Genomic DNA, 285,155 nt, shown 5'->3' on the forward strand with positions numbered 1-285,155 from the left:
GAGTTGAAGGTAAAGGTAGACACAAAAAGCTGGAGTAACTCAGCGGGACAGGCAGCATCTCTGGAGAGAAGGAGTGGGTGACGTTTCGGGTCGAGACCTGTCTTCAGATAGTGATCTTGCTTTGATGAAGCCTCTGTTGAGCAGCCTGGTCACTGGCCTTCGGATGCTGACGTTACTGTATAAATAAGAGTTGCTTTTGTTGTTATTGGGTAAGACAGCGGAGAATAAATCAATTGGAGTTCTCTTGCAGATCATCAGCCGGAGAGCCAAGCAGGAAAATGCATGTGTAGCTGGGATCAGAGGTCAGTTCTCTGCATAGACTGCAGAATCCATAGGCCTTAGTTTGTGTTCCTTCACCGTTTATAACATCACCCTAATATGAAGGAGATGGAGGATTAAATCAGGGGGAATGTACAAATGATATCGCTGCATGGAAGGGGATAATAGTCCAGAGGAAATGACTGAGGCATTGTTACATCAGAGGAGGCAGCACCTCACGTGTGGAAGACCGATAGAGTTGATGCCTCACAGCGCCAGAGACCCGAGTTCGATCCTGACTACGGGTGCCGCCTGTACGGGGATTGTACATTCTCCCCGTGACTGCGTGGGTTTTCTCTGGGAGCTCCAGTTTCCTCCCACATCCAACGATGTACAGATTTGTAGGATAATTGGCGTGGTATAAATGTAAATTGTCCCTAATGCCCCTGTCCCACTTAGGAAACCAGAATGGAAACCTCTAGAGGCTTTGCGCCCCACCCAAGGTTTCCGTGCGGTTGCCAGAGGTTTTTGTCAGTCTCCCTACCTGCTCCACTACCTGCAACCTGCGGCAACCACCTGCAACCTCCGGCAACCACACGGAAACCTTGGGTGGGGCGCAAAGTCTCCACAGGTTTCCGTTCAGGTTTCCTAAGTGGGACAGGGGCATTAGTGTGTTTAGGATAGTGTTTGTGTGCGGGGATCGCTGGTCGGCGTACACTCGGTGGGCCGAAGGGACTGTTTGCATGCTGACTCGGTATCAAAATGAGACTGTTTGGAACAACTGCACAAACTGAGAAACAGCTGTTTTGCCAACGTGCCAATACTTTTCCCCAGCACGACAGGACAAGGTGTAATTTTCGATGGCCCAGGACTCGCGGCTAATCCAGGGGTTATTGGGAACTCTAACTGGGGTGGAGGTGGATAGAGCAACCCTCTGACTAACCTCACTGGGCGACCCCCTGCTCTCTCCCGGAAATATAACGAGAGGCCCTGATACAGCGGAGAAATGCCACGTCTCTGCCGTGCAGTGGGCAACCAGTGCTGGAATGCAGAGTCACTTCCCCTCAACCCAGTTCCCAACCACTCGTGTTTCTCTCACCCCAATATATCGCAAGTTATTATTATAGTACTCTGCTTTAAGTCTTCCGTGGCGACAAGTGACACCCAGGTCACTGGGTTTACCGGAGTTCCCAGGGTGTTCCATCAATGGACGGATTGCCACCTTACCCCAGCACCCGAGGGTGCCTGCTCACATAAGTGATAGAACCAGAATTAGGCCATTCAGCCCATCAAGTCTACTCCGCCATTCAATCATGGCCGATCTCTTTCCCTCTCATAGAAAAAATAGGTGCATTCGGCCCTTCGAGCCAGCACCGCCATTCAATATGATCATGTCCGATCATCTAAAATCAGTACCCAGTTCCTGCCTTTTCCCAAATATCCCTTGATTCCTTTAGCCCGAAGAGCTAAATCTAAATCTCTCTCTCTCTCAACCCCAATCTTATGCTTTCTCCTCATGACCCATCACCACTAACTCTCTTATACCTCAGATACTTTCACAAATTCCCCCATCCCGTCCCTGGGGGCCAAACATTTAACTTCCAAGGTCACTAAATCTTTTCCTAGGCCTCTTGGCCAATCTCGCATCCTCAGAACTCACTAAAAACCTTCCTTGATGAAGCTGTTCCCACCCTGACTTTGGGATGCTCACTGTGTGGTATTAATTTAGTTTAGTTTCAAGAGATACAGCGTGGAAATAGGCCCTTCGGCCCACCAAGTCCGTGCCAACCAGTACACTAGTTCTATTCTACACACTAGGGGCAATTTACAGAAGCCAATTAACCTACAAACGTATGTCTTTGAGATGTGGGAAGAAACCGGAGCACCCAGATAAAACCCACAGGGTGAACGTGCAAACTCCGTACAGACAGCACCCATAGTTAGGATTGAACCCGGGCCTCTGGCGCTAAAAGGCAGCAACTCTACCGCAGCGCCACCAGCGCCCCCAAGTGTTCTTGATGTTATTGAGGGGCAAAGGGGAGAAGAATCAGTCAGTTTAACAAAACACAAAGCGCTGGAGTAACTCAGTGGGTCGGGCAGCATCCCTGGAGGACAAGGATTGGTGACGTTTCGGATCAGAAGAAGGTTCCTCCACAGATGTTGCCCAACCCGCTGAGTTACTCCAGCACTTTGTGTTTGTTTTGCAAACCAGCTTCTGCATTTCATTGTGTCTACTAGAATCAATCGAAACCTCCCTTCTAAATCTCCAGCCCGAGGGCAGAGCAGGAAAACGAGTGAGTGGAAAAAAAAACAAGCTCAGTTCTTGTTCCCATTTAAATCAAAGAATGATTAGCGCTGATAAGATCCTGATAAATAGTCCCGCAGATGTGAGTAGAACAACACCACTGCATTTGGAGAACCTGGGCTCCACTCAACAAATAATATGGAAGTAAAAATCTTGGATCAGTAGATCATAAGATCATAAGTGATAGGAGCAGAATTAGGCCATTCGGCCCATCGTCAACTCCGCCATTCAATCATGGCTTGGCTCTTCTTCTTGGTTTCTTGGTCCTCCAAAATATTCCAAATGGAATTTAAACTGGAGGTGGTGGAGTGATCTCTCTCCTTCCTAACCCCATTCTCCTGCCTTCTCCCCATAACCCTTGACATCCGAACTAGTCTGGACATTCAGTGAGTGTGTGGGACCTGTACCCCAGTGAGGGTCAGTGTGTGTGTGGGACTTACCCCAGTACCCCAGTGAGTCCAGTTAGGGTCAGTGTGTGTGTGGGACCTGTACTCCAGTTAGGGTCAGTGTGTGTGTGAGACTTGTACCCCAGTTAGGGTGTGTGTGGAGAGGAGAGAAAGCAGAGACTCAGCCTGAGAAATGGTGCAGCAGACTGCCCAGAACATGATGGCTGGGACAGGTGGAATGCGTAGGAAGGAACTGCAGATGCTGGTTTACAGCAAAGATAGACACAAAATGCTGGAGTAACTCAGCGGGACGGGCAGCATCTGTGGAGAGAAGGAGTGGGTGACGTTTCTGGTCGGTGCGATCCAACAGGATTCTACGCGGTGGAGGTACATTGGCTGGAGTTTGCTCAATTGACATTTTGTTTATTTCCAGTCAATTCTCTGCGATATCTGCATCTGTGCCCTCAAGACCCTCGAAGGATCAAGGACGGCAGCAGAGGGGTTTAGAAACATAGAACATAGAAAATAGGTGCAGGAGTAGACCATTCGAGCCAACACCGCCATTCAATATGATCATGGCTGATCATCCTAAATCAGTACTCTAAAGTTTCTTATAGAAACTTACAAAATTCTTAAGGGGTTGGACAGGCTAGATGCAGGAAGATTGTTCCCGATGTTAGGGAAGTCCAGGACAAGGGGTCACAGCTTAAGGATAAAGGGGAAATCCTTTAAAACCGAGATGAGAAGAACTTTTTTCACGCAGAGAGTGGTGAATCTCTGGAACTCTCTGCCACAGAGGGTAGTTGAGGCCAGTTCATTGGCTATATTTAAGAGGGAGTTAGATGTGGCGCTTGTGGCTAAGGGGATCAGGGGGTATGGAGAGAAGGCAGGTACGGGATACTGAGTTGGATGATCAGCCATGATCATATTGAATGGCGGTGCAGGCTCGAAGGGCCGAATGGCCTACTCCTGCACCTAATTTCTATGTTTCTATGTTTCTAAGTACCCTGTTCCTGCTTTCTCCCCCTATCCCTCGATTCCATTAGCCCTGAAAGCTATATCTAACTCTCTCTTGAAAACATCCAGTGAATTGGCCTCCACTGCCTTCTGTGGCAGAGAATTCCACAGATTCACAACTCACTGGGTGAAAAGGTTTGTCCTCAGGTTTGTGAGCAACAAGTGGAGGGAGAGAGAGAGAGAGAGACTGTGGGCTGGAGTGGAACACTGTTGGAGCGTTTGGGCGGCGAGCTTCACAGTTACGTGCAGGGGGATCCGCTCTGAATCCCGTCCCAGCTGCCAGCCACAGGCAGCGGAGGTGACAGGGATGTCTGGGCCCTGGCAAGGCCAGTGTGGAACATTTAAGCCCCTCCATTCTCTTGTCATCGAACAAAACAAATCAAAATATTAAATGATTAAAAGCACAAGCCGTCGCCATGGGAACCGGGGGGGGGGGTCACTGACTCCCTTTGATTCAACGCCTGACATTGGCACAAACCTAGAAACAGGTGTCCCTGGTCCAAACAAAACCATTTGCCAGTCAATCTATCACCTCTTTAATTGTGCACACTGCTCTGTAAGCTGGTGCACTGGGGTAAGGGTCCCCCACACACACACACTGACCCCTCACTGGGGTACAGGTCCCACACACACACTGACCCTCACTGGGGTACAGGTCCCACACACACACTGACCCTCACACACATACTGGAGTATAGAATGTATTAAACTGACATGGTCCCACAATGCTAAACAGGAATTTTTTACACAATTGGTTATTTAATTTATGATGCTTTTATAAGTGATATACTAAGATTTTATATGTACTTCATGATATTTTTTAATATGCAAATGCATTTTTATGTAATGCTGCCTCTTGTCTGGACCTTGAGTCCGACATAAAGTTTATTATAATTTGTTTGTTCACATGGCAGCATTGTCTGGAGTCTGAAGAAGGGTCTCGACCCAGAATGTCGGCTGTCCACGTCCTTTCGAGATGCTGCGAGACCATCTGAGTTTCTCTAGCACTGGGTTTTTTTTTTGCAAACCAGCATTTTCAGTTCCTTGTGTCTGCATCGTCTTAATCTTGTTGTGATGAATGGCCATAAAACTGCAGCAGTGATAAAGTCCGGTCCATTTATGGCTTGCGTCTGGGTTCTTACACACTGGGTCAAGAGCGTTTAATTGTCATATGCGCCGTCAACAGAAGAATGAAAATCTTACTTTTTCCTGGGATGTCAGGACTGTCTTATGAAGAAAGACTGGATAGACTTGGTTTATACTCTCTAGAATTTAGGAGATTGAGGGGATCTTATAGAAACTTACAAAATTCTTAAGGGGTTGGACAGGCTAGATGCAGGAAGATTGTTCCCGATGTTGGGGAAGTCCAGGACAAGGGGTCGCAGCTTAAGGATAAGGGGGAAATCCTTTAAAATCGAGATGAGAAGAACTTTTTTCACACAGAGAGTGGTGAATCTCTGGAACTCTCTGCCACAGAGGGTAGTTGAGGCCAGTCCATTGGCTATATTTAAGAGGGAGTTAGATGTGGCCCTTGTGGCTGAGGGGATCAGAGGGTATGGAGAGAAGGCAGGTATGGGATACGGAGTTGGATGATCAGCCAGGCTCGAAGGGCCGAATGGCCTACTCCTGCACCTGATTTCTATGTTTCTATGTTTACTTGCAGCAGTTTAACAAGAAATGACACACGGGTAAATATATAATAATCATCAATGCAATAAATCCATACCCTTGTTACTAGGTAACCACAATAGTGCAATCATTATAGTCGGTAGTGCAACTAAAGATACAGTCCAAGCAGATCCTCGTTGGTGTACAGTTCCAGACACAACACACCACAATGAGCAACTACAGCTGGTAAACAGCAACCTTGCTAACTCCAATCTCTCAGTTCCTTTTATTCTACTAGTTCCTTCTTCCAAGCACTAACTGACTTTTGTACCACATCAAATGTCAATACGTGGAGTGAAACATAGAAACATAGAAAATAGGTGCAGGAGGAGGCCATTCGGCCCTTCGAGCCAGCACCGCCATTCATTGTGATCATGGCTGATCGTCCCCTATCAATAACCCGTGTCTGCCTTCTCCCCATATCCCTTGACTCCACTAGCCCCTAGAGCTCTATCTAACTCTCTCTTAAATCCATCCAGTGACTTGGCCTCCACTGCCCTCTGTGGCAGGGAATTCCATAAATTGACAACTCTCTGGGTGAAAAAGTTTTTGGGGCAAACCAATTTAGCCCAATATACGGGGTGTCCCAGCTAATACAGGGCAACCCTACTCACAGATGTTACTTGCTGGCTTGCCATTGGGGGGGGGGGGGGGGGGGGGGGTGTGTGTGTGTGTGTGTGTGTGTGTGTGTGTAGGTGTGTGTGTGTGTGTGTGTAGGTGTGTGTGTGTGTGTGTGTGTGTGTGTGTGTGTGTGGGTGTGTGTGTGTGTATGTGTGTGTGGGTGTGTGTGTGTGTGTGTATGTGTGTGTGTGTGGGTGTGCGTGTGCATGTGTGTGTAAGTCAAGTCTACAAGGTGCCGGTGGAAGATAAAGGGAAAAGTCATAGTCATACAGTGTGGAAACAGGCCCTTCGGCCCAACTTACCCAGGCCCAACATGTCCCATCTATACTATCCCCCCCACCTGCATTTCGCCCCCATCTCCCTAAACCTGTCCTATCCATGCACCTGACTAATTGTTTCTTAAACATTGCGATAGTCCCTGCCTCTGGCAGCTATGAACTTACATCACCCTCATGGCTGATCATGCCTGGCATTCCTGGGGGCAAAGGGCGACAGGTGAGTTGGCTCAGGTGTTGGTAGCAGGTGTCACCTCCTCCCAGTCCCTCCCACCGCACGCCCAGGTAATCACAGAAGCATCACCCTCTGCACACTCACACGCTTGCTGTATGACCCTTGGCTCCAGGTGGCTCTTATCAGGTCACAGTTGAATATTAACCGCTGAACGCCCAGACGCTAAAGATTAAAGGCGGCACGGCACGGCACGGCGGGGCAGCCGGGAGAGTTGCTGCTGCCTTACAGAGGCAGCGATAGAGAAACATAGAAAATAGGTGCAGGAGGAGGCCATTCGGCCCTTCGTGCCAGCACCGCCATTCATTGTGATCATGGCCGATTAATGGCCAATCATGGCCGGACAATTCTCCGCCACAGAAGGTAGTTGTGGCACAGTTCATTTGCTATATTTAAGAGGGAGTTAGATGTGGCCCTTGGGGCTAAAGGGATCAGGGGGTATGGAGAGAAGGCAGGTACGGGATACTGAGTTGGATGATCAGCCATGATCATATTGAATGGCGGTGCAGGCTCGAAGTGCCGAATGGCCTACTCCTGCACCTATTTTCTATGTTTGTATGGCTGATTGTCCCCTATCAGTAACCCGTACCTGCCTTCTCCCCATATCCCTTGACTCCGCTAGCCCCTAGAGCTCTATCTAACTCTCTCTTAAATCCACCCAGTGATTTGGCCTCCACTGCCCTCTGTGGCAGGGAATTCCACAAGTTCACCACTCCTCTGGGTGAAAACGTTTTTTCTCACCTCAGCCTTAAATGGCCTCCCCTTTAATCTAAGAAGAGTCAGGTTCGATCCTGACTACAGGTGCTGTCTGTGTGGAGTTAGCAGGATAGTGCTCGTGTACAGGGGTCGCTGGGCGGTGCGGATTCTGACTGTGTGCTGCATTTATCTATAAACTAAACTAAACCAAATTAGATCTTTAAACTCAATTAAAGATCTTCCAGGTCTTCCAGCATTCACTGAAAACATCTCCATTCTTTAGTTCATCCGAATGGGAGGTGGACATTCCCTCCCTCCAGTCAGTGCAACCTGTTCTCCTGTGAAGTGTATAAGCCACTATCGCCTGAACTCTTCCCAAGGCTGGGCTGCTTGGAAGTGTCGGATTCAGGCCCCGGCCTTAAAGGGCTTGAGGCAGCCTGGGCACCTTGTGGCAAACGGCCAGGCATCAGAAAGCCACTGCCTGCAGGTCAGGCCATGTCCGTGGCTGCTCTCCTGCTCCCCCTCCATCAGCTGGAGGCTGGAACATCCCAGAGCAGATGCTGCCGACCCGTCACCTAAAGACACTTCCACCTGCAGCTCTCTGAGATTGGACGCGAGTTGTGACCCCGTGCTTCATATACACGTGTACACACAATCGCACACATGTATCTGCATTTAAACACTGGTCTCCAAACACACACAAGCACAAAGTCTGAAGAAGGGTCTCGACACGAAACGTCGCCAATTCCTTCTCTCCATAGATGCTGCCTCCCCCGCTGAGTTTCTCCAGCATTTTGTGTCAACCTGCACAAATATACACATGTATCCGCATTTAAATATATATATGTCTCCAAATATGCACATGCACACATATACACATGTATCTACATTTAAACATGCATGTCTGCAAATATACATGTACACAAATACACACATATACCGGTATGTGCATTTAAACACATGTCCGTTCACAAACACACATGGATATATATATATATATGCATTTAAACATGCCTGCACACAGATAAACATACACTTGCAAGGCCCACATGCAAATGCATATCTTTGTACTTGTTTACATACTCCCATATGCACAGACATCCATGTGTAATATACATACTAACACACACATTAACATGCATGCACACAAAATGGTTCACTCATATACTCATATGTGCATGCCTCACATATATGTCTATATACTTTGGGTTTCTTTGCACTAGTATTTGCTAATTTATTGAATCATTGTTTATTATGTATTATTGGCGTGTGCTGCATTGTTCCGTTGTTGGTATATCTGGCCGTTAAACACACTTGACTCGATATACTATTAAACACATATGTACACATGTGCACACATACCAACCTACAGATATGGACACATACACATGTGTAAATATAAATGCAACACGGACACTGAATGTGAACCAGAACTCGGGCCGAATTCCTGACGTCCAGCACTAACAGAGCGATTAGTTCAAAGGTTACAGGAGCAGATTTAGGCCATTCGGCCCATCAGGTCTACTCCACCATTCAATCATGGCTGACCTATCTCTCCCTCTCAACCCTATGCTCTTGACTTCTCCCCATAACCCCCCCCGACACCCGTACTGATCAAGTATCTGTCCATCTCCGCCTGAAAAATATCCATTGACTTGGCCTCCACAGACACCTGTGGCAATGAATGGTGTGAGGTGCTAACATGTTCATCCTTTGTATCCTTTGCCATAGAGGGAGTGCAGAGAAGGTTCACCAGACTGATTCCTGGGATGTCAGGACTGTCTTATGAAGAAAGACTGGATAGACTTGGTTTATACTCTCTTGAATTTAGGAGATTGAGAGGGGATCTTATAGAAACTTACAAAATTCTTAAGGGGTTGGACAGGCTAGATGCAGGAAGATTGTTCCCGATGTTGGGGAAGTCCAGGACAAGGGGTCACAGCTTAAGGATAAGGGGGAAATCCTTTAAAACCGAGATGAGGAGAACTTTTTTCACACAGAGAGTGGTGAATCTCTGGAACTCTCTGCCACAGAGGGTAGTTGAGGCCAGTTCATTGGCTGTATTTAAGAGGGAGTTGGATGTGGCCCTTGTGGCTAAGGGGATTAGGGGGTATGGAGAGAAGGCAGGTACGGGATACTGAGTTGGATGATCAGCCATGATCATATTAAATGGCGGTGCAGGCTCGAAGGGCCGAATGGCCTACTCCTGCACCTAATTTCTATGTTTCTATGTTTCTATGTATATGGAAACCCCTGACACCCATACTGATCAACCCGTCTATATTCATTAGTGCCCGTCCTGCCCCAACCCTGGCTCAGCTTAGTTGGCTCGATGTCAGCTTGAGACGGGGAGAGTTGGGCGAGGGACAGTTTAGCTTGTGGCCTGCAATGGAATGGAGCGACTGGGCCCAGGGCTGTGAGTGGGGCCTAAAACATTACGCGGCTACTTCTGCCGACAGTCGTTGTAATTGAATGGAAGTGTGATGACCTGCTCACGACCTCAGCTTCACATCGCCAAATTCCTCGAGCGCCTCTCACTGGGACCATTGGTTGCTCCTTCCGTCCACACAGCACGGGAGAGGAATTAAATCTCCACGACAAAGGTCATGGAGGGGCCATTGGCCACTGACTGCTCCATCAATCTGTGGCCCGGGGTGGCTATCAACAAACGGCCAACAAAAGGAGGCCATAATTTAGGCTTGCCAACCTGCCTGGATTGTCCCAGTGTTGCCCGAAGCAAGGATTAATATTCAAGGATCAAATTCTTCAGGGTGGCACAGCGGTAGAGTTGCTGCCTTATGCCCCTGTCCCACTTGGGAAACCTGAACGGAAAGCTCTGGAGACTTTGCGCCCCACCCAAGGTTTCCGTGCGGTTCCCGGAGGTTGCAGGTGGTTGCCGGAGGTTGCAGGTAGTGGAAGCAGGTAGGGAGACTGACAAGAACCTCCGGGAACCGCACGGAAACCTTGGATGGGGCGCAGTCGCCAGAGGTTTCCGTTCAGGTTTCCTAAGTGGGACAGGGGCATTACAGCACCAGAGACCCAGGTTCAATCCTGACTACCGGTGCTGTCTGCACGGAGTTTGCACCTTCTCCCTGTGACTGCGTGAGTTTTCTCCGGATGTTCCGGTTTCCCCCAACATGTGAAGCTTTTTCAACATGTTGAAAAATGTCCACGAGAGCCCTGAGTACCTACGAGCGGATATTACTGTAATTCCCCCAGTTCGAATCAGGGGAAACAGGGGAAACTCTTGAATTACCTCGTACGGTGGGAAAGGCCCTTAATTCTTGGGGTTTGAGAAAGGAACTAGACTTCACACTCTCTCCAGGAGAGGGTGCTGCTCTATGGGGTCAAGCAGATAGGAACATTTGGTTAAGAATTTTGTTTAAGAAGGAACTGCAGATGCTGGAAAATCGAAGGTACACAAAAATGCTGGAGAAACTCAGCGGGTGCAGCAGCATCTATGGAGCGAAGGAAATAGGCGACGTTTCGGGCCAAAACTCTTCTTCAGACTGACAGACACAAAATGCTGGAGTAACTCAGCGGGACAGGCAGCATCTCTGGAGAGAAAGGATGGGTGATGTTTTGGGTCGAGACCCTTCTCCTAAATTAGCGATTCAATTGTACCTAATATGTAGGATAGTGTTAATGTGTGGGGATCGCTGGTTGGCACAGTGGGCCAAAGGGCCTATTTCCGCGCTGTATCTCTAAACTAAACTTCATCACGCACTTCTGAACTCTGGTATTCCTTCCATAAATCTCCTCATCCTTCTCTCTGACTTTTGAGTCCACATATTTGCTGCGTTTTATGTCACCTAACATCATGCCCACGGGACCCATTGTCAAATGTAGGCTTATTTACACTTGAAAGACTTTGGGTCATTTTCTTGCCCCTGAAAGGAGCATTCCAAGCACAAAGTTGCACTCAAATCACGGAGAATTGATAGTGGGGAGAGACTGCCGTTGAACAGTTTATTGTTTCTTATATTCCACACAAAATGGCAACTTCAATCTAATCCAAATCATGTCGAGCACATAGAGGTTCAATGGCAACTTTATATCTGTCATATGTACTGAGGTGGTGAAATTAATTGTTGTACACAGTTCAGTACATGTATCACTTTGATACATCTTATTGCCATAGAGGGAGTGCAGAGACGGTTCACCAGACTGATTCCTGGGATGTCAGGACTGTCTTATGAAGAAAGACTGGATAGACTTGGTTTATACTCTCTAGAATTTAGGAGATTGAGAGGGGATCTTATAGAAACTTACAAAATTCTTAAGGGGTTGGACAGGCTAGATGCAGGAAGATTGTTCCCGATGTTAGGGAAGTCCAGGACAAGGGGTCACAGCTTAAGGATCTGCAGGAAATCCGCGTTTTAAAACCGAGATGAGAAGAGTTTTTTGTTATTTTTTTTCACACAGAGAGTGGTGAGTCTCTGGAACTCTCTGCCGCAGAGGGCAGTCGAGGCCAGTTCATTGGCTATATTTAAGAGGGAGTTAGATGTGGCCCTTGTGGCTAAGGGGATTAGGGGGTATGGAGAGAAGGCAGGTATGGGATACTGAGTTGGATAGTCACCCATGATCATATTGAATGGCGGTGCAGGCTCGAAGGGCCTCTACTCCTGCACCTAATTTCTATGTTTCTATCTTATACAAGTATCTCAGGTGCCGTGCTGGTGTATAGCAGATGTACACTAAGGCAGTGTAAAGGGTCTGTGTGGGTAGTTCAGGAGGGCGGCACTGTGGTAGAGTTGCTGCCTTACAGCGCCAGGGACTCGGGTTCAACGGGTGCTGTCTGTATGGAGTTTGTACGTTCTTCACGTGACCGCGTAGACTTACTCCGACATCTTCGGTTTCCTCCCGCACTCCAAAGACGTACAGGGTTGTAGGTACATTTGGCTTGGTATAAATGTAAAGGCTGTCCATAGTGTGTGTAGGCTAGTGTTAGTGTGCGGATATCGCTGGTCGGTGCAGACTCCGTGGGCAGAAGGGCCTGTTTACGGGCTGGTATCTCCAAACCAAACTAAACTGCAGATGCTGGTTTACACTGAAGACAGACACAAAAAGCTGGAATAACTCAAGGGGACATGCCAGCATCTCTGGAGAGAAGGAATACGTGACGTTTTGGGTCGAGACCCTTCTTCAGACTCTGAAATGTCACCCATTCCTTCTCTCCACTAGACAGAGTCGCAGGTTTTGGCGCCATTTTCAAGTCCTGGTTTTGCCCAGTGAGCGAGCTTCCTGCTGGCAGAGTGAACGACACACTAGAGTCTGCTGCCTGGCAGTGGAACAATAACATTCTGTGTGTCCCCAGCCTGTGATACAATCCCAATCCCCTTCCCCTCCCTCCTCCATCACATGACGGAAAACTGTACACACACACACACCATGGCATGATACCAGAGGGTCTGGGACCCCGGTAATCTCTCCCATTGTTCAGCCCACCCTTGTTCTCCATTCAATCCAGTCTGATCTGTGTTCCGCAGCACACACACACACCCTCACTGGGGTATGGGTCACACACACACTGACCCACACTGGGGTATGGGGACACACACACACGTATGGGTCCCACACACACACCCTCACTGGGGTATGGGTCCCACACACACACACACTGACCCATACTGGGGTATGGCGCGCGCACACACACACACACAGACAGTGAGTTTCATTATCTAAGCTTTCACTGCATCTGCCTCTCTCATCTTTGTTTGTGTTTGTCTCACTCTCTCCCTGAATCTACGCCTCCAGCTTTCTCTCCACCTCTACATAATCTTTATATATCCCCCCCGAGTGCATTTCTTGATTAACGATTGCTTGAAGGAATCTATACTGTTTGTGCACAAATTGTCTGGCTCTCTCTCGCCTGAAGTGGAATATTAAACTTCCGACTAACTCCACATTCATTAGCACTCTCTCGCTCTCCCTGCTCTCTCTCTCTCTGAGGATCACAAGTAAAAGTCTGTCAACTGGCCTGCGGTATCAGTGCACACAGCAGAGATTGTCCTCAGGCAACACTGATCTCAGCTCGATAACCCCGCTACACTTTATCAGTGTGTTGTCTTGACACAAATCAGTGAGGGTCAGTGTGTGTGTGTGTGTGTGTGTGTGTGTGTGTGTGTGTGTCTGTGTGTGAGGGTGTGTGTGTGTGGGGTGTGTACTCCAGTGAGGGTCAGTGTGTGTGTGTACCCCAGTGAGGGTGTGTGTGTGTGTGTGTGGGTGTGTGTGTGTGTGTGTGTGTGTGTGTGTGTGTGTGAGGGTGTGTGTGTGTGTGTGTGTGTGTGTGTGTGTGGGTGTACCCCAGTGAGGGTCAGTGTGTGTGTGTGTGTGTGACCCCAGTGTGTGTCAGTGTGTGTGTGTGTGTGTGTGACCCCTACCCCAGTGAGGGTCAGTGTGTGTGTGTGTGTGTGTGTGTGTGTGTGTGTGTGTGTGTGTGTGTGTGTGTGACCCCCCAGTGAGGGTCAGTGTGTGTGTGTGTGTGTGTGTGTGTGGGACCCCTACCCCAGTGAGGGTCAGTGTGTGTACCCCTCAGTGTAACACAGATATACATGCCCAACCCCTGTGTAACACTGACTTCCCCCTCAGCCTGCTGCATCTTTCAATTGCTGATGGTCCACACACGGCCGACAGCCTGTCTTGCTGTTATCAGGCAACAGAATCACCCTGCCACATCCGGAGAGCAGTGCTGAAATACTATCTACCTCATTGGTTACCCTCGGACTCCCCACGATCGGACTTTGCTGGCTTTACCTTGCACTAAACGTTATTCCCCGATCATGTAAATGGCTGTAAATGTGAATACATCGATACACTATAAATGGCTCGATTGTAATCAAGTATTATCTTTCTGCTGACTGGATAGCAACAAAAGCTTTTCCCTGTACCTCGGTACATGTGGCAATTAACGGAACGGCTCGGCCAGTCCCCGTTTCCTGGATCCTGCTGCCACCTACTGGACCCACTGTGCAACATACATGCTGTTCCCTGAACCCGACATTATAATAATAATACATTTATTTATGGGCGCCTTACAGAAACACTCAAGGACACCTTACAGTTAAAATAAGCAAATTACAAATGTATAAATAAAATGAAACAAAAGCAAAATATCCATGAATTTGATAAGTAGTAGGGACAGCAATGATACATCATTCGGAGAGGGAGCAGCGGGCAGCTAATCGTGCCAGCGTTCACTCTCACTTACTGCAGCCATCTTTTAGACACAACATTAAAAAAGAATTTAACATAAAACATAAAAGCATCCCCCCCACAATGGTTCCCACTGTGAGGGAAGGCAACAAAGTCCAGTCCTCTTCCTTTTGTTCACCCCGTGGTCGGGGCCTATTTGAGACCTCCGCAGTCGCCACAACGGCGGCCGATGTTACAGGCCCTCTTGCCGGGTGATGAAGCTCCAGCGTTGGGAGAACACACTTCAGCGGCTTGGAGTGTCCGGATGGGCCGCTTCCTCCCCGGAGACCACGGCTCCCAGAGTCCACAGGCCACGCTGGTTGGAGCTCCAACACTGGCGATCTCGGCGAAAGATCCCAGGCTTCGCGGTGTTTGAAAGTCAGCGCCGCCCGCGGCTGGACGCTCCGCGACCACAGCTCCGCGATGTTGGAGTCGGCGGTCTCAGCACTCCGGAGCTTACCGCACGGCGACCCGGGTAAGGCATCGCCCACTCCGTGATGGTGCTTCAGCACTGTGCCGCCGCCAAAGCTGTGGAACCGGCAGGTCCCGGCAGAAAAGGCCGCTCCAGTCCCGTAGGTAATTGAAAGAACCAGCTGTACTGTACTTACCACAGGTCACAAGAAGCTTCAGATGCTGGGATCTGGAGCGCGGAAAATACCCAAAATAACATCGCACAACACCAACCTCACCTCAACTCACATGTTGCCGAAACCCACAATCTCGTTTTTATTATCCCTACAATCAACCAATGCATCGGGTCCCAACCCCGAAACGTCTCCTAACCAGGTCTCGTTGCACATCCCCTTCTCCACATCTAACACCACTCAGATAATAATCTGCCTTCCTGTTCTTGCCACCAAAGTGGATAACCTCACATTTATCCACTTTATACTGCATCTGCCATGCATCTGCCCACTCACCCAATCTGCCCAAGTCACCCTGCAGCATCATAGCATCCTCCTCGCAACTCACACTGCCACCCAGCTTTGTGTCATCTGCAAACTTGGAGATGTTACATTTAATTCCCTCGTCTAAATCGTTAATATATATTGTAAATAACTGGGGTCCCAGCACCGAGCCTTGCGGCACCCCACTAGTCACTGCCTGCCGTTCTGAAAAGGACCCGTTAATTCCTACTCTTTGCTTCCTGTCTGCCAACCAGTTCTCAATCCATGTCAATACCCTACCCCCAATACCGTGTGCTCTAATTTTGCCCACTAATCTCTTGTGTGGAACCTTGTCAACCTTCAGGGTGCATCACAGCTTGGTTTAGGAACAGCTCCATCCAAGACCGCAAAAAATTGCTGTGAATTGTGGACGCAGCCCAGACCATCACACAAACCAACCTCCCTACTAATGACTCAATTTATGCATCACGCTGCCTCAGCCAGGTCAGCAGCATTATCAAAGATGAGTTGTACCCTGGCCACACCCTCTTCTCCCCTCTCCCATCGGGCAAAAAGTATAGAAGTGTAAAGATGCACACCTGCAGATTCAAGGACAGTTTTCCCCTGTTGTTAGCAGGCAACTCCTACCGCAACTAGTGAGCAGTGCTGTACTACCATCTACCTCATTGGTGACCCACTGACTATCCTTGATCAGACTTTGCTGGTTTTACCTTGCACTAAATGTTATGCCCTTATCATATATCAATAAACAGTAAATGGCTGTATTGCAATCATATATTGTCTTCTGTTGACTGGATAGCACGCAACAAAAGCTTTTCACTGTACCTCAGTACACGTGACAATAAACTAAACTAAAGTGAATCAGGTTCCTATTAAATCTTTCCCCTCTCACCTCAAACCCATGTCCCCAGGAATCAATTCTGACTTACTTTCCGGTGTATCTTCTTCGTCTTTGGTCATAGCTGACCACGGGTATCTCCAGGGTTGGAGGAAGCCAGTGCATGACTTTGTTTAACGTGGGGAGACTGGTGCACAGACACCCCACGGTCCTTGACAGATCTGGGTCAGGGTCCAGTGGCCTTGAGTCCAAAACGACAGGGGACCCTTTTCTGCTGCTGCCTTCATCCCCCTTCCCATCCGTTGTGACTAAGGTCAGTTACCATCCTCCGCCTGTTCCACCGTTGAGGTGTATCACTGATAGAGTTATATGCTAAGCATATTTTTTCATGACGGTGAAATTTTGGCCCATGAAGAATCTCTGTCCCACACCCCCAGTTATTTCCCTGTAACATTTTCTCTCTCACTCTGAATCCCCTGCCAATCAAATATACTAGATACAACGCCGTGGCCAATTAACAAAGATACAATGCTGAGTGGCCAATTAACTTAACAACGTGCCTTTGCAAAACCCCAGCATCAAGAGAAAACCAGAAACCGAGAGAAAACGATCCAGTCAGCGTCTGTGTAGCAAAGGGAGTCTTTATCACCAGCGATACCTCCGCCCATTCCATTAGAAATTAGACACAAGCAACTGGAGATAGCTGGGGTAACTCGGCGGGTCAGGCAGCATCTCTGGAGAGAAGGAACAGGTAAAGTTTCGGGTCGAGACGGGGCGCTCTAGTACTTGCACTTCCAGCATTTGGACCTGACTTTTGGAGATTTTCTTTGTAAACGGCGCCAGAATAGGGCGACTGTGCATTTGTGGGTTGTGCAAAAATAATTTCACCGTGACAATAAAGAACCATTGAAGTCTAAGGGGATCACATTGTGTGAATGAACTCGTATTGGGGCACTTTCCCACTCGCCATCTGACCTGAAGTGTTACTTCCCTTCATTCCCCCACCACGCACATTCATTCTTGGGACCAAAGATACCTATAGGATCTTTGCTTGGGACCAGTTTATTGCTCTGAAATACACCATGGAAATGCATGTTTTGATTTATTTTTATAAAAAGGTACTTGTGAAATGAATTGCATTTAAATAGAGTGGTTTAGAGATTAGAGCATTTTGAGTAGAGATATTATATTAGAGATTGTTTAGTATAGCGTGGGCTAAGAGGTTTTAAGATTTGCAATAACATTCACACGTTCATTGCCGTTTGTTTTCCAAGACTGGCGTAGATTTTCCCAAAGATCTTTGGATTTTCCTATTGCAACCCGGAGGCATTGTGAATCATATTTCCGGCAACTCTGGTGCTCCACGTGTTTGACCCGGAAACCCAGTGACTTGTTTTGGATACTAATCGCATCGGCCTCGCAACTATGGAGCCGCTGCCGGGTCCGAGCGCTGCTTCTCTGCCCCAGGACCTCGCCTCCTTCCTGCAGCAACATCCAGCCCTGCAGCCGAGCGCCGACAACCGGGTGAGTGCCAGCTATCCCACACAGACACAGACACAGACACACACACACACATACCTGTGTGCACACAGCACACAGACACACACACACACACCACACACACACACACACAGACAGACACACACACACACACACACACACACACAGACACACACACAGACAGACACACACACACACACACATACCTGTGTGCACACAGACACAGACACACACACACACACACACACACACACACAGACAGACACACACACACACACACACACACACACATACCTGTGTGCACACACACACACACACACACCCGCTCTCTGCAGGCGAACCTGGAGATACAGGCGCTGCCTGGAAAACATTGGAGCAAGCACAGAGTGCTGGAACAACTCGACAGGGCAGGCAGCCTCTGTGGAGGGAGGTCAGTCTCTTGTGCCTCCTGTACAGAAGATAGTTGAACGTTCCATCGAACGTGTCCAAAGACAGGCAGCTCGGTTTGTTACTAACACCTATGTGTGAGAGAGAAGCGAGTGTCACCAAACCTCTGAATTCTCTGGGGTGGAACCCTCTCCAAGACGGACGTGAAGCTCACCGTTTGACCTGTTTTTACAAAATGTTAAATGGTCAGCTCGACATAGACTACAAGACCTACACCAAACCCAAACCAATTAGGAGCAGACGAGGGCATTCGATCCAATTTGTGATCCCAGCTACAAAGACAGATGTGTACAGCAATTCGTTCTTCCCCCACACAATGGCCTACTCCTGCACCTATTTTCTATGTAAACATTGTAGGTGGACTTTCACGAAAAGCACCCGGTCGCTGGAGATTGATATTTAGGAATGTTCTGCTTAAGTAAAGGCAGATGGGTAGTCTAGCAAGATGGAGAAGGTGAGGGGACACAGTGATGAGGGGAAGGGGGGAGTTGGGGATGGGGGGTTGGAAGAGATCAGCATTCGTGCTAAAAAACAGATGCAGTGCATCTCGTTTAATGAAGTTTCCAAAGGGCCACTTCCACGGCATAACAAAGGAACAAGGGAGAAGTAATGTCAGGTGATTCTCTGGCCCAGACTGGGTGTTTGGGCATGAGACCGGGGTTGAAGGTGCCAGCCTGCTGAATGAGGGCACAGAAATGTCTGGGGAACGATGGTCTGGTCTGGTCAACCGTGGCAAAGGTGGGTCAAGGAGGAGTGGAGAAACTTCCTCACGATCACGTGGACACTCTGGTGAACTGATTGTATCTATGTTTGGCATATCTGATTGGTGCGGGTAGCATGCAAAACAAAGCTTGTCACTCTACCCCAGTGTACGTGACAAAATAAAGCTAAACCAGCTTGGAGGGATAAGCTGCTATCAGTAGTTGAAGAATGGGCCAGCACCGTGGTGCAGCAGGTAGAGCTGCTGCCTCACAGCGCCAGAGACCCAGTTTCAATCCTGACTCCTGGAGCTGTCGGTGCAGAGTTTTCACGTTCTCCTTGTGACCGGGTGGGTTTTCTCCGGGCGCTCCGGTTTCCTCCCACACTACAAAGACATGCAGGTTTGTAGGTTAATTGGTCTCTGCAACTTGCCCCTCATGCGGGTACAAAAGTGAGATAACATAGAACTAGTGTTGTCGGCATGGACTTGGTGGGCTGAAGGGCCTGTTCCCATCACGTATCTTCCAATCAGTGTGGCCCAGCACCAGTTCCTGATGGCGAAGAGGACTGGAATTTGCTGTAAGTTGTCCTGCACATCATGAGGAATGAGCCGGATTATTGCTTCACAGACCTCGCTGCTTCTCAGGATATTGTAATTGTAATTAATTTATTAGCCAAGTACGTAAATACATAGAGAATTTGATTTTCCATAGTCATACCAATAATGCAACAAGACACATAACTACATAAAAAATTAACATAAAGAACCACTACAGCACACTGTGATGGAATGCAATACCGTATTATTTTCTTCCCTCCTCTCCTTTTCTCCCGTGGTCGGGGCAGTTGAACCATCACAGTCGGGGCGATCGATATTTAAGTCCTCTCACTGAGATCTTCAGGAGAAGTGTCATTTAGGGGGTAGAGTCATACGTACAAACTGCATAGAGACAGATCACAACCCTCTTGTGCTTCTTGATCAGAGAGTGCTGTTGGTTCAGCTCACCAGAGAGGTTCCGCTTAGCTCTGCTGTCAATAGCGGACAGGTGTATCCCTCTGGTAGACAAAAATGCTGGAGAAACTCAGCGGGTGCAGCAGCATCTACGGAGCGAAGGAGATAGGCAACGTTTCGGGCCGAAACCCTTCTTCTGACTGTATCCCTCTGAACAGCCCATGGTCCCTCTGGTAACATTGCCCCTGCAGGAATGGTGACCTTCAACCCTATGACCTCCAGAGCTAGGGGGTCATGATATGAACAGCTGAGCCAAGCCTGGCTTATTAATGTTTTTTTTTTAAAAATGGAAGTCAAAAAAATAGTTGGTATGTTTTGTGTTGGGTTGTAAATTTGTTTGTTTATGGTGTGCTCAAGGTGAAATGTTCCCTGACTGGGCATGAGTTGCCGTGCCGACTGGCTGATTTACAGGCCTACACACAGGGCAAGAAGTACCAACGCCTGATGATGAAGGAGCCATTTAACTACAGTCAGTTCGAGCCTCACGTTGTGCCCAGCACAAAAAACCCGTAAGTTCAAGACTCTTGAGTTGCATCCGATTGCAAGTTCCGGGCAATTAAACATCTAAATGTTCCCAAAACAGACACAGTGTGGGTGAGATATAAAACACATCTCCCGCTGCATTGACTCTGTGAACCAACAAACACTCAATATTTAAGTCCCACTAATCCAGACTTTCAATGCTAGTGCATTGCTGTGTCAGAGATGATATATTTCCAATGCTGAGTGTTTGGCATCCAAAATCTATGAATCAATTTAAATTTGGTGGTGGTGGAGGACTGAGAGAATAGTGGCATTTAAGAGAGTTATTGAAAGGCACATGGATACGGAGGGATATGGAACATGTGCAGGCAGATGAGAGTTAAGGGCCTGTCCCACTTGGCTGTCATTTGCGTGTAATTTACACTACATCATTTATGCGTCACAACGCGCGCATCGTGACACGCAGTGATGTGCGCATGGTGCGTGATGACATGGCGCAGTGACGCGCGGCGTTGCAGGATTTTGTGATGTACAAAATCCCTGCGCTCCATCTGCGTGATGCCAAGTGGGACAGGCCCTTTAGTCTTGGCATCATGTTTGGCACAGACATTGTGGGCCGAAGTGCTGTACTGTTCGAGGTACTAATTGATCTTTATCCTTTTATCCTATACACTGTGGATGGCTTAATTGTAATTATGTAAAGTATTTTCTTTGACGATAGCATGCACCAATAAAGCTTTTCATGACACCTCGGTAGAAGAGACAACTGAACGAAACTAAAACTGAATTGCTACTGTGAAATCTTGTTGGCTAAAATTCCCGGCCACTTTAATGGTGTCTAGACTTAAAAATATTTAATTAGCTGTTAAACGTTTGGGGCGTATGGATTTGAGTGAAACGGCACAAATGTCCTTTAACTCTTCCTGTGTTTTTTTTATATAGACATCAGCTGTTCTGTAAGCTAACAATCCGTCACATTAACAAGGTTCCACAACACGTACTCCGGCATGTGAACGGGAAACGGTATCAGCGGGCGCTGAACAAATGTGAGTCTGCCACACAATACTCAGATCGGGGGTCACTGATCCTCTCTGTCCGCCTCAACCTACCTGATCTCTCGGTTGCTCAACACTTTGACTCCCCCCTTCCATTCCCACACTGACCTTTCTGTCCTGGGCCTCCTCCATCAGAGTGAGGTCCAGCACAAATTGGAGGAACAGCATCTCATGTTTCGCTTGTGCAGTTTACACCCGTGATATTAACATTGCTTTCTCTAACTTCAAGTAACCCTTGCCTTACCTCCCTCTCCACCCTTCCCAGTTCTCCGACTAGTCTGACTGTCCTTGTTTACATTTTATCTGTTTGCTTTCTTGTTACCTTCTCCTACTTATCGATTATCCATTCTACTTTCTCTTTGATCTTCATCCCCTTTGTCCCATTTTCACACCTTACATTTCCTTATCTCTGTATCTTCCTCTCCGCTGATCCATTGCAGACTGCGTCCTGTTTGTACGTTCTCCCTGTGACCACGTGGGTTTTCTCCGGGTGCCCTGGTTTCCTCCCCCCCTCAAAGACTTGCGAGTTTGGAGGTTAGCAGGCCATCTAAACTGCCGCCAATGTGTGAACGGTGGCATTGAACTAATGTGAATGAGTCAGTGTGAACTTGATGGGCCGAAGGGCCTGTTTCCATGCTGTATCTCTAACACTAAAGTTAAAAACACTTCCCTTCAATAACTTGAATCCCTGAATGCAGACGCAAGGAATTGCAGATGTTGAAATCTTCAACAAAACACAAAGTGCTGGAGGAACTCTGAAGAAGGGTCACGGCCCAGTCTGTCCATTTCCTCCACAGAAGCTGCCCGAGTTCGTCCAGCACTTTGTGTTTTGTACTTTAATACCTTGACTGGATCCCAGCCAGTAACTTGTTGCTGGTGGGGCACCTTCTGTGGAGGTCCCTTTGCCTTTGGGGCCTGTCTTCATCTGGTGCTGTGTTTCCTTTACCTCTATCTAGATCAGGAGTGCGTGGCTCTTGGGATCCCCTTCGTCCCAGCGTGCCTGTCCCAAAAGCAAAAACGGAATCGCGACTCTGATCGGAAACCTCGTCACAAATCCAAGTTCTGGGAGCCGGATGAGAGTGGGAGCGAGAGTGCCGGCTCGGAGGATAGTTTGAGCGACCTGTACCCAGGTGAGCATGTGCCCAGCCCCTGACTGCTTGGAGACTGCAACCTGTATCCCAAACCCACTGGTGATCAAGTCTTCAGCCACTGTTATAGTGAAGGAGGCTGTTTGCTCCATTATAACATTGCTGGCTTTTCCTAATTTGCCCCGTACCCTGAGTGTTCTCCCATTGACTTGTAAATTTTTCTTTTCAATTAGTGAGCAGTCCTGACCTATCATCTATTTCATTAGCGAGCCTCGGGCAATCTGTCATCAGACTTTATCTTGCACTGAAAGATATTCCCTTAATCCTGTCTCTACACTGGACAGCTTGATTGTAATCGTGTATAGTTTTTCTCCGCACGCAACTAAAACGTTTTTAACTGTGCCTAGGCACATGTGACACTAAACTAAACCCATCTAATTAATACTACGGTCTCTTCCCACTCACCTTTCAGGCAGTCAATTCCAGGTCATATTAGTTCAATTTCAGACTGTAATAAAAAATTCTCACCGTAAAGACAACACTTGTTTCCGTAATCTCTTTATAAAACGTAACTTTTGGTTCAATTGGTAAAGTTATGCAGTCAATGATAATTTAACAGGTAGGGTGATAGAGTCAAACAGCACAGAAACAGGCCCTTTGGCCCGACTTGCCCATGCTGACCAAGATGCCCATCTACACTAGTCCCACCTGCCTGTGTTTGACCCATATTTCTCTGGCCCTTTCCTCTCCACATGTATGTTCCAGCATTGTACTGTTATTGCCTGATAATCGCTAGCCTCACACTGTTCGTCCTTAATCACTGCCCCAGCTTTCTGTCTCGGTCAAAGTAACCCCTCAAAGTTGCCCCATTGCCTTAATTCCAATTCCTTCATCAGCACCCTGAGTTTTTAAGTGTCTCTCCACTAGTATTAGTCCAGCTCCTGTTCGAGACGGGAGGAAATGCAAATGCTGGTTTACAAGAAAAATGCAATGTGCTGGAGTAACTCAGCGGGTCAGGCAGTATCTCTGGAGAACATGGACAGGCAACGTTGCCGACCCTTCTTCAGATCGATGAAGGGTCCCGACCAGAAACATCATCTGTCCATTCCCTCCACAGATGTCTCACTGGCTGAGTTACTTCAGTGCTATTATTTTCCTTTCTTGGCGAACTCTTTTTGCTGTAACGGTTGACGGTTTGCCTTTCAGAGAAGGTGTTCAGCAGACAAGAAGCACCTGGGGAAGAGGCTGAAATGAATGAACTCCCAAACGAGCAAAATGACGATGATAAGATGGACGTTGTGACACAGGCGCCAAGGAAACGGAAACACGTAAGCATTGCTTCTCTGCTGGCCAGGAGTAAGATAGTAGCAGAACTGTTTAATTTCTTGAGTCCGTGATACAGTTAGAGACTACTCAGCCCCTTTAGCCCATTGTAGACCCCTTAGTATGTTGTTCAATCGTGGTTAGAGCCCATTAGTTATAGGATCAGATTTAGGCCATTCGGCCCATCAAGTCCACTCCCACTCAATCATGGCTGAACTACCTATCCCTCGCAATCCCATAACCCCGGACACCCGTACTAATGAAGAACCTACATCGATCTCTGCCTTAAGTCGCGGAGTCAGCAACAGGCCCTATGGCTCAACTTCTCTATGTAAACCAAGATGCCCCATCTAAGCTAGCCCCATGTGCCTGCATTTGGCCCATATCCCTCTATGCCTTTCCTATCCTTGTACCCAGTTCAAGTGTTTTTTAAATATTGTTATACCCGGACACTAGTCCTACGTACACTTGGGAAAATTTCCAGCAACCAATTAACGTACCAAGCTGCACATCTTTGGAGTGTAGGAGTAAACTGATGCACCCGGAAAAAAACCCACAGGAAGCGCGTACTAACTCTGCACAGCACTGTGGTCGGGATCGAACCTGGGTCACTGGCGCTGTGAGGCAGCAGCTCTACCACTGTGCCGCCCACTCTGATCAGTCTAATTAGGATTTTGCTTTTCCTGTTTCGTATTCCTCCATTCACATCTTTTATTCTTAAACCAACTAGAACAGTACAGGACAAGAACAGGTGTTGGAGCTTAGAAGTACAGAAGAGCATTTATTGCAACTTGGTTGTGAGAAGGGTGTATCCCCAATGTTGTTCTTGCTTTCTATTCAATGTGCTGGTGAGAAACGGTGCTTTCAGGGTGCAGGTGAGAAGTGTAATTCATTCTAACGTGTGTGTGAAGGAAGCCTTCTAGCCATGAGCCAAACTAAGTGAAGCAGGTGGGATGAGTGTAGATGGGGCATCTTAGACAAGGGCCCAATTCCGTGCTGTATGATTCTATTGAACTAAAGAGTACAAAGACCTAGTTTCATCTGAGAAAATCCAGCAGATCATCCAAAACGAACACTTTGGGGGGGAAAAAAAAGAAGGAAACTTGTTGGCATGCAAAATTGCAGTGACATTTTGAACAGCTATCAACAATAATGGCATTTGAACAATTTGTAACTTTCGAGAGTAAGTTGACTTTTTAATGGGAGCTGGATGGTGATAAATCATGATCTGCTTGGCAAAAGCTGGCTGAGGAGCTGGTTAGCCCCGTGACTTTTTGTCTTGCAGTGAAGAATCGAAGTAACAATTTTCATTTAGTTATTGGGTGGCATAGTTGTCAGAGACCCAAGTTCAACCCTGACCTCAAGTGTGGAGTTTGCACGTTTTCACTGACTGCATGGGTTTCCTCCAGGTGCTCTGATTTCTTACCACATCCCAAAAGGTGGCCAGAGTGGGATAAAATATAACTAGTGTGACTGGGTGTGTTATGGTCAGCATGGGCTTAATGTGGATTATGGGCAGGTAGATCAGTTATGGTCTTGGCATCATGTTTGAAATACAGACATTGTGGGCTGAAGGACATGTTCCTGTGCTGTGTAGTCAGGCAATCTTATGATAGCCATTCTCTCACCTACCCTCTCCCTTTTTTTTTGTAGCCACAACAAAATCCTTATATTAAAAAGAAATTGAAGAAACAACATCCTGGAAAATCTAACAATGGCATTAAGTTTTAGAACAAATCTGGATAATGGAACTCTACATTGTCGACACGTCAGCTGCCTGCCACGGAGAATGCATGCTGATAACTGTACAATTTTTGTATAGAAAGTAAAATTGATCTGGTAAATGCAATAAGCAGAGTGTTTTATTAAAATATGGTCTTTTGAGAAGCTGTGAAAAAATGTTTATAGGTCCTGACCAGAAACATCACCCATCCATGCCCTCCAGAGATGCTGCATGTCCAAATGAGTCACTCCAGCGCTTTTTTTTGTAAGCCAGCATAAGCAGTTTCTTGTCTTCACATAATCCCATCTGTTTTAAAAGTGTCCAGACTCACTGAGACAGGTTGCTATGTTATTGGGCTAGTCATCTAGAAATCTGAACACCAAGCCAGAGCTTTGGTTCAAATTAAACTAGAGCAGTTGAGGAATCTAAGTCTAGCCAATAAATGAAAGAATTTGGTATAAATAACAATGAAAGATGCAGGTTCACATAATTAAACTTAAATATTCTGAAAGAAGTGAATCTGTTGACTTTGTCTCCTTGTAAAGGCAGTGAGCTGCAACTTAGAGGCATAAAATAAGGATGGACAACGGTAATAATGCCATTCGGTGTACGAGTACAGTAACAAATGCAGTTTGGGAAAATGAGAGGAAAACTCATCTGATTACTGCTCTTGTTCTGCTGGTTGGGAACGGGAAGTGCTATTGAATAATGTTTATGAATAACATTTAGTGACTGCTGGTTTACCAAGGAAAGACACAAAATGCTGGAGTAACTCAATGAATCCCTAGAGAACATGAATAGGTGACTTTTCAGGCCACTATCCATGTTCTCCAGGGATGCTGCCCGACCTGCTGAGTTACTCCAGCATTTTGTGTCTTTCCTTGGTAAACCAGCAGTCACTAAATGTTTACGAATGATAGAATTCCCCTATTAATTCCACACATTCAGTTCTGTAGAACCTGCTAAATTGAAATAAAGAATTGCACACGGCAACAATGTGGAAGGGTGGGGAAGGGAATCAAAGCTTTTATTTCAACAACTAAAACTCATCAACACAATTTCTGAAGGTAACAAACTCGCGTTGCCCTTGGGTTAAGGCAGGAGAGCTCAGTTAGCTCTTCCAGGAACTCATACTTGATGCGTGTCAAAAAAAAAAACAACAAAAAATACAGACCTGCTTGAACAGTTTTCCAGCTGAATGCAGTTTCTCCTCTTCCCCCACCCAGTCAGGCACATTGACTAATACTGACAGGTTACTCCACAGTGGTTTCAGAGCATGAGTCCATCTTTATTGCTGCATTATATAAATAACCTCTCTCCCAGCGCCTTGAAATTTGTCAAGGATTTCCAATCCCAAAGCTGCTGGCTAACAACTTGTCATGTGCGAGTGTGAACAATGTGTGCCAGGTGGCTAGTTGAATGCAGAAAGCATTGTACCCAAGCCTATCCCTGATCCCACTCCCAGACTATGTTCCATAAACACCTTCCTGCAGGAGTTACAGTGACCAGGGCAACTGCACAAGAATATTTTGTTGTACTTTACCAACTTTTTTTTACTGGCACTACTTGGCAATTGGACTCTCTAACTGGTTTTCTGTGGACCACAAATAACAGAACTCAGGACAGCTGTGGGAGATGGCAACATTAGTTAAACAGTAGCATCTTGGAGAGCAAGACCAAGATTTACACTTTGGAATTCAGTGTGTGCGCCCACATGTTCATCTGAGACACACACACAGCTGATTGACACTGGGGGCAGTGAAGGTAAAATATCATTAACATGATCAGTCTTCATTTAGAAATTCAGGATCCCAGTCACTGTCATGTTTCCTCACGCAAATCCAAACACTTAGATATGATGGCGGCCATTGTAATTTGGCTTCATCCTTTGGAAGGGAGTACTCTATTGTTAGAACATAGGTTTGTGGGCACAGGGCTTCAAACAAGGGAGCAGTTTTCCATGGAGAGTGACAGCAGGATTTCCAGCAACGGAAGATGGATTGAAATATCACAATCGAATCCAATCCAGTGCATGTGTAGACACAAGTGCGACAGAACTGAGCTACACTCGCACGTAAGCTTTTCCCCCAGATGGCGGCATGAATCCTGCTTTATATTTCTCCTTCGCAGCCCCCCTGGCTCTGGGGCCCTCGAACTCTCCTCAGCTCCAATTATTTCTCTTGACCCAAGCCAGATAACTGTTAAGCTTCACAAAATGCCTGGCCTCCTCTACATGCTAATCATCGGGCAGCCGAGCATTGCTCACTTTCAATCCTTTTGCAAGATGTCGGGTTGGATTAGGTAACCCACATTTTGTAAAAAAAAAAAAGCTCGACTCGTAAACCACCTACCTCTGCTCTGGGGAATGAGAGGACGGGGAGGGGAACTGAAAAGCATTGGTTGGCATTATCAGTGTAAAAGGTAGGTAAAAGGGTAGGATGCATCAACTTCCAACCAGATCTCCCCGTCCTAAACTATTACCGTGTATACAAAAGTTGCTGGGGAGGGAGGCGAGAGTTGATGCAACCTATAGTGTTCTTTTAGATTCAGAGCTGTTGTTGCCACCGTTTTTTGAGAATTTGACCTTTATACTGAAACGTAATGTGCAGCAATTAAATGACTTGTCAGCCCGACAGCCACAGATTGCAACCTAAGAGGAAACAATTCCAATGCCTTATCTTAGTTCTTCTCAAGACATGAATATATAAAGGGAGCTCAACCTCCTGGCAAAATTGTAGCTTTACTTGAATTATTTTTAATTATAAAAAGGGCCTCACACGTTTTTACAGTCACACAATGTGTGAACTCTAAATATTTTTTGTGAGATTTCAATTTATATTTGACTGGTGAAATTAAAAATTAAGGCCCAATTTCTGTGAGGTTACCAAAACAAGAAGGTGGAGCATATTATATATATAACTATATAGATATATATATATATAGATATATATAAATGTAAATACCCCCAAATATGCAAATGCACTGAAATCTGGGCAAAAATCACACAAACGGTACAAAATGGCATTCACCGAGGAAATTGGGGGAGAGGAGAGAAGGATGAAAAGGATGGGTGAGGGAGGTGAGAGCAGGGGGAAGAAGAGGGGAAAGGACTGCGGCTTTGGAGACCTGACACCGATCACCACTCTTTCTTCTTCTCATCCATAGAGACACCACCGGGGCCCAAGGCCACCACGAGGAGCAGCCCCCCGATCACAGACATGCTCTGGAAGAAGTCATACTTGAGGAAGTCGTGCATGGGCTTGTAAGTGGGGACAGTCCAGAACGCATTGAAGTAGAGGTTGAGGCTAAAGAGCCAGATGACCAGGGTCAGAGCCGCCAGCTTGGTCTTGAAGCCAATCGCTACCAGGACAATCAATCCTGTTCCCACCACATTCTGGATAATCTGTGTGGAAACAATCAAAGTCAAACATATTGCAAGAATGAATGGAATAATCATTTTTAATGTGGATTATAACTATTTTTGAGCCCTGTTATGCAGATTCTGACTACAATTGTTCAGTAAGTACCACTATTTTAGTCTTTCAAGCTAGTAGCATGGGTCAGCAGGCTATTCAGCCACAAGGAGATGATATCATAGAACTGTGGCTCTATTAGTCACTCCACAGTGGCGCCGCTCATAGAACTAGGTGTTGTTTGTGTGGAGTTCGCACGTTCACCCTGCTTCCTCCAACTATTCCAATTTTCTCCAACATCCTAAAGACATGCAAGTCGGTTGGTTAAATGGCCACTGTAAATTGCATGCAGTTCGTAGATAGAAGTGGGGACAATAACGAGAATAGGATCTATGCACGATTAGTGCAAATGGATGTTTGATGGTCTGGGAAACTTAGAAGCTGTAGGGTCTTTTAGCAGGCATGGCTGTGGCATCTCTCTACAATTCTAGTTGCAGAATTGTATGTATAAATACAGGACAAGTATATTTAAGGTAATTGGCAAAATAACCAGAAGTTACAGGAGGGAATTTACAGATCTTAATAAAAGCATAAGGATGTTGTGTTGCTTGCAAGGATGGCAAGCCAGATTCAAGAACTTCAAAGGGTATTAAGTCATTAAAAAATTGCAGAACCACAGAACTGATGGGAAGTGCAGTTGATTGAATGGGCACCATGGGCCAAATGCTGCACAATTCCCTGACATCAAGGCTTGGCCTTGTCCATTTCCCCTTTTTTACAATGAAGGCCTTTATTCTTAGTCTCAGCCACATAATCATTTATTTGCAAGGGTTACGGGGCAAAGGCAGAAGAATGGGGTTGAGAGGGAACGACGGATCAGCCGTGATTGAATTGTGGAGTAGACTTGATAGGCAGTCTATTGAATTGTGGAGTAGACTTATTCTGCTCCTAAAACTTATAAACATAAAACCTTTTATGTATCGAGCTCAACGAAGAAATCCGCCAACTGTTGCCAGCCCTATCTGTGCGTTATCACATAGGGGAAGGACGCTGGAAGAGGTATACGGTCCTTCAGGTCTGTGTTGAGAAAATAACTATTTAGATTAAGTCCAATTCCTGGCTCTCCACCTGTAGCTCTGTAGTTATAGCACTAGGTGTTCACATGGGCTTAATTTGGGCGAGTTAATCTATGAAGGTTTCTGTCACCACCATCCTTTCAGACAGGTTCTAGACTCCCACCACTTGGGGGTTCTCCCTCCCAAATCTTCCCCAATCATTCTACCAATTACCTTACTTCTACCCAAATCATTCATGATTCCAACCCCTTGTTCTCTCCCTTTGATGGATGCAAGCTAACTCTGATCTACCAGGATCTTAACATCCTCGCAAAATGGTTCAACTCATGGATTGGCTTCCGAATACACGATCTCTCGATTTTGGATTTTTTTTCCCCCCCCAAAGGAAATCAGGGACATAAACAACCGTTCAAAATAAATACCTCATCACAGATCCAACAATTAAACTAAGGAGGTTCAATGCCCCCAGGAATGAACGGACATTGCTCATTGAATCAGAACAACACAAGCAGACAAGTGAAGAATCTCAAATATAAACAGAAAATGCTGGAAAACACAGCATATCAGGTAGCATCTGTGGAGAGAGAAACAGAGTTACAGAGATTCTTCACTTGAGAGAAACAGAGGTAACCTTCCAGGTCAAAGACTCCTTGTCAGAATTGAGAGAGAATGCATCAGTTGGAAGTGGGAGGGGAATGGATTCTCCGATCGATGAAGCCAGCGTTGCCATGGGGGTAAGCCGTAGAGGTCACCTGGTCATGGAGTAGAGGGAATTAGAAAGAAAACAAAAAAGCTATAAAATTAAAGTTAGAAGTCAAACAGAGGAATGTAAATGGGTCTGAAGAAGGGTTTCGGCCCGAAACGTTGCCTATTTCCTTCGCTCCATAGATGCTGCTGCACCCGCTGAGTTTCTCCAGCTTTTTTGTGTACCTTCGATTTTCCAGCATCTGCAGTTCCTTCTTAAACAGAGGAATGTAAATGTTCACCAGGCTGTACGACTTGAAGAACCTTCACTGAGTACTGGGCAAAGTTCACCGCTTCACACCCAAATGCCCAGAATACTATTTTAAAGCAACAAATCGAACTATATTAAATCACTGAAAGAGCCATTTGCACACATGATGTAAGACTTACACGCAATACACTATAAATCTTTTGTCAAAGACTAATTGAACTCTCTGCTAAAGAAAACAAGGAAATAAGTCCTTCTTTGTTCCCCTTGTCTAGTTTTCTCATGATTGTGTGATCTGGTGCCAAATGTTGTCATTATAACCCCGGGATATTTGACTACTTTAAAAGCATTATATAAATTCAAGATGTTGATGAGATAGATGCCAGATCTTATAATCTTCTACAAGAATCATTTTGAAATTAATAAAATATCAAAGTATGACAGCTTGGACAGTGCAAGTTCCAAATGTGGAAAGAAAATGGAGAGAATCCCAGAAGGAAAATTGTTTTTGATGTACAGATCACTTTATTATTCTGGTGTTGCTGGTAGGGCTGCTGCCTCAATGCCAAAGACCCAGGTTTCATCCTAGCCTCGGGTGCTTTGTGGAGTTTGCACGATCTCCGTGTCTGCATGGATTTCCTCCCAGTTTCCTCCCACATCTCAAAGACATATGGGTTTGTCGGTTAATCAGCCTCCGTAAAATTGTCCCTAGTGTGTGGAAAGCTGATGTGCAAGTGGAATAACACAGAACTAGTGTGAATGGCTGATCGATGGTCGGAGTGGACTCGCCTGTTTCTTATACTGTATCTCTAAACTAAACTGCTCTGGAACTCCAAGACTTTGCTTTATTTCCAAATTGATTTTAAGTTATGAGTTTTTGTTATTAATATATTCGCTACACACGGTGTCCTAGTCTCCAGACTTACCGAGAAGAAGCTCGAGTTGAAGTGCAGCAAGGTCATGAACATCAGGATGAGCAACACCCGGCCCCCGAGCTGCATGTACTGCTTGGGGGAGCTCTCCTTGATTGTTGGAACACCAGCGAACATGCTTTTACCTTCTGACCGGGACTCAGCAAGCAAGAGGAGCAAGCCACCCCCCAGTGCAAGGTTCCTGGACAGAGTAGAGAGGATTAGGTAATTAATACGTATTCGGACACTGGCATATGAGTATTAACATTTCAAAGGTATGAACGTGCATGTACATCACTGATAGCAACAAGATGCTTATTCCAGGGGTTTATACTCTCAGGATGTCAGCGTTTACTGTCCACCCTTAGATTTAGGCTCATTATTGTCATGTGTATGGAGTGAGGTACAGTGAAAAGCTTTGTTTCGCATGCTATCCCTTCAAAACAGTTAATACTGTACATTAGTACAATTAAGCAAATAGGTAGAGTGGAGGGGAAAGATACAGAGCACAGAATATAGCTCTCAGCAATGTAGCACAATAATTCCTGAGGCAAAGTCCAATATTGCCCTGAGCAGGTTGCAGTATTACAGGAATACAGACAGACCAGATGGTACAGGGTATGGGATGAGTACACTAGCGTTAGCAAGAGACTTACCTCATCAGGAACTTCAGATCCCATAAAATGCTGTAGGCGATTGTCTGGAATCAAAGAAACAGAACAGTTAGTGCCCATCAACCTGAGCTCACATCTTGTTCCCACAAAGGACAGCCAGTGAAAGGAGCTTTGCCTCACTGGGTGACAGGGGATTGGAATGGTCACAAGCATTGTGACGTTTCTAAAGACTTTCCTCCCAATAAAGAAAACTGCAAATTAATTTGTTTCTTGGTGTTGTAGCGGAGACTCTCCTGAAGCAAGAATGGGTAAACACTGTAGAAACAAGGAACTACAGATGCTGGTTTACAAAAAGGGACAAAGTGCTGGAGTAACCCAGCGAGTTAAATGGCATCTCTGGAGAACATGGACGAATGAGTCCAAAGTAAGGTCCCAACCTGAAACGTCACCCGTCTATGTTCTCCAGAGTTGCTGAGATATTACAGTAGCGTGTCCTGTTGTAAACCAGGTCTACAGTTCTCAGTTTCCTTTATGGGTAAATACTGGGCAGGGCAATGAGCCACAACATAAAACAGCTGCCTCACATCTCCAGCAACCCAACTTTAAATATCACCTCCAACTGCCCTTGTATGCTCCAATCTGCTCCCGCATCCTAAAGCCAGGTAGTTCGGCAGGTTAACGGACTACTGTAAATTACTTTGTGCAGAGGTGGCTGGTTGTAGAAACAGCAGGCAGTTCATGGGGACCTGAGATAGAATATGTTATAGGATAGCAAGTGGTGAAAAGTGATTGTTCCAGAAGTTGGCATACATATTGGGCCAAATGACCACTTATTTTTTATTGGGGAGGGGGAGATAGGCAAAGCAGTTGAGTTTGTGTAGCCACAAACAAATTGAATGGAAGATCTGGCTTAAGAGACTCAAGTCCTCCTCCGAAGTGTATCCAATCTATATGCCTTAGAGTTGAGCAGGACAGAAACAAGTCCTTCAGCCCTGCCAACTGTTGCACCCACCTATACGGATGTGATTTACCTGCATCGGGTCTATAGCCTTCGGTGCCATGCCTATCAAAGTAGTCTGGATGCTGAGATGTTGTGAAATGTCCTTCCCATCACCTTCCTCATGCAGCAGGATTCAGATTCCAACCGAGGGGAAAAAAAAAAATCCTCTCCCACCCCGGATCCTTCCACGTTGCACCTCGAATGTCACCTTGAGATACCCCACCTGGGAAAAATGTTTTTTTTTTAAACGATTTACCTTATATAATCTCCACGTGGGCAGGAGGGGGTAGGGAGGGTTGCGGGTCGGAGAGTGCTGGTGACATTTAGCACAAATTGTGGCTCCATTGAATAGAAAGATTCTTCCCTATCCCATTCCTTGCTCCCGTCCGCTACAACAAACACACATACATCACTCCCTCACAACATGGTTCACAGTGGTTTTAACAACAATTATTCAAACGTGGCATTGCAATGCAAAAGCCAAATTGTGCCTTTTAGTTGAGAGAAGGGTCTTGTAAATATAAATAAAACACGAGGAATGAAGTCGAAATACATAGTATGGAGCAAACGTCAAAATACGAGATCTATTTCCAGTAAGAAAAATTCTATTATTTAGGACACATCAGTCTATTGTGAGGATAGCAGGACAAAGTCCGATCCTGCCTCACAAGCACGGTCCAGCACCAAGGTGAAATAGAGGAAGATGCCAAAGCTGATATTTCCACAGCTCTCCGAGGTCAGTCCCAGTAATACAGAGTAACAGGGATTTACTGTTCCTCATCGCACCATCATTGATTGATTGACTGATACAGCATGGAACAGGCCCTTAAGCCACCGAGACCACGTTGACCATTCACATTAGTCGTGTGTTATCCCACTTTCCCATCCATGAGGGCCAGTTTACAGCGGTCGCTTGTGTTTGCGATGTGAGAGGAAACAAAAACACCCGGAGGAAACCCACGTGGTCACAGGGAGAACGTATTAAATCCACTCAGTCAGCATCCAACATCTCTGTACAACGAGGCAGCAGCTCCACCATCTGCGTCACTGCTGTATTATGATAGCCGCGTGGTGGTGGAGAATACCAAAACATCAAAATACACTTTATTCCTGGAAAACTGGAGAGTATAATAATAATGTGATCTCGGAATCACACGCTCGCTACAAGTCTCTGATGCAAACCTGCTATATACAGCATTCACTACTTCAATTGCTTACCTGTAATGCGATAATTCCAAACAGTCCAAAGCAGGCGTATTGTACAAAATTTCTACTTAATATCAGGATGCATCCTCCTGGGGAATGGAAAACAAAGAAATAAATAGATCAACATTTAAATCAGTGCATTAATGATCTCTAGGGAAGTTGGTTACCACTCACCTAATTGCCCGAATAGATTAATCAGCACAAAACAAGTTGCCAGGAGGTAGCCACAACCCCAGGTCACCTCGATGTAATCGCGCTGGTCGTTCCACTGAAACCACATGCGAATGCCATCCTCCAGAAAAGTACTTATTAGACACAATCGGGCAAGATGCGGCAGATACTGTTTGGTCACCCGCAAGAACTGGAACAAACAGGAATTTGATCAAGTTTAATTAAACTTACAATTTTAATGCATCAGCATAAGTGCTCAGCAAGATAATACCCCAGTGCTATAATCTGACAGACTTGTGAACATTCATACAAAGCTCAATGTTATCGAACCTCAAGTGCTATACAGGACAGACCTATGTGTCGTCTTTCTCAACATCAAACTGTGACGCCCTGTTGATTCCCATCAGTGATTTCAATTCAAACTAACTTCAGGAACGTACTCCCCAAACACCATCAACGCTATGGGGGTATTATTATTTTTGACTACTGCTCCACCAGTAAGTATGCCCATCGCTCCAGCCCTCACCTTCTATTGTGGCCACTTTGACCATCTGTCAGAGTCGGAGACAAACTCAAAGTGCCACCAAAGAGAAAAATACCACTGTGGTATGTGGAGGGGAATTGCCTCGAGTCAGTGGACTAAAAACACGTTTAAGATCACTTCATCCACCTGAATGAGTACACCTCAGTCATCACTGGTTTCATCAAGAAACTCATTCGCAAAGACAATTAGGGTCTATCCTAACCAGAATGGACAGGGAGATTCAGTTTCTGCCAAAATCCAGATCCTAGGCTTACAAGATGGATGATCCCACACGCTCCAAGATAAGTAGGGTCTCTGCAAGATCATTGGGATGGCAAGAGAGTTCAAAAACAAGCCGGATGCCAGGTAACTGTGGCAGGGCTGGAATATCATTACACACTAAACCATTCAGGGGCGATCTTTGGCATTGACGCATCTCTACAAGATGAGCGTTATACCTTTTACAACTTATTTGAACCAATAAACAAAGATCGACTGAGGTGCATTCCCCACTGGCTCTGTCCCATTCGCCTTGGTGTTAGAGGGTAAACTTTGAAAGCAACCGGCCCGGATGGAGTCCTTGGATGGGGTCAGAAATCTGAGCCAATATCCCTGCTACAGTATTTAACATCTTCAACCTATCACTTCAAACAGTCTACTGTCCCCATCTGCTTCACGGAAATCTCTATCATTCCAGCCCCCGGGAAAATGAAGACTGGATGACTACTGCCTAGCCCAGTCACTTGTACAGGGACCAGAATGAAGTGCTCTGAAAATAAAGAGGGGTGATAGCCCTCATTAACAAAATTCTTCTGAACTATCTGGAACCTCTGACATTTGCAGACGAAAAATAGTGCTAGCGGACACCATCTCTCAGCTCTGAAGCACCTTGACAATAATGACACGATTGTCAGGATGCTATTCATCGACTACAGCAGCCTTCAACACCATGATCAGGAATGAGTTTATCCCCAAACCTCTGGACCTTGGCCTTGGGACCTCCAACTATCAGACTTCTGGACTGACAAAGTTGTTTAGAATTGGTCATAAACATTGGTACTCATCATCAGGAGTGTTTCTTTGATCATGGTTACTTTTTTGCATATATTTAATTTCTTTGTTCCAAATCTCTCTTTATATTGCCATCTATATCTCGTTTCCCTTTCCCCATATAGTCAGTATGAAGAAAGGTCTCAACCCGAAACGTCATCCATTCCCCTTTTCCAGAGATGCTGCCTGTTCCGCTGAGTTACTCAAGCATTTTGCGCCTATCCTGATTGGAAACGTTATCTGTACATTTCCCTCCACAGATGCTGCCTGGCCTGCCCGAATTTTTCCAGCAGGTTGTTTTTTTGCTCAAGTTTCCAGCAACTGCAGTGTTTTGTGCCTTCACATACATATGAAGCCATTTATAGTGGTCAACACGCCGTCTTTGGGGTTAAATGGCATGTTAATTGTACTTATGCTTGTTGTATTCCAATGCTGCAATCTGTGTTGGGAACCCAGCACTCAGCCTGCCATGGAGGTGAATTCATCTCTTCTACCCCCTTAAACCCAGCTATCTATATAACGGGAAGGGGACAGCAGTCTGGGAACTAAAACAGGACCAAGATATTGGCAAACACTGGGAACTAAAACAGGACCAACATATTGGCAAATATTTAAAGCTAAGTGGAGACACAAGTGGGTCAGGCAGCATCTGTGGAAGGAAATGGAAAGGCAATGCTCTGGGTTATGGTGCTTCTGCAGCTCGTCACTTGATTTAATTCAACACGAGCTGTAGCGCGAGCAACAATTTGCAACTTTATCATCTTCCACAATCTTTTTATCACAAAGTGCATCATGCCACAAAGAACTGTAGATGCTGGTTTACAAAAGATACAAAATGTTGAAGCAATTCAGCGGGTCCAGCATCTCTGGAGAACAATCCTTTGTGTGAAAAAGCTCCCCAGGTTCCTATTAAATCTCTCCCCCCCACCTTAACCCAGATCTTCTGGATCTTGATCGACCTACCATGGGTCAAAGACTGTACATTCAGCTTCTACTTCTTTCATTATGTCTGATGGCAGCAAAGGTATCATGAAAGAAAACACTAACCCAAATTCTAAGATGCCATTTTGCTGAGACAGAAAAACAAAGCAGAATTTGTTTACATTTGTTTTTTCTGGATAGTACTAGCATGCCGGAGCAGAAGTTAGTACAAACCCACTGCAAAATATTTTAATCTTAACTTTGTCTTTAACCAAAGCTTTTTGCCCTCCAAGTGAAAGCAGTTGGACACCCTGTGTGCAACTTTGATGAAATTGACTTACAAAAGATGTTCTCTTTCCTTCAAAATTCCACTTGCCCACTAAGAAAATGCAAACAATTCTAAAGCTCAAACTTTCTCACAGCAACAGGAACGTTTTTCTTTCATGCAGTGAGCTACTATTTATCCGTCAACCAATCTTAATGAACCTAGATTACCTGATCATTACATATGCCTTCTGAGACCTTGCCATCTACAAGCTAATCATTCCCTTTCTTATACTTTAGATGAATGTCACTGGGTGAAAAATACTTTGTGGTATGGGAGTTTTGTGGATGCTTTGTAGTTGTTCAAAGGACGGAGTTGTATAAAAGTAATTTGTGGTCAGTCTGAGTTCACAAATAACATTTATGGGCAGAAAGCCTCTATCACATTTCAATAATATGATTGACCTGAAACTTTAACTTTCTTTCTCTCGTCGTACATGTTGACTGTTTTTATTTCAGATTTCCAGCAACTTTCTCCTGATATTTGTGACTCCTATGACCTAACATGTTGGATTAACAACTCACCATAATTTGAACCAGTCCGAGTTATTACTGTTACAAAACAAAACAACATTTGGTACAAATATATAAACCAGAGCTACAGCACCACTAAGGCAGGAACAACAACCTCTTGGTCAACTTCAATAAAACCATGGATAAACTAATCACTGACTTCAGGATGGGGTAGATGGGAGTCCACGTGCCAATATGCATGGTGGGTTGGCAATGGAGAGAGTTAGTAGCTCAAATCCCTGGCTGCTTACATTTATGCGCCCTGGCCAGGCACATAAATGTAATCACAAAAGAGGCGCTTCACATTGTCATTTTCGAAGTAGTTAAAAGAGATTTATGTTACCCAACGTCTGCAGAAGAAATTATCATGACAGAATGCAGCATACGTGGTACTGCAATTCCACAGCATGGGAATACATGGTCCATAACAGGCATAGCCCTACCCACCACTGATAGCATCTATGAGGTGCTGCTTCAAAAAGGCACCATATTTCATTCTCACCAATACCGTCTTCTCACTGCTACCCATCGGCAGGTGCTACAGAACCTGAAGAAATCTCACACCACCAAGTTCAGGAACTTATTTTCCAACAACTTTAAGATTTTTTTTTAACTGGCTTGCATGACCCTAATCCTACATCAGCAACGGAACAAATAAGAAGCACCTTTCTTCAGACTTAAGGGTCTCGACCCAAAACGTCACCTATTCCATTTCTCCAGAGATGCTGCCCAACCCGCTGGGTAACTCCAGCTTTTTGTGTCATTCTTTGGTTTAACCCAGTATCTGCAGTTCCTTCCTACACACATTAGGAGCACCTCTTGCATTCCTGCGGGCTTGTTTTCTAATTATGTTTACACTAATGTTTTGTTTTTGTAGTCTATTTCATTCAGCCTTGTATAGTTTATGTTTTGTGTATTGTCTGAGTCTATGTGCCGGTAATGTTGCTCCAAGCAAGATTATCGTTTTTCCCGTCTCTCACTTTACTTGTGCGACAATAAACTGATTTGACGATGCGTTCACAAGGATACGTTTACATTGGGATTTTAATTGTACAACAGGAATGTAGATAAATACAAATTAACATTAGAATTTACACTCCTAATGTAAAAGGTTTAACAAATTCGTGCCTTCGCTGTTATCGCGGAATATTGAACAATATTACTATAATTAAGCTTTTATTTTGCAGTTATAGCCGACATCAATGGAATTAATTTTAACGGGCTCTCGGACAAGGTGCGGTTGAGATTCCTGCGCTAGTGGTGGACAGTCTGGCCAACAGGGAGGGAGGGAAGAGTTGGGATCGCTCGGCGGGGCAAGAGGGGGCCTGGGCAGGAGAGAGGGGAGATACGGGCTGAGCCTTGGGATCGGCACTGCGGGGTTTGTGGGCAATGTTGACGGGGGATTGAGGTGCCAAGGCCGGGGAGAGCCTGGGGATCTGGTGCTGGCTGACGACTGGAGCCCATTGACGGGGAGCCATGGGACTGGGCCGGGAACAGTTGTGTTTAAGAAGGAACTGCAGATGCTGGAAAATCGAAGGTAGACAAAAAAGCTGGAGAAACTCAGCGGGCGCAGCAGCATCTATGGAGCGAAGGAAATAGGCAACGTTTCGGGCCGAAACCCTTCTTCAGACTGACAGAGACAGACAAACGGGTCGAGGCCCGAACCGTAAAGGCTGAGGGTCCGGGAGGGCTGAGGCCTGGAGCCGGGACTGAGGGAGGAGCGGGTGGGTGGTCAGGGAGTGAGGCCTGGAGCTCGGCCCTCGGCCCTCGGCCCGCCGCGGTGTAGGAGCTCGGCTCCCCGGACGGGTGGGGTGCGGTCCCAGGGCCGGTACCTGGTCGGCGACGTCCTCGGCCGTGCCCATGATGTCGGTCTGCCCCATGTTGGTGCCGCTGCCGCCGCTCGGCCTCGCCGCCGGAAATGCTACTCGCTGCCCCGCCGCTAGGGGGGCGGAGCCAACCCGGCTCCCACAACACACCGCGGCGCCACGCAGTGCCACGTCGGGGCTATGCAAATCAGTGGGCGGGGCGAATGCGCACGTCACACGGGACGATTACGTCACACAGGGCAGCGACGTCACACTGGACAGTGACGTCACAGCGACTGATCTACGTCACACAGGGCAGCGACGTCACACGGGACGATTACATCACATAGGGCAGCGACGTCACACAGGACGATTACGTCACATAGGGCAGCGACGTCACACGGTGCAGTGACGTCACAGGGACTGATCGAATTGGGCGTCAAGTTGGGAAAAGGGGAATAGAATAGAATAGAATAGAATAACCTTTAATAATCCTTTACAGGAAATTACAGTGCCACAACAGCTTCAAGACAGACATAACACCACACATTTGATCTTCGATAAGTTAAAATTTTGTGGCGTCAAAAACCTTTGGGAAACAAGGGGCAAGTACAAACAGGGACTGAAGATGCTGGGACCTTGTGGACATGGTCATTATTTAGTTCAAGGAAGTACAAGTCTGGGGGACCTGCATCAGGTACAGCACAGGTACATACAGCAGCAGTGAAGAAAGCGAATGGCATGTTGGCCTTTATTACAAGAGGAATTGAATACAGGAGCAAAGAGGTCCTTCTGCAGTTGTACAGAGCCCTAGTGAGACCACACCTGGAGTATTGTGTGCAGTTTTGGTCTCCTAATTTGAGGAAGGAGATTCTTGCTATTGAGGGAGTGCAGCGTGGGTTTACAAGGTTAATTCCCGGGACGGTGGGACTGTCATATGCTGAGAGAATGGAGCAGAATGGGCTTGTACACTCTAGAGTTTAGAAGGATGAGAGGGCATCTCATTGAAACATATAAGATTGTTAAGGGCTTGGACACGCTAGAGGCAGGAAACATGTTCCCGATGTTGGGGGAGTCTAGAACCAGGGGGGGGGGGGGGGGGGGGGGGGGGGTACAAATAAATTGCACACTGGGCAGAAGCACTGCTCTGAACATAGATAAAATGCAAGAACCCGTGCAGAACCAAGTTAAACACTTTTAGGCCATAATTTTAATTAACGAAGAATGCACCATTCCTATAATTAAAAGAATCAGGAACAAAATTCCAGCATCTAGTTCCGTTGTCTTTTAATGCACAAAATTCCAGCATCTGCAGCTCCATGGATCTATTAAAATAATCACGTCTGAATGTGTTCTTGTGCTTGTAAACACGGTGATATACCAATATTCTCAAATGCAAGCATATCCACCATGGTTAGCAATCTCATATAAGCAACAGCACCTGCATATTTAAGGCATTCAAGTGGATGCAATCTATAGAACTAAAGCTAACCTATTCAACCGAGGTTGTCTCTATTTCAAAACCAAGGTAATTCTTAACCGCAGTAGTGGTGCTGCAATTCACTGAAGGATATAAGAAGGTGAACATTACATTCAATTCTCTAAACAGTGTCCAGCAAGACCCTGTACAATGTGAGCCTCTACCGTCGTTTAGGGACCTGCCTCTCAGCAAATGCAGACATTGATGATGAAATTCACCATCAATACACTGGTTGCCCAAGTAAAGGAATAAAATCAAGATTTCAAGTCTATTTATGGTCTTGATTATAAATACAATCAAGTCAAACTGAAGTACAATATATAGAGCAAAGAGGAAGATACAGAGCGCAGAATATAGTTCTCAGCATTGAGGTGCATCAATGCCTTAAACAAATTGTATCTGCAATGGGGATAGAGATGAATTAGACAGTGCTCTAGGATTCGGAAGGACCACCCAGAAGCCCGATGACAGAGGGGAAGAAGCTGACCAAGTTTTTAGATAACTACCTTAACATTGCTTTGTGTGGCATGGATGGTACAGTGCAGTTCAATGGGGTACTGTTCTTAAATTATCAGATGAGTATTCAAAGGTCTGGATTGTTGATTATAAGACACAATTTAAATCCCATTTGGGCAGCTGGCGTTATTTAAATTAATCTGGCATAAAAAAACATTTTGAGTAAAGTGAAGCTGAAAGTTGAGATTAATGTAAAACGCACCTTAACGTGGTAACGGACCTAGAGTCTGAAGAAATGGTCTCGACCCGAAACGTCGTCACCCATTCCTTCTCTCCAGAGATGCTGCCTGCCCCGCTGAGTTCCTCCAGCATTTTGTGACTGTCTTCGATTTAAACCAGCACCTGCAGTTGTTTCCTGCACCTTGTTCACTCATGTCTTCAGGAAGGAGATTTGCCATCCGTACGCTGATCTATATCTGGTCCAGATGTGAATCCGATTTCATAGTCACACGGTTAAGTTTTTTACTGCCCTCTCCTTAGATGGTCTGTCTCATTGCCTTTGGTCAAAGATTGAGAAACTCTGCAGGAGAACCGCCTCCTCCCCCTGTCCCTCCCTCCCTCCCACACGACGCCAGCGCCTCTCACACACTGACCTTCGGAAACCCCTGTATTTTACAACAGCCGGCCGCGTGTTTGGCAGAACATGGTTTGGGGATGGGAACAGAGAGCGTGGTTGTGAAGTGGCCGTACCTGCTGCCGGTGCTCAGGGGGCGACGGGTGTTGCCGCGGCGACGGGTAAACAAGGCTGGGCGTCGGGTGGGCGCCGCTGGCCATTGGGTTGGTCTTGGTGGCATTGGGTGCTACAGGGCATTGGGTGCTACAGGGCATTGGGTGCTACTGGGCTACTGGGCATTGGGTGCTACAGGGCATTGGGTGCTACTGGGCATTGGGTGCTACTGGGCCTTGAGTTTGGTTGGGTTAGGTGCTATTGAACATTGGGTAGGCACTACTGGGCATTGGTTTGGTGTTGCTGGTATTGGCTGTTGCTCGTAGTGGGTGGTGGTGGTGGTTGGATGTTATTGGACATTGGGTGCAACTGGGCGTTGGGTGGGTGGTGCTGGGTCTTGAGTGCGTGTTGCTGGGTTGGTACCACTGGGCATTGAGTGGTACTGGGTGCTACGGTGGTGGGTGCACTGGGTTGGGTGTAGCTGGGTGGTGCTGGACTGTGTTGGTTACTGAGTGGTTGGTGCTGGATAATATTGGGTGCTGGTTGGGTGGTACTGGTTGCTAGGTGCACTGACTGGGCAGTTGGGGCATCAGGGGTGGGTGGTGCTAGTCTGTGTTGGGTATAGGGTGGGTGGTGGTGGGTGTGTAGTTGTGCCGGGTGGTTGAAACTTGCCTTCGACCCGATGGACAACTATGAGGTAAATTAGCCTGCCCCTCATGTTTATTACTGAACCAATAACTAAAAGATTGTGTGTTTAAATCTCACTGTAACTCCTCCAGAAATTGAATTCAGCTTTAAAAAAAAATCTGGAAGTAGAGGCTGGTTTTAATAAATCCATAAAGTATGTCTTACATTTTTTACAATACAACGTGAGGTTCTAATTATTAAGTATGAACTCCCAACATTTTGTCTTTTGGAAATGAATTTAAATGTTTAAAACTGGCGGGAGTTCATTATTTATAGAAAATTCTCGACTTCTACAAATTTTTGGCGTCAAATATTGTAATTTAAAAAAAATCAACTTCCATTATTAACACCTCCCATCATTGACTAATGATACAATATTTTACCCCGCCTCTACCCGCATCTAATTCTAGTTTCTGAGACTAGTTTCAAAAGGCACCTATGGAATTCTACAAACGATGAGAAATGTGAATGAAGGCAAGACAGTTGCTGTAAAGATGGTAAGCTTAAATTTCCATTGCAAGGTCATTCTGTAGTAACAGTAGGATTGATCTTTCTTGGAAAAGTAGAGTCCAAGGGCCTCTTGTTCCATGATTCAGTTAGACTGTGTTACAAGGGAACAAGTTCAAGGATCTGACCAGTAGAACAGAAAAAGGCTCACTCATCTGTTTAGTTACAAATCAGATTTATTGGCAAGAGAGAGAATACTGGTCCTGGTATGCGCGGGGTCTGTTTTACAGCAGCACACCTCTCCCTCTTCTCTCTGACTCGGCCCATCGGTGAATGCCTCTCGTACATGAACTAACTTCTGGCTTACTGGCGCCTGCCATTTTACAGGCAGAAATCAGCCGTTGAAATAACCACCGCTAAGTCCTGGCCAGTTGTGCTGCTCCCAAATTCCAACTATAACCACTGGCAGGGGACTGCACCCGAGCGAATCCCCCCCCCACCCCTCCCTCCCCCGTTGGGAACATAGCGCTGACCACAATCACCGATCACCTGGTTCGAGTCCTACACACGGGAGACAATTAACAATTAACCTACATACCTGCACATCTTTGGAGTGTGTGTGGAAACCAGAGCAATAGACAATAGACAATAGGTGCAGGAGTAGGCCATTTGGCCTTTCGAGCCAGCACCGCCATTCAATGTGATCATGGCTGATCATCCTCAATCAGTACCCCGTTCCTGCCTTCTCCCCATACCCCCTGACTCCGCTATTTTTAAGAGCCCTATCTAGCTCTCTCTTGAAAGCATCCAGAGAACCTGCCTCCACCGCCCTCTGATGCAGAGAATTCCACAGACTCACCACTCTCTGTGAGAAAAAGTGTTTCCTCGTCTCCGTTCTAAATGGCTTACTCCTTATTCTTAAACTGTGTGGCCCCTGGTTCTGGACTTCCCCAACATCGGGAACATGTTTCCTGCCTCTAGTGTGTCCAAGCCCTTAGCAATCTTATATGTACAGTTCAACCTATGCGGTCAAAGGGAGAACGTACAGACACCATCCCGTGGCCTGGGTGGAATCCGAGCCTCTGCCGCTGTCAGGCCCTTAATCCTCCTCATCCCGATATTCTGCTTTGGAATTGTGCCTTTCTCCTGATGGTGTTACCTGTGGGAATGAACTTTTCCCCATATCCTGCACTGTGGGATTGGGCTCAGTTTTCCTTGTTGTTTTGTGGCCTGGGTGCTTAACCAAGATCTTTCAACACTATTTCTACTATTTACAGATGTGGGAGCTGGACATTCCAGCAGATAATGGGAACAGCAGGAACAGGAAGTTATATGCTTCATTAAGGGAGGATTCTTGTTCACCTTTAGTGATTTCATTACTTAATACTGATTTTCAGCTTTGACCATCTATCTTTTTTACCCACCTTGTGAAAACAGATTGAATGCATGGACGAGGGAATGGCCAACAGAGCTCTGAGGGAAGTAAGTACACAACATTCGTTGCACAGCAGGGCACAGCAGTCAGTGTTTGGTCTGTGCGGTGGGCAGTGCTGGGCGTGTACATTAGGTAGTTGACATAATATTCAGCCTGGAGCAGGCAGGAGCAGTCAGTGAACAGAAGCCAGGACTCTGTGTGATACATGTTTCAGGAGTTATCGTTCTTCATAGGCAGATCCTCAGGATCAAAGATGATTTGCTTCCACTGCAGTTCTGCAGGCTGTGGTGATTACAGAAATGGGAATTACAGACGCCTCCATAGATGGCGTGGTGGGAAAGTGGGGGAATCGGGGTGGGGACAGTATGGTTCTTTATTTCTCACCTCCTACCACAATACAGTGAAATTCATTCTTGTACACAGTTCAGTACAAGTATCACTATAGATAGGCACTTAGATAAGCATTTCAGATACAGTACAAGTGTATAGTAGCAGTACACTGACACAATATACAGTCACCAGTTTGGCGCCATTTACAAGTCCCAGTTGATGTAAGTGCAGGGATCATGATCTTTCTTTCTTTCTTTTAAAATCTTTTTATTAGCTTTTTTTCCAAAAACAAAAACAAAACAAAAAGAATAATGATAAACATACAATGGTATTGATACATAGGGATCAGGATTACATTAATAAACAGGTATAACCTAAATATGAGTCCACTATCAAAATACACATTGAATATAGACACTCCTGATCTCTATGTAAATATAGTTAAATGTTTAAAAGAAAACTTATATATGTAGAAAAAAAACAAAAAGATAAAAAGAAAAAAAAAGAAAAAAAAGAGAAAAATGGGAAGAAACAAATTCCCCCTAAACTAGAAAAAAAAAGCAAAACAGAATCTGAGCTGAGAATTTCAACAATTGAAGTCCCTGTTTGTTGTCAAGTCCGTTCCACCATATAAAGGTAAAATGATTTGTATAACGGTTGGAGAGGGAGCAATTTATGTTGTGTGAAAATGTTGAGTAAATCTTCCCCAAGTCTTGTCAAATTTAACCAAGGGTTCAACAATGTCACTCCTGATTTTTTCCAAATTTGATTTTGATCTGACCATGAAGGTCTGTTGCCCTTGCGGCGTTGCAGGGTTGGCCTGGCTAAACATAGCCATTGGTGTCCTCCGCCTCTGCTCCACCTCTGTAGGCCGCGTCCGGTCCACGTACGTGACCTGGGGGTTTCAGCGGTGACAACAGTGTGTGTCAATAGGAAGTCTTGATGTGATCCAGTTCACAAGCATAAGTTCAATGTATTTGACACCTGTTTTGACTGATTTGTAATGTTGTCTCTTTTCAGGCCATGCTCCTGTTGGATTTGCACCATCCAAGTATTTGTAAATACAGGGAGATGTTTGTTGCCTGGAATAAAGAGGTTTGGTGTAGAATTACTTGAGAATTCCTCGTTCATAATGGTGAAAATCAAACTAAATTGTAAATACTGTACATATGAAACAAAAACAAAAATTGAAAACCTGCTTTTTTTTGCTTCAGGGAAAGACTTTCTCTGTTGTAATACAGACAAGGTTTGATCTCAACCAAGCAAGCAGCAGTGACAGAATTATTTTAATTCTATGACAGTGCCCTTGGCACCTCTGGCCTTGACTGCGTTAATGTTGCCATCCAACCTTCCATCTTCCTTGCACTTCAGCTTATCTAAAGGTTTTCTGCCCACATATCTTTACTCAAACCAATGCCCGTCTACCCCTCACCTAAGTCTGACTGACATTGAGGGTGGTTCTGAAATCCAGTCTGATACTCCAAAGTTATGTCGGAGTGCAGGGAGGTCTGATCAAATGTTAACCTAGCTTCTCAAGTGAATCTTAGGCATCCCCATGACACAAATCCGAAAAGGAACAGGCCGCATTTGTTGATACCATGTGACAACATTTATCATTGAAGCAGCACCAGTAGAACATATGATGAATATGAATGAATACGTTTATTGGCCAAATATTCCCATACAAGGAATTTGCCTTGGTGCTCCGCCCGCAAGTGACAACATCACACACAGTGACACATAAAACATTAAGCATTAATAATAAATAATTCAATAAACATTAATGATCTATCATCACTGTGAAGAAACTTCTCATCTCAGTCCTAAATGACTTGCCCCTTATCCTGAGAGTAGGACCTCTGGTTATAGATTCCATCCAGGGCAACTGTAGCGCCTGCTAAACAGTGTTAGACTTTTGAATATTTCAATGAGATCGACTCTTATTCTTAAAATGTCCAACGTACCATTTACCACCTGGACAGCTTGTCCCATCACTTGTGTGATCTCACTGACTGGTCTACAAGTGTTACGGGCTGTATTTATTTGGTGAAATGTTTCAGTCTTTCGCCTTTTAAATAATTATGATTGCAAATAGATTAGTAGATTGTGATGCATGATACTGGATGGTGGATGCTGGACTGGATCACTGGATGGATTTAAGAGAGAGTTAGATAGAGCTCTAGGGGCTAGTGGAGTCAAGGGATATGGGGAGATGGCAGGCACGAGTTATTGATAGGGGACAATCAGCCATGATCACAATGAGTGGCGGTGCTGGCTCGAAGGGCCGAATGGCCTCCTCCTGCACCTATTTTCTATGTCTCTATGATACAACCCACAGCATTATGTTCGAAATAGCTGAGAAGACTGCGTCTAAAACCACAGTTAAAAAGTAGAATTGCACAAATAGAATTGGACCGATCATCTGGCATTGGAACTCAATACAGTAAATCTGTCCCCAGGCAAGGTGACCCTGCAAAATCCCACAGATTGGTCGAGAAACTGCTTGACACGGTTGATCAGCAATGTATGAATGGATGGAGTAGACTTTTTTTTTCCCCCATTTTTCTTTCTTTTTTTCTTTTTTTCCCGAGAAAATGAGAAAAAAGGAAAAGAATGAGGATGAAAAAAAGAAGAAAGATGCAAACAGAGAGAAGAAAAGACCCCTGAACTACCCCCCCCCCATGCCCCCCCCCCCCCCCCCCCCCCCCACCCTGCGCTCACCCATCTCAAGCATCGGTTATACATTTATGTTCAACCATTCTGTTGTTGAAGAAATTCAGTGAAAGGAGACCATGTTTTGGAGAATTGGTCCACTTCAGCCAAAACAAGCCTGATTTTTTCTAAATGTAGTGTCTCGGACATTTCAGTAATCCACTGAAGAAGGGTTTCAGCCCGAAACGTTGCCTATTTCCTTCGCTCCATAGATCCTGCTGCACCCGCTGAGTTTCTCCAGCATTTTTGTGTACCTTCAGTAATCCACATCTTCACTGTGGGTAGATTTAACTTGATGGACAGAATGGCCTGATTCTGTTCTTAGAACCTATGAGCTGCAGATGCTGGTTTACAAAAAAAGAAACAAAGTGCTGGAGTAACTCAGCGGGCCAGGCAGCATCTCTGGAGAACAAGGGTAGGTAATGTTTTGGGTCGTGAACTTACAGAAGGATCCTGACTCGAAAGGTTACCCATCGCCTGTTCTCCAGAGATGCTGCTCAACCTGCTGAGTTACTCCAGCACTTTGTATCTTTTTTAGATAAAGATGGCAATTCCCCCCCCCCCCCCCCCCCCCCCCCCTCCGGGAGGCATCGGTGAACCAGCATTAATCTGACACTTTTGTGGTCACCATTTATTGAAACTTGATTTTTAAAAAAAAAAATGCAAATGATTGAATTAACTAAATTTAAGCTTCCCAAGTGCTGTAGTAAGCTATTGATTTAATCTTTCTAAATTGAGAGACGCGGGCTTTCATTACTAGTTCAGTAACAGATTACTTCCTGTGGAGCTTTCATGGAGGATGTTAATTTGTGTTTATTGTATGTTTATGTTAGTTATTACTATATGTATGACTGCAGGAACGAAATTCCGTTCAGATCAAAAAGGTCTGAATGACAATAAAGGAATTCAGATTCAGATTCAGTTTCATAGGGATATTTATTCTTTAATGTAATGTAGATGGGATGAATCCCAATTCTTTGCCTTAAACGTTGTCCTTTATGGTTAACATTGCAGGAGGCAGCAGTGTCAGTTTGCATGGTGATGGATTATGCTCCGGTAGGAGACCTGGCTTTAGTCATTCGGGAAAAGAGGTTGAAAAGTCAAAAAATCAGGGAGATGGTAAGGACAGAATAATCACAAATTTTTTTAGTTTCGAGGTACAGCGCGGAAACAGGCCCTTTTGGCCCACCGTGTCTGCACCGGCCAGCGATCCCCGCACACTTACACTGTCCTACACGTACAATTTACATTTATACCAGAACCAATTAACCTCCAAACCTGTGTTCAAGAAGGAACTGCAGATGCTGGAAGATCGAAGGTACACAAAATTGCTGGAGAAACTAAGCGGGTGCAGCAGCATCTATGGAGTGAAGGAAATAGGCGACGTTTCGGGCCGGGTCTGAAGAAGGGTTTCGGCCCGAAACGTCGCCTATTTTCTTCGCTCCATAGATGCTGCTGCACCCGCTGAGTTTCTCCAGCAATTTTGTGAACCTACAAACCTGTATGCCTTTGGAGTGTGGGAGGAAACTGAAGATCTCGGAGAAAACCTACGCAGGTCACGGGGAGAAGGTACAAACTCTGTACAGACAGCTACCTGTAGTCAGGATCGAACCTGGGTCTCTGGCGCTGTAAGACAATAGCTCCACCGCTGCACCACCGTGCCACACACAAGATTCTTAGTTGCAGCTCATGCCTTCAAGCGGAGGGAAGTAGAAATATTACCTAGCTGTTGATCTTTGTGTGAGACAATGAACTCAGAACTTCCTACGGTGAAATTCACTTTGTGCAGAGGGATTAAAATGTGAAGGATTCTTTGGGATTACTGCACATTTTCTGTTCATGGTCAATCCCAGGCCTCAAAATACCTATCATTTATTTACTTATTTAGATTTTTACAAAGAATTAGAAAGCATCTTACAGTAGTTTTATGAGACCATGTGAACTGCTCCCATTCTAATTAATTTTACAATATCAACGTATCCCATTCCTGTATCCATCGGGCATCTTCTCATTTAAACATGTTATATCACTCAAACACAACATGATCTTGTGACTTCTACACTTTAAGAGTTTCTCTGACTTTCCTTTTAACTATGATCAGGATGATCTCCTAATCTGAGGAAAGACATTCTTGCCATAGAGTAGGTACAGAGAAGCTTCACCAGACTGATTCCTGGGATGTCAGGACTTTCATATGAAGAAAGACTGGATAGACTCGGTTTATACACGTTAGAATTTAGAAGATTGAGGGGGGATCTTATAGAAACTTACAAAATTCTTAAGGGGTTGGACAGGCTAGATGCAGGAAGATTGTTCCCGATGTTGGGGAAGTCCAGAACAAGGCGTCACAGTTTAAGGATAAGGGGGAAATCTTTTAGGACTGAGATGAGAAAAACATTTTTTACACAGAGAGTGGTGAATCTGTGGAATTCTCTGCCAAAGAAGGTAGTTGAGGCCCGTTCATTGGCTATATTTAAGAGGGAGTTAGATGTGGCCCTTGTGGCTAAAGGGATCAGGGGGTATGGAGAGAAGGCAGGTACAGGATACTGAGTTGGATGATCAACCATGATCATATTGAATGGCGGTGAAGGCTCAAAGGGCCGAATGGCCAACTCCTGCTCCTATTTTCTATGTTTCTATGTTTCTAAGATACTTGAAGTCCCTGCAAGTGGAAATATCTTCTAAACACCCAGATTAATCTTCAACAATTTCTTTCACGTCATTCCCATAGCTCCATCTGTACTTTTTCCAGAGATTAGAATTTCAAACTGTCCATTTTCGCTGATAGGTATAAATGTCTTTGTTCTAACATTAGCCTTTTTGTTTTGCACCTTTTCTATCTTTGTTTTACAGAGATTAGAACTATGCCAGTCTTCCAAATGTGATCAAATCAAGACAACATCACTTATTTGCGTTTCCGTGTTATTCTTTTAGATGCCAACTACCTGTTTTGTTAAAAAATGTATCAATTCAATCTGTTTGGTGCTTTAAGTGAAGTGCATATGTGTCCACAAGAGTTGATTCTTATTTTCAAAGGAACAATTGATCATCTTATTCTTCCCATCAATTGCACCACCTAAATGAGCTTCAACACCAACTTTGAACCTCCAGATTCAGATTCAGATTCAGATTCAATTTTAATTGTCATTGTCAGTGTACAGTACGGAGACAACGAAATGCATTTAGCATCTCCCTTGAAGAGCGACATAGCAAACGATTTGAATAAAAAAATAAATAATAAGTGTCCGGGGGGGGGGGGGGGGGGGGGGGGGGTGATTGGCAGTCACCGAGGTACGTTGTTTAGTAGAGTGACAGCCGCCGGAAAGAAGCTGTTCCTCGACCTGCTGGTTCGGCAACGGAGAGATCTGTAGCACCTCCCGGATGGTAGGAGGGTAAACAGTCCATGGTTGGGGTGAGAGCAGTCCTTGGCGATGCTGAGCGCCCTCCGCAGACAGCGCTTCCTTTGGACAGACTCAATGGAGGGGAGCGTGGAACCGGTGATGCGTTGGGCAATTTTCACCACCCTCTGCAGTGCCTTCCGGTCGGAGACAGAGCAGTTGCCATACCATACTGTGATGCAGTTGGTAAGGATGCTCTCGATGGTGCAGCGGTAGAAGTTCACCAGGATCTGAGGAGACAGATGGACCTTCTTCAGTCTCCTCAGGAAGAAGAGACGTTGATGAGCCTTCTTGATCAGAGTAGAGGTATTGTGGGTCCAAGAGAGGTCATCGGAGATGTTGACTCCCAGGAACCTGAAGCTAGAAACACGTTCCACCTCCGTCCCGTTAATGTGGATGGGGGTGTGCGTGCCACCTCTGGACTTCCTGAAGTCTACAATGAGCTCCTTGGTCTTCTTGGAGTTAAGGGCCAGGTTGTTGTCAGCGCACCATGCTGCTAAGTGCTGGACCTCCTCCCTGTAGGCCAGCTCATCGTTGTTGCTTATGAGGCCCAACCACCGTTGTATCATCTGCATACTTGATGATGGTGTTAGTACCATGTACAGGTGTGCAGTCATAGGTGAAGAGGGAGTAGAGGAGGGGGCTCAGCACACAGCCCTGAGGAACGCCGGTGTTCAGGGTGAGGGTTGAAGAGGTGTGCTTGTCTAAACTCACAGACTGGGGTCTGTTGGTTAGAAAGTCCAGTATCCAGTTGCAGAGGGAGGGGTCGATGCCCAGGTTACCGAGTTTGGTGATCAGTTTTGATGGAATAATGGTGTTGAATGCTGAGCTGTAATCGATGAACAGCATTCTTACATAAGTGTCTCTGTTGTCAAGGTGGGAGAGGGCGGAGTGAAGTGCCGTTGAGATGGCATCCTCCGTACTCCTGTTCTTGCGGTAGGCAAACTGATAGGGATCCAGTGTGGGGGGTAGGCAGCTTTTGAGGTGTGCCAGGACCAGCCTCTCGAAGCACTTGGTGATGATGGGGGTAAGTGCAACTGGGTAAGTCCACTCCAGTTCATATGCCAACTATATCGTCCTTTAGAAAGTTTATTCATATCTGTATTGATTATTGGTTCATTGTCAAAATTGTCTTGTAGTTGCATCTCATTCAGTCATTTAACAGCAACACTACTTAATCCAGTCTCTTGGCATTTGTTTGGAAGAGTTAGCACCCCTCTGGTTCTTTGTCATTTCTGTGAGTGTGTGACCTTTGGCTAGCTATGCAATGCCTTACCTTCATCATTTCATCTACCACCAAGTTGAATGTTCAATTTTACCTCAACCCGACCCGACCTTAACCAAAGCAAATTCTGTTTCTTCGCTCTCCGCACGTCACTGAAGTCTTTCATCCGGGTAAATTCCAGCAAATTTACTCTACTCAATTGCCAAGGCCTTGTTCCTCAAGTGTGGGATCCAGGTTCCAACTGGTACCTAACCAGTGATTTTATTCAAAAACGTTTTAATGTCAAACACAGTTGGTTTGGGTGGAATAAGATTTGCATACTGACCCATGACGTGAGGGTCAGCAGAGGTGAGCTCAATGGAAACATGTGTTTTGAAATCATATGGACGGATGGTTATAAAGATCCAGAAAATGAAATTGAGGAATCTCGGAAACTCTAGTGGAATGTAGAGGAGTAAAGAAACATATCTTCTCTTGGTGACAGATACTGGTGGCTCCTAAAAAGTGAACAGCACAGAATGGCTCCCAGATCAGTTCAGTTTGTTCAGCACAGGGCATATTTGAAGCCTTATCCAGCACAGGACATATCTAAAGTTTGTCCTTGCTGGCTGATGCATTTACTCTGTGGGTTATGGGGAAAATCTTGGGACTTCTGTTTACAAATTGTTTTGTTCTGTACCATTTATACCGTATGCATTTGTTTCTTAAGATCATCAAGAATTTCTTGGGACAAATGGTGGATGTGCTCGTCTACATACACTCCAAAAACATGATTCACGGGTTAGTGTTTGACTTGATATTTTGTGTTCCTTAAGTTGGGGGAAGTTGATGCTGGAAAATTAAGTCTTCTTTCACTTTAGTGCCACGGGAACAGAAGTAAATGCTGTCAAGGAAGCTTTAGCATGGTCTGGATTCAAGTGCAAGCTCTCTCCTCTCTGCCCTATCAAACATTTGAATATAAAGTAGAATAGTATTTACCCATAGTATTAAAAACAATGGTCAAGAACCTTAATTAACCTATGAATTATCCAATTAGACTGAAGACTTGTAAAAGAGCAGTGAAAATTATGAGATGTAAGTTATTTTAATGTTAAATGATATACAGGAAACAAAGGAGAGAAAGAGAGATAGAAAGAGAAACCAAAAGCCAAAGCAGATTAGAATGTTACCATGCCCTAAAAAGAGATTATAAATTGGCAGACTATCTCACAACTGTTAGAGACATAAAGCAGAGACAGACCCTCACCAAATACAGGTTAAGTGACCACTATTTGGCAGTTGAAAAAGGAAGACAGAAGAGATTCTGGCAGCCAAGAGAAAACAGAATATACGGCCACTGTTTGACAGATGAGGTTTAAACAGAGGTGCACTTCCTCCTAAAATGCAAAAAAAAAGACAAAACAAGGAAAACATACTTTGACAAACACAGTCTGGCAACCCCTGATTTTAAAGAACTAAATGATACATCAAAACTAAGAATAACCCTTGGAGAAGGAAATACGTCACATCTTGGTGCACAATACAAAACAGCATGCCATAACCTGAGAGACGGTGAATGGCCAATATGCACATATGTACGCACACACTAATTGACATTAACTAAGAAATTAATATGGAATTGCTAAACTTGCTATTCTGTTGTACTGCTTACAGGTGCAAGAACATTTAGCAACCAATAAAGGGCTATAGGCCTATTGCGAGTTTATGTACAGGGACATATCTATCCATGCACTCTATACTTGTATTTATACTTATGCATTTTAAATATGTATTCAATTCAATTCAAAGCACTTTATTCGTCCCCAAGGGGCAATTTAAAAAGGCGCATTACAGTAGCTTTTTATGTCATGTTTTATACTGTGGCAATATAACAACGTATTTTTTATCATGCCAATAAAGTTTTTAAATTGAAATTGAAATTGAGATAACTTTCTGACACTGAGAAGAGAAATGGGTGTTGGGACAATTCATTAAGTATATTTCCTTCCTAGAAACCTGAAACCGACGAACATCTTGCTGATGGATGATCTCTCCTTTGCAATTTCTGATTTCACCATTCCAACGTTTGTCAAAGATGAGGTTAAATTTAAAATAAGGATGAAAGACCGTAAGAACCAAAGTTTAATTTGTCTATGTTCATTAGGAAACCATTTGTGTGTTGTTTGGGAAACACACGGCTACCCTCTCTGTTGGGGAAACGTCGAAGTGGAGAGTTCAACCAGAAGATCCTAGAGTAACAACGGGTCGGGTAGAATCGTTGGAGAGAAAGGGATGGGTGACGTTTTGGGTCGGGACCATTCTTGGTTGGAGCTAATGATATTGGTTGCAGTCAATGATATTTACCCGTGGTTAGGCAGATTGGGTAGGAATTGGTTCAACTGCATACTCCTGCTGTTCAGTACCCCACCATGTATCCAGTCTCCTCCTATCTCAGCTGGAAACAGCTGCTGATATTAGGTGACATGAGGAGAGGAACTGAATTCTAGAAAGGGTCAGGATTGCCGTGACATAAAAACATGGCCCTTTTGCGCCAATGTGTGATGGAAGGTGTAGGGGGAGGTACGCTACCTGGCTCCTCCTTAACCTATACTATAGCTTCTTGCAGGTTCTTGGCTCTTGGTTTCTTGTTCCTCCAAAATATTCCCAATGGAATTCAAACTGGAGGTGGTAAAGGGAGGGCTTAAGCCAGAAAGGGTTATTGGGAAGAAAGAGCTACTTTAAATTTAGTTGCATCTGGTTGGGTAACTATAGTAGGGTGGAGATTATTCCATGCTTTAATTGTGCGGGGGAAGAACGAATTGCTGTACACATCTGTCTTTGTAGCTGGGATCACAAATTGGATCGAATGCCCTCGTCTGCTCCTAATTGGTTTGGGTTTGGTGTAGGTCTTGTAGTCTGTCGAGCTGACCATTTAACATTTTGTAAAAACAGGTCCAATGGCGAGCTTCACGTGTGTCTGTCTTAGAGTGGGTTCCACCCCAGAGAATTCAGAAATTTGGTGACACTCGCTTCTCTCTCATAGGTGTTAGTAACAAATCGAGCTGCCTGTCTTTGGACACGTTCGATGGAAGAAATGTTTTTATTTGTGCATGGGTCCCATGCTGCAACTGCGTAGTCCAAATGAGGTCTAACGAGGTCGCTAGGCTGTATATAAAAATATGGGACATTACCCACCTGAAAATGTTAAATATTCTCCTGAAGCAGAAATAATGGTTTGGTGTCTGATATTGATCCATTTGTTCCATTTAAGAATAAGGGGAAGCCATTTAGAATGGAGATGAGGAAACATTTTTTCACAGAGTTGTGAGTGTGGAATTCTCTGCCTCAGACGGCGGTGTAGGCTGGTTCTCTGGATACTTTCAAGAGAGAGTTAGATAGGGCTCTTAAGATAGCGGAGTCAGGGGATACAGGGAGAAGGCAGGAATGAGGGTACTGATTGGGGATGATCAGCCATGATCACATTGAATGGCGGTGCTAGCTCGAAGGGCCGAATGCCCTACTTCTGCATCTTTTGTCTATTGTCTATTGTCTATTATCTATTTTAAAAATATATTTTCTCTCCTCTCTCTTACTTAGGTGAAAAGACTTGGATGGCACCAGAGGTGCTGATTAGCAACGTCAACACAAAAAGTGACATTTGGTCCGTAGGGTGCATTTTGCTTGAGATGCTGGTGTGCAGCAAAATGTCTGTATGAAGCCCTTTTCTATTCTTTAGCTAATTTCTGTTGGATGAGCGCAATAAATACAAACTTCCTGCCCCTTTGCTGCAGGAGCTAGTTCTCCAAGGGGCAGAGAAACTGTGGAGTTCATTTGGCCACTTGTGCTCAATGGTTTAGTCTTTTAGTCTTTTAGTTTAGTTCAGAGATACAGTGTGGAAACAGGCCCTTCAGCCCACCGAGCCCGCACCGAGCTGTGATCCCCGCACACTAACACTATCATACACACACACACACACACACTTGGGACAATTTTACATTTATACGTAGCCAGTTAACCTACTAAACTGTACGTCTTTGGAGTGTGGGAGGAAACTGACAATCTCGGAGAAAACCCACGCGGGTCACGGGGAGAACATACAAGCTCCGTACAGACAAGCACCTGTAGTCAGGATCGAACCCGGGTCTCTGACGCTGTAAGGCAGTAGCTCTACCGCTAGGCCACCATGCCACCCACTCCAAAGATATTCCAGAATGCTGTTTACAAAAGGAGGGAGAGGGAAAATGGAAATGGCAACATGTTAGCCTCTCATCAGTCGCTGAATATATGCTGGAATTCCCACATTAGAGAATGCATTATCAAGGCACTTAGTAAATAACTGTGATTGAAAAGAGTCGGCATGGATTTATGAAAGGGAAATCATATTTGAGTGGATGTGGGAGTGAATGGATGTGGCATGTTTTAGCTTTCAGAAAGCTTTCAATAAGGTCTCTCAGAGGAGCTTCAAGAGATTCTCTGCCTTAGAGGGCAGTGGAGGCAGGTTCTCTGGATGCTTTCAAGAGAGAGCTAGATATGGCTCTTAAAATTAGCTGAGTCAGGGGATACCTGCACCTATTGTCTATTGCCTATTGTCTATTCAAGATTCAAGAGAGTTTATTGTCATGTGTCCCAGATAGGACAATGAAATTCTTGCTTTGCTTCAGCACAACAGAATATAGTAGGCATTGACTACAGAACAGATCAGTGTGTCCATATACCATTATATAAATATATACACACATAATGCTTGGTGATGCATTAGGGTACATGGAATTAGGGGCAATATACTAGCATGGACTGAGAATTGGTTAACAGGTAGAAAATGAAGTGTGCATATAAACAAGTCTTTCTCAGGTTGTTAGGCTGTGACAAATATGGATCAGCCTCAGCTGTTCACAATCTTCTTAGGACCAAATGGAACATTTTTTAATTTGCTAATGTCTGGAAAGTTAATCCAGTGAGGAGAATACAAAGGGGCTTCAACGGGAGTGGGCGGTGGGCAACGACGTGAAGGATAGAGTTCGATGTGTGCAAATTATGGGGTTGATATTCTGGTAGAAAAAAAAAAGAAATCCTGAGGTTTTTTTTAAATGATGAGATATTGCAAAATATTGATATTTTGAAAAATAGGATTGGCCTTGTACAGACAGTAAATCACTGAAGGTTAATGTCCAGGTAAAGCAGGCAGTTAGGAAAGCAAATAATAACTTACCCTACATTGCAAGGGGACTTGAGTAAAGGATTTCTTACAATGATATCGGACCTCGTTGAGTCTGCATCTGGAAGAGTTTGTGTAGTTTTGGTTCTCCTTACCAAATGTATAATCACTTTGCCATAGAAGGGACTACAGTGAAAGTTCACCAGTCTAGGTGGTAGGTCTGTCATATGTGAGCAGTTGAGTCAGCTGGGCCTCTATTCCAGCTGACTCAAGTCGAGTTTAGAGGACAGGCTTGCAAAATGGTTAGGTGTGAGGAGTATTTTTGCCGATTGAAGACTAGAACCTAATGCCCCTGTCCCACTTAGGAAACCTGAACGGAAACCTCTGGAGACTTTGCGCCTCACCCAAAGTTTCCGTTCGGTTCCCGGAGGTTTTTGTCAGTCTCCCTAATCGTCGAAAGTGGTTTCCGCTTCTTCTATGTTCCTGCAATTTTTTTAAAAAATTCAAAACTGGCCGCGACTAAAAATAGGTTGCCGTTTTAAAAATTGGTCTTACCTTCCACTACCTGCAACCTCCGGCAACCACCTGCAACCTCCGGCAACCACCTCGCAACCGGCATCGACTAAAAAATTACCGATTTTTAAAACGGCAACCTATTTTTAGTGGGCATCAGTCTGAACAAGGGTTTCGGCCCGAAACGTTACCTATCTCCTTCGCTCCATAGATGCTGCTGCACCCGCTGAGTTTCTCCAGCATTTTTGTGTGCCTTTGATTTTCCAGCATCTGCAGTTCCTTCTTGAACAACCTATTTTTAGTCGCGGCCGGTTTTGAATTTTTTGAAATAATCGCCGGAACATAGAAGATGCGGAAACCACTTTCGACCATTAGGGAGACTGACAAAAAACCTCCGGGAATCGCACGGAAACCTTGGGTGGGGCACAAAGTCTCCAGAGGTTTCCGTTCAGGTATCCTAAGTGGGACAGGGGCATGAGGTTACAGTTCCAAAGCAAGGGGTACCTGTCTAAATCTTTCTCCAACATTTCCTGCCTCAACTACCTCCTCCTCAACTCATTCAAGTCAAGTCAAGTTTATTTGTCACATACACATTCAGATTCAGATTCAATTTTAATTGTCATTGTCAGTGTACAGTACAGAGACAACGAAATGCATTTAGCATCTCCCTTGAAGAGCGACATAGCAAACGACTTGAATAAAAAAAATAATAAGTGTCCGGAGGGGGGGGGGTGGTGATTGGCAGTCACCGAGGTACGAGATGTGCAGTGAAATGAAAAGTGGCAATGCTCGCGGACTTTGTGCAAAAAAACAAACAAACAAACAACCAAACAAACTACAAACAGAATGGAACAGTCACATATTCTTTTACATATTAAATATTGTGGGCGGAAGGAAAAAGGGAAATAAATCAGCAGCCAAAAAAGCAGGGAACAAAAAAAAACAACAGCAATCCATACACCCACCAGCCTTTGCATTGACACTGTTCACCTCTAATGATAGATTTCTGGGATTTGGTGGAATCAAAGAGATATGGGGATGAAAAATGGAATGAAGATTTTATTGTGTGGTGCAGCAGTTTGATGGGCTAAATGGTCTTTTGCTCCTAATATCCTTGTGCCGTTTGATTGCATTTGTATTTTTTTCTCCTCAAATTGCCAATTGTCTGGTTCAAATGTATGTTACACCGTCTCTCTCAAAAGGAAAGCGAGTTCCAGCAGTTGGTTGGGATCGCCAGAATCAACTCCAACAACCTAACCCCGTTCCTGGAGGAATTCGAAACCAAGCTGAAGTACACCAAGAATCTGTGCAGCTTGGTGCAAATAATGATGGAACACAATTACATGAAAAGAGTGTCAGCACTGTAAGTGAACAAACAGGGCAGGAAGTCTTGGTGCCCTGTAACAATAATAGTAGATGTCAGAATATTCATTTTTAAGTGGCCTCCAATTTTGGGGCTAGATTGATTTTTTTTAATAGATTAACAGATGATTGGAAGTGAATTAGATGGAATTCAATTAAGGACCTCGTGGATATTGAATTCCACATACCTTTCACTATTATTCTTGTATATGCTGCACGTGTGTGTTTACACCTAATCTGGTTAGAGACAGTAAGCTCTACTCTGTATTCATTGAGGTGACAACTATTCTGTGGAATACTGAAACTTTTTTAGTGTAATTTGTAGTGTTTATCAGGGACAGCGTATTCCTCTGTCATACATTTGGACTTGGCACGGCTCAAGTTGGATTTAAGACACATTCCCTCTGCACTATTCCATCAAATACTCCCAGGACAGACCTAGGATGAGTTCGAAATAAAACACTTAAGGGCCTGTCCCACGAGCATGCGACTGCATGCGGCAAGCGCGACCAAACCGGAAGCGGGGGCCGCGCGGAGGTCGAGTGAGTGACGTGAAGTTCGAGCGAAGTCCGCGGGAAGTTTGCGCGTGACGTACGGCGTCAAGACGCTGCTTATGTCGTCGAGACGCTGCACACGCCCGTCGAGGCGGTGCGTACGGCGTCGAGGCGGCTGAGGGCCGGCAGGCCATTGCCACGCGGAATTTTTGAACAGTGTCAGTTTTTCTGAGCCCCGCCCGATGTCGGGACCAGCTCCGCACAACTCCATACGGCTCTGGAGATCGAAGTGGGACCGGCCCCGCGAGGCCGTACGGCTCAAGCGACCACGTTAGGTCGCGCTTGTCGCATGCTCGTGGGACAGGCCCTTTATCCCTTTGGATCGTTCCAGGGCAGCTGCACCCTGGCCTGGCCTGGATACAAAGTGTGGTTGTGTCAGAGGTAAAATTGTGTCAGAGGCCGAGGAGAGACCTGATGGAAGGATATAAAATTAAAATAGACGGAGATCGGGTAGACGGTCAGAACCGTTTCCCCAGAGTGGAAATGTCAAAGATTAGAGGGTACAGCTTTAAGGACAGAGAGTCAAAGTGTAAAGGAGATCTGCGGGGCAATGTTTCTGTGACACAGATGGTGGTGGGTGCCTGCCTGGAATATCCAGCCAGGGTTGGTGGTGAAGGCAGATACGATAGTGGCATTTAAGACGCTTTAAGATAGGCGCATGGATGTGCGGCGAATGGAAGGATATGGATCCCGTGCGTGCAGAGTCAGGCAAGAGATACCGTAGTATCAAAGCCCGGACAACCAGACTGCTAAACAGCTTCCTTCCACGGGCTGTGAGGCTGCTAAACAGTCACTCCACCTGATTCTGCTGCTTTTTGCACTGACAATTTAATAACTCTGGCACTGATCAGCTGCCCTGGACATTTTATGACTGTTTTTACTTGTATTTTAATGTTGCTGTTTTTACCTGCACTTTTTAACTATTCGTTCTCTATTAACTATTCAATTCGACTGGATTGTTTTTATTGTTTTTATTTTATGTGTGAAATGTTTAAGTTTTATGTGCGATGCTCCGGTATTCCCTGGGAAAAGTCTTCTCATTTTGCCCTGTACAACTGTTGCTTTGCAAGATGATAATAAAGGTTGATTGATTGATTGATTGATAATTTGACCTCGGCATCATGTTCGGTGTGGACATTGTGCACCAAAAGCCATGTTCCTGTGATGTACTATTCTATGTACAGTTTGGATTCTATACAGAATATTTCATGCATCTTAGAATGGTGTCCTCCTAGATAGTTCTTTGACATTGAAGTCAACTTTTGTGCTGAAATGGTTTGATAGTGTAGCCCAAGGGGAAAGTTCAGTGAGGCATTCAAAAAATACATTGAGGTGGGTCCCTTGCGATCTGCACAAATGTCAAACTGAAAGCACATCAGCGCCTCTACTTCCTGAGACGATTACGGAGAGTCGGTTTGTCAAGGAGGACTCTCTCTAACTTCTACAGGTGCACAGTAGAGAGCATGCTGACCGGTTGCATCGTGGCTTGGTTCGGCAACTTGAGCGCCCTGGAGAGGAAGAGACTACAAAAAGTAGTAAACACTGCCCAGTCCATCATCGGCTCTGACCTTCCTTCCATCAAGGGGATTTATCGAAGTTGCTGCCTCAAAAAGGCTGGCAGTATCATCAAAGACCCATACCATCCTGGCCACACACTCATCTCCCTGCTACCTTCAGGTAGAAGGTACAGGAGCCTGAAGACTGCAACGACCAGGTTCAGGAATAGTTACTTCCCCACAGCCATCAGGCTATTAAACCTGGCTCGGCCAAAACTCTGAACATTAATAACCCATTATTAGTTATTTGCACTTTATCAGTTTATTTATTCATGTGTTTTGTAGACAATGCCTACTATGTTATGTGTGCTGAAGCAAAGCAAGAATGTCATTGTTTTATCAGGGACACATGACAATAAACAAACTTGAACTTGAACTTGAACCTGGTCTACGGATCTTCAGACTCAGGAGTGTTAAGGGTCAGTTGAGAGTCTGAGAATTAGAAATGGATAATGTGTGTCCCATCAATTGAGCCAGTGAGAATTGCATGGATCTGGTTGTACAACGTTTGAGACACACGGAATGTTAATATTTGATCTGTCTTTCCCTGAAGGGAAATGGTGGAGATGCAGTATGTGAGGGAATCACTGGTAATCTGCAATTCCCCTCTGTCTGGAAGGAAGAAGTCACCAACAGGTGTGATGAAAATACCATATGGTGAAGACATCGATGTACTACTAGGTATGAAACACACTCATCTTTATTACGGGAAGAAATGAATGAAGCCCTTGTAGAATAGAACAGTATAGTACAATATTTGAGCCCAACATGTTGTTAATATAAACTCTTACCTGCCTGCAAATAACCCATATCCCTCCATTCCGGCTATATCCATGAGCCTATCCAAGAGTCTCTTAAATGCCACTATCATTTCTACACGGCAGGGAATGCAAGCTAGGTCTTTATCAATCTGTATAATCCAACACTGTTATTCCCAATATCATTCTGATCATCTTGTCCTGTAATTCCTCAAAGGCAAATATATCTTTCCTGAAACACAAGAGGCTGTGGATGCTGGAATCTGAAGCAAAGAAAAGAGAGACCTAGAGGAACCTGGTTGGTCATGCAGAATCTGTGGAACGTTTCAGGTCAATACCTTCCTAGACTGGAATCCAGTCCAGGTGAAGGATCTCGACCTGTAATGTTCCCCCCGGGTCCCTCGTGGGGAACATTACAGAAGCTCCATCGGCCGGCCCGCGGCCTACTTCTACCGCGGGCGTGGCGTGAACTTCCTATCACCGCTGGAGGGGAGCTTCGACTGCCGGCCCTGCGGTCTGCGATGCTTCTGGCAGCGGCGCGCGGGGACTTTAAATCTTCGACCGCCGGCCTGCGGCCTACACCATCTTGAAGCCGCAGTCTCCGGTGGGGAGGCACCGATTCAGGACTTATCTGGACTTTTACCGTATCTGCACATCTGGACGCCCGCAGAGACGGCTGCGGAGGGTTGAGGTCCCGACCACGGGGGAAAATGGAGGACGACTGGCCAAATTTCTGTGCCTTCCACCACAGTGATGAATGCTGTGGTGGATGTTTGTGTTAACATTTCTATTGTGGTTGTGTGTTCTTTATCACTGTACCGCTGCTGGTAAATTCATTTCACTTGCACTTTATGTGCAAAGTGACGAATAAAACCGTATTGTATTGTAATGGTTCATTTCCCTCCACAGATGTTGCCGAGCCCACTGAGTTCCTCTAGCAGTTCTCCTATATCTCCCTCTGGTATCGTGTCCACCATTGTCCTCTAGATGGGCACGCAGAAAGGCCGGGCGAGCTCTGAGTATTTACAACGGTGGAGATGGCCGTTGCTGTATTTTGAAATTCCATCTGCACGTATGAGGCCAAAATGTTCTTGTGTTTTGTCGTTGCAGCGTATATGGAAAGTGAAATTAATGCGGAGGAAGTCCAGAAAGCTGCGCTGAAATACATAGTGTATTTACTATATGATCCTGAGGGTAGGTGAATGTTATATAATAAGCATTGCTCTTATACTAAAAGGCCAGCTCGGTTTATCTCTCAGCATGTGAGTTGTACCCTTCATGACTGACTGATATTATAAACACTCACTATTTGGGCATTCGCCCATGAAGATTGACCATTCAACTGACACTTAAACCCTTGATGTAAATGAACACTGATCCTCTTCTTCTTGCGTATGGCATGCACAGCCTAGAGTTGTAGGTCCAGGGTAGACATCCAGGCCAGGACAGCATCAGTTACTGGGTGGATGGGCTTTGATGCCACCGGGGAAAAGCCTCAGTGGGCAGTCATTCACGATGTGTGGGAGGGTGTGGTCTGGGTGTCCACAGTCACAAGCAGGGCTGTCTGTCACCCCCCCACTTGTGCAGGTGATGGGCTGTTCGTGCATTGGGGGGGTGTGGGGTCCGTTCAGGGTTAACCATTGCTTGCGATGGAGGTCAAATCCAGGTGGTTTCACTGTGACGATCTCTCCGTTGTTGATATTGGCATCTTTCCAGGCTCTGCCCCACTCAGTCTTGGGGTCAAAGTCTTCAGGGATTTGACTGAAGACCAGAAGGGTTTGCGGGACTTCAGGCCCATGTTGGGCAGATTGTTCAAGCCAGCATGGATGGGAAGGTCAGGGTTAGCCTCGATGGTGCACCAATCTTTCAACATCCTCTCACTTCTGCGTATGCTGGGAGGGGCGATATGAGAGAGGACAGGGAGCCGCTGCAAAGGTGTTGACTTAGGCATGCCTGTGGTGACCCACATCGCAGAGTTAAGGGCAGTGTCAACTCGTTTGATGTGGCAGCTATTAGCCCAAGTAGTTCAGCAAAACTTGGCTGTTGAGTAGACTAGGGCCAAGCTTGTGGTACGGAGGGTGTGTGCATTGGACCCCCAGCTGTTGCCTGCAAGTTTCCTGATGATGTTGACCCCCTGCTTTCAGTTTATCAGCCACCCTCTTCAGCTGTTCACGATAGGTGAGGGTGCGATCCAGGGCGACTCCGAGCTACTTGGGGAATTCTTCATTCACCGGCTTACCACAAAACGACACTCAGAGCTTTGCGTTGGCGAGCCGATTGCTGAGGTGAAAGGCAGAGACAGTTGTCTTAGATGGGTTAGGGCGAAGTCCCCAGAGGGTGAAGTACTCCTCCATCTCCCTTCAAGTCTTGGGTTAGCACTCTGCTGGTATCCTCAAGGGCAACTCCCTGGTTGGCAAGGGCAAGGTCATCTGCATATGCAAACTTCCTGAACCAGGTAGTTGCCATGTCATTCACATCAATGTTGAAGAGTAGGGGAGTTAGGACAGAGCCCTGGGAGAGACCATCATGCAGGGTCCTGACAGAGCTTGTCTGGTTCCCAAGCGAGACCTTAAATCTACAGTGGCTGAGGGTGGATGAGAGGGCAGGCATGCTGGTTTGCCACTTCAAGATTCTGGAAGCTTTCAGCAACAGATCATGTCTCCACAGGTGACAGATCGATGAGAGCAACACCAGTTTTCAGGGCATGTTGAAAAAGCCAGCCTCTATATTGGTAGTGAGGGCAAAGAAATGAGAAATGCAATTTCACGCATGGATATCCCTTAAAGGTGGACTGAGGAATCTCTGGAATTGGAGGCAACGATACCAATTAATGTATAAGTATCATTGGATGGATAACCACAATGTTGTGAGTTCTGAGCTATGAATTTCTGGCTGCTGTTCCAAGTCGGAACTGCCCTGAACTGAAATGTTAACTTTTATTCATTTGCACTGTTCAGTCCACATGGCCAGTGCCCGGATCATCCCAGTCCTCATCACTTTGCTGAACGTCCATCCGAAATGCTTGGAAATACAGGCTCAGGTGTGCCAGATTTTCCTTAAATTTGCAATTAAAGGTAAGAAAATCTCGCCACTAAAGCCCAACCTTGTAGTGTTTCTCTAGTGTTGTATCTGTGCCGAAGGTTAGATGGCAATTTTGTATTGTATTCAATGTATTGTCATTATCTCATATTAGAGACAACAAAATGAATTTTCCTTACAGTCACGTATCATTAAAAAAAAATTAATAATAATAATAAATAAATAAAACATATTAAAATAAAAAAAAAGCACAAACACAGAAGTCCACGACACAACATAACCACAACACAACACAGTGGCACCAAAGTTGAGGAAGGTACCATAGTCCAGCCAGCCTCCACTCCGATCTTCCCAGATGTTCACCCGTGGTCAGGTGTATTTGAGTGTATGCTCCAAGCTGACTCTCCCATGTAGCACTGACGGAGAGCTGGATTGTTGTGTAATGAAGTCTGAGGGAAGTCTGCACTGATGGCACTACTTAAACTTTTTTTTAACAAAAATAAATGTAATCAATTATTACATAATATATAGAATACAAAACAACACCAAATAACCCACCACCATCGCTCAATTATCTAAACACATATTTTTAGTTTTAGTTTTTAGTTTTAATTAAGAGATACAGCACGGAAACAGGCCCTTCGGCCCACCGGGTCCGCGCCGACCAGCGATCCCCGCACAGTAACACTGTCTTGCACCCACTAGGGCCAATTTGTACATTTATACCAAGCCAATTAACCTACAAACCTGTACATGTTTGGAGTGTGGGTGGGAAAACCGAAGATCTCGGAGAAAACCCACGCGGGTCACGGGGTGAACGTGCAAACTCCTTACAGACAGCGCCCGTAGTCGGGATCGAACCCGGGTCTCCAGCGCTGCATTCGCTGTAAGGCGGCAGCTCTACCGCTCCGCCACCGTGACTGCCCGGTTCTTATCTACTTATAACTACTATTATACAACTATATTACAATCCTTGTCAAGGATATATTCCACCCCCCCGCGGTGACCAGCGGTCCTGGAAACCCCCCAGGGTGCCTGTGGACAGCGCCTAGTCCCTTTATAATACCACCGGGTGCAGACATAACCCCGGAAAAGTGGCTTGGGCAACTTTGGCACTGTTGGAGAAGCAGTATTGAGGGAGTTGTGCATGTTCATTGACAATACTGAGAGAGTACTGAGTTCTCAGTGCAATGTTGCACTGTGGTCGGCACTAAAGGAGCTCCATAATATCAAAAGGACATGACTGAGAGGATGCTGCACTATCATTAGCTCAGTACTGCTGTGTCAAGTTAGGCAGTACTGGCAAAGTGATGCTGTACTTCAGCGAGAGGCGCCAAAACAATTGCAGCCTGCAATTTAAAGGAGAGGTAATTTCTCCAGTTTCCTGATCAGTATATCTTGAACAACGTTGTCTTTCTAACAGAAAATCTGCAACAACTTCACAGAAACTTTGCTCCGATTTGTCTTTGATTTTTTTCCCCCTGCAGCCACGGAGCTCAGTGTGGAGGACAGCATTCTGTATAGTGAGCCTGTGGTCAACGTCGTTCTGTCACTGATGGAGTCACAACGCAAGTCCCTGGAGCTCCAGATGCTCATTTGCAAACTTCTCATGGTGCTGTCAGGAAGCGGTAAGTCTGGATGCTGACACGTTTCCAGCAGTGTTGCATTAATTCACGTGCCGATTTGATATCTGCATCATTCACACTTTCTAAATCCACAGCATGTACTCATCATCTGGAGAACAAATGTGTCTTATTTTGCCCACTCATTATTAACAAGCATAAAGTATCCTTTATTGTCATTCAGACATTTCAGTCTGAGCGAAATTGCATACCTTGCAGTCATGACATAGAATAAAATAACAGAACACACACTTAACACAGTTCAACATCCACCACAGTGAGTCTACCAGGCACCTCCTCACTGTGATGGAAGGCAGTCCTTGTCTCTTCCCCCATGTTCTCCCTCTGCGTTGAGGCGATCCAGGCTTCCGATGTTGGCCCCCCCCCCGCGGCCGAATTCAAACTCCGCGGCCCGGTGCGGTCAAAGCTGCCCACCCTCCAGTCCAGCGGACGAAGCTGTTGTTGCGGGAGCTCCGGAGAATCGGTCACCAACCTGGGACCTGCGAGCTCCCGACGTTGTCGTCCACTGGGCCCGCGGCCGAAGCCTCCGAGGCTCCGAAGTCGGGTCGCCGCCGCCGCGGCAGCGCCACCACAGCCCCGAAGTCGGCCAGGCCAGTTGGTAAGTCCTGGCTCTGCCTCCGGAGCCTCGGGGTCGGTCCCAGTTGGAGGCCGCCAGCTCCGCGATTAGGGCTCAGTGCAGACGGAGACGGGGGGATACGACTAAAAACAGTTTCTCCCCCACCCCACACATACACAACTAAAGTAAACTAAATAAACTAAAACAACAGGAAAAAAAACGAAGGGACTCAAGGGAGCTTTCCCCCTTATCTGCACCAGGCTGGAGAGCGTTTTGATGGAACATTTCAGGGGAAAGCTTATTTTGCCTCTTTTCTGTGTGAATTTATCCGAGCAATGCATCCTATTATTATCCTAATAAGACAGCTCTTTGTTACGCTGCACTGACCTGGGAGATGTTTACTGGGTGAAATAGTGTGAACTTAAATCTCTCTCCTGTGCTGTGTCCTTGTGTAGAGAGAGCTTTGCCCACTGAGAGAGTGATGGGGCCATGTAGAAGTCGCAATGCTCTATATCTAACCCATGTTGTGGATGTAATTGGAACTGCAGATGCTGGAAAATCGAAGGTAGACAAAATAGCTGGAGAAACTCAGCGGGTGCAGCAGCATCTATGGAGCGAAGGAAATAGAAGGGTTTCAGAAGTGTTTCGGCCCGAAACGTTGCCTATTTCCTTCGCTACATAGATGCTGCTGCACCCGCTGAGTTTCTCCAGCTTTTTTGTGTACCTTGTGGATGTAATTGATGGGGAAGAGTAATGGGAGCTTTACCCTTATCTAATTCATGCTCATTGTCCCTGGAAGATTTTAACATGACTGTGTGGAGGAAGCCTGCTCAGTTGGACAAAAATGCTGGAGCAACTCAGCGGGTGAGGCAGCATCTATGGAGCGAAGGAATAGGTGACGTTTCGTCCCGAAACGTCACCTATTCCTTCGCTCCATAGATGCTGCCTCACCCGCTGAGTTTCCCCAGCATTTTTGTCTACCTTCGATTTTTCCAGCATCTGCAGTTCTTTCTTAAACAAGCCAGTGCAGTTGTGCTTGTGTGACCTGGATCTGTACCCAACTGTGATTAGATTGTTACGAGGTCAAAATCGGAACATGATGTCCGATCTGGAGCACAGATCGTGTGTTATTATCCGGACCCAATGAAAACCGTGGCATTTCCTTACAGAATCGACTGGAAAGCTAATCGGACGAGCTAAAGGGGTCCAGTCGATCTTGATAACATTGAGAATGTACATAGATTCCAGCCACATCTGCATCCCCTGCTGTGGAGCCATCTGGAGTCTCGTCACCAACAGTGAGTTCTCGCTCATTCTCCTCCTTCCGGTTGTGACTTGAGATAGGAAAGGGAAGATAAGTAAATACAAATTAGGTTACAATGATAAAGGAGATGATATGCTTCACTTTAGAGAAACAGGCCCTTCGGCCCACCGAGTCCGCGCCAACCAGCGATCACCCCGTACACTTATGCCCCTGTCCCACTTGGGAAACCTGAACGGAAACCTCTGGGGACTTTGCCCCCCACCCAAGGTTTCCGTGCGGTTCCCGGAGGTTTTTGTCAGTCTCCCTACCTGCTTCCACTACCTGCAACCTCCGGCAACCGCCTGCAACCTCCGGGAACCGCACGGAAACCTTGGGTGGGGGGGCAAAGTCGCCAGAGGTTTCCGTTCAGGTTTCCTAAGTGGGACACAGGGGCATTAACACTCGTCCTACACACACTAGGGACAATTTACTATTTTACCGAAGCCAATTAACCTACAAACCTGAACGTCTTTGGAGTGTGGGAGGAAACCGGAGCACCTGGGGAAAACCCACGCAGGTCACAGGGAGAACGTACAAACTCCTTAAAGACTGCACCCTTAGTCGGGATCGAACCAGGGTCTCTGGCGCTGTAAGACAGCAGCTCTACCTCTGCTCCACTGTGCCGCCCCCATGCTGGTGGGAGAATAAACCTCGACTTGGACCTGACGTGTAAATCACATCAATTTGGTACATTCTACGTGCTATATGCTCAATATGGAATAGGAATAAGAAATAGATCTAAGCTTTTCCCCTAAGCTTTTCGTAGGGTAGGGAGTAAGACAATCAAAGGCCCAAACTGCTGGAGGAACTCATCTGGCCAGGCAGTATCTCTGAAGATCATGGATAGGTGACATTTTGGGTCGGGACTACTTCTTCAGAGTTGGGCATTCAGTTCCTTTAAGTCTTTTCTGCTTTTTAATCAGTGGACATTTTGTAACTTAGTTCCCACCTATTTGCTTGGTTGCTTGCTCTTATTTCCCCTACCCAACAAAAATCATCGACCCCAGACCATAAGCCCACTTTGCCGGGGATGGTCTAACATTTTAATTATTCTTGTGTGGAGAAGTGCTCCAAGTGACCAAGCTCTGATATTAGAGCATTAGATCATGCCCTTTGCCTTAAGCCCCCGTGTCCCACTTAGGAAACCTGAAAGGAAACCTCTGGAGACTTTGCGCCCCACCCAAGGTTTCTGTGCGGTTCCTGGAGGTTTTTGTCGGTCTCCCTGCCTGCTTTCACTACCTGCAACCTCCGGCAACCACCTGCAACCTCCGGGAACCGCACGGAAACCTTGGGTGGGGCGCAAAGTCTCCAGAGGTTTCCGTTCAGTTTTCCTAAGTGGGACAGGGGCATTAGCCTCATGCACCTGGGGTAATAATTTCTGCCCATTTACATCAAGTCCCTTAACTATCTGCAGCTCTTTCATTAATCCGTCTTAACTCAGGAGAATACAAACCTGGTCTACACAATCCATCTTTAAAACGTAACCGTTAGTCCTAATGACATTTGGTAAATCCCCATTCCTGCTACTCCAGATCCAAACTGCATAATTCTGACATGAGGACTTTGGGTTGTTAGGTTGCAGTAAAGTTCAACATTCCTGTAGTCTTTTCTACCTATGCACTAACTTTTAAAGATTTTTGGACTCGTAAATCCCTCTATTCATCACAGTTAGAAACGTAGAAAATAGGTGCAGGAAGGAGGCCTTCCAGTCCTTCGAGCCAGCACCGCCATTCATTGTGATAATGGCTGTTCGTCCCCAATCAATAACCCGTGCCTGCCTTCTCCCCATATCCCTTGACTCCACTAGCCCCCTAGAGCTCTATCTAACTCTCTCTTAAATCCGTAGCCAAGTTCCCAGCTCTTGGCCACTTGGAAAACATTCTGGTCTTTCATCCTTTGATTTACATTCATCAAACACAATTCAATCCGCCAGAATATTGCCCCTTCATTTAATCTATCAACATGTATAGTGGAGTGTAGGTGATGATCGAGCAAGGACAATACTGGGCCCCACTGCAGTGGCATAGTGAATGAAAGGCCATCTAGCGTGCACTGAATGAAAGGCCATCTACTCAGCAGCCTGGAGTATCAGGAAAGGAGGTTGTTTGTGGATCCAACACTGTACAAGAGTCCGAGGCTTTATATATTTATTCACTCCTTTCAGGACAACCTAGAACACTTTACTAGCTGATAGCGATCATATTACTTGCTTTCCTGTGCTCCCCAATTGACGGGAATTGTGCAGGTCCAGGCGAAAATACCAAACTCTTCTTCAAAATCCGACACTTCCTACAACACAGGGAGACTGTTTGATGCATCAGATTAATGCCGGGTCGATTATGCACCATTGCAAATGAAGGCAGACTTTGGCTTCAAAAATAGTATCTATAATAATAGCCTGTTCCAACGTTAGCCTTGGTTACACAAAACACATCTCAACTGAAGCAAAGCACATCGTGCTGTGGAATCTCAGTGGGTCAGGCACCTTTAATGGAGGGGAATGGACTGACGATGTTTAGGGTCTGGACCTTTCTTCAGATCCTTGTGTCTCCAAATCTCAAGAGAGGTAGGAGGTCAAACCCATGACCTCTGATGCAAGAGCTCACTGGACAATGGCCAGCACTATCTCAGGAAAGAAGCGGGTCTCGCCTGCTGTCCGCTCTCACCTGAATTACTTGGAGAGATCGTGGGATAGAATGACCGTGTTGACTGTGTCCTTGTCTCCCCGTTTCCCCGGTAGAAATGAATGCGCGGACGGCACAGATGGAAGGAGCCCTGGAGACCGTATGGCAGGTTCTGGTGAATCATCTTCAGAATGGTGATGTGGTGGAGACGGCCTGCTTAGCTCTGTGGACTCTATCCTTGGAGGGTTAGTCCCGAATCCTCGTCACCACAAAGCATACACACTTGATCAAAAATGCTAAAAAAAAACCACGTGATATAGAGATCCAAAGAAAGGCACACCATGTCAAACAGTGTCTGCACACATCACGTACTAAACATGTGGGAAATCTCAGCATGGATGCACACCAAATGATTTGTGCTATCACTCCTCTTGCATGCCATGTACTGTTATCTGGGTGCATGTAGGCCATAGACACTTTGTGTTGTACTCAATAACTCAGTCCATTGAGCTTTTCTCAATCTGCATCTCAATACCTTCCAGTCCCTGTGTGCAGTCATGGGTGAGGGTCACATTGTATAGGCAATGTCCACCCAGGCCCATGTCCATCTCCCCCTCGGGCTTCATGCAGCTACATCCACGCGTTCACCCGATCCCCACTCACCCCCACAAGAATGCATGACCTCCTCAGCTTTACAAGTGCTGTCATACTTTCTCTTCAGAGACGCTGTCTGATGCACAGTTTGAAGATATCACTCTACTCCTGATTGCGGCATTTGAGCTCCATAAACGAAAAGAAAATAGTGTCAGAAACATCTGCCTTTGCCTATCCAGCCTGATTCGATTATCAGGTAAGATTTAGAGATGAGTTCTTCATGCAGTGCTATTTAATACTCGGCCCACCTGTGCTTTCCCTTTGATGTTCCGTATGCTATCCTGTCCAAGAGAACTACAGGCCTATTTCATTGAATTAGCAAGCTACCCAGCTTCTCTTCCTGGATATCTTCAGGTCCTTCAGGTTGCTGCGAATGTTTCTGTGGCTTCAGGTGGTATCACCTTCCACTGTATCTACATTGTCAGACTCTTAGCCAGTCAGGCAAGTTGATGTACAGAAATTTCCCCCCCCAGCTAAATATCGAGAAGACTGAAGCCATCGTGTTTGGTCACAGTTACAGATTGTGTTCACCAGTCACTGACTCTGTCCTACACCCTGGCAATTATAGAAACGTAGAAAATAGGTGCAGGAGTAGGCCATTCGGCCCTTCAGGCCAGCACCGCCATTCAACATGATCACGGCTGATCACCCAAAATCAGTACCCTGTTCCTGCTTTTTCCCCCATATCCCTCGATTCCATTAGCCCAGAGAGCTCTATCTAACTCCCTCTTGAAAACATCCGGTGAATTAGCCTCCACTGCCTTCTGTGGCAGAGAATTCCACAGATTCACAAATCTCTGGGTGAAAAAGTTTTTCCTCATCTCAGTTCTAAATGGCCTACCCCTTATTCCTAAACTGTGACCCCTGGTTCTGGACTCCCCCAATATCGGGAACATTTTTCCTGCATCTAGTCTGTAGAATTTTATATATTTCTATAAGATCCCCTCTAAATTCCAGTATCAGCCCAGTCGATCCATTCTTTTATCATATGTCAGTCCCGTCATCCCGGAAATAAACCTGGCGAACCTACACTGCACTCCCTCAATAGCAAGAATGTCCTTCCTCAAATTTGGAGATCAAAACTGCACACAATACTCCAGGTGTGGTCACACCAGGGGCCCTGTACAACTGCAGAAGGACCTCTTTGCTCCTATACTCAACTCCTCTTGTTATGAAGGCCAACATGCCATTTGCTTTCTTCACTGCCAGCTGTGCCTGCATGCTTACTTATTCATGGACTTGGTGTATTTAAGCTCAAGTTGAACCTCTCGTCACCTATCCGTGCCATCACCAAGACTGCCAGTTTCCACCACACTGGAACAACCTGCCATCCATAAACTGCTGTTCATCCTCAGCTCCAACCCTCTTACATGCCTTTAAACGAACCGCCAGTTATTTGTCTCCTTTTTTTGAGCCTATGTCAGCGGGATGATCCAGCACTGCTTGAGCCTTTTCATAAACTTGGCCAAATTCCACTCGCCCATGAGCTTGCTTGCCTACTGTGATTAGTACCCCCCCCCCCCCCTCAGTCATGACTGACCATGGGTGATGCACCCTAGTTTGCAGGTGATGTGTGGTCGGATGCAAGCCTGAGCAATCGATGTCATATGGTGGACAGGCTGTTGCCCATGCAGCACGTTCCCCCTCTCCACGTCGTTGATCGATCAGGGACGTTAAAGTTTGGCACCAGGAGCTGCCAGAGCGCGGTTGTAGACAACGACAAACTGCCTTAGGGGCCCCGACTCTGGATTTTCTTGAGGTTTACTCCAGGAGCCTTTTCCATGACTGGATATGGCCGCAAGGCAGTGGAGGCTTTAAATCAGTGTTTTCCCTCTCCTAGATGGACTGCCTTCCCAGGCTGACGAGCCCCATCTGCCCGAGATTCGTGGGGGCGGGAGCATCTACCTTCCCACACAGGTCTATAGTACATGCCCACTGCCCACTGTGACTGTAGGTTAAGCAAAACTGCCTATTCTGGGTGTTCATCCTCATTTTCAAATTATTGCATAAATTCTTCCCTTCCTTTATAATCCCCTCAGGGATGCTTTATAATTCACTCAGCTCTCTGCTTTCCTCCAATTTCACCTTCGTAAATGTCCCTGACTTTGATCATCACTTTGTGAGCATCCATATCTTCAGATGTCAATGTCCTAATCTCCTTCATTTCTAATTCTCTTTGCTCTTAAGATGGCCTTTCACAAATTACATCTCAGATGCTCGATGTCAGATATGTTTGAAACATATCAAAGCACCGTGGGATATTTCACTCTGCACGTGTACAAGTTGTTGCTGCGTGTTATCTTGGCCGGGAAACAGAGGTGCAGGTTGCAGACAAAAAGCTGGAATAACTCAGCGGGTCGGGCAGCATCTCTGGGGAAAGGGAACAGGTGACGTTTTGGGTCAAAACCCTTCTTCAGACTGAGATCCAGGGGGGGAGGGAAGCTAGAGCTGTGGAAAGGATCAGAACAAGTCAGAGCCGGCACCAAAGACCAAGGCAAGGTAGAGCCCACAATGGTCCATTGTTGGCTGTGCAAGAGGTGACAACGTAGGTATATATGGATGCGAACAATAGAACTGGCAGGACAACCAGGGTGGGGGAGGGGCTAGAGAGGGAAGGCAGTGGTTATTTGAAATGGGAAAAATCAACATTCATACAGCTGGGTTGTAAGGGATGCTGCCCGACACAGAGTTACTCCAGCATTTTGTGTCTCTTCTTAGGAACCCTTTGGTCATGGCTGACCATGGGTGTCTCCAGGGTGCTGTTCCCAATATGGGGGATGCCTGTGCGTGACTTTGTTTAACATGGGGAGACTGGTGCACAGACAGCCACCACACACACGGTCCTTGACAGATCTGGGTCAGGATCCAGTGGCATGGAGTCCAAGACGATCGGAGACCCATTCCTTCACCCCCCCTTCCCAGCCGTTGTGACGCTCCACTAAGGTCAGCCATCATTCTCCGCCTGTTCCAGCGTTGAGGTCTTGGTTGGATTGCTCTTTGTCAGAGACCTCCCCTTGACCTTGCTGCCATGGGTGGCCCTACCAGGAGCATAGCTCCAGACGGCATCGCTCTCAGGATCCTAGGCCAACACAACAAGTATTTTATGTCTATCTTTGGTGTAAACAGGCATCTGCAGTTCCTTCTTACACAACTAATACCAAGACTGACTTTTGAAATCTTTAAGTTTACCAGGAAGACCACAGGAACAAAGGGTTGGTTAATGCACTGAGTCTAGATGTAAAGGCCAGGAAGGGAGGTGATGTGGGTTTGTGTCTAAGGCACCCATTCTGGATCCTTTACTCTCTTCCTTTCAGAGCTGGTGGCCTTCCGAATCCTGGTGCCGGACATGCAGTATGATGGGCTGAAAGTGCTGGTGCAGAGTTACTACTTCCACCAGAATGACTCTGAAGTGGTGCAGACTATTTGCATGGTGTTTCAGGACATGGCGCAGTATGGTGGGTTCAAATATATGGCTAGTTGCAAGGGAGGAGAGAGTAAAAGATAGAAACATAGACAATAGGTGCAGGAGTAGGCCATTCGGCCCTTCGAGCCTGCACCGTCATTCAATATGATCACGGCTGATCATCCAACTCAGTATCCCATCCCTGCCTTCTCTCCATACCCCCTGATCCCTTTAGCTACAAGGGCCACATCTAACTCCCTCTTAAATATAGCCAACGAACTGGCCTCAACTACCTTCTGTGGCAGAGAATTCCACAGATTCACCACTCTCCGTGTGAAAAATGTTTTTCTCATCTCGGTCCTAAAAGACTTCCCCCTTATCCTTAAACTGTGTGACCCCTTGTTCTGGACTTCCCCTAACATCGGGAACAATCTTCCTGCATCTAGCCTGTCCAACCCCTTAAGAATTTTGTAAGTTTCTATAAGATCCCCCTTCAATCTTCTAAATTCTAGCGAGTAGCAAGATGAAGTTGGGAACAGGACAGTACAGAGGGAGTGGGTGGAGGGATGGAGCGGAGTGTGGGAGCAATGGGCTGAGATCAGTTTTTGGAGGGAGGGAGAGGGGGGGGGGGAATGGAGAGGAGAATATGCTTCCCAAATAGTAGCGGTATAATTCCCAGGCTAATAATTGACTGGGATGATTTTGACTGCAAGTCCCGTTGCAGGTGCAGAACCCACCTCCCTGCTGCAGGCCCCTGAGGCTTGAAACAAGGTGAAGACCACACTGGGGGCAAGGTTTAGTTTCTCCTCGTCCCTGATCCCAGAGTAAATCTTCACAAAGTACGGTGCTGAATTACTAGAACTGTTTGAGCATTTATCCTCCTATTAGCTGTCATTGGGAGCAGTGATTCAAAGCACTGGTAAATTTGTTGGATACCTTGTTCAGACAAATACTACAACGGTAACAACTGAGGGAAAGTTGCACGGTCAGAGATTCCAATTCTTTGAAAGCACTGTTACTGAAAGCCCTGTCCCACTGTACGAGGTAATTCAAGAATTTTCCGCAACCTAGCTGAGGCTGCGAGTATTCGGGAACTTCCCTCGAGCATAAAGGAGAGTTCCAGTGACCTCAAAGGACCTCCTGGGACCTTGTGTCGCCCATGCTGCAAGTTTGAGTCGAGGGCAAACTCGTCTAAACTCGCAGATTAGGTCCCCGCAGTGAGACAGCCCCTTAACAGCGAGCGTTTCTTCGGAGTTTCTTTCAGCATCCTAAAGATGTGACGCTTGGTAGGTTAATTGGAGACTAAATTCCCACAAGTGTGGAGGGGAGATAGAATGGGTGGTTTGTGGCCAGCATGAGTTCAGTGGGCCAAAGGGCCTGTTTCTGTGCTCCATGATTGCAATCAACCGGATGTTTTTGGAATGTCCTGAAGTTGGGAGATTTAAAAAAAAAAATTGTTATTTTATTAATGAATAAACCTGTCATTTCCTTTAATAAATAAACCTGAATACTGATGATGCTGCTCCAGAGGATGTGTTGCCTTGTCTACTATCTGAAAATATAGACAAGCTACTGAATGAAATCAAAATCAAGTTTGCATCAAATGAGGTGAGTGGAATTCACTGAATATTGGCCTTCTGCACCATAAAGCAGCCATATGGATGGGCAAACGTAACACCTATTAAATCTCAGATATAGGGTAGATTTAACCATGTTTATTGTGGCTGTTCACCTTTGTGCAGAGAATATCAATAAGATTTCAAAATAATAAATAAAATAAATAAATAAATGAAAATAAGTTGAAAAATGAGTGTTCAAAATCGCAAGGAGTTTCTGATGAAGGAAATTGTTATTTATTTGCACCATCAACAGACAGTAACTAGGGAACACAAGGTAATCAGCAAAAGATTTTGAGAAGTTAACTTTTTTTTGTAAACAGTAAATTTTGATCTATAATCATATGTCAGACATGATAGGTAATAGCAGATTAAAAACTAGTGTTCCAGGGGCTGTGGCAATATATACTCAAATTGTGCAATATATACACTCAGAGTTGAAGCAGATGATCCCATGAAGTGCTATTTGATTTTTCCACATTATTAGCCATGACTGTCTAACATCATTATGGATCAAAATTCGTGGTTTACAAAACAAAGTGGGGGGGGGGGGGGGGCTTTAAACAAGGCTTTACTGGGTTATTATCTTTGCGAAAAAGTTAGGAGAGAAGATTAAGAGCATATAGGGTGATTTCACCAAATGTCAAATGAGCGTAGATCCCCCCGTAAGTCGCGTTTGCTCGCTGCATTTTATCAAAAGTAAGGCATTATTAACTTACTTTTGATGAAATTCAGCGAGCAAACGCGATAATTCCCGATATTTTGGACCTTTAAATCTCCACGGCAAATGTCGGCTGTTCACTTCCGCTGTTTTTCCACCTTCAGTTCCCTCTTGTAATTACCTTACTTTCTATCTTTTTGTTTGCCTGAAAATTTAGGTCGCTGTGCTTCACGGTCACCCCGACTGGCACAGAAAATTTCAGCTCAAATATCGGCCGTTTTCCATGTTTTTAACGGGTGGGAAAGTGCGTGTTTCCCCATTCACTAACATGTACCGATGTGACATATGTCCTCCAGTTAAAATTTTCGGTCACGTGAGGGGGGATCTACGCTCATTTGACCTTTGGTGAAATCACCCTATTAGATTCTTTCACAACAGTGGCTCTTGCCATTCACAACACCATATGTGGCCGCTCAGGGAATTTCAACTGAACTCTCGGAATTTTGTCCGGATTGTAGAGGCAGGCGGACCATCAGTTGCTGGGAAAATTGGTGTTCAACCTATAATTAAAGCTGCAGTTACATCCCATCTGGATTATTTATTACAATCAATGTGGGCTCATCAAAGAACAGTTATTATTGATGCTGGACCGATTCACAAGAGAGATCATATTGAAGCTAAAACAGTAACATTGTTTTAAGTGTTTTAAGGCTTCATTGCCTTAAATATTTAACATTAATTAGGATCTAATTAACAATACTGAAGATGACTGAAGGATTTAGAAAAACTAATACCGGCACTCCCTGACTTACGTAATAGGCGATTTATGTAAACTCACACTTACGTAAACAATTCTTTAAGGCCACTGATTTTATTTCTGATCAGCATGTCATGTCTCAGTAGACTCATTAGCAGAGTGCTGTTGCCATCGCATGCAGCCGTTTCTGCAAACCAGTCTCGCAGATGCTCCAAAGTGGTCTTCTGCCTTCCACAAGTGTCTGCTGGACATAACCCTTCCGCAGGTCAGGGAACGTCTGTAATGCTCTCTTCAGGGATGGTGCAAGAAAGGACCTCTTCCACCAGGGATGAAGGGAAATCCTCGACCCAAAGAAACATAAACATAGCAGCCCAACTGAAATACTGGAGGAATTGATCTATTTCCAGTGGGTAGAGATATCAACAGAATACATAAAAATAGGTCACTGGAACTGACGATTAGCCACGATCTTTACCATGGGTTGAATAATTACGCATTCTTTTTTATTGTCCAATTGGTGCTGAAGTTAGGAGAGGGAGACATTTGGTTACATCTGCCTCGGCATTTACAGCAAAGGGAGAAAGTTTGTGCAAGGAATAGATAACGCAGGAGAGAAACACATGAAATGTTAATTTACTTCCTTTCATTCTTCCCTTCAGGATATCATCACCATAGTCAATCCAACAATTCTAAAATTTCAGGAAATGGATAGAAAGTCTGAGAATGAAGACAGCAATTCATCTGCACAAGATGTCCACAATTAAACGGACAAATTGACCCATGTCTCTTGTTTGTGTTGATTAATTTCCTCCACCCCACAGTGCCTGACTTAGCAGTAACACCAGCAGCTTCTCCCACGGGCGCTCTCAGTCGATGATGCAGCATTCTACAAACCATCTCCTGCCTCTACCCTTCCAAACTGTGCTCTGTATCAATTGCACTCTCCTGAAATCTGTAGGTTTGACTTCCTCCCCCTGACCTCACAAACCACATCCAACTCAAGGTAATGCAACCCAAGAAAGATGATTAATTCAAATGCTGCATCAGAGATTTGGGGAGTTGCCCCTGTCCCACTTAGGAAACCTGAACGGAAACCTCTGGAGACTTTGCGCCCCACCCAAGGTTTCCGTGCGGTTCCTGGAGGTTGCAGGTGGTTGCCGGAGGTTGCAGGTAGTGGAAGCAGGTAGGGAGACTGACAAAAACCTCCGGGAACCACACGGGAACCTTGGGTGGGGCGCAAAGTCTCCAGAGGTTTCCGTTCAGGTTTCCTAAGTGGGACAGGGGCATAAGCTCCCTCCACCTGCTAAATTCCAGGGAGAAGTGGCACAACCCTGCGGTTGAAGACAACGGGCAAGTTAATTTGTTTAAAGACATGAGGAGGAATAACAGGGAGAGAAGATGTGGAGAAACACTCCTTTTGCTAAAAACAAACTGCTGGAGGAACTCAGTGAGTCAGGCAGCATCTGTGGAAAGAACTGAACAGACATGTTTTTGGGTTGATGCCTTCCTTAAGATGCGCTCTGACCTGAAATGCCATGTGTCCATATCCTTCCACACATACCTCCTGACCCGCTGAGTTCCCCCAGCAGTTTTTTTTTTTTTTGCTGAAGATTCCAGCATCTGCATTCTTTTATCTCCTTTTAAGAACAAAATTGGAAAGGTGCCAGAAATCTTGAACTCTTCCGAAATGTTGTAAATTGATGGACTTAAGTTAACAAGATACTCGTGTGTCTGTGAGAAATACCAGACAGATAATTCACTGATCACTGATCTAATCTTATTGGAAGCCAGAACAGGATAGAGGATCTAATTAGATAATCCTTCCTCACATGTTCTTTTGATAGATATTCTAGAGCAAAGGTTCCCAACCTGGGGGTACATTTTCCCTACCCAGGGGGTACATTTGTTGATTGTGGATTTGTACATATTTGTTCTCATTGACTGACTGTGTTTGGTTCTGGTATACCGGTATCTGTTCATCATTAGTTGTTCATAAATACGTGAAATAACATTGCTATTGTGCTATTAAAGTTGCCAGTAGTAAAAGGGACAAAATAGATGGGGGATCCCTGTTCTAGAGGGGAGCTCTGCTCTGAGAATGTATGAAACTAAACCAGGGTGCACAGATTTTCTAGGCACAAGGAACTGAAGATGCTGGTTTACAAAGAAAAGGTACAAAGTACTGGAGTAACTCAGCAGGTCAGGCAGCATCTCTCGGCAATATGGATGGGCATTGTTTTGGTTTGTGATCCCCTCTTCAGTCTGAAGGGTCCCGACCTGAAACGTTACCTATCATGTTCTCGAGAGATGCTGCCTGACCAGCTGTTACCCTACCCAGCACCCTGGGCCTTATTTCATGCAGCTTCTGTGTTCTCCCAGTCACCAACTTGCGCCACTCGATGTAAAAGCTTGACACATTTAAATTTCTTAAAAATTCCTAGGATTAGATGCAGAATATCTGCAAAATGTACAGATTTCAGTATCGGTCCAAACCATCGAGTTGCCACATGAACAACTTTGGGGAGATTGCAGCAGCTGCTTACTCTTTCTGTTTGCATCCACTTAGTGTATCGTGCTCTTTACTGCAATATCCATTGATCTCACAAATACCGCTGTTGCCACACAAGGACCTTCCCCACACAACCACATGTGTTCCTCTGTCAAATTTAAATTGCAGTGCAAGGGTGGCATGGATTGACCTCTGAGAAGCATTAGGGGGACACTGGTCCCTCCCTCACTGTCACTTTCTTGTGCTCCCCTCCTCTTTCACATGAGCTTCAGTTTTCTCTTTAATGGCTTCTTTCTTCTCTTTGTGCTTTGCCTTTAACTCGGCTTCCCACTCTTTTCGTGCCAACGTGTACAGTCTCATTGTTGCCTGCGCGTCCTGCACCTATAGGTAAGAGACATCGAGAGCAGGTTATGCACAGTTCACATCAGTCAGTGCTGAAACACAGGGCTTCTGCCAGTCCAAGTGCCCTGTCACACTCTCAGCTGAATACACTTTACACTGGTGAGGACCCCAGAATAGAGAGTGCTTGGATTAGTCATTTTAATTGTTCTTATCGGGGAATGACATCAAGGCCAGGGAAGACTTCTGCCTAACGACAACTGATACAATCAGTATTTAAAGGTGAAATAAGCTGCATCTGTGAGCGTTTCCAGGCTTGGACACCAAGGTGTGATCAGTTAACATAGAAACATAGAAATTAGGTGCAGGAGTAGGCCATTCGGCCCTTCGAGCCTGCACCGCCATTCAATATGATCATGGCTGATCATCCAACTCAGTATCCCGTACCTGCCTTCTCTCCATACCCCCTGATCCCCTTAGCCACAAGGGCCACATCTAACTCCCTCTTAAATATAGCCAATGAACTGGCCTCAACTACCTCTGTGGCAGAGTTCCAGAGATTCACCACTCTCTGTGTGAAAAAAGTTCTTCTCATCTCGGTTTTAAAAGATTTCCCCCTTATCCTTAAGCTGTGACCCCTTGTCCTGGACTTCCCTAACATCGGGAACAATCTTCCTGCATCTAGCCTGTCCAACCCCTTAAGAATTTTGTAAGTTTCTATAAGATCCCCTCTCAATCTCCTAAATTCTAGAGAGTATAAACCAAGTCTATCCAGTCTTTCTTCATCAGACAGTCCTGACATCACAGGAATCAGTCTGGTGAACCGTCTCTGCACTCCCTCTAGGCAATAATGTCCTTCCTCAGATTTGGGTTAGTTCACTTGGCTAGATGTTCCCCACACCAGGCCATTCTCACACAGGGTGTTCATGCAGCCCATGCCCTGGTATCCACACTCCAGTGGATGGAGAGAGATTAACTGAAAAACTGGAGTGTTCCAGCACATCACTGATATTAATTTGCACAGGCTATCGCATGTGGCTTCAGTGAATATACTCACCGAAGAATGTTCAGACTCTTGCACTTTAATCTTTAGGATCTCTCGACATAGATGTTTGAGAGAAGGTCGACCACACTGCAAAGAAGAAAATAAATCCAGGGATGAAAAAGTTCCTGCGAATCTTAAAATAGTGCCATGCGCATCATTCCAAACGCCTCGTTCAGCTGTGCCCTGCACTGAATCTCCCTGCTTCAGTCTAGCTCACTGCAATAAACAGTGATTTCAGTGATGCAAGCGTGGACAAGGAGTTCCTGTATCTGACAGGATCAAAGGGAGACACAAAATGCTGGAGTAACTCTGCGGGACAAGCAGCATCTCTGGAGAGAAGGAATGGGTGACGTTTCGGGTCGGGACCCTTCTTCAGGCTCGACCCAAAACGTCACCCACTCCAGAGATGCTGCTTGTCCCGCTGAGTTACTCCAGCATTTTGTGTCTACCTTCGATTTAAACCAGCATCTGCAGTTCGTTGCTACACATTCTGACAGGATCAATCCTGGCACAGTGCTCTCAGAAACATCACCAGAGGCTACAAATTCTCAGAGCAGCTTTTAGTAACACAAACAGACGCAATGCATAATACTGCCCATTTCAGAAATGCACACCACTCACCCATTCCACAATGATTAAAAACGACATTATTCACAACCATCTTAGTACAAGACCTTAGATTAAGAATGTATTTGTCCCATACTCATTAGCTGGAAATGACCCTTTACTGCTTGGCAATGGCACGCTGTATTTAAATTTACTTACCTTGGTAACTGCCTTGAATGGTTTGTATTTCTGCGTGTCACGAATTCTCTTTTTCGGATGATCCAAAAGCAGGATCTGTAGGAAATGATATCGTGGATACCAGAGAATTAAATACTTTTATTAAAACATGTTTACTTATGTCAAGTAGTAAATTCCGTGCCCAAGAAAACAAAGAGTCTTGACGTTCTAGCCCTGACTCGTGTCATTTGTTCAATCCTCTAGTTTGGATCTGGAGTCGTGGGTAGTTTGTATGGGTGGGTGCTGATTCAGCAAAATGAACCCTGAACTTGTGGAAATCAGGAATGCAAGTGATTCCAGGTGGACGTTTAAACGTCCCCAATCATTTACAATGGCTCAAATCGCCTGAAAACTCAACCCAATTATGCCAAAACCTTTGTAAATGCTAAATATCGTTATGTCTTTAGTAAGCTGGATTTAAGTTTGAGAATTTGATCTACGCCTTCTCCTACTCTACTTCCTTTCCCCCATTTATTTCCAGCCCTCATCTATTCTGATTTTCTGAGACGTCTTCCTTTTAGTTTGACCATGGTTATCATTGCACAGGGCTTTCAACTGTGCCTGCTCCATTTCCCCCACACATTTCCTTTACCCTCCCAACCATTACAAGGATAGACGTCCCCTTTCCCTCACCACCCCCTTAGCCTCCACAACTTCTGCCAGCTTCAGCACCACATCGTCCTCTCCCTTCTCCTGCCACTACTCCAAGGGGACCATTCACTCCATAATCACTGGTTCATTCTTCCATCTTAGAATTAAGTGGCATCCGTTTCTATTCAGTTCAGCCTTCTCTTCTACAACGTTCACATGGATCCAAGCCCACACGCTGAGCATCTTGGTGTTCGGGAACGGGTCAGACTGAGTGACGGTGGAGAACTAACCTTGAGGTCGTTGTGTATCGCGTGGCCGACTAACGTCCTGCCTTTCAAGATGTCTGCCACCTCCTTCTGCACCACTTTGAAGGCTTCACCTGAAAATAGCCAAGCCAGTCATATAGTGGAATCAATTTACGTGCAAAACCTGCGTGCAATTTAAATTCTTTACTGTAGAGCAGTGGTTCCCAACGTGGGGCGTACGCCCCACAGGGGGGCAATTTGATTTTTAAGGGGGGCAATTTCCACCTAATGTTTTTTCTTTTTTTTAACAATTTTTTAGTAATTTCTTGCTCAGAACTTTAACTGTCTTTTGTTTATTTCATTTTTCTTTTTCATGGATGCCATGTTCTTTTGAAGCTCGTTTAAAACAAGGTATTGGCGTTTTAGGCTTCTTCAGCTGAAACGGAGTTCACTTTTTAAATGATAAGAATTATATATCACCACATGGGGGGGGGGGGGGGGGGGGGCATCAGGATTTTAGAGGTGATTAGGTGGGGCATGGCCAAAAAAAGGTTGGGAACCACTGCTGTAGAGCAACGGTCCCACTCTGGGCCACTGAGATACACAACTGTTTACATTCCTCCAATACAAAAAGCCATTAGCTGTTTTTTTCCACTCTACCCAATTTCCTATTCACTCTGATGCCTTTGGAATATCCATTTAGGTAACGCACAGTATACTTCCTTCATCAATACACTCCCATTATTCCCTCACCCAGCACCAGTCTTGCCTTGAACAACTCTACAATGACTGGTTAATAACCAACATCCTTCCACACATTATGTCGTCCCCTTCTCTGGACTCAACAACTAGCTATTTAGTTTGTGGTCATTTGGCTCATATTTTTCTGAACCGAGTACATATTTTTTTAGTTCACATTTCAACTTTAGTTCAAATGTTTGCACTGACCACCTCTAATTCATTGAAGACTATTTATGTACCCAAGAAGTTATAAAAGATTGCCTTAAGTATTGTTCCAGTATTCCAGGAGAGAGAGATCAGCATTAATGGCCCTTTCCACTTCGGCCATAGGGAAACGCATGCCTCTATTCCCCCCCCCCCCCAAACAAGCCTGTCATGACCTTGTTTACCTATCAGCTCTCCTCTCAGTCTCCTACACTATATGAAAAACATTCCTAGCCGATCCAATCTCTTCTACATCTGAGACGATCCATCCCAGGCAGCATCCTATGAATCTCCTCCATATCTTGGGATCGGGATTAGGACACTGTTGGTTTAGGGTAGATACAAATGTCGACATTCAAATGTCTACCATTCAATCGTGGCTTTCCCTCTAAACCCCATTCTCCTCATAACCCCTGACACCCGTACTAATCAAAAATCTGTCAATCCCTGCCTAATAAATATCCATAGACTTGACCTCCAGAACCGTTGATGTCAGTGAATTCCACAGATTCACCACCCTCTGACTTTGCACCCTACGCACTAGCTTTATGCACAAGTTCTATGCACTACTTAATCTTTTCACCAACAAAATCAAGAGAGCCACTTACCGTCCTTAATGTTCTCTGGCCGGATGCCACTCACCCAGGTCCTGTAATCGGTCACTTTCTCCGTTGGTTTCACATATTTGTCATAAACACATTTGCCAAACTGGTTGACAATGGAGACCCTTGCCAGGATACTGTCGACTTTGTCTGGCCCCACACCGACCATCTCGCAGTCCATCGCCACAGCTTTGGTCAGTCTGAGAAAGCAACCAGCACAGCGATGCAGACTGTCACCAAGGATTTATGTGAGATTTGTATTTAGATATTAGTTTGGAGAGACAGCGCCCTTCGATCTACAGAGTCCGCGCCGACTAGTGATCCCCGCACACTAGGGACAATTTACAATCTGTACCCAAGCCAATTAACCTACAAACCTGTACGTCCCTGGAGCATGGGAGGAAACCGGAGCACCCGGGGAAAACCCACGCAGTCACGGGGAAAACGTACAAACTCCATACAGACAGCACCCGTAGTCAGGATCGAACTCGGGTCTCTGGCGCTGTAAGGCAGCAACTCTACCGCTGCGCCGCCCAAGAAAATCTTGCAAAGGATAAGACGATATTTCACTGAAAACTAAACACTGGGCCATCATGGTGGAGTCACCCAGGGGTTCCAGGCCCTCCTCAGTTCTGACACAAGAGGTACACAGTGGAGCATCTCCATGTTGCCCCATTAATTCATATCACTGTGGCTTAAGATAGCGGTTCTGCCCATAGCTCGGTACCCACCCTTCAAAAGCTCCATCCTTAACCAGCGCCTTTTCTAAGCCTTGTTCTGTCGGGTTTGGATTTCCCGACGCTGCACCTTCCTGCCGCCGAGCAACGTTTGCCGCTTCTGGCCCCATCGCGGCTTCGATATCATCGGGGTCCACGTCATCAAACCAGATGTCAGGCCTGTCGGGAACGAGAATAAAGACACGGAAATAAGATCAGTGTTGGGTTCCCTCAACAGATGCTGCCTGACCCACTGAGTTCCTCCAGCAGATCGGTTACTCAAGGTTGCCGCATCTGCAGTCGTTCATGTGTCCTGTACTGGCCTCTGCCGAGGGACGACTCTACTTTCAGCCCCAATGTTGGGGCAGCAGAGAAAATACAGAAGGGAAAATTTGTACAAAGGCCGATTAACCTAAAAGCAGGAAGAAACCGGAGCACCCGGAGGAAACCCACACGGTCACAAGAGAATGTGCAAACACCACACAGGCAGGGTCAGGTCGTGGTCAGGATCGAACCTGGGTCTCTGGCGCTGTGAGGCTGCAGCTCTACCTGCTGCGCCACCTATTTTAATCGACGAGAACAACGTCACCATCTTTTTCATCCCATCACTTTAAATGACCGTCTCATCACTCTTTAACCTGTTCTATTCAAAGGGAACCAGGCGCGGCAAGTCAGGAAGATAGAGGTTGATCACTTTGTAAATACTCACGCAGGTGGTTTCTCAACTTCTGGTTCCACCTTTCTTCGTTTTCTCTGTTGAGGGCCATAACCTTCCTCTGCCAGGCCATGGCCGTTCCTAACCCGCTTATTTTCCCTACGTTGTGCGTTCTTATCTAGCTTCAGTCCGTTTTCACTCGCTGATGTACTTGTTGAAGAGTGTGGCTGGGTCTTCTTTTCTGCCCCTTTCTCAGGTTTGACTTGTTGACAATGTTTCTTTTCCTCCTTGGTCCTCGTCTGGTTTTTGCCGTCTGGAACTTTGTGCTCGTTTTCTGTCTTCTGGTTCAGCAGCTGAAAAATTACAAGCAGTTACATGAATTGGTTGCCAGAGTTCGGGCTATCAGGGGTTATGGGGAGAAGGCAGGAGAATGGGGTTGAGAGGGACAGATAGATCAGCCATAATGGAATGGCAGAGTAGACTCGATGGGCCGAATGGCCCAATACTGCTCCGATGTCTCATAAACTACCAACAGAGACATGCCACACTCAAATCCATTGTGTGACGGCAAAGTCTATTCATAGAACATAGAAAAGTAAAGCACGGGGACAGGCTCTGTACCCCTAAATGTCTGTGCTGGGCATGATCCCAAGGGCTTGTACACTCTGGAGTGTAGAAGGATGAGAGGAGATCTCATTGGAACATATAAGATTGTTAAAGGTTTGGACACGCTAGAGGCAGGAAACATATTCCCGATGTTGGGAGAGTCCAGTACCAGGGACCACAGTTTGAGAATAAGGAGTAAGCCATTTAGAACGGAGACGAGGAAACACTTTTTCTCACAGAGAATGGTGAGTCTGTGGAATTCTCTGAGGCAGGTTCTCTGGATGCTTTCAAGAGAGAGCTAGATAGGGCTCTTAAAAATAGCGGAGTCAGGAGATATGGGGAGAAGGCAGGAACGGGCTACTGATTGGGGATGATCAGCCATGGTCACATTGAATGGCGATGCTGGCTCGAAGGGCCGAATGGCCTACTCCTGCACCTATTGTCTATTAAACTAATCCCGTATGCCTGTACGTGGTCCATATCCCTGCATATCCAAGTGACTCTCTAAAAGCCTCTTCAATACCACTATCGTATCTGCCTCCATCCACCACCCCCTTTCCAAACAAAAAGGCAGAACTTTTCTTGATAATGAAAGGCACATTTTTTCAACAATCCATGCAAAAGTCCATACAACCTCCCTCCAGCCATTGTAGTACGCTCCCAAGATTGGCTCAGGGCCACAGTTTTTGCCAAAGGTTTTATTTGGATGAAAGTTAATGTTTGGCTTGATGTTTCTTAATTCAGTATCTGACACTTGCAGTGTTCTGCATCTTTGTATATTTATTTAACCCTTACCTGCTGCAGTGCCTTCCAGTTGGTGGAATATTCAGCACCATCTCCAGGAGGCAATATTGGTTCCGTCTTTTTGGTCGCACCTTTCTCCTTAGCCCAGAACTTCTTCCTCTTCTTGTTCTTCTTTTGGTGACCCTGGGCAGATCCAGTAGTGACCACGCTGTCCGCCTGCAGATCAGTCTTTGCCATAGTGTACAGGCCAGGCACTTGTCCTCAAAGCCAGGGTGTTGTCTCTACACACAGGACATTGCACAATATTCTTAGTTTAGTTTAGAGATACAATGCGGAAACACCGACTCCGCACTGACCAGTGATCCCCGCACACTAATACTATCCTATACGCCAGGGACAATTTACAATTTCACTGAAGCCAATTAGCCTACAAACCTGTACGTCTTTAGAGCGTGGGAGGAAACCGGAGCACCCGGAGAAAACCCACGCAGGTCACAGGGAGAACATACAAACTCCATACAGACAGCATCCATAGTCAGGGTTGAACCCGGGTCTCTGGCGCTGCAAGACAGCAACTCTACCGCTACGCCACCGTGCCATCCTAATATTCATTTTTGAAACACACTTACCCATGTGGGCACTCTATCTAAATAGTCCAAAGGTTGCCTCGCTCCTCTTCTCCCTTCATATTGTTCTTTCTTATGTATTTTTTTCATTCCCTTCCATTTAAAAAGCTGCATCCGATTCATTTTCCTCCTGTCTTTCAGGCAGAGCATGCCAGATCAGAGCCACACAAAACAATTCTTAGCTGCTCTGTCATTTTTTACTAACTATATGAAATCCATGCCTTTCGATTATCTAAAAAGACACAAAGTGCTGGAGTAACTCGGTGGGTCAGGCAGCATCTCTGCAGAACATGGATAGGCGATATTTCTGGATGGGACCCTTCTTCGGACTCTTAAGCCACCCCTTGTTTAATCTAAGGTAGACACAAAATGCTGAAGTAACTCAGTGGGACAGGCAGCATCTCTGGATAGAAGAAATGGGTGACATTTCAGGCCGAGATCCTTCTTCTGACTGAGAGTCAGGGGAGAGGGAGACACAGTGATAAGGAAGGGTAAAGTGTGTGAAAACTAGACACCAAAAGAGATGGACGATCAAGCTATCTGTGTTCTCCTGAGATATTGCCTGACCGGCTGATGTACTCCAGCACTTTGTGTCCTATTTTGTAAATGAGCATCTGCAGTTCCTTGTGTCTCCTTCAGATTATCAATCTTTGTGTGTGTTTTTATACACTACCGAGGCACTTGGTTTGGATTTGGTTTGATTATATTGATCTGATCTGTCTGGATAGCATGAAAAACCAAAGCTTTTCACTGTATCTCAGTACACGTTACAATAATCAATTTAAACCTTGCTGCGGTTTACAAAAAAGGCACAAAGTGCTGGAGTAACGCAACGTGTCAGGCAGCATCGGAGAACATGGATGGTTGATGTGTAGGAAGGAACAGCAGATGATGGTTTAAACCAAAGAGACTCAAAACGCTGAGACCATTCTTGCCCTGGGACATCTGGACAAACCAGAGGGCAGTGGGCTAACAGTTGTCCAGCATTCAGTCCATGCATCCCCTGGAATAACACAGACACACACACTCCCGTGGAGGGCTACAGCTGTCACGGACAAGCCTCCACATGGACGCCTGCACTTCTACACGGAGCTGCCGGGCGTGAGGAGAGGCAACGGACACCACACGCCGCCCTTCACCCCATTAGCCATTCGCTGCCTCAGTCCCTTGCCCCAACACCCCCGGCTCCCACATCCCCGCTCGCTGCCCCCACCCCACAACTTCAGGCCTCCTGCTCCCAGCCCCTTGCTCCCTTCCCAGCCCCCTGTCCCGTCCCTGCTCCCTGCCCCCTGCATTTTCCTCAAGGCCCCAGCCCTGACACCGAGGGACGAGAGTTCGCCCGGGGACGAGGCTGCCCCGCCGGGGAGGGGGAATTACCGGGTGTGGAGGCGCCACGTGTGGGGTCGCTCTGACCAAAGATACCAGAGGAGTTTATCTTCGCCTCTGACCGCGGGTGTCCACGCTGCCCTGCTGCCGGAAGCGGTGCCGTCTCCAACACCGTCCCTCCAGAAACCCGCCCTGTCTCTCCCCGCATGTCATATTGAGTGTTTAAGGAGGAACTGCAGATGCTGGAGAATCGAAGGTTACACAAAAAAGCTGGAGAAACTCAGCGGGTGCAGCAGCATCTATGGAGCGAAGGAATATGAGTCATATTGAGTTTGAGAGACTCTGACAAACTCCTGGATGGGCCTTCAAGAGAATTCTTTCCACGAAAATGAAGACTTTTACATCAACCAGCTTCAGCCTCCAAATGACTTAGTTCAAAAGTCACAATACCAGTTTATCCAATTTAGTGTGAATGTGCCCCACAGAGTGGCTTGGCATATATTTAAATACAGGTCAATGGTATTTGGACATTTACAGGATTTACAATATATATTAATGGTTTAGACGAGGGAGACAAAGTTTGTGGATGACACAAAGCTGGGTGGCAGTGTGAACTGTGAGGAGGATGCTATTATATGAGGCTGCAGGGTGACTTGGATAGGTTGGGTGAGTGGGCAGATGCATGGCAGATGTAGGATAATGTGGATAAATGTGAGGTTATCCACTTTGGTGGCAAGAACAGGAAGGCAGATTATTATCAGATTAGGAAAAGGGGAGGTACAACGAGACCTGGGTGTGCTTGTACATCAGCTTGTAAGCATGCAGGTACAGCAGAAAGGCCTTCATTGCGAGAGGATTTGAGTTCAGAAGCAAGGAGGTCCTGCTGCAGTTGTACAGGGCCCTGGTGAGACTGCACCTGGAGTATTGTATGCAGTTTTGGTCTCCTAATTTGAGGAAGGACATTCTTGCTATTGAGAGAATGCAGCATAGGTTCACCAGGTTAATTCCTGGGATGGAGGGACTGACATATGATGCAATAATGGGTTGACTGGGCTTGTATTTACTGGAATTTAGAAGGATGAGAGGGGATTTAAACATATAAAATTCATAAAGGATTGGACAGGCTAGATGCAGGAAAAATGTTTCCGATGTTGGGGGAGCCCAGAACCAGGGGTCACAGTTGAAGAATAAGGGGTAGGCCATTTAGGACTGAGATGAGGAAAAACTCCTTCACCCAGAGAGTTGTTAATCTGTGGAATTCTCTGCCACAGAAGGCAGTGGAGGCCAATTCACTGGATGTTTTCAAGAGAGAGTTAGATTTAGCTCTTAGAACTAAAGGAATCAAGGGGTGTGGGGAAAAAGCAGGATTGGGGTACTGATTTTAGATGTTCAGCCATAATCATATTGAATGCTGGCTCGAAGGGCCGAATGGCTTACGCCTTGTGACCTATTTTTCGATGTTTCTATGAATCTCGTGCATGGCGTAGGAGGAGACTGCAACATATATGACATTTTATCCCATCTAGGGCCACCAGAGGGTGAAAATCTTCTTGGGAGGATAGTATATATCTCATTTTTCGCTTGGGCATCTTACAGCCCAGTGGTATGAATGTTGATTTCTCTAACTTTAAGCAACCCGGGCAGTCCCTCTCTCTCTATCCCTCCCCCACCCAAGTCGCACCAGCTTCTCGTTTTCACCTTAAAAAACAGCTGACAATGGCCTGTTTCCTTTATCAACGTTTCTGATTTCCAAATTTTTAATTCATTGTTCTTTATCTCTCCACATCAGCGTCTATATCTCTCATTTCCCTTTTCCCTAATGAGCCTGAAGAAGGGTCTCGACCCGAGACGTCACCCATTCCTTCTCCCCAGAGATGCTGCCTGCCCCGCTGAGTTACTCCAGCTTTTTGTGTCTCTCTTTTAAACCAGCATCTGCAGTTCCTTCCTACACTATCCCATTATCCAATGGTCTGAAGAAGGGTCCCGGTCCGGAACGTCACCCATCCTTTTTCTCCAGAGATGCTGCCTGACCCGCTGAATTACTCCAGCACTTTGTGTCTGTCTTCCTTTGTATTCCAAACAGGGCCTCACCCATGTTTTATACAGCTGCCACATGACTATTATATTCAATGAAGGCAAGGATATTAAACGCCTTCTTAACCACACTATCCACATGCGTTGCTACTTTCAGGAAGCTATGGACTTGCACACCAAGATCCCTCTACATCAATTTCTCGTTGGCCTGTGCCCTTTCTGTGATGTGAAGGCCAGGAACTGAGCAGTGTGCTCCAAGTGTGATCTGATCACTATCATAATGCAGCATAGGTGGAGGACATTTGGCCCATTGTGGCGCTGCCAGCCCCATCCTATGAGTTCCACTCCCTCCGTCCTTTCACCGTTCTCCCTTTTTGTTTCCATCATATTTGCATCAATGCATGGTGGTGATGTAAGTCCTGGCCTGCCCACTGTGAGTGGTCACTGTTTGCAGAGAGAGAGAGAGTGTTGTGCAAGGGCCGGACTGGCCAGGAAGCAGTTGCACAGACCTTTAGCCGAGTCGAGGCTCTCCGAATGAAAGCCCAATCAACAAGCACAGCTCTCTGTCCCCTCGATATGTTGCTATCGTTCCTTGGAGCCTTTCCGACTGCCTGATAGCGATACAATGATCAGTCTTTCACTGCCCTTGTCGTCTCTGAACCTCCTTCTTCATCTCTCGTGTATCGGATTGTTCTTTAATCAGGTAAGCCCAACTCCCCATTGGCAGGGTGCAATTTCCACAATGATTCTTTAAAACAATAGTTGGTTACTCCATCAACGGCGAATAAAGGAGTAGATTGGATGGATCAGCTTTTCTTTGAACATAAATATTTTTAATAATTTAGTTTAGTTGAGGGAGGGGAAAGTTATAGCAAATTAAAATTCACACAAAGGGGGAACGGTGTGGGAGGCGTTTAAGAAGGAACTGCAGATGCTGGAACATCGAAGGTGGACAAAAATGCTGGAGAAACTCAGCGGGTGAGGCAGAATCTATGGAGCGAAGGAAATAGGCGACGTTTCGACCCGAAACGTCGCCTATTTCCTTCACTCCATAGATGCTGCCTCACCCGCTGAGTTTCTCCAGCATTTTTCTCTCCCTGCGGTGTAGGGGGTCGTTTATTTTATATTTAAAAGTCAGTAACTTGTCTATTTGTTCACACACTTCTTTAGGCATTTCTGGGATCTGTCAAAGGCACCAGTGATTCGCCTAATTTTGGTGATCCCTCATCAATTGGAGGTATGAATATCCTTGCTACACTCTTCCCCTGCATGTTTACAGAACTTAAAACAGTTAATATTACACTGAAGCTGCATTGCCTCATTATAGTAAATAAGGACCTCAGCTCGTTTGTTAAAGGGACAGGATCACATAGAAACGTAGAAAATAGGTGCAGGAGTAGGCCAGTCGGCCCTTCGAGCCTGCACCGCCATTCAATATGATCATGGCTGATCATCCAACTCAGTATCCTGTACCTGCCTTCTCTCCATACCCCCTGATCCCTTTAGCCACAAGGGCCACATCTAACTCCCTCTTAAATATAGCCAATGAACTGTGGCCTCAACTACCTTCTGTGGCAGAGAATTCCAGAGATTCACCACTCTCTGTGTGAAAAATGTTTTTCTCATCTCGGTCCTAAAAGATTTCCCCCTTATCCTTAAACTGTGTCCCCTTGTTCTGGACTTCCCCAACATTGGGAGTAATCTTCCTGCATCTAGCCTGTCCAACCCCTTAAGAATTTTGTAAGTTTCTATAAGATCCCTCCCTCACCAGGACATAATATATTGTGAGGTGAACTAAAGCAAGCAAGCAAGGAGGGAAAGGAAGAACATGGAACGTTCATCATGCATATACCTGAAAGAAAGAGAGACGTATTCGTAGAGCACCTATCACGAGTGCTTTTCTGCCAATGTGCTTCATAAGTTCTGAAATTAGTCAGCATTGCTGGAAACCACAGCAGATACAAGCAGCAACGTGACAATGATCAAATATATTTTTTGTGATGCTGATTGAGGTTTGAAACATAGAAACATAGAAAATAGGTGCAGGAGGAGGCCATTCGGCCCTTCAAGCCAGCACCGCCATTCAATGTAATCATGGTTGATCGTCCCCTATCAATAACCCGTGCCTGCCTTCTCCCCATATCCCTTGACTCCACTAGCCCCTAAATGTTTGTCAGGACCTGTCAGAATTACCGCGCTCTTCTATGAAGCAGCATCATGGGACCTTGAAAGACGTGGCCTTGGTTTAATGTCTCAAGTCAAGAGACATGACTCAAGTGTGCTCAATGGTCATATGTGCTTGTGGTCTTGGGCAAAGCTGTTCCCAAACCAAGCTGTGATGCAAGCCAACAGTAGGCTATCTCCGGTGCATCTGTAGAAATCTGAAAGATGCCGAATTTCCTTAGTCTCCTCAGGAAATAGAGCTGTTGATGCACCTAATTGACGGTCACTAAGGTTGCCAACTGTCCCGTATTAGCCGGGACATCCCATATATTGGGCAAAATTGGTTTGTCCCGTATGGGACCGCCCTTGTCCCGTATTTGACCGCTACTACTCGGGTCAGGGGGACTGCCGCGTCCGGTCCCGTCTCACCCGTCCCGACGTAGTGCAGCCCATGGAGTGCAGCAGAAGCACCTCGCCTGTGGCCCCGTGGGTGGCCAGCCGGCCAGCTGTCCGACCTTCGTACCTTCGCTTACCGCCGACACCACCACCGCCCCTACTTCTCACGGCTGATCATCGGTTCATGAGTTGGATGGGGCGCTGGACCAAAACTCTTCAGCTGGCCCGCCGGCTGGGCTTTGTGTGCCGTCCAGCACCCGGGCCAACTCATCATTCACCCAGCCACGGCCGAGTCGGTCAACGAATTGCCGTGGGGAATTTGTCCCTTATTTTGACCTTTTGTCCCTTATTTGGGAGTGAGAAAGTGGCATGAGAGAAGAAGGGGGAGGTGCAGAGGAAGTGAAAGACAAGAGGCCGCTGATGCTGGAATCTAGTGCTGGTGAGGGGGGGGGGGGGGGGGGGGGGGGGGGGAGAACCGAGTTTCAACCAGAAACATCGACCATTCCTTTCTCCCCACAGATGCTGAGTTCCTCCACCAGATTGTATGTCGCTCCTGATTCTAGTAACCGAAGGCTCTCAGTTTCAGTTTAGTTTATTGTCACGTGTACCGAGGTACAGTGAAAAGCTTTTGTTGCGTGCTATCCAGTCAGCGGAAAGACAGTACATGATTCCAATCGAGCCATTTACAGAGTATAGAAACATGATAAGGGAATAACGTTTAGTGCATGCTAAAGCCAGTGAAGTCCGATCAAGGATAGTCCAAGGATCACCAAAGAGGTAGATAGTAGTTCAGCACTGCTCTCTGGTTGTGGTGGGCTAATTTAGTTGCCTGATAACAGCTGGGAAGAAACTGTCCCTGAATCTGGAGGTGAGCGTTTTCACACCTATACCTTTTGCCTGATGGGAGAGGGGAGAAGAGGGAGTGGCCAGGGTACGACTCGTCCTTGATGATGCTGCTGGCCTTGCCGAGGCAGCGTGAGGTGTAAACGCAGTCAATGGAAGGGAGATTGGTTGGTGTGATGGCTCCTGTGTCGTCGGAGAGACGGCACTGGTACAGTTTGAACGATGGGAGAGGGGAGGGGGCGGAATAATGTGCAACGGGGAGGGGGCAGAGAAAACATTTCACCCGTTTTATAGAGTGGAAGTGAATGTCAACAAAAGGGATCACCATGTGAATGAATGGAAATGCTCCGATCCAGTGGAATTCTGTGGAAGTAAATCAGTAACTACCTTGTTGTGTACTCGCCTGGGCTTTAATGGACCTTGGATTTTTGGCAGTGAAGCGCTTTACTGTAGAATCAGAAAGAAAACAAAACAAAGTGCTGGAGTAACTCGGCCGGTCAGGCAGCATCTCTGGAGGGAAACCCAACCTGAAACGTTGCTTGTCCATTCCGTTCAGAGAAGATGCCTGACCCGCTGAGTTACCCCAGCACTCTGTGTTTTTTCTGATTCGACAGTAAACCCACAATACAAGGTCTAATATTATTATTATTAACTCGTTGAAAACATTAGCGACGCAGTGGTGCTGGTTTAGTCTAATACACTGTACATGAAGCTCAGGAAAATATACTAAAAGGTAGTTGATGGTATTTTTGTAAACCAGAGCCTGCGGTGGCTGGTGGGTGTCTCCTTTATGATGTCTCAGTCTTCATTTACAGAGGGATGGCCAGCAAGCTTCCAGTGTCAGTGTCAGGGACTGACCTGGGGCCACTCCTGCTGGGAGGAGTTGTGCACACTCCGGACTCCGGGGGAGATCTTCCTCATCCGGTTCCCCACTGACAACAGACTCTCTTCCAACTTGTCTTGCATTCATCACGTCTTCAACTCGTCTGTCAGCACCATCAGGCGACTGGCGGGGAGAGGCGTCCAGAGCGGGGAGCTCCGGGGCTCCGTGCGCTGGTCACCTACTGCCGTGGTCATCTGGTGAGCCACAGTCATGGCTGTGCTGCAAGCACTTAGTTCAATAGAGAGAAGCTGTTTCCTTTGGCTGGGGAGGCTATGATCCCGATGCTTGGCCCCAGGATGAGGTACTGGCCATTCCTTCAATTACCAATGCCGCTGCCTCACCCCGTCACAGACCTGGGTTTGATTCTGACCTCGGGTGCTGTCTGTGTGGAGTTTGCATGTTTCCCCTGTGACTGTGTGTGTGTGTGGGTTTCCTCCGGGTGCTCTGGTTTCCTCCCACATCCCAAAGACGTGCGAGTCTGTAGGTTACTTGACCTTCTGTAAATTGTCCCCGATGTGCAGGGACTGAGAGAATATAGAATCTGTGTGAACGGGTGATCGGTGGTCAGCATGGACTCGGTGGGCCGAAGGGCCTGTTTCCATGCTGTATCTTTCAATCAATCAAAAGATAGTGAATCTTTAAAGTTCTCTACTCCAAATAACAGAGAGTATTTAAGGGTGTATAGAATATAGACAGATAAATAGGCACCGAGAGACTTGCGGGAAATGAGAATCGGACATCAATGTGGATAATTGAAAGGACCAGCAGTGATCTTATTGAATGTGGAGCAGCTCGAGGTCATAGCCTTAGAATTAAAGCATGTTCTTCAAGAAAGATGAGGAGAAATTTATTTAGTCAGAGGGTGGTGAATCTGTGGAATTCTTTGCCACGGAAGGCTGTAAAGGCCAAGTCAGTGGATATTTTTAAGGCAGAGATAGATAGATTTTTGATTAGTACGGGTGTCAGAGGTTATGGGGAGAAGGCAGGTGAATGGGGTTAGGATGGAGAGATAGATCAGCCATGATTGAATGGCGGAGTAGACTTGATGGGCCGAATGGCCTAATTTTACTATCAATTATGACCTCATGAGCTGAGAGGGGTTGTGGTACACCAAGTAAGAATTGCATTACCCTATCTGGGATGGGACATATGACATTAAAACATTCTTGACCCTTGCTTTGGCTGGACCTGCTGAAGTTTCTGGAGATGTTGAACAGAGGGTCCTTCTGCCCTCTGGTGGACAGCGACGGTGTTTCAGAGACTTTGAGCAGAGCTGAGGAATTCTCACAATATTTTCCCCCTCAACCGAGATCTAACCAATACTTGGAAAGGTAGTGTTGGCATGTGACTACCCGGTTAAGGAAATATTAGATACAAGAAGAATTTGGACGAACTTGGTTGAGGGAAACCTGATAGACATATATATGATGAATAGACACAAATGGAGTTGGCAGAACCTTTTTTCCCCAGGGTGGAAATGTCAAAGATGAGAGGGCATAGCTTTAATGCGAGAGGGACAAAGTTTAACAGAGATGTACAGGGCAGGGTTTTTTCACACAGGGGGTGGTGAGTGCCTGGAACGCGCTGCCAGAAGGAGTGGCAGAGGCAGATACTATAGTCGTTTTTAAGAGGCTTTTAGACAGGCAAATGTGATTAATTTATCTTGACATCATATTCAGCAGAGACATTTTAGCTGAAGGGCCGAAGGGCCTGTTCTAATGCTGTACTGAGCTAAAGATAGACACAAAGTGCTGGAATAACACAGCAGGTCAGGCAGCATCTCTGGAGAAAAGGATTAGTCAAGTCAAGTCAAGTCATATTTATTTATATAGCACATTTCAAAAACAACTCTCGTTGGCCAAAGTGCTTTACATTTGTTATAAGAATAGTATAAACAAACAAACTACAGGTACATACATATATACATGTAGCCCTCGCTCAGTGGACGTCAGGAAAGGCTTGGGAGTATAGATACGTTTTTAGTGTTGACTTAAAGGAGTCGATGGAGGGGGCAGTCCTGATGGGAAGGGGGATGCTGTTCCACAGTCTAGGAGCTGCAACCGCAAAGGCGCGGTCGCCCCTAAGCTTATGCCTAGTTAAGTGACGTTTCGGGTTGAGACCCTTCTTCAGACTGTGCAAAGTTCTATAAGAATACTTTGGAAGTTCTTTGATCAGTGTAAATTAATTTAAAAACGAATTTGATTTCACTTCCTGCCCCCTCTGCAACTCCCCGTCCTATAGCATGCGATGATATTTACAAAGGATCGGATGATTCACATTCACCCAAAGGAGCTGGAACGATCTACTGATGGAGGGGGCATTGCCCCACTCGTTGGCTTCCATTACCCGCTCTCAGATGGCTCCCAGAGACCTCCTCGTGACAGTAAGAGTTCCAACATGTGATCTCTGCTCACCGGCGCTCTGAGTCAGGCAGCTGTGGCTTTGAGCCGTGCTCCAGAGTTTTGTGCAAAGAATCCAGACGTCCAAAACTGATGCACTTCATGCAAGTGACTTAGTCATCCTCGAAGGCACCATTGCTCAAAAGATGCCCTCGCTGGTTCAGTTGCTGCAGAGGCAGGTTGTTGTTACATGGCTGACATAATGGAGCATCAAAAGGCCACAAAACGCTGGAGTAACTCAGCAGATTTGGCAGCATCTCTGGAGAACATGAATAGGTGACGTTTCAATAATAGAATCGGTATCCCTGGGATGGCGGGACTGTCATATGAGGAAAGATTGAAAAGACTAGGCCTGTATTCACTGGAGTTTAGAAGGATGAGGGGGATCTTATAGAAACATGTAAAATTATAAAAGGACTGGACAAGCTAAATGCAGGAAAAATGTTCCCAGTGTTGGGCGAGTCCAGAACCAGGTTCTTAGAATAAAGGGGAGGCCATTTAAGACTGAGGTGAGAAAAAACGTTTTCACCCAGAGAGTTGTGAATTTGTGGAATTTCCTGCCACAGAGGGCAGTGGGGGCCAAATCACTGGATGGATTTAAGAGAGAGTTAGATAGAGCTCTTGGGGCTAGTGGAATCAAGGGATATGGGGAGAAGGCAGGCACGGGTTATTGATTGAGGACGATCAGCCATGATCACAATGAATGGCGGTGCTGGCTCGAAGGGTCGAATGGCCTCCTCCTGCACCTATTTTCTATGTTTCTATGATATAGGAATTCTTTTCTCTTTGGGAGGGTGGTGTCGGCAGCCCAGCTTGAATGCTGCCGGGGAGGTGGTGCGGGCCAGGGGCAGCGTAGGCAGCACAGCCCGGCGATGTAGATCTGTGGGGTCTGTCCGCTATAACCAACATCCATTGTACTGAGATCCGTGACAACAAGGGTTCACTGCAGGTTCCATTCTGTTTGATCATCCCAGGACACATCAGACGCCGGTCCGCGCAGGACACAAATCATCTGGAGCTCCTGGTTGTGGTGGGGCAGGATGTGTACGATGTTCACAAGCAAGACACAGAACGCTACATCCTCACCAACCTGAACATTGTGAGTACACTTGTCCCTCCTCCAACATAAACCACGGCCCACGGCTTGTGCGGCACTTCCAGCATTGTGTCGATTGCATTGTATTGTAGCAGTAGATGAGTCACATGATCCTTGGCCTTTGATCCACGTCTATTCCTCCAGCAGAAAAAAAGCTTTGTTATATATATATATCCCTGATAACACGATATGATACAGTACGATACGATCGAACTATATTTATCACAGGAGGGAAATTGGTCGTAAAACACAACAAGATACGTGAATTATGAAACTAAAGTGATGCGTGGAAGGTCCAGGATTTGGGATGTGCAAAGATTGGGGGGGTGGGGGGGGGGGGGGGGGGGGGGGGGGGGGTGAGGGGGGGAGGGGGAGTCAGTCTACCCCACAACAGAAAAGGGAGGAGTTGTACAGTTTGATAAGGATCCACAGGGAATAAGGATCTCCTGTGCCGTTCTGTGCTGCGTCTTGGCGGAACCAGTCTGTTGCTGAAAGTGAACACCTGAATGTTATCCCCATTTTCTAACAGAGTTAAAGAGCATAGGAAGAGGCCCTTGGCCCCACCATGTGATTGCTAATCGCCAAGCCCATGTATACTAATCCCACTTGCCCGCAGTAATTCCTTTTCATTAGTTCACAAGTCATAGGAGCAGGAGTAGGCCATTCAGCCCATCAGGTCCATACCGCCATTCATACGTGGCTGATTTATCTTTCCCTCTCAAACTCATTCTCCTGCCTTCCCCCCATATCCCTTACTAATCAAGAATATGGCAATCTCTGCCTTAAAAATACCCAATGACCTGGAAGAAATGAGACTCCTCCTAATAGATGAACAAGACCAATTCTTAACGAGTTGGTCTCCATTTATTGATTTCTTGGATTCATGTGGTGCAACAGTATCGTAAAAATTAAAGGTTTCAGGTATGGGTGAAAGATGATCAATAATATAAAAACTCATCTCCTTGCGGCAATTTGATTATCTCCCCCCTGCTTTCTTTTCTTGCTTATTTCTTTTCATCCCAATCTCTTTTTCCTCCTTTTTTATTCACACACACTAGACTCTCCTCTATTCTATTCTTTACTATATCTTTCTTTCTTTTTTCTCTCTTTAAAAAAAAATAAAAAGTTGTACAGAGAATGTATTATGTTAACATAACTTTGGGAACATGTAAAAAGGTCCCACTGTATTGTACTTGCTTCTAATAAAAATTAAAATAAATAAATAAATAAATAAAAATACCCTATGACTTGTCCTCCACAGCCTTCTATGGCAATGAATTCCGCAGATTCACCACCCTCTGACTAAAGAAATTCCTTCTCAACTCCTTTCTAAAGGTACGCCCTATTATTCTGAGGCTACGCCCTCTGGTCCTAGACTCTCCCACATCTACTCTGTATCCTTTATGCCTCCTCCATCTCCTCTGTCGGCACATTGCAGGCACCTACTGGTCTTAGTTATGAACAACACCCCTCAGGTAGACAAAAGTGCTGGAGAAACTCAGCGGGTGCAGCAGCATCTATGGAGCGAAGGAAATAGGCAACGTTTTTCGGCCCGAAACCCTTCGCTCCATAGATGCTGCTGCACCCGCTGAGTTTCTCCAGCACTTTTGTCTACCTTTGATTTTCCAGAGTCTGCAGTTCCTTCTTAAATAACATACCTCTCGGACTCTCTTTACACCTTCATCTCACGGTGGCGCAGCGGTAGAGTTGCTGCCTTACAGTGCTTGCTGCACCGGAGACCCTGGTTCAATCCCGGCTGCGGGTGCTGTCTGCATGGAGTTTGTACGTTCTGCCCAAGACCACGTGGGTTTTCTCCGAGATCTGCGGTTTCCTCCCACACTCCAAAGAGATACAGGTCGGTCGGTTAATTGGCTTGGTGTGTGTGTGTGTGTAAATTGTCCCCAGTGTGTGTAGGATAGTGTTAGTGTGCGGGGATCGCTGGTCGGTGAGGACTCGGTGGGCTGAAGGGCCTGTTTCTGCGCTGTATCCCCAAACTAAATGAAACTTAAACCTCTACCCCCTAGCTCGAGGCAGGCCGATCATGGGAACAGACTCTCGCCATCTCCGCTCTTCCTGCCATTGACTCTTGTCTGATACCTTGTGTCCCTTTGTTCTCCCCAGGCTGCCGAGCTGTTGAGAGATGCATCCTTGGGAGCACAACTGCGAGTACACCTGACGAAGATAGTCATTCTGAGAGAACCTGAGGTAAGAACTCCCGTCTGAGGAGCTCACAATCAACAACATCGATATGTATATGCTGATTTTAGTTTAGTTTTGTTTCGAGATATAGCGTGGAAACAGGCCCTTTGGCCCACCGACACCGCACCGACCAGCGATCCCCGCACATTAACACTATCCGACACGCATCCGACAATTTTCACATTTACACCAAGCCAGTTAACCTACAAACCTGTACGTCTTTGTGGAGTGTGGGAGAAAACCGAAGATCTCGAAGAAAACCCACGCAGGTCAAGGGGAGAACGTACAAACTCCGCACAGACAAGCACTCGTAGTCAGGATCGAACCCGGGTCTCTGGCGCTGTAAGGCAGCAACTTTACCGCTGCGCCACCGTGTATTTAAGCTAATTAAGGGATGAGAGGATTAAATCTACAAAGGATTCACAGGACTGCCACCAAACAAAATTGAACGTATCCGACACGAGATATTCAGACGTACGGGAATATATATTGACGTGTGTTGGGACTTTGGGCTGCAAGTTGAGAGCTCACTGATAATAGTGACACAGGTGGATAAGGAAGTGAAGAAAGCACACACTTACTAGCTTGTGCTCATAGGCAGGAGTTCTTCCCACAGCCTCATCTACTCCTCCCAGAAGTGACCACTCACCCACCACTCTTCACATTAAGTAAATGATTCGCCAATCACCTTAAACCTATGTCCTCGAATTTTCATGAGCAAAATCTGGCCATTCAGCCCATCGGGCCTACTCCGCCATTCAATCTTTCCCTGTCAACTGCATTCTCCTGCCTTCTCCCCGCAACCCTTGTCACCGCTAGGCTAGGGGAATTTTAGACTCCCCTACGCTTCCACCGCGCTAACTCGGAGTGGTCTAGATCTACCAGGCCCCCTGCGCAGGATACATTATCAGTGAAGGGGTGAGGGGGAAAGTCTGACACATCTCTACGGTGTCTGTGGTATTTTGTCCACAGCTGGAACTGGAGATCACGAAGAACCTCACCTCATCACTCATGAGCTTGTGCAGGTGGAGTCGAGCAATCAACCCGGAGAATGATTCTGACCCAGTCCATGCTGACCTGGTTCTCTACGTCACCAGGTAGGTTGCCAGCCACTCGGTGGGTGTTGCCAGCACCTTTCTGCAGGAAAAATGTTCCCAATGTTGGGCGAGTCCAGAACCAGGGGCCACACAGTCTTAGAATAAAGGGGAGGTCATTTAAGACTGAGGTGAGAAAAAACTTTTTCACCCAGAGAGTTGTGAATTTATGGAATTCCCTGCCACAGAGGGTAGTGGAGGCCAAGTCACTGGATGGATTTAAGAGAGAGTTAGATAGAGCTCTAGGGGCGAGTGGAGTCAAGGGATATGGGGAGAAGGCAAGGCATGGGTTATTGATAGGATCACGGTGAATGGCGAATGGTGCAGGCTCGAAGGGCCGAATGGCCTCTACTCCTGCACCTATTTTCTATATTTCTATATATTTCTCTCTGGGGCAGTGGTTATTTCAGTCACTATTGTCATTCATGTATCTTTGTTAGTTCACGATGATTCATGTCTTACTGGGCAAATGGGGATGCCCAACAATGTCAAAATTGAATAAAAAAGAATTCTGTCAAAGAATTGAGTCAAAAACGTTACCTTGCACTGAACGTTATTCCTTCATTGTGTATCTGTGCACTGTAAATAGCTCGATTGTAATCACACATTGTCTTCCCGCTGACTGGTTAGCACGCAGCAAATGCTTTTCACTGTACCTGTGCACTGTACACGTGACAATAAACTAAACTGAAAAAAGAATAACTTCGCAGTAATGGCCTCAAGCGGTGGTTGGTGAATGTTACGGCTCAGAGTGAATTAGCCTGCTCCCATCTGTAGAGGAACATGCCTACTCAAGCCGCTGCCTGGTTGAGGCTCAGTCCCCGTTCTTCTATTTAAAGGGGCTGCACGGTGGCACAGCGGTAGAGTTGCTGCCTTACAGCGACAGAGACCCGGGTTCGATCCTGACCACGGGTGCTGCCTGTACGGAGTTTGTACGTTCTTCCTGTGACCACGTGGGTTTTCTCGGGGTGCTCCGGCTTCATCCCACATCCCAAAGATGTGCAGGTTTGTAGGTTAATTGGCTTCGGTAAATTGTCCCTCGTGTGGGATAGTGTTGGTGTGCGGGGATCGCTGGTCGGCGCGGACTCGGTGGGCCGGGGGGCCTGTTTCCACGCTGTATCTCTAAACTAAAACTAACATGAAAATGAACCACTCCTGCTACACACAAGGCACCATTGTCTGTGTTTAGACAATCTTGACAATTGGGCTGGTGCTCTGAATGTCACAACGGTAATAAACCCCGATGAAATGCTACCTACGGCGCAGCTGTAGAATTTGGTGAGGGTCGATGGGGGAGAACATCCAAAGCCTTCCAGTGAAGTAGAGAAGTGTGATTGGGTTCGTGGAGGTAGTAGGGTTTGGGGTTTGTTTTTTTTGACCACCCTGACTCTTACTTTCCCTTCCCTCCTGAGGTTTGATTTGGAATCAGATGACGGCAACAAGATGGTTCACGGCGTGACCCAGCGCGGCGGCCTGTGCAGCCGCGCGTGGAGCTGTGTGATCACCGAGGACACCGGCTTTAATCTCGGCATCACCATCGCCCACGAGATCGGCCACAGGTGGGTGAGGGGACGCGGTAGAACCTTGCAGCGTAGAACCTAGAACAGTACAGCACAAGAACAGGACCTTCAGCCCAATGTCTGTGTCGAACACGAGATGAGATGAGATGAGATGAGATACTTTTATAATCACGTGACAAGTCACAGTGAGACGCTTTTTATTATTATTATTATTATTATTATTATAAACTTTATTTCGGACTCAAGGTCCAGACAAGGGACAACATTACATAAAAATGCATTGCATATTAAAAAATATAAAGTACATATGAAAGCTTAGTATATCACATAAAAGCATCATAAATTATATATTTAAAAAAAAACACAATGCATGAATTAAAACCTGAATAAAAGGATAATCAATGTCCTACAACGAGCCAACGATACCAGTGTCTCCACAACTGGGATTTGTAGCGTGAAGTGCTAAACCTCATGTTTGTTTCACATTCCTAGACAATACATAAAGGGGGCAGACAAAGTTACAAAGTACCCCTTTTATTGCCCCAATGTTACCCCCCTTCCCCCCTCAGGTTTCGATGCCCCCTCCCCCTTAGTACTTACCGGCCCCCCTTTGTTTTCGCCGGCCCCCCAAGTCAGGTCCCCCTTTATTCTCGGTGCGAGCCTCGGTGTGTGATGATACGACCATCATTTATCTGCCTGTATATACCCCATGTCTCTCCATTCCCTGCACCATCCATGTATTTTAAATGCCACTAACATACCTGCTTCAACCACTACCCCCAGCAGTGTGTTCCAGGCACTCACCACCCTCTGTGTCAAAAAAAAAACCTGCCCGACACATTTTTCTTTCCTTTATAAGTACATAAGCTGTAGGTTGCTGAATTAGGCCATTCGGCCCGTCAAGACTATTCCGCCATTAAACCGCGGCTGATCTGTCTTCCCGCCTTCTCCCTGTAACTCCTGACGCCCGTACTAATCTCTGGCAGTTTTGGCATCAACCATGATGGGGATAGGAACGACTGCGCTGGGAACCTGCATATCATGGCGGCCGCGGGCGGCTACAACAGCGTTGACCTGACCTGGTCCAAGTGCAGCCGTGACCAGCTGGCAAAGTTCTTCAGGTAAAGCTTTCTCCCAATCTGCACCCACCTCCATTTTTACGAGACTCGGTAAAACGCAAATAGGGTTGGATACTTAGGGTGAGAGCAGCACTAACCAGATGGGTGGTGCCGAGAGTAGGCTGGTCTCTGGCTGGGCAGCATTGTAAGAGTTACACCAGTCATCCAATCCCATCCGCAAGCTTTGCTCCAAGTGCGCTACCAAGGCAAGATAGCATTGTTAGTGGAGCAGCTCCTCGGGTCAATGTAAAAGATCCTACGACTTGCTTTCCAAGACAGTCTGAAGCCCTGTCTGATATTTGTTCCCTAAACCTCAGAAAACAACGATTCCTTCTTAATTACATTGGTATTTGTACGAGCTTTCTGTGCTTAGAGATACAGCATGGAAACAAATCCTTCGGCCCACCGAGTCCAAGCCGACCATTTACACTAGTTTTGTGTTATCTCACTTTCTCATCCACTCTCTTCCCACTCGGAGCTACTTTACAGAGGCCAATTAACCTACAAACCCTCCCATGAGGGCAGAAATCGGAGCACCTAGAGACAGGCCATGTGGGTACAGGCCGTGAAAACTCCACATGGAGAGCACCCAAGGTCAGGATTGAACCCGGGTGTCTAGCGCAGTGAGCCAGCGCCTCTACTGACTGCGCCACCGTGCCAACCATGAATTAGTGGCTGTATGCCCTATATCTAAACAACGACCTCATCAGCGCAAAATGGCTATAAAGTGTTTCGGAACATCCTGAGGATATGATAGGCGATATAGAAAAGGAATCTTTTTCACCCAGACAGTTGTGAAATTGTGAATCTGTGGAATTCTCTGCCATAGAAGGCAGTGGAGGCCAATTCACTGATTTTTTTTTTCCAAGAGAGAGTTAGATTTAGCTCCAAGGACTTAAGAGAATCAAGGGATATGGGGAGAAGGCAGGAACGGGGTACTGATTTTGGATGATCAGCCATGATCATATTGAATGGTGGTGCTGGCTCAAAGGGCTGAATGGCCTACTCCTACACCTATTTTCTATATTTCTATGAATCTACCCTTCCAATTCTACTGATAGCTAAATGAACTCCCAGTTGAATATAATTGTTTGTTTTGCCAGAGCAAGACGAGGGACATGTTTGGATGACTTCCCAGCCACGGAATCTGACCTCTCCAGCCAGAAGCCTGGCCTGTACTATGGCATGGACGACCAGTGCAAGATAGCCTTTGGAGGCAAGGCCACCTCTTGCAGCTTCAGCCAACACGACATCGTAGGTTTCGCCTGACATCGACTGGCCAGAGGTTAAACCTTGATTCACCTGCAGGAAGGAGACGAGGAGAAATCTATTTAGTCAGGCGGTGGTGAATCTGTGGAACTCATTGCCACAGAAGGCAGTGGAGGCCAAGCCAATGGATATTTTTCGGGCGGAGATTGACATTTTCTTAACTAGTACGGGTGTCAGGGATTATGGGGAGAGGGCAGGAGAATGGGGTTGAGAGGGGAAAATAGTTCAGCCATGGTTGAATGGCGGAGTAGACTTGATGGGCCGAATGGCCTAATTCTGCTCCTGGAACTTATGAAAAACAGAGGGAGACCACCACACCTCTGTAAGAACAATCCAGATAATCCCACTCACTCAATACTTCCCCCCCCTTGGTCATGTAGATCCTTCCCCTCTCATTGATGTCCAATTATCTTTTGATAATCAAGAGGACACAAAGTGCCGGAGTAACGCAGCATCTCTAGAGAACATGGGGAGGTCACGTTTCGGGTCGAGACCCTTCTTCAGAAGTCAACTATTCATGTTGAGTCTAATGTAGGGTCTAGGCGCAAGACGTCACCTATCCATATTCTCCAGAGATTCTGCCTGACCTGTTGATTGTCCCTCTATAACATTTCCGTTAGTGTGTTGGGAGTGGTTGAGAAAGTGCAGTAATATAGAACTAGTGAGGATAGGTGATCGATGATTGCCGTGGGCTCGGAGGGACGAAGGGCCCGGTCCCATGCTGTATCTCTAAACTAAACTAATAATGGGTGGACATTATGAGTTATTCTTGCCAGTGAAGCCCACATCTCATTGATAACTTCAAAGACTTGCACTGACCACCGCCCACTCTGCCCCTGGTCACCCCCCACCCCCACCCCACCCCCACCCCCGCCCCCACCCCCCCCCGCCCCCCACCCCCACCCCCACTGCCACCCCCACGCCATGAACCTGGTTTGGTCTGGCTTGAGTTTGACAAATATAGTGAACCCACCTTGGAACTACCGCTTAGAATGACCTGGGCGGCACGGTGGTGTAGCGGTAGAGTGGCTGCCTCACAGCGCCAGAGACCCGGGTTCGATTCTGACTACGGGTGCTGTCTGCACGGAGTTTGTACATTCCCCCTGTGACCATGTGGGTTTTCTCCAGGTGCTCTGGTTTCCTTCTCCAAAGATGTACAGGTTTGTAGGTTAATTGGCATTGGTAAAATTGTAAATTGTCCCCAGTGTTTGTAGGTGTCAGCGGTCAGTGAGGACCCGAGGGGCTTGTTTCCGTGCTGTATCTCTAAACTAAACTAAACTAAAACTAAAACTAAATATAATGTGTAAGGAGGAACCGCAGATGCTGATTTACACTGAAGATAGACACAAAATACTGGAGAAACTCAGCGGGTCAGGCAGCATCTCTGGAGAGAAGGTATAGGTGATGTCACCTACTCCTTTTCTCCAGAGATGCTGTCTGACCCGCTGAGTTATGCCCCTGTCCCACTTAGGAAACCTGAATGGAAACCTCTGGAGATTTTGTGCCCCGCCCAAGGTTTCCGTCCAGTTTCCAGAGGTTCTCGGAGGTTTTTGTCAGTCTCCCTACCTGCTTCCACTACCTGCAACCACCGGCAACGACCTGCAACCTCCGGGAACCGCGCGGAAACCTTGGGTGGGGCGCAAAGTCTCCAGAGGTTTCCGTTCAGGTTTCCTAAGTGGGACACAGGGGCATTACTCCAGCATTTTGCATCTGTCTTCGGTCTAAAACTAAATATAAATCCAGTTTTTTACGGTACAGTACGGTTTTATTCGTCACATTGCACATAAAGTGCAAGTGAAATGAATTTGCCAGCAGCGGTACAATGATAAAGAACACACAATACACGATAGAAATGTTAACACAAACATCCACCACAGCATTCATCACTGTGGTGGAAGGCACAGAATTTGGCCAGTCCTCCTCCGTTTCCCCCCCGTGGTCGGGACCTCAACCCTCCACAGCCGTCTCTGCAGGCGTCCAGATGTGCAGATACGGTAAAAAAAGTCCAGAGTCGGCACTTCCCCACCAGAGACCGCGGCTTCCCCACTGGAGTTCCATTGTGAGAGGGTCCAACTGGTACATTTGCTGCTGTATACTGTGTTTAACGTGTGTTGCCATTCTCTGCATTGCCCTGTCTGTTGCTGAGCTCTGGGCGCTTTGTGTCCGTCCAGGATGTGTGCAACGTTCTGTCATGTCACGCGGATCCATCAGACCACAGCACGTGCACCCGCCTGTTCATCCCCCTGCTCGACGGGACAGAGTGCGGCCATAACAAGGTATCGGCAGTGTGTGTGTGTGTGTGGAAACCTCGATCACCTCACGAACGTGGCCTGGAGTTGTGGACCAATGCTGCCGTTTATGGTTTAGAAACATCGAAAATAGGTGCAGGGGTAGGCCATTCGGCCCCTTCGAGCCAGCACCGCCATTCGATACGTTCATGGCAGATCATCCAGGATCAGTAGGTGGACAAAATTGCTGGAGAAACTCAGCGGGTGCGGCAGCATCTATGGAGCGAAGGAAACAGGCAACAAAGGAAATAGGCAACGTCTCGGACCGAAACCCAAAGGGTTTCGGCCCGAGACGTTACCTATTTCCTCCGTTCCATAGATACCTATTTCCTCCGTTCCATAGATGCGCACCCGCTGAGTTTCTCCAGCAATTTTGTCCACCTTTGATTTTTGAACATCCAGAATCAGTATCCCGTTCCTGCTTTCTCCCCGTATCCCTTGATTCCGTTAGCCCTAAGAGCCATACATAATCTAACTCTCTCTTGAATACATCCAAGGAATCGGCCTCCTGTGGCAGCAAATTCCGCATATTCACGACTCTCTGGGTGAAAAAAGCTTTTCCTCATCTCAGTCCTAAATGGCCTACCACCTTATTCTTAAACTGTGACCCCCCTGGTTCTGGACTCCCCCAACATCGGCAGGGCTTGGTCTATGGGCCAGGAGTCATGCTGAGGCACGGATGTTTGGCACAGACTGTCTGCTGGAGGAACTCAGCGGGTCGGGCGATATTCTACCCACAGACGAGTTCCTCCAGGAGATTGTTTGTTGCCCCCAATGTCCGGCATCTGCAGTCTCTTGTGTCTGTCTCCATTTCACAACTTCTTTGGCCAGTTCGACGAGCTTCTTGTCAAAAACAAATCCTTTCCCCGCGCTGAATCGCACTGGATAGACTTGGTTTATACCCTCTAGAATTTAGGAGATTGAGAGGGGATCTTATAGAAACTTACAAAATTCTTAAGGGGTTGGACAGGCTAGATGCAGGAAGATTGTTCCCGATGTTGGGGAAGTCCTGGACAAGGGGTCACAGCTTAAGGATAAGGGGAAAATCCTTTAAAACCGAGATGAGAAGAACTTTTTTCACACAGAGAGTGGTGAATCTCTGGAACTCTCTGCCACAGAGGGTAGTTGAGACCAGTTCATTGGCTATATTTAAGAGGGAGTTAGATGTGGCCCTTGTGGCTAAGGGGATCAGGGGGTATGGAGAGAAGGCAGGTACGGGATACTGAGTTGGATGATCAGCCATGATCATATTGAATGGCGGTGCAGGCTCGAAGGGCCGAATGGCGTACTCCTGCACCTAATTTCTATGTTTCTATGTTTCTAAGTGAGGGATGGTTCTAACGGATGTTCTTTCATTCCAGTGGTGTTTAAGAAGGAGTTGCATGTCTCTCGGGGACCTGAAAATGATCGGGGCCGTCCATGGGGCGTGGTCAAGTTGGAGCCCATTCAGCGGCTGTTCACGGAGTTGTGGGGGTGGGGTCACGTCGAGGCACAGATACTGCAACAATCCAAGGTGGGTGGACAACCGCAAAGAGCAAACCATCTGAATGTAGGGTGGACAAAATTGCTGGAGAGGACAGGTGATATTTCGGGTCAGTTTATTGACCCGACCCGAAAAGTTACCTCCTACACATGTCACGTGAAAATGGTGCCAAGTCTCGCAACTCTGTCTACTGTCTCAGTGTACACTGGGGTGGGAGATTGCAACCTCCACGTGGTCCACCCTGTTCGATTAATGCAATCAACCCGACGTGCATAAACAATTAGATCAAATAGAACAAGTTGACCTCCAACTTTAAGCTGTGCATGCCGTACACAAGAAGAAGAGACTACTGTACACTTGTACTGTATCAGAGATGCTTATCTAAGATGTATCTAATTGCTTATGTGTAGTAGCACTTGTGCTGAACCATATATAAAAATAAAATTCACTGTAGCTCGGCGCATCATGTGACACATAAAGTGTCATTGAACCATAGTCGTCCATAGATGCTGCCTGACTCGCTGAGTTACTCCAGCAATTTTGTCTACCTTCGATTCTCCAGCATCTGCACTTCCTTCTTGAACATCTGAATGTAGGAGGGGAACTGAGGAGCCAACCTTGTCCTCCACTCATTTCAACCATGGTTGATCAGTGATCACTATCTTAACTCCATTTGAACGCCCAGTTTCTTCCTTTTTAGAGATACAGCAAGGAAACAGGCCTTTCGGCCCACTGAGTCGCCATTGGTCACCTGTTCAAACTAGTTATGTTATCCTATCCTAGTATGTAGGAAGGAACTGCAGATGTTAGTTTTCGCCGAAAAATGGCCATTGTGTACTCTGCCATTCAATCATGTCTGATCTATCTCTCCTTCCAAACTCCATTGCCTTCTCCTCATAACCCCTGACACCTGTACTCATCAAGAATCTATCTATATCTGCCTTAAAAATATCCACCGACTTGGCCTTTACAGCCTTCTGTGAGTTCCACAGATTCACCACCCTCTCACTAATGGGGTCAGGGGCGGACTGGCCAGGGTGAGAGCTTGCCTGGTGGCAAGTGGGCCCCTGATGAAGTGGGCCCCCTATATCAAGTGGGCCCCTGATGAAGTGGGCCCCTATATGAAGTGGGCCCCCTATATGAAGTGAACCCCCTATATGAAGTGGGCCCCCTATATGAAGTGGACCCCCTATATGAATGGGCCCATTATATGAAGTGGACCCCCTATATGAAGTGGACCCCCTATATGAAGTGGACCCCCTATATGAAGTGGACCCCCTATATGAAGTGGGCCCCCTATATGAAGTGGACCCCCTATATGAAGTGGACCCCCTATATGAAGTGGACCCACCTATATGAAGTGGACCCCCTATATGAAGTGGGCCCCCTATGTCAAGTGGGCCCCTGATGAAGTGGGCCCCCTTTGTCTCCTGGCAACCAATATTTCTAGACCCAGTCCGCCACTGAATGGGGTTCTCCCTATCCATGGGACTCAGTACCACTCCGCCTTAGTTATGGCTGGGATCTTCTGCCCTCTTGAAAGATGTGAGGATTCACCCGGTGTTTGCATTTTTCTAGGCCTGGTTTTGGTGGCCGTAAGTGCGAGGGAACAGACCTGGAGGCAAAAATGTGTAACGCACAGGTAAGGGTGAGATGAACTGAGTCAGATGAACTGGGAATAATCGATGTAGGGGAAGTGTACATCGGCAGTGAGCTGAGAGTCAGGAAGCAGCCCTGTATTGCACAGGCACATTATACTTACACAGGCCGAGAATGGACGAAGGCATTTGGAGAGAGGTACAAGAGGCAATAACAATAGACAATAGGTACAGGAGTAGGCCATTCGGCCCTTCGAGCCAGCAATGCCATTCACTGTGATCATGGCTGATCATCCCCAGTCATTACCCCGTTCCTGCCTTCTCCCCATATCCCCTGACTCCGCTATCTTTAAGAGCTCTATCCAACTCTCTCTTGAAAGCATCCAGAGAATTGGCTTCCGCTGCCTTCTGAGGCAGAGAATTCCACAGATTCACAATTCTTTGGGTGAAAACGTTTTTCCTCATCTCCGTTCTAAATGGCCCACCCTTTATTCCTAAACTGTGGCCCCTGGGTCTGGACTCCCCCAACATCGGGAACATGTTTCCTGCATGTCCAAACCCTTAATAATCTTATATGTTTCAATAAGATCCCCTCTCGTCCTTCTAAACCCCAGAGTGTACAAGCCCAGCCACTCCACTCTATCAACATATGGCATGGCAGGCGTACGGAATTTAGCTTATGTACACTCCATCAGAACTTTGATGTTATTTGATTCGCGAGGGGAAGTTTTAAATTTAGTGGAAACATATAACAGCCTTCAGGTGAATAACAAAGTTGAGACAAATCACTCTCTGTGTGTCGAGTGGTTGCAATCCTGAGCACAATGCAGGTGTTGAGGGGAAGAAGCAAAGGCAGAGAATTTATTCCATCCAAATGGAAATAGTTAAGCATTGAGATCCCAGAAAGAATATTGCATGAAAATTCCTTGTGCCATTATCCCACCATTGGTATCAGCACTCTCACGAACACTGTTTCAAAAGCTCAGAAGTGCAATTTGTAGCACCTTTCCCCACAGCCCTTAGTTAAGTTTAGTTTGCATTATTTTAGTTTAGTTTTGAGTTACAGTGCACAAACAGGCCCTTCAGCCCATCGAGTCTGCGCCAACCAGCGATCACCCCGTGCATTAGCACTATCCAACTCATTAGGGACAATTTTGTAATTTTTACCAAATCCAATGAACCTATTTACCAAATTTAAATATTTACCAAAACCAATGAATGTCGGTCTTTGGGATGTGTGGGGAAACCGCAGCACCCGGAGAAAACCCACGCAGTCACAGGGAGAAAATAAACGCCATACAGGCAGCACCTGTAGTCAGGGTTGAACCCCGGGTCTCTGGCGCAGAAGGCAGTAACTCTACTGCTGCACCACTGTGTACCCCCCCCCCCCCCCCCCCCCCTTGCCACAATGTCGTCGGCAATGCCAACGGCTGCGGTGTCTCTACCTAGATTTTGTCACCTGCTGTTTTAAAAAAATCTTTTTGCTCTTTGTGCAGCTTTGCCAGGATAGCCAGCTTGACTTCATGGCTCTACAGTGTTCGGAGACCAATTCTCAGCCTCTCGAACTGACACCCAGGGTCCCAGCTTACTACAAGTGGTTGCCTGCTGTTGGTTACGCAAAAGGTAAAATATTATTGAACATAGAGCCTCGCTCCATGATAAATAGTTAGGGGGGGATTCAATCTCCCTGTATGAAATGTCTTGAAATGTATACGGGAGCCAGTGGAGAGAGGCCAGGATCGGGGTGATGTGGTCCCTTTATCGGGTGCCCGTCAGGAGTCTCGCTGCGGTGTTGTAGGTAGTTGAGGCCACAGTTCGTTGGCTATATTTAAGAGGGAGTTAGATGTGGCCCTTGTGGCTAAAGGGATCAGGGGGTATGGAGAGAAGGCAGGTACAGGATACTGAGTTGGATGATCAGCCATGATCATATTGAATGGCGGTGCAGACTCGTAGGGCCGAATGGCCTACTCCTGCACCTATTTGTTTATGTTTATGTTTTATGTTTATGTTTATGTAATCTGTGACTGCACAGGACACAGGTAACCATTGTGTAGGAAGGAACTGCAGCCGCTGCTTTAAACCGAAGAGAGACATAAAATCCTGGAGTAACTCAGCATGAATATCCACAATCCTGCCCTTTCCTCACCTTCCCTCGGTTTTCTCCTCAAAGTTATTACTCAGTTTTTTTCCTTTCAAATTATATTTTTTAATCTACTTCCGCCAACATTTAGGCACCAAATAATTTGCTGTAATTAAACGGACTTTCTCTTCATCTCTTTTGCTGGTATAAATTGCCTTTAATCCTATACAGTAATCCCGTGACTCAGTCTCTCTGAGTATCCCCACTCCCCCGCCCTTTCACACTCACTCTAACCCTTCCTCAATGAGTAGAAATGTACCCAGCCACACACACACACATCCCTCACGCTGCTGTCAATACATTGATACCAGATGAGAGAGCTTTATTTATCCCAGGAGGGAAATGGATCTGTCAACAGTCATAAAACACAAGACACATGAAACATGACATTAAAGTGACCAGTGGAAAGGATCTCTCTCTCCCTCTCTCTTTCTCTCCCTCTCTCTTTCTCCCTCTTTCTATCTCCCTCTTTCTCTCTCTCTCTTTCTCTCTCCCTTCTTCCTCTCTCTACCTCTCTCCTTCCCTCTCCTTCCATCTCCCTCTCAATCCCTCTCTCTCTTTCTTTCCCTTTCCCTCCCTCTCTCCTGCTCTCCCTCTCTCTCCCTCTACCTCTCTCTTCCTTTCCCTTTCCCTCTCTCCTACTCTCCCCCTCTCTCTCCCTCTCCCTTCCTTTCCCTCCCTCCCTCTCTCCCCTCTCTCCTCCTCTCTCTCTCTCTCTCTCTCTCCTCTCTCTCTCTCTCTCCTCGCCTCCTCCCTCTCTCTCTCTCTTCCTCTCTCTCTCTCTCTCTCTCTCTCTCTCTCTCTCTCTCTCTCTCTCTCTCTCCTCTCTCTCTCTCTCTCTCTCTCCCTCCCTCTCTCCCTCTCTCCTCCCTCTCTCCCTCTCTCCTCCCCCTCTCTCCCTCTCTCTCCCTCCTCTCCCCCTCTCCCCCTCTCTCTCCCCCTCTCTCCCTCTCTCTCTCCCCTCTCTCCTCTCTCTCCTCCCTCTCCTCTCTCTCCTTCCCTCTCCCCCGCCCATCACATCCACTCCGTCATTCAATCAAACTTTCCCTCTCAGCCCCATTCTCCTGCCTTCTCCCCATGACCTTTGATACCCTGACTAATCAAGAACTTATCAATCTCCGCCTTAAAAACATCCATTGACTTGGCCTCCACAACCTTCTGTGGCGATGAATTCCACAAAGTCACCACCCTCTGACTAAAGAAATTCCTCCTCATCTCCTTCCTAATGGTAAATTATTTTATTCTGAGGCTGTGACCTCTGGTCCTAGACTCTCCCACAAGTGGAAACATCCCCTCCACACCCCCCCATGCTTCTAAACTCCAGCGAGTAAAGGCCCAGTGCCATCATGTGTTAACCCGATCACCCCTGGGATTGGTGCCAGTGTGTGGTGTGAGTGCCCTGCAGTAATGCTGTGCCTTTGCCCATTGCCAGGGAGTGTGCTGTGCAAGTACATGTGTCGTGTGGATGGGATGAGCTTCATGTTGAGTCGGGGGGACAGTTTTGTGGATGGAACCAGATGTGAGTCGAGTAATTTGGAGACAACATCGCTGCACAATCTGTGTGTGAAAGGACATTGCAGGGTAATGATCACGCACCCCTCTTCTCCCATCTACTGTCACCAGGCTCCCGATGATGGATGCTCATGTCCACTGCCCCTCACTCTGTGTGTAACTACCACCGCCTGTCCTCATTCACTGTAGACTCAACCCCTCCCTCCACCTTCCCCTCAATCCCAGTGCTTCCACTCTTCGCTGCCTCCCCCTCTCGGTATTCCAGATGTTCCTAACCCCCCTCCTTCCACGGACACCCAACTCCGCTCGCTCTCCCTCATCCTCACAGACTCTCGCTGCCCTGACCCACCCGGTCCTGTCACCCCACTGCCTCACCCTGCACATCCCCTCAGCCCCCCCCCTCCCCCCGTCTCTCACCTCCCCCACCTTCCCTCAGCCCTCCCTCACCCACCCACTGTAATTCACCCCCCTCTCCCTCAAGGGCCTGACCCACTATGGCCAGTTCATTCGCGAGTTTAGGAGAGTGTCATGGTCCTGTTGTATCACCAAAAATTTGGCATCCTTCGACTAAGTAGAACACCTACGAATATGTAGACGATTAGCTCCGACCAGCTTCGATTTAATCGCCGATGATCTCAGGAAAATTGGATTTGACTACCTTCAATTACCTCCGATTACCTTTGATTACCTTCGATTACCTACGATAACATGCCGACCTACTATGACCTACTTCGACTAAACCTACGAGTAAATTAATATCGATTTTTTTCCATGCCGACCAGTTTTTACTGGCAGAAAGTTTTTCAGTCTGTTGAAACATATTCCTCGACCAAACTGAGGCTGCAAGTATTAACCACTATGCGGGAACCCCTCTCGACCACGAAGGAGACTCACCAGTGACCACCTATGACCACGTGTCGCTCCCTCGCTCTCCCTCGCTCCCTCCTCCTCACTCTCCCTCGCTCTCCCTCCCTCGCTCTCTCCCTCGCTCTCCCTCGCTCCTCCCTCGCTCCTCTCTCCCTCGCTCTCCTCCCTCTCGCTCTCCCCTCGCTCTCCCCTCGCTCCCCTCTCTCTCTCTCTCTCCTCTCTCCTCTCTCCTCCTCTCTCTCTCCCTCGCTCTCTCTCGCCTCTCTCCTCTCTCTTCCTCTCCTCTCCTCTCTCTCTCTTCCTCCCCCTCCCCCCTCTCTCTCTCTCTCTCTCTCTCTCTCTCTCTCTCTCTCTCTCTCTCTCTCTCTCTCTCTCTCTCTCTCTCTCTCTCTCTCTCTCTCTGTCCCCCTCTCTCTCTCTCTCCCTCTCCTCCTCTCCCTCGCATCCCTCCCCTCTCTCTCCCTCGCTCTCTCTCCCTCCTCTCTCTCTCTCTCTCCTCTCCCTCTCTCTCTCCTCTCTCGCTCCTCTCTCTCTCTCTCTCTCCCTCCCCTCTCTCTCTCTCCTCTCTCTCCCTCTCTCTCTCTCCCTCTCTCTCTCTCTCTCCCTCTCCTCTCTCTCCCTCTCTCTCGCTCTCTCTCTCCCCTCTCTCTCTCTCTCTCTCTCTCCCTCTCTCCCTCTCTCTCTCTCCTCACTCCCTCCCCTCTCTCCTCTCTCGCTTTACCTCTCCGCCCCCTCCCCTCTCCCTCTCCCTCTCTCCTCCCTCCCTCTCTCCCCCTCGCTCTCCTCTCTCTCCTCTCCCCCCCCTCTCTCTCCCTCCCTCTCCCTCGCTCCCCCTCTCTCCCTCCCTCCTCCTCTCTCCCCTCCTCTCCTCTCCTCTCCCTCGCTCTCCTCTCTCTCCTCACTCTCTCTCTCCTCTCTCTCCCTCCCCCTCTCTCTCTCTCTCTCTCTCTTCTCTCTCTCTCTCTCTCTCTCTCTCTCTCTCTCTCCCCCCTCTCTCTCCTCTCTCTCTCTCTCTGCTCTCTCTCTCTCTCTCCCTCTCTCTCTCCCTCTCCCCCTCGCTCTCCCTCGCTCTCTGTGTCATTTACCCAATTGTCTTCAGTGTTATTTTGCTGATTGAGGGCAGTTTTTTCCTGTGTTGTTGGTTTTGTTTTGCTCGTAGGTGTTCGGCTGCGATGGAAGGATGGACTCTGGCCAGATGTGGGACAGCTGCAGGGTTTGTGGTGGTGACAACTCCAGATGCCAGAAGATGGTTGGCTCCTACACGGAGGGCACTGTCCAGGGTAACTAGGACTCGGGAGGAAGCTTTGTAGCACCGGTTAAAGCTGCGGAATACTGTTGTTTCCTCATTAGATTGGAAGCTCCACAGATACGCATCAGAGCCCAAGGCCTTGCATTCATCTCTTGGTCTATGCTGTGCCCACATGAATTTACTTTAGTTTAGACTTTAGAGATATAGCATGGAAACAGGCCCTTCGGCCGAACGAGTCCGTTCTGGCCATGATCAGTACACTAACACTATCCGACACACACACACACTAGGGACAATTTACAATTTTACCAAAGCCAATTAACCTACAAACCTGTGCGTCTTCGGAGTGTGGGAGTAATCCGGAGCATGCGGTCACAGGGAGAATGTACAAACTCCGTACAGACAGCACTCGTAGTCGGGATCGAACCGGTGTGTCTGGCGCTGTAAGGCAGCAACTCTACCGCTGTGCTGCCCTAAATTTAGTTTAGTTTAGTTTATAGTCACGTGTACCGAGGTACAGTGCAAAGCTTTTGTTGCGTGCTAACCAGTCAGTGGAAAGACAGTACATGATTACAATCAAGCCATCCACAGTGATATACATACATGATAAAGGGAATGAAATGAATAGCGTTTAGCGCCAGATGAAGTCAGTAAAGTTCAATCAAAGATAGTCGATAGCAGTGCAGTAATGTTCTCTAGTTGTGGTAGGATGGTTCGGTTGCCTGATAACAGCTGGGAAGAAACTGTCCCTGAATCTGGAGTTGTGTGTTTTCACACTTCTACACCTTTTGCCAGATGGGAGACGGGTGAAGAGGTAGAATGGCCGAGGTGCAACTTGTCCTTGATTATGCTGCTGGCCTTGCTGAGGTAGCATGAGGTGCAAATGGAGTCAATGGGATGGATGCTGGTTTTTAATTTAGTTTAGTTTAGAGATACAGTGCGGAAACGGGCCCTTCGGCCCACCGAGTCTGCGCCGACCAGCGATCCCCTCATATTAACACTATCCTACACACACTAGGGACAATTTTTACATTTACCTAGCCAATTAACCTACAAACCTGTACGTCTTTGGAGTGTGGGAGGAAAGCGAAGATCTCAGAGAAAACCCACGCAGGTCACGTGGAGAACGTGCAAACTCCGTACAGACAGCACCAGTAGTTGAGATCGAATCTGGGTCTCCAGCGCTGCAAGCGCTGTGAGGCAGCAACTCTACCGCTGCGCCACCGTGCCGTCCTTAGTTTGTGGTCTTGGAATGGGGCTGTTCCCAAACCGTGCTGTCATGCATCTCGCGAGAACCAAACCTCGAGGGCAGCTGACCATCAGGTGATGGGGGCCAACACTCCCCTCCCTCATCCAACCCAATCCTTACGGCATAGAGTATACAGACAGGGATTGCAACAGGAATCAATTGATGGCAAGCATGAGCAGGAAGACAGCAGATGTAGGTCACCAAGCCCCTTGAGTCTGTGCTCAGTTCGTGTACGGCTGATTTATTTCCCTTTGCCAAGTAACGGCAGTGTGGTGATTAAGTCACAGGCTGATATGCGGGGACGTGCACTATTAATCTGCAGGCACATGTTCAGCAGCGAGAGAGAATTTAAGATCACATTAATAAATCAGGAAGAAAAACATAGGCACGGTGTTGCTGACTGAGAAACTCTCTGCTCGCTGTGCAGCACTTCTCTTGTTCACTGAGGTCGGTCAGGTGAAGGAAGTCTGTGCACTCACCACGTCTGGTCTCTCTGCACACCAGGCATTGCACCTCCAGTGTCACTCCACCCGCTCCAGTCTCCCTCATCCCTCATCTACACCCTCCCTCATCCTCCACCCCCTCACATCCCTCCACCCCTCCGCACCCTCCCTCATCCTTGTAGTTCCTCCCTCATCCCTCCATCGCCTCTCCATCCCTCCCTCCATCCGTGTAGTTCCTCCCCTCTCCATCCCTCCATCCCCCATCCCCTCTACACCCCTCTGCACCCTCCCTCATCCTTGTAGTTCCTCCCTCATCCCTCCATCCCCTCTCCATCCCTCCACTCTCCCTCATCCCTCCACCTCCTCCACCCTCCCCACTTATCGCTCCACCCCTCTCTCCACCCTTTCTCATCCCTCCACCCTCCCTCGTCCCTCCACCCCACCACCCTCCATCCTACAAGACCTCAACAGCGGACCAGGCGGACGAAGCTATCTTGAACACAACGGCTGTGAAGGCGGCAACAGATCTACCAGCGTCAATCGTCTGGGTTCCCTTGCAATTGGAATGAGTGGATTGATTTGTGAAGGACCGTGAGCTTCTTGGAATGCAACATCAAGTACACGTTAAACACACACACACACGCACACACCCAGGCATCTTCGTTCTGTGAGCTGCAAAGCCAGGATTGGACTCACAAGTCATGCACGTTGTCCTGCATCAAATCCAGGACAAACAGACTCAGGAATAGTTGCTTTCCGAGAATTATAACTACTATAAATTCAAATTCACACATGCACTGACTACACCGCCCAACACGGACTTCCATCTGTATATATGTATATATATATGTAGCGCCGCAGAATTTGTGCACCCATTCCAACCCCCATCTCCCTTCTGTTTTTTGTTTTTTCTGTTTCTTGTTTTTTTGTGCTAAATTGTATGTATGCACTGAGTACGAGCAGCTTTCAGTTTCACTGTACATGTATAGTGACAATAAATGGCATATCTATCTATCTATCTATCTATAACTATCTAAGCCGCCTGAGAGTCCATAAAAACAACAGAACATAGACCACCATCCTCGAGCTCGAGGGATAGCCACGACGACCCCCCCCCCCTCCACAGCCCCTCATCCCTACAACTCCATCCACCCTCTCGCATCTCTGCCACCACCTCACCCTCCCTCTTCAGCTGATTCAATCCTCTTGCACGTTACAGAAATGCCACCTTCACTGAGCGCCCGTGAGCTCTTCTAATTGAAGCAAGGTTTGCTGGCTCTCCAGTTCGTGGGCCTCGCTGCTCGCAACAGTGCGCAGATGATAATTAATTTACTTTTGATTTGCAGAGTATGTCACTTTCCTGACGATCCCACCACATTCCACAAATGTCCGCGTTTCCAACACCCAGGCTGTATTCTCTCATCTAGGTAAGTTATTGATGAAAGGTTATTGAATGGCCTTTATCAGTTAGGGCATTGGGTATAGACGGTAGATACAAAATGCTGGAGGAACTCAGCTGGTGAGGCAGCATCTATGGAGAGAAGGAATAGGCGACGAAACGTCGCCTATTCCTTCTCTCCATAGATGCCGCCTCACCAGCTGAGTTTCTCCAGCATTTTGTATCAACCTTCGATTTTACCAGCTTCTGCAGTTCTTTCTTAAACTAAATATTGAGTATAGAAGTTAGGGCATTATGTTTAATTGTGCAACATGCTGGTGTACCACAGTTGTGGAGTATTGCGTTCAGCTGTGGTCACCCTGGAGATAGTATGGATGTCATTGAGCTAGCAAGTGTACTGGGAATGTTTACAAGGATGTTGCCAGGAATTGAGGGGCTGAGCTACAGGGAAAGGTTGGATTCAGGCTAGGACCTTATTCCTTGGAGCGCAGGAGGCTGAGGGGTGACCTTAGAGAGGAGTATAAAATAATGAGGGGAATAGATCGAGTGAATGCATATAGTCTTTTACCAAAAGTCTTTTATCAAAAACACAATGACATAGGTTTAGGGTGAGGTGGCGAGAATTATTACGAAGCTGAGATGCAACCTTTTCACTCAAAGAGGGGTGGGGGGTGGGAGATTGCAACCTTCACGTGGTCCACCCTGTTTCAACGAATGCAATCGAATGCAATCAACAGAAGATCTAACAGAACAAGTTGTCTTACAACTTTAGGCTGTGCACGCCATACGCAAGAAGAAGAGAGAGGTGGGTGTATGGAGTTAATGTTGGCTTTGCTAATGTGGCCTTGTCCACTTCCTGTTATTAAGTATGTTTTCAAAACGGACCACCATTTTATCCTCTTTTTTTAAAATTCAGAGACCAGGGCCGTAATCTGTCCTGGGCAGTGATTGAGAACAGAGGAGGAACATAATAACCCAGTGGTTATGTCATTCCCATATAAGTTTTGATGGTGAAATGGTAAACCTACTTATATAAAAGAGATATAGGAAGCTTGGAGTGTAGCTTTTGCGAATTGGAGATACACACAAAGTGCCGGGGGAACTCAGCAGGTCAGGCAGTGGCTCTGGAGAAAAAGGATGGGTGGCGTTTCCGGTCGGGACCTTTCTTCAGACGCGAATTGGAATCCTATTGGATCAGACTAGGTGGGAAAGGAGTGGACAAAGCTTCCATCTTCACTATCTCCGTGACCTTCTCCTGCTCTTCAACCTCTCCTCCAGAACCCACTTTTATCAACTGAGTTTAAAACTGGATTCTCTCTCTCTCCGTCTCCCCGAACCTCTACACAGCTCTTTCTTTAAGATGCTTTTTGAAACCGTTGTTTCTTTTACCAAGATTTTAGGCCCAATGTTTTAGTACATAATCCAGTGTCAAAAATTGCATTTCCATGGAGTTGGGTTTCAGTACTCAGTTTAGTTTATTGTCACGTGTACCGAGGTACAGTGAAAAGCTTTTGTTGCGTGCTAACCAGTCAGCGGAAAGTCCCTACATGATTACAATCGAGTCGTTTACAGTGTACAGACACGTGATAAGGGAATACTGGAGAAACTCAGTGGGTGAGGCAGCATCTATGAAGCGAATAAAATTCCTTCCCTTCACAGATGCTGCCTCACCCACTGAGTTTCTTCAGCATTTTTGTCTACCTTCGATTTCTCCAGCATCTGCAGTTCTTTCTTAAACATGATAAGGGAATAACGTTTAGTGCAAGGCAAGTGTTATATAAATGGAGGTTTTTATTGCAGGGGTGAAGGTTAACGGGCAGTATGTTGTTGCTGGTGCCAAGAAGCTTTCGCTCAACACATCATATCCCAGCAACCTGGAGGACAATAGAGTTGTGTACAGGTTGTATCTGACCCAGCAGAACCTGCCGGCCTCTGAGGAGGTCATCATCCATGGACCCACACGTGAAGCCATTGAAGTACAGGTGAGGCGGGGAGAAAATAACTTCATTCGGAAATGGCTCCCAATGCTTTATTTGTAATGGGAATATGGAAATGCACAACACAGCTTCTGCAGTTCTGTGCCTTCATCCCACTCATTGAATTACTCCAGCACTTTGTGCTTTGGTCAAGATTCCAACAACTGCAGTTCCTTCAAAGATAGACACAAAATGCTGGAGTAACTCAGCGGGACAGGCAGCATTTGTGGAGAGAAGGAATGGGGTGACGTTTCGTGTCGAGACCCTTCTCTGGTTCCTTGTTTGGTTTAGTTTAGAGATACAGTGCAGAAACAGGCCCATGCCGACCAGCGATGCCCGCGCACTAACACCATCCTACACACACTAGGAGCAATTTACAATTTTACCAAAGCCAATTAGCGTACCATCTTCGAAGGAACTGCAGATGTTGGAATCTTGATCAAAGCACAAAGTGCTGTAGTAATTCAGCAAGTGGGATGAAGGCACAGAACTGCAGAACTGTACGCCTTTGGAGTGTGGGAAGAAACTGGAGCTCCCTGAGAAAACCCACGCAGGTAACAGGGAGAACGTACAAACTTCGTACAGACAGGACCCATAGTCGGGATCGAAGCCGGGTCTCTGGCGGTGTAAGGCACCAACGCCATTTTGTCTTCCTTGTGTCATCATTTATTTTCATAGTTCAAATTAGGATCGGGGCTGTCCATATATTTTGTAGAAGGTGTGGTGTCGAACAAAGCCTCCCTAATTATTTATTGTAGACAGTTTTTAAATTATAATTGAAGGCCTGGTGGTGAGCCTGTCCAAGGAAGGTTTAATCAACGATAAAGTTACGATGCAAGCCTGTTGTTTCTATTAACTGTGATAAAGATGGCTAGTTTTGTAATTAGGTGAGCAGATGCTACATCAGAATAGGCAGCAATGCTTCGTGAAAACCAGTGGCGAGAGTATACATTATTGATTAAACCTGCTGTAAAATTAATGAGCTGTGCACATCAATATGTTAATGCATATGAGGAGAGTAACTGTGTGAGAATCAGGAGAAGCAAATTCTAAACCCAAAGATCAACAGTCTACCACATTGCAAATTGCAGCAACAGCCCATACAAAGAGCTTTTAGTTTAGTTTATCGTCACGTGTACCGAGGTACAGTGGAAAGCTTTTGTTTCGTGCTATCCAGTCAGCGGAACGACAATACATGATTACAATCGATCCATTTACAGTGTACAGATACATGATAATGGAATAACGTTTAGTGCAAGGTAAAGGTAGCAAAGTTCGATCAAGTATAGTCTGCTGTTCACCAAAGAGGTAGATAGTAGTTCAGCACTGCTCTCTGGATGTGGTAGGATGATTCGGTTGCCTGATAACAGCTGAGAAGAAACCGTCCCTGAATCTGGAGGTGTGTGTTTTCACACTTCTGTACCTTTTGCCTGAGGGGACAAGAGGGAGTGGCCGGGGGTGCGACTCGACCTTGATTAAGCTTCTGGCCTCGCCGAATGGAATTTTTATCTGGCCCACAGCTTGTTGAACAAATCTCAGTAGCATTACTGAGGGAGGGCCACAGAGGGGCAGTGCTGAGGAAGGGCCGTAATGTTAGTGGGCATTAGGAAGGGCTGTCATCTTCGAAGTGCTGCAAGGGGCTTCCACATCTCATGTTATTCTGTTAAATGTACCATTTATAGAGTTGTATCTGGACTCTCCAAATATCCTTAAAATGACCCATAATTTGTTTCCTCAGGTGTACCGGAAATATGGGAAGCAATATGGAGATGTTGTGAATCCCAACATCACTTACAGCCTCTACGTGCCCAAGCGAGGTTATTACTATGACTGGCTCCCAGTTACAGGGGCATGTTCAACAACATGTGGGCCAGGTCAGGACGCCATTAACATTCATACTGAAGGGCTTATTATTGCAAAGATATTAAGCAGAGATGACAATAATTATTGTGTAGGAAGGAACTGCAGGTGCTGGTTTAAACTGCATATAGACACAAAATGCTGGAGTAACTCAGAGGGACAGGCAGCATCTCTAGAGAGACGAGACCCTTCTTCAGACTGAAAGCCCAGATTCCCCACACCTCAAATTCTTCCACTCCAGCAACAACCACAAACATTTTCTTTATTTCCTCAAACGTTCTTCTATCCTCCATGCGATGTGGTGTCTTGAGTGTAGTCTTGGAGCCATCTATCGGGTATAGTCAGGTTTAATTAGAGTACACTTTACTCAATTGTACAGAGCTGTTACTTATTCAGCGATATAAGGATTCAACTACAAAAGGACACAAAGTGCTGGAGTAAATCAGCAGCTCAGGCAGAATCTCTGGAGAAAATGGATCGGTGGAGTTTTGGCTCAAAACCCGAGACGTCATCGATCCATGTTCTCCACAAATGCTCAGTGTGTGGAGTTTGCACGTTCTCCCTGTGACCATTTGGATTTTCTCCGGATCATCTGGTTTCCTCCCACATTCCAGACGTGCAGGTTTGTAGGTTAATTGGCTTCTGTAAATCGTCCCTAGTGTGTAGGATAGAGCTAGTGTGAGGGTGATCACTAGTCGGCATGGACTCGGTGGGCCAAAGGGCCCGATTCTATGCTATATCTCTGAAACTAAAACTACAAATCCTTTTGTGTATTAACCAGCATCTGCAGTTCTTTGTTTCTACAAGGATTAAACCTTACATACAGCAATGTCACTATATGTCACTCGTAAGCCTGTACAAATGTTCAACCTTCCTAAGTGACCAAATATTTGAAGATCTGAGTGACTGTGGACATTATGGTATGTTGTACACTGCTGCAGGATCTACAAGAGTCCATTACGTGTGCAGAGACCAGAGCTCTGAGCAAGAGGTGGCACTACAGCACTGCTCCCAGTCAGTGAGGCCAGCAGATAGGTTGGAAACTTGCAACATCGCATCGTGTCTCCCTTGGTAAGGCAGGGAAATCTCCACAAACTGCTATTTTCTCTCCCTTCACTTGAATGTGCAGATTCTCATTACGATCTACAGGCACTGTTATGTGGGCCCCACACACACACACACACACTGACCCTGACTGGGCTACAGGACACACACACACACACACACACACACACACACACACCCACACACACACACACACACTGATCCTCACTGGGGTCACACACACACACACACTGACCCTCACTGACCCACACACCACTCACTGGGGTACAGGTCACACACACACACTCACACTCTGACCCTCACCCCTCACTGGGGTACAGGTCACACACACACACACACACACACACACACACACACACACACTGACCCTCCCCCCTCACTGGGGTACAGGTCACACACACACACACACACACACTGACCCTCACTGGGGTGCAGGTCCCACACACACACTGATCTTAATCTTCCCTGCACTTAGGAAAAGTCCAGACTTTCTCATTCATCTCAAAGCCCTGAATTGCCTCAGTTGCATGAAGAAATTCTCCTGCCCTTCCTCAACTTTCTGAACCATCGAGATCGATGTTCCCGTGTTGGCCCTTTGTCATGAGTGGGATACGCTGTGCAGTCGCAGAACCTCTCCCTACTCTTATTCCGGACCCACAGGTGGGAGGTGGGCGAGTTTGGTGCGTGCAACGCCTCATGTGGCGGTGGACAGCGGGAAAGGGACGTTCGTTGCCTGAAGCAGGAGGCACTGGAGACGCAGTGGAACCCTGACACCGACTGTGCTGACTCTCCCAGGCCCCAGTCAATGGAAAGGTGCAACGAACACGGCTGCCCCGTCAGGTACATGATTCACACCTGTAAACTGTGGCGAGGAGGCACAGTAAAGACACCGTGACATTCACAGTGTACAGATACAGGATAAAGGGAATAACGTTTGGTGTAAGAGAAAAGACCCGAACAAAGATAGTCCGCGGGTCTCCAATGAAACATAGAAAATATGTGCAGGAGTAGAGGCCATTCGGCCCTTCGAGCCTGCACCGCCATTCATTATGATCATGGCTGATCATCCAACTAAGTATCCCATCCCTGCCTTCTCTCCATACCCCCTGATCCCTTTAGCCACAAGGGCCACATCTAACTCCCTCTTAAATATAGCCAATGAACTGGCCTCAACTACCTTCTGTGGCAGAGAATTCCAGAGATTCACCACTCTCTGTGTGAAAAATGTTTTTCTCATCTCGGTCCTAAACGATTTCCCCCTTATCCTTAAACTGTGACCCCTTATTCTGGACTTCCCCAACATCGGGAACAATCTTCCTGCATCTAGCCTGTCCAATCCCTTAAGAATTTTGTAAGTTTCTATAAGATCCCCCCTCAATCTTCTAAATTCTAGCGTGTACAAGCCAAGTCTATCCAGTCTTTCTTCATATAAAAGTCCTGACATCCCAGGAATCAGTCTGGTGAACCTTCTCATGTACTCCTTCTATGGCAAGGATGTCTTTCCTCAGATTAGGAGACCAAAACTGTATGCAATACTCCAGGTGTGGTCTCACCAAGACCCTGTACAACTGCAGTAGAACCTCCCTGCTCCTATACTCAAATCCTTTTGCTATGAATGCTAACATACCATTCGCTTTCTTCACTGAAGTAGATAGTGGTGCAGGGTTTGTTCTCTAGTTGTCGGTGTAGGATGGGCCAAACAAGACTCTGGCCGTAGGGTTTGAGGAAGCAGCCTGTTCAATGAGCTGCTGAGCTAGCCAGTGTTCTTGCTCCTTGGTCACTGCAGGTGGAATGTTTGGGAGACGAGTGTCTGCTCTGTGTCGTGTGGAGTTGGAACTGTTGGGCGGTCAGTTACCTGTGTCCAGTTCATCAACGGCGCGGACGTGGAAGTGAACCGGACACAGTGTCCGGCAGAAACCCAGCCCCTGGGCATCACTCCGTGCATTGTCAGCATCTGCCCCTTCGTGCTGGATCAAGTACCCTGGTCTGAGGTAAATGCCCAGCAACTCCCTGTGTGAGTGAATGCCTGCGTAACCACGTGTCCATTTTGTACAAGCATGTATTTCCTTCAGAGCTTCCAATACCTTAACGATGACCGGACAGGTTTGTTCAACCTGAGGATTTCATAAGATCATAAGTGATAGGAGCCATTCGGCCCATCAAGTCTACTCCGCCAATCATGGCTGATCTATCTCTCCTAACCCCATTCTCCTGCCTTCTCCCCACAACCTCTGACACCAGTGGGCTTACAGTTTTAACTACAGATTATTAAAGCTAAGAGCCTCACAGCTCCAGGACCGGGTTTCTCATTGAAAGTTTTACAGGTATTGGTGTTCAAAATTAAGGTGAAACTTTCATCACTGGCATGTGAAGGAGAAACCAGGCTGTACTAAAACGGGAAAATAGTCAGAGGGAATTAGAAGATATTACGGAGTTTTATTTTTCAATTGGATTGCTCTAGCTGCTGGCATTTCAAAATATTTATTGAAAAGGTATTTGATAAAGGATCAAGTAACACAGAGGCATGGGGAAAGAGCAGAAGACACAGGGCATTACACTTGGAAGAGATGAGACTCCTCCTAGCAGGTAAAGCAGATCACTTCCAAAAGACGTGGTCTGCATTTATGGAACTATTACAAGCTAAGGTGCAATAATAAGTTAAAATATAAAGGTTACCAGGACCTGGTAATGGGGGGTATATAATAAATTTTTAATAAAAACACGGTTGGTATATCCTTTTTTGCGGAGTTTTGTGTTACAATAGAGCGATTGATTTTCCTTTCTTCCTTTTTTTTTCTTTTCTTTCTAGGGTCTTATTTCTTTTCTTTGCTTCCTTCTCTAATTCCTTCCCTAAGGGGATCTCTTCTCCCAACACTTTCCTGCACCTTCACGATTCTTGCTTACTTTCCTTACTTCTTTTATTTCTATTTTTTTTAAAGCTCAAAAAATGAAGTGGTTACAACATAATGTTATAAGATATATGCGATGTATTAATGTGATTTACTGTACTGCTAATAAAAATAAAATAAAAAAAAAAAAAAAAAAAGACACAGGGCTAATTGCAAAGCAGTTTTAAAGAGCTGGCATAAGAATGATGGGCGGAATCATCTCCTGCACTGTGTCATTGTGTGGATGTCTCTAGCAATGGAGTTTAAAAAAAAAAATGTTTTCTATTTCAGGTGTCCAATCAAGTGAGGAAGGAGATTGGAAAAGTCATGAACGTCACAGCCTTGGCAAGAATGCCGACACAGAGTGACAGTTATCTCTGGGTTCCTATAAAGGGCCCCTGTTCTGTTAGCTGTGGCCAAGGTGAGTGTGCGGTGAGGTTCAGAGTTCAAATGTTTAGGAAGGAACTGCAGATGCTGGAAAATCGAAGGTAGACAAAAATGCTGGAAAAACTCAGCGGGCGAGGCAGCATCTATGGAGCGAAGGAAATAGGCGACGTTTCGGGTCTCGACCCGAAACGTCGCCTATTTCCTTCGCTCCATAGATGCTGCCTCACCCGCTGAATTTCTCCAGCATTTTTAGCTAAATTCAGAGTTCAAGTAATTAGTTTTGTTTGAATCATGTTCCTGGTATTTAAACACTCAGTGTTTATCTTGGGGTAGGGAAGGTGCAGAGATTTAACTGTTGTTGAACTAACTAGTAGAATCCAATACTTTAGTTTTAGTTTTAGAGATACAACGCGGAAACAGGCCCTTCGGCCCACTGAGTCCGCGCCAACCAGAGATCCCCACTCACAAACACTATCCTACACACACTAGGGACAAAATTGACAATTTTACCAAAGCCAAATAACCCACGAACCTGTCCGTCTTTGTAGTGCGAGAGGAAACCAGAGCACCCAGAGAAAACCCACACGGTCACAGGGAAAGCGTACAAATTCTGTACCGAGAGCACCCGTAGTCAGGATTGAACCCGGGCCTCTGGTGCTGCACGGCAACGTTTCTACCGCTGCATCACCGCGCTGCCCACCTCCACATGTGTTGTAAGGAATAGACTTTATCCCAATAGTTCATTCATAATTAAAGTCTGAAGAGCTATCCATGTTTTTCAGGGATGCTGCTTGACCTGTTGAGTTACTCCAGCACTTAGTGCCTTTTTGTTGTGAACCAGCATCTGCAGTTCCTTGTTTCTCCTCTCTAGAAGGCATATTTCCCCAGGCAGTCTGATATCACCATGAGAAAACTCGAATAATGAACTGAAAACATCCAAAGCTGCTTCAGAAAAGCGTAAACTTATCAACATTTGACGTCAAGCCACGTGTCGAGAAATTAGGATTATGACCAAAGGCTTGGTCAAGGAAGTACGGAGCAATGTAAGGGAGGAAAGAGAGGAGTTTAGTGAAGGAATTCTGATGTGCGAGCACTGTGTGGGTCAGCAAGCTGTCTGACCGCAAGACATCGCAGGAAATTCATTCACACCTCTCCCTCTTTCAATCACGCACAACTATAACCTTTTACAGGAATCGATGAAGAGTAATTAAAATGGAGAGATAACCCGAGGCAGTCGGGTCAATTGGCAATCAACTCACTACGTTAGATCAGATCATGTATCTGGGTCTTCCTGATTGGTCTCTGTGGCTGCCCTTTCATCAGAACAAGGAGACACCAGAGGGAGCTCCTCTTCCTTAGTTTGATTGTATTTTATACATTGTTCATATGATCGAGAGTCAAGAGTGTTCAACTGTCTTATGCACTGGGACTGGAACGCTGAAATGCTTACTCTCTGCAGCTATACAGGGCCATTAAATGCAACAACACAACAGATAAATATCTGATAGCTTATCAGTTGTTCTGGGTAAAATAATGCAAGCCAAAGTATGTAGTGCAATCTTAATGCAAAAATCCACAATAGTTTGAGCTGTGGTGGGGTAGTGGTTATGGTTATGCAGGGGGGGTGTTTGATGGGAAGAAGCTGTTTTTTAACGTGGATGTAATGGTTCCCAGGCTCCTGTGCCTTCTTCCCGATGGTAGCTACAAGATGAGAGCATGGCCAGGGTAGTGTGTAGGTCATTGATGATCAAGAGTCAAGAGTCAAGAGTCAATTTAATTGTCATTTGGACCCCTAGAGGTCCAAACGAAATGCCGTTTCTGCAGCCATACATTACACACAAATAGACCCAGACACAACATAATTACATTTTACATAAACATCCATCACATAGCTGTGATGGAAGGCCAAAAAAAACTTATCTCTCCACTGCACTCTCCCCCCCCCCGATGTCAGAGTCAAAGTCAAAGCCCCCGGCTGGCGATGGCGATTGTCCCGCGGCCATTGAAGCCACGCCGGGTGGTGCGAGGTCGCACACCGGGTCTTGGTGTTGGAGCCCCCGGCGTGCGCTCGCAAAGTCCCGCGGCCATTCCAGCCGCGCGGGGCGGTGTAGTGAGGCCCCGCTCCAGGAGCTCTTCAACCCCGCAACACGGGCGGGAGAATTCGCCGTTGCAGGAGCCCCGAAAAGCGGTCTCTCTCCAGGGATCCGCGGGCTCCCGGCGCCGCTGTCCGCAGACCCGCAGCAGCAGCCTCCGACTCAGCAGCGGCATCGGCAGCAGCAGCAGCAGCAGCAGCAGCAGCAGCAGCAGCGCTCCTCCACCGCTCCAACCGCTCCGGACTCGGCCAGCCCCGCGACGGCGACGGTGAGTAGCACCAGAGTCCCCGGCTTCTTCCTGTTGGAGGCCGCTCCTCGTTGCGGCCCCAACGACAACGGAAACCCGACGAGAAAAGGTCGGGTCTCCAGTGCATGATGTTAGTTGCCTTACTGAAGCAGTGTGCTCTGTAGATCCCATTGATGGTGGGGAGGTTCAATACCTGAAGTGGATCAGGCAATGACCAAAACTGAGCATCTTACTCCAAATTGCACAAGATCAGTCCTATATGATAACTGTTTTTGGTTCACAGGAGTATCAGAGATCAGGTACATGTGCATCAATGTTGAGACCAAGAAGGAATCGCAAGAAGAATATTGTGATCAGAGCTTCCAACCTCAGCTGCATTACATGCCATGTGCCAATAAAACATGTCCCCCATGGTAAGTCAGTTCAATATCATCAATTGACACCATTACTCTGCTAGCACTCCTATATCACGTTCTGAAACATCACAGGGAAGCGTGGCTATAAATCAGCTCCCACAGAAGGTAGGGTCTTTGTGCAGAGCATCCTCTCGCTTCAGTATCAAACAATCCCAGGGAATATGCAACATAAGTCAGATACAAAGAACCCTTCAAAGCCACACTACAATTACACACTGTAATGGTAAGATGATATCAAGAGTCATGGAGTCATACAGCATGGAAACAGGCCCCACGGCCCAGCTTGCCCTGCCCACGCCAACCAACATGCCCAATCTACACTGGTCCAACTTGCCTGCTTTTGGCACATATCAAGGTCCTTGCAAACTCAGTCGGCTGAAGGGCCTGTTTCCACGCTGTATCTCTAAACTAAACTAAACTAAAACGATGTTACTGAATGAAGGCACAAACTCATTCAAATGGGCTACGCCTGCTCTTGTTTTCTATGTTCAAAAACGCCACAAGTTAGGTAGAGTAACGCTCTTTCTTGGATCTCCTGTCAAACCCACTCAGAAAGTAACGGTCTAGGATTGGTAAAAGTGACCTTGAAGTTATGAAATAGCTACAAAATCCCAAGTGGTTTCCTATCATTCCTCAGGGAAGGAAATCGGATCTCTTTTGTGAGACTGATCGTATCTGCAGTCCTCTGTCATTATGTCTGACTCCTAACTACCATCTGATGTGACCCAGCAAAGCTCTCCGTTTCTCTTCAGAGATTGCATAGAAGAATTAATTACACATTAAAAATCTGCACCAGCAATCTACATGCCTGTGAATTTGAGCAGGGTGAGCGGCTATTGAGTAAGACCTGAAACCCTGGCTCAGTCCCACTCTCCTTAACCCAGGGTCCTTGATGTTAAGAGTGTTGGATATAACTCTTAGGGCTAACGGAATCAAGGGATATGGGGAGAAAGCAGGAACGGACTGCTGATTTTGGATGATCAGCCATGATCATATTGTATGGCGGTGCTGGCTCGAAGGGCCGAATGACCTACTCCTGCACCTATGTTTATGTGTCACTTTGTACTTACTGTCATTTATTCTTTTAAAGGTGGGAAGTCCATGAGTATGGGCCCTGCAATGTAAGTTGCGGAGGTGGGGTACGCCAGAGGGAAGTGTACTGCGTAAAGAAAGCGAGGTATTTGTACCAAAGGATTCCTCCCTTGGAATGTGGCAACGCTCCAAGACCGATCTCCATGGAGATGTGCAATTCTGATCCCTGTCCTGTAAGGTAACGACCCTTCATCCACGGATAAACCTTTGTGTGCTTTCTCTGTAAGTGAGATTTTGTGTTATTATTATCAAATGGACTTAAACATGAAGGACAGCTGAACATCAAGGCTAAGAATGGCCAACCAAAGACCATTCCTTCAGTATCCAGACACAGATATCTCCAATATCTAATGTTCTGGAGAGAAAAAAAGACACAACATGCTGGAGTAACTGCAGGGCATGTGGTGGCACAGCGGTAGAGTTGCTGCCTTACAGTGCCAGAGACCCATGTTCGATCCTGACTACGGGTGCTGTCTGTACAGAGTTCGTACGTTCTCCCCGTGACCACGTGGGTTTTCTCCGGGTGCTCCAGTTTTCTTCCACATTCAAAAGACATACAGTTTTGTAGGTGGAATGGCTTCGGTAAGAATTGTAAATTGTCCCTAGTGTGTAGGATAATGTTAGTGTAAGGGCGATCGCTGGTTGGCGTGGACTTATTGAGCTAAAGGGCCTGTCTAATAATGTTTTAATATTAATGTTTAATGTTCTATTTGTCACTGTACGTCATATTGTCACTTGCGGGCGGAGCAGCAAGGCAAATTCCTTGTATGTGAATACTTGGCCAATAAACTTATTCATTCTTCCCGTGCTGTATCGCTAGACTAGACTAAACTAAACGGACCAGGCAGCATCTCTGGAGAACATGTACAGGTGACATTTCGGTTTCGTGTCCGCACCTTTCTTCTACCTGACCTGAAAGGTCACCCATCCTTTTTCTTCAAAGATGCTGCCTGGCCCGATGTGTTACTCCAGCACTTTGTATTGATCTTCAATTAATTGCCACACGCCACCGTCTGATAGTTTTTCACTTGAACTACACTGTTTATTATACAGATTTATGTTAAGTTGTTCTTGTATGTCCATCCAACAGTCTGTACCCTGTCTGTTTTCTATCATGCGCTCTGTATGAGCTGGGCCACCGCTTGCCCTGTGCTGGCGTCTGGCCGATTACACTGTTAAGTCTCCCTTGACTCTCCCTACACCTTTTCTGAAGATGGCGGTACAAGTCTGAATCGTGCAGCATGCCATGCGGAGGAGGGGTGAGGCGCAGGCTCCTGTATTGCACAAAGGTACTACCTGACCGAGAAGAGCTGACATCAGACCACGAATGTCTTCACTTGAACCGCCCCGAGGACCTTGAATTTTGCAATCTCCATCCTTGCCCGCCAAGGTTAGTTACCTGTATACACTATAACTCACCTCTTTCTTTGAAGACACTCATTCTCGCTGGGTTATAAATGCAGTGAACAATACAACACAGGAACCAGGCCCTTCAGCCCACTGTATCTGTGCTAACCGCCATCCTAATTTTAACTCATTCCATCTGCCCTTCCATGGTATCTACCCTTCTACTCCCTGCCTGTCCAAATGCCTCTATAAATGCATTTCAAATGTTTCTCCTGTGTTTAGCTTCTTCCACCTCCCCTTGTAATGCATCCAAGCACCTATCGCCAATTTGATGCGAAAACCCTTGCTTCCCAAATCTCCTTCTCTCCTTCCCGTTCTCTCTTTAAACCTGTCCTTGAGTATTTCACATCTCCACCCTGGGGGGGGGAAGATTCTAACCATCTACCCATTCCTATCCCTCTCATGGTTTTATATACTTCTATCAGGTCGCCCCTCAGCTGCAGAGAAAGTTGGGCGGCACGGTGGCCAAGCCATAGAGTTGCTGCTTTACAGCACCAGTGACCCGTGTTCGATCCTGATTATGGGTGCTGACTGTACAGAGTTTGTGCGTGTGGGCTTTCTCCTGGTGCTCCGGATTTCTCCCACACACCAAGGACATACTGCAGAGGTTTTTAGGTTAAATGGCTTGGTATAATTGTAAATTGGCCCTACTGTGCGTAGGATAGTGTAAGTGTGCGGGGATCGTTGGTCTGCGCGGACTCGGTGGGCCAAAGGACCTGTTTCTGCGCTGTATCTCAAAAAAAAACAATCCAAATCCGTCCAATCTCTCGTTAAAGCGAATACCCTCCAATCCAGTAAACGTCCCGTTGAACCTCTCTCTTCTGCACCCTCTCCAAAGCCTCCCCATCCTTCCTGCAGCGTAATGACCAGAAATGCACACAATGCTCCAAACCAACGTTTTACACAGCTGCAGCATGAACTGAGTTGAAGGGAGACTAAATGTCATTGACGGAGGAGTTCTACGGGCATTGATTCTAACAGAGATACAACATCCCTGAGCAATCACTTTCCCATCACAACAAGCAAACCTCAGCCTGATACTGAAGCTCCTGGTTAAAAGGAGGTCTGGACAGCAATGCTCTGTGATCAAGAGGCTGGTTTCAACTAAGCCCTGCATGGATGGACCAGAAATGTAACGTTACTTTGTGTATCAGAGGGATGGGTTGGTTAAAGGAGTTAGGAGGCACAGGTCTCGAAGTGTAACTGTATAGACTCATAGTGAGAGGCAGAGAGGGGAAAGCAGAGGGCTGGAGTGGGGACGCTTTTAATATCTGTGATTCTGGCTGACAGGTGGCAGGTTTCGGAGCCGGGACGGTGCTCTGTGCTCTGTGGGGCCGGTCTGGCGGAGAGGAGGGTGATCTGCGTCCAGCTTCACAACGGGACGGATGTGGAGGTGAAGAGAGGCCGCTGCTCGGGGCAGGAGGAGCCGATGACACTGGTCCCGTGCGTGGTCAGCTGCCCCTTTGGCTGGACTCCCCAGAACTGGTCGGAGGTTAGTGGCCTTGCCCGGGGAGAGGGTGGGCACGGTAACAACATGGGAACACGGCGGGGGCATTCTACGTGCTTGATAACTCATCAATGTAATGTCGCGAATATCTGAAGTCACAGCGTATATCCTTGGAGTAATATCACTTATTCCTAGCATTTATCATTTGCCAACAGTTGCATAATGAGATGAGGAGGAATTTCTTTGGTCGGAAGGTGGTGAATCAGTGGAATTCATTGCCGCAGAAGGCCATGGAGGCCAAGTCAATGGATACAGTATCTTTAAGGCAGAGATAGATTCTTGATTAGTACGGGTGTCAGGGATTATGGGGAGAAGGCAGGAGAATGGGCTTGAGAGGGAAAGCTAGATCAGCCATAATTGAATGGCAGAATAGACTTGATGGGTCTAATGGCCTAATTCTGATCATATCACTTCTCAACTTATGAATCTTTCATTTGAATTAGTGGTCTCTGACATGCAATCTTATTGAACGACAAAAGGAAGTGTACATAAATGATAACCAGCGACATTCCCTGTCTGCTAATAGAGTCCTTGCAAAACATTAAATGAAAGGGGTAGCTAGTAGAGCACCAGTGACCAGGTTATCACCCTGACCTCCGGAGCTGTCTGTGTGGAGTTTTCATGTACTCTCTGCGTTTCTCCCACATCCCAAATATTTGTGTGCTGGTACGCTAACTGGCTACTGTGCGTTTAGATGGTGTTAGACAGGAGCTTTGAAAAGTGGATTGGTGGAGGCTGCTTGTAGGGAATGGGATGGTCGGATTCAGAAGGTGGGAGTGAGAGAGAGTGAATGGTGCGGTAGGGAGAGAGTGGTTGGGTGAGGTTGGGGGGGGAGAGTGAGTGGGTGAGGGTGGGGGAGAGAGTGAATGGTGAGGGTTGGGGGTGGGTGTGGGGGGGTGAGGTTGGGGGGGGAGGTGTGGATGCATGGAGTTGGGGGGGGGGGAAGTGGGTGGGTGAGGGTGGGGGGAGATGGAATGGGGTGAGAGTGGGGGGGAGTGAATGGTGAGGGTGGGGGGGAGAGTGGGTGGGTGATGTTGGGGGGCGAAGTGAATGGGTGGGGGGGGTAGGAGTGGATGGTGATGGTGAGGGGGGGGGGGGGGGGGGGTGTGGGAGGGTGTGGGGGGGGGGGAGAGTGAAATGGTGAGGGTGGGGGGGGAGTGGGTGGGTGAGGGTGGGGGGGAGAGTGAATGGTGAGGGTGGGGGGGAAGTGTGATGGGGTGAGAGTGGGGGGAGTGAATGGTGAGGGTGGGGGGGGGGGGGGATGGTGAATGGTGAGGGTGGGGGGGGGGGGGGTGGGTGGGTGAGGGTGGGGGGGGGGGGAGAGGTGAATGGTGAGGGTAGGGGGGGAGTGGGTGGGTGAGGGTGGGGGGGGGGAGAGTGAATGGTGAGGGTGGGGGGGGAGTGAATGATGAGGATGGGGGGGGAGTGGATGGGTGTGGGTGGGGAAGATGTCGGAAAGGTAGAGAGAAAGGAAAGTATGTAGGAGGAAGCTGCAGATGTGGGTTTAAAGCGAAGATAAACACAAAATGCTGGAGTAACTCCATGGGACAGGCAGCATCTCTGGAGAGAAGGAATGGGTGATGTTTCGGGTCGAGACAATCTGGAGAAGGGTCTCGACCTGAAACGTCACCCTTCTCTTCTCTTCCGAGATGTTGCCTGTCCCGCTGAGTTACTCCAGCATTTTGTGTCTATCTGAAGGAAAGGATGATTTGAGAGGGTGATGTTCTGAATGAGGTTGAAGATTGGGTGGGTTTGATAGGAGCGGGATCAGTTCAAGAGAGATGGGGGGGTGGTTGAGATTGAGGAGGGAGATTGGGTTGAGTTGAGGACGTGCAATGTACAGAGTCCCTGATTATTCTTCTTATTCTTCTGTTGCCAGTGTTCAGTTTCCTGTGGGCATGGTGCACGTACCAGGCAGTTGCTCTGTGTCAACCTCGACTCCACGGAGGTTGTGCTCGATGCCTCCTGTGATGAGCTGACGAAGCCTGCCACACAGGAGCCCTGTGACGTAGGACCCTGCTCAACCCAGCCAGCTCTTCAGCCTGTAACTCCGACATCGGCTCCCACAGGGGTACCCGCAGCAACACCACAGCCCAGTACAGAATCAACTACACAGGCTAAAAGCTCAAAGAACGAAGGTACAAGGGACAGGGCTATGTATTTCCGACACCTCAATAACCCATTCTAATACATGGTCCAGCAATGAGGCATACAGCAAGGTTGTAGTCTAGTTTGGTTTAGAGATACAGCACGGGCCCAGGACTTTCAGCCCACCGGGTCCACGCTGACCAGCGATCCCTGCACATTAACACTATCTTGCACACACAATGGACAATTTTTACATTTACCAAGCCAATTAACCTACAAACCTGGGTAGACAAAAGTGCTGGAGAAACTCAGCGGGTGCAGCAGCATCTATGGAGCGAAGGAAATAGGCAACGTTTCGGCCCGAAACGTTGCCTATTTCCTTCGCTCCATAGATGCTGCTGCACCCGCTGAGTTTCTCCAGCACTTTTGTCTACCTTCGATTTTCCAGCATCTGCAGTTCCTTCTTAACCTGTAAACCTGTACATCTTTGGAGTGTGGGAAGAAACCGACGATCTCGGAGACAACCCACACAGATCACGGGGGGAACATACAAACTACGTACGGCCAGCACCCGGAATCAGGATCGATCCCAAGTCTCCGGCGCTGCATTCGTTGTAAGGCAGCAACTCTACCGCTGCGCCACCAAGACCGCCCAAAGTTGATAAAGGCTACCTTGATAATCTATCAAATACATCCACAGGGAAGGTCCAGTACAAGTCAGATTACACAAAGTGCTGGGGTAATTCAGCGGGTCAGGCAGCATCTCTGGACGACTATGGTTCAATGACACTTTTTGTGTCACATGATGCACCGAGGTACAGTGAATTTTATTTTTATATATTGTTCAGCACAAGTGCTACTACACATAAGAAATTTAGATACATCCTAGATAAGCATCTCTGATACAGTACAAGTGTACAGTAGTCTCTTCTTCTTGTGTACGGCGTGCACAGCCTAAAGTTGGAGGTCAACTTGTTCTATTTGATCTAATTGTTTGTGCACGTCAGGTTGATTGCATTAGTCGAACAGGGTGGACCACGTGAAGGTTGCAATCTCCCACCCCAGTGTACACTCAGACAGTAGACAGTCGCGAGATTTGGCACAATTTTCATGTGACTTGGGTAGGTAACTATTCTGGTCGGGCCCTTCTTCAGAATAAACTGACCTGAAATATCACCTATCAATGTTCTCCAGAAATGATGCCCGACCCACAGAGTTACTCCAGCATTCTGTGGCTTTTTTTCGGGTAATCCAGCATCTGCAGTTCCTTGTGCCTGTGGGTACATTAACATTAAAGGTTTTTTTTTCCAAAAGATTTCATCAGTTTGTAGAAAAGTTCACAAAATGGAAACACAGAAAGTGGTGTTTTAATTAGCTCACTGTTGGAAACTTCTTCCATGAAATTTTAATGAAAGCAAGTTATGTACTCCAGTCTGAATGCTATCAGGACAAACTGGAAGTCATTTGATGTTAGGGTTTTTATCAGGCCTCGAAAAATTCATTCCAACAGACTAAGATGAGTTTAAAGCCCGGGGACTGGAGATAAATGGATATTGTCCATCTCACTTGTCCTTGACGTGTGTACAACTGACACTGATGGCGTGTTGTTTTATTGCAGGTTTCTGCGGGAAGCTGCTGCTGAGTAAATCAGGGATGCTGAACCTGACTGGGTTGCAGCTGAGGGAGTGCACGTTCAGCATTGTACGTCCGCTGGATGAAATCATTACAGTCCAAGTTCTGTCCAGCACCTTAAACTGCAGCAGGAGTAAGAGCCCTGTTACACAACACTCTGTGCTGAATTACAACTTCTAGAGGCTGCCGACTAACATGGTGGCATGCTGGGGTAAAGGAGAAGGGGCGCTGATGATAGGCTGCTAATGGTACTGAGTGTACTGATACTGAATGGTACTGAGTTAATAGAGGGAGTGCAGAGAAGGTTCACCAGACTGATTCCTGGGATGTCAGGACTGTCTTATGAAGAAAGACTGGATAGACTTGGTTTATACTCTCTAGAATTTAGGAGATTGAGAGGGGATCTTATAGAAACTTACAAAATTCTTAAGGGGTTGGACAGGCTAGATGCAGGAAGATTGCTCCCGATGTTGGGGAAGTCCAGGACAAGGGGTCACAGCTTAAGGATAAGGGGGAAATCCTTTTAAAACCGAGATGAGAATAACTTTTTTCACACAGAGAGTGGTGAGTCTCTGGAACTCTCTGCCACAGAGGGTAGTTGAGGCCAGTTCATTGGCTATATTTAAGAGGGAGTTAGATGTGGCCCTTGTGGCTAAGGGGATCAGGGGGTATGGAGAGAAGGCAGGTACGGGATACTGAGTTGGATGATCAGCCATGATCATATTGAATGGCGGTGAAGGCTCGAAGGACCGAATGGCCTCGGAGCGTGGGGAGCGGCGGTGACTCACTGCTGCGACTCGACTCCTGGGGCCCGGAGGCTCCAGCAACGCAGCCGCAGGTCCGGTGGACTGTGACATCGGGAGCTCGCGGGTCTGGGAGGAGAGAGAGAGACCGCTTCCCGGAGCACCCGTAACGCGACTTCTCCAGCCGGTGTCACGGGGTTGGAACAACCCGGACCGGGACAGTACACCACCCGGCACGGCTTCATGGCCGTGGGACTCATCATCGCCCGTGGGGGTTCCAACCTTGGACTTTCAGACCGGGAGCGGGGCCGTAAATCGCCCCGCGCGGCCTAAAATGGCCGTGGGACTTATCATCGCCCGCCTGGGGCTTGGACATCAGGAGAGACACGGAGAACAGGGGAGAGAAAATACTTGCCTTCCATCACAGTGGCTTCACTGTGATGGATGTTTGTGTGAATTTAATTATGTGTATGTCTGTAAGACAGTGTCTTTGTTTGTATGGCTGTGGAAACAACATTTCGTTTGAGTCTCACTGGGGCTCAAATGATAATAAATTTGTATTGTATATTGTATTGTATTGTATGGCCTACTCCTGCACCTAATTTCTATGTTTCTATGTTTCTACTGTGTTTCACAACAAAGAATTTAAAGCAAGAGCTTGAGGCAAAGAGAGCTGTTTACTCTAAAGAATGAGTCCTGGCATAACCTGTACCGCAGCTGGGACTCAGTGGCTGTGGAACTATCTTACAGTAAGATTCAGTGTTATGGATTCCGTACCATAATGGTGGTGTCTTGGTCAGGTCATAGGTCAGTGTTTCTAGATATTGTGTGTAAACTCCCAAGTGAGAGTTGGGGCCAGAGGTATTTGTAGTGAGGGTCAGTGTGTGTGGGACCTGTACCCCAGTGAGGGTCAGTGTGTGTGGGTCTCGTACCCCAGTGAGGGTCAGTGTGTGTGTGGGGCCTGTATCTCAGTAATAATCAGTGACATAGGAATTAGAGACAGCATGTTTGAGATCTGCAACCAAGACTGAGTTAGGGCCAGTGAATTCCATTTCCCCTGAGATTTGGAAATGATGTAACCGGCATACCTGCGGGTGTCAACATTATGAGGGACAGGGGAACTATTGTCATGTAAACTCAAGGAATTGAGATAATTACTATAATAATGGTATAGATTCTGGATCTTTCAGATGCCTTTACTCTTTCACCAGGGGACACTTTGTCATTTTGTGGGCGACGACTGTTTTGGAAGACCTGCTCCCCACTGAAAGGGTTCACACTCACATCTACCACCAACACACTAACAGTCAGGCAGCGGAGCAGCTCCAAGGACAGTGGAGCTGTCCTCCAATACTCCAGCAGCCTCTCGTCCCGGCAATACCATAAAGGTAGGTGCTCAGATGGTTGGGTACCAGGTTGATGGCTTTCTAAGGAGCGTTGTGGCTCTGTGAATTACCCGAGGTGATGGGCTTGAATTTAACCCCTATACTGGAACACAAAATGTTGTTTGACACCACCAATGCCATTAGAAGGAGGGATGCAAGAAGAAGCCTCCACATGGCGCATCCTGGGCAATGCTGACGACAGAAACTGTACCACAGTGACTGTCTGAAGTAGCCAATTCTGCAACCACCGACCGTCAACCGTCACTGACTGACCGGAAAGACGTGATATAAAAGATGGCCGGACACGAGGAAGAAGAATTAGAAGGAGAATTGCTCTGCTGTAGATGCTGCCCTTCAGAAGAGACGCTAAGCCTGTGCCTTGTCCTCCATCTCAGACGAATTTAAACAATCTCAACATATTATTGTTTGAAGTCTACGAATCCTCCTTGGTGTCCTGACCAATATCAGTGAGAGATATCTGCAGTTCCTTCCTAAAGAAAATATTGTTGTTCGTTATGATTAAAAAACAGCTATGGAGTAAAGATGAGTAAAACTGAGGTTGTGATTAGAACGTGTAACCGCTCCAGGTGTCACTACTTCAGTCAATAACATGTTCAGTAGATAATTTGTCATGGATTGAACTCCAGTATTCACTCACAGAACTGTTGTTTTCCTTTTTTGCAGAATGTGATGTCCAGCTACATGGCCCATGGGGTATCATAAAAAGCCCCATGCAGTCCTACACGGAGGGCCATGCCTGCCGTACATTTATCAATGTATCTCCCATGGACAGGATCATAATCAGAGTCCTGCACCTGAAGTTTAACGTCAGGGTGAATACTACCACATCTGACTACATTCTGGTGAGTTGGACTGGCATTCTCATTATATTAGTCTGTTAGAGTCACAAGGAACTGCAAGTGCTGGAATCATGATCAAAAGGATCGTGAAGGATCGCAGCGGGTCAGGCTGGAGAACATGCATAGGTGTTGTTTCAGGTCAGGACCCTTCTTCAGACTGGGAATTATTCTTATTCTGTTAGCTCTTCTGAGAACTCTCAATGATGTATGGTTTCAGAACTTTAGACTTTAGGGATAAAGCATGGACACTGGGCCTTCAGCCCGATGAGTGTGTGCAGACCATCGATCACCTTGTACACTAGCACTATCCTACACACGAGGGACAATTTACAATTTACAGAAGCCTACAAACCTGCACATCTTTGGGACGTGGGAGGAAACCAGAGCACCCGGAGAAAACCCAGGCGGTCACAGGGAGAATGTCTCTGTAAGGTTTCAAGGTTTCAAAGTCAGTTTATTCTTACATGTACCAATTGAGGTACAGTGAAATTCGATTTAGACATGCTAAAAAAATGCAACAAGACACACAACTACATAAAGGTTAACATAAACATCCACCACAGCGGATTTCCCAACATTCCTCACTGTGATGGAAGGCTATAAAGTTCAATCTCCTTCCTCTTTATTAGGCAGCAACTCTACCGCTGTGCAGCCCCTATTATTATTAGTTTTTGTTTTAACATTTTTTTAAAACAAAACCAGCACTTTTATTTGCATTTTATTAATAGATACAAAGGCAAAGTAATCTGTATCAAAGTAGACAAGACAAAATGCTTTAGATACCTAGAGGGAAGATAATTAATTTTAGAGAATAAACAGAAAAACAGGTCTTGCAGTTGGAAATTGGAGCAATTGTTATTTAGTGCAGTGTATTGCTTTCCAGTTCTCTATTTAATGCAATTCTCTGATCTATTACCATTGCCTTACATCATGTAAATGTGTTTTGTCAAAATGAAAAATCCAGGAAAGGACTGCAAAGGAAATAAATGGGCAAGGATTCAGCAAACATAGCACTAATATTGGGTGTTTTAAATCAAAATTCAAGAAATATTTCACCACAATCAGGACCAAAAGTTGAGAAAACTTGGGAAAACTTGGCATATGATAAAAGTTTGTACCTGAGGTACAATGAAAAAAAAACTCCATGCAAACTCCTCGAGAATGCCATAGACTCAAGGCTCATAAAACTAACATTCACTGGGATATAGCATCCATGGACATGTCACGAGGATATGGATACCACAGATTCTGACGTACTTTATTTGAACTTGAAGCACATGCTTTGACCTGGTGGTGCCTACTTCATTTTTAGTATGTTGTGTAGTTTAGTTTAGAGATACAGCGCGAAAAAAGGCCCTTCGACCCACCGAGTCCGCACCGACCAGCGATCCCCGCACACTAGCATTATCCTAAACAAAAGGGAATTTTTTTTCCAATTTTACTGAAGCTAATTAACCTGCAAACCTGTACGTCCTTGGAATGTGGGAGGAAACCAGAGTACCCAGAGAAAACCCACGCGGTCAAGGGGAGAACGTACAAACTCCGTACAAACCACACCCGTAGTCAGGATGGAACCCGGGTCTCTGGCGCTGCAAGGCAGCAACTCGACCGCTGCGCCACCGTGCCACCCCATGTTTTTTTTAAGGCAAAGATTCATAAATTCATGATTAGTATGGGTGTCAGCAGTTATAGGATGAAGGCAGGAGTGGGGTTGTGAGGGAAAGATAGATCAGCTTTGATTGAATGGCCTAATTATGCTCCATCACTTGTGAACTTCGTTGTCTTTAATGGCTAAACTCATTGTGTTTTCAGATAAAGGATGTCAGTACCCAGAGGTATTCTGCATATCGCGGTAACAGCCTGTTCTTCTGGCAGTCACTGGGAAGCTCTGTTGAAATTGAATTCCATGGAGATTTCCAATTCCGGGCCTTGTACAGAGCCACGCCATCCTTAAATGTGAGGGGCGTCCACCAACTGAACTGTGGGTAGTGAAAAACTGTGGCAGATTCCCCATTTCTGGAAGGTTCTCCCGCTGACCGGATATCCATGCAGCAGCTGATCATGTCTTGCCCAAGCTGTAGCTGTAAGGACTTGGCATTCTCCGAACTACATGTAGACTGTCCCCTTCCCATGTTCCCACCGTTGAAAACCAACCCTTCCTTGACCTATTGCTGTAACCGTCCGTTTAAAGAATCTGCTTCCAGACACGACTGAGAGATTATATGCTCAAGTGAGACATGAGCCCACTAATTACTGACCCAGTAAGGAAAGTGCTTCCCACTTAGCCAAGGGTGACGGTTTGTTCCACTGAGTGAAGGCTCATGTCCACAGCAATTGGCATCGCCATCTATGGTCACGTTGACTCCAGCTGCACTTCACGCTGCCTCGGAAAAGTGGTCGACTCAACCAAAGATTTGTCATTCCCCAGTCATTCCTTCTCTTCCTCGCTTCCATCTGGCAAAAGCTACAGAAGCTTGAAATCGAGCACTGTCAGACTCAGGAACAGCTTCTTCCCCTCTGTTATCAGGCTTCTGAACCATCCTGCAAGCCAGGATATTGTCCGATTCACCTCTATCCCAAAGAAGGCATTGGACTTTGTCTATGGAACTGTTGCGCTACAATGCTGAGAACTATATTCTGCAATTGGTATCTTCCCCTTTGCTCTACCCATTGTACTTGAAATTGACTTGATTGTTTTAATGTATAGCATCATCTGATCTGTTTTGATATCAAAACAAAGCTTTTAATTGCACCTCGGTACACGTGACAATAATAAACGTAAACCTAAATAAAAAACAAGGAATGGCTTACTTGTAACGTCAGTGTTGATGTAGACCAGTGAGGTGAAGCTGTTTATTTTTATACTCTTGGCCCAATATAATTTGTTTATGTTATGGGGAGAAGGCAGGAGAATGGGATTAAGAGAGATAGATCAGCCACGATTGAAAGGCGGAGTGGACTTGATGGATCGAATGGCCTAATTCTACTCCTATCATTTATGAATTCCGAGAAAAACATTTAGTTAAACATCATTTTTTAAACTGTAAGAAATTAAGTGCAGTGGACAATTGAAGCATGGAATAATCTCCACCCTACTATAGGGTGATTTCACGAAAGGTCACTGGAGCGTAGATCCGCACCCACGTGACCGAAAATCTCAAGTGGAGTACATGCTATACAGCCGGTACATGTTAGTGAATGGGAAAACACGCACTTTCCCTTCCAGATCAGATAAAACATCGAAAACGGCCAGTTTTTGAGCTGCAATTTACTGTGCCAGTCGGGGTGACCGTGAGGCACAGCTACCTAGAAAGATAGAAACTAAGGTAAATTAAAGAGGGAGCTGAAGGTGCCAATCCAGCGGAAGTGAACAGGGGACATTTGCCGTGGAGATCTAAAGGTCCAAAATATCGGGAATTATCGCGTTTGCTCGCTGAATTTCATCAAAAGTAAGTCAATAATGCAACTCCAGTTTAAATTCCATTTGGAATATTTTGGAGATCTTTGCAAGAAACCTAGAACCAAGACTGACTGATGACGTTTGGGGTCGTGACCCTTGACGCCCACCCGTCGGCCCCGCCCATTAAGGTCTGACGTCCGGGCGGTGACGTAGAAATGGTCATGACGTCGACGCGTTGAGGGACCGCGGCGCGTGACGTGGAGGCTGTCAGTCGAAGGGGGGCTCGAGCGGCGGGAGGAGGGAGAGAGTGGACAGCGGACAGGAGGCGAGGCCGGACCGGACCGGACCGGACCGGACCGGACCGGACCACCAGGACAGCAAGTGCCCCCTCCCCCCCGTGTCCACCATGCCGAGCTCGGAGGATGCCAGCGCCGAGCCCGGGGCCGAGGATGCGGCCGTGGCCGGTTCGGCGCAGGGCGGCGGCGACGGGATGACCTGGTGGTATCGCTGGCTGTGCCGGTTCGCGGCTGTGATCGGCGGGGTGTGTGAGTACCGGGGGCCGGTGTGGGGTGTGTGAGTACTGGGCCCGGGGCCGGTGGGGGGTGTGTGAGTACTGGGCCCGGGGCCGGTGTGGGGTATGTGAGTACCGGGGGCCGGTGTGGGAGTGGGGTGTGTGAGTACCGGGGCCGGTGTGGGGTATGTGAGGGGAGTGGGGTGGGTGTGTGAGTACTGGGCCCGGGGCCGGTGTGGGGGTGTGTGAGTACCGGGGCCCGGTGTGGGGTGTGTGAGTACCGGTGTGGGGGTGTGTGAGTACCGGGGGCCGGTGTGTGGTGTGTGAGTACCGGGGCCCGGTGTGGGAGAGCGGGGGGTGTGTGAATACTGGGGGTGTGAGGTGTGTGAGTACCGGGGGCCGTGTGGGGTGTGTGAGTGTGGGTGTGTGAGTACGGGGGGGAGCCGGTGTGGGGTGTGTGTGTGGGGGTGTGTGAGTACCGGGGGCCGGTGTGGGGTGTGTGAGTACCGGGGGCCGGTGTGTGGGGTGTGTGAGTACTGGGCCGGGGGCCGGTGTGGGGTGTTGTGAGTACTGGGCCCGGTGTGGGGGTGTGTGAGTACCGGGGGCCGGTGGGAGCGGGGTGTGTGAGTACCGGGGGTGTGAGTACCGGGGGCCGGTGTGGGAGTGGGGTGTGTGAGTACCGGGGGCCGGTGTGGGGTGTGTGAGTACTGGGCCCGGGGGTGTGGGGTGTGTGAGTACCGGGGCCGGTGTGGGGTGTGTGAGTACCGGGGGGGCCGTGTGTACCGGGGCCGGTGTGGGGTGTGTGGAGTACTGGGCCCGGGGGGTGTGGGGTGTGTGAGTACTGGGCCCCGGTGTGGGGTGTGTAGTACGGGGGGCGGGTGTGGGAGGGGTGTGTGAGTGTGTGAGGTGTGTGAGTACGGGGGCCGGTGTGAGGTGTGTGAGTACCGGGGCCGGTGTGGGGTGTGTGAGTACCGGGGGCCGGTGTGGGGTGTGTGAGTACCGGGGGCCGGTGTGGGGTGTGTGAGTACCGGGGGCCGGTGTGGGGTGTGTGAGTACCGGGGGCCGGTGTGAGAGCGGGGTGTGTGAGTACCGGGGGCCGGTGTGTGGGGGTGTGTGAGTACCGGGGCCGGTGTGTGTGAGTACCGGGGCCGGTGTGGGGTGTGTGAGTACCGGGGGCCGGTGTGAGAGCGGGGTGGGGTGTGTGAGTACCGGGGGGCCGGTGGGGAGCGGGGTGTGTGAGTACCGGGGGCCGTGTGGGGGTGTGTGAGTACCGGGGGCCGGTGTGGGGTGTGTGAGTACCGGGAGCCGGTGTGGGAGCGGGGTGGGCGGGGGCGGTGTGGGGTGTGTGAGTACCGGGGCCGGTGTGGGAGTGGGGTGTGTGAGTACCGGGGGCCGGTGTGGGGTGTGTGAGTACCGGGGGCCGGTGTGGGGTGTGTGAGTACTGGGCCCGGGGCCGGTGTGAGGTGTGTGAGTACCAGGGGCCGGTGTGGGGTGTGTGAGTACCGGGGGCCGGTGTGAGGTGTGTGAGTACTGGGCCCGGGCCCGGTGGGGGTGGGGGGAGTTCCTGTCTATGGGCTGGAGCTTGACCAGCCGGCTGGTTGTGCCAAAGAGCGAGTGTTAAACTTGTTCCCTCCACTGTGATAAAACCAACATGTCCCATGTGGACCGTCTAGATCCAGTGTGCCCAGCTCAGATTGAATCACCTTTCTCTGGCAGTCCCCGAGAAGGTGTGTTCAAGAAGGAACTGCAGATGCTGGAAAATCGAAGGTAGAAGACAAAAGTGCTAGAGACACTCAGCGGGTGCGACAGCATCTATGGAGCGAAGGAAATAGGCTTTTTCCTTCGCTCCATTGATGCTGCCGCACCCGCGGAGTGTCTCCAGCACTTTTGTCCAAAGATCTTATAACTCTAAGATCTTTGCTTCTGTCTACCCCTGAGAAGGTGTGTTGGATAGCCAGCATTTCCGTGCTTAGCGAGGGAGATGATGATCTGCATCTTATTTCCTATTATTTAAAACGCTCAGTGTGTAGCAGAGGTTCAATGTTTAGATGGGACCGTGTTGCTGTCATAACTGTTTCCGTTTATTTCTGAGCTGCTTATTTTACATCGGGTTTGATTACAGTCTACTTATTATTACACTGTCTAGTCAGCTGTGCATGTACCAATTAACTGTTTTTTAATCCTCAATGGAGTTGCGTACGCTATTAGACTATCAATGCACACTGGATGATTGTATTTGTAGATCTTGGGACTGTATTCAATGCCTCAAACTACCTCGTTTTTGTACAAACAGGGCCTGTTTCCATACTGTATCCCTCTGACACTGCTGCCATTCATTGGACTGCAGTTTAGAGTTTAGTGTGTTGTTTAAGCGCGGCTGTAGTAACTGGCAAATCTGTTTAGAAAATTACCTGGATTAAATTGAAAGCAAATTGCATACAATTGATTGGACAGATAGTGGAATGTATTGCTCTATTATTGTCACGTTTACCAAGGGTGGGAACACTCTTTGTTTTATCCAGGCAGATCAACTCCAGTACTCACAACAGGTTGTGCAAGAGAGAAAAATAGAATGCAGCATATAAAGTCAGGGCTGCAGAGAAAGTGCAGATAAAAATAGTGCAAGGCGTGCAGTGATGTAGATTGGAAGATCAGGAATAGATACATAGCACGTGATCCACTCAAGAGTCTGATAATAGTAAGGGAAAATCTTTCTGAATCCGGTGATATGTGCTTTCAACATTTAGTATCCTCCACACTTGATAATTTACATTTATACTGAAGCCAATTAACCTACAAACCCGTACGTCTTTGGAATGTGGGAGGAAACCAAAGATCTCGGAGATCTTTGGAAAATCCACGCGGTCACCCAAACTCCATACAGACAGCACCAGCAGTCGGGATCTGGCAACTGTAAGGCAGCAACTCTGCCGCTGGGCCACCTTGCTGCTGCGACCAAAGGAAAATGCTATGGAACTAGTAAAGGACGATCCAGCAGACAATCTCAACAGGCTCTTCCTGCACCCTTGCTCTACTGTTAAGAACTCCCACATGGTGCAGTGCATGGAGAACTAAGATGAGAGGGTAGGTCACGTTGGTAGACTGAGTATCCAGGAACATTGCTGTTAGACAAGATCCTTCAGAAAAACTATTTTAGTCAGCTGTGTTAGTACAGCTAGTAAGGCTTGGACTTGTAATGCATCCAAAAAGAGCTGGCTTCGACTTGAAGGATCAAATGGCTGCCTCCTGGTATATTATTATGAGAGGTATATTCATGTCTTGAATAGATTAGAGAGGGTAGTCAGCCAATGCTGAATGTGGAAGTCAGCAACTCTTGTGGGGTGGGGGGGGGGGGAGATGGAGATGGATGAGGGAGGGGTGGTGGGGGGGAGGGAAGGGATAGTGGGGGCAAGGTGGGGAGGAGGGGGAAGTGTGCGACGTTGTGTCCTCAAGAAAAATGGCTCGCAATGATACCACATGTCCTCAATGATTGATTTTTAACCACAGAATTGAGCTGCGGAAGCATTATCTGTTGTTGTTTTTGTGCTTGGAGCCACCGTTTTCTGAATTATATGCGTTGTTTTCACCTCTTTTTGCACAAGGTTAAGGTAAAATAGGAATAATTCTGGAACATGTTGGATCATTCTCGGTGCTGGGCTCTTTACACAAAGGAATGTCAATAAAATGGAGCATTCAAATATGTTTAAGTGTTTTATCGGCCATTGCACTCTTATCACTTTTGCTGAAATTCTGAAGAGGAAGGTGTGATTAAGGACAGGCTGTAACACGGCAAGAATGTGTTGGATTGGGGGAGGTAACTGGGGAACTGATGGCTGACTCATTGCCCTGTGTTAAAGGTATTCCACCAGCTATTCCTTGGACTATGATACTCAACCTTGGGGACAGGCAGCTTGTGCATATTTAACAAGATGTTTTTCTATAATTCAGCAGCGGTAATTGGATCCAAATATACACAGTGGAGGAGTAGATGGATTTTACCATCTAGGTAGATAGGATTCTTCCTCTTTCCTCACCCTTCTGAGTTATGTAACACAAGTTAAAGATAGTAAATATTTTTCTCAATTGTATAGTGTACTTAGGAGAACATACAATGCAGAAACATGCCATGGAGGTATTTGTCAACACTTGTCCAACCTGTTCCACATATTTTACACCTATTCCTTCAATATATTAATTGAACAGTACAGCATAGCAACTGGTCCTTCAACCCACGACATCCACACTTGTAATATGGGTAATGCAGGTATCCTGGTAACTTGTTCAGTCACATTGAATGAGTGATTAATGATGGTGTGAGCCCCTATCGAAAGTCCAGCAGAGCCAGTGGATTTTTAATGTCCAGCTGTAAAGTCCATCTCAGCACCAAGTGTAGAGTTCCACATTTTCACTACGCCAAGTATTGATGTCAAAATAAGATTGGATTAATTCCCTCGGTTATTGGTCAACTTTATTTTGGTTGTTACTGCACCTCTGTTTAGACTTTACTTTAGACTTTAGAGATACAACATGAAAACGGGCCCTTTGGCTCACTGAGACCATGCAAACCAACGATCACCCCGTACACTAACACTATCCTGCACCAAGGACAATTTACAGAAGCCAATTAACCTACAAATATGTATGTCCTTGGAGTGTGGGAGGAAACCAGAGCCCCCAGGGGCGAACGTACAAACTCCATACAGACAGCACCCGTAGACGGGATTGATCCCGAGTCTCATCGCTGTGTACCACTGTGACACTCTGTTAAGCACAATACCCATAAATGAACAAGAAGACACTGGGTAGTAACCAGAGAGACTAATAATGGATGGGATTTATATAGCGCCTTTCTAGATACTCAAGGCGCTTTACATCGCATTATTCATTCACTCCTCAATCACACTCGGTGGTGGTAAGCTACTTCTGTAGCCACAGCTGGCCTGGGGCAGACTGATACACAGGATAGCTCAAAGTACAGGAGTAGCAGCTTTCTTTTACCTCAGGTGGCCACCAAGGATCTGCTCTTGGACTTGGACTCTGGCTGGGAAAGTACTTTTACTGGCTTTAAGGTTGTGAAGGAAAGACTGGCTGCATCTGTACAACTCGCCACATAACCTTGAAGGCCCATAGTATTCCAACCAACGAAGCCCATATGAAATTTGAACACTACTGGAAGGAAAAAAAACATTGCAGCTAATTAGCAAACAGCAATCTCTTACAAACAGCAACCTGTGTGTGAAGTTGGTTAAAAGATAAGGACAAGAAACACTCCTGCTCTTCATGTTAAGCGTTTGCATGTGCCAGTGACAGCAGTAATGACAGAAGAAGGGTCCCAACCCCAAACATCATGTGTCCATTCGCTTCATAGATGCAGCCTGACCCGCTGAGTTCTTCCAGCACTTTGTGTTTTGCTGAAGATTCCAGCATCTGCAGTTCCTTGTGCTTTTGTGGTTTGACGTCTCTCTTGCATGAGCTCTCCTCGAGTAAGCACCATTATCTCGGTGTTGTCCCCTGCGGTTATTCATATTATGGGCAGTGTGTGGTGTTTGAGCCCATGAGCTTCTGTCTCTGTGTTAGGAGACACATGGATAGCTCTCTGCAGTGAATCTGGAACTAAACATAACTGGGAGGAGAGGACTAATGGATATTTGTAATTGATGGTTACGTAACCTAGAAAGTGCAGTGGTGCTCTAGTGATAATCATACGTGACAACAGAGGCTGGGATCGCTTTTATTATCCTCCTGTCACAACTGAGCCGCTCTTTCTGGTTGTTTTGCAGCTTGTGCAATTGCTGGAGTGTGGAACTGTGTTACAATCGATCCCCTCAACATTGCAGCCGGGGTCTGGATGGTGTAAGTACCTGCACGCAGCAGCCCTGCTCACTGTGGAAAGAATACCCTGAGGTCTTGTTTTGGGAGTGGGTTTATGTGCACGGTTGAGCTTGTTTACCCCCCACCCCACCACCTTGCAGGAAACTATCAGATTGGTTCTTATTCTCTATTACACTTAAAATAAAAGATTGATCAATGTGCCAAAGAACAATATCAGAGCACCCATTCCCTGTTTCACCAACTGGGACATTTTTGCTAATACCCACTACCTTCATGTGTTGGCCCCAATTAATCCCTCGGCTTCTCAAGTTCTTCTCCTACCCTAATGTTTCTTACTCCTCTTCCAATCGCAGGCTTTTCCCCTATCTGTTTGCTACCATCTGTATAATAAAAATACATGCAAAGAGTCTAAAAATTAACTTGTGACTTTTGGAGTCTTTCATATGCTGTAGAAATTACACTATCCTTGCAATAGTTTTACCTGTGATTTGTTTCTGAACCCTGCTCTCCATTTCCAGAGAGGAACCTTTTACAAAGTGTCTCTGAGGCAAGTTGCCTTGTGTCCCTTAGATTGGAAACGCAAGGAACTGCAGATGCTGGAATCTTGAGTAAAACACAAAATGCGGGAGTAATTCAATGGGCCAGGCAGCAGGACATGGAAGGGTGACGTGTTGGGACCCTTCTTCAGACTGGGTGATGTTTCAGGTCGGAAACCTTATTCAGACGTTTCAAGTCAGGACTCTTCTTCAGACCATTCAAAGTGTCTTGGGTCCTGCCCTGAAATATCACCTCTCCTTGTCCTCCAGAGATCCTGGCTGATCTACTGAGTTACTCCAGCACTTTGTGTTTTACCTTCGATTAGGTGCACCTTTAAGGTAAAGGTGGCGTCTTGCCAAAAAAATGATGATACTTGTTCTGGAAAGGTCACTTGGCTATCTCCACTGCAAGAACAGGAATGGTGAATATATGCTACCTGGTGTTTTAGTGCACTGACAGCCTTTGCTCCATTTTATTGAAGATGGCATTCTGTGTGCCAAATTAATCACAACGTTTCACACTCCTTGACAATAGACTTCCCTTATTTTCTGCATTTCATAGAAACAGACCACTCATTTCACAAGCCTACATTACATTCCCCATAAACTTCTTAATCTCTGCCACTGTTATATACTTCTGTTCCATTTTCCATTGTCTAACTTCGCATTCATTTAATCTGGAGTATTTTCTTCAACTATTCGTCATGCATTGCAGTTTTTGTGTGTAGTCTTTAGTTGTGATGCAAACCACAAAATATATTGCGTTTGTTTAGTGGTGTAACGTTGCCATTTTATCTTTTAACACACAGGCTGAGTGCGTTTATCCTTTTCCTCTGTGAAGCTCCATTCTGTTGCCAGTTTATAGAGTTTGCGAATGCAGTGTCTGCACGAGCTGATAAGTTCCGCCACTGGCAGAAAGCAATGTTCTATTGCGGGTAAGTGTACTATGGGAGGGCTGTGTGGCAGCAGTAAATGACATTTGTATTTCTCACTGGTGTTGTCGTTCATGTCTATCCTCATTGCGCTGTTAACCAGTGAGAGTAGTTTGTAGATAGACACAAAATGCTGGAGTAACTCAGCGGGACATGCAGCATCTCTGGAGAGAAGGAATGGGTGATGTTTCGGGTCGAGTTCCTTCAGAGAGTAGTGTGTAACTGACCTAATGAGGTGATGATGGGTTTGGGGAATTAGCTGGGAGATGCTGTGGAGATTAGTCATGAACAGGATTGAAATTTGTCAGGTTATAAATCGTGTTCAAATAACCTACCAATACTCTGTCTTTTGTTTACAAATGGTTCAGCAACCTGCTGAAGGAACTATGTTGCACTCGGCTTCCTTGAAATTCTTTGGTCTACCCCTCAAGTCTGGGTCACGGGTCAGAAAAAAAGCATGGCTTCATCAGTGTAATCTGTGGAACATTATTCTCCTTTCTTCTTTTTGAAAAGCAGTTGTTCGCCAAGTGCCACTTTATCAATTACTTAATATAAATTGTATCAGCAAAGGGCATCAGTGCCCTCTTTATGCCCGATGCTTCAACCTAGCGGAGAAGTCTGTTGTGTGGCACTTTATCAAGAGCCTTCTGGAAGTCTGTGTGCACCACATTGCCTGTGGGCCTCAGCAATTCTGACCATTATCGCATTTTTTTAAAACTCTTTATCAAATTGGTTAAACACAATCGCCCTTTACAAACCTGTGCTAGCTTTTCTTTTACCTCCCAGGTAATGATTAATCCTTCTCTAGCTCAGTGTTTTTAAATGCGTTCCCACCTCAGAGGTGAATCTGTCTCAGCTGTTGTCGCTGGGGTTACTCAGAACAACGGGGTTACTCAGAACAACATTTCCTTTCCAGTCCTCTGTCATCACTCCTCCCTATTGTTCTATGCTTATTGAACACTATTTTGATTTCTCTCGCCTAATTTTGAGAAGGGTCTCAGACCAGAACTGCTAACTGTTTCTCTTCCCACAGGTGCTGCCTGATCCGAATGTTTCCAGCATTTTCCGTTATTATTTTTGATTTTCGATAGTTTTTTCTGATTTTCAATGTGTCTGTGGACTTCTTCCAGAACTTAAGTGAAAGATCCCCCCCATCCTGGTTTCCAGAATGTAAAGTGAATCTTTATTCTTCTCTTTCCCCACAGGATAGCAATATTCCCAGTTTTCCTGCGATTTTCATTCACTACGCTCTTTGGGAATGCAATTGCTTTTGCTTCGGGTGTGCTCTATGGACTTGCATCACTTGGCAAAAAGTAAGTTTTCACTGGCATTCAACGTCTGTTTGTGGTGTGACTTGATCTCGACTTGAGGGCAGATTGAAAACACAGGATTGAACGATGACGTAATCCTAAAAGGACACGGTACAGTTCCTCGCTTGATGGTTGTTCTTAAAGCTCGGAGAATAGCACAAAGGATGCCTGCCAATAAATGGGTGCAGTTGTTAAGCATCGCCATTGAGTAGTTGAGCTTAAGTGATACTGTGAATGTCCCACAGATTCAGTGCTGATTCTGCTAATAAAAACAGAATCACTGATCAGTCTGTTTCAATCAGGCCTGCAATATTGCAATGCATCTTGAAAAATAATTTCTTCAGCAAAATTACAGTGAGGAGGAAAATACTTACATTTGAAGTCTCTCCCAGACATTTGCAAAAATAACATTCAAGCTTTTCCAAGAATTAGTAAAGATTTGCATCTTAAGATTCAATTTAATTGTCACCATATGCACCATTAGTATGTAACAAGTTGTACTTGATCACTTAATTGGTTGTTCACAGTGACAATCTTGATATAATATCCCCCATGACCAATTGTGCCTAAGGGTTTACTGCTCTAAATGACTAGGATTGAGTTTTTACGTGTATATAATGTGAATGTCTTCCTCTCACTGCATTTTACTGCAGCAGTAATGATTTTAAAGTGGCTGGATTCTGTTGTACATGTGAACTATGTTGATGGTGTTTTCAATATTGAATTTATTTAAAACAGTCACTGCCGCCTGTTTGCAGTAGCGAAGGTGTGTAAAAGGGCTCGGCTGTGGAAAGCTGTTTATTTGGAGTCCCACTATAAGCCCTGTTACACTATGGCTGGCATGGCCACTGTATTGATTACCAAAAGTGGTTGGAAAAATCTATACACATGCATACAGATTTGTATTCCACTTACAATAGGGTGGAATCGCTTATGGAAAACGTCCAGATTGTTCTGATCCAGATGTTGAAAACGGCTGTAAATTTATGCAATATTGTGTGAACGAGAGTGGACTTTGAATTAGGAATGGAAATTGTAGCTTGGATCCATGGGATCAACGTTTTGAAAGTTATTATTCCTAGAGAGAATTTGTTAACATGTTTGGTGTCTTTGTGTCAAGTTGGCTTGAGAGGAAGCTGCTGCTAAACCTTGCATGAGGAATTGGGGGTACACAAAAATGCTGGAGAAACTCAGCGGGTGCAGCAGCATCTATGGAGCGAAGGAAATAGGCGATGTTTCAGGCCGAAACCCTTCTTCGGACTGAAGAATTGGGTGCTTGCTGGATGGAGTATTGCCAATTCTAAGCATGGCCGAGGCGGATGTGAAGCATTTGGGAAGGTGATTTACTGGAGTGGGACAAGGCATGAGGGTTGTCATTATGCACGTGGCCTGGTGAAGTGGATGGGCCTATTCTTGGAGCAGGGAAGATTAAGGTGTTTTAAAGGAAGTTATGCAGGCTTTTGAAGGAGTAAATAAGACATCCCCTTAATGATCGGTAAAAGATGCAGAGATGAGCTGAAGTAAAAATGTTTTGTTGCAACACTTGGTTGAGATTTGGATTAAACTGCTTGGTGATTCAAGTCAAGGCTTTCAGAATATTTGAAGTAGAAAAACCAAGTATCCAGCAAAAGAGCTAATGGGGCAATGGAGTGAAAGATGACTACTTTTCGTTATTTTTCTGTTTTCTAATGGTGCTCCTTTCTCCTCCCTTCCCCTCCCCCCACTTCCACAACCGACCACGAAGGGGTGATGCTGTTTCGTACGCCAGGATCAATGACAAGAAACTGGCCGATGAAGAAAAGTTGACGGGATCGATCACCAATGAGACGGCAATGCAGTGAAAGACAGACACTGTGTTTACCTCGTGCAACCACAGATCAACAAACTAGCGGGACTTTATATTTATATGCGTACAATTTATATACTGCAGAGAGGGTCAGCTCTTGGTTTGATGTGCAATTGGTTCTTTAAAGGAATAGTAAAAACAGTGTAGATGAACACAAAATGGTGTAGTAACTCAGCGGGTCAGGCAGCGTGTCTGGAGAGAAGGAATGTGTGATATTTCAGGTCGAAACCCTTCTTCAGTTGAAGAAGGGTCTTGACCCAAAACGTCACTTATTCCTTCTCTAGATGCCGCCTGACCCGCTGAGTTACTCCACCATTTTGTGTCTATCGTCGGTGTAAACTAACATCTGCACTTCCTTCCTACACAGTAAAAACACTGCTGGAGTAACTCAGCAGGTCAAGCAGCATCTCTGAATGACATGGATGCTGCCCGACCCTCTGAGTTACTACAATGCTTTGGGGTTTTTTTTGCAAACCAGCACCTGCAGTTCCTTGTGTTTTCAAAAAGAATCGAATCCCTCTCTTTTTAAATATGTGACTTTTATATCTTTCTGCATTTCTAGGGATTTTGACTTTCAAACTTTCTTTAAATCAGTTACTGATTCGAAATCTCAGGGGTTTGACCCTTTTAATATTCTATTGATGTGATTACAGATCAAATGATGTTGATTACATTGGGATGGGCTGCACTTGAATTCACTATCAGTTGCTGCTGGCAGCTATGCACCACCCATTGGGATAATTAAATGACAACAATAATGGAATTCAGGTCGCGGCTCAGTAATACCATATGTTTTTTAAAGCACAGTTTAATACAAATCTAGGCGTTTTTGTTTGGGCTATCCTTCATGGAAAATATCACTGCACTGGAATTATTTTCTGTAAATCTCCAACCATGCTTTCTAAAGTAAAATTTACTCGTACTCTTGGTGGCACAGTGATCAAACTCCCCACATTCACCATCTGCATCCTCTGGCTTGGGAGCTCCCTCACCTTCACCAATGTATCGATGACCATCCATGGGTAGCACGATGGCACAGCTGGTAGAACCACTGACTCACAGCGCCAGAGACACGGGTTCGACCCTGACCTACGGTGCTGGCTGCGTGAAGTTTGTGGGCTCTCCCTATGACTGCTCGCACATCCCAATAACGTGCGGGTTTGTAGGTTAATTGGCCCCCGTGAATTGCCCCGCGTGTGTAGAGAGAGGATGCAAGATTATGATAACATAGAACTGATGTGAAGAGATGCGCAAAGGTCAGTGTGGACTTGTTGGGCCGAAGGGCCTGTTTCCATACTGTACCTCTGTATCTCTCAACTGCCTATACTGATGCTGCTAAGTTCTGACTCTGTATCAGTTTCCATCCTGCTCTCAGTTTTCTATGCTCCATCACTGACACTTCCCCATACGAGCTCAGTTTCAGGAGTTAGGTGAACCAACAATATTCACCGCGGTGCTAATGTGAGGTCGCTGATTTCTTCGTGAGTACCGGCTGACCCGCTAAATATTTACATATTTTCTGTTCACTTCAGAATTGATTCTCCAGCAATATTTAATTCAATTCTTGAATTTCTTCAGGGAAAAGGTCATGTAACATTTACAGACCTTCACAGGGAGATCCGACTGCACCTTTATAAAGATGACTTATAACTCAGTCACATAGAATATCCAACACACTATCAAGATCTAGATTTGATCCAGCATATCTCCCTCAACACCAGCAGCCATAACTCACCAATCCTTTACATGCTGTCATCTTCCTCTGCAAACATAATCTGGAGTATTTTTGGAATGCAGTGTACAAGAAAGGGAAAAAGACACACACAATCTTTTGAAGTATGAGTGAGTTTTTATTGGGAAAAGCAAAATAATTCTTATCTAGAGGATAGTTTGGTTTGGCCGTAATGCAATCCATAGTACACTAGCTGCTGTCGTCGTTAGGGCAGTGGCCAGTTGATTTAAATACAGGGTTTGAAGTAAGGTGTTTTTAGAAGAATAGCATGAAGCCGTACAAGCTGATTTTGTTTTTTTTCAAGGTCCAGTAATTCTGGATCATTGTGTATGTTAAAGAATGCACGCTGGATGTGGTTAACATGACTTGATACAAGTCAAAGCTTGACTTGTGCTCTGTGCGTGATAGCACAACTTAAAAGGGAATTCTCCAGCTCTTCCATTGCACAGCTGACAAACATTTGTCCAACATTCTGTGACTTTGTTCCACATGTTAATTTGTTTCTCCCCTCGGATGGCAATAATTTACCCAATGTCACCACTACATGTTAGCACCACTCCTTAGCCTTTCCTTTGTCTATCTGAACTTTAGTTTTTGCCTCAACTATAAATCCTGGGAACAGATAACACTGAAGACAGGCACAAAATGTTGGAGTAACTCAGTGGGTCAGGCAGCATCTCTGGAGAAAATGAATCGGTGAAGTTTTGGGTCATGACCCTTCTTCAGATTGATTCTTTTTCTTCAGAGATGCTGCCTATCCTGCTGAGTTACTCCAGCATTTTATAGACAATAGGTACAGGAGTAGGCCATTCGGCCCTTCGAGCCAGCACTGCCATTCAACGTGATCATGGCTGATCATCCACAATGATGTCTGTTGAAGACATATCTTTTGTGTCTGTCTTCGATGCAAACCTGCAACTGCAGTTCCTTCCTGCACAGATTATATAACACTGCCCGTTTTATAACTGTTTCCTGTTTTCTAAACCTCTTGGGTTTAACCAATAGCCGCGGAATTACTGGGAGTTGTCTATTGTCCTCTTATACGGGTCTCATAAGCAAAACCAAGGCAAAGTCTTAACGGCAACGATCAGGGGAATCAGTGCTGGACTCTCATTCCTTCTTATTGTTTTACATTATGGAGCTCAAAATTGCACACAGTCCTTCAACTTGAGCCTCAGTTTTGTACACCTGCCTCATTTATTTATATTCTGCTCCTTTTATTTGTGATGAGTCCTCCACAAAGCATGCTGATGCTGCGTTTGCTGTGGTATGCTTAGGGTTAAGCAGAGCGGTGGACACTGGCCTCACTGGGAATGACTACACACACAAAATCCACCGGGTTTGGCTGGGCCGTCTCTAGTGCGATGTTTAGTATCGGCCGATTGCTCACTGCCAGTTTCACCTCTCAGTTTTGTTTTTAGCGCAAGTTCTATTCTTCTGAGCATTACCATTGTGGATATCAGGAGGCTATGGGCCTGTTAATTGATGCTGACTTTAAATAGACCAGGACTGATCAGAATGGTACATGGTTGCTTCCTTAGACCTGGCCGATAAGAGTGGATACATCCGGTGCTTGGGAAGGGGATAAAATTGGCCAGCGCTCTGGTTTCTAATTGTGTGAGTGAGGGGTGAAAATCACACCCCAAACAACACTTTGCAAAGATTTATTTTGGAAAAGAAATGAATGCCCTTCCAAAGACAGTGCTTCTGTTAATCCATTCTTGGACACATCTTGTAACCTTAAGGAATGGAGAGGCAAAGGTTGGCCAGATGGGCAATAGTCTTTGGGACTTGGTCAGATTCTGGGTCAGCAATAATTGGAAACCGATCATAAATAGTTGTACATTTTAGAGTTTTAGTTTGTATTGGCATGTGTCTATTTAAATACAATGGATAGTTTATATATTTTGTCCATTTCTGACCATTTACTGTGAAATAAAAAATGTTACTGCACTCTTGTCATAGTCATAAAATAGCGAAACTGGCACTTTAGCCCACCAGGTGCATGCCTACCATCTATACTAACCGGCCTCTATGGCGTGAGAATTTGGGTGCTCAAAAAGATGTGGCAATGTTCTGAGCGCACCTGCCCCCATCACCTCAGGCAGCGCATTCCACATCGCAGCTTACTGCTAGGTTTACAAATAAAATCCTCCGAGTCCTTCCTACATTACATCTGCACCCTCTGATTTTAGACATCTCTGCTATTGAAGGAAGTTTCCCACTATCCATCCTGTCTATGCCATTCATAAGTGACACGGTTAATTCAGAGACTAGGGTCCTGAACTTGAATAAAGGAGAATTTGAAGGTATGAAGAGATGGGAGCTGGCTCGGATAGACTGGCAAATTCTACTTAAAGGGTTAACAGAGGAGATGCAATGGCGAAGCTTTGAAGAGTCGCATGAATGAACTCCAGAAATTGTTCATCCCTCCCTGTCTGGTGAAAAAATAAAACTGGGAGGGTGGCAATCTCCGAACAGCAATCACCGCATACTCTAGCACTATCTTACACATGAGGAACAATTTTACAATTTCCAGAAGCCAAGGAACCTACAAACCTCTATGTCTTCGGAGTGTGGAAGAAATCCGGTGCACCCGGAGAAAACCCACAGGAAGAACGTATAAACTGCACAGACCACCTGTAGTCAGGATCGAACCTGGGACTGTGGATCTGTAAGGCAGAAACTCTACCACTGTGCCACCCAACACTTGCTCCCTCCAGAGGTTGTGAAATCTCAACAGACTACACCCCAACACTACCTTCATTGGAAGTATTTGATGAAAAAACACACAGTAACATCTTATAAGCAGGTGCCCATGCTGTACCTCGAGTGTTTGATGGGTCAAGGTGGAGGGAGTTTTACTCCGTATATCTAACCTGCTCCGCACTAGCCCCGAGAGTGTGTGATGTGTGGAGGTATGCAAAGAGGAACCACCCCTGCATCACCAACTCTTTGTACAATAGCAGGTGATGAAAAAATGCACCAAATTAATTTTTGCTTTGGGATGGGTTTCCCCCTCATCGGATGGACAGGAAGAGGAGCTTATCAGAGCAAGTCCTTAACTTCCAGCTCTTCAACATCGAGGGTCCACGTCAACTGTTGTCATCATCGCGGGGAGTCTTCAAGTTCCTGAACTCGTCTTCAATTTGCTCCAAGGTTTTCCCTTTGGTTTCCGGGACGCAGAGAGCGGTGAATATTATTCCCAGGGCAGAGATCACACAGAAGAACAAGAAGGGCACAGCGAGTCCATAGGTAGCCTGAACAAGAACAAAGTGTTTAAACTCTTTTAAACAAAAACTTCCCCAGAGGCATAGACTCATTTGTAGATACTGTAAATCTCCAACTTTAACCATGACTAAAATGATTAAATTATAAGAAAGAGGTGTGTGCGATGATCTTTAGTGAAGCATGCCAGACTTGATATTACGACAATCTGTGCAGGAAAACGTAATCACAATGAACTGCAGATGCTGGCTTACAAACAAAGACGAAAAGTACTGGAGTAACTCATTGGATCTGACAGCATCTCCACCAACCTTCATATCCCTCTAAACCTATCCTATCCATTTACCTGCCCAAATTTTTCTTAAATGTTGTGATAGTCCCTGACCTAACTCCCTCTGGCAGCTCGTTCCATACACCCACCACCCTTTGTGTGAAAACGCTACCCCTCAGATTCGTATTAAATTTTTCCCACCTCACCTTAAACCTATGTCCTCTAGTTCTCGATTCCCCATACTCTGGGCAAGAGACTCTGTGCATCTACCCGATCTATTTCTGTCATGAATGGAAGATAAAAAAATTGAAAAATGGAGTGTTGTTTTACATAGTGAAAGATTGAAACCTGTTGTTGCCTGGAGAGATCTGGGTATCCTCATACATAAACGATTATAATCTAATGGGCAGGTAAAACAATGGTATGTTGGCCCACCTTGCAAGAGGATCTGCGTGAAACACTGAGGATCATACAGGGCCCTGGAGAGACCACACCTTTGGACTAGGGCAGCACACTGCTGCAGCTGGAAAGCTGGGATCGATCCTGACCTCCGTTGCTGCCTGTGTGGAGTTCTCACGTTCTATCTGTGTCTGCGTGCATTTCCTACGGTTGATCCAGTGTCCGCCCACATCCCAAAGACGTACAGAAGGGTCTCTACCCGGAACGTCACATATTCCTTTTCTCCAGAGATGCTGCCCGGCCTGCTGGAGTTACCCCAGCATTTTGTGTCTATCATCAGGTTCATACGTTGATTGACCTCTGCAAATTGCCACTAGCGTGAGATAGTGGGATAACATAGAACTAGTGTGAACAGAATCAATAGTCAGCATGGACTCTGTGGTCTGAAGAGTCTGTTTCCATTCTGTATTTGTACATCAAACTAAACTAAACTACATCAAACTAAACTAAACGAAGAAAGACTGGATAGACCCGGCTTATACTCGCTAGAATTTATAAGATTGAGGGGGGATCTTATAGAAACTTACAAAATTCTTAAGGGGTTGGACAGGCTAGATGCAGGAAGCTTGTTCCCGATGTTGGGGAAGTCCAGAACAAGGGGTCACAGTTTAAGGATAAAGGGGGAAATCTTTTAGGACCGAGATGAGGAAAACATTTTTCACACAGAGAGTGGTGAATCTCTGGAATTCTCTGCCACAGAAGGTAGTTGAGGACAGTTCAATTGGCTATATTTAAGAGGGAGTTAGATGTGGCCCTTGTGGCTAAAGGGATCAGGGGGTATGGAGAAAAGGCAGATTCAGGATACTGAGTTCGATGATCAGCCATGATCATATTGAATGGCGGTGAAGGGCCGAATGGCCTACTCCTGCACCTATTTTCTATGTTTCTAAATTAAACTTGGAACTTTATGGACAGGTCCAGTCTCTCTACCTAAGGTAGGGTATACTTGCAATAGAGGGAATGAAACAAAGGTTCATCAGATTAAATTCAAGGATGGTAGAGATGATCTCATTGAAAAGTATGGAGCTTGTGCAGGGTTTGATGATTCACTGGGCTGGCATGTCGAGGACCAGAGATCACATCTCAAGATAAGGATATGATCATTCAACTCTGGGAAGAGAAGATATTTCCTCACGCAACACCTCATGAAACCTCTGCATTCACTTCCCCAGGAGGGGGAGGTGGAGGCTGACTGACCGACAGAGGATTTGGGGATATTTAGGGGACCAAGGGACATGGAATTTCTTTCTCCCAGGAGAGAAAACAAATCCTTCAGACCTGTGGGGTAGAAGAGAAGGAGAATTCATTAAGAGGAACAAACCTTCACGAGCAGGAAATACTCTGTGAGGATGAAGCCTGTGAGCCAGCTGACAATGACACACAGGCCTGACATCAGGCCCCGCACTTTAAGGGGAAGGATTTCCGACATCAACAGCCATGTGATTGGACCCCATCCCAGGGCGTAACCTGCAAACAAAACAAGAGGAGACAATGTCTTCAACCACATTGTGACAACTGGCTTAGTGATCACATGAGGGCAAGAGATCAGCCAACAAAGCAACAACATATCTCAGGAACAACTAAAGGTCCATTAGGCCTAACGAGACCCCTAGGAAAACAGGGGTTAGAGGAAACCCAATCATTTTATTTTTAAACCCCGCGGAAGCTGTGATGGGGCCAGGTACACCACTTTGATCATGTTTCAAATCCCCAGCACCTTTCCCTTTCTGCACTGCCCGCTTCACACTGACTCCGCACCCTGACGTGAGAAAATTCCCCTCAACTTATTTGGGTTATTGATTCCACCTTTGCTTCAGTGCAGTGCTCTGCAAATGTAAACCCTCTGTTGCAGGTACACCGACACTGCCTATTGTGTTCACCGCCATGTGTACCAAGGCTTTGTTTCACACATGATCCATTCAAATCAGGTGGTACTATACGATCAATCCCAACTCAAGCACAATGAGAAAGATACAGAATATAGTAGAATACAGAATATAGTGGTCAGCATTGTAGCGTAACAGTTCCAAAAACAGTTCCATGTCCGCAATGGGGTAGAGGTGAATAGGACAGTACCTTAGCGTATGAAAGGGCCATTTGGAAGCCTGATAGGGGAAGGGAAAAAGCTGTCCCTATAAGTGTAAGTGTGGTGATTTCTCTCTATTCCACCAAACACTTCCAGGGTAGGTACAATATTATGCCCCCGACCCAAAACGTCGCCTGTCCTTTTTCTCCAGAGATGCTGTTTGACCCGCTAACCCTCTAATGGAATATAACCCGCTAACGGAATAGCTACTTCCCCACAGCCATCAGGCTATTAAACCTGGCTCGGACAAAACTCTGATTATTAATGACCCATTTTCTGTTATTTGCACTTTATCAGTTTATTTATTCATGTGTGTATATATTTATACTACGGTATAGGACACACTGATCTGTTTTGTAGTAAATGCCTACTGTGTGCTCAAGCAAAGCAAGAATTTCATTGGCCTATCCAGGGACACATGACAATAAATTCACTTGAACTTGAACTAACCCCAGCACTTTGTGTGTATCTTAGATACAATATTAGTTTGGCATAAAGTAAAGCTTCCTCAATAGGCCCCTAACCAAACTCTTGATGTAGGACTTACCAAATATGTAAACAATAATGCTAAGCAGAGGTAGGACGGTTAGCCATTTTGCTATGTTGTGTTGAGGGTGATACGCAAGGGTTAAGTGGTCACTATCCACATTAGAATGGTTAGTCATGCTTGTGTTGTATGTTTTGGTCACATCCAGCCTGATGTAGACTCCAAGGGTCAACGTAGACAGAAACATAATTGCACCTGGTGGGAAAAATGAAAGAAAAATGTCAATTTCCCTGCTATTTCTCATGCTCGGAGAGTGTTGTGCAATGACCCCAAACCTAGTGGTACACCGATTCAACGGTTAGAATATTGGATGCTGAGATGGCATAGAATCCACTGAATGTTAGCTCAAGCCCCACTAAGAAATTGAATGTAGATGAGACTTTCAGGAGTAGGAACTGCAACACTGATGGATTATTGTAAAAATCCAACTGATGCACAAATCTCCGAAAGGGAATGAAATATGTTTAGTTTAGTTTATTGTCATGTGTACAGAGGTATAATGAAAAGCTTTTGATGCGTTCTAATCAGTTAGCGGAAAGACACTACATTACAATCAAGCCATCCACAGTGTACAGATACATGATAAAGGGAATTCAAGTCAAGTCAAGTCACATTTATTTATATAGCACATTTAAAAAACAACTCTCGTTGGCCAAAGGGCTTTACATTTGTTATAAGAATTGTATAAACAAACAAACTACATACATATATACATGTAGCCCTCACTCAGTGGACGTCAGGAAAGGCTTGGGAGTATAGATACGTTTTTAGTCTAGACTTAAAGGAGTTGATGGAGGGGGCAGTTCTGATGGGAAGGGGGATGCTGTTCCACAGTCTAGGAGCCGCAACCGCAAAGGCACGGTCGCCCCTGAGCTTAAGCCTAGACCGCGGGATATTCAGCAACCCCAAGTTGGCCGATCTGAAGGACCTGGAGGTGAAGTGGTGGGTGAGAAGACTTTTCATGTAGGAGGGGGCAAGCCCATTGAGGGCTTTGTAGACATAGAGGAGGGTCTTGAAATGTATACGGAATAACGGTTAGTGCAAGATAAAGTCCGATTAAAGATAGCCCGAGGGTCTCCAATGAGTTAGATAGTACAGTGTTTAAGAAGGAACTGCAGATGCTGGAAAATCGATGGTACACAAAAATGCTGGAGAAACTCAGCGGGTGCAGCAGCATCTATGGAGCGAAGGAAATAGGCAACGTTTCGGCCCGAAACGTTGCCTATTTCCTTCGCTCCATAGATGCTGCTGCACCCGCTGAATTTCTCCAGCATTTTTGTATACCCAGGTAGATAGTACAAATGGATTATACCCACTTGAATGTCCAGACCCACACTGGTACCGTCTTGTTCAGATGAACCTCTGAAGTGATCTAAGTTACTCCAGCGTTTCGTATACTTTGTGTAAGCCTGCATCAGCAGTTCCTTGTTTCCACATTTTAAAGTTTGGACTCTCAATGATCCCACTCCAGGTCTAAAACCACCAACACTCTGTTCTTCAACAACTTTGGCCTAAGACCCAGTCACATTCATTAGACCATGGGGACCATGCAGAAGCCAATCTTCACAGAGACTCCACTTGGTGGTCTGGTTTAGAAAGTGAGCATGTTTGATCCTTTCCATATCGTGAGTTTGAATGAGGTGGTCAATAGGCAATAGGTGTATACTTGGGGCTCGTGTACTCTGGAATTTAGAAGGGTTTTATTAAGAGGGGATCTTATTGAAACATATAAGATTATTAACGGTTTTATTAAGAGGGGATTTTATTGAAACATATAAGATTATTAAGGGTTTGGACACGCTAGTGGCAGGAAGCATGTTCCCGATGTTGGGGGAGTCCAGAACCAGGGGCCACACAGTTTGAGAATAAGGGGTAAGGCATTTAGAACGGAGACGAGGAAACACTTTTTCACACAGAGAGTTGTGAGTCTGTGGAATTCTCTGCCTCAGAGGGCGGTGGAGGTCGATTCTCTGGATGCTATCAAGAGAGAGCTAGATAGGGCCCTTAAAGATAGCGGAATCAGAGGATATGGGGAGAAGGCAGGAACGGGGTACTGATTGGGGCTGATCAGCCACGATCACATTGAATGGCGGTGCTGGCTCGAAGTCGAATGGCCTACCCCTGCACCTATTGTCTATTGTCTATTGAAACAAGACTATGTTTATCATGCCCTTTCCATCCCTGGAATGATGGAATTAGGCTCCCTGCTCTGTGGCTCAGACCCACTGCATCTTTTACCTGAAGCAAAGAGAAGTTTCCGCCTTCCAGCTTTGTCCATAACCCAGGCCGCAATGGACACGGACACCAAGCGAACAAATCCCACCAACACTGCATCATAGGAACCTGGCTACAAAACAAACCTCCGTCAGTCTCCAGAACTAAAAGTGAGTGAGAGGGGGGAGGGGATGGGAGTTACGCTAAATATGAAGGACCCTTTACCGTCAGCAGAGGGTAACGTTTTTAAGTAATTAGTATAAGTTGTAGAGGAGAGATGTTTAGTTATTTTTAGAGATACAGCGTGGAAACAAGGCCTTTGACCCAGCGAGTCCACACAGCGAGACCATCGATCGCCCCGTACACTGGCTCCACATTATTCCACTTTCGCATCCTACACACTAGGGGCAAGTTACAGAGGTCGATTAACCTACAAACCCGCGCGTCTTTGGGATGTGGGGGGAAACCGGAGCACCCGGAGGAAACCCACGCGGTCACAGGGAAAATATACAAACTCCACATAGACAGCAGCCGAGGTTCGGATCGACCCTGGTTCACTGGTGCTGTGAGGCAGCAGCTCTACCCGCTGCACCGCTGTACCGTCTTAAAGAAAATAATTTTCAGTGGAGGGGACGGAGGGGGGGGGTCTGGAACTCTACGGATGGGGACCCTGGGAACAGCAGGCTGGTTTATTGTTGGGTGGCAACAGTGTGTGATGTTGGTACTTACCAGGATGACGGATGTACTGTCAAAGATGAGCTGCAAGTTGACCAGGATGACTGTGATGCCACTCGTCTGTTGAAACACTCTCATGAAGAGAGTAATCAGTATGGGCTTGTAGACAAAGGGCTGCCGCAGGTCCATGCACGACAGTCGTTTGACCTGGCAGGGAGACAGAGACACATGCTCACGTTGGAAGAACAGGGAAAGAGAGAGAGCTTGCCTTTTATACACCACCGAGGCTCAAAGAACTGCAGGTGCTGGAGTCGTGAGCAAAGCAAGAAGTGCTGGAGGAACTCAATGGGTCAGGCAGCGTCTTTGGAGGGAATGGGGTAGACGGATCAGAACTCAAACTGGTTGGCGCTGGGGGAGGGAGAAACTGGACGAGAGGTGAGGGTGGGACAAATCCTGGCAAGTGGTAGATAAGTGGGTATAGGTGAGGCTGCCAGGCCTTGTGATGCCCCCACCTCTCCTTCAGCTTCACCCTCCCCCAACTAAAACCAGTCTGAAGATGGGTCCCGACCCGCCAGTCTATTCCCTCCACAGATGCTGCCTGACCCGCTGAGATTCACTTTATGCAACACTGAAGTACATCCACAGCGTAGAATGCAGAGCAAGCGGGCAAGGCTGACAAGAATCCACAAGTGATGGGAGAACTGTTCAGATGATCAAAGTAACCATAGAGTTCCATGGAGACATAGAAGCTCCTTGTTGCTTCTTAAAATGGTCGCTTTGGAACCCAGATCGGCCTTCATTCACATACAGTGCTATCCCCCCCCCCTCCCCCCCCCCCCCCCCCCCCCCCCCCCCCCCCCCCCGTGTACAACATCATCTGTCCCCAATGTGCAGAGAGTGGATGGGGGAAAGTACGATAACACAGAACATAAAGCTTTTCACTGTACCTCAGTGCAAGTGACAATACTAACCCACAATATACTAAACTAGTGTGAACGGGGAGATCGATGGCCAGCATGGACTCGATGGGCCAAAGGACCTGCTTTCATGCTGCATCTTTCAATTAATTAAATAATCATTTATGCTCACAGATCACCCACTAAACTCTTTGAATGTCAGAGACTAATGACCCAAACATTGTTTCTGGATGCTAGTGTTTGCCACTGGGCTGGCTGTGTGCAGTGGGAGTGGATGTGAAGGGGTTTGGTACACGAGGAGTCTATTGACATGGATGGTGGTTGGGGAAGATGGCAGGGCTGCTGATCCGTGCTTCACCCAGGCAATTCAGGAAAGGAAGGCCTTCCCAACGGGCCATTCCCACTTACCTCCTTGTTCAGGGATTCAGCGATCGTCCTGTACTCTTGCAGGTAATCGGAATCCGATCCCCGAAGCCACAGGAGGGCTTCGATGGCTTCGTAATTGCGCTCTTTGGAGATTAAATAGCGAGGAGACTCCGGCATGAAGCACATGGCGATAATTAATATTGCTGGTATAACTGCCCCAACAACAGCTAGCCAACGCCACGACAAGACCAAGTCTGAAAAACAGCAACAGATCTCAGGTCAGTCTTACACTTGAATCACTGATCTCCTTTCCCCATTACTAACACAAACTGCAGAGGGTTACAGAGGGTTACATATTGCGTTTAGGCAGCTTACACCCCAGCGGTATGAATATTGACTTCTCTAACTCCAAGTAACCCTTGCTTTTCATCTCTCCCCCTTCCTAGTTCGCCGACTGTCTGACTGTCCCCGGTTACATTTTATCTTTGTACGTGTCCTTATCACAATCATCTATTCTACCTTTTCCTTGATCTACCTTGTCTTTGATTTCTCTGTGTCTCCCTCTCCCCTGACTCTCAGTTTGACGAAGGGCCTTGACCCGAAACGTCACCCATTCCTTCTCTCCAGAGATGCTGCCTGTCCCGCTGAGTTACTCCAGCTTTTTGTGTGTCTATCTCGGGTTACAATTAAATTATTTTCACATCCTTTGCTATTTGCCACCAATGTAGAACATATCTTAGAACACTTTCCTTTGCATCAGGAGAACAGCCACAAAATCAAGGACCCTTTACACACCAGTTATCCCCTCTTCTCCCATCTCAATTTGGGGCAGAATATACAAAAGCTTGAAAGCATATATCACCGCTTCCTGTTAGTATCAGTCTTCTGAAGGGAGCTCCCATAAACTGGGCTGTAATCCCCATCTCCCAGCCAACCTCATTGCGGTTGTTGCACTTTTTAAAATCTGCACTTTCCCTGTAGCTGTAACACTATATTCTGCCCTCTGGTGCGTTTCTCTTGGCTGTGCCTGTTGCACTTGTGCGAGGCTTGATGTACGGTATGATTTGGTTGGATGGCACACAAATATCTCACCGCATCTCAATACTAAGCAACACCAATGTGCAGAATTCCTCACCCAGAGCGTAGAGCAGAAGTGATCCACAGACAAGCATGAACTGGGGAGTAGATCCCAGTCTCCCTCTCAGCTTGGCCACTGATATCTCCGAAATATACACCTGGAGAAGAGGAACAGTACACTAAGCATGTGTAGGAAGCAACTGCGGATGCACCGAAGATAGACACAAAGTGCTGGAGTAACTCAGCGGGTCAGGCAGCATCTCTGGAGAAAGGGAAACGGTGACATTAGAGACCCTTCTTCAGATTGGGAGAGAAACTAGAGCTATTAAAAAGTGCAGAACATATAAGAGTCGGCACCAATGGCCCAGGAGCCCACAATGGTCCATTGTTGCCTGTGAAGGAGGTGATAACAAAGAGATACAAACAGTGAAACTAGCAGGACAACTAGGGTGGGGGATGGGCGGAGAGAGAGGGAATACAACAGGTACTGGAAATTAGAGAAATCAATGTCCATACCGCTTCCTCCAACTTGCATTGGGCCTCATTCTGACAGTGGAGGAGGCCCAGGACAGAAAGATCAGGATGAGAATGGGAAGGGGAATTAAAATGTTTGGCAAGCAGGAGATCGCGTTCACTTAGCAACCTGGTGTCCAGCAGGGGTTAGTGGGAGCTGCCACCATTTTGGGTTGGAACCATCGATGTCACGAGTGGGCAGCATGAAGTATAGAAGGTAGAAGCCGCACAGCAGGTATAAGCCCAGTTGTTGTTGCAAGTTGTTTAAGAGGGAACTGCAGATGCTGGAGAATCGAAGGTTACACAAAAAAGCTGGAGAAACTCAGCGGGTGCAGCAGCATCTATGGAGCGAAGGAAATAGGCAACGTTTCGGGCCGAAACCCTTCTTCAGACTGATCGGGGGGCGGGGGTGGGTGGGGACAAGAAAGGGAAAAGGAGGAGTAGCCAGAAGGCTGGGGGATGGGAGGAGACAGCAGGGGGGCTGAGGAAGGGGAGGAGACAGCAAGGACTAAATTGGGAGAATTCGATGTTCATGCCCCCGGGGTGCAGACTCCCCAAACGGAATATGAGGTGCTGTTCCTCCAATTTCCGGTGCTGCTCGCTGTGGCCATGGAGGAGACCCAGGACAGAGAGGTCGGAGGCGGAGTGGGAGGGGGAGTTGAAGTGCTGAGCCACCGGGAGGTCAGCTTGGTTATTGCGGACCGAGCGGAGGTGTTCGGCGAAACGATCGCCCAACCTCCTGTTGTTGCAAGTTGTTGTTCTCAACATATCTGGTGTTCCCCATGGTTCAGTGACCTGAGATATAATCTGAAGGCTGGTGGACCAATACAGTTCAGACATTAATATTATATCTTGCACCAAACATTCTACCCTTTATTCTTTAACTGTGCACTGTGGATGGCTTCATTGTATTAATGGGTGGTCTTCTTCACTGGAGAGCACACAGACAAAGGCTTTTCACTGCACCTCGGTACACTAAACTAAATCTATTGAGGGGTGGCATATACAGCAGACTGCACAAAGGGGCAATACTGATGGAGTGCCACAGAGGGGCAGTACTGAGGGAGTGCCACAGAGGGGCAGTACTGAGACAGTGCCACAGAGGGGCAGTACTGAGGGAGTGCCACAGAGGGGCAGTACTGAGGGAATGCCACAGAGGGGCAGTACTGAGGGAGTGCCCCACTGATTTACCTCACACTGTCCCTCAGCCTGCAGAGCAGCTGGCAAAGCCTCTGCCTCACAGCACCAGAGACCAGGGTTCAATCCCGACCTCGGGTGCAGTCTGCGAGGAGTTTGCATGTTCTTCCAGTGACTGCATGGGTTTCCTTTAGGTGCCCCGGTTTCCTCCCACATCCACAATAGTGTAGGTCGGTCGGCTGATTGCCACTAAAAACTGCCCCTGGTGTGCAGGTAAGTGGATATTGTTATAGCTACAGAGAAAGTGCAGATTGAAAAAGTGCATGGAGGTAGGTTGGGAGATGGGGATTTCAGCCCAGTTTATGAGAGTTTCCTTCAGAAGTATGATGGGTAAGTAAATGCAGGTCTCGCTGAGAAAGTTGGGAGCAAAACAATGGGATGAATGGAGAATCTAACTAGACTCTCTGGAGAGATGGGTGGCATAATGATGCAGTGGTAGAGTTGCTGCCTCACAGCGCCAGATACCAGGTTCGATCCTGATTACGGGTGCTGTCTGTAGGGAGTTTGTATGTTCTCTCCGTGACCTGTGTGTTGGTTTTCTCCGAGATTTCCGATTTCCTCCCGCACTCCAGAAGCGTGCAGGTTTGTAAGTTAATTGTCTTGGTATCATTGTAAATTGTCCCTAGTTTGTGTAGGGTAGCGTTAGTGTGTGGGGATGGCTGGTCGGCGCGGACTTGTGGGCCTGCTACCGTGCTGTATGCCCCACTCCCTGCCATGGCTGTCCTTCACCGCACACGGTGTCTGAGACGGGCTGGGAAAATCATTAAGGAACCCTCACACCCCAACCATGGACTATTTGCCCTCCTCTCATCAGGGAGGAGGTACAGGAGCCTCAGGTCTCGCACCAGCGGGCTGAGGAACAGCTTCTTCCAAAATACCATTACCCTGCTGAACTCACAGGCCCCACGTTAGCTATCTTTTATACCCTTTTATCTGTATATATTTATTTGCCTATGTACTAGATCACTATATCCACATTGTACATATTGTTTTAACCAGCATTTTACTACTTTGCACTCTGATTAGATCAGTGGTTCCCAACCTTTTTTTGGCCATGCCCCACCTAATCACCTCTAAAATCCTGATGCCCCCCCCCCCCGCCCCCATGTGGTGATATATAATTCTTATCATTTAAAAAGTGAACTCCGTTTCAGCTGAAGAAGCTTAAAACGCCAATACCTTGGTTGTAATAACTACACAATAAAGACCTTTTTTAACCCAAAAAAATTATTTACTCAAAATAACATCTGAAACATAAACTACATATGTTTACCTGATGGAAAATCCTAAAAAATAAAAATCGAAAATTTGGACCCAGACCTCCTCAGTCCAATTGCCCCCCTTAAAAATCAAATTAGGCCCCACGTTGGGAACCACTGGATTAGATGCTAAACTGCATTCCGTTGTACCTGGACTCGTATTTGTGCAATGACATTAAAGTTGAATCTAATCTAATCTAATCTCTCAACTAAACTGTAAACTAACCCCTCTCAGGCTGCCCCCCCCGACGTTGCACGAGATCACAAGGCAAGCTTGGATCCATGTTTCACAGGGATTTAGCGACTTACCGGGATGGAACTGGCAGACATTCCACTTGCGAAACCGGTCATAGCACGGCCCAGATCAAGCATCCATCTTGTATTGGCGCCGCCCATCAAGGCAAAGCCCACAGCGGAGGGCACGGCAGACACCATGATGGTCAACTTGCGACCCAACAGGTCATTGAACAACATGGCGCCCAGCCCACCCACGACAGCCCCCAGGTTGAAGACAGACTGTAAAACAAATAGACACAGGGAACTGCAGATGCTGGTTCACCGAAAAAGACACGAAATGCTGGAGTGGCGGAGGTTGAGCAGGCTGGGACTCCATTCCTTGGAGCGCAGGAAGATGAGGGGTGATCTTATAGAGGTGTACACAATCATGAGAGGAATAGATCGGGTAGATGCACAGAGTCTCTTGCCCAGAGTAGGGGAATCGAGAACCAAAATTTAAGCTGAGAGGGGAAAGATTTAATAGGTACCTGAGGGATAACCTTTTCACACAGAGGGTGGTGGGTGTACATTGATACATAGATACATAGACAATAGGTGCAGGAGTAGGCCATTCGGCCCTTCGAGCCAGCACCGCCATTCAATGTGATCATGGCTGATCATCCACAATCAGTACCCCATTCCTGCCTTCTCCCCATACCCTTTGATTCCGCCAGCCGTAAGAGCTCTATCTAACTCTCTTTTGAATGCATCGGCCAGTGAATCGGCCTCCACTGCCTTCTGAGGCAGGGAATCCCACAGATTCCCAACTGTGTGAAAAAAGGTTTTTCCTCATCTCAATTCTAAATGGCCTATCCCTTATTCTTAAACTGTGGCCCATGGCTCTGGACTCCCCCAACATCGGGAACATGTTTCCTGCATCTAGCGTGTCCAATCCCTTAATAATTGTATGTGCTTCTATAAGATCCTCTCTCATCCTGAATTCCAGTGAACACAAGCCCAGTCGCTCCATTCTTTCATCGTATGACAGTCCCGCCATCCCGGGAGTTAACCTGGTGAACCTACTGGGCAAGAAGGGCATTCTTGCTGCATTCCCTCAATAGCAAGAATGCCCTTCCTCAATGGAAAGAGCTGCCGGAGGAGGTAGTTGAGGCATTTAAATAATACTATTAAAGGCCCCTGACCACGGGTGAACAAAGGAGGAAGTTGACTGAACTTTACTGCCTTCCATCACAGTGAGGAATGGTGATTCCACTGTGGTGGAAGTTTATGTTGAACTTTATTTTATGTGCTATGTGTATTTTTGCTTTATTACTTAGTATGGCTGTACGGTAACTCAAACTTCACTGTATATTATTAATTGGTACACGTGACAATTAAATTGAATCTTCAATCTTGAGTAAATCTTCCTCAACTCTGTCCCAATGATAATTCCCATAGCAATGATAGCATGGGCTGGGCACAGACGAATCTACTGCCTTGTCCCATCAACTATCCCCACGGTGCAGGGTGAATATGATATATCATCATTATATAATAATCATCAAAAAGTGCCTACCTCAAACCATGCTCCAGAACGGTCATTAAGTCGGAGGCCAGGGTCTTGCGAGTGTTCCAGTTCTGGGACCACAGGCGAAGTGTACACCAAGGCATAACCAAAGCTTAGGTTTCCCAGCACAGCGGTGAAGACTGCCAGGAACATCCATCTGTTATTCACCGGCCTGGAATCAAAATGTGGATTGGCCTCTCAGTCAGCGGGACCCTCGAGCCTTCGCACTCCACTCATATGTATCCAACTCCAGGATCAGCCTGAAGAAGGGTCTCCACCCGAAACGTCACCCGGCCCTTCTCTCCAGAGACGCTGCCCGTCCCGCTGAGTTACTCCAGCATTTTTGTGTCCATCCAGGATTTACACCACCCTCTCCCTCGTTTATGGAGACACAAGGAACTGCAGACGCTGGAATTCTGCGTTAAAACTCAAAAGTGCTGGAGGAACTTGGCGGGGCAGGCAGCGATGGTCAGGCAATGTCTCAGGTCGGGACCTTTGATCTGACCTCTACTGTGTTGAGGCCGGGCAGCAGCTCTCAGGCACCTCCTCATATCTACCCCCTCCTCCTTTGTTAATGTTGCTCATCTTTTACTCCACATCCAAGTCCATTGTTTCAGCCACTCCCTGCAGCTGTGAGTTTATTTCTCACCACTATCTATTTCGAAGTCCTCCCTATTTTGGAGGACCAAGAAACCAAGAACCAAGAACTATCCAGTAAAAGCATTTCTCCTTCACTCCCCAGTAGAATATTGATGACTATCATACATTCACTGCCTCTTGTATTACATTCCCATAATGTTTCTACATCTACCCTGTTGGCATTTTTAATGGTCACGAAGATCTCCACTAGATGATTCAGTGGCCTTTTATTGAGGAAGCGTGCACATTATCTACACTCCTTTCTAATCTCTCAGTTCCTGTCACAATTGCACAAGTTTTGTTTTTAATAGAGCTTCTCAGAAGCTTTCCCAATCCCTTTTTAATATAAAAACTGGAACTGTGCACAGGGTGAACTTCTCTGCTCTTCAATGTGACTTTTCTCGATATAGACACAATGGTTTAGGTGAGTGGTTAAAAGGGTTTATTAATCTTAGTTCTTACTTTCAGCAACTTGTGAATCTGTGCCCCGAGATCCTCTTCCACCATTTGCACAGAGCTCTTGAGTTACGTGTGGTGTTCCTGTTCCTGCTGCTGAGACATCACCTCACCCTCACCTGCACTGCACACCATAACCATGTGAACGTTTCATTATTGCCTGTCTTCCTTCACCGTAGAACATAGAAGAGTGGAGCACAGGAACAGGTCCTTTGACCCAAACGTCTGTGCTGAACTTGATCCCAGGTTAACCTAATCTCTCCATCCTCACATGAGCCATATCCCTCCCTTCTCTGCATATCCATGTGCCTATCCAAAAATGCCACCATCATATCTGCCTCCCCCACCACCTGAAGTAGCATGTTCCAGGCATTCACTACTCTCTGTGTAAAAAAACATGCCCCCTCATCTCCTTAAAATGTTGCACCTCTCACCTTAAGGTTATGCCACCTAATCTTTAACATTTACTACATTCTGGCAAGATAGATAGATAGATAGATAGATAGATAGATAGATAGATAGATAGATAGATAGATAGATAGATAGATAGATAGATAGATAGATAGATAGACAGATAGACAGACAGACAGACAGACAGACAGACAGACAGACAGACAGACAATCTATCGTGGGGGGCATGTTTTTTTTACAGTAGTGAATGCCTGGAACATCCTACTTCAGGTGGTGGGGGAGACGGACAGAATCTATCTATCTATCTATCTATCTATCTATCTATCTATCTATCTATCTATCTATCTATCTATCTATCTATCTATCTATCTATCTATCTATCTATCTATCTATCTATCTATCTACCTATCAATCTATCTTATAATTTTATGTTCTGTACTTCTATCAGGTCTCTCTTCAGCTTCCAGAGAAAACAATCCAAGTTTGTACAATTTGTCCTTATAGCGAATGCTCTCTAAACCAGGCAGCGTTCTGAACATCTGTACTCTCTCCAAAGCCTCCCATGATGGAGTGATCAGAACTGCACACAATACTTCAAACTAAATGGTGACCTGGGAAAGGGGGAACAGCGAAATGGTACACCAGTCGAAGGTAGGCATGCAGGTGCAAGGCAGTAAAGAAAGCTTAGCTTTCATTGCAAAAGGATTTGGTATATACTGCTGTACAGGGTCTTGGTACCTGGAGTATTGCGTACGTCTCCAAATCTGATGAAGGCAAGCCATAGAGGGATGTCCCAGACTTGTATCACTGTCTTATGAAGAAAATGGATAGACTTGGTTTTCCTCATCTTATAGAAACTTACAAAACAACTGGACAGGCCATCGATTTTCCGTTGTCGACAGGGGTCACAGCTTAAGGATAAAGGGGAAATCCTCGAGACGAGAAGAACTTTTTTTTCACGCAGAGAGTGGTGAATCTGAACTCCTACATTAACTTCCAAGTCATTTTAGATGTGGCCCTTGTGGCTACGGGGGTCAGGGGGTATGGAGAGAAGGCAGGTACGGGATACTGAGTTGGATGTTGAGCCTTGGTCATATTGAATGGCGGTGCAGGCTCGATGGGTCGAATGGCCTACTCCTGCACCTAATTTCTATGTTTCTATGTTTCTAACCAAAGTCCTGCAGAACTGACCAATGAAGGCAAGCATGTCCCCTGACCTTCCTCACATCGGCCACCAGCCAGAACCAACATTAACTTCCAAGTCATTTATACACATCACAAACAGCAGAGGTCCCAGCACAGATCCCTGCAGAACTCCACTGATCACAGGCCACCAGCCAGAACAACACCCTTCCGCCACAACCCTCTGCCTTCGACAATCGTATCTTATTTATTAATTATCATATTTTTAAATCATGTTAACTGAAAAAAAGAGAAAATGCATCTTTCAACTGTGCCTCTATGCCATACTTCTGTACAGCTTACATACACGGAGCAACATCCTTGGAGCCTCCGCCAGCTGTTATCTCAAACTGTCTTATAGTCAATGAATTATTTTGGAACACAGTGATCAAACTTTCATACAGTAAACTCCCAACAATGTTCTGGTGCGGGCCTGAGCCATTTCTTCTCTCCACAGATACGATACGATACGATACAATAGAACTTTATTTAACCCAGGAGGGAAATTGATCAGCCAACAGTCATAAAATCACAAAATGTTGCCAGCTCAGTTGTTTCCTGCATTTTCTGTTTATAATTCAGATGTTTAGCATCGGTAATCTTTTACTCCAATATCTACCCTCAGTGAGTCAATATTGATTTTTGTCTGGTGCTGCTTATGTAAAATTACTCTAGGACATTGAACACTGATCATAGACGATGCCCAAACCCAGGCGACTCTTTGTGTGCTGGTCACGGAAGTGAATCTGCAATCATGCATCACAATCACTCCACTCTTTTAAATCCATCTGCACACTGTGGACGGCTCGATTGTAATGATGTGTTGTCTTTCCGTCGACTGGTTAGCACGCCACAAACGTTTACACTGTACCGTGGTACACGTGACAATAAACTAAACTCAACGCGACTCAATAGACAATAGACAATAGGTGCAGGAGTAGGCCATTCAACCCTTCGAGCCAGCACCGCCATTCAATGTGATCGTGGCTAATCATCTCCAATCAGTACCCCCCGTTCCTGCCTTCTCCCCATATCCCCTGACTCCGCTATTTTTAAGAGCCCTATCGAGCTCTCTCTTGAAAGCATCCAGAGAACCGGCATCCACCGCCCTCTGAGGCAGAGAATTCCACAGACTCACCACTCTCTGTGAGAAAAAGTGTTTCCTCGTCTCCGTTCTAAACGGCTTACTCCTTATTCTTAAACTGTGTGGCCCCTGGTTCTGGACTCCACCCAAACATCGGGAACATGTTTCCTGCCTCTAGCGTGTCCAGCTCAACATCAAAAGTGCCAAACAAAAAACGTTCTTGATATACCTTGATATACGGTATACCTTTAGTCTGAAGTAGGGTCTCGACCAGAAACGTTACCCATTCCTTCTCTCGAGATACTGCCTGTCCCGCTGAGTTACTCCAGCATTTTGTGTCTAACTTTCTCAATATATCAATTTTTTGAAAGCATTACATTTATGAGGTACTTTTTTTTTTAATTCCGTCGTTCTTAATTGCATCTGATTTTGAAAGGCTGTTTCTAGTTCTTACCTTGCCTGAGGCTCCTGCTGCTGTATACGTTCACTGAAGGTGTTATACTGTTTACCACTGGCATCATTGATCAATGTGTTCCTCATGATGGGGACAGTGTGAGGTTCCTCTTGATCCAGCATTGGGCTTTTATTCCCTCATCATCTCGGTACAGAAGTTCCCATCCGCAGAATTTCACCATTTGTGGAAGTGAGTCATCGTGAAGAGCTGCTGTAGAATTCACTGCCCGGAATTTTCTTGTCACTGGGTCACCAGGAATTTCAAGTCGATATTAGCCAATACTGGGAGGAACAAAAATAGAAAGTGAAATAGAGAAACATAGAAAATAGGTGCAGGAGGAGGCCATTTGGCCCTCTGAGCCTGCACCGCCATTCATTGGGATTATGGCTGATCATCCACCTGCCTTCCTTCACGTGACTGCCTTCTCCCCATATCCCTTGATTCCGCTACCCCCTAGAGCTCCATCTAACTTTCTTTTAAATCCATCCAGTGAATTGGCCTCCACTGCCCTCTGTGGCAGAGAATTCTACAATTTCACAACTCTCTGGGTGAAAACGTTTTTTCTCACCTCAGTTTTAAATGGCCTCACCTTTATTCTTAGACTGTGGCCCCTGGTTCTGGACCCCCTCAACATTGGGAAAAAAAATTCTGCATCTAGCTTATCCAGTCCTTTTATAATTGTATACGTTTCTATAAGATCCCCTCTCGTCCCTCTAAATTCCAGTGAATAAAAGCCCAGTCTTTCCAATCTCTTCTCAAGTGACAGTCCCGCCATCCCAGGGATTAACCTCGTGAACCTACGCTGCACTGCCTCAATAGCAAGGATGGCCTTCCTCAAATTAGGGGACCAAAACCGCACACATTACTCCAGATGTGGTCTCACAAGGGCCCCGTACAACTGCAGAAGGACCTCTTTACTCCTATACTCAAATCCTCTCGCAATGAAGGCCAACATGGAAACATAGAAACATAGAAAATAGGTGCAGGAGTAGGCCATTCGGCCATTCGAGCCTGTACCGCCATTCAATATGATTATGGCTGATCATCCAACTCAGTATCCCGTACCTGCCTTCTCTCCATACCCCCTGATCCCCTTAGCCACAAGGGCCACATCTAACTCCCTCTTATTTATAGCCAATGAACTGGCCTCAACTACCTTCTGTGGCAGGGAATTCCAGAGATTCACCACTCTCTGTGTGAAAAATGTTTTTTCTCATGCCATTAGCTTTCTTCACTGCCTGCTGTACCTGCATGTTTACTTTCAGTGACTGGTGTACAAGGCCACCCAGATCTCGTTGCACTTCCCAGAGAACCTCCCAGAGAATGAATTGAAGTAACATGGGTTGTTGTAGGTGGGAATTGGTCAACTTGAAGAATCAACTATCTATACTGTGCAGTAAAAATCGTTTCAAGCCATTGAGCCGTTGATGAACCTGGCAGAAAATTACATCCTCCCTTGCTCTCCTCTGCTACATGAGACCATCCACTTTATACTGATGCTGACAAAGGAAAAGTCCGATGTGTAGAGAAAGCCTCATATAATGAGATAGTTCCCGTGGGCAGGTGAGTACAGGAAAACTCACAGTAGGTACTCCTCAAGTGATCCATCATTTACTGACTACAAGAACTGGAGGGGGGGGGGGGGGGTCACTGACCCTCCAACACATGCGGCAGCAGTTTTCTCCCGACGTCCACGCGAGAACACACCTCTTAGCACGATCAGAGTCACAAGCCAGTGACCCGAAATGCATTCCTTCTCTCCGGAGGGCCCCAGTAACACCACAAGTTTGGCCAAGTGAGAGACAACTGGTGAGAGCATCCTGACAGAAGCCTTGTGGCTTCAAAACGAGGATGTTTTCAAAAATATATGGCTATTCTTCAGTAACAAAATGGGATGGCGATTTGGGATTGTCTAGGACAACAGAGAGTGCACAGCCTCAGAAATGTTTAGAGAAAAAACCCAACGCACCTTTAGTCAAAGGAGATGAGGATGCTGGAGAAATTAATCTCCGATACCACATCAAAATGGTGGAGAAACTCAGCGGGAAGCACTGGCAGTCAACATCCATGGAGCGAGAAATAGCTAATCTCCGAGGAGCAACCATTCCATCACTCACCAAGGTTACAGTGGGCCAGTGGTCCTCCCAAACTGCACGTCCTTGCGATGTGGGAGGCCAACCTGAAGCACTGGTAGAAAATGTCAACTCCACACAAACTGAACCAAGGTGGGGACTTGAATCTGGGTTACTGGAGCCCTGAGGCAGCAGCAGCTCTGCAAGGTGTATCTTTATTGCAGCTGGTAGATCAGTCTTGTGATTGCATTTACTTGCGATCTTCTTTGGTGCATCTTGTGCCTGAGTGACATGTGTTGTGTCAATAATTGTGAAACTATTGTACTCCTGGGGAAACGTACCGTGTGTTTCCTCGTCTCTCACCGTTTTATGTATTTATTTTTGCCAAAGAAGAACTATTTCTTCTTCAAGATCTTGAAGATCAAAATCAATACTTGGAGATCAAGTATTTGACTGTTCAGCCAAAATGTGTAGGAAGGAACAGGTGCTGGTTTAAACCAAAGAAAGACACAAAAAGCTGGAGTAACTCAGCAGGTCAGGCAGCCTCTGGAGAGAAGGAATGTGACATTTCGGGTCGAGACCCTTCTAGGTCTGAAGAAGGGTCTCGACCCGAAATGTCACCTATTCCCTTTCTCCTGAGCTGCTGAGTTACTCCAGCTTTTTGTGTCTACCTTCTGTTCAGCCAAGCTGGGTGCCAGAAGTTACAATGGCCAGTGTTCGGAATCCATAGTCCAATTCCAATTATAGATTTGAGAAAAATGGCAGAACACAAGGAAACACATGGTACGTATAATCTGCAAATCTTAATGTTGCCAAGCTGGGATGGGTACAGAGAAGATTTACGAGGATGTTGCAAAGACTAGAGGGTCTGAGCTACAGGGAGAGGTTTAGGCTGGGACTCTATTCCTTGGAGCGCAGGAGGATGAGGGATGATCTTATAGCAGTGTATAGAATCATGAGGGGAATAGATCGGATAGATGCACAGTCTCTTGCCCAAAGTAGGTGAATCGAGGACCAGAGGACAAATGTTTAAGGTGAAGGGGAAAAGATCTAGTAGGAGTCTGAGGGGTAATGTTTTCACACAAAGAGTGGAGGGTGTATGGTCCGAGCTGCCAGAGGAAGTTGTTGAGGCTGGGACTATCCCACAGTTAGGCAGGTACATGGATAGGACAGGTTTGGAGGGATATGGACCAAACGTGGGCAGGTGGGACTAGTGTAGCTGGGGCATGTAGATTGGTGTGGGCATGTTGGGCCGAAGGGCCTGTTTCCACGCTGTATGACTCTATTAATTTTGAGTAACACGTCGCCATGGAGAATAACAGCCACCAGACGTATCACACCAAGGCCAAGACCAGCACGGCTGGGAACAGACTTAAGCTGCTTGTACACGATCCCACCAAGATGTTATCTGGTCATCGAAATAATGGTAAAGTCAAAGAACATTAACATTCTAAAAATAGAATATTGCAGAGTGCATTTCTGGAAAGAGGTGTTGTGAAATGTTGTGAGAGTTCAGAAACAGCGGTGACCAAAGCAAACTTTTCCGACATTGCATCATCCAGATACATTAAGAAAGTTGAAATCAGCAACTAATTTTCTGATGAGCTTGGAAAAGGAAAATCAATGCAAGTAAGCAGATATTGGGTAGGGTGGGGTTTAGTTTAAGCCTGGAGATGCAGTGCAGAAAAGGCCCTTCGGCCCAACCAGTTCCTGCTGACCAACGATCACACGTATACTAGTTCTATTCTACACACCAGGGACAATTTGCAGAAGCCAATTAACCTACAGTCCTGCTCGTCTTTGGAGTGTAGGAGGAAACTGAAGCACCCAGAGACAACCCACGCGGTCACAGGGAGAATGTAGTAACTCCGTGCAGTTAGCACCCGGAGTTGGAATGGGCCCTGTGTCTCTGGCATTCATTCTACCACTGCGCCACTGTGCAACCCAAGTTGCTTTCCCTGGTGAGGAAAGGCTGATAAAATGATGAGCTGGATGGATTGGGTCCACAGAGGGGTCATCGGAGAAGGCATTGGATTCAGGTGAGAGGCAGGAGGTTAAGAAGAGATGTCCGGGAGAATATTTATTTAAACAGAGTGATTGGAATCTGGAACATGTTGCCTGAAGAGATGGGGAAGCAGGCACTGACAACATTAAAGCATCTACACGGGCATTTGAATCACAAGGTCATTAGAACACTCCTGGATTAATAGGACGGACAATGGACCTAGTTCAACGTGGACGTTAAGGGCTTGAGGGCCTGTTTCTGTGCTGTACTGTTCAATGTTAATGCTGGTAAATGGGGGCTAGTATAGATGGGTGCAATGTTCGGCATGCATGGACACAGTGGGCCAAAGGGCCTCTTTCTGTGATATATGACATTAGTACTATCGATGTGGGACTGGAAGAGCAACAAAGATGTCCATCACAGTGGCCTAGTCTTGGGGTTCCAGCATGGAACCTGTTCATCCAATGTCCAGATGTTCACTCTCCATTTGGAAAAGCCTCACTAAAGACTTCCGAAGGCAATCAAATTGCCGATCCTACATGGGAACAACAGGCAGCAGAATTCCATGGGTGCAACGGATCCAGTAGTGCTGGACATTAGCTTAGTTTAGTTTTTAGTTTAGAGATAGAGGGTGGAAACAGGCCTTTCGGCTCACCAAGTCTGCGCCGACCAGCGATCACCCCGTACATTAACACCATCACATGCACACACTGGGGACAATTTACCATTTTACTGAAGCCAATTCATCTACAAACCCTGGAGCCTTTGGGTTGTGGGAGGAAGCCGGAGCACCCGGAGAAACCCACATAGTCACAGGGAGAACGTACAAACTCCGTACATACAGCACCCATTGCCAGGATTAAACCTGGGTCTCTGGTGCTGGGAGGTAGCAACTCTACCACTGCACCACTGTGCTGCCCAGCATCAGGATCAGTAATAAATATTTATTATAGCACCAGAGTGCAGTTGCTGTAAATAAATGCTCTGCCTCTGCTCACGGGCATTACCACCAGGGGGAAGAGTGATGGATAGAAGTATCATAGTAGCTACTTTTATACATAAAATATAGGCATGCATAAAATCCATGATGTTATTGAGCAAACATACATCTCCAGCTGGTATGGCAATGTTCAGTATATGTTCTCTTGGCATGCAGAGGGTTGAGCTGCTTCCTCAAGACTCTGGAAGCAATTGGGGAGATTTTTGTGAGTCAGGCAACAACACAGAAGTGAAAGTTTAATTTAGTTTGGAGATACAGCACGGAATCAGGCCCTTTGCCCCATTGAGTCCACACCGACCATTGACCACCCATCCACACCAGTTCCATGTTATCCCGCTTTCCCATCCACAGAGGCTGGTTCGCCCACCAACCCACATGTCTTCGAGGAAACCGGAGCACCCGGATGAAAACCGAGTGGCCACAGGGAGAAGGTGCAAACTCCACACAGGCAGCAACCAAGGTCAGGATTGAACACAGGTCTTCGGTGCAGTGGGGCAGCAGCACTACCAGCTGCACCACTGTGCTGCCCTTATGTCATGGGAAATGTTGTAGGGCTCACATCTCACAGAGATTTAAAGCACTTTCAGTGAGGGGTCAGTGTGTGTGTGTGTGGGGGTTCCGGACCCCAGTGTGGGTCAGTGTGTGTGTGTGTGTGTGGGACCTGTACCCCAGTGAGGGTCAGTGTGTGTGTGGGGGGGACCTGTGCCCCAGTGAGGGTCTGTGTGTATGTGTGAGACCTGTACCCCAGTGAGAGTCAGTGTGTGTGTGTGTGTGGGACCTGTACCCCAGTGGGTGTGTGTGTGTGTGTGTGTGTGTGTGTGTGTGGGACCTGTATCCCAGTGAGGGAGTGTGTGTCATGTGTGGGGTGTATGAGGGTCAGTGTGTGTGTGTGTGTGTGTGTGTGTGGGACCTGTACCCCAGTGAGGGTCAGTGTGTGTGTGGGGGGGATCTGTACCCCAGTGTGGGTCAGTGTGTGTGTGGGGGGGGACCTGTGCCCCAGTGTGGTGTCAGTGTGTGTGTGTGTGGGGGGACCTGTACCCCAGTGGGGGTCAGTGTGTGTGTGTGTGGGACCTGTATCCCAGTGAGGGTCAGTGTGTGTGTGTGTGTGGGACCCCCAGAAGAGGGAGCCCCAGGTCCTCCATGAGACACTGTCTGTCCCATTGGGCGGTTCTCCGCTTCCTGTTTACAGTCCATGTTGCGTTGCCGGGCGCGTTGCCTGGCGACGGGCCGCTGTTGCAGTTTCTCCCGCCATGGATCTGTGCGGGGTGAAGGAGCCCACGGTGAAATACTTGGAGCCGAAGCCGGCGCCGGAGCCTCCTCCCTCGCCACGGACCAGCCATTATTACCGGGTCAAACCGGGCGTCCCCGACAGATTCGAGCATCCCAACATCTTCCAGGGTTACAGGTAGCGAGCGGCCGAGGGGGGCAGTTTCCCCGTGTGGATGGCAGGGCCACCGGGCTGATCCATCCGGCGAGGTTTTGGGGGCGTTATCCAGGGAAAGCGATCCAGACCCTGGGATCTAACGAACGGGATGTAGTGAGAGACCTCCAGAGCTGTGCTGAAATGGGATCAAACGAGTGGGATCCACGGTGCTTGCTTATTCAAGGAAGGAATTTAATACGTGAAATGGGCTACATCGATTGTATACAGGGAAAGAAATGTGATATATGCAATAGAATTAAGGAGAAAGAAGCATGGAAGTGAATTTTGGGGAATGGGGATGTGGAAATAGGCAACCAGTGTGTATCATCTCAGGGATACATACTGGGAGTGGGTGATCCAAATAGTGAGGGAGATCAGAGAACAGTACAGCACAGGAACGGGGCCCTTCATCCCACAATGTTTGTCTCATAGAAACATAGAAAATAGGTGCAGGAGTAGGCCATTCGGCCCTTCGAGCCTGCACCGCCATTCAATATGATCATTGCTGATCATCCAACTCAGTATCCCAAACATGTTGCCCAGTTAAACTGATCTCATCTGATCTCATATCCCTCTATTCCCTGCACTTCCAAGTTCATAAGTTATAGGAGCAGAATTAGGCCGTTCGGCCCATCAAGTCTACTCTGCCATTCAATCATGGCTGATCTATCTTTCCCTCTCAACCCCATTCTCCAGCCTTCTCCCCAAAACCCCTGACACCTGCAGTAATCAAGAACCTATCAATCTCCACCTTAAATGTATCCACTGACTTGGCCTCCACAGCCTTCAGTGGCAATGAATTTCATGTGCCCGTCTAAAAGCCCCTTAAAGACCATTATCGTATTTGCCTGCACCACCATCCCTGCCAATGCATTCCACGCCTCCACTAGCCTCAGTGCAAAAAAAAAAAATTGCCCCACACATCTCCATTCAACTTTCCTTCCCCCTTCTCACCTTATAGAAACATAGAAAATAGGTGCAGGAGTAGGCCATTCGGCCCTTCGAGCCTGCACCGCCATTCAATATGATCATGGCTGATCATCCAACTCTGTATCCTGTACCTGCCTTCTCCCCATACCCCCTGATACCTTTAGCCACAAGGGCCACATCTAACTCCCTCTTAAATATAGCCAATGAACTGGCCTCAACTACCTTCTGTGGCAGAGAGTTCCAGAGATTCACCACTCTCTGTGTGAAAAATGTTTTTCTCATCTCGGTCCTAAAAGATTTCCCCCTTATCCTTAAACTGTGACCCCTTGTTCTGGAATTACCTCCCATATTCCAATGACATACAGGTTTGTAGGTTAATTGGCTTCAGTAAAATTGTAAATTGTACCTTGTGTGTAAGGATAGGATCTAGTGTACGTGCATCATTGGGCAGCACAGACTCGGTGGTCTGCAAGTTATAGCTGTGGCCTCTGGAGTTGGACGTTCCCACCTTGGGAAAAAAGGTTCTGACCGTCAGATCCCTGGGAAGGGGATCCAAGGAATTTAGTTCAGGGGAAGGAATCTCAAGAATATGTCGACAAAAATGACAACAGAAAATGTTGGAGAACACTGTGCAGGTCAGACAACATCTGTGGAAAGAGAAAAGACGGCCGTTGCATCTCCCGCAGTTGCATTGGAAAGTCCATTAAAAAGGGAAGTTGTTGGTGGGGATGGAAGGGCAGACCAGGGAGTCTTGAGGAGAGGTGATTGAATCTTAATGGCGGCAGTAGAAATGGCAAACCCAGAGGCTGGTAGGATACAAAAGTAACATCCAGCAAATATGCATCAGGCTCCACTCTGGAGGTAAAGGGGTGAGAGACTTGGTGCTGTGGTCAAATCCTGATGAAGGGTCTCTGAACATGGAACAGTACAGCACAGGAACAGGCCCTTCGGCCCACAATGTCTTTGACTTGAAACGTTACCTGTTTCTCTTTACGCACATGCTGTGGGCCTGCTGAGTGGTTCCAACACTTCCTGTTTTTACTTCAAATTTCCAGTATCTGCAGTTTTTTTTATTTTCTTCTCTTTTTTGCAGACAAGTTGTTTATAACTAGAGCCAGGATTTTGTCATAAATGCCATGTGCCTTTTCATGCTTTTTTGATGATTTTACCAAGATAATGCCTTTTTCACTATCGAGTGCCTAAATCAGCTTTTTCTCTTGCCTTTTGCTAAAAGGTCGTGCTATTTTCTCTAGTTGTATCGTGATTACAATGACGTTCTCGATGTTAACACGTTAATATTAATGTTATTATTAACGTGTTAACATAGTATAACTTACAAGAAAATTTCCACCACCGGGGCGAAACCAGGGGCGCCATCATCGGCCATTCATTTGTTCGTGTCACTGACCGCTGGTTCAGTCTTCTCCAAGATCTATTTAAGAAAGAACTGCAGATGCTGGAAAAATCGAGTGGGTAAGGCAGCATCTATGGAGAGAAGGAATAGGCGATGTTTCAGGGCGAGACCCTTCTTCAGACTGATGTGGGGGAGGGGTGGGGGGCGCAAAAAAGAAAGGAAGAGGCGGAGATAGTAGGATTAGAAGGAGAGCTGGGAAGGGTGAGGGGGAGGAGGGAGAAGACAAGGGCTATCTAAAATTAGAGAAGTCAATGTTGATACCACTGGAGTGTAGACTACCCAAGCTTGTCCCCTCACTACATTTACTGCTGGCTCCAGTTGCAAATCTGAGTTTTCGAGTGATCTGTGCAGGGCATTCATTGAAGCTGGAATTCGACTGTGGAAATTGGAAAACAAGTCTCTCAGAGGTTTTTTAGAGAAATACACAGAGGAACCTATACCAAGCGAGTCATCGTTACGGAAAAATTATGTTGACAGCAACTTCAACATTGTTGAGCAGAAAATTAGAAATGAAGTTGCACGCAACAAAATATAGATCTCAATAGACGAGACAACCGATGCTGTGGGGAGATATGTTGTCAATGTGGTCGTCGGTACACTAGAGGCAGGTCAACCATCAAAGGAGTATTTGTTGACATCGGAAGTATTGGAGAAGTCAAACAGTTCAACTATTTCTCAGTTGTTTACATCTTCACTTGCTGTATTTTGGCCAGAAGGTATAAAACACGAGAATGTTCTTCTGTTTGTGACTGATGCAGCTCCGTGCATGAAAAAAGCTGCTCGTGCTCTTAAAGTTTTATTCCCCAAAATGTTGCATTTGACATGCTTAGCTCAAGGACTTCATAGAATTGCCAAGCACATATGTAGCCTGTTTCCAAATGTCGATCGCCTAGTTTCCAATGTCAAGAAAATCTTCTTCAAAGCAATTGTTCAAGAACATGGCACCCGAGATTCCGCTACCTCCTCAGCCCGTTTTGACTAGGTGGGGTACATGGCTCTCTGCTATACTTTACTATGCTGCAAATTTTGAAAAGATAAAAGAAATCGTCAATTGTTTTGAAGAAAAATCTGCTGCAGTCAGGATCGTGCAGTGAAATCGTGCAGAAAAACTCCCTCCTCCGTGACCTTGTGGTTATTGCTTCCAATTTTGCAAACTTCCCACAAGCTATCACTTCCCTTGAGAAACGTGGCGAAACATTAGTGAATAACTTCCAGGTTTTCAACAAAGTAACTGACGATGTCCGTAAAATTCCTTGCGATGTACAGTAGGTAAAGATATACAAGGAAAATGTGAGAGGGGGATTTTAGCTAACAAAGATCTTGAAGAAATACAAAACATAGCTAAAGTTCTCAAAGGTTATGTTATGCACAAGATATCGATATGAAAATAGAGTCTGTAGCTTGCTTCGGGTATGCACCAGTGACCTCAGCTTCACAACTGAAGCATATTCTGTCTGACGGCATAATTTAACACCAGATAATTTGATAAAAATGCTAGTAATTATGTGCATGACGTGGATGACGTTTCTGATCAAGACGCGTATTCAGACTGAAGAAAGGTCTCGACCCGAAACGTCACCCGTTCCTTCTCTCCAGAGATGCTGCCTGTCCTGCTGAGTTACTCCAGCATTTTGTTTCTACCTTCGGTGTAAACCAGCATCTGCAGTTCCTTCCGAAACGATAAGACGTGTAAAGCAGGTTCTGCAGGGATTCAAACAGGGGCTGGTATTCCGAAGATCCCAGTGCTTTAAGTGTGTGTTGATCATGGATGTGTCTGCGTTCCCCTGTTTGCAGCTGGATATGAACATTGGCATTTCCCATTGCTGGTGTTTGAAGCAGATACTGCAACTGTGATATTAATCTTTCACACCCTGCAGCAGCACAGGGTTGCCGAGCTGATGGTATTTATATCCTATCCCTGTGACTGTGACTGTAGGAGGTTCCCAGGAGTGTGTCAATATTCACTGGGAATCTCCAGCAGGCTGACGATATCTATGCAGGGACTTCCCTGTGGGTGACAACATGTGAAGAGTTTCCTGAAGACTTGCAGAATCTAAATGGATCAGCAGGGGGCAGAGTAATCAATGTTTGTAGGATCTTCTGCAACCATATTAATATAGGCAGTCCCTCTCTCCATCCCTCCCCCACCCAAGTTCCACTAGCTTCTCGTTTCACCCTACAATGGCCAGCTAACAATGGCCTGTTTCCTTTATCATTGTTACTATTTTGCATGTATTTGATACATTGTTCTTCATCTGTCCACATCGTCATCTATATCTCTCGTTTCCCTAACTAGACTGAAGAAGGGTCTCGACCCGAAACGTCACCCATTCCTTCTCTCCAGAGATGCTGCCTGTCCCGCTGAGTTACTCCAGCTTTTTGTGTCTATCTTATAGTCATGTTTCCCCCCCCGATACGAGTCAATATAGAAGTGTACAGCACAGGGACAGGCCCTGTGACCCTGAACATGATGCCAACTTTATAGATTATATTCTGCATTACCACTGCAGTCTAAGACCACGCACTCCTCACAGCACAATAATTTAATAACAAGGAACTGCAGATGATGGTTTACCAAAGAAAGACATAAAATACTGGAGTAACTCAACGGGTCAGGCAGCATCTTTGGAGTGATGACCCCAAATGTCAACTATATTAACATAAAACAGTACAGCACAGGAATGGGCCCGTCGACCCATAATAACAAGATGCCTAGTTCATCTGATCTATATCCCTCTATTCCCTGCACTTCCATTGCCTATCTAAAAGCCTCTTAACCACCACTTTGGTACCTGCCTCCACCACCATCCTCTGTGTAAAAGAACTTGCTCCACACATCCCCATTAAACTTTCCCTCTCTCACCTTACAGCCACGCCCTCTAGTGTAGACATTTCCACCCTGGGACAAAAATGGTTCTGAGTGTCTACCATATCTATGCTTCTCATAATTTTAATTACTTCTATTGGATCCCCCCTCAACCTCTGATGTTCCAGAGATGCTGCCTGACCTACTGAGTTATTCCAGCATTTTGTTTCTTTCTTGCCTCCAATAATTTCTGCTCCAAATCCTTTCTCAGTTCCGTTGAAGCATTCTGGGCTAAGATCCTTTGGCTCTGCTGCCTTTATCCCGTTCTTTATTATCTGGGCCACCCCATCCTTCCTTTTCCATTTTGCCCTTTTCTTATAAGAGTTAAATATGCAAGAATTGCCACAGAAAACTGTGGAAGCAAAGTCAGTGGATATATTTAAGGCAGAGACAGGCAGATTCTTGATTAGTACGGGTGTCAGAGGTTATGGGAGAAGGAAGATTGGGTTTAGGTTGGAGAGATAGATCAGCCATGATTGAATGGCAGAGTAGACTTGATGGGCCAAATGGCCTAATTCTGCTCCCATCACTTATGAACTTTTAATTGCCAACAATGCTCACATCTGGTGATAACCACAGCTGGATGAACATTTATGCATAACTTCCCGTCCAGTCCTCATCTCCTACACGGCTCCCACCATTACACACTTCGGACAGGGCAGGAACCCAGGGATCACCCTAGAACAATGTACAGTCTGAGAGCAGATGGGTGGGCAGGACGGGCTGAATAACCATTGGTTTCAGTAATGGGCTTAATATAGATATATGATGTTTTACAATCGTTCCAATAAGTTGCATTTTTGTTGCCTGACTGATACTGTAGATCCCGACCTCTTAATCCGATATATCGAACAACCAACCAAATCTATGGGAGTCAGCAGCCAACTGTTCATGAAATGCCGGTAAGCAAAGTAATCTCTGACATCAGCTGCTTTACTGTGGTGTCTGTTAATGTTTTAATAATCTATTGAAGTCAACAGTCCAATTTCAGATTCATAATTTATCGAACGGATACCCCAGTGAGGGTCAGTGTGTGTGTGTGTGTGTGGGACCTGTACCCCAGTGACTGTGTGTGTGTGTGTGTGTGTGTGTGTGTGTGTGTGTGTGTGGGACCTGTACCCCAGTGAGGGTCAGTGTGTGAGTGTGGTGTGTGTGTGTGTGTGTGTGTGTGTGTGTGTGTGTGTGTGTGTGTGTGTGTGTGTGTGTGTGTGTGTGTGTGTGTGTGTGTGTGTGTGTGTGTGTGTGTGTGTGTGTGTGTGTGTGTGTGTGTGTGTGTGTGTGTGTGTGTGTGTGTGTGTGTGTGACCTGTACCCCAGTGAGGGTCAGTGTGTGAGTGTGTGTGTGGGACCTGTACCCCAGTGAGGGAGGGGGGGGGGGGGGGGGGTGGGGGTGGGGGTGTGTGACTCTAACTCAATGCCCATGAAACCCATACTTGTGTAACAATCCAACCCTGTACATTCATACTTTGAGACCACAACTTGTACCCAAGCAGAAGCCAATGTGCATGATATCTGTAGTTATTATTTTGCCCAAGGAGGCAAAATCATTGCTCTTCTGGGGATGTTGTTGTTGAAGTGTTGGAGCTGGAATTTGGACCGGGATAGAAGGGGAATCTGCGTGATCACTGAGAGTTTGCTGCAGATTTAATGAGGAGGCGAATGCTCAGGGCTGAATTCTATCTTTCCCCTCAGACTCAACCTAACCAATCTGTTCTTATTCCAGACCAGCTACTTTTCAATATCTCGGAAAATCTCTGATGATTTAAGTAAATGTGGGATGTACAAAGACAACGGATTTAACGTGGACCTGGACAAAACGCTGGTCACTGGGCCAGATAACCTCGTTAAGTTTCAGGACCGTCTGAACTTCCACCGTTCCTACCTGCGGAGCGGAACGTCAGAAACGGAATAGTGGGTGCCATCGCCTGCTGCTTCCTAACGGATACTTCCCCCGCTGCTCCTTCTCTGTACCAGTGGCTGCAATTACTGCGCATGTCCCTTACCTGACCCTTCAATTAATTTAAATTTAGTGTATTAAAAGTATTCGTTCAGAACTAGTATTAAACGGAGTTAGTATTTATTTTTAAACCATTGTAATTCCCTTGTATGTAGTCATTGCTCAAAGCCCAACTCAAAGCCACCCTTCACTCCATGATTTAGTTTGTGAATTCAAGTCTGGCTCAAGGTTTGAACACCTAACGCACGCTGGCACTTCCTCCACAGCTCCTCGTGTACTTTGAGGGGTAGTGAGAGACAGCAGTGCGACACTGCACCATTAGATTAGTCATGGGGAGGTGTTATACCACAGCTGGGGAACTACAGAGTAAACGCCTCTTGGTCAGAGAGAAGGAGTGCATCGATGTTGGGGCCATTTTATCTCAGATAAACCCAATCTGTGTGTTTATGAACTAATAGTTGTAGTGTGGAAACAGGCCCTTTGGCCCAACTTGCCCACCGACCACCAACTGTCCCATTTGCACGAATCCCACCTGCTTGCATTTAGCCCATACCTCTCTAAACCTGTCCTTGCCATGTACATATTCAAATGTTTCTTAAACATCGTGACAGTACCTGCCTCATCTACCTCCTCCGGAAGCTCATTCCATACACCCACTACCCTTTATGTGAAAACATTGACCCTCGGCTCCACCAGTGCCGTTATCAACCAGTTTAGAATCAGCCAATTTCTTTAACAGCGGTCCTTGCAGCCATCCTTGGATGACTGAAGTTTGACTTGTCTCCAGTCAGAAATTCCAGAAATTATAATGAGAAATGTTCAGTGTTTTCGTTCTTCATTGTGCCAAGATAATGAGACATCCTCAAATTCCTCATCCCATGCCATGTTTGAATGGATAACTCTCACGACACACACACACAGTACTTGGAAGGCCTGTAAATAAAGCATCATCGTGTGTGTAGGTAGTGGAGTGGACCAGTTATGCCAGCCGATTCTTCCAGCATTGCCCCCCACCCTTCCCCTCCAATCCATCCTCTCTCCCCAGAACAGGTGGAGCCATGAAGAGAACCCTAACTTCTTCACCACGAAGGAAAAGGCCATTACAAACAGCCACCCCCAGCGCTCGCTAATCTTGTGGGTCACTGACTTCACAACCATGGTTTAACTTGAATGAGAATCTATAGGATAAAACAATAACACAGGACAAAGTCTTTGATTGAAATTTACTATCAATTTCAAAATGTTCCACAACGTTATTCTGCTGGTACAGCCCTTTAGATAGGGAAATAAATTTATTGAGCAAAGTCAACGAGACTTCTCTTTTTAAAGAGGTCAAAACTCATGACACTAAGACTGTGCCAAGTAATACTGTTGAGGATTCTGAGGTTAGTCATTCAGCTTCAAGGCAGCGTTGCGCTAAATCGCTTTCACCTTCTTTCACTCTCGTGATGTTAAGCTCTTTGAAATTAAGAGTATATTAATGTTTCCTACATCAGGCTTCACTGTCCCTCTTGGTTGGTCAACTAAATGAAACTACTCATTACATTTACACAGCACACACATCAGACAATGCCATGAGATCCCTGTTATTGACACTCACGGTGAAAAACAATAACTAACCAAACAGCAGTCAAAAGAAAGTCTCCCTTTGAGAAAATAGACAGCGGATTGTTCAGCATCTGAAAGGAGGTAAAAGATTTCGGGGAGGACGGTAAAGACACCCTGTCCCTAGGGGAACGTTGGAGAGAAGTTGGACTTTGAGCAAAGGATAACCAGCCTTACCCACTTCACCTGTTGCCCTTCAATTGGCGAGACCAGGAGCAAAATATGGGGCGAGTCACTGTTATCCCCCTAAGCTGAACCCACCTGTGTGACAAATCCATCTCTCTCTCTCTCTCATGCTAGCAGGGCCGTCTAGTTCTGCAGCTACAACCTTACAGTTTCACATTAGAGTATTTTGTACATTGACGCATTTGCCCGGTCAATAGCATCTTGTGAACAGTGTTAGTGGAGGCATGAGCAGTGCAGTGATGCTTTCACTTGTCTGTGTTGCTGCTCCGTTTGCGGTGAAGCTTTGTTCGCTGAGGACAGGGCCTTGGTCGATCTCACTTGCCCTGTCTAGAGGCTCCCCGTCTCCCCCCTTCACACGGGGTCCGGGGTGCCCGCCCTGTGGCCGTTCACCTGCGGCTGCAAGGCGGCGCTATTGATGGCAGCTCCGTCGTTGGCTTCTCCCGGTGCCGCCGCCACCGGCGCGGCAGGGGGCACGGTTTCCGTCGCCATCTCCTCTTCCGGCGTGAGCGCCCCCTCCTCCTCCCGTCTCCGGTACGCCTCGCAGAGTGGGAGGTCAGCACCGTCCCACAGGCTGTAGCTTGCCACGAACAAAGATGGCGTAAGAAAGAAGAGCAACGGATGTAAGAACGAGGCAAGAGTACGAGCAACAAAAAAAAATAAAAAATAAAAATAAAGGGAGTTAGTGACAAAGATAGGGAAGAACTTGCATTTCTGTTGTGCCTTTCAATAGCTCAGGACCTCCAACAGAATATCTTTAACACAGAAGCAGGATGAGGCCATTTGGCCCTTCGAATGCTGATCTCCCATTCAATAAATGAACATCCAAACCCTGTTCCTGCACTCTCCTCCTTTTCCCTTGACCCACCCATAACAACCACATCCATCTCCTTATTGACTATATGTAATGATTTGACCTCCATTGAGAATCCAGGTCGCCCATTCTCTGATTGAAAATATTTCACCTCATCTCAGCCCTTCATGACCACTCTACGATTCCTGGTTCTGGACATCTCTGCCATTGAGAACATCTTCATTGTATGTGTCTATTCCAGTCAGAAACTTGAAGTTTCAATCGGTCCCCTCATTCTTCTCAACTCCAGCAAAGGTAAGCCCAATTGTCCAAATCGCCCTTGATGTGCCAATCATGTTAGCCTTATGTACCAGTCAATCCCAGGGAATTGTCTGTCGAACCTTTGCTGCAGTCCCTCCATGGAAAGAACATCCTTTCTCAGACAGGGAGACCAAAACTGTACACAGCACTCAAGGTGTGGGCTCACTGAGGCCCTGGATGAATGTTTGCTTTCTCAACCACCCTGCTGTATTTACACACCTACTGTCATCAACCAGTGTACACAAGAATGCCAATACCCGCAGGTTCAGTCAGCAGTAGTAATTAGGAGTCTGCCAATTTAAGAACACAAACAGCAATGCAATAATGGCCCACACGGTATTTTTTATTTGGACTTGTTGGTTAAGAAATAAATATTGGCCAGGTATCAATGTACCGCTGCTATTGCTTAAATCAGTGCCATGGAATCTTTTACACCCAAGAGGCCTTCAACCCTCTCCCTGTGATACGTCATCAGACAACAGTAATAGTAGCAATAAAAGTTGACGTTTTCAAGACTTGTGGGCTTCTTTGCGACGTTCCCACCACAACTTCTGCCTAGAAGCTAATTACTTTTTTTTTAGAACGACAACTCTAAGAACTCAAACAACTCATCCAAAATAAATGACAGTGCAGTGCCACCCTCAGTACTACCCTGTTTTTTTTTGTTGCACATATCTTAGAAGCAAGAAGCTACTCACAGGGTCACAGCTAGACCTGGGGAACTGAAGGGTCCTTGTACAAGGATAGGTGCACAAACATTCTCAGTGTCCATCAAATTCAATGTTTTTCCCCATTCTCCCATTCTTTTTAAGTTACTGTTGCATCAAAGGCTTCAAACTAATGCAAGTTCTTGTGGAACGCGAGTTCTTTGTTAGAAAGCAAGCTTTTAAACCGTACACTTCAGAGACCATATCAAATACCTCAGCTGGATTAGCACAGGTTAGATACATTTTAAAGCTCCGTCAACGCTGTCCCACTTAAGCAGCACCCCTCTCCCTATGATACAAGTCATCAGCAAACAGTAATAACACGGATAAAAGCTATCATTTTCAACTGTGGACTTCTTTGTGAATTTACCACCACAACTTCTGCTTAAAAGCTTATTACTTTTTTTTTTTTTAAAGACAACTTAGAACAGTAACTCAATAGAAAGCAAATGGCAAGTGGGAAGTTGGTAGAACTTAAATTAGATGAGGTGTAACATTAAATGGAAACACAGGAATTGGAAATCAATAATCTGCATGTTTTAACTTTATTTAGGTAGTATATAAAATGTTGAATCTTTAATGCAGGATGCTGGAATGTGTAACAGAATTAAGCATCCAGTCTAAATTATATATAAATTAAAAAATAAACAAGTACAGAAATAAAAACAACTTTCTTTAAAATGCTGGGAACAATGAACAAGGCACAAGATTTAAATGACAATTATTAAATGCAACATTCATCCTGGACACCACTACTCGAAGGACCTATTAATTAAGGTAAGTTAAGCTTTCAGTCCGTGCTTTAAGATGAAGATGCTCAGTGACAAAAAGCTTTAAAATGTAAAGAATGTGTTTCACTGGAATAGCATCAGCAATGCTTAGTTTAGTTAGATACAGCTCGGAAATAGGCCCTTCGGCCCACTGCCGACCAGCGATCCCCACACGCTAACACTATCCTACACACAATGGGGACAATTTACTATTTTATCAAGCCAATTAACCTACAAATGTGAACGCGTTTGGAGTGTGGGAGTGAACTGGAGATCCCAAATTTACCGGTGACAGCGTAGTCGCGTGTTTGTTTAATTTGCGCATTTTTGAATTACGGACTGCGTTTCAAACACGCAACCTCCGTGTAAAGCGCGAGGTGTCTGCAATGGGAGAAGTATCTGGAAAGGCATGGAATACTGGGGGCGTACAGCTCAGAACACTGCAATATCACGGGGGGTGCACTGTGCAGCAGGAGTTGTGCACACAGCATTACTTTGGGTTGAACATTCTGGGCCCTGTGGCTCGCTTAAGGCTAATATTCTGTTAAGACGCCACTCGGATATGCCACAGGATACAGAACGAGATGAGCAAGCAACCTGCAGCAGTTATAACAGGGGATAATCAGGCAATTGGCAGAACTGACACGAGTTACACAAGGAATTCACAGCCAGTGACGTGATGGGATGTAAAGCAGGTTCAATGCTTATAACACACGAATATTAGCACTGCTGGTATTATCGCCCATTTCAATGTGGAATGGATGAGGTTCTGAATTATACAGCTCTTCAATTTCAACAATTTTAACTTAGGAACGTTTTTTTTTCCATTTTACAGCATACAAACAATATAAAAATATTTTATGATATAATATAAAATGTAACTGCAGTGATTATTATGTATTAAATGCTTTGTGCCATTGATTATAGTTAGATTGAATTCCCTTTAATATACTGCTCATCTAAAAATGGAGTGTGGTATGTAACCGCCTGTCTCTTCATGGCCACATTGTCATTGTACATCAAACAAACAAACATAGGAATACATCCCTTCCACTAAAATTATGACACAGGAATTTGTGTCACACACATCGTTATAACGTTTGATAATAGGTTTAGTGCATAGGTAACGTGTAAGATTATATTATAGCGAGATATGTAAAATTCGAGCTTGTGCTTAAAAAAAAATCACATCATTGCATAAAATGGGGCAGGAAAATTCTGTCCAGAATCCAAAATGATGGCGCTGGTTTGTTGGACAGTAGTGCCTCAAGTGAAATGTGTGTTTTAAATTTCACTGCCCTTTGCACAAGGAGACAGGAATGGCAAACTAACAGGTGCTAGAGCAGTCAGGACGATCTTCAAAGTTGTATTGGTAACCCCCCTTCTGCTTGAAGATTGACTAATTGGCAAACATCCTCAGCTGGGTTTGCTCCTCCAAGCAGGCTATTGGTACCCCACGGTTTCCTTGTGAAGGATCCGTACATTTTGTTTAAAAAGTCGTGGTAGAAGAGCGGGTAGGGTTGCACAAGAGACTTTTCATGTAAACAACGTAAAAATGATTTCCCGCTGTGGATCAGGAATTAATATCAGACAAGAGTTGGAATGAGGAAGAAGTGTGTGTAAAAAAAATATATAGCAGCTGCCCTGACCCTCATATACAAGTATCTACACAGAGCTAATAGGCACTGACTGGTAGGGGTTGTAAAAGTACCCATTGTGTTCAGATTGAGACTGTAGTCAGCTGATGATTGTGTACTGCAAAGGTGCTTCAAACAGCCCCAACCCAAACACAAAGTATAATATGTGGGAAAGAAAGAAAGATTTCTATTTCCAGGGCATGACTTAAGAGATTGATAATAAACTGCATTATGGAAAGGGTGAGGGTTGAAGGCCTCTAGGGAGGAACTGTAGATGCTGGTTTAAATCCAAGACAGACACAAGTATCTGGTGCAACTCAGCGGATCAGGCAGCATCTCTGGAGAAAAGGAACGGGTGACGTTTCGGGTCGAGACCCAGTGAGTTACTTTTTTTGTGTCTGCCTTTTGCATTATAGAAACTGTTGAATAGACACCCCTTCTCACATCAAGGAAATACACTGGTGCAATGGAATCAGTACAAGAATATTACAACGCAAAAACCTCAGCATGTTAAATTTGGCGATAGAAGAATATTAAGTTGTGGGATTAAGAAAGTGTTACATCCTGAGGAGGTGAGACTGCGGAGTATGTCAGCGCCCCCGTTGCGGCTGCTCAGACACGTTCAAGGCTGAGTAAGGGTAGTCCTGTGCTATTTGTACCTGGAGGAGTAATATTCTTCTTCCAGCTCGTACAGGTCGATCGCAATCTCATCTCTCAGGGTGATCAGCTTCTTGTCACATTCTTCCTGCAGATTCCGGAGCTGCTGCTTCCGCTGGTTAATGGCTTCATTCACCGAGGGAAAGTCGTTCAGAATCAGGAACTGTTTCAGGTCCGACACCAACTTCATCAGAGACTCCCCGGCACGTACCTAAAGCAAGGCAGCATAGAAAAGACCAGTGATAGACCAGTGTCAGAGGTTATGGGCAGAAGGCAGGAGAATGGGGTTAGGAGGGAGAGATACATCAGCCATGATTGAATGGCGGAGGAGACGTGATGGGCCGAATGGTCTAAATTTCCTCCGATCACTTATGATCTTCCAAGCCAATTTTTCTATGCATTACTCCCATAGTGTCAAGACAAGTGAAGTCCTCCTGCATTAGGGATGTGGGTGAGGGAAGCTTGGACTAGGATTTGCAGTTAATTCCTTTTTTTAAACTAACAGTCTGCTGGGAGGGATTTAGAAACAGAAAGCCTTGCAACTGCTTGAAACTATTAACCAGAAACAGCAGTGCATTCATCTCGCTGAATAGGTCTCATTATTCAATCAGATATCATAAATTCAACTCTCCACTCTTTTTTAATCCATATTCTTTACGTAACAAAAATGAATCAATCTTGGCTTAAAACATTTTCAACTGATTTGTACCTTGTGCAACGTTTTGGACTACTGGGTTCCACAATTTCACTACCTTTTGTGTGAAGGAGTGGGCGCTTCCAGACATCATCCCTGAATAATCCAGTTACATTTCTTTTTTTTTTTTTAATGGATTCCTCTCATTCTTTACTTTTCTATTACAAAATATTGTTCATATTCATAAATGACATGTAGTTCTTTAAAATAAGATCCCCAAACATAGAATGTAATTACAGGGTGATGGATTTACATTGAAAGCTTCCATTAAGATAGCATAATGAAAATAAGTCAGGAATTGGATATTAGTTAATATTAAGGAAACATTACCCGCCAAATTGCTTTTAAGTATTAGTCCAAATCCTTACATAAAAATTTATGGATTCATCACAATTTAGAAGAGGAACGAATTCTAGCTTTCTATGGTTCCAAAGATAACGAGTAATATTGTGTTCAGCTGTAATAAAAATTGCTGGGAGATATTCAGCGGGCCAGCGGTGACAGCATTGAGCTAATGTTTCACACCAATGATTTTTAATCTGGTGCTGCTTTGTAATCCTCCTATTTCAGGTATTTTTCATGATCAATTATTTAGTTTCTAGGTTTCACTTGGAGTTTTATTGTTTGTCTGGAACTTCCATTGAAGTCAGCTGCCATGTCAGTGTCAGTCTGGGTGAAAATATTCTACATGCAGACTTTGCTAAAGCAAATGATTCCTATATTGCTCAAGTGGCTTAATGACTCATCATCAACAATATACTTCCCCGAATCTTTAACCAAGGCTCGGCAAAAGAGGAGCATGGTTGAAGCACAACAGACTTGGTACTGGAGTTGGGCGTTTCAATGCCAGCATGTGGAGCTGGGGACTCCGCCAGAGCCCAGCCTGTGAATGCGGAGCAGAACAACAGACAGCCAACCATGTCATCTCCAAGTGCCCGCTCTACCACCCACCAAGTGGAGCTCAGGGCCTGGCAGACATTGACGCAGGGCCAACAACCTGGCTGCTCAACACCCGGCTTGAGATTTAATTATTCCTTTGGTTTATTTATGTTTCATTCGCAAGAAGTAGGCAAAAGTGTGCTAATCAAACTAAAGAGCGAGCCACACATGGAGATATGATGACCTGGATAAAAATCTATCAAACAGGCAGCTATTGGCAAAGCATGTTAAAGGTCAAAGAAATCTAAAAAGGGAAACACCCGGAATATTTCATGGAATTTCTTCCCCAATATAAGAGCAAATGATATCTATGTGAGATTGGTCCTTATGAGATTGATCAATGCTCATGGAACCGGAATCAGTGTGTGTGTGTGTGGGACTCGTACCCCAGTGAGGGTTAGTGTGGGTGGGACACATACCAGAGCCCAAGAAGTGAGACAGAACAAAGAAAACCATGCTGACAAAATTGTGCGTTTGAGCTTGTTGGTACGTACAATATTTGCTGCTCTCACGTGCATCTCGTAGTGATCCTGCTCACACTGAGTTGCGCGGGAGACCTGTGTCTCATCTTCGACCTGCAAGATAAGATTCAGCTTTTAGTTCAGAGATTCTGGGAATCCACATCAAGTCTGCAAGAACTGGTGGTTCTAGATAGCTGGCAGCTTGCTACTTCTTAGGTCAATGAATAGTGAAACAAGGTTCACCCCTCATTCACATCACTGTAAACCAGCAACTCAACCCATCAATGATCCACATGAGGAAACAGCAGAGGTTCACGGCTGATCTGTCCCGCTTACCCAAATCCCCATCACCCTCAATTCCCTTAATAAATAATCCATCACGACATCTCTGGAGAGAGGCAATGGGTGATGTTTCGGGTCAAGACCCTTCTTCAGAAGGTCCAGACCCTAAAACATCACCCATTCCTTCTCTCCAGAGATGCTGCCTGTCCCGTTGAGTTACTCCAGCATTTTGTGTCTATCTTTGTTTTAAACCAGCATCTGCAGTTCTTTCCTACACATTTCTCCTGGGTTGCAATCTCTTCTGTGCTGTTCCCCCACAGCATGGAACCCAACCTGTCAACCAGAAAAATAGAGCATGCATAGTGTGCTGTTAAATCCTCAGTCTATGCATGTAGATTTCAGACAACTACTACTGAAAATCTTGCCCACATGCATTTTAGAATCTTGATGCACCATTGGGGGCAAAAAGCATCTTAAATTATTCATCTTAAATGAAATGAAGGCTCTTTTGCACAACACCCGTGCACACAATTTGTTCCACATTGATTGCAACGTACCCGAGCACTTTTAATGATTTCTGTGAAGTTATCCAGAATAGATTTGATATCGTCTTTCAACCTCTTGTTGTAGGACTGCAGCAGGAGCTCTTTACTTTGAGGCAGCATCCGTTGCTGCGACATTCCCCACTTGTTTCCCTGCACGGACAAAAGTCACAATATGCAAGCAGCATGTTATCAAAACATTTTCAACACCTTCTTTGCTACAGTTGTTGTTCAGTTCAACAGGAGTGGCTTTCCCCTAATGGATACAAAGTCCTGGAGTAACAGGTCAGGCAGCATCTCTGGAGAAAATGGATAAGTGACGTGGCGAGGACTCCTTCCTATGGAAAAAAAGGCTCGGAGGTGGAGGAAGAACTCTACATCATGGCGGGCCTGGAACTCCTAGAAGTGGGGGAAGAGGGGCATATAGGCAAGGCCTCTGTTGAGGACAAACCGTTCTGTATCAGAAAGAGGGAGGTTAGGGAAACACAAGGGCGCGGGCTGGGATTTGAGGGGTGGAGGGAGACTTGGGTAGGTAGTGTAGGTGGAAGAATGATGGAGGCTGAGAGGGGAGGTGGTTTCTCTGGCATTCCCCTAATGTTTAATTTGGTATCATAGTTCCTGTATAGCCCAGATCTGATGACAATAGTGTATTGTTCACAGCAATACTCTAATGCAGTGATTCCCAACCTGGGGCCATGGCAAATTTCAGGGGGGGCCACAGAAAAAATTTGGGATTCAGGGGGCCACAGGTTCAATGAAGGGGGCCACAGAGCTACCACCCAGTTGCCTACTAAATTTCAGTTCTATTAAATTTAAATCTATGTAGTTGAAATATTTTTGATGTTTGTAGAATAGAATAAAAGAGAATATATGTGCAATTAATAGACACTGATATTTTTATGGAAGATATTATAATATTGAAGTACTTTTTTCTGCTAATAATGTCAAGGGGGCGGGGGGGCACAGAAAAATTAAAATAATCCAAGCGGGCCATAAGCTAAAACAGGTTGGGAACCACTCCTCTAATGACCTAAAGTTGGAGGGTTTGATGTGATTTCTTCAAAAGGGCAAAGGTTGGGATCCAGTCCTGATGATTGAACATAGACTGCTGAGGGTTCTTTCACAGCATTAAACTACGGTGGCTTTGCCCAGTCAAGTAGATATTAGACAATCTGACTATACTATTTGACGATAGTTACCTCAACCAGCGTCACTATAAACACAAGTTGGTTTTATCACAACGAGGTTTGTGGGAACTTGCTAAAAACAAATGGCTGTCATGTTACCAGATTGGACTTGCCTCAGATGTACTTAATATCTTATAAAGTGCATTGGGAGTGTATAATATCATGAAAGGTGCTGTACAAGTGCATGTTGCTATTGGAAAGAGGAAAAATAGTTAGGAAACACACAGAAAGTGAGGGAGGGGTACCAATTGAGGGTTGCGTTATTTTCTAGTGTGTTTAACAATCTCAGAATACTCTAAAGTGCTTTAAAACCCAACAAAATACCTTTTAAAGTGCTTCAAACAACCCCCCATGGAATAAATGTTACAAGAGTCAGATTGAGGTTCAAGGCAGCAGGGATAATAACTTTCCGCACAATGATGCCATGGATTTTTTTATTGGGACGTTGAATATCTGAGCGGAGCGCCATGTTGGTGAAATCAACAGACTGGGTTCACATTTGTGGAAAGAGAAACAGGCTTAACATTTAAGATCCCGGACCCTTTGTAGGGGAGCATCAGCAGAAGATTGTGTTTGTGCTTCTACGGGGCCCTGGAGGCCTTAAATATCAAAACAGATCCTTTGCTCCACCAAGCCCACACTAACATGCATCCACCTATCATCCCATTAATCTATTTTATTATCCCCATATTCCCATTAACTCCCACAAGATTTTACCACTCACCTACGAACAATTTACAGTGACCAACAAACCTACCAATCTACGCCTGTGGAATGTGGGGGGTGGGGGGTGGGGAAACAGGAACATTCGGAGAAAACCCACATTATCAAGGGGAGAGCGTGCAAACACCACATAGTCTGAAGGTCTTGACCTGAAACGTTACCTGCTCAATCCCTCCATAGATGCTGCCTGACCTGCTGAGTTCCTACAGCACCATGTGCTTTGCTCAACATTCCATCATCTGCAGTTCCTCGTGTCCCAGTCTTCACCATTCCAAATCAGAGTCAAGAGTTGTACATCACTGAGCTGTCATTGAGGCAGCCAAGGAGTGCAGAACATCTTCAATTCAGTCTGTGAACGTAGTGCCCATCTTAGACCGGACACCCAACCATTGACTCCATTACACTGCCTTGGGAGAACAGCCAACACAATGGAGGGCCTTTCCCATCCCAGCCATTCCTTCTCCCTGCTCCAGTCAGACAGAAGCTTGAAATCACACGCCACCAGACCCAGGAACGGTCTCAACCCAAAACGTCACAATTCCTTCTATCCAGAGATGCTGCTTGTTAATCCTGAGTTAATCCAGCAGTTTGTGTCTATTTTCAGGAACAGCTTCTTCCTCTTTGTTACCATACTTTTGAACGGTCCTTCCATAAACTAGGGTTATTCCATTCACCAACCTACATCATTTCGGACATTGGACTTTTGTCTCTGGAACTGCTGCACTACAATGCTGAGAACAATATTCTGCACTCTGCAGCTTTCTCTTTGCTCTCTTAATCGTGCTTGAGTTTGGGTTGATTGTATTTATGTGCAATGTTATCCGATTTGATTGCGCGGCATGCCAAACAAAGCTTTTGACCTTGCCTCTGCACACGCACACACTGAACTTTTATCTCCTGTTCTGTATTACGTTTACATGATATGTTATGTTGTAGCTCCTTCTTCCCAATAACCCTTTCTGGCTTAAGCCCTCCCTTCACCACCTCCAGTTTAAATTCCATTTGGAATATTTTGGAGGACCAAGAAGCAAGAATTTCATTGTCCTATCTGGGACACATGACAATTAAAACTCTCTTGACTCTTGTCTCAAATCCATCCCCCATTTCGTCCCTCCCACCCGCACAGGTTCAGAAGTGGATCTCTGACCTCCAACGCCGGTTAGGTTCACCCGCCTTTGCCCCTCGTTTACCGCCTGCTCTTCGGCCCGTCACCTCGGTGGGGAACACCATGCGGCCTTCACCACCCCTCACCCTCAGAACAACTCACCTCAGGCCGCGGCCACGGTGCTCCCCCAACCTCGGTCCCTGGTCCCTGCTGCCCTACAGCCCGCCTCCTGACAAGGCCGATTGGAGTTGCGGCCCGAACGGATCGCTTTCTCTATGGCGAGCCGAGCTGTCCGTTAAAAGTGAGCGCCATTTTGGTGAGGTCCTGGTCCTGCTTCTTGATAAGGGAGCGCCATGTTGGTGAGGTCTCGCCTCTTGATAAGGGAGCGCCATGTTGGTGAGGTCTCGCCTCTTGATAAGGGCGCGCCATGTTGGTGAGGTCTCGCCTCTTGATAAGGGAGCGCCATGTTGGTGAGGTCTCGCCTCTTGATAAGGGAGCGCCATGTTGGTGAGGTCTTGCCTCTTGATGAGGGCGCGCCATGTTGGTGAGGTCTTGCCATCTCCATAGACACAAAATGCTGGAGTAACTCAGCGGGACAGGTAGCATCAAATGAAGAAAGGTCTCGACCCGAAACATCACCTACATCTTTTCTCCAGAGATGCTGTGTGACCCGCTGAGTTACTTAAAATTCAAGTAGTAAAATTAAATATGTATCAGAATGGAACAGTGAATAGAATCATGATAATGAATTATATAATGGCATCTTAATATTTGTTGCAGACCATCTAGCTGAGTGACAGCTTACCATAAGAAACAAATGAATTTCAAAATTAGGTTGTATTTTATGCTATTTTATTATAATTCTACAAAGTATTGACAGATTTTGTAATTACAAACTCTATCCATAGACAAGCAGACACGAATGACAAAAAACAGTCGAGACTTACAATCTTCATTTACAATTTGCCTGAAAATTATGGCGATGCAAACTGGCAATCTTTTTTTTCATTTCAGATAAACTTCTAAAATTCAGTTTAGAACTGAACTGTTCTATCTTAATTTCTTCCTTTTTCAGAGCAATGTCAGACAATATTGAACAAGCGAATCTGCTACTCTTCCTGTGAATGAGCTTCTCTAAAGGCTGTCTTTATTTCTGAAGGAACAATTCAATACACTTAGAAAAATACATATCTTTGGCTTGCATATTTTACTTCATAATTCTTCTTAGACATCGTTGAGGTCTGCTGGCTCCAAAGCTTTGTTCAAACTATTTACAGACGTGCACACATGGACACATCTCTAATGGACCTGGCAAAGGTGGTGAGTTGTCCAGTGCTGCTGTCTGTGAGATGTAGCTGCTCCACAATGATGAAGTATTGGCAGGATATTTCCAGTAAGGATACTGCATGACTTGTGGAGGCGAACTACAATTTGGTATTTTCATGCACCTGCTACCCTCATCCTTTCTTGAACCTCTTGCTACTGCAGATTATATAGACTACAGGCTTAATGTGTCATCTGCAGTCGTTTAAGCTTATTGGTGGACAATGTCATACTTTGTGGAATTTTCCTCAGATCAGCTGAACTCAAATAAAGAGGTAATTCCAGGGACCCCAGTGATGATCTCCTTCACCAAAACGTTCTATGCTGGCAACAGTATCAGGATTTAGGTTGATCTCCAGAGCTCAGGTGGCCCTTAGAAATGTCTCCCTCAGCTGAATCTCCAGGTTTATCACTTTTAACATCTGTCATAATTTCCAGAGAGCCATCACCAATCACTCGATGAACCTTTTCGCCTCTTGCAGCCAATATTTCTTCAATATTCCTGATGGCATTAGCAAAAGAATAAAATTAAAATGGTGCTTTAACGATCAAAGAAACTTCGAGAGGGGTTAGAAGGTGAAGGACAATTGAACCACATTAAGTTCAGATATTTAAACGCGATACTCTCATTTTATATTTAACAGTTAACTGAAAACTTGGTTTGCAGAACAGAGTAAAGTTGCAGTTCAGCTTGAGGAACGACATTGTAGCGTACCAGTTCCAGAGAAAAAGTCCAATGTCCGCAATGAGGAGTTGAGAGAAATAGGGAAGGTTATGGCCTTATAAAAGTCTATTTATAGTTGACAATAAGTAGAAATACAGACAAGGTTACTTGAAAACAGTTAATTTTTCATGACAATTTACTAAACATACCCAGGTGATTTTGTGCAAATCTGGTCATTGCATTTCAATCACTCCTGGCTATTTTTGTTTTACAGTTCATCGCTATCCCATTTAGGAAAAAGAAGTAACAGAAGAAAACTTTGCAATTGATGGAGAGTGAAGATGCCAATATTGAGCCCCACTAATTTGCTGAAATTGTAAGTAAAATTACACTATTTTAACCAAACAACATGGAACTTACTTTTTTCCTTCTAGGTCTGAAAACCATCCCAAATTGTCTGCTATAATATGATGATTGTTGCACCCAGAACACTTTACAATAACCACTCCATTGTGATAAGCAAGCTTGGAAATCCTCTTTGCTGATCTTGCATTGCACACCTGAAACAAGATAAAATATCCCTACATTGTTAACAGGAAATGCCCAAGTCACCGCTTACATTGTCTTTATGCCTGATTCTATTTTCCATTCTATACTTGACAACAAACCTGTCTTCCCACACACAACCACCCATTCCCCTCATCTTGTGCTCTTTTCCAAATAAACACTGGATATTGAACACAGGCCATTCAACCTCTAATTGCCCTGTATAAACTCAAAGGTTAAAGAAGAATTTCCCCATATCCCCACAAATGTCCCCATATTATTAATGTAGATCACAACAGAGTCGTTGTGCGCATTGCAGTGGTGCAGATAGTAGATCTGCTGCCTCACAGCACAACAGCCAAGATTCAATCTGACCTACAGCAAAGATCTTTGACCTACAGTGCCTGTATGTATGGAGTTGCATGTTCTCCTGGTGACCACATGGGTTTCCTCTGACTGATCCAGTTTCCTCCCACATCCACAAAACACAGAGGTTGGTAGAATAATTGTGTGCGCAGATGAGTGGTAGAACCGAGGAAGGGATTCATAGAAAAGATTTGGTTAGAATTAGTGTATGTTCAATGATATAAACGATGTGCCAAATAGCTTGTTTCCGTGTTGTAACTTTCTATGATAGTCTTCCCTGGCTCTCAAAGTATAGGGTGATTTCACTAAAGGTCACTGGAGCGTAGATCCGCACCCACGTGACCAAAATTCTCAAGTGGAGGACACTCGAGGGTTCGGTACATGTTAGTGGATGGGAAAAAACGCATTTTCCCACCCGTTAAAAACATAGAAAACGGCGAGGTTGTGAGCTGCAATTTACTGTGCCAGTCGGGGTGACCGTGAGGCACAGCTACCTAGATTTACAGGAAAAAAAAAGATAGCAAGTAAGGTAAATTCAAGAGGGAACTGAAGGTGCCAAACCGGCGGAAATGAACAGCCGACATTTGCCGTGGATATTTACAGGTCCAAAATATCGGGAATTATCGCGTTTGCTCGCTGAATTTCATCAAAAGTAAGGCATTATTAACTTACTTTTGATAAATTCAGCGAGCAAACGCGATAATTCCCGATATTTTGGACCTGTAAATATCCACGGCAAATGTCGGCTGTTCATTTCCGCCGGTTTGGCACCTTCAGTTCCCTCTTGAATTTACCTTACTTGCTATCTTTTTTTTCCCTGTAAATCTAGGTAGCTGTGCCTCACGGTCACCCCGACTGGCACAGTAAATTGCAGCTCACAACCTCGCCGTTTTCTATGTTTTTAACGGGTGGGAAAATGCGTTTTTTCCCATCCACTAACATGTACCGAACCCTCGAGTGTCCTCCACTTGAGAATTTTGGTCACGTGGGTGCGGATCTACGCTCCAGTGACCTTTAGTGAAATCACCCTATTCCAATTAAACCCAGTAGAGTTGCTGCCTTACAGTGCCAGAGACACAGGTTCATTCACAACCTCAAGTGGTGTCTGTGTGGAGTTTGCATGTTCTCTCTGCGACCACGTGAGTTTCTTCTGGATGTTCTGGTTTCCTCCCATTTCCCAAGATTTGTGGATTTCTAGCTTGATCGGCCTCTGTAAAATTTGCCCTAGTGTGTAAGCAGTGGATGCGAGAGTGGGATAACATAACTGTATCTGTGCAGGTGGCAATAATAAACCAATATCTGCACATCGTTCCAATTTGGAAGAGCACCATGCGATCACCTGGATAATCCTGTGTAAACTCCACACAGACAGCAACTAAGATCAGGATGAAACCCTCCTTGCTGAGGCTTTACCGGGTTAATATCTGCTTTCCCCCGCCTGCCAGGTTACTCTCTGGAGACAATAATTTATCCACACTAGTTGCGACTCCCTGGCTACAGCGGGAGAGTGAACTACCCTCCGGGTTAGTAGCTCACTTTGCAGGTGTAGATCAACTGATAGTGTGTGGCAGAGGCCTGGGTTGCGCCCACGGTGGCCCGCTGTCCCCGGCCGGTCCGGAGACCTCTGCACTGCACCGCGAACCGCCCGCCTTCGCGACCAGCACCGGCATGGAAAACCGGGCGCGGCCATCCAGAGGCCGCCGCCCGCAGCAGCCGAGCGGTCGCTGACCTCCCGAAACGAGCAAACGTGAGGCCCAGGCTCATCTCTTCCACGTAGGCCGCAGCTCGGTTGCTATGGAAACTCGAGCATGAGTCCCGCTCTGCGTCGCTTCCGGATAATCATCAGTCGAGTCACGTGGCACTGACCAAGGTACAATACCTCTGTTCAAATGCAAACCAAATATCCTATAGTAGGATCTTTGATGCAAACATCGAGTAGAAAACTGATATCAACATTAACAGCGGGTCAGGCAGCATCTCAAGTTCAAGTGAGTTTATTGTCATGTGTCCCTGTATAGGACAATGAAATTCTTGCTTTGCTTCAGCATACAGAACATAGTAGGCATTTACTACAAAACAGATTAGTGTGTCCATATACCATAATATAAATATATACACACATGAATAAATAAACTGATAAAGTGCAAATAACAGATAATGTGTAATTAATAATCAGAGTTTTGTCCGAGCCAGGTTTAATAGCCTGATGGCTGTGGGGAAGTAGCTATTGAAGTAGCTCTGAAGAAGGGTCTCGACGTCACACATTCCTTCTCTCCAGAGATGCTGCCCGACCCGCTGAGTTATTCCAGCATTTTGTGTCTAGTTGCAATTATTATGTGGTTTCCCTTTGGTTAGAAAATAACCTGTCACTCTGCAAGCCACAGCCCAGCACTAAATGTCTGAATTAGTCTTGTCCAACACATTAGATAGACACAAAAAGCTGGAGTAACTCAGGAGACAGGCAGCATCTCTAGCGAGAAGGAATGGGTGACGTTTCGGGTCGAGACCCTTCTTAAAACATTGTCTTGCTCGGTTCCTCCGAAAGATGCTATAGGATCTTTGGTTCCTCCTGCTCCTGGGATTGAGAAGCTTATTCTCAAATAACAAAAGGATGCATCCCTCCAGGAAGCCACGTGAGTGGTAATGGTTAAGAAGGAACTGCAGATGCTGGAATAATTGAAGGTACATAAAAATGCTGAGGAAACTCAGCGGGTGAGGCAGCATCTAAGGAGCGAAGGAAAAGGCGATGTTTCAGGACGAGACCCTTCTTCTGACTCATGGTGCGCTATGCACAAAAGCATTGTGCCAACACTGCCATGTGTAGGGGAAGTAACTATGATAGTGGTTTACATGGAAGATCAACACAATGCTGGATGAACTAATTGGGACACAGCATCTCTGGAGAAATGAATGGGTGATGTTTTGGGTCGAAACCCTTCTTCAGACAGTCACAGGAGAGGGAGACTACAAATATAGATGGGTATGCTGTGAAAAGGACAGATCAAAGCAGACTTAGATCAAGGAAATGTAGAAAATTAATCAGGAGGACAGTGAAACTAGTCGGAGAACTAGGGTGGGGGAGGGACAGAGAGAAGGAAAGCAATGGTTATTTGAAATTAGAGAAATCAATAACCATACCGCAAATATGATGTGTAAAAGCACAATTAACAATGCACAATTCTGTCCTGCTGAGTTACTCCAGCATTTTGTGTATCTTCTGGTTTAAACCAGCAACTGCAGTTCCTTCCTACTACATTTGCTAGCAGACATGGAACAAAGAGTAGGGATTAACAGGTCCCTTTCAGAATGGCAGGCAGTCTGGTGGGATGTCGCAATCTCGGTGCTGAGACCGCAGCTATTTACAATATACATTAATGATTTAGATGAAGGAATTAAAAGTAACATTAGCAAATTTGCAGATGGCACAAAGCTGGGTGGCAATGTGAACTGTGAAGAGGAGGCTATGAGGATGCAGGGTGACTTGGACAAGTAGGGTAAGTGGGCAGATGCAGTATAATGTGGATACATGTGAGGTTATCCACTTTGGTGGCAAGAACAGGAAGGTAGATTATTATCTGAATGGTGTCAGGTTAGGAAAAGGGGAAGTACAATGAGACCTGAGTGTCCTTGTACCTCAGTCACTGAAAGTAAGCATGCAGGTAAAGCAGGCCTTCATAACGAGAGGAGTTGAGTATAGGAGCAGAGGTCCTTCTGCAGTTGTACAGGGCCCTGGTGAGACCATACCGGGAGTATTGTGTGAAATTTTGGTTTTTCACACGGAGAGTTGTGAATTTGTGGTATTCTCTGCCTCAGAAGGCTGTGGAGGCTGATTCACTGGATGCATTCAAAAGAGAGTTAGATATGGCTCTTAAAGATAGCGGAGTCAGGGGATCTGGGGAGAAGGCAGGAACAGGGTACTGATTGGGGATGATCAGCCATGATCACATTGAATGGCAGTGTTGGCTCGAATGGCCTACTCCTGCACCTATTGTCTATCTATCTATAATAATAATAATAATCGCAATAATACAAATTTTAGTTTATGGGCGCCTTTCAAGAGTCTCAAGGACACCTTAAAAAAATTTAGCAGGTAGAGGAATAAACAGGTAAGGGGAATGATTAAATAAATAGTAGAGGGACATGACTAGTACACAGAGTATTGTGTTGACAGAATTCAATACAAAACACAATATGAGACAATTAATGCCCAAATGAAAAGGGAGGGGGACGTGGGGCTAAGGATAGGCAGAGGTGAAGAGATGGGTCTTGAGGCGGGACTGGAAGATGGTGAGGGACACAGAAGCGGTAAAAGTTGGTCAGGAATCTGGGGGGACAAGTGGGCTTTCTTGAGCCTACGGATCAGTTGGGGGAGGGAGTGCCAGAGCCTGGGAGCTGCCCTGGAGAAGGCTCTGTCCCCAAAACTGCGGAGGTTGGGCTTGTGGATGGATGACTGAGGAGAAGTCGACAATAATCTCCTTGTCGGCGGATGTGGTCAGGTGCTGGATCTCATCCCTGTAGGCTGATCTGTTGTCGGACCAGTCCTACTGAGGGTTGGTATATGGGGGAGAGGACACCTTACAAAAATTTAGAGGTCATGTAAGGGGAATGAAATAAAATAGTAGAGAGATGACTAGTACACAAAGTGGGGGGGGGGGGGGGGGGGATAGGGGGGCAGATGGGTGGAGGGCTTTGTGTGTGACACAGAATCCGGATCAGTTCGTCTGCTTTGAACTGTCCTTTTCACACTAGTTTCCCCCTCAGTCTGAAGAAGGGTCTCATCCCAAAATGTCACCTATTCCTTTTTCCCATTTCCAGAGATGCTGAGTTACTCCAGTATGTGTCTATCTTCACACATCCTCAGGAAGGCCGTCAGCATCCATAAAGACTCCTCACACCCTTGTAACGGACTGTTCGAACTACTTCCCTCCGGCAGACGTTACAAGGCCTTCTACGCCCGAACCTCCAGACTCAGAAACAGCTTTATTCCCAGAGCTATAGCGGCTCTGAACCGGCCCTGCTGAGTGCTCCCCCGCCCCCCTCCCCCCCTGGACTGTCTCCCTCGGATGGTCACATCACACAACTTATTTATTTATTTTACTTTTATTTTACATCGGTTGGAAGCTGCATACTAAATCTCGTTGCATTGATGTGCAATGACAATAAAGATATATTATTATTATTATTATTCTGTGTAAACATTGTGTTTTTGTGTGTGCCCTTTATTATTGTATCGCTGCTGACGTATCATTTCACTTGCACTTTTTGTGCAATGTGACAAATAAACCGTTGTATTGTATTGTATTGTATTGTACAGTCAGTGGCAAAGATCTTATATGCTAGAAGATCTTTGGTCAGTGGGGGCGCGGTCCCTTTAAATTGAAGCCACGCGAGAACTGGCGCGGGTATTACCGGGCATGCGTGGCTTCTCCGCCCTCTTTCTATGCCCCCGCCGCCATGGTGAGTTCGCCGCTTCTCTGCGCCGTTCGCAATCCGCCGCCATCCGCCCCGTCTTACACCCATCCTGCCCTCCGGTGCCCCGCCGTCCACCTACGGGCCATCCGCTCCGCATACAGCCGCAAATTAGGGCACGATGGCGTCCGGAGGCCGATTTTGGAAAGAAAGAATTGTTTAGGTTGGGGGGCGCCGCCGCCGCCATTTTGTGTGACCGTCCGGCCCCGTCACTGTTCTGCAGCCGGCTAACTGGGCCCGGGGATCCCTCGCTGTTACTGCCCGCAACTGGGTGTCGGCTTCCCACCCAGTCCGTCACTGTGCCGGAGCCGGTTCACTGCTACCACGGGAGCAGAAGCTGATCGCAGGGCGGGGCTTTGGATTCAACGCCGACGCCTTGCACTCGGCAACGTGACCCCAGCATCGTGTTTACGCGCAGCTTCAGGTGGCGAGCCTCGCCTCGCCGCATGGCGTTTAAACTAACCGCGTTGTTGAGGTGATCAACCATTCATTTTGGGGTCGTATTGGAGGGAACGCTTATTAATAGATTTGTGGAATGGGCAGAGGCATGGCAGCTGGAAGTTAATGCCATTTGTAAGAATGAGGTGAGGCAATGTAGAATAAAGGATGTTACTTAAAAGATGCAGCGGAGGGTCTAAGTATGTATAAGTGTAGGGCATTTTGACAAAGCAATTAACATAGAAAATAGGTGCAGGAGTAGGCCATGCGGCCCTTCATCAATGGCTGATCATCCACAATCAGTACCCCGTTCCTGCCTACTCCCCACATCCCTTGATTCTGCTGGCCCCGAGAGCTCTATTTAACTCTTTTGAATGTATCCAGTGAATTCCACGTTCAATTGTTTAGTTTAGAGATGCAACATTGAAACAGGCCCTTCGCCCTACAAACCTGCAAGTCTTTGGAGTGTTGGAGAAAACCGGAGCAAAATCACGCAGGTCACGGAGAGAACGTACAAACTCCACACAGACAGCACCCGTGGTCAGGATCAAACCCGGGTCTCTGGCGTTGTGAGGCAGCAACTCTACCGCTGCCGTGTTGGACTTTGTCATTAGAGCCATCCATGTAAAACCAGAGATGTGTTGGTCAAAAATCATTGATCTATTATCACCTGGGAGTGTAGTGTTTAATTCTGGTTGTGGAAAAGGGACGATATGGTATAAAAGGAAAAAATTCAAGGGTCTACATTTAAAGGGATAGATTTGAGTACCTGGTATTGCTTTAAAAAAAAAAAGAAAATTTGAAGGTTTATAAAGCGATGGATAGAGGGGTGCTGTTCCCTTTGGTGGATTGGTGAAGGACTAATAATGGATCTAAGATTTTAAAAAAGTAAGGGAATTAAGAATGACTGGGAGTTTTATGCAGCATGAGTTTGGAATCTGCTGTGCGATGGCTGCAGATGTGGTGTGGGTGTTCCATTATACCTTCAAGAGAAGCATTGATAACTGTTTTAAGAAAAAATGTGCACAGTTGGTGTATGTTCTGAAGGAGATTTGTTGATAGGCTGCCTCGTGTGTTGTAACCACTTTTCTGCTGGCAGTCAAAAACACACTTGAGAGAAGTTGCTGAACTGTTAAGAAATGTTCAACTGTGCCGTGTCATGAATTTGGGATTTGTGACTTTTTCAGCCGAAAGGGAAGAAATCCAAGGGGAAGAAGGTGGCCCCAGCCCCTTCCGTTACCAAGAGACATGAGGTGAAAAAAGTTGTGAATCCTCTCTTTGAAAAGAGACCCAAGAACTTTGGAATTGGTGAGTTCAACATCCAGTCATGAATCTGGGAGACTGAAATGAGAAAGGGTCAGAACCTGTTTTTTAGGTTTAGAGGACATTGATAACATTGAAATTCTGCTGAAGAAAAAAGTCATGGTTATTGCTTTTTTTTAATCTTATATGGCCTGTTTTTCTTGATATGTCCAATGGTTTAATTCGACTCCCAGAGAGCTACTTGGTCATAGTCATGTAAAGGCTCCTTGGCCGAACTTGTCCAGGCTTACCAAATAACCCCATCTAAGCTAGTCCCATTTGGCCCATATCCCTACAATGCTTTCCTATCCATTTACCTGTCCAATTGTCTTAAATGCGGTGTACCTCTTCTATTTCCTGTCAGCTCATTACATATATTTACCATCCTCTGGGGAAAAAGTTGTCCCCACCACACCACTGTACTTGTCCTATTAGTTTCTCCCCCTCACTTTAAACGTATGTTCTCTGGTTCTTGATTCCCATACTTCAATGCAGAAAGGGTTAGAAAGTTCTGAACTCCTTGCTGTAAACAACTGTCAGTGTGTCAATTGTCAATTTTATTTCTGGGCCATGTTTTAGTTAACCAGATGTTAGACAAGAATACAGAGGTAAATTACGTTGAATTCTACTTAATTGCATGTTGGAACACTGCTGTGGTCTAAACATGTTCTGTCAGGGATGTAACTGCTTTCTTTTGACTCGTAGCTCCAATCCTAGAGAATACTGTCTGCTTGGTACATGGCTGGGGTTAAGATGGAGTTTGGGTTTTCGTGAGATTGTGGACTTGAGACCTGATTCAGCTTTAATTAAATGGATAGACAAAATACTGGAGTAACGCAGTGGGTCAGGCAGAACATGTATAGGCGATTTTTTTATTTTTTTTGGGTCGGTACCCTTCTTCAGACTGACTACATTTAATTAAATGGATATTTGCTGCAGTTGTTCAGAACTTGCAATATCTCAGTTTTAGCATGCTCATTGAAAACCAAAGGGACTGGGGCCAGGGAAATTTGAAATACTGAAGACATTATGCAGTCACCCTGTAGGATTAGCAGCGATCTTTGTGCGGGACACAACTTCAACTGGGATAGAATCCTGGTGCTCACTGTCTCCCATTCTTTCAACAGGTCAGGATATTCAGCCCAAGAGGGACCTGACGAGGTTTGTGAAATGGCCTCGTTACGTCCGACTTCAGCGGCAGAGGGCCATCCTGTACAAACGCCTGAAAGTACCTCCTGCAATCAACCAGTTTGCCCAGGCTTTGGACAGGCAGACAGGTGAGCCCTGGTAATATAGGGATGTCTGAGATATTTCCTTGGAATCCTAACAGCTGCAAAATTCTCAATTCCCCTGCCTCTATGCTGTGGAAACTGTTTCTGGGTCTTAAGAAACTTGTTTTCTTGTATTTTCAGCATGAGGGCAAGGGTCTGTTTTGTTGGGAGCCTCAGAGTTTGCAAATGATGTAAACGAATATTTGCTATCTGAATATAACGGATGACATTTACCCACCAAGATCGCTGATGCACTCTTGAGAGCCTCTCTTTCCCACCAGCATTTCTTTGCATTTCAAACTTGCTTTCCCACCCCGGTTAATTTATTTTTTCTTTTCCTTTCTATGCAGCCACCCAACTCTTCAAACTGGCGCACAAGTACAGGCCTGAGACCAAACAGGAAAAGAAGCAGAGATTACATGCCCGGGCTGAGCAAAAGGCAGCTGGGAAGGCTGATGCTCCCACAAAGAGACCTGCTGTTCTCCGATCGGGTGAGTTGGGTCCCTGTATAACCGCCGGCTGACATTGGACGTGGAAGTCATTTGGGATTTTTCTCCAAGGTGAGAGGAAGGATATCATTGAAAATTAAGTTTGTCCCTGAATGTGGACAAGATGTGGGGATGCTAATTTAGGGCAGCAATCCGTTACCCCCATGTAATGAGTTTTTATTTTACCTTTGCATAATGTGATGTGACTTGGCCTCTTTTCTGTCTGAGCTTGGCTTTTGTTGAAGCTGATTATTTACAGGCATTTCCCCATATAATCCCAGCTGCCTCCCCTTGATTTGCCTTCATTGAACTTGAGGTCACCCATTTGTCCAAAATTCCATCCATTTCGGTGCTCATGAACTTGCAAACATGTCCTGCTTGTTTTAAAAAAATAAAAAATAAAAATAAAAATTTGAATCCTTCAAAAACTTCTGATCCTAAATTCTTCCACTTCTGGCTTTGAGTATCCTTAATACTGCCATTCCACTGGCCTTAGTGCCTTCACTACAGTTCTCCTTATTGTATTAAAATATCCCTGGACTGTAATGTGTTGGGAATGTTGGGCAAATATTGCTGTTTATGTCTTTGGTTTTGAGTTTTGTTGTAGTGTCCCTGTTGGTCCCACTCCTGTGAAGCCCAGTTGGCTAATGCTGCAATGATGTTTTTGAATTTTACCTGAAGATCAGTATGTAGATCAAACAAATGAGCTTTTTAACACTGAGCGGCAAGCCATGGGCCTTTCACCGCTTTAAGAATGGAGAGTTTTATTATCTAAAGCATGTCGGGGACAAACACCAGTTAAATAGATTAGCTGTGACTCAGTGCAACGAGTCAAAGGCAAAACACAGTGATGGAGGAACATTGGGTCGGCAGCATCTGTGGAAGAAGTGGACAGCTGACGTTTCAGGTCAGGACCTTCAGTGTGAAGAGAGTCCCATCCTGAAACAACCGGTTCATTTCCTCCACAGGTGCTGCCTGACCTGCTGAGTTCCTCCAGCACTTTGTTTTTACCTCAAGATTCCAGCATCTGCAGTTCCCCGTGTCTCCACCAAGCCAAATGATTTGTCAAGCTGATATGAAATCCAAGGGCTGCCTTGTTCTACTGACTTTTCTCCACCTTTTTTGCAGGTGTGAATACTGTCACCACATTGGTGGAGAAAAAGAAGGCTCAGCTAGTGGTCATTGCACATGATGTTGATCCTATTGAGGTAAAAAACCTTGGACTCCTTTCTCCCTGGATTTAGAGGGATTCTACTTAGATGTAACTGTATGGAAAGGCATCAGCAGCTGCTCTGACACAGAGGATAGTCCTCCTGAGTCTTTGTGGAGGGAGTGGGATGAGAATTCTATTTCCATTTCTTTCCTTAAGTCTGGTAAAGCCAACTTAATTGAAATATCCCTGGGCTGTACACCAGGAGCTGGAGGGTAATCATTGCTGGGATGTAGCCTGGTCATAAATGTCCTTCCTTATTGATCTTGCCCATGCACAGGTCTGGCTAATGTGATGATGTTTTTGAATTTCTTCACCTGAAGTTCATCATGTAGATCAAACAAACAAGCTTTTTAACCCTGAGCATAAGCCAAGGCCAATTATCTGCATTTCTTCCCAATCCTCATGATTGTTTGGCCCAATGTTCCATCCATTGGTTGGGAATGTAAAACTGGGACCAAGACTAGAACATCAGCTAACATCCCTGACACTTGAACAATAAGATTTGTTTTGCATGGTTCGTTTGCAGCCTGCCTTCTCCACTCAAATTTTCCTCGTACCCCCCCTTGCGTGTGGCTGTTTAAGCATAAAATTCTAGAATTTGTTCATTAAATCTTTTAAGACCTACCATGTAAGCTCAAGTTATAACCTTGCATTTGCTTGACATAGTTTTTTTTCTTTGGAATACCTGGGATGCTTTAAAGGTGCTGAATTAATGCCAACTAATGATAATCTCCATTTTCTCCTACCCCAAATGCCACCTCCAGCTGGTTGTGTTCCTGCCTGCGCTGTGCCGTAAAATGGGAGTCCCTTATTGCATTGTCAAAGGCAAAGCCAGACTAGGACGTCTTGTGCACAGGAAAACTGCCAGCTGCCTCGCTTTTGCACAAGTCAACCCGTGAGTATCCTGTCATAATTACCATTAGAAGTAACGTCGCCTGGCCCACTAGCTGGAGAGGGCAGCGTGCATTAAGCCACAGTTTTTTAGCAACTTTTGATGTAGCTAATCTAAGAGTTGAACCAAACTGCAATGATGTACAAAGAATTTCTTCACCTGAATAACCGTGTGGCATTTTGAGCTTTTTAACCCTGAGCATTTGGTTTAATCAACTCTTGACTATAAATCCTGGTAATCTCACAATCCTGACTTTCAGGAAGTAATGATCTGTTTTCTTCCCCCTTCAGTGAGGACAAGGGTGCGATTGCCAAGCTGATTGAGGCTGTGCGGACAAACTACAATGAGCGATATGATGAGGTATGATTTGGATCGTATCTTATCCAGTCAAATAATTTCGTGATTTTTCCAATCTAGTTTGAGGCTCCCCAGACTGTTGCAACAAGTCTGCCAACTTGGAGGGTGGTGTTGGTTGGGCACTACTTTTTGTCCTGTGTAGAAGGCTGGTAGGGCATACTAATGGGTCCTGGAACATGGTTGCAAGAATTTTAGTCAAAGTGTGTGGTGAATCTGGAATTCGTTGCCACAGACGGCTGTGGATGACGAGTCAATAGGCATTTTTAAATTACGATTAACAGGTTCTTGATTAGTATGGGTGTCAAAGGTTATGGGGAGAAGGCAGGAGAATGGGTTTGAGAGGGAAAGATAATTCCGACACGATTGAATGGTGGATTAGACTCAATGGTCTAATTCTGGAACTGTTGGGTCTTTGAAAATGCAAAATGTGTCCCTTTCAATGTACTCATGAATCCCTCGGAGGGATTGTGATGCTCTTGCCTGAAGTGAGTACTGGAATATCAATCTCCTGGCTGAGCAGGTCAAGTTGAGGCTATTAGGATCAAAGTAGATATGACTGCAAGTATTTTAGAGCGAGATGCAGAATTGGTGCTAGCAGGGTGGTTTGATCTTTCACGTGCTTTCTGCTTATTTTCAGATCCGTCGTCACTGGGGCGGTGGGATCCTTGGCCCTAAATCTGTGGCCCGTATTGCAAAGCTGGAGAAGGCCAAAGCCAAGGAATTGGCAACCAAACTTGGTTAAATCTTGTTAACTCTCCCCATTGTACATAAATTAAAAAAATCATGTTCGTTTTCCTGCGTATGTTGTGAATTAAGACAGTGCCTGGTCTTGAGACTACAACAGACTACAGATGTTCAGTTTCCCCTATAGCACCTGGTTAATGGTTAGATGAGTGGCATGTTGTATTTCACACACAACTGGTAACTTCCCTTTTATTAACCAGTTCCATACATACATTCCATGGAGTCTGTACTATAATGACTGACTGGTGATCTTGTAATTTGCTGAGCTGTGTAATGCAGTAGAAGGAATGTCCCTCAAGTTCTCCACATCAACCACCACCTGTGATTCTCACAGATGCTTCTTTAGCCACCAATAACTCAGCAAACCAGAGTGGAAATCAATGTCAATGCAGGACAACTGAAGAAATTATGTATTATAACAGGTTGTAGTTAATTTTAATGGAAAATTTACATCATGATCCATGGAAAAACAGGAAGGCGATAAAATTTCAGAAGATCTGCCGTTATACTTTAATCAACTGGTCTCTACGCAGGGATTTTCCGTATGAACTTCTGGAACCACATATAGGACGTAGCTGCACAAAGTCCATACCTGTCAAAGAAAAACAATCCATTGTATATGGTTACTATGACCTAACGGATCACTTAACAATTACCAGCATTTTGATGGCATAGACATAGAATTTAAACACCAGTTATCCAATAGAGAACCCAGTAGTTTACTTTTTCTCCTGTGACTATTCGTAAGAATAATGTGCATTTAAAAGTTGAGCAGGAGAACAAGTAAAAGAAACACCATTGAGGTAGTGTGTATTGAACATGAATCTGCCATGCAGGACTGGAATCATGTTCAACTTAGCTGCTCAAACTAGCATTAATTAAGACATGAGTATGCCCTGCACTACTACCCATTGTTGCTATTGGTATTGGGTTATTTTTTATCACATCTATCAAGACACAGTAGAAAAAACTATTTTGCATGTTATCCAAACCATACAATAAACAAATATATAGGCAGTGCAAAAGCGAATAAGTAAAGAGAAAGTTCAGATTTAAAGTGCACTGTCCTTGTCATTTGGAAGATCTGGAATTCGTCCCTTGCACATGAAGGCTGTGCAAGATAATAGCGGATGGTGGAAAATGGGCTGTCAAAAATGAGAACTGGTCTACCCAGCCTGTGCTTATGGCCACAGCATCACACCTGCTTAGTTCTGGAACCACTGTTACTGAATACTAAAGTTCTATTGATGCATTGTCTAAAGTATCCCAACTGGTTGAGTTTTTTTTAAGGAGGTGATGGATGAGGTATGCGCAGTGAATGCTGTCTACATGAATTTAGTAAGGTTTTTGATGCAGTCTCCCCAAGTAGGTTGATCCAGAAGATTATGATGCAGGATATTAACAGTCATTTGGATGAACAACTGGTTACAGAGGACATGGATATAGTGAAAAGACAATATTCTGGCTGGAGGTCTGGCCAATGGAGTTGTTATTTTTATTGATTTAGATGTAAACGTAGATAGGTTGGTTGGCAAGTTTGCACCAAGATTGCTGGGGTTGTGGACTGGGAAGGCTGTTAGGATATAATTCTGCTTCTGAAATGGGAAATGGAGTTTAATCTGAGCAAATGTGGTGTGGTTATGGGAGGTCGAATGCAAGGGAAAAACACAACATACGTAACAAAACATACAATTGGCAAAATATGGCAATTCTTAACTCCCTGAAAGTTGCAACACATGTAGATAGTGGTAAATAAGGCATATGGTACACTTGCTTACATGGGTCAGGAGGTCTTGTGGAAAATCCCTGCCACTGGGCAATGGAGGCCAATTCACTGGATGGATTTAAGAGAGTTAGATAGAGCTCTAGGGGCTAGTGGAATCGAGGGATATGGGGAGAAGGCAGGCACGGGTTATTGATTGGGGACGATCAGCCATGGCCTGCACCTGTTTTCTAATTCATGATGCAACTTAAAACTACTTTGGTTCGGGCCGCATTTGGAGTATTGTGTGCAGTTCTGATTGCCCCATTACAGGAAGGATGTAGAGACTTTGGAAATGATGCAGAGGGAATGGAGATGGTCTTGTACAATTTATGTGCAAGTATAATTTATAATTCTTTATGTTACCTAAGTCTATGTAACTGCGATGCTGCTGCAAGCACAATTGTCATTCCGTGTACCTCACCGTACCCGCGTATTTGAATGTAAACCTGACTTGTAATTTTGAGGGTACACAAAATTGCTGGAGAAACTCAGCGGGTGCAGCAGCATCTATGGAGCAAAGAAAATAGGCGATGTTTCAGGCCGAAACCCTTCTTCAGACATTTTGAGATTAGGGCTCACAATAATTTCTCTTGAGATCAGCCTTTGACAGAGACACAACCTAGTCTACCAGCCATGGTCTTACCAGGTTAGGATGTACTGCAGGTGCTCATTCCTCAAGGTGATGCGAGTCTGCCCACCCACTGGCCCTCCAGCGACTGTGCTGTCTGTAAGAGACGGTGGTGCAATTAGATATACAAGGATGCACCATTCTGCACGATGTGCTCAGAACATCCTAAGGTGGTTCAGTCATTTGGAGTTAATTTTGTAGATACTTGTAATTCTAGTCTGAGAAAGGGATTGTGTTGCCCCTAGATTACCATTGCTCCCAGCCCCCCACTGTTACTGTCGTCCATAACATTCTACAGTCTGCATCTCCCATCCCAGATGTCACTGATAGGTTCACTTTGGTCCGTTTTATGAGCACAAATAATGAGGCCACGTTTTCTTCTGGCAAATAGTTATTCAGAAAGCATAGGGGAGCACTGGACCCGAGAGTACAGATATACACGTTATTAAAGAAGAAAGCAGCTCTCCCTCACTGATAGGACAGCACAAAGAAATATACCTGACGCCGGCAAGTCTTACCAAAGTCTGCGTCAATAAGGATAGGTTCAGTGTGCACAATCTGTGCCATTGCCTCCAAGTCCCGGTAGTGCCAGATGTTCTTCTCAATATCATTCTGAGGAATGAATGGTTTGCGTGTCTCAGACAGTCGAACGATGCCAACCAGCTCCACCTCGTCAGTAATCTGGGGGAGTTAATACATAACATAACTTACTGAGGGCGAAAAACCTCTCAGCTCCTCAGAGATGTGGAGTCCAAATACCAATTCTCCATGACACAAAATGCAGGAGTAACTCAGAGGGACAGGCAGCATCTCTGGGGAGAAGGAATGGGTGACATTTTGGGTCAAGACCTTTCTTCAGACTTCTGTGCTACAGCCTTTTGTGTCTACGGTTTAAGCTAGAATCTGTAGTTCCTTCCTACCAATTCACCACCACTAGTGTTGAGACCCCACACAGGAGTCAGGATCGAACCCTGTGAGGCAGCAGGTGCCACCAAATGCTGAAATAAACTAATCTCCTGTACAGACAATATTCTGGTAAACCTCTTTCTGGAATCAGTCTGGAGTACAGAGAAGGTTCACCAGACTGATTCCTGGGATGTCAGGACTTTCATATGAACAAAGACTGGATAGACTCAGTTTGTACTCGCTAGAATTTAGAAGATTGAGGGGGGATCTTATAGAAACTTACAAAATTCTTATGGGGTTGGACAGGCGAGATGCAGGAAGATTGTTTCCGATGTTGGGGAAGTCCAGAACAAGGGGTCACAGTTTAAGGATAAGGCGGAAATCTTTTAGGACCGAAATGAGGAAAACGTTTTTTCACACAGAGAGTGGTGAATCTGTGGAATTCTCTGCCACAGAAGGTAGTTGAGGCCAGTTCATTGGCTATATTTAAGAGGGAGTTGTGGCTAAAGGGATCAGGGGGTATGGAGAGAAGGCAGGTACAGGATACTGAGTTGGATGATCAGCCATGATCATATTGAATGGTGTTGCAGGCTCGAAGGGCCGAATGGCCTACTCCTGCACCTATTTTCTATGTTTCTGTACCCTCTCCAAAGTCTCTACATCCTGTAATGGGCCAACCAGAACTGCACACAATACTCCAAATGCTACAATCAAAGTTCTGCAAAGCTGCAATATGATTTCCTGACCCTGAAGGCAAGCATACCATGCACCACCGCTTTACCACTCTTAACTACTTGTGCTCCCACTTGGAGCTATAGACTTGGACCCCACGATCCCTGAAGTGCCCCTTACCTTCACCCCACACTCACCTGTCCTTTTCTTCTCGTTTCTGGATTGATCTTCCTTCTAGGTACAAAGCCCCTGTTCACAAGGATTCGCACTCTGAAAGAAACAATTACGTAGTTCACCTGGAGAGCATGGTGCAAATGCACTGGCTGAGATTTAACGTTGGCCCTGTTGTCCCAGGCCAGAGGATGACTGCAGAGAAAAGGTAATCTGCTGTAATGATCACAATCTGGGCTTCACATAAGCCGTGCTAACCTACAGTGGAGGGTTTGGTGGCAGAGGGGGCTTCAATGAGATCTAGACCCCAACATGGGTTTCACTGGGCAGGTTATCAGCTAGTGTTTGATGACTGCTCATGGTAAGTACTGGATTCTAATAGGGAAATTCCCAGAAATAGCCCGTAGAATATTTATCGTTTGACTGTTTTTCCCACTGTCAGAACATTGATGTCAAAAATAAACAGTCTCAAATGGAAGTGCTGGCGGGACTGTGAAAAAGGGTCTCGACCCGAAAGGTCACCCATTCCTTCTCTCCAGAGATGCTGTCTGTCCCGTTGAGTTACTCCAGCTTTTTGTGTCTCTTCGGTTTAAACCAGCATCTGCAGTTCCTTTCTACTTTGGGTTATTTACTGTAACCTCTTGGATTCTATTTAAGAGGCTGAAGGTCTCCTCATGTTCATGTGCATAGTCTCAAGGGCCTTGACAGCCTCGTCCTGCTGTTCCCAACAAAATAAACTTTTCCACTCCCCTTACCTACTCTAACCTCACCCCCTTTGAACTAATAGCCCTCCAGGCACTCTGCAGCAACCCCAACATTACAATCAAAGCCGCCGACAAAGGAGGTGCCGTGGTAGTCTGGTGCTCTGACAACTCTCAGCCATCTCCTCCTACTAATCCTTGGACCATAATCCCACAGACGAGCACCAGGCCTTAATCTCAAACACCATTTCTGATTTAATCACTTCTGGCAGTCTGACTTCTCCAGCCTCCAACCTTATCGTTTCCCAGCCCCACACAGCCCCGTTCTACCTTCTCTCCAAAATCCATAAACACAACAGCCCTTGTAGACCTATTGTTTCTGCCTGCTCCTGTCCCACAGAAATAATTTCCACATACCTCGACTCCATCCTATGCCCCCTGGTCCAATCTCTCCTGACCTATGTCCAAGAAACCTCATATGCCCTTTTCTCTTCAATGATTCCCTCGTCTTTACTATGGAAGTTCAGTCACTCTACACCTCCATCCCCCACCAGGAAGGCCTTAACGTCCTCCATTTCTTCCTCGGCCGCAGAACCATCCAAGTTCCCTCAGCTATCATTCTTCTCCGCCTAGCAGAGCTGTTCCTCACCCCCAACAACTTCTTCTTTGACTCCTCCCACTTCCTCCAATTCCAAGGCGTAGCTATGGGCACCCGCATGGACCCCAGTTATGCCTGCCTCTTTGTAGGATACGTTGAACAATCCTTGTTCCAGGTGTACACTGAACTCTATCTCCGTTACTTTGATGATTGCATCCGTGCTACCTCCTGCACCCATGCAGAACATATGGACTTTATTAACTTCACTACCAATTTTCATCCTGCACTCAAATTTACTTGGACCTATTGACTGACGAGGGGCTGAACAGCCTCATCCTGCTGTTCCCACCTTAAACCCAAGGGGCTGAATGACCTTGTCCTGTTGTTCCAGTTTAGTAGACTGGAGGGGCTGAATGGCCTTGTCCTGCTGTTCCCAGCTAAAACGAGGGGTTGAATGGCCTTGTCCTGTTGTCCCAGTTTAGTAAACTGGAGGGGGTGGGCAGTTTTAACTTGCCCTTCAGGCTCTGGGACCGCTGACGTACCCCAGGTCTGTGCAGTAGAAGGGCGTGACAACGTTGGCACCGGTGTCTCCGCTGGACGTCAGGCGGCCCGCCTCTCTTGCCTCCTTTTCGGGGTCCACCTGCGACCGGGGCATGATGTAGAGCTCGCTGGAGTGGTCGAACCTCCCGCGTACCATCACCCGCCTGTACTCCAGCTTCTTCACGTCCAGTTGACTGTGGGGCACAGAGGTGAGAGGTGGAAACGGTGGTGCACAAAACAAGCCGTAAAACCAAACATGTGTGACGAGGTCAGTATTACCCCGGGAGGGGGGGGGGGGGGAGCAGGGTGGGTCAGTGTGGCCCTGGGGGAGGGTCACTGTCACAACAGGGGGAGGGGTTCAATGCCAGTCTTACTTACTCCAGGGGAAGGGGCACGGGCTCCAAGCAGCTTCTCTCTGCTAGAGCCTCGATTAGCCGCAGTTTCCTTTTGCGACGTTGAACCTTAAGGGAAGGGAGAGCGAGAATGTCAGAGACAGGCATGTAGATCAACATGGCAAGAATCAGCCACACACCCAATTGGACACTTGGACTCGCACAAGGAACTGATCTGTAACATAACTGGATCCAGATTACAGGGGAACAGGCAACCTCTAGGTCCTTCTCTGTAGTTCCCTTTCCCAGTGCAAGTGTCAGCCGGAGTTAGTCAGACCATTACACCCTGGACATCCAAGCTCCAGAGTGACCATAACCCTACAATGGCCCTTGGTTCCATGGTCTCTGACACTGCACACAGGCTGCCAGACCCATCCTAAACCCAGACACCTCACAGCGAAGGCCATCCCCACTCTGATCCGGTCAGCACGTAACAAAAGCTTTTCACTGTACCTCGGTACACATGACAATAAACCAAAAGCTAAACTGAAAAAAACTAACCCCACTGACCAGTGCAGTCACCAGCAAAGCCCACGCTGTCCCCTGACCCCACACAATGACTACAGAGCATTGTTTAATTGGCAACACACTGACACAGGGGAACAGCAAGCAAATATGCCAAACAAATAAAACACCCTCTCATCCTGCGCATGGGCTCCCCCTCAGTGCGGTGAGTGAACATGAACCGAACGGCGAAGATACCTGCCAGGTTCCGAGACCAAAGGTTGTGACCGGGATCAGAAGCAGGGCCCACTTCAGGAAGGAATCATTGGTGCCCTCAGCAACCGTCGCCGTGGAGCTGCGTGCCACATTGTGCCCGACGACAACCCCTGAACAATAAACACAGTCTGAGTAACGGCAGATCCTGAGGTTGTTTATCACTGCCCTCAACTCCATTCGCCCTGCAACCGAGCGCACGTACTGGAGGGCTATAGAGGATGAGGAACAGATTGTGCACAGAACTTCCTTACCTTTGGTTTTTCTTGTGGCAGAGCACAAGATCAAGTGGCCATCTCTGTAGGCCTTTGTTGAGCAGTTATTCAATATCTGTGGAATAGATAGGAGACTGAGGAAAGGTTTGACGGGACCTGGCGTTAGTGCTAGTGTATGTGTGCGTATATATACACACATTTGCTCTACTGTCCATCCTTTGCTCTCACACTGATTCCAATTCAGAAGGTCGTTTGGCCCATCCTCCTAAATTTATGGTACACGATGACAGATCTGTGCACTCCAGCACCGTAGCCTCGTGGTTTACAGTGATGGTCCTCTATCCATGACATACAGTGGCAGACCAATGACCCAGGTACAATCCTACTCCCCAGTGCTACATATCTGGAGTTTGCATGTTTGTGCTGTCATCATGTCGCATCTCCTCTGTACCCGGATACATGAATAAAGTGAAGCAGGCTGCGATGATTTGAAGGATGAATCTAATGGATGAATATATATAAATATGAATATATATATATATATATATATATATATATATATATATATATATATATATATTTAAAGGCTTAAACGGCTTTAATAAACTGATGGCCAGGAATAGGCATGTACCCAAAAATAACCAGAGTTGTTAACCTATTGTACTTGCGTTTGGCTTGCTTGTATTCGTGTGTAATATCGTCTGATTTAATTGGAGATCATGCAAACAAACGCTCTTCACTGTTCATGACAATAACGAACCTAAACCCGGCAATTCATTTAATGAAGGGGAGGGGGGGTGCAACATAAAGTGATGGCAATGGGAGTCATTCTGTGCAACCAGCGCTGCGAATAGCCAGCCTTACTGGGAATAGGAGGCGTCATCAAGGGTGGGGGGCAGAGAGAGGGTCAGCGACGGTGCCCCAGGCGGGAATTGTCTGTGTCTGTGTCTGTGTCTGTGTCTGTGTCTGTGTCCGTGTCCGTGTCTGTGTCTGTGTCTGTGTCTGTGTCTGTGTCGGCCCCGAGCTGAGACTCACTCACCCAGAGCCCGAGGAGCCGCGACCCGCGGGCCGCCCGCAGCATTCTGCACAGCACACAAACCGGAAGCACGGCCACGCTTCCGCCGGCGTCAGCTGACCACAGCTGGGCCGCGGACCACGTGATCCTTTCCCCCTAGACCCCGTGACTTGGCCTGCGGGACACGTGACGTGACCCGTTCTATACTGTAGACCGGGACCACGTGATCCTGACCCCCCCACGGTGACCCCGGCTGCCAACTGCGGGACACGTGACCCGTTCTAGTCTGTGGGACCACGTGACTTGGCCTAGACCGGCGACCACGTGACTGGGCCTAGACCGGTGACCACGTGACTTGGCCTAGACCGGGGACCACGTGACTGGGCCTAGACCGGGGACCACGTGACTGGGCCTAGACCGGTGACCACGTGACTTGGCCTAGACCGGGAACCACGTGACTGGGCCTAGACCGGGGACCACGTGACTGGGCCTAGACCGGTGACCACGTGACTGGGCCTAGACCGGGACCACGTGATTGGGCCTAGACCGGGAACCACGTGACTTGGCCTAGACCGGCGACCACGTGACCGGGCCTAGACCGGGGACCACATGACTGGGCCTAGACCGGGGACCACATGACTGGGCCTAGACCGTGGACCACGTGACCGGGCCTAGACTGGGAACCACGTGGCCAGGTTTACTGGGCTGACGGGGCCACGTGATTGTCCGGGCTGATGGACAGGATGTTGACCAAAGATGGTCGGATTTCTTGGTCCTCCAAAATATTCCAAATGGAATTTAAACTGGAGGTGGTGAAGGGAGGGCTTAAGCCAGAAAGGGTTATTGCGAAGAAAGAGCTACTTTAAATTTAGTTGCACCTGGTTGGGTAACTATAGTAGGGTGGAGATTATTCCATGCTTTAAATGTGCGGGGGAAGAACGAATTGCTGTACACATCTGTCTTTGTAGCTGGGATCACAAATTGGATCGAATGCCCTGGTCTGCTCCTAATTAGTTTGGGTTTGGTGTAGGTCTTGTAGTCTATGTCGAGCTGACCATTTAACATTTTGTAAAAACAGGTTAAACGGTGAGCTTCACGTCTGTCTTGGAGAGGGTTCCACCCCAGAGAATTCAGAAGTTTGGTGACACTCGCTTCTCTCTCATAGAAACATAGAAATTAGGTGCAGGAGTAGGCCATTCGGCCCTTCGAGCCTGCACCGCCATTCAATATGATCATGGCTGATCATCCAAATCAGTATCCTGTACCTGCCTTCTCTCCATACCCCCTGATCCCTTTAGCCACAAGGGCCACATCTAACTCCCTCTTAAATATAGCCAATGGACTGGCCTCAACTACCTTCTGTGGCAGTGAATTCCAGAGATTCACCACTCTCTGTGTGAAAAATGTTTTCCTCATCTCGGTCCTAAAAGATTTCCCCCTTATCCTTAAACTGTGACCCCTAGTTCTGGACTTCCCCAACATCGGGAACAATCTTCCTGCATCTAGCCTGTCCAACCCCTTAAGAATTTTGTAAGTTTCTATAAGATCCCCCCTCAATCTTCTAAACTGTAGCGAGTACAAACCGTGTCTATCCAGTCTCATAGGTATTAGTAAGAAATCGAGCTGCCTGTCTTTAGACAGGTTCGATGGAAGATGGGTCTAGGCCAATGACCACACGACCCGCGGGACACGTCACTCCGGGTCTGGCAGTTGCAGCATCCTGTCTGTGTTGCTCTGCCTCCTCCAGCGTCCACTGACCTCTTAACCTCAGCCCTGTTTAAACCTCAGACCGTCTCTGCTGATCACTGTTTGTTCATGTCACGAGTTTGTTGGACGTGGTCCTGATATTAAAAGTCAGCCAGATAAATGTGAAGAGGAAAGACACAAAGTCCTGGAGTACCTCAGCAGGCCAGACAGCTGTATCACCAGTCTGAAGAAGGGTCTCAACCCGAAACGTCGCCAACTCCTTCTCTCCAGAGATGCTACCTGTCCCGCTGAGTTACCCCAGCATTTTTTGTCAATCCACAAGATGTATGTTAGATTGGGTTAAGTTCAAGAGGGCACCTGCTATCTAAATATTCAGATCTGCGCAAGGGGTAACGTACTAAAAGGAAAATATGACCAGAATTCTCCTATATTTTCCTGCATATTGATGACAAAGTCGGGACTCTTGTAACTTAACGTGTTTTTTGACATTCAATGCAGAAACAAGTACATCGTGCTCATGGTAGGCTCTATTCGTTGGTTGATACAAGGTATTTTTGGTCAATATATTAATTAACATTATTCACAATAACATCCAATCACTTCAAGCGTCATGTGTATTTGACTGTCACGTTCCACTCATATCCTGACTATCTTTTTCTCCAGGGATGCTGCCTGACCCGCTGAGTTACTCCAGCTTTTTGTGTCTGGCTTCATTGCAAAATAAGCTTCCTGTTGTGCAGGAAGGAACTGCAGATGCTGGTTTAAACCAACGATAGACACAAAAAGCTGGAGTAACTCAGCGGGACAGGCAGCACCTCTGGAGAGAAGGAATGGGTGACGTTTCAGGTCGAGACCCTTCTTCAGACTGGTTAGGGTTAAGGGAAACGAGAGATGATGTAGAGAGATAAAGAACAAAAGATTTATAATTGTAATTAATTTATTAGCCAAGTATGTAAACATACAAGGAATTTGATAGGTAAAAAATTAACGATGATAAAGGAAACAGGCCATTGTTAGCTGTTTGTTGGGTGAAAATGAGAAGCTTGTGCGACTTGGGTGGGGGAAGGATATAGAGAGAGGAAATGCCGGAGCTACCTGAAGTGAGAGAAATCAATATTCATACCACTGGGCTGTAAGCTGCCCAAGCAAAATCAGTGGACCTGCTTCTCTGCCTGTTTCTGCGCCAACGTTCATGGTTTGTTTAACTGGAGGGATGCTGGCAGAGTTGATACTTTATCCCAACTCCCTAGAGACTGACATTTAGAATGATTGAGTTTTACAGTTTTTGTGATCTGCATTATTTCAGAATTACAGCTGTGGGAGTTCACAGTGTTCTAGATTTACAGTCCTTCTACTTTGCAGTATTTCTAGGTGCCAGCTGATAACTGTATGAGGACACTAAATCCAAGATGCATTCCACTTCAGCTTTCATGCAATTTTTTCTTCCGTTGCCTTCGTTTAATTCAGTTGTCTTTTGTTGACTTGCTTTTTGCCCTTAATTCCAGGGAATCAACAATATGTGTCCAAGATGACTGATAAACATCGCCTGATTGATGACAACTTTAAATGAAATATCAGGTCTTCAAATTCTTCTGCTACAATAAAGGGAATTCATTTCAAAGTATCATGGACTCTTCCCAGTACCAAGCAAAGGAAAGGGCGTGAGATTGTGTGCAACATGCCTGGCCTTCGCACATTTGAATCGTGTGACTATGCAAGGAAACCACATTAGTCACGATGCTATGTGAGATGCACGCAACACAGTGCAGTTAAACTCTGATATTCTGCCACCTCTTGGCTTGGAAATTCCGTTGGCCGGCACAGCGGTAGAGTTGCTGCCTTACAGCGCCAGAGACCCGGGTTCGATCCTGACTACGGGTGTTGTCTCTACGGAGTTTGTACGTTCTCCCCGCCATCTGCGTGGGTTTTCTCCGGGATCCCCGATTTCCTCCCACACTCCAGAGATGTACAGGTATGTAGGTTAATTGGCTTGGTATAATAGTAAATTGTCCCCAGTGTGCGTAGGATGGTGTTAGTGTGCGGGAATTGTTGGTCAGCTCAGACTCAGTGGACTGAAGGGCCTGTTTCCGCACTGTATCTCTAAAACTTAAAAAAACGAACAATCTGATGGCCAAGTGAGAGTGTGTGGTTGTAATCGAGAGAATCTACCAAAGAATTATAGAAACTCACATCAGGGTTTGGTTAATGTATCTCCACCTTTTCTTCATAAAAAATAAATGCCTCATTCTCAATTAGCTGTCCGGTTTTTAAAGTAATTATTTATGGAATCCGTGTCCTTCACTTATCTGAAGAAGGGTCTTGATCTGAAACATCACCAATCCATGTTCTCCAGGGATGCTGCCTGAGCTGCTGAGTTACTCCAGCACTTTGTGTCCTTTTGTTCATCAGGTGCACTGTTACAGACATGAGGTCTATCAAAGTGGGAAAAGTATCACATATCTTTGGATTTCAGATCTGTGATACCATGACAGAGTGAAGGGTTGTAAATAAGGAGAGCCATTTAGTGAGGGTGGAACTGAGAGAGACAGCTGCTAACTAATCGGCACTTTCACATCATGTTCTACAAATAGCTGACTAAATGCTCGTTTATTTTAGTGATGTTCGTCAACCCATCTGGCGGAGATGGTGGTGGGGTTGGAACTGTTTGTTCGTGTGCTTTTGTAATTCCGAGTGTGAATATTTCCAGACTCTGCCTGAAGCACCATCAGTGTGTTGTTGTGTTTGTGCAATACCAAGAAATAATTTTGAAGTACATTTTGTGCCGCCATAATCTGATTGAATAGCGGTGTAGCCTAATGGGGGGGGGGGCTCAAAGTCCTCTTCATGTACCCGATAACAACATGGTGGTATCACCCAGAAAATAACAGTTCTGGACACAAATACTGTGGCTCCAATGGTAGATTAGTGACTGGAAGAGGATGTCACTTGTGGCTCTCCGAGCTCTCAATTCCTTTCACGTGGCCTGCTGGGTGTGGACTTGTCCAACACGGATTCCTGATCCCAGGAATGATTGGGTTAACACATGATGAGTATTTGATGGCACTGGGCCTGTACGCGCTGGAGTTAGAAAGATGAGGGAGGAACCTCATTAAAATTTACCAATTAGTGAAAGGCCTGTATAGAGTGGATTAGTATGGGATTATGGTGAAGAATGTAGGAGAATGGGATTGAGAGGGAAAGATAGATCAGCCATGATTGAATGGCAGAGTAGACTTGATGGGCAGAATGGCCAAATTCTGCTCCTATTATTTATGAACATGAATGTGTACAGCTTCATAGTCAAGAAGCTCAAGTCCAAGATAGGATGCCTGCTTGATACTATACTACGCCTTAACTGGTTGTTTCCTCCGCCAATAATACACTATACGTGCAGGGGTCTGAGGAGCAAGTTGCCAAGATTTCTTCAACAAACATTGTCACCTCGAAGCACAAGAGAAGTAGATATACGGGATACCACCACCTTCAATTTCCTCACCAAGTCACCCGCTGTATTAAGAAACATATTGTCCTTCCTTCATCATTGCTAGGTCAGAATGTTTGAGCTCTGATACTGGAGCAGTGCAGTGGCCCAAGAAGGGCCTCCAGGGGCTTCACTGGCATCTTCTCAAAGGCAACAAATGTTGGTCTTGCTAGGAAAGTCACCTATCCAATATGAAGTTACCAAAAGGCCAGAAGCTTATGTGGGATCAAATCCGATACCCAAGGTTGTGAACAGTCAGGTATATGTTAACTTCCAGAGGGAGGGAGTGATGGTGCGTGAGAGCTGTAGGTTGTCAGGACAGATGTTTTCAGATGATTTTGTGGAAGGTATTGATAAAGAAGAAACAAGAAAGGACCAAGATAACTGTGAGAATTGGACATGCAACTGTTTCAGCTGAGCCATGGACTAGATGGATAAGAATGGAATCAGGTGAGGTTGTGGTCTCGCCCCAGAGGACAATGGTGTAGAGGCATTAAGGGAGGAGGAAGTGCTCGACCCCTTGAAGCTTGCTGGGTTTGGTCACAGACGTCATTAATTACTTTGATAACTAAGAGCCCTTTCTGAAGTATGGAACCTGTTTGGAAGGATTCAAACACATAATTGTGGGAATGAACGGAGTTTGGAAACAGGACAGAAATTTGCAGGGATAGGAGGTATAAAAGTGCAATCTGAACTGCGGAATTTTTATCAGTCTGTTTTGGTCATTTATAGATTCATACAGCATAGTACAGGCCCTTCAGCACAATTTGTCCATGCCGACCAAGATGCCCCATCTAAGCTAGTTCCATTTGCCCGCCTTAGGCCCATATTCCTTTAAACCTTTTCCACCCATGTACCTGTCCAAGTGTCTTTTAAATGCTATTATAGTTTAGTTTAGTTTAGCGATACAGCGCGGAAACAGGCTCTTTGGCCCACCGGGTCCATGCTGACCAGCGATCCCCGCATATTAACACTATCCTACATACACTAGAATTACCAAGCCAATTAACGTCTTTGGAGTGTGGAGGGGAAACGGCAGATTTTGGAGAAAACCCCATATGTGTGAGAAAGAACTGCAGATGTTAGTTAAAATTGAAGGTAGACACAAAATGCTGGCGTAGCTCAGCGGGTGTGGCAGCATCTTTGGAGTGAAGGAATTCAACTCACCCTCCCATTCCCAATCTGACCTTCCTGTCCTGGGCCTCCTCCATTGTCAGAGTGAGGCCCAGTGCAAATTGGAGGAACAGCACCTCATATTTTGCTTGGGTAGTTTGCACCCCAGCAGTATGAACATTGACTTCTCTAACTTCAGATAGCCCTTGCTTTCTCTCTCCATCCCCTTCCCCTTCCCAGTTCTCCCACCAGTCTTACTGCATTCTATCTTTGTCCCGCCCCCTCCCCTGACATCAGTCTGAAGAAGGGTCTCGACCCGAAACGTCGCCCATTCCTTCTCTCTAGAGATGCTGCCTCACCCGCTGAGTTACTCCAGCATTTTGTGTCTATCTTCGGAGAAAACCCACACGGGTCACGGGGAGAACGTACAAACTCCGTACAGCCAGCACCCGTAATCAGGGTCAAACCCGGGTCACTCGCGCTGTATTCGCTGTAAGGCAGCAACTCTACCGCTGCGCCACCGTGTCGCCCAGCAGTAGCAGTAGTGACTGCCTCAACTACCTCCTCCAACAGCTCATTCCATATACCCACTGTATGAAAATGTTGCCCCTCAGGTTCCTATTAATTTTGCATTTCTCATCTTATACCAATGACCTCCGGTTCTTGATTCCCCTAATCTGAGTAAAAGACTACATACATTCACCCTATATATTCCCCTCAAGACTATACAGCTCTATAATATCACCCCTCAGCCTCCTGCACTCCAGGCAATTAAAAAAACTAGCCTGCCCAACCTATCCCGATAGCTCAAGACCTTGAGTCCTGCCCACATTCGTGTAAATCTTTTCTGCACTCTGTGTCATACAACTGAAGGACTGAACAAACTGCAGGGGTCAAAGGAATAAGCTGGGGTCTCGGAGACCACCTGGAGGATCGAAGGCTATTGGCAGTCAAACTACGTCTACAAGAAGATCACACTCACCTTCAATGATGCAGAGGAAGAACACCTCCCGGGTGACAGCCCAGAATATTTTTTTAATGCAACATCTTTAGCATCAATCAGGGTCTCATCAGCAATGCAGCTAAACGCAAATAACATGAATCAGCTGCTGCTATTTCCATCTCTGATTTGGATATCCTGTCTTGTACGTATGTGAAACTGCAGGTAGTAAAATCTCCTGTGGAGACGAATCCTCATTACCCTTGCAAGCAATGACCATCTGCAAAGTTGACAGAGGATAGAAGGCATCCGGATGATAATGCAAGATTAGACCGAGATATCCATAAGTGAAAAGAAGCTTACTGTTTCTCTAAACAAGCACATTTAATTCCCTAACAAACAATGAAGTGTGAAAGGTTGATTTGAGGATACGATAGTTATCTGCTCTTAGTGGCAAACATGAAAAGTTAACCTCTCCAGTGAAATTCACAGAATGTGTATAATTGGAGGTTTGTATAATTATGGCATAAATACATCGCAAGAATAACTGGGTGTATTTAAAGGGAATGTGTTAAAATATTAAACAGAGTCAGACTGAATGAGATCCCATGGTGAAACAGTGGAGGGGACTGAAGCCAATTGCAGTATGAGCTATAAGCAGCTTTCTCACAGACATGCGTGACTAACCCTGGACTATATGACTCAGTGCCGAACCAGATGCTATCTTTAATTAGTAAATCATTAGATCATGAATACATTGTTCCCAAATGAGCGCGATAACATGTACGTAATAGCAAGTTATAGCTGGGACCGACTAAAGCTGCTGAAATCGTGGCCTGCTCCCACACTATATTTGTTCACATCAATTAAGGTAGCGTTCATCTTCTCACATTCACACCTCCAGTTACAGCAAGTTGGTTCTTCCCGCCCGGCCTTGCTTCCGATTTACTCTTCACTGGATTCCAAGCCAGATAGGAAAGTTAGAGTGCCTGTGGCAAGTGACAGATAAATTGGAATCTCCCTGGCATGTCCAGGAACAACATTTAACAGAGGACTGCTGCATCAGTATAATGCCCATAACAAAGGTACAGTGAACTGTAGATGCCAACATCTTGAGTAAAAAGCACAAAATGCTGGAGTAACTCGGTAGATCAGGCAGCATCTCTAGAGGACATGGATAGGTGATGTTTTGGGTTGGAATCCTTCTTCAGAATTTGTGTTATTTTCTACAATGTTAAAACCATTCTTTCTGACTTGACAGCATCTCTGCATTCAACGTCGACATAGAAAATAGGTGCAGGAGTAGACCATTCAGCCTTTTGGGCCAGCACCACCATTCATTATGATCATGGCTGATCATCCAAAATCAGTACCCCGTTCCTGCTTTTTCCCATATCCCTTGATTCCTTTAGCCCTAAGAGCTAAATATAACTCTCTTGAAAACATCCAGGGAATTGGCCTCCACTGCCTTCTGTGGCAGAGAATTCCACAGATTCACAACTCTCTGGGTGAAAAAGTTTTTCCTCATCTCGGTTCTAACTGGCCTGAGCCTTATTCTTAAACTGTGATCCTGATTCTGATCTCCCCCAACATCAGGAACATTTTGCCTGCATCTAGCCTGTCCAATCCCTTAAGAATGTTATATGTTTCTATAAGATCCCCTCTCAACCTTCTAAATTCCAGTGAACACCATCCCAGCCGACCCATTCTTTGATCATATGTCAGTCCCGCCATCCCGGGAATTGCAAGTTATTCAGTGTCGGTCCACCTGACAGATGTTGTAAATATTACGTTCCCTCTGTTGTAACACGAGGCATTCAGATTGAGTTTTGGACAGAAATGGTCAAGCTAATCAAGGTTTGATCTTACCAGTGTAGGAAGGAACTGCAGATGCTGATTTATACCAAAGATAAGACACAAAATGCTGGAGTAACTCAGCGGATCAGACAGCATCTCTGGTGAAAAGGAATAGGTGATGTTTCGGTGTCTGAAGAAGGGTTCCAACCCGAAACGTCACCTATTCCTTTTCTCCAGAGATGCTGCCTGACCCAGAGTTACTCCAGCATTTTGTGTCTATCTTTGATCTTACCAGACTGAATGCAAGTGCTTTAGCTTTTCTGTGTAACCTGAATGCAAGTGCTTGATGTGGTCTGATCCAAAGTACATACCACCTTCTGAGCTGGTCTATAGCTGTGACTTTCACATTCTGCTGAGTAGGCTAAGCAGCTAAATCCACCAGCTGTCTTGATTACTGCTCTTCATGGTTTGGATCTGCATAATGACAAGTCTCTATGAAGATTTAAAATTATTTTATGGCTTTTTTTCCTTTCAACTCCTTTCACTACATTGTTTTTCTCACTGTGCATCTATGCCATGATTATACAAACCAGAGCAAACAGAGAAAATTAATTAGCAAAGTGTAAGCAAGAATTTAATTGTCCTATCTGGGACACATAACAATAAACTCTCTTGACTTGACATGCCCTGATTGTTCTCCAGATGTATGGGTTTATATGGAGAGGGAGAGTTGGCTCCATTTCTTTCCTGGGATTGAATTAGTGTGGTCACATAAAGAGCAGTCATTCGAATAAGGCACTGTAGATCATGCAACATCTGTGAAAGTGTGCTGTAAAGGGATTCATGTAACAAATGCTTCCCAACGTAAATTGATGCATAGAACTAAAATGTCAGGCGTGTTATCTGGCTCAATTTTCCATTATGGTTTCTTTGCTTATAATCCAATTCTGTTTGATGGCCAGCAAGAGAAATAAAAATGTCTTTATCAACCTGACTACTGCTGTGAGTAACACTAGATTCCCTTGAAAGAGAAAACTGAAAATTTCTTCATATACAGCAATAGAGAGAAAGGGAGAATGGGACGAGTTGAAAATGAGAGATACGATAGGGGCCGCTTAAGAGGCTTTTAGATAGGCACATGGATATGCAGGCACTAGAGGGATATGAATCACGTGCATAAGATCAAGTTAACATGATTTTTTTACCCCACTGCCATAAAAGCACTAAATGTAGCCGCCAAGGAACGCAGGGGCGATACAGACTAAGGGACTGTGGTAACGGTGAAATCGACAGAAGGATGGAGGGTTGGGTGTGTATGCGTGCTTTGTCTGTGATATTTATTTATTTGCTTATCTTTATTATTTTACCGTGGATGTTTCGTTAGCTTTAGAAATGTTTGAATGCTGCACTGACTGGCTGACATTTTAAATTTCGTTGTACATGGCCCATGTTACAATGACAATAAAGAAACTATTCTATTCATGGTGTCGTGTTCGGCATGGATATTATGGGCCAAAGGGCCTGTTCCTGTGCTGTCCTGTTCTATTGTTCGAGGGAACTGCAGATGCTCGTTTAAACCAAGGTTAGACCACAAAATGCCGGAGTAACTCAGCAGGACAGGTGGTATCACTGGATAGAAGGTCAAGACTCGACCCAAAACGTCACCCATTCCTTCTATCCAGAGATGCCAATTGTCCCGCTGAGTTACTCCAGCGTTTTGTGTCTGTACTATTTTATTTTCTATGAGTGAAGAAAAGAGTAGGGACGGGGAAGATGACTGAGGAAGAGAGTGGAGATAGGTGAGTAAAAGAGAAACAGTAGATTGTTAGTGTGAGATCTGGGGAAAGTGTGGGGGTTACAGGAGTGCGGAGAGAACAAAGACAAAACAAGAATGAATGAATGATATCCATGACCTGGTGTTCCCAGCCAAAGAGTCAAGAAAGAATAACCAACATCACAAGTTTCAGAATGTGCTATTTATTAGATAATTGCCAAGAAGATGTGGAACTGTATAATTTAAATATTTTCACATAATTTGTTAAAAAGTATGTGCATCAGTAATACCCCTCAGACAAAAACGGAGGAGAAATTTCAATATCACATGAAAATTTTACAAAACGGAAAAATTATTTGGCAAAATATACAGCAAAAAATGACCAAAAAAAGGATTAAAAACACAAAAGTTAAACAATGTTCTTTTCTCTCTGCATCACCAATGAAGCGCACTAAAGTATATTAGAAGGATTTTGTTAGTAGGCATTTAATTCAAAAGCCTGTGCTTATGATTCAGTGAATGATTTCAAATAGTTTTTTACAAGAATGATTCCAGGAATGAGTGGTTTAGCATATGATGAGCGTTTGACAGCACTGGGCCTTTACTCGCTGGAGTTTAGAAGGTGACCTGATTGAAACTTACAGAATAATGAAAGACATGGATAGAGTGGATGTGGAAAGGATGTTTCCACTGGTGGGAGTCTTGGACCAGAGGTCAGAGCCTCATAATTAAAGGGCACTCTTTTTAAAAAAAGTTGGTGAGGAGGAACTTCTTTAGTTAGAGGATAGATAATTTGTGGAACTCATTGCCACAGAGGGCTGTGGATGCCAAGTCAGTAGATGTTTTTGAGGCAGAGATAGACAAGTTCTTGATTAGAACGGGTGTCAAGGGTTATAGGGAGAAGGCAGGATAATGGGATTAAGTGGCAGAGATCAGCCAGGATTGAATGGTGGAGAAGACTCGATGGGCCGAATGGCCTAATTCTACTCCGAGAACTTGTGAACTCCCACCGAGCCAGCAGGAGAATTTAAATGGAGTTAGTTAAGTCCGGTGGAATCCCATCTCCACTCTAAGAATACGTTCCATAGCAAAACTAAATAGGATAGACTCTAAACAGCAGACCATCTTCTGCAGTCTTGCCACCAGACCTGCCCGACAAGACCTTGGGAGCAGATAGTTTACACGCGGATGTTCCAAAACTCGATGCAGAAGAACGTCAGTCACAAGTCCACAACTTTATCTTCCACATCTGAGAAAAGCAGGAAATGTCAGCAATCTTAGTGAAACTCAGCGGGTGCAGCAGCATCTATGGAGCGAAGGAAATAGGCAACGTTTCGGGCTGAAACGTTGCCTATTTCTTTCGCTCCATTGATGCTGCTGCACCCGCTGAGTTTCTCCAGCATTTTTGTCTAACTTCCATTTTCCAGCATCTGCAGTTCCTTCTTAAAGCAATCTTAGAGATGTGTTAATGTGACCTTCCTCAAAGAAGGAGACATATCCAATTGCGTTACTACTTTAACCAGGACCTCCTTGTTGTCAGCCAAGGTCCTCCTCAGCCGCTCCTCCCATTGACACAGGGACACAGCACACTTTCTCCTCAAGCCTAAGAAAAGTGACGGCCTTGTTCCACCTCACTTAACACGTGGGAATACATCGACTGGGAAGAACTGCAGAACATTCTCCTCTGATCTGGCTGCCTGCAGACATTCTGTATAAGAATTACATTTGTTGCATGATGGATGGCCTGACCATTTGCATTCGCATCTGATCCAATCATTGCAATCCAGTATCAAGCAAGGCTGTGTAATTACTCTCGACTTGATCTTCATGTTTTCTCATCATCGTGGGTGCATCTCAACTGCATGAGTGCAGTTACTCTGCAAACTAATAGGAAACTGTTTTATTTACTGCATCCTCTCTCCGGAACCAAGGTCAGAGCAAACACAACACCAGCTGCAGTTTGCAGGTGATGCTTGTGTATTTGTGCATTCAGAGACCAAGTCGTGGAGTGTACAACAGGATGAGGTTTACACTCAACATCTGCAAAACCAAAAGGCCTTCTAGACCAGGATTGACTACAGCAGGTACTGAAGACCTCGCATCACATTAAACAGCTGGAGGATTTTACTTTGGTTAATTCGTGAAATCCCTTCTTCACCAAGAGAACATGTTCCGTCATGTAATGTGGCACTACCACTTCCCTAACCAGGATAGATTCAGTGACTCTGTGTTCAGCACCTGTGAGGAGCTGGGGGCAAGCAAGGATCGTGTGAATTTGGGTGTCAGAATGGCAGCAGAGCTCAGGGGAATCTGGAAATGCACCAAAACTTGGAAAGCTGTGCAACAGAATTGTCAAGCATGACACCGTCACTCAATCAATCATACCATTCAATATAGACACAAAAAGCTGGAGTAACTCAGCGGGACAGGCAGCTTCTCTGGAGAGAAGGAATGGGTGACGTTTCGGGTTGAGATCCTTCTTGTTCAATATCCCAGACTTCTCCGTAACCATCCCTTTCTCACTGGCTCAACATACTCATCACAACTCAGACAAACTCACGTGAGTGTGCTTTGGGACTCATCAAGTGTTAATTGTGGGTGAGGTAATCTATGCAGATTATCACCTACTATTCCTGCCCAGGTAGATGAATCAGTGCCCATCACATATGAATATCACCGGGTATAAAAGGTACCCGGGGTGGGGGTGGGGATGGCATGGAGTGGAAGGGGTGTCCCATCCTGGAGTTCCTTTCCAAATGGTCATGTCCAGCAGGACATGGCTGCTGAGTAACTTCAGGAAAACGACACACAAACAAAATCAACTTGACTTTGACCGCAGAACATCCATCCACAAAAAAAAAAAATTGGTAAGACTGATCAATGCATTGAATTTGCCTTCACATGGCTATGCTGTGGGATTCAACCACTGCATTTTGTTGAGGAGATTCAGAGTAAAACTGGTAATTTAAAACTGGGCATGTAATAGCTGCTCTGGGACACAATCACAGTAGAACTGTTTTCCACCACAGTCTGCAAATTCATGGCCCAGTAGGTCCTCATTACTGTTGAGGTGGGACACAACTCAATGAAGACTGCAGAAGAGCAAATCTCTAAAGGTGTTGCCTTATAAAGTCCTCCCACCGTACAAGTTCATTCCAAGAGCTCTCCCGAGTTAAAATAAAAAATCAAACTCGTGGTAAGCACGGAGAATGAACGTAGCGGGTACGTCGGAGCTCGGGGACGTCTCTTCTTAACGCTAACGGCAGGTACTCGGGAAGACTCGCTAACGGCAGGTAAGCACGGGAAGACTTGTGAAGATTTTTCAACATGATGAAAAATGTCCACGAGAGCCCCGAGTACCGACGAGTGGCCATTACCGTAAATCTCCGAGTTCGAATCAGGGCAAACTCGGGAGAGCTCTTGGAATGAACTCGTACCGTGGGACAGAGTTACCATCACATTCTCAAGGACAATTCGGAATAGATAATAAACGCTGGTCTTGCTGGCAACATCTCCTGTAAATCATCACTTGACATTAGACTTAGTATTTAGACATAAATGAATGTTGTGGAAGACAAGATACTAATGTTGCTGGTAACAATTTGCCTCACCTCTCCAAAACTGGCCCCCATCACCAATAACTGCCTTACGAACAACAGTACTTCATCTCACTTCAAAATGAGGTCTCTGGATCAGCAAAAATTTTCAGGAGGTACAATTTTTTTTTGCAATTTCCTACACTGTACTGGTTGACAAATCCTGGCACAAAATGATATTACAGTTTTATTTTGAAAAAGGTTATGTTTTATAAAATCAATTGCACAATCATTTCCTGAATCTACACGAGAAAGTAGTTTCTGATTCTCTGGTTTGTCAAATATAATCAGTGCAACATCATCTCAACCAAGATCCAATGCAGATAGATTTTTCTTTAAAAGTATTTCCTGTTGCATACCAGAAATCTCCCCAAGATAAGTTTAGAAGTCAATTTTTTTTAATACTCTCACGGTGACTTGGTAATTTGGGTATCTGAAGTTGCTAATTGTCTCCTTGATTAAGAGAAACTGCTTTCTCTATTGTGTTACAATGCACAGCTGGAACACCCAACACTATTTCACTCAGTTGACTTCTTTAAAAATAAAACAACTTAAAAATTACATTAATAATGAAAGCCCGAACAAAAATGTCAAAAAACAGTTTGCTTCCTCCTTTAATAATTAAGTTAAGATGTACAAACCCAAATGATAGTTTGAGAAAAAGTTACAGTGCCCTCCATAATATTTGGGACAAAGACCCATCATTTATTTATTTGCCTCTGTACTCCACAATTTGAAATTTGTAATAGAAAAAAAAATCACATGTGATTAAAGTGCACATGGTCAGATTTTATTAAAGACCATTTGTTTTCATTTTGGTTTCACCATGTGGAGATTACAACTGCGTTTTGTACATAGTCCCCCCCCCACCATTTCAGGGCACCATAATGTTTGGGACACATGGCTTCACAGGCGTTTATAATTGCTCAGGTGTGTTTAAATGCCTCCTTAATGCAGGTGTAAGAGAGCTCTCAGCACCTAGTCTTTCCTCCAGTCTTTCCATCACATTTGGAAACTTTTATTGCTGTTTATCAACATGAGGACCAAAGTTGACCCAATGAAAGTCAAATAAGCCATTATGAGACTGAGAAAAAAAGCATAAAACTGTTAGGGACATTGGTCAAACCTCAGGCTTACCCAAATCAACTATATTGGAACACCATTGGAACACTGGTGAGTTTACTAATCACAAAGGGACTGGCAGGCCAAGGAAGACCTCCACAGCTGATGACAGAAGGATTCTCTCTATAATAAAGAAAAATCCCCAAACACCTGTCCAACAGATTAGGAGTCAGGTGTGGATTTGTCAATGACCACTGTCTGCAGAAGACTTCATGAACAGAAATACAGAAGCTACACTGCAAGATGCAAACCACTGGTTAGCTGCAAAAATACGATGACCAGGTTACAGTTTGTTAAGAAGTACTTAAAAGAGCAACCACAGTTCTGGAAAAAGTTCTTGTGGACAGATGAGACGAAGATTAACTTATATCAGCGTGATGGCAAGAGCAAAGTATGGAGGTGAGAAGGAACTGCCCAAGATCCAAAGCACCTCATCTGCGAAACGTGGTGGGGGTGTTATGGCCTGGGCATGTATGGCTGCTGAAGGTATTGGCTCACTTATCTTCATTGATGATACAACTGCTGATGGTAGTAGCATAATGAACTCTGAAGTGTATAGACACATCCTATCTGCTCAAGTTCAAACAAATGCCTCAAAACTCATTGGTCGGCGGTTCATTGTACAGCAAGACAATGATCCCAAACATACTGCTAAAGCAACAAAGGAGTTTTTCAAAGCTAAAAAATGGCCAATTCTTGTGTGGCCAAGTCAATCACCCGATCTGAACCCAATTGAGCATGCCTTTTATATGCTGTAGAGAAAACTGAAGGGGACTAGCCCCCAAAACAAGCATAAGCTAAAGATGGCTGCAATACAGGCCTGGCAGAGCATCACCAGAGAAGACACCCAGCAACGGGTGATGTCCATGAATCGCAGACTTCAAGCAGACATTGCACGCAAAGGATATGCAACAAAATACTAAACGTGACTACTTTCATTTGCAAGACATTGCTGTGTCCCAAACATTATGGTGCCCTGAAATGGGGGTGACTATGTATAAACATTAATTTCTACATGGTGAAACCAAAATGTATAAAAATGGCCTTTATTAGAATTTGACCACATGTGATTTTTTTCTATTACAAATCCCAAATTGTGGAGTACAGAGTCCAATAAATAAATGATGGGTCTTTGTCACAAACATTATGGAGGACACTGTATAAGCATAAATCCTATTCCAATTGAAAGCAATTGTTACCAGCTGCAAACGACTGGCTGAGGGGGGAGTCACCCTGCTAATGGTTACTTAAATTCCAGACCTAAATGCACCCAATCTGGTATGAGAACTGGCAACTGTGAGATGAGAATTTGGAAGACAATCACATTACCGAGCAGAGTTGGGAGTTGCTAATATGTTTGATGGCCCTGTCCCACTGTACGAGTTCATTCAAGAGCTCTCCCGAGTTTTAAAAAAATCAAACTCGTGGTAAGCACGTAGAATGAACGTAGCAGGTACGTCAGAGCTCGGGGACGTCTCTCAACGGCTCGTAACACTAACGGCAGGTACTCGGGAAGACTCGCTAATGGCAGGTAAGCTCGGGAAGACTCGAGGAAGATTTTTCAACATGTTGAAAAATGTTCACGAGAGCCCCGAGTACTTACGTGCGGCAATTATCGTAAATCTCCGAGTTCGAATCAGGGCAAACTCGGGGAGAACTCTTGAATGAACTCGTACAGTGGGACAGGGCTTTAAGGCTAAGCGCTGGGAAAAGGAGAGAGGTGCGCTATTTTTCACTTGGTGTTACTGTACCTGACTTGCTTAACCATTTAATTTTCTCTAACTTCAATGAACAAATGCAAAATTAAATCGCCCTCCTGGCATCCTGAGTCACACGCTACCAATTTACCAATTAAACAGCATTGGTTAAGATTCTTGGCAGCAATCATTTAAAATAAAATGAATGCAAAAAAAAAAAAGATCAGGTACCTTCTGCAGGGATGCGTGCAAGTGAGTTCAGTTTACTGTACACATTTTCTGTTCCAAATACATATCTTCACTTCAATTCAAAGCAATATCGGGGTGGGAGATTGCAACCTTCATGTGGTCCGCCCTGTTTCGACAAATGCAATCAACCTGGCGTGCACAATCAAATAGAACAAGTCGACAACTTTAGGCTGTGCACGCCATATGCAAGAAGAAGAAGAAAGCAATTTCCATCGTACCCCATCACACAACAGATCAATCGTTACATATCTTAGCATTCCAACTTCAGACTATCCCATCCATAACTGCATTCATGTATCAACCCAATTAGTACTATCCAGACACAAGAGGCATCGGTGACAACCCCATATAAAGTCCATGAATATCTTCCAAGGTAGAGCCTGGATCTGATTTGTCTCCTCTGACTCTCAGAGATGCTGAGAGATCATTAAACCCCCCGGCTTTGATCAAATACCCCTCTGAAAAAAACCCAACAAGAATAATGCCCCTGTCCCACAGGAAACCTGAACGGAAAACTCTGGAGACTTTGCGCCCCACCCAAGGTTTCCGTGCGGTTCCCGGAGGCTTTGCAGATAGTGGAAGCAGGTAGGGAGACTGACAAAAACCTCCGGGAACTGCACGGAAACCTTGGGTGGGGGGCAAAGTCTCGGGAGGTTTCCGTTCAGGTTTCCTAAATGGGGCAGGGGCATTATGCCCAGGCAGTTTCCAAGATTTTGGAATGGGTTGCAGTGGGTAACGTCGCTGAACGGGCATTGGAGAATGTGTCGCACTCACCCTGAACAACCCAAACTCGAACCAGTCGGAGTTGCGAAAAAGCAAACCCCGTCTGGGGAAACCCAAACGACTGGGGAAGCAAAATGCAGCGACATTTCACGGAATGGGTCACAGTCATGGCAAGAAACAGTTTTAAATGAGGCAACCATAGTTTAATCAACCTTTGCTTTGAGAAGATAATAATAGGTATTTTTTAAACAAAAAAAATCTTCTCTTTGCCATTTAGTCAAATCCTGAAGTTTATCTGGGAAATCTTTCATCAAACCAACCAAAAATTGTCTGAAATCACCTGCCAACAGCCCACTGTCTGCAAAGGAATTTTATGACTACATCTTAAATAATTAAGAGAAGAGCCACTGTACAGTGTTATACTTACACCTCAGCATCCTGACCATACTGTCCTGAACTGCTAGTCTCCATTCTATCCTCATCACCTGATTGATCATTAGCTTTGTTGTGAAAGGGTTAGGGTCTTTTCCCCTCAGCTGCCTCTCCTGTTCTTCTCTCCCTGTCATTTTCCTCTTCATTCTGACTTTCCAACGAGACCTGTCTCAGCGGCCGCCACTGGCAGGCATGGGAAGTCTCGTCACCTTCTTTACCTGTGGGTTGACTGCTGGCCTTTGCTTTAGAACTGCCCTCTGCCCTCACTAATGGTTTCCCTGACTCGTTGCTATGTATGCCCTGGTCTACACTGTCGGTTTCCTGGTGGGTTGAGGGCGTGGAATGTACAGCGATTGGGACACGGGTGTTTGGTCCTGAACGTGGCGTTGCAAAGGCGGATCGTTCAAACCTCGCGTCTTGCTTCGCCCTCAGCTCCTTCCTCGTCCCACTCTGATAGTTATGGTCATTCTGCTCCTGCCAGGTAACGCAGGGCAGGCCCCTCGACTCGCTGGAATGGGCGCTTGCACTGACCGATGGCATCGGAGTTGGGGAGGGTCTGCCTAGATATGCACCCTGGTCAGGTTTAGTTTTACTACCGCTTGTCCAACCTAGGTGCGAATGTGTCGCATGTGGCCTCTGCTCTGTACTACAACCTGCATGTGACTGGCTTTCTGTGGAATATCTATCCTCACTGCTTGTAACATTAATCTTGTCTTTTGGCACTGTGTCACTGAGGAGGTCGGTCAAGAAGACACTCCATGATTTTAATTTGTTCTTCGTTTTCTCCGAAGGCCTCACTTGAACAGCTTTCGCTTGAAGCTGCCCCACGCCCGGCTCTCTTGAATCAATATATTGCACACACTGTCCCTGGACCAACAGTTGAATTGTTTTCAAATCAGGAGTTGCCCGTTTCTCCTGCAAGTTCTGGGTGATGCCACTTCCCAAGGGCTCATTAATCTCTCTGTCCAGCAGGACTTCACCGTGCAAGTCAAACCAGCTGCTACACCTCTCTTCCCTTTGACAACCCGGGCCGTCAACTAGCAAACTCCCCTGATCGACCCCGGTTGTGGTTTCAGTTTGGATCGCAGTTGTTGTTCCTCCTACAACCTGTCCGTGTTCAGTCTGGTGCTCCGCACTGCGAACGGCATGAAGGTCCTGAACCAAATCCCTCCCGTCAATGCTGCCCTTGTCTTCAGCAGCACCACTCCCTGTCCCTCCACACGCCTGGTCTGCTGCCACCTCCGCTTCCTCAAGACCTTGGCCCTTCGCACAAGCCCCCTCAGTTTGTTGAGAGACCGAAAGCATTTTGCCACCAAGGCCTGGCACTTCTGACGACCTGCTTTCTTCACCTTGCCCTGTAAAACCCTGCACTCCTTCCTTGGCTTTCAAGCTCTCTTCCGCTACTCGGGCCTTTTCCGCCAAGAATCTCAGAATCTCTTGCTCGATCCCATCATCGCTGTCCCCGGAACTGCTTTCGCTTGATGCCATGTTTTTCGGATTCTGCCCTACAGCCAGGGTAGATGGAGCAGCAGTTAGCGAGCTCCCCAAGGACTTCCCCATTCCTGCCACCTTGCCGTGTCCGTCACCTTCCGACGTCTCCACTCTTCTTTTGTTATTCTTACTTTTAACATCCAAGTAGCTTCTACAAACTGCTCGGCTAGTTTTTGACAGGCAGCTCTTCAGGGGAGCATGGCTCAATGCAAAGCCTTCACCAGCGGCCTTGGGAGTTTGATCACCGAGACCACTGCTTTGCTCGGAGAATGTAAGCACCTCTGCTCCCGTAAACCGGACTCGCTTCCTGCTCTGGCTCTTAGAGTCCCTTAATCTCTTGCCCAGTCTTTTCCTAGTTTTCAACAGATCCTTGGTTGCAGTATCCAGATCCTCATCACTGTCCAACGAGCTACTTTTATCATCTGTCTGCCAAGCGTCATGAAGGGGCTTGTTGTGACAGGACTGTTCACTGGCAGCCCAGGTGATGGGCGATAACTTGCCTGGATTACTGGTGACTGCCTTGCCGCCGTCCTGGGTGTTATATCCATCAAAAGCATCTCGTTCCAGCAAATCACCTTCAGGTTTATCCTTGAAGATGACAATGCCAGAGTTAGTCTTGGAAACAGGTGCCTCAGTGATCTTTTGCTGGCTTCCTCTCAGCTCTTCCGTTTCCAGTTTGTGATCAATGCTGACGTCATTCCCCAAGCTTTCTTTCGTCAATAACTGCACACGAGATGAAGACGAAGGAGAGGGCAAAGACGGAGGGTTGCTGAGACTATTTTCCTGCATCAGTTCTGCGGGCAAGTCTCTGCCTGGTTCGTTCAACGTTCCCACTCCATTTGATTTCTGGCTGCTGACGTTCACTTTCAGAGCCAAGTAACTTTGAATTTCTTTTTCAATGCCGTCACTGCTATCCACAGAACTGTCTTCACTGTCGGAAAAGATGATTTGGTGCGAGCCTGCGGTGGTGCGTTCACTGGGTGTCGTCCAGCAGTCCGCACGCTCTTCCCCTCCCAGTGGTGTCCGACCCGTGGAGCCATCCGCACCTGTCCGAGCGTTGACCCCACCCTGCTGTCGGGACAATTCCGACGGGGTCTCTGTCCGATTTAAACTTATCCCGGAATCGGCGAGTTTTCTTTCGCTTTGCTTTACAAAGTCATCGCTCAACTGGTCGTTGGGGACAGTCGGCGAAAAGTTGAGGGAATGAGGCGTCTTTGACTCCTGAGACTTGGGCGCACACTGCTTCCGCCTCTTGCTCGGTGGTGTTGCCCGTGCGGCTTCCCTCCCCTCGCCGGCATCCAACGAAAGATCGGGACCCTTGGAGCAAGGGGAGTTACGAGGCAATACTCCGAGGGCAGAGGGCATATCCCGGGATTTCTTCTGTTCCAACTGATAAAGTTGGATGGCTTCTTCGATGCCGTCATCACTACTGGAATCAGATAGCTCAGCCCCTGTGGTGATGGAGATAGGCTTTGCCACAGGGAGCTCAGTCTGCACCTTCCTCTGGATGATACTACTTTTGGAGAGATCCTTAAAGCTGGGCGATGCTGTTGGTTTCTTCTCTTGGGCCGGCTTTTTAAGGCCCTTGAGATTCCTTTCATTGTTTTTCCCTGTTTTGCAGATGCTGCCAGCTTCACCCAGGTGGGTGGATTTGATGGCAGTAACGTGAGGGCTGGCATTTGTTACCAAGGCTTTGACCACACGTGTTTGGCTCCCAGTCCCGGGCTTAACGTACCCCTTCTTGCTCTTCTGTCCCACCCACTTCACCAAATTATCCTTCAGTGCTGGCACTCCCTCTGTCGGCACCTTGCTGCCGGGATGGCTGGATTCTTTATCCCGCTTGTCCTGCAAGAACTTTTCAATCTCCGCCTGAATGCTCAGTTCAAACGAGTCGTTGCTGCTGATGCTGGAGGGAGAGGAGCACCTGGAGTCTGCAGCATCCGTTAGGTGGGCAGGCAGCGGGACATCGCTGACAAGGTCGGTGGGGACCACCTCCCCTCCTAGTGAGGTACCATCGCTGGCATCTGGAGCACAGTCTTCCATAGCCGGATGCATGCCAGGGGGAACTAGCACGTCATGTACGGCGTTGTTTATCGAGCAGCTCTCTTCTGTTTTCTTCTTCAAGTACTCCTGTATGGCCTCTTCTATACCTCGGTCTACAGACGCATCGCTGTCTGTGTCCAGGACACAGTGGCTCAGGTTGGATTCCTCCGTGCCAAGCATGAAGGTTGGATACCCAGTCTTTAGATCCTCCACGGCCGCCCCTTTTAAACACATTGATGGTGCTGTCGTCCAGCACGCCATCGCTCCGCCATTTTGAGACGAGATTTGTCTGAGCGTTACTGCTGGGGTCATTGTTCCTGGCACGAGACGAGTCATGGGGTTGCAGGTTTTCCACAATCATTTGCACATTTACGTTGATAGCACTTCCAACAGGCGAGAACTTCTCCCCCGGCGGGGAGAAAACCACGGGGAGGCTATAGCTCTGGGATGCTCCAAAGGGCTGCCAATCTGTCTGTACCACAGAGACAGGTGCCAGGTTCATTAAAAACATTATAGCAGGAAAGTGGCAGACTGGACATGTACCCCGTAGTGCTCTTCTCCTCACATCCTGCAAAACAATGCAGACCAAAAATAAGCAACACGGCTGCAAAATAAACCAATTTAGCTGAACACTTATTTGCACTGGTGCTTTGTAAGAGTCAGGCAATATAGGTAAGCTGACTTATCTTCTGCTTGGTCATTTTGGAAAGTAAACAAATGCAAAAACAAAAGACTAACGGTGGCACGGTGGCATAGCGGTACAGTTGTTGCCTTACAGCGCCAGAGACCCGGGTTTGATCCTGACTACGGGTGCTGTCTGTACGGAGATTGTACGTTCTCCCCGTGACCTGCGTGGGTTTTCTCTGAGATCTTCGGTTTCCTCCCACACTCCAAAGACGTGCAGGTTTGTAGGTTAATTGGCTTGGTGTAAATGTAAAATGTTAATGTGCGGGGATCGCTGGTCGGCGAGGACTCGGTCGGCCGAGGGGCCTGTTTCCGCGCTGGATCTCTAAACTAAACTTGGTTGACTTTTACTGAAGAAGGGTTTCGGCCCGAAACGTTGCCTATTTCCTTCGCTCCATAGATGCTGCTGCACCCACTGAGTTTCTCCAGCATTTTTGTGTACCTTTGACTTTTACTGACGTTGGTGAGGGGTAATTGTTGGTCAGGCAAATAGTGATAACTCTCCTACTCTTCTTCAAAATAAAGCCTGCAGGATCATGAGAGGAATAGATCGGGTCGATGCACAGTGTCTCTTGCGCAGAGTAGGTGAATAAAGGACCAGAGGATATTGGTTGAAGGTGAAGGGGAAAAGATTTAATAGGAATCTGAGGGGTAACATTTTCATGCAAAGGGTGGTGGGTGCATGAATCCATGCACGTTTGGTGAACAGGCCATCTGATTTTAAACCCATGCCCATTTAAAATGTATTACAAATGAGTTTGTTCATCTTTGATTTGGAGGCTCATAAAAAGAGGACATAGGGTTCACCCTCTCTAGCCAATTCTGAATCAATGGGCACTGATAGTTTGGCCGGATTACAAGAGAAAGTGGGTTAAAAGATATCTCCATCTTTGATTTGAGGCTACATTAGGATGTTGCTTCTTCATGTTAAAGGATAGTAACTGAGTTGCAGCTTGTGATTGTTGCCCCTTGGCCAGTGCCCTGGGTATAGTAGGGATATTGATAGCAGTCAGCAATGCCCCAAGCAGTAGAATTGCCAATTATACCAGGTCCACCAGGCCATAAAGTGCAAGGGAAATAACATATTGTAACCTTCATAAGTACAAGATCCATGGTATTTTGGTCAGACTTTGGCTCCAGGTTGGCAGTGCCCCTAAACTGCTGCGAGGGTCAGCACCACCTCACCCACCCCTGGTGACCCTCCAACTATCTGATTCTCTCTTGCAACCGGTTTCCTTCGCCGGGCCCCGGTCACACGGAGCCTCCCGTTGCCGCCCTGCTCCCAGCTGCGGCCGGCAGTCGTTAAACCCGACCCCGCAGGCTCAGGCCACACCCTCCGACCTGGGCCCGGACTGCAAAGCAAGTGTAGGGTAGGGTAGGGTGGGGGAGCAGAGGCTGGGGCTGGGGCTGGAGGAGAAGTCCCCTCTCCTTGCTTCCCCTTAACCGGTGCAACTGTTACAACGTTTTATTCCCTGCAAATGCAGCATGGGGAAGAGAGTGCAAAGATAGGAGGAAGGCCGGGCCTCCGCCGGGTGCAGCTAGGCCCGAAGCCTCGGGTGTGGAGCCGGTCGCCCGTCCGGCCAGCTAGCAGCTTGAGTCCCGGGTCCCGGGTCCCCGGGCTTTGATTGACAGGCGGCGGCGGCGGCGGCGCGGCCCGGATCCCCGGGGTCTGATTGACAGCCGCCAGGTCCCCGGGAGCGTGCGTGCGGGCGCCCCCTCACTAACCTGCTCGCACGCCGCTCCCTCCCTCGGCTGCAGCGACAACAGCGCACTCGCACCGGCTGCAGCAGGCAAAGTTCACAGGCACAGGCGAGGAGGCGGAGGGAGCAACAGGAAATAAATAAATATATAGATATTTCCACCCACCCAACGGCTGCAAGAACACCAGCGGGCGGAGAGGAGAGCGCAGAGCAAAGTTATTATTGACATAAAGGTGTTTGCCGCGAGTTGGAACTGTCTTTGCAAACAAAAAAATGTGAACAATTTGTGAATACTGCTTTCGCAGCTTTTGCAAAAGCAAAGCACCCTTCTCTCAAAATAGTTGCAAGGGATTTGTGCCACAGGGTTTACATGTACATCTTCCAGTTGCACGTTGAGATTCCGACACTCAGTTAGCACAGGAGTGATAGATAAGGTGACTGTGAGCTCGGATGCGGGCAACTGTCAAGAATCACGAGTGTTTAATTGTATGCAGGGGGACCAGAACAATATTTTTATTAAATTTGCTGCAGCTTTAGAGGCACATTAAACAAATATACAAAATAATTATACCAGGTAAATAGTGCAAGCACAAATAGTGCAAGCCAAAGCAAGCAGTACCACCTTAGTACTATAAGGTCCATGAGGGAGGGTTGTGGTTGTGTCTACTGTCTAGGGTGGTTCTACAGTCTGAAGGGAAGAAGCTGTTCTGGAACAGTGAAAGCAACAGGTGGCCTAAACTTTCTGAGGCGCAACTTTCATCATTGTTCAACTTCTGTCAAGGAGAAGCTATACTTCACCCTCGTTAGACCTCATTTAACCATATAACCATATAACAATTACAGCACGGAAACAGGCCATCTCGGCCCTACAAGTCCGTGCCGAACAATTTTTTTCCCCTTAGTCCCACCTGCCTGCACTCATACCATAACCCTCCATTCCCTTCTCATCCATATGCCTATCCAATTTATTTTTAAATGATACCAATGAACCTGCCTCCACCACTTCCACTGGAAGCTCATTCCACACCGCTACCACTCTCTGAGTAAAGAAGTTCCCCCTCATATTACCCCTCAACTTCTGTCCCTTAATTCTGAAGTCATGTCCTCTTGTTTGAATCTTCCCTATTCTCAAAGGGAAAAGCTTGTCCACATCAACTCTGTCTATCCCTCTCATCATTTTAAAGACCTCTATCAAATCCCCCCTTAACCTTCTGCGCTCCAGAGAATAAAGACCTAACTTATTCAACCTATCTCTGTAACTTATAGTTGTTGAAACCCAGGCAACATTATAGTAAATCTCCTCTGTACTCTCTCTATTTTGTTGACATCCTTCCTATAATTGGGCGACCAAAATTGTACACCATACTCCAGATTTGGTCTCACCAATGCCTTGTACAATTTTAACATTATATCCCAGCTTCTATACTCAAATTTGGACTAGGCAGTTGCAGCATGGGACCCATACACAGATAAAAACATTTCTTCCATCAAACGTGTCCAAAGACAGGCAGCTCGATTTGTTACTAACAACTATGAGAGAGAAGCGAGTGTCACCAAAGTTCTGAATTCTCTGGGGTGGAACCCTCCCCAAGACGGACGTGAAGCTCACCGTTTGACCTGTTTGTACAAAATGTTAAATGGTCAGCTCGACATAGATCACAAGACCCACACCAAACCCAAACCAATTAGAAGCAGACGAGGGCATTCGATCCAATTTGTGATCCCAGCTACAAAGACAGATGTGTACAGCAATTCGTTCTTCCCCCGCACAATTAAAGCATGGAATAATCTCCACCCAACTATAGTTACCCAACCAGATGCAACTAAATTTAAAGTAGCTCTTTCTTCCCAATAACCCTTTCTGGCTTAAGCCCTCCCTTCACCACCTCCAGTTTAAATTCCATTTGGAATATTCTGGAGGACCAAGAACCAAGAACCTGGCAGGCACAAGTCATGTGCTCCTGCAACTTATTCTCGGTGAAAGCAGCAAGATGTGCCCATTTACTTTATTGTCACGTGCACCGAGGTACAGTGGAAAGCTTTTTGTTGCCTGCTGTCCAGTCTGTGAAAAGAGTATACATGATTACAATCGAGCCGTCCACAGTGTACAGAAACGGGTTAAAGGGAGTAACGTTTGGTGCAAGGTAAAGTCCATTAAAGTGTGATTGAAGATAGCCCGACTGTCTCCAATGAGGTAGATGGTAGCTCAGCGCTGTTCTCTAGTTGGTGGTAGAATGGTTCAGTTGCTTGCTACAGCTGGGAAGAAACCGTCTCTGAATCTGGAGGTGCGTGTTTTCACACTGCCGTACCTCTTGCCTGATGGGAGTGGGAAGAAACAGAAAAATAGGTGCAGGAGTAGGCCATTCGGCCTTTCGAGCCAGTACTGCCATTCAATATGATCATGGCTGATCATCTACAATCAGTAGGTACACAAAAATGCTGGAGAAACTCAGCAGGTGCAGCAGCATCTATGGAGTGAAGGAAATAGGCAACGTTTCGGGCCAAAACGTTGCCTATTTCCTTCGCTCCATAGATGCTGCTGCACCCGCTGAGTTTCTCCAGCATTTTTGTGTACCTTCGATTTTCCAGCATCTGCAGTTCCTTCTTAAACATCTCCAATCAGTACCCCGTTCCTGCTTTTTCCACCATATCCCTTGATTCCTGTAGCACAGAGCTAAATCTAACTCTCCCTTGAGTCTGGGGAGCCTGGGTTGAGCCATGTCTTTGTGAAACAGGGCACACAGCATTCCCTCATCTCCCTTTGCCCTTAAATCCTCAATCTTATTTTCCAGGGACTGCACAGTGGTCAAGAGAATGCCCAGGAGTGGTGGAGGTCGCAGTGTGGAGCACTTTATTCTCACTTTCAGGCTGCAACGGTGAGCAAGTTTCTGGACAGAGAAGAGGGCTCCCTGGTCTTCCAGGCAATGTCCTCGCTGTTTGTTGCTGGAACTCCAATGCTGCAGGGCATTCGATTCAAGGGCATTGGTGGGCGGTGGTAGCTTGCAGGGACAGTCGAGAGGCCAATGTGATGACCCCGAGCCACTCGCGGAGCCCCTTTCCCTGTCCCTACTGCAGAGAATTCTGGACGCAGCCCAGACCATCACACAAACTAACCTCCCTTCCATTGACTCCATTTATACCTCACGCTGCCTCCTGCCTCGGCAAGGCCAGCAGCATAATCAAGGAGGAATCGCACCCTGGCCACTCCCTCTTCTCCCCTCTCCCATCAGACAAAAGGTATAGAAGTGTGAAAACGCACACCTCCAGATTCAGGGACAGTTTCTTCCCAGTTGTTATCAGGCAAATGAATAATCCTACCACACCCAGAGAGCAGTGCAGAACTACTATCTACCTCTGATGACCCTCAGGCTACCCTTGCTCGGACTTTACTGGCTTTACCTTGCACTAAACGTTATTCCCTCACCATGTAAATGGCTCGATTGTAATCACGTATTGTCTTTCCGCTGACTGGTTAGCACGCAACAAAACATTGTACTTCAGTACACGTGACAATAAACTAAACTGAACTGAACAGTCCACTGATGCAGTGACTGCTGGAGAGGAAGTGGACTGGGCTTGTGCATCGCTCAGTATCGCAGGTCCACTCTGGCTAGGGTTGCCACCTGTCCCGTATTAGCCGGGACATCCCGTATATTGGGCTAGATGCACAGTGGCCAAGAGAATACCCAGGAGTGGTGGGGGTTGTAATCCGTAGGCTTGCGGCCTCCAGCCCCATATGGGACCGCCCTTGTCCCGTATTTGACCGCTACTACTCGGATCGAGGGGACTGTCGGGTCGGATCGCCACGTCTGGCCCCGCCTCACCCGTCCCGACGTAGTGCAGCCCATGGAGTGCAGCAGCAGCGCCTCGCCTGTGGCCCCGTGGGTGGGCAGCCGGCCAGCTGTCCGGCCTTCGGACCTTCGCTTTCCGCCGACACCCCCACCGCCCCTACTTCTCACGGCCGATCATCGGTTCATGAGTTGGACGGGGCGCCGGACTTTGCGTTCGACGTTGCGTGGCACGGGCCAAAACTCCTCAGCTGGCCCGCCGGCTGGGCTTTGTGTGCAGTCCAGCACCCGGGGCAACTCATCATTCACCCAGACACGACCGAGTCGGTCAACAAATTGCCGTGGGGAATTTGTCCCTTATTTTGACCTTTTGTCCCTTATTTGGGAGTGAGGAAGTTGGCAACCCTAACTCTGGCCGACCCACCCCACCCCACGCCGACCTATGGATTCCTAGTGTGTTGCAAACAGTTATTCTTCTCCATCGGGGAGTTGAACAGAGGTACTGAAGAAGCATTTCACATACAAGTGTGGAGAATGTTACAAAGATGTCAATGATGGGGCACACAGAATATAAGGTAATTGAGAACAGAACTTGGCTAGACGGCCCGAATGGCCTCCCGAGTTATGTCGCTCATTAGGCCTACATTATAATTCCGAGCCACTGTTGTTAAAGTCAGAGCATCTGCCCAGTGACCGAATTAACCACAATTCAAATCTTTCTACCCTTCATTCCTCTCCCATGTTCATTCCCAGAGATTTGAGGTTTTAACACTAGGTGGCAGCAGACACGTTCTTTTCAGATGTACCCTTTAAACTGTTCACCTCCTCAATCACAGCAGAACCCCCCCCCACACACACACACACACACACTGGCCCTCACTGGCGTACAAGTCCCCCCCCCACACACATTGTTCCTCATAGGCCATGTCTTCAGCCTAAGATGCAGAATTCCCAGTTGAAACCTCTCAGCTCTCTCTCTGCAGGGGCCCAATACCTCCTGTAGCCGCCTCACGTCTCATTGGAGACCACAGCTGTGAGGAGCCAAGAGAGTTTCACTGTGTTCGAGCTGCTAAATTCCAGCAGTGAGCAGCCATTGTAATCTGGGCTAACACACATCTGGGCAAGGGGGCATAATCTGACTTCAGTGGTGGGTCAGATTTTAGAGTCCATTATTAAGGATAAGGTTTTGGGGTACTTGGAAGCACACGATAAAACAGGCCAAAGGCAGCATGGTTTTGTGAATGGGCGATCTTGGCCGACAAATCTGTTAGAATTATTTGAGGAAGTAAATAGTGGGGTAACTGCTGTGGGGCAGGGGGGGAGAACAAAAGGAGGAGCCAGTATATAACTTTGTCAGTGTCTTAGGTGGTTACTATTTATATACAATGGGAATGCAAACAAATTTCACTCTGCCTTGTCACATATAACAATAAAGTATTTCATTCCGTTCCATACCATACCATACTTTATCTATTTTTATTTATCCCAGGAGGGAAATTGATAGAACAGGATAGACACAGGAGGGTCGGTGGATGTTGTTTACTTGAATTTTCAGAAGGCCATTGATAAGTTGCCAGACATGAGGCTGCTAAAGAAGACAGGAGCCCATGTAGAATTCATTGTGGAGACCAAGTCTGACTCCACCACTTCCCCCCCCACCTCCCCCCCACCCCTTCTTCCCAAAGAATGAAGAATTAATCTTTGCACATCCCCAATCCTGGACTTTCCACTCCTCACTTGTATTTCATGATTCAGGTACCTTGTTGTGTGTCAGGACTGTTGGCAGACTAACTTCCCTCCTGGGATAATATAGCGCATAGTATCTTAAGTCATTGGGTATTTTTAAAACGGAGATTGATAGGTTGTTGAATAGGAAGGGCGTCAAGGGAGAATGGCGTTGAGAGGGATAAATAGATCAGCCATGATTGAATGGCGGAGTAGACTGGAAGGGCCGAATGGCCTAATTCTGATGCTATTCCCATGGTCTCATGGTACACATCTGGACCAGGAAGCGATGCTGTGGTAGATGGAGCAGTGCTGCCATCCTCTGGCCAGTGGTGGGGATACAAGTCCCCAGAGGGAGGGAGAGGTGGGGCTGGGTGGGGAGGCACCAGACTGGCCATGGGGAAAAGAGAAATGACTAATTGTTAAACCATATGGGATAAATTAAGTTGCACTGTGCAGGGCCAGGTGATTGAAGGATGAGGCAAAATGTTGAAACAAGGAACTGGACATGCTGGTTAATACACAAAAGGGCACAGAGTGCTCGGCAGGTCAGGCATCCATGTTCCATGTTCTCCTAAGATGCCGACTGACCCACTGAGTTGCTCCAGCACTCTGCATCCCATTGAAGGATCAGTCACTGACTGACAGGATAACACTTGAGTCACAGTGTTGTGGGACCAGGGTTCAGGGTCGCAGTGTTAAGGGTCAGGGTCGCAGTGTCAAGGGTCAGGGTCGCAGTGAAGGGGTCACAGTGTCAAGGGTCAGGGTCGCAGTGAAGGGGTCACCGTGTCAAGGGTCAGGGTTTCAATGAAGGGGTCACAGTGTCAAGGGTCAGAGTCACGTTGTCAAGGGTCAGGGTCGCAGTGAAGGGGTCACAGTGTCAAGGGCCGGGGTCACAGTGTCAAGGGTTAGGGTCGCAGTGAAGGGGTCACAGAGTCAAGGGTCAGGGTCGCAGTGAAGGGGTCACAGAGTCAAGGGTCAGGGTTTCAATGAAGGGGTCACAGTGTCAAGGGTCAGGGTCATGGTGTCAAGGGTCAGGGTCGCAGTGAAGGGGTCACACCAAAGATCCTATAGCGAGCAAGATAGGTCCCTCGACGAAAAAGACGTAGTGCGGTCATGGGCAGATTCATGGGGAATTTTTGGCCCCATTTCCGTAACCGGCTTCCGTCTCCGCACCAAAGATCCCGTAGCGGAGCAAAGATACTAGTGCGGAGACGGAAACCGGTTACGGAAACATCCTCGTAAAAATAAAAGTTATTTGGGAAAAATCTTCTCATTTTCAGAATTATAATTTATTAACACAAACTGTTCCCCTGCAACGTTGATTACACTGCGAGTCGGGTCGGGTCGGGGGGCGGGTTACTGAAATGGATGAAAAAAAGGCCCACGTTCCGCTCCGTTGCGTACTACACGTCAGCCCATTGCATTTAGAAGGAGTGGTCTATCTTGCTCCGCTATAGGATCTTTGGGTCACACTGTCAAGGGTCAGGGTCACAGTGAGGGGGTCACAGTGTCAAGGGTCAGGGTCACAGTGAGGGGGGTCAGGGTCACAGTGAGGGGGGTCGATGGTGTAAGTCGCTCAGTAAGATGGCGACGTTATTGAGGAGTCAGTCACAACATGAAAGGGTCAGTAAGATGGAGGCACCATCGAGGGGTCAGTCAGATGGGGACAGGCTGCCGTGGTCCTGGGGTGTGTGTGTGAGTCCTACCTGTGCCACAGTGTTGTGGTCCGGGGTCAGCTGGTGTCAGCTGGGTTTGGGCAGCGGGTGTAGATTGGATGACTTGTGGTGTGAGCCCTGAGTCAGATGGCGATGGTGCCAGTTCCCTGGGCACTGCCCTGGCAGCAACTACATGCCATCTGCAGCTCCACACATTGCCCAACTTCCAGGCCCAGCTAAAAATAAATACGGTATTTTTATATGCAGATCAGTGTGCAGCAATAAAACAACATCTCGGGAGAAGAAAGATTGTGCTAATTTCATAATTAAAGTCCAAATTAGTCTCTTTTATGTCAGAGAGATGAATTAACTTGGAAATCATTTTTTTTTTAAATTCTGCAGACACTTTGCATGGTGAGGCTTCATAAATACCAAGTCCCTGAGTGACACTCGAGGGGGAACAGAGCGCTTTTTTATGAAGCTGAATAAATTTAGATCCTATTTAAAAATAAGTGCATTCATTGAGATTTTATGAAACAACGGAAGGGAAAAGCGTGACAGAGTTGTGGTGCGAGTTGCAGGTAGACACAAAATACTGGAGTAACTCAGCGAAACAGGCAGCATCTCTGGAGAGAAGGAATGGCTAAGAGAGAGCTGTAGTTGCATAAGACGTTGACGAGGCCGCATTTAGAGTATTGTGTTCATTTCTGGGCACCGTGTTACAGGAAAGATCCATCTTCCAAGCTGGAAAGGGTACAGAGAAGATTTACGAGGATGTTGCCAGGACTAGAGGGTCTGAGCTACAGGGAGAGGTTGAGTAGGCCAGGATTCTATTCCTTAGAGCGCAGGAAGATGAGGGGTGATCTTGTAAAGGTGCATAAAATCATGAGAGGAATAAATTGGGTATACGCACAGAGTCTCTTGCCCAGACTAGGTGAATCGAGGACCAGAGGACATTCTGGAGGTTTAAAGTGAAGGAGAAAAGAGTTAATTGGAAACTTTTTCACACAAAGGGTGGTGGGAGTATGGACTATCCCAACATTGAAGAAACACAGAGAGTGGTGAATCTGTGGAATTCTCTGCCACAGAAGGTCGTTGAGGCCAGTTCATTGGCTAGATTTAAGAGGGTTAGATGTGGCCCTTGTGACTAAAGGGATCAGGGGGTATGGAGAGAAGGCAGGGATGGGATACTGAGTTGAACGATCAGCCATGATCATATTGAATGGCGGTGCAGGCTCGAAGGGCCGAATGGCCTACTCCTGCACCTATTTTCTATGTTTCTATGTAAACAGTTAGACACAAACATGGATAAGGCAGGTTTGGAGGAATACGGGCCAAACGCAGGCAGGTGGGACTCGTGTAGCTAGGACATGTTGGCTGTTGTGGGCAAGTTGGGCCTCATCCTCCTGCTCTCTAAGGAATCGAGTCCCAGCCTACTCCACCTCTCCCTGTAGCTCAGACCCTCTAGTCCTGGCAACATCCTTGTAAATCTTCTGTCCATTCCCTCCACAGACGCTGCCTGACCTGCCGAGTTCCTCCAGCACTTTGTGTTTTACTACAAAAGCCGTGGTAATCACTTCCTGTCCTTCACGCCGGGCCTTTGTGGTTCATGTACCAAGTCCAGTCATATTTATCATCACAAGCAGAGGGACAGTGAGGAAGAGCCACAAATGAAAACCTTGCTTCCAGCAGCATCATGGACACACAGACAACATACACATGTACCTAAATAAACATCCATTACACGGAACATTTCCAAAACAAATAAGCTTCTTTCCAAATCCCTTTGCACTTATTAACCATATAACAATTACAGAACGGAAACAGGCCATCTCGGCCCTTCTAGTCCATGCCGAACACTTACTCTCACCTTGTCCCATCTACCTGCACTCAGACCATAACCCTCCATTCCTTTCCCGTCCATATGCCTATCCAATTTATTTTTAAATGATAAAAACGAACCTGCCTCCACCACTTCCACTGGAAGCTCATTCCACACAGCTACCCTCTCTGAGTAAAGAGGTTCCTCCTCATGTTGCCCCTAAACTTTTGTCCCTTAATTCTCAAATCATGTCCTGTTGTTTGAATCTTCCCTACTGGAAAAAGCTTTTCTACGTCAACTCTGTCTATCCTTCTCATAATTTTAAAGACCTCTATCAAGTCCCCCCTTAAGCTTCTGCGCTCCAGAGAATAAAGACCTATCTTGTTCAACCTTTTTGTAGCCTCGTTCTATTGTAATAATATCTAAAGGGCCTGTCCCACTTGGTGATATTTTCGGCAACTGCCGGCATCATTGACTGACTTATCAGGTCGCGTAGAATTTGCGGAGTGGTGACGTATGGACGCGCGATGATTTTTCAAGCGTCGCAACATTTCTTTTGTCGCTGCTGGATTTTGGAACGTTCAAAATCTTTTGGCGACACCGATATGACGCTGGCAGTCGCCGAAAAACTCGGCAAGTGGGACAGGCCCTTTAATCAGTCTGAAGAAGGGTCCCAATCCGAAACATCATCTGCTCATGTCTTCCAGAGATGCTGACTGACCTGCTGAGTTACTCCAGCAGATGGGCACAAAGTGCTGGAGTAACTCATCGGTCAGGCAGCATCTCCGGAGAAAAGGAATAGGTGACGTCTCAGGCCGAGACTCTTCCTCAGACGGAGAGTTAGGGGAGAGGGATACTAGCGGTATGTAAAGGTACAAAGAACAAGCGAATGAAAGGTATGAATAGAACAAATCAAAGCCAGCACTGTACTTGCCATAGAGGGAGTACAGAGAAGGTTCACCAGACTGATTCCTGGGATGTCAGGACTTTCATATGAAGAAAGACTGGATAGACTCGGTTTGTACTCGCTAGAATTTAGAAGATTGAGGGGGATCTTATAGAAACTTACAAAACTTAAGGGGTTGGACAGGCTAGATGCAGGAAGATTGTTCCCGATGTTGGGGAAGTCCAGAACAAGGGGTCACAGTTTAAGGATAAAGGGGAAATCTTTTAGGACCGAGATGAGAAAAGCATTTTTCACGCAGAGTGGTGAATCTCTGGAATTCTCTCCCGCAGAAGGTAGTTGAGGCCAGTTCATTGGCTATATAAGAGGGAGTTAGATGTGGCCCTTGTGGCTAAAGGGATCAGGGGGTATGGAGAGAAGGCAGGTACAGGATACTGAGTTGGATGATCAGCCATGATCATATTGAATGGCGGTACAGGCTCGAAGGGCCGAATGGCCTACTCCTGCACCTATTTTATATGTTTCTATGATTATCAATGCAAGGTGGAGCCCACAATGGTCCATTGTTGACAGTGGAAAAGGGGATAGGAACAGAAAAACTAGCAGGACAACTATGGTGAGGGAGGGACGGAGAGAGAGGGAATGCAAGGGTTACTTGAAATTAGAGAAATCAATGTTCATACCACTGCGTGTGAGCTGCTGGTGCTGTTCCTCTATTTTGTGTTTGGCCTCACTCTGACAGTTGTGGAGGCCCAGGGCAGAGAGGTCAGTGTGGGAATGGGAAGGGGAGTTGAAGTGTTACTCTTAAAATTAATTTTATTCAGGATTCCAGCATCTGCGGTTTCTTGTATCTAAATAACACCTTGGTATTTTTATACAAAATCTTCCTTCCAAGTTGGATAACTGCATATTCCCACCTCTAAATAATACTTGTGCCTCTAAATACTACTTTACTATTTTTTTTCATTAATTCTTCCTTCCAAATTGGATTGCCGCTTGATACTCCATCTGCCATTTCCGTGCCCACTCACTTCATCCATCTGTAGCCCTCAACTCTTCACCATTTGCTAATTCTGACTCTGTGGGTCTGAAGCTCTTCCCTCTGCTGTGGGAATCTCGAGCAATTTTGGGCACCGTATCTGAGGAAGGATGTGCTGGCTCTGGAGAGGGTGCAGAGGAGGTCTTACAAGAAAGATCCCAGGAATGAGTAGGTTAGCCTATGGTGAACGTTTGTCAGCACTGGGCCTGTACTCGCTGGAGTTTAGCAGAATGAGGGGGGGACCTCATTGAAACGTACAGAATAGTGAAAGGCTTGGATAGAGTGGAAGTGGAGAGGATGTTTCCACTAGTGGGAGAGTCTAGGACTAGGGGGGGGGGGGGGGGGGGGGGGGGGGGGGGGGGGGGGGGGTGGCTGGGGGGGACCTATACTCTCCCACTAGTGGAAGAGTCTAGGACTAGAGGTCATGGCCTCAGAATTAAAGGACGTTCTTTTAGGAAGGAAATGAGGAGAAATGTATTTAGTCAGAGAGTGGTGAATCTGTGGAATTCTTTGCCACAGAAGGCTGTATTTTTAAGGCAGAGACAGATAGATTCTTGATTAGTATGGGTGTCAGAGGTTATGGGGAGAAGGCAGGAGAATGGGATTAGGAAGGAGAGATAGATCAGCCATGATTGAATGGCGGAGTAGACTTGATGGGCCGAATGGCCTAATTCTACCCCTATCCCTTATGACCTTAGAGTTGTTGCCTCGCAACGCCAGAGACCCGGGTTTGATCCTGACAATGGGTGCTGCCTGTACGGAGTTTGCACGTTCTCCCTGTGACCTGCGTAGGTTTTCTCCGGGAGCTCCGGTTTCCTCCCACATTCCCACATAAAGGCATGCAGGCTTGTAGGTTAATTGGCTTCTGTAAGTTGCCCCTGGTGCATAGGATGTAAAACTTGGATCACTGGCGAGCACAAACTTAGTGGACCAAAGGGCCTGTTTCCATGATCAATCTCTAAGCTAAACTAAATTCAGGCCTCATAGGCCTCACAGGCCCAACCAGCCCTTCTTTCCCTCCCCTTGCATTAACACGGTCCTGCTGGGGGCTGGTAAAGAGATCAGGACATGTAGAAGCCTCGCCTTTTAATCAAAGATCAGAAGGAAGGGAAGCTTCTAAGTGCCGATGGTTTTTGCTAATGAGACTAAATTAGGTTTACGGTTGATACTGAGCAAGCCTCTGCACTCCCAGTCCATTTGTCGGTTTATTTTCCAGCGAGTCTGCAGCTTTGTCATCCCTCTGGAGAGCACAGATTGAAGATAATTGGCTGAGGTAGCAGAGGGGAGCTGGGAATATTTTTTTGCCAGGAGATGTGATGTAGTATTTACTGCCCGAGAGACAACATATTCAGTAATAATGCTCGGAAGTTTACAAAAGGCACTTTTAAAGGCCCGAGGAACATGAAGAGGGTGGGAGTGAGTCAAAGGGCTCTTTTGATGTAGCGGGGGTTCAAGCAGCAAAGATACTGATCCCCCCGCCTCCCCCCTACCCACCCCACCCACCAGTAGAGAGAGATATAGACTGAGCAGTGAGTCAATGTACTGTGAGTGCACACACACACCGCTGTCTGATCAGGTTCTGGGAGCAGGGACATATAACAATTACAGCATGGAAACAGGCCATCTCGGCCCTTCAAGTCCGTGCCAAACACTTATTCTCTCCTAGTCCCATCTACCTGCACTCAGACCATAAACCTCCATTCCTTTCCCATCCATATACCTACCCAATTTATTTTTAAATGATAAAATCGAACCTGCCTCCACCACAGGGACACATTCGGAGACGGACGCCAAGTGCTGCTGGAAGGTCATCGACTTGGTGACAGATCTCTGAAACTTGTTGACCTCCAAGCAGAGCGAGATGATGTCCATCGGGGGATGTTGCCGACTGGCCCGCTCCAGACTGCAGGAGTACGTACTGACTGAGGGACTGCTTAGCACGCAACGAAAGCTTTTCACTGTACCTCGGTACACGTGACAATAAACTAAACTGAACTAAACTGACTGAAGCTTGGTACAGCCAATGCCAAGGCTCTGTGGGGGAGGGCCACACAGTCTAGGGTTCATCCGCTGTTGGACATGGGGAGGGGGGCGGTGCAGTGTGGTGTATCTATCTCCACCACCAACCCCTGGCAGCCCTTTCCAGACACCCTCCTTGCTAGCAAACTAGCCCCACTCATCCCCTTTAAACGTTGCCCCCCCTCACCTTATAGCTGTCCCCTCTGCTGCCTGATATTGCCACCCTGGAAAAAAGGTTTCCGACTGTCCACCCCGCCTCTCATAATTTCTATATACTTCTCTCAAGTCTCCTCTTAACCTCCAGCGATCCAGGGGAAACAATCCAAGTCTGTCCAACCATTTAAAAAAAAAAAAATTCAAAATACACTTTATTCGTGAAATAAATATATCCAATACATGAACCTTACAAGACTCCATCCAACATTCTCGGAGGCTGTACGTACATTCAATACTGACGCAGGAGGAGCCCGGCCAGGACTCACCCCACAAGAGCCCGGTCCCTCCACGCACTAGAGCCTTACAACCCCTGCAGAGTGGTTACTAAGATGGCTGATCCGTGGGCGGTTGCTACTGGGATGGAAGTCGGGGCCTGATTAACCCCGGCTGGGCGAGGGGGTTTGATGTTGTGAGACCCAAAATGCCCGATGACCCCAGATCACAGCCCAGCGCATCTAGAAGATGTATATTATTTTTCACACACAAATTTATCCCCCACCCTTCCCCTGGCGTGGAATCCCTTCACTTATTTTTGAGGGGCGTCTCCACCACTCCCTGCCCCCCATGTCCAGCAGCGGAAGGACATAGAAACATAGAAACATAGAAATTGGGTGCAGGAGTAGGCCATTCGGCCCTTCGAGCCTGCACCGCCATTCAATATGATCATGGCTGACCCTAGACTGTGGTCCTCCCCCACAGGGCCTTGGCGTTGGCTGCACCGAGCTTCAGTGCCCTCTAACCCAAACAGCTGGGTGTTGTGGTCTAAATGTCTGCCTCTCAGACTCTATAACACGCCCACCTCAGCGAGTGTGTTTCAGGAGCGGCCGTGTAATTGTGATCGATGGTACACTCTTCTCCCTCGTTGTATTTAATATTCCCAGAATGAAGTTATAATGGTGGAATCTAATTACTGTTGTAGGCCCGGCCACGCTGGAGTCCGACTGCAGCACACCATTAAAGAAGATTAGTCAGAAATAGAATCTGCTCTAACTGCCTGGGGCACATGGAAGCTGGATGAATGATTAATAACAAACGCATCAATTATGAAGCTGCATTTCACGCTCTGTAACCTTTGGTAAAGATTTATATCGCTGGTAATGGTTAGAGGCAGCTGTTGTCGGATTTCCCGCTCCTGGTCTCTGCATTATTACCTTCATTCCTGCCGTACTTCAAACTGCTTAATCCTTCTGGACTCATCAGCAAGCTTCCGTGTAACACACCTTCCCATGTAATCTCAATCGATGCTTTCCTGCCTCTCTGTAATAGTCGAGAGAAGTGAATACCTCTACGCCTCTTGGCTTTGTGCACGGAACGTGGTTGTTGTATGGAGTAAAATGTTCCTCTAAACCACCCTGCGATACACTGCCAGGACAGGGCGGCAGGGTGGCGCAGCTGGTAGAGCCGCTGCTTCAGTGTGCCAGAGACCTAGGTTCGATCCTGACCTTGGGTGCTGTCATTGTGGAGTTTGCACACATTCTCCCTGTGACCACGTGGGGTTTCCTGCGGCTTACTCTGTTTTCTCCCACATCCCAAAGATGTGCGGGTTTGCAGGTTAATCACCCCCTATAAAGTTGCCCCTAATGTGTAATGGCCCTGTCCCACGGTACAAGTTCATTCCAAGTGCTCTTCCGAATTAAAAAACAAAATCAAACTCATTGTAAGCACGGAGAATGAACGTAGCGGGTACGTCGGAGCTCGGGGGCGTCTCTTAGCGGCTCGTAACGCTAACGGCAGGTACTCCGGAAGACTCGCTAACGGCAGGTAAGCTCGGGAAGCTTTGTGAAGATTTTTCAACCATGTTGGAAAATGTCCACGAGAGCCCCGAGTACCGACGAGCGGCCATTACCGTAAATCTCCGAGTTCAAATCAGGGCAAACTCGGGAGAGTGAGCTCTTGGAATGAACTCGTACCGTGGGACAGGGCCAAGAGGAGTGATTGCCAAAGTGGGATATAACGTAGATGGTGCTGGAGTAACACAGCGGGTCAGGCAGCATCTCTGGAGAGATGGGATGGGTGACGTTTCGGATCGAGCAGCATCTGCAGTTCCTTCCTACACGTACAGATCTAATGCGAACGGGTGGTGAATGGCTGGTGTGGACGTGCAGGGCCGAAGGGCCATTTGCCACCTTGCATCTTAAATAAACTAAAAGACGGGTTCAGCATGGATTAGTGACAGAGTAGAGCTTCCTTCACATGCTGTTGCATCACACACTCCCAGGACAGCAACGGTCTGGGTCAAATACACAGCAGAGCTCCTTCTACACTGTCCCATCGCACTCCCCGACTACAGGAGGGAAGGCCTGAAGAAGGAATGGATTTGTCACCAGGTTACCAGGTGAAATCCCCCCACAGACTGTGCCACGAATTCCCCACCAGTCTGGTACAGGGCGTAGGTGAGCAACTGAGCCATGTGGATGCCTTGAATATGTAGGACGATCCTTTCAAAATGATGCTGAGCGCATCAGCAAGTTATAGTTTAGAGATACAGAGTGGAAAGAGGCCCTTCCCCACCACCAGCAACGACCAGCGGTCCTCGCACGCCATCACTATCCCAAACACACACTAGGGACAATTAACCTACAAACCTGTACGTCTTTGGAGTGTGGGAGTTCCCAGTGAAAACACACGCAGGTCATGGGGAGAATGTACAAACTCTTAACAGAGAGCACCCGTGGCCAGGATCGAACCTGGGTCTCTGGCGCTGTGAGGCAGTAACTCTACCGCTGCGCCACCAGGAGACCAAACACCCCACCCCACAGAGTCAACCCTTTACCAGAATGCTGCCTGGATCAGAGGGTATTAGCTGTAAGGACACCTTAGACAAACTTATGTGTAGGAAGGAACTGCAGATGCTGGTTTATACTGAAGTTAGACACAAAATGCTGGAGTAACTCAGCGGGACAGGCAGCATCTCAGGAGAAAAAAGGATGGGTGACTTTTCGGGTTGGGATCCTTCTTGAGCCAAACTTAGCTTGTTTTCTCTGGAACGTTGAAGGTTGAGGGGCGACCTGATAGATTCGAAGCATATAAAATGATGAGAAGCATAGATGGGGTAGACAATCAGAACCTCTTCCCCAGGGTGGAAATGTCAAAGGGTAGAGGGCATGGGTTTAAGGTCGCGAGGGGCAACATTTACAGGGGGATGCGTGGGGGCATGTTTCTATGCACGGCAGGTGGTATGTGCGTGGCATGCGTTGCCAGAGTGATTGTGGAGGCAGAACCGACAGAGGTGTTTGAAAGTGATTCAGATAGGAACATGCAGATGCAGGGAATGGAGGGATATGGATCATGTGCAGACAGATGGGATTAGTTTAGTGTGGCACAGACCACTGTTCCTGTGCTGTTCTGTTCCATGTTCTGTGTCCTGTGATTGAGAGGAATATTTAGAAACATAGAGAATAGGTGCAAGAGGAGGCCATTCGGCCCTTCGAGCCAGCACCGCCATTCATTGTGATCATGGCTGATCGTCCCCTATCAATAACCCGTGCCTGCCTTCTCCCCATATCCCTTGACTCCACTAGCCCATAGAGCTCTATCTAACTTTCTCTTAAATCCATCCAGTGACTTGGCCTCCACTGCCCTCTGTGGCAGGGAATTCCATAAATTCACAACTTTCTGGGTGAAAACGGTTTTTCTCACCTCAGTCTTAAATGACATCCCCTTTATTCTAAGACTGTGGCCCCTGGTTCTGGACTCGCCCCACATTGGGAACATTTTTTCCTGCATGTAGCTTGTCCAGTCCTTTTAAGATTTTATATGTTTCTATAAGATCCCCCCCTCATCCTTCTAAACTCCAGTGAATCCAAGCCTAGTCTTTTCAATCTTTTCTCATATGACAGTCCCGCCATCCCAGGGATAAATCTCGTGAACCTACACTGCACTGCCTCAATCACAAGAATGTCCTTCCTCAAATTAGGAGATTTGAACACAATACTCCAGATGTGGCCTCACCAGAGCCCTATACAACTGCAGAAGAACCTCTCTACTCCCATACTGAATTCCTCTTGTTATGAAGGCCAACATTCCATTAGCTTTCTTCACTGCCTGCTGTAACTGCTGGCAACATGTGATAGATTGTGGGGACAGTGATGGTATGTGGGGGTGAGGAGGAAGGATGGTGGAGCAACACTCTCCATATGCTTCCCTTTGCCTCAGCATCTCTCACCCCTCCGCTCGCTCTCCCTGTTTGCCTTTTAGTATTCCACTTTCTTTGTTACTCTGAGAGGAGTTTGATTAATACTGAAGCCGAGGATCAAACGGAACATCGGCTGAGTGTTCCCTGCAGGCAGAGCCACTTAGAGCGCGGCTGAAACCCTTTCATTCCGAGCGAGAGATCTTCTATCTGGTCCCTCTGAATCCGTCAGCTCCCATCTCACTTCAACGTACACTGCATCGTTCCGTCAGTTTCAAGTAAATCAACACCTCGTACAAGCTTTCGCATTTAAGGAAGGATATTTGATGTAGCAAAACCTGTCCTCTCAGCTGCAAACCTTTCCCGATGGATCAATTTCCCCTCGATTCACTTCACTCTGAAAGAAATGAAAGAAAGAATCTGCGTTTATCGGCGTCTCATGAACCCCCAAAATGATTCGGGGCCAATTCACTGAGTCCGAAGTCATCTAAGAACTCAGTACACAATTGGAGCAGTACTAGCCCCCTAGAAAATGGGCGGTACAGTGTCGCAGCCGATAGATCCACTGCCGTACAGGGCCAGAGATCCGGGTTCAATCCTGACCTCGGCTGCTGTCTTCTCCCTATGACCTCCAATGGTGCTCCAGTTACCTCCCACACTGCGGGTTTGCGGGTTAATTGGCCTCTGTAAATCGCCTCTAGTGTGTAAATGATGCGAAAGCAGGATAACATCAAACTTGTGTGGAGGATTGATCAATGGTTGGCGTAGGTTAGATGGGCTGAAGGGCCTGTTTCCAAGCCGTATCTTTCAATCAATCGATTCAATGATATGAGGAAATGATCTGTTGTGGGGAGTTGGCTGTGACAAGAACATCTGCCGAACATTCCTGGTCTCCACCAATTCCAGGGAATTTTATCCTCCCCTGAATGGGCTGGCAGGCTCTTAATTAGTATTCCAGCAAAAGAACGGGAACCAGGGCAAGACAGACTCGTGCCATAAATGGAAACATAGAAACATTGCAGAATTAGATGTTCTGCCTTCAGGAGTAGGCCCCATTCTGGAGCACTCTTCCATCCGCCTGGCACTATCGATCGTCAAATTCAACACCTGTTTATAGATCCATGGCTGATTTTCATCTTAAAATGTTTTGTGTACAATCAACATGTATTGCGATTTTATGTCCTGTAAGGTGTCCTTGGGTGTCCAGAAAGGCGCCAGCAAATAAAATGCATTATTATTATTATTATTATGTGGGATTACAGGTGCAAACTTCTCTGGATGTGGCAAATCAAGTAGGCAATGTGGTGAAGAGTCAGGCACACTTGGACCAATATCAAATATCATGTTGGTTCATCCTCTGAGCCCACACCCCATTCAGTTAGATCATGGCTGAGCAACCATTTCCCATGTTGGTTCTGTGAGGGCTAATCACTTGACCCCGCACAAGGCTGCCATCCTTAATTTAGAAAATTTCAATACATCGGCAGTCTCAACATTGTTTGGAGGAGGGAGCACGGAGGTTCGTTAAATCTTGTGTGGAGAAGAACACAAAACAGCTTTAATTTTGCCCCAGTCTTCCCCGCTAGAGGAATCACCCTCATACATCGAACACTGTGATCAGATCTTCAGCATCAAAGATGGGGAGATGTTTCATTGTCTCCTGCACCTGAGGAAAAGACAGGTCTGCTTTCTGTCCCCAGAGTAGGAACTAAACATGGAGAAGCAGCATTTAGTTTTTATGCTGCACATATATGGAACAAACCTCCCGATAAATGCAGGTCCGCTCCAACTCTGTTCTTTTAAATTGGGGCTGAAGACTTTTCTGTTTGACACTAGTTTTAATTACTTTTAATTTTACGTAAATTAAATAATTATACATTTCTAACCCTGCACTGTAATTTTTATTTTTGTATTTTATACTTGTCTTATTCTATTTTAGCTTTTTTATTTTCTATTCTTTTTAATGACTGTTTTTCATTGCATTTTAATGCTTTGTGTAAAGCACTTTGAATTGCCTTGTTGCTGAGATGTGCTACTGTATATAAATAAACTTGCTTCCTTTCTTGCTTTGAAAATAAGCCATCGCAAGGCAGAGGAACTGGGCAAGCCCAATAAAGATTTCATGAAGTTGGTATGAGTGGTATGATTGTCCAAGAAAATCAAACATTATGTTCTTCTGTGTAGAATAAGGAATAAGCTTCCTGCGGCAGCTGAGGAAGCACAATCTGCCACAGGCAATGATGGTCCAATTCTACACGGCCATTGCAGAGTCTGTTCTCACCTTCTCCGTCATGGTCTGGTTTGGCTCAGCCACCAAGCACGACACCTGGAGGCTGCAGCGAATCGTCCGATCAGCAGAGAAGGTTATTGGCTGCAACCTTCCCTCCATTGATGAACTGTACACTGCAAGGGCCAGGAAGCGAGTGGGCAAGATCATCTCTGACCCCTCACACCCTGGCCACAAACTCTTTGAATCACTTCCCTCTGGAAGGCGACTCCGGACTGTCAAAGCTGCCACAGCCAGACATAAAAACAGTTTTTATCCACGAGTAGTTTGTCTACTCAACAGCCAAAAATCTGTAGCCTCCCTTTGATCTGGTATTTTGTTGGTTCACATGCTTGATCAATGGTGTTTTATCATTAATGTTTTATTATTATTAATGTTTAGTGTTTTCTGAGATTCGTAACTGTCACTGTATGTCATGTTGTTACTTGTGAGCGGAGCACCAAGGCAAATTCCTTGTATGTGAATACTTGGCCAATAAACTTACTTACTTAAAATGGAAGTCTTTAAACTGATTGTACAAACAGACATGGATGTATTATTTTCTACAGAACCAGAGGACATAGGTTTAAGGTGAGGGGGGGGGGGACAGATTTAATAGGACTATGAGGTGTAACCTTTTCCACACTAAGAGTGGTTGGTGTATGGAACGAGCTGCCAGAGGATGTAGTTGAGGCAGGGACAATTGCAACGTTTAAGAAACATTTAGAGAGGTACATGGATAGGACAGGTTTGGAGGGATATGGGCCAAATGCAGACAGGTGGGACTAGCGTAGTTGGGCGGTGTGGGAAAGTTGGGCCGAAGGGCCTGTTTCCATGCTGTGTCACTCTGTGACCCAGCACAACACTATGGATATGACAGTGTCGTTAGACAATAGAGACAAGGATTTCTTTTTGTGAGTGATGTGGAGAGGGACAAATATGTGAGAAGGTGAGTGAGGATTTGAGAGAGAGCGGTAGAGAGAAGAATGTGAGAAAGAGGGGGCAAGGACGAACAGAATTAAAGAAAGAATGAAGGAGAGGATGATTTGAAAGAGGGAATGAGAGCTTGACTCTAAGGATGAGAGAGAAAGAGAGAGAGAGAGAGAGGCAGACAGAGAGACAGAGAGACAGAGAGCGAAAATACATAAAATTGAGGAAGAGAGAGGTTGAGGGAGATGGGATTTAAGATAGAGTGAGAGAGTGAATGAACAAAGCATAGATTTCAAAAGAGAAAGCACATCAAATCTCAAGAGAGAGTCACTGTAGCAGCTAGAGGCTCTTAAAACATATCATCACCTTGAAAGGGTTGTTACTCTTTGATGTTTGGCTTATTTTAGACCAGGAAAATATCTTTTAGTTTTAATCTTTGCTGCATTCCTTTGCTTGATGTGAATAATTTCAGGCAGTAGAATATATCGGTGATTTAACATGCTATTAACTTAAAACAATTCTGAAGAGAGGTTGATAGAAGCCGGCATGTATGATGCATTAATTAGTTCTGCTTTTGATGCATTATTGATAACTTTTATGCTCCTTTAATATTGGTGAGCTGCGGGGAACTTTGAGTTATTTGGTGATTTAATTATTCTGGTTGAGAATAACTAAAGCAAATACAGGCAGCAAATGTCAAATCGCCAGGAGCAGGAACCTCTTACTGCTACCAGCGGGAAGGAGGTGCAGCAGCCTGGGAACGGTGGTGACCTCCAGGTTCAGGAACGGCTGCCTCCTGTTAGCCATCAGGTTCTTGAAGCACACTGCACAACCCGAACACCAACCCAACCTCAGCACTGATCCACGAAGGGCCCTGCTCCAGGCCCTTGGTTTTTGACCTCTCCTGGTCAGGTTTACTTACAATAAACACGGATAATTTAGAGTCATAGACACACAGCGTGGAAACAGGCCCTTCAGCCCAACTTGCCCACACTGACCAACATGTCCCATCTACATTAGTCCCACCTGCCTACCTATATCCTACCTGACCCATATCCCTCTAAACCAAATACCTGCCTCAAACTGTGTACCTGCCTCAAACCTGTCCTATCCATGTACCTGTCTATATGTCACCTTGCAATAGTCCTCGCCTCAACAACTCGTCATTCCTTACACCTGCCACCCCTTTTGTAGGGATCTGTTGAGAAGGGATCCCACTCATAGAGTCTTATAGTGTGGAAACAGGCCCTTCGGCCCAACTTGCCCACACTGGCAAAGATGTCCCACCTGTCCGTGTTTGGCCCATATCCCTCTCCACCTGTCCTATCCACGTACCTGTCTAAATGTTACCTTGCCATCGCACCTGCCTCGATTGCTTCCTCTGGCAGCTTGTTCCATACACCCACCACCCTTTATGTGAAAAGGCCACCCCTCAGGTTCCTATTAAATCTTTCCCCCTTCACCTTAAACCTATGTCCACTGGTTCTTGATTCCATATTTATTGTACATTTACGTGTTGTTCTGCCTGATGCACCCGTGTAGCTGCAGCAGGTAAGAATTCACATTTGGTGCATTTGACAAATAAACGCACGTGACCTTTGACAAAAATACAAAGTACATGAGTACCGCAGGGGGGCAGGCAACGCCTGTGAGGAACGAGGGTGGCCGATGTTTCTGGGTTGGGACCCTTCTTCAGAACTGATCGACCCTTGGCTTGAAGAGGAATTTATTTAGCCAGAGGGTGGTGAATCTATGCCAATTACTGCCACAGATGGCTGTGGAAGCCAAAACATTAAGTATTTCTAAAGCGGAGATTGATAGGTTCTTGATTTGGAACGGGGTCAAAGGTTACAGGGAGAAGGTGGGAGAATGAGATTGAGAGGGAAAAATACATCAGTCATGATTGAATGGAATAGCAGACTCAATGGGCTGAATGGCCTCATTCTATTGCTATGTTTTATGATCATATGGTTTTACAACTCTTGACTCATTGAAGTCCCTGTGTATCCTGCACTTGCTCACGTTGAAATTTCCCCCAGGTGGCAAATACAATCGCACTATGCACACAGTTGAGTCCCGCTGCAGACCACCTCAGCTGCCACTTTAACTGTGTAAGTCCTCCCATGGCACTCTTCCAGAAACTAAACACAGACAAAATTAGACACCAAGGCATCCAAAAAGATGACCGTGTTCAGAGGTAGGTGTTGAGGAGATCTTAAATGAAAGAAGAAGGACAGAAACTGCAAAGATGGTACCTGATACCTTACATGCTCATACTTTCACCTTAGGTTTGACCACCAGTCCTGGTGTAATTCTGTGGTAGCACCACACTGTCAGAGGGGCTACTGAGCAATGGGCAAGATACACCTTCTGCCTTCATGGGCAAACCGTGGGGAATTTGCGGCAGTCATCAAAACAAAGATACTACAGAGACGGAAAATCCTCGAAAATAGATCTTTGGGAAAAATCTTCTTCATTTCAGAATTATAATTTATTAACACAAGCTGTTCCCCTGCAACGTGATTACAGCGGGTCGGGTGTTTGAAATGGTGAAAAAAAGGCCCAGATTAGCCCTGCAGCATCCTATATATTGTGAGGGAGTGCTCTTGAATTATTTCGAGACGTTCGAGCATTTGGGATGCCACTCAGTGTGCTGCTCAAATGCAAATTATTTTTCTTCCTTTGCAAAAGCCAGCGTGTGCTTTAGTCGGCTGCCTCTGAAGGTCTTGATGGCCCTTCTCCAAGCAAATGTTCCCTGATTAGTGCACTCAAGGCAGTGCAAAGCATATTGCCCTGCAAGCCCCAGCCAACCTCGATGGGCATCCTGCCTTCCAGCCCTGCTTGCGGCAGTCATCAAACAATAACAGAGACTAAATGACAATAGATCTGGGTCATTATTGCATCTGTGGCAGCTTGTTTGGTACAGATTAGCTGCAGCATCCTATAATTGCGAAGATGCTCTTGAATTATTTCGAGACGTTCGAGCATTTGGGATGCCCTCAGTGCTGCTCAAATGCAAATTATTTTTCTTCCTTTGCAAAATGCAGCGTGGCATTTAGTCGGAATGAAGGTGTTTTTTCTCCAAGCAAATGTTCCCTGATTAGCATGCAGTGCAAAGCATATGGTAGCCCCTCGACTGCATCCTGTACTTGCAGACAGAATGCTCAGCAGGAAGTAATGTTTTACAAAGGATTACAGCGCGAGGTGGATTGTGTCATATCTGAGGGTTGTGTGAAATGATATTCCTCAAAAATAGATTGATATTCCTGATCTCTGCCACTCTCTCACTCACTCCCTCTCTCTGTTGGTACCTATTACTTCCTAACTTGTTCTGTGTAAGAGTCTCTCTACCTCTTTTCAGGCATCTCGCCAGGTATCTAAAGCAAGCAGTAGGCTCTTTGCATGTGTGGATTCAACAGTCTCGATCCACTGGTGGTTTATCACTAGGCTGGTAGCAGGAAAAAAGGAAGAGTGACATTTTTTATTTACCTTAAATTTATCCTTGTAATATCATTGCTGAGGTGACCCGTTGTCTTGCCAAACACATTTCATTGTACCGTTGACCCTGTGTTAAACCTATCTATCTATCTATCTATCTATCTATCTATCTATCTATCTATCTATCTATCTATCTATCTATCTATCTATCTATCTATCTATCTATCTATCTATCTATCTATCTATCCATCCATCCATCTATCCATCCATCCTATCCATCTATCTATCTATCTATCTATCTATCTATCTATCTATCTATCTATCTATCTATCTATCTATCTATCTATCTATCTATCTATCTATCTATCTATTTATCTATCTATCTATCTATCTAACTGTGTGTGTGTCGCTGTGTGTGTTTCTGCCTGTCTTGAGGGTGCCACATTTGGGCTTTGATTCCATGCTATGCCAGCCCTCTGTCATTAAACTCCATCATTTTTTCCATGTCGCTAGCCCATTCATTTTACATCAATTTTGCACTCCTCAATACTTTTTTTCTTTTTATGTATCCATTTTTTTCACAAAACTCATTTTCTACTGAGGAGCGGTGGTCTGGAGCGGAGGCGATGTTGGCTGAAGTGTTTCACACCAGAGGGAAGCCCATTGGAGGTGAGGTGCAGCAATAGAGTGAGAAAGGTTCGAAAATGTTGGGGCAATGACGTGGCCTTCCTCGACATCGGTCTTCACTGAGATTGGCTCTGCTGTGGACACACCGACCAAGATTCTCCATACCAGCTAGCTGCTAGACCCATTTGCTGTGTTTTGCCCATATCCCTCTAAATCTTTCATATCCATGTACCTAACCAAAGCCTTATAAAGTGATGTCATGATCTCAATGCTCACATTTGATGACCCAGTACTCATCACCACGCTACCTGTTTTACCTTCTGAAGCAACCTATTCATGTATCCACCAAGGTCTTTGTTCCTTAATACTCCCCAGGGCTCTACAATGTGTGGTGTATGTCCCACCCTTGTTAGACCTCCAAAACATATTCCCTTGATTAAATTCTACCTGCTATTGTCCTGCCTAAAGCAGCTATGCCCTTTGGTATTTGACATTGGTCTTGTAAGTGTTCCTTCCAGCGGCTGTTTGACTGTCTCTAAGTCTTTAAAATGTTCACCACCTTTCTTGGCTCGCAGTGGGATAAGGCACAGGTGCGTTTGGCATTGTTAAAGAGCCCATGCATGTCCTGGCCATCTTGAGAACCCATGCATATCCTGGCTATCATGGAGCTGCCCCCCCCTCCCCCTCCCCCCCCCCCCCCCCCCAACTCCCCCTCGGGCCCTGGGTTGTCCATCCATGATCACAAGATCTCTACTTTTCACTGTAGAGTTGTTTCTATTCCTTTAATGAGCAATGGAGCTGCCAATAGCAGTCAATTAGATCCCAGTTTGTCATTTTCATCAAACCAGTTGTGTTTTTTTTTGTTAGCGATGCAGAGAGCCTCTTATGTTGCTGAGAATGTTGGTGGAGTCCAGGGCAGTCCAGTTGTCTGAAGTTTCTGCCGACTGGGACTCACCAGGCTGACCGTGAAGAGCTGTCTAAAGATCAGTTATTTCTCTGCAGTCCTTGAGAGTTTCTTCATTATCTGCCTGCAATGCTGGTGATTCTGAACTCACTGTGATCTAATCAAAAGCCCAGAATTGAGAGCTGAAGGCGGTCTGGAAAACTGACGAGACCGAATGGAGTTTTTTTTGCAAAATGATGAAAGGGTTCGAAAGGCTCAGCATAATAAGATGCATGACACTTGTATTTCCAGCTCCTGGGGTTAGACCCAGGAGATGAGGGTCAGGCTCCTTGCAATGAAGAAGGTCGAGGCATGTTTTGATCGAGGTGTGGAAGATCGTGACTCGTTCAAACAAGAAATATGGAACAAAATGATTCCTATTAGAGCAACACGAATTGTGATAAAAAAAATACAAAGGGAAGGTTCCTTAAAGGAGAAGAACAGTTCCGATTTTGGAATTCACAATCTTCCGTGGTGGTGTAAAGAGGATCAGTCCGTGGTTTCACCAAATAGCAGGAGAGGAGAACTTATAAAGAGGGAAATATAACTGGGCAGAGGTCGATGCAGACTTGATAGATGGATTGCCTAATCTTTGAATGGTAATGATCCAGTGTGGAGTCTAGAATCAGGGATTGTTAATATCAGGGACCCAATGGGTAAGTTCAGAGGAGGAAACTTTCAGACAGAGTGGATGGAGCAGGGAATATTTGGCCTGCCGCCCAGACTGAATGAGACAGATTCAAGGAGGAAGCATTGAAGGGGAACAAGTGGGCACATGAAAGAGAGGGGAATAAGTTTATGTAACGACCATAAAACCAATGAAATCCTTACTTACAGCCACATAACAGCCAGCGTTGATGGCCTTGCCAACAGTCTGTCTGTCCCTTCTTTGTGTCTCTGTTAAATGTATGTTTTTTAGTGTTCTTTAACTTGTTTTATGTGGGGGGTGGGGGAGTTGGTGGAAACTTTTTCTTATCTCTTACCTCGACTGACATGCGTTTTTTTTTCCCCGTGTCGTATCTCCGTCTGCACTGCGGCCTAACATCGTGGAGTTGGCGGCCATTGCTGGAGACCGACCGGGAGCTTCATCACGGAGCTCGCGATCGCTGTCGGGAGTCGTCATCTGTGAAGGGGACGGACAGACAACGTTTCCGGTTGGGGACCCTTCAGACTGATCCATTTCCTCCACAGATGCAGCCTGGCCCACTGATTTCCCTCCCCCACCGTGCGTTTTGACTCAAATCTAAACTCCTCCACCAACACTTCCCCGCTCACTGTACACGGCGATCCAGAAATAGGTGACATATGTCAGAGCTCGCTCGTTAGTGGGAAGTGTGTGTGTGTGTGTGTGTGTGTTGGAGTGGGGTGACTGCTTGTCGGGAGTGATGTGATGTTTCTGAACGAGGGATCTGATGCTGCCGATGCCGGAACTGGCAGACATGGAGCATCTCCAACTCTGTCTCTGATTCCTGCCACCACTTCACATTAGGGGCGAGGCCCCTGCTTTAAGTATGGAACGGTCAATATGATCATGGCTTTCCCCGTACCTGCCTTCTCTCCAAACCCCCTGATCCCCTTAGCCACAAGGGCCACATCTAACTCCCTCTTAAATATAGCAAATGAACTGGCCTCAACTATCCTCTGTGGCAGAGAGTTCCAGAGATTCACCACTCTCTGTGTGAAAAAAGTTCTTCTCATCAATGTATGGAACGGTCTATGAGTTTCCCCGCAGTTTTATTCATGGGAGTAAAACACAGAGTGTTGGAGTTACTCCGCATCTGTTGTGGGAATGGACAGATGACATTTCAGGTCGGCACCCTTCTTACAGACAGGGAAACCATTCCCTCCCCAGATGCTGTCTGATCCGCTAAGTTCCTCCAGTACTTTGTGTTTTGCTCAAGATTTCAGCATCTGCAATTCTTTGTGCCGAGGCTCCTGAGAGATCTGGCTTAGCAGTAACAGTAAGTCTTTAGCTTATATCCAGTGCTGGCCTTTCAGTTCTGGCCCAGGAGACTAGATGAGTGGGGGTTGGGCTATAGGCCCAGTCAGGTGACTTTGAGGATGGTGCAGAATGGACCAAATGCCTCTGAGTGTATATTGGCCACCGCTTAGCTGTGTACAATGGGCCATTGTAATAGTGTCCCGGGTCACAGCAGGGAGGGGCAAAATGATGGAGTCTGAAGAAAGGGTCTCGACCCGAAACGTCACCCATTACTTCTCTCCAGAGATGCGGCCTGTCCCGCTGAGTAAATCCAGCAATTTGTGTCTACCTTTGTGTAAACCAGCATCTGCAGTTCCTTCCTACACATTGGTGAGGGGCAAGATGTCGAGGCTTTTCAAATCCGTCTGAAGAAGGGTTTCGGCCGAAACGTTGCCTATTTCCTTCGCCCCCTGGATCCTGCTGCACCTGCTGAGTTTCTCCAGCACTTTTGTCTACCGAGGCTTTTCATTGTGTCTCTCTACATGTAATGATGACAAAATAAAGTCCAATTCAATACCTACAGGAAATGTAATGTAACTATGGCCAGATATCCCCCTGCCCCTCTCTCTCACCCCCACACACGCACTGAGAGGTGTAGGAGTGAGACGATACCCCCCCCCCCCCCCCCTCAGTCCTTTACCCAGAAATGTGCTCCAAAACCAAGGGGGAAACACAACCAATGCTGGAAATCTGCAATGGAGAAGCATTCATTCTCTGTGGCAAGAGAAAGAGTTCAGAGGATAGTCTCTGACTCCACAGATGCTGATGAGAAAAATCCAGTATTTGCTTATATTTCAGTTGTGCTTTTGTTTACCTTTTTTAATTCATCCTGTGAGCAATTTTGATTTTACCTGCGATATGTTTTTCTTTGAGACTTTGTGCTTGTGAGCATTTCGTCTTATTAGTTTTCTTGTTGTCACTGCCCGATTTGGCTTTTTAACGATAGCCTGCTGTATTAATTAAATTCGGGGGATTCGTTGTCTCAAAGTGAGGCAACGACAATAAAATTTGAATACAAGAATACAAGAATACAAGAATATCCCACTGCCCCTCTCTCTCACTCACACACACGCACTGAGAGGGTGTAGGGGGTGAGACGATACCCGGGGGTGATGTGTTGTGGAGCCGGGGCTGAGGCAGGCGTAGCCAGGACAGGGACAGGGGGGGACACACACAGGGAATGCTGGAAATCTGCAATGCAGACGCATTCATTCTCTGTGGCAAGAGAAAGAGTTCAGAGGATAGTCTCTGACTCCACAGATGCTGATGAGAAAAATCCAGTATTTGCTTATATTTCAGTTGTGGCTTATTTGTTTTACCTTTGAGATGCTCATCCTGTGAGCAGGTTTATCTTTGAAACATTGTACCTGCGAGCTGGTTTATCTTTGAGACTGTGTGCGCCGAGGTTCGATGGTTGTGAGCAGGTTCGTCTGTGACATAGTTTCCTTGTTGCAGTCACTGCCCGATTTGGGCTAAGTGCATTTCCCTGTTAGCCCTCGCTGCCTGGATTAATTAATCACCTCAGGGATGACAGTACTTCAAACATATATTATAGTGTTAAATTAAACATGGAGCAAAAAAATATTCCTGCAGCCTTTGAGTTTCTGGAGTGATCTGCAGCTGCACGCTGCTAAATATAACCATTGCCACTCAGCACCTGCTGACGTGGGTCTCTGGTGCCCGGGGGAGAGAGGTTATGGAGCCGGGGGCAGAGTGAGAGATGGTGGAGCTGGGGGGAGGGGTAGAGTGGGAGACTGCACCCGGGGGTGATGTGTTGTGGAGCCGGGGGGGACCTTTCAAGGCGGCCATTTCAACCGCCGGTCACCCGTCACCTCAGTCACCGGGCCCAACACTTTCGCCGGACAGGGACAGGGACACCGGTTACCTCAGCAGGGACAGGGACCAGGGACCCACCCACCTGGGTCACCTGGAACAGGGGAAGCAGATACAGAGGGCAGGGACTTTTAGGGACAGGGATATGCTCGGCATGGAGGGATAGGGACATCTCCTCTGAGATTAGCCTTGCCATCTTGACAGTGGGACATTGTAAACAAGGACAGGGCCACAGGGACAGGGACAGGGACAGGGACAGTAGGTGCGAGAGGACAGGGCCCTCGGGGCCCGCACCGCATTCGCTCATGGTGACTTCATGCGACAGCCTGGGGCAAAGTTGCGTCAGCGGCTTCCCCTTTACCGCTATCCCCCTCTCCCCGGCACGTCGTGACTGGGGGTTGGTCCGGCTCCCAGGTCCCCGCCCGAAATTCCTCTCACCCCAATCAGCGTGGAAACTTTCAGGCCCGGTCTTACTGAGTCCAGGCTGCAGGTAAGGCGACGACTGCGGGCTGCTGGAGGGCGGTGGAGTGGCCAGGGTCGGCGGGTGAAGCGTAGGAGGTCCCTGGTGGGGCAGGAATGGTCACCCTCTGGCGCCGAGGTTCTTCCGGGGTCTCAGTTTTGAGGCCCCAGCTTAAGGTGAGTATGGCCCCCAGTTCTAGTTTAGATCTCGAGGCCCTGCAACCCGTTTAGGCCCCTTGTCTTATATGTTTTATGAGGATGATTTCATTCCTAAACTCCAAATGAGCGTAGATACTTAACCCCCTCACGTGACCTCATTGCAGGAATTAATCTTTAACTGGAGCACTGCCTATGTCAGTTCTTAAGGTGGACCCCAGAACTGTACAC

At 46.3% G+C, this 285,155-nt stretch overlaps 13 protein-coding genes, 1 long non-coding RNA gene and 4 other non-coding genes across 22 annotated transcripts; 10 read left to right on the forward strand and 8 right to left on the reverse strand.

Moving 5' to 3' along the window:
- The first annotated feature begins 17,025 nt into the window (after positions 1-17,025).
- Positions 17,026-25,885, forward strand: surf2 (surfeit 2). The gene is made up of 7 exons (XM_055660283.1): positions 17,026-17,149; positions 17,673-17,922; positions 20,414-20,565; positions 21,482-21,585; positions 22,551-22,724; positions 23,889-24,010; positions 25,659-25,885. The coding sequence occupies exons 2-7, from the start codon at positions 17,824-17,826 to the stop codon at positions 25,734-25,736; spliced, it is 729 nt and encodes a 242-aa protein (XP_055516258.1). The 5' UTR covers positions 17,026-17,149; positions 17,673-17,823; the 3' UTR covers positions 25,737-25,885.
- An 841-nt stretch (positions 25,886-26,726) lies between these two features.
- surf4 (surfeit 4) lies at positions 26,727-40,389 on the reverse strand. The gene is made up of 6 exons (XM_055660284.1): positions 40,235-40,389; positions 35,075-35,261; positions 34,913-34,989; positions 32,737-32,780; positions 32,096-32,282; positions 26,727-29,131 (listed from the first exon to the last, which is right to left on the reverse strand). Exons 1-6 carry the CDS (start codon positions 40,280-40,282, stop codon positions 28,865-28,867), a joined length of 810 nt encoding a protein of 269 aa, XP_055516259.1. The 5' UTR covers positions 40,283-40,389; the 3' UTR covers positions 26,727-28,864.
- Positions 40,390-43,526: 3,137 nt separating this feature from the next.
- On the forward strand, positions 43,527-78,387 carry LOC129712094 (serine/threonine kinase-like domain-containing protein STKLD1). Its single transcript, XM_055660286.1, has 18 exons — positions 43,527-43,567; positions 43,968-44,054; positions 45,442-45,486; positions 46,790-46,864; positions 49,496-49,600; positions 53,814-53,884; positions 55,096-55,211; positions 56,681-56,793; positions 59,954-60,114; positions 62,777-62,904; positions 64,092-64,175; positions 65,939-66,055; positions 67,508-67,648; positions 69,389-69,517; positions 72,263-72,391; positions 72,868-72,996; positions 76,115-76,255; positions 77,732-78,387. Exons 1-18 carry the CDS (start codon positions 43,553-43,555, stop codon positions 77,827-77,829), a joined length of 1,884 nt encoding a protein of 627 aa, XP_055516261.1. The 5' UTR covers positions 43,527-43,552; the 3' UTR covers positions 77,830-78,387.
- Positions 78,388-79,718: 1,331 nt separating this feature from the next.
- On the reverse strand, positions 79,719-80,659 carry LOC129712096 (uncharacterized). The gene is made up of 2 exons (XR_008725989.1): positions 80,538-80,659; positions 79,719-80,310 (listed from the first exon to the last, which is right to left on the reverse strand). It is a non-coding gene; the product is annotated as an uncharacterized LOC129712096 (long non-coding RNA).
- A 480-nt stretch (positions 80,660-81,139) lies between these two features.
- On the reverse strand, positions 81,140-91,148 carry rexo4 (REX4 homolog, 3'-5' exonuclease). The gene is made up of 9 exons (XM_055660287.1): positions 91,021-91,148; positions 89,069-89,298; positions 87,722-88,020; positions 87,028-87,192; positions 86,303-86,496; positions 84,795-84,883; positions 83,896-83,970; positions 83,143-83,217; positions 81,140-82,127 (listed from the first exon to the last, which is right to left on the reverse strand). The coding sequence occupies exons 2-9, from the start codon at positions 89,252-89,254 to the stop codon at positions 81,978-81,980; spliced, it is 1,233 nt and encodes a 410-aa protein (XP_055516262.1). The 5' UTR covers positions 89,255-89,298; positions 91,021-91,148; the 3' UTR covers positions 81,140-81,977.
- A 55-nt stretch (positions 91,149-91,203) lies between these two features.
- Positions 91,204-146,661, forward strand: adamts13 (ADAM metallopeptidase with thrombospondin type 1 motif, 13). Its single transcript, XM_055660285.1, has 30 exons — positions 91,204-93,706; positions 94,174-94,240; positions 100,662-100,786; positions 102,905-102,988; positions 103,955-104,079; positions 105,489-105,635; positions 106,583-106,717; positions 107,818-107,968; positions 110,155-110,259; positions 111,633-111,784; positions 113,333-113,396; positions 114,849-114,975; positions 116,925-117,073; positions 119,031-119,151; positions 122,159-122,239; positions 124,012-124,193; positions 125,926-126,061; positions 126,989-127,118; positions 127,773-127,952; positions 128,899-129,103; positions 130,292-130,421; positions 133,011-133,140; positions 134,234-134,413; positions 135,449-135,625; positions 136,933-137,134; positions 139,029-139,287; positions 140,856-141,002; positions 142,824-143,000; positions 143,682-143,860; positions 145,670-146,661. The coding sequence occupies exons 1-30, from the start codon at positions 93,629-93,631 to the stop codon at positions 145,844-145,846; spliced, it is 4,302 nt and encodes a 1,433-aa protein (XP_055516260.1). The 5' UTR covers positions 91,204-93,628; the 3' UTR covers positions 145,847-146,661.
- A 924-nt stretch (positions 146,662-147,585) lies between these two features.
- On the forward strand, positions 147,586-161,909 carry cacfd1 (calcium channel flower domain containing 1). Its single transcript, XM_055660288.1, has 5 exons — positions 147,586-147,802; positions 153,549-153,621; positions 154,946-155,071; positions 156,274-156,381; positions 158,123-161,909. Exons 1-5 carry the CDS (start codon positions 147,664-147,666, stop codon positions 158,217-158,219), a joined length of 543 nt encoding a protein of 180 aa, XP_055516263.1. The 5' UTR covers positions 147,586-147,663; the 3' UTR covers positions 158,220-161,909.
- Positions 161,910-162,628: 719 nt separating this feature from the next.
- On the reverse strand, positions 162,629-176,716 carry slc2a6 (solute carrier family 2 member 6). The gene is made up of 9 exons (XM_055660290.1): positions 176,558-176,716; positions 175,075-175,281; positions 171,855-171,954; positions 170,762-170,973; positions 169,491-169,643; positions 168,786-168,894; positions 166,548-166,742; positions 165,236-165,381; positions 162,629-163,216 (listed from the first exon to the last, which is right to left on the reverse strand). The coding sequence occupies exons 1-9, from the start codon at positions 176,699-176,701 to the stop codon at positions 163,052-163,054; spliced, it is 1,431 nt and encodes a 476-aa protein (XP_055516265.1). The 5' UTR covers positions 176,702-176,716; the 3' UTR covers positions 162,629-163,051.
- A 10,269-nt stretch (positions 176,717-186,985) lies between these two features.
- LOC129712100 (piercer of microtubule wall 1 protein-like) lies at positions 186,986-194,735 on the forward strand. Its single transcript, XM_055660296.1, has 3 exons — positions 186,986-187,256; positions 193,308-193,386; positions 194,207-194,735. Exons 1-3 carry the CDS (start codon positions 187,102-187,104, stop codon positions 194,393-194,395), a joined length of 423 nt encoding a protein of 140 aa, XP_055516271.1. The 5' UTR covers positions 186,986-187,101; the 3' UTR covers positions 194,396-194,735.
- A 914-nt stretch (positions 194,736-195,649) lies between these two features.
- med22 (mediator complex subunit 22) lies at positions 195,650-207,366 on the reverse strand. Of its 5 annotated transcripts, none has more exons than XM_055660294.1 (5): positions 207,209-207,366; positions 204,047-204,184; positions 203,241-203,321; positions 201,116-201,324; positions 195,650-196,802 (listed from the first exon to the last, which is right to left on the reverse strand). In XM_055660294.1, exons 2-5 carry the CDS (start codon positions 204,167-204,169, stop codon positions 196,583-196,585), a joined length of 633 nt encoding a protein of 210 aa, XP_055516269.1. In that variant the 5' UTR covers positions 204,170-204,184; positions 207,209-207,366; the 3' UTR covers positions 195,650-196,582. The 5 variants fall into 5 exon arrangements, with proteins under 5 accessions (XP_055516269.1, XP_055516266.1, XP_055516267.1 ...); XM_055660291.1 differs by having other exon boundaries at positions 195,650-196,808; XM_055660292.1 differs by having other exon boundaries at positions 195,650-196,808; positions 207,089-207,226.
- Positions 207,367-207,876: 510 nt separating this feature from the next.
- Positions 207,877-211,767, reverse strand: dnlz (DNL-type zinc finger). Its single transcript, XM_055660297.1, has 3 exons — positions 211,482-211,767; positions 209,454-209,593; positions 207,877-208,871 (listed from the first exon to the last, which is right to left on the reverse strand). Exons 1-3 carry the CDS (start codon positions 211,707-211,709, stop codon positions 208,706-208,708), a joined length of 534 nt encoding a protein of 177 aa, XP_055516272.1. The 5' UTR covers positions 211,710-211,767; the 3' UTR covers positions 207,877-208,705.
- Positions 211,768-215,276: 3,509 nt separating this feature from the next.
- rpl7a (ribosomal protein L7a) lies at positions 215,277-222,167 on the forward strand. Its single transcript, XM_055660300.1, has 8 exons — positions 215,277-215,402; positions 217,040-217,160; positions 218,282-218,431; positions 218,776-218,916; positions 220,042-220,121; positions 220,891-221,021; positions 221,309-221,378; positions 222,013-222,167. Exons 1-8 carry the CDS (start codon positions 215,400-215,402, stop codon positions 222,115-222,117), a joined length of 801 nt encoding a protein of 266 aa, XP_055516275.1. The 5' UTR covers positions 215,277-215,399; the 3' UTR covers positions 222,118-222,167.
- On the forward strand, positions 218,607-218,679 carry LOC129712194 (small nucleolar RNA SNORD24). Its single transcript, XR_008726007.1, has one exon. It is a non-coding gene; the product is annotated as a small nucleolar RNA SNORD24 (small nucleolar RNA).
- On the forward strand, positions 219,564-219,639 carry LOC129712199 (small nucleolar RNA SNORD36). Its single transcript, XR_008726011.1, has one exon. It is a non-coding gene; the product is annotated as a small nucleolar RNA SNORD36 (small nucleolar RNA).
- LOC129712197 (small nucleolar RNA SNORD36) lies at positions 220,413-220,491 on the forward strand. The gene has a single exon (XR_008726009.1). It is a non-coding gene; the product is annotated as a small nucleolar RNA SNORD36 (small nucleolar RNA).
- Positions 221,149-221,221, forward strand: LOC129712198 (small nucleolar RNA SNORD36). The gene has a single exon (XR_008726010.1). It is a non-coding gene; the product is annotated as a small nucleolar RNA SNORD36 (small nucleolar RNA).
- Positions 222,168-222,540: 373 nt separating the features above from the next.
- LOC129712102 (surfeit locus protein 1) lies at positions 222,541-230,590 on the reverse strand. The gene is made up of 9 exons (XM_055660299.1): positions 230,464-230,590; positions 229,464-229,539; positions 229,195-229,322; positions 228,479-228,561; positions 228,103-228,294; positions 226,288-226,360; positions 225,031-225,193; positions 224,528-224,609; positions 222,541-222,711 (listed from the first exon to the last, which is right to left on the reverse strand). The coding sequence occupies exons 1-9, from the start codon at positions 230,503-230,505 to the stop codon at positions 222,645-222,647; spliced, it is 906 nt and encodes a 301-aa protein (XP_055516274.1). The 5' UTR covers positions 230,506-230,590; the 3' UTR covers positions 222,541-222,644.
- A 10,848-nt stretch (positions 230,591-241,438) lies between these two features.
- Positions 241,439-254,944, reverse strand: ppp1r26 (protein phosphatase 1, regulatory subunit 26). Its single transcript, XM_055660301.1, is given in 3 exon segments — positions 241,439-252,808; positions 252,810-253,172; positions 254,381-254,944. Coding segments are annotated over 3 exon segments (4,038 nt in total). The 5' UTR covers positions 254,402-254,944; the 3' UTR covers positions 241,439-249,154.
- Positions 254,945-285,155: the final 30,211 nt, after the last annotated feature.

Source organism: Leucoraja erinacea, chromosome 31 (genome assembly GCF_028641065.1).
Source record: "Leucoraja erinacea ecotype New England chromosome 31, Leri_hhj_1, whole genome shotgun sequence".
NCBI lineage: Eukaryota > Metazoa > Chordata > Chondrichthyes > Rajiformes > Rajidae > Leucoraja > Leucoraja erinaceus.

What these genes read in the sequence shown, in the direction of transcription:
- adamts13 (XM_055660285.1), top strand. Translation starts at nt 93,629, where the DNA reads ATGATCAGTCTTTCACTGCCCTTGTCGTCTCTGAACCTCCTTCTTCAT. An exon ending in AGATACTGCAACAATCCAAG is followed by an intron (nt 111,785 to 113,332) that starts GTGGGTGGACAA and finishes GCATTTTTCTAG; the next exon opens with GCCTGGTTTTGGTGGCCGTA. An exon ending in ATCGCATCGTGTCTCCCTTG is followed by an intron (nt 127,119 to 127,772) that starts GTAAGGCAGGGA and finishes CCGGACCCACAG; the next exon opens with GTGGGAGGTGGGCGAGTTTG.
- cacfd1 (XM_055660288.1), top strand. Translation starts at nt 147,664, where the DNA reads ATGCCGAGCTCGGAGGATGCCAGCGCCGAGCCCGGGGCCGAGGATGCG. An exon ending in GCAGCCGGGGTCTGGATGGT is followed by an intron (nt 153,622 to 154,945) that starts GTAAGTACCTGC and finishes TTTAACACACAG; the next exon opens with GCTGAGTGCGTTTATCCTTT. An exon ending in AAAGCAATGTTCTATTGCGG is followed by an intron (nt 155,072 to 156,273) that starts GTAAGTGTACTA and finishes CTTTCCCCACAG; the next exon opens with GATAGCAATATTCCCAGTTT.
- LOC129712094 (XM_055660286.1), top strand. An exon ending in TCCAAAAACATGATTCACGG is followed by an intron (nt 53,885 to 55,095) that starts GTTAGTGTTTGA and finishes TTTCCTTCCTAG; the next exon opens with AAACCTGAAACCGACGAACA. An exon ending in TGGTGTGCAGCAAAATGTCT is followed by an intron (nt 56,794 to 59,953) that starts GTATGAAGCCCT and finishes CTCTCTCAAAAG; the next exon opens with GAAAGCGAGTTCCAGCAGTT.
- LOC129712100 (XM_055660296.1), top strand. Translation starts at nt 187,102, where the DNA reads ATGGATCTGTGCGGGGTGAAGGAGCCCACGGTGAAATACTTGGAGCCG. An exon ending in AACATCTTCCAGGGTTACAG is followed by an intron (nt 187,257 to 193,307) that starts GTAGCGAGCGGC and finishes CTGATACTGTAG; the next exon opens with ATCCCGACCTCTTAATCCGA. An exon ending in CAACTGTTCATGAAATGCCG is followed by an intron (nt 193,387 to 194,206) that starts GTAAGCAAAGTA and finishes TTCTTATTCCAG; the next exon opens with ACCAGCTACTTTTCAATATC.
- rpl7a (XM_055660300.1), top strand. An exon ending in ACCCAAGAACTTTGGAATTG is followed by an intron (nt 217,161 to 218,281) that starts GTGAGTTCAACA and finishes TTCTTTCAACAG; the next exon opens with GTCAGGATATTCAGCCCAAG. An exon ending in ATGATGTTGATCCTATTGAG is followed by an intron (nt 220,122 to 220,890) that starts GTAAAAAACCTT and finishes TGCCACCTCCAG; the next exon opens with CTGGTTGTGTTCCTGCCTGC.
- surf2 (XM_055660283.1), top strand. Translation starts at nt 17,824, where the DNA reads ATGGAGCCGCTGCCGGGTCCGAGCGCTGCTTCTCTGCCCCAGGACCTC. An exon ending in GTGCCCAGCACAAAAAACCC is followed by an intron (nt 20,566 to 21,481) that starts GTAAGTTCAAGA and finishes TTTTTTATATAG; the next exon opens with ACATCAGCTGTTCTGTAAGC. An exon ending in CGCCAAGGAAACGGAAACAC is followed by an intron (nt 24,011 to 25,658) that starts GTAAGCATTGCT and finishes TTTTTTTTGTAG; the next exon opens with CCACAACAAAATCCTTATAT.
- slc2a6 (XM_055660290.1), bottom strand. Translation starts at nt 176,701, where the DNA reads ATGTTCCTGGCAGTCTTCACCGCTGTGCTGGGAAACCTAAGCTTTGGT. An exon ending in ACTTCTGCTCTACGCTCTGG is followed by an intron (nt 170,974 to 171,854) that starts GTGAGGAATTCT and finishes GCTGTTTTTCAG; the next exon opens with ACTTGGTCTTGTCGTGGCGT. An exon ending in CATTATTGTTTACATATTTG is followed by an intron (nt 165,382 to 166,547) that starts GTAAGTCCTACA and finishes TTTTGTTTGCAG; the next exon opens with GTTACGCCCTGGGATGGGGT.
- dnlz (XM_055660297.1), bottom strand. Translation starts at nt 211,709, where the DNA reads ATGAGCCTGGGCCTCACGTTTGCTCGTTTCGGGAGGTCAGCGACCGCT. An exon ending in AGTTGATCTACACCTGCAAA is followed by an intron (nt 209,594 to 211,481) that starts GTGAGCTACTAA and finishes ATCTTGTTTCAG; the next exon opens with GTGTGCAATGCAAGATCAGC. An exon ending in TCAGACCTAGAAGGAAAAAA is followed by an intron (nt 208,872 to 209,453) that starts GTAAGTTCCATG and finishes TAATGCCATCAG; the next exon opens with GAATATTGAAGAAATATTGG.
- rexo4 (XM_055660287.1), bottom strand. Translation starts at nt 89,254, where the DNA reads ATGGCAAAGACTGATCTGCAGGCGGACAGCGTGGTCACTACTGGATCT. An exon ending in ACTGGAAGGCACTGCAGCAG is followed by an intron (nt 88,021 to 89,068) that starts GTAAGGGTTAAA and finishes GTAATTTTTCAG; the next exon opens with CTGCTGAACCAGAAGACAGA. An exon ending in AAGAGTCTGAACATTCTTCG is followed by an intron (nt 82,128 to 83,142) that starts GTGAGTATATTC and finishes TCTTACCTATAG; the next exon opens with GTGCAGGACGCGCAGGCAAC.
- LOC129712102 (XM_055660299.1), bottom strand. Translation starts at nt 230,505, where the DNA reads ATGCTGCGGGCGGCCCGCGGGTCGCGGCTCCTCGGGCTCTGG. An exon ending in AAACGAGAAGAAAAGGACAG is followed by an intron (nt 225,194 to 226,287) that starts GTGAGTGTGGGG and finishes TAACTCCCCCAG; the next exon opens with ATTACTGACGAGGTGGAGCT. An exon ending in CCTTATTGACGCAGACTTTG is followed by an intron (nt 224,610 to 225,030) that starts GTAAGACTTGCC and finishes CGTCTCTTACAG; the next exon opens with ACAGCACAGTCGCTGGAGGG.
- surf4 (XM_055660284.1), bottom strand. Translation starts at nt 40,282, where the DNA reads ATGGGGCAGACCGACATCATGGGCACGGCCGAGGACGTCGCCGACCAG. An exon ending in TTGGAATTATCGCATTACAG is followed by an intron (nt 32,781 to 34,912) that starts GTAAGCAATTGA and finishes CTTTGATTCCAG; the next exon opens with ACAATCGCCTACAGCATTTT. An exon ending in TCAACTCGAGCTTCTTCTCG is followed by an intron (nt 29,132 to 32,095) that starts GTAAGTCTGGAG and finishes GTTTCCACACAG; the next exon opens with ATTATCCAGAATGTGGTGGG.
- med22 (XM_055660291.1), bottom strand. Translation starts at nt 204,169, where the DNA reads ATGTCGCAGCAACGGATGCTGCCTCAAAGTAAAGAGCTCCTGCTGCAG. An exon ending in ACGTGAGAGCAGCAAATATT is followed by an intron (nt 201,325 to 203,240) that starts GTACGTACCAAC and finishes GCCTTGCTTTAG; the next exon opens with GTACGTGCCGGGGAGTCTCT. An exon ending in GAAGAATATTACTCCTCCAG is followed by an intron (nt 196,809 to 201,115) that starts GTACAAATAGCA and finishes GTTCGTGGCAAG; the next exon opens with CTACAGCCTGTGGGACGGTG.